General features: G+C 44.1%; 1 protein-coding gene and 1 pseudogene across 6 annotated transcripts; one reads left to right on the plus strand and one right to left on the minus strand.

Annotated features, from left to right (window-relative positions):
- Nucleotides 1-17,366: 17,366 nt before the first annotated feature.
- Nucleotides 17,367-194,210, minus strand: DCDC2 (doublecortin domain containing 2). Of its 6 annotated transcripts, none has more exons than XM_077269983.1 (12): nucleotides 193,669-194,164; nucleotides 180,084-180,135; nucleotides 150,962-150,976; nucleotides 141,895-141,971; nucleotides 141,677-141,808; nucleotides 140,700-140,846; nucleotides 140,317-140,371; nucleotides 130,288-130,465; nucleotides 80,873-81,025; nucleotides 44,078-44,178; nucleotides 30,578-30,736; nucleotides 17,367-18,856 (listed from the first exon to the last, which is right to left on the minus strand). In XM_077269983.1, exons 1-12 carry the CDS (start codon nucleotides 194,028-194,030, stop codon nucleotides 18,758-18,760), a joined length of 1,530 nt encoding a protein of 509 aa, XP_077126098.1. In that variant the 5' UTR covers nucleotides 194,031-194,164; the 3' UTR covers nucleotides 17,367-18,757. The 6 variants fall into 6 exon arrangements, with proteins under 6 accessions (XP_077126098.1, XP_077126094.1, XP_077126095.1 ...); XM_077269979.1 differs by having other exon boundaries at nucleotides 30,371-30,736; XM_077269980.1 differs by lacking the exon at nucleotides 150,962-150,976 and having other exon boundaries at nucleotides 30,371-30,736.
- A 9,286-nt stretch (nucleotides 194,211-203,496) lies between these two features.
- LOC143781181 (large ribosomal subunit protein uL23 pseudogene) lies at nucleotides 203,497-204,057 on the plus strand (annotated as a pseudogene).
- The last annotated feature ends 60,583 nt before the right edge of the window (nucleotides 204,058-264,640 follow it).

The raw sequence follows: 264,640 nt of genomic DNA on the forward strand, positions 1-264,640 counted from the left end.
AATTGAGGCCCGCTGTAAACTAGAAAGCAGAACGATACAAAAGGGGTCTGAGCGGTCAGCAAAAAACCCTAATCAAAAAACCATCCTGAGATTACAAGAACCCATGTGCCAACTCATGGCACATGGGGAGAACCTCAGTCCACTAGAGCTACCAGCTAGCATAGAGACATAATAAGCAAGCTGGACAAAAAAACCAACAACTGAAAATCAGCACTTAGCTTATCCTGAAAGATCTGGGAGCAGGTAGGCAGGAACCAAACAGAGCACATCTGAATACATTGATAGCCGGCAAGGGAATGACAGAAAGGCCAGGTAAAATAGGAAACACCCAGCCTCTGATGGACAGGTGGAAACCAAAGGCCGCAACCCACCAAAGTCACCCAGTACCAGCAGTAACCACCAGAGGGAGCCCACAAACAGAATCCACAACAGTTGGCCTATGGGGTGCTGCCTTATAGTACCAGGTCTGCCTATGGGGGTGCTGCCTTATAGTACAGGGTCTGCCTATAGGGGGGTCTGCCTAATACTACCTGGTCTGCCTATGGGGAGGTCTGCCTAATACTACAGGGTCTGCCTGTGGGGGGTCTGCCTTATACTATGGGGTCTGCCTATGGGGGGGTCTGCCTAATACTACAGGGTCTTCCTAATACTACTGGGTCTGCCTATGGGCGTCTGTCTAATGCTACAGGATCTGCCTATGGGGGGTCTGCTTATAGGGGTGCTGCCTTATAGTACAGGGTCGGCCTATGGGGGCGCTGCCTTATAGTACAGGGTCTGCCTATGGGGGTGCTGCCTTATAGTACAGGGTCTGCCTATGGGGGTGCTGCTTTATACTACAGGGTCTGCCTGCGGGGTACTACCTTATACTTAAGGGTCTGCCAATGGGGTGCTGCCTTATACTACACTATGGGGAGTGCATTATACTATATTGAAAACTATCTGGTACATTATACTATATTGAGGAATATCTGGTGCATTATACTATATTGAGGACTATCTGGTACATTATACTATATTGAGGAATATCTGGTGCATTATACTATATTGAGGACTATCTGGTGCATTATACTATATTGAGGACTATCTGGTGCATTATACTATATTGAGGACTATCTGGTGCATTATACTATATTGAGGACTATCTGGTACATTATACTAAATTGAAGACTATCTGGTGCATTATACTATATTGAGGACTATCTGGTGCATTATACTATATTGAGGACTATCTGGTGCATTATACTATATTGAGGACTATCTGGTACATTATACTATATTGAGGACTATCTGGTGCATTATACTATATTGAGGACTATCTGGTACATTATACTATATTGAGGACTATCTGGTGCATTATACTATATTGAGGACTATCTGGTGCATTATACTATATTGAGGACTATCTGGTGCATTATACTGTATTGAGGACTATCTGGTGTATTATACTATAAAGAGGCTATCTAGAGGGGCATATAGTGTATGGATTACAGTGCTGGAGCCATCAAACAGTTTGGAGGCTACTAAGGGGTCAGTATACTGTGTATAAGAGAGCATCATACTGTGTATAGGGGAGCTGTACAGGGGCAGACTCAGGACATTGTTAAATGTAAAATATTACTTTCTAGGGGACAAAATATGGGCACTGTTTTCTAGGACACTTACACCCGACATTAATATAATCTAGAGGGGTGCTTTAGAATTTAGAGGGCACAGAGAACCACACAGCAGGTGCAGTAATAGGAACACATACGGCAGCAGCGGCTCAGTATTGGGGTATCAGGTGCAGTAATAGGGACACATACGGCAGCAGAGGCTCAGTATTGGGGTATCAGGGGCAGTAATAGGGACATATACGGCAGCAGCGGCTCAGTATTGGAGTATCAGGTGCAGTAAATAGGGAAACATACGGCAGCAGCGGCTCAGTATTGGGCTATCAGGGGCAGTAATAGGGTCACATATGGCAGCAGCAGCTCAGTATTGGGGTATCAGATGCAGTAATAGGGACACATACGGCAGCAGCGGCTCAGTGTTGGGGTATCAGGTGGAGTAATAGTGGCACATATGGCAGCAGCGGCTCAGTGTTGGGGTATCAGGTGGAGTAATAGTGGCACATATGGCAGCAGCGGCTCAGTATTGGGGTATCAGGGCCAGTAATAGGGTCACATATGGCAGCAGTGGCTCAGTATTGGGGTATCAGGTGGAGTAATAGGGACACATATGGCAGCAGAGGCTCAGTATTGGGGTATCAGGTTCAGTAATAGGGACACATACGGCAGCAGCGGCTCAGTATTGGGGTATCAGGGGCAGTAATAGGGACACATATGGCAGCAGAGACTCAGTATTGGGGTATCAGTAGGATGAGGAGTTTGCAGGTTGGGAATAGATGATGATGGGGCTGGAATGTGAGAAGTGAAATGTGTCTTTGTTGTTTCCTCTGCAGCCGAGTTGTGGCTAAAGAAGTTGTCATGTCGTTCTGGGCCAGATGGGAAAAGTGAACGATTCCATCATAAAGAACGTCAGCAGTAAAACATTATCTGAAAATGTGCAGTGATCTCTTATATGTCCTGTAGGACTGGTATCTACCAGTGACCATATGGCGGTAATATCCATGTTGGTCTTTATATAGAGATTATCTTCAGTTACAGCGCGGTCATCTGATGAGGTTCTCCTCCACTAGTAGGGGGCGTCACTGAGTTGTAATTAAGGTTACCTGGTTAGGGGCCCACTCAGAAGCTTCGCGCCCACCCCCCGAACCAAAACCCTAGCTACGCCTCTGCGTGGATGTTTTCCGGAGGACGATAGCCCTTTGCTAATATCTCAGGAAAAGAGTGGCGCAGGAACAAGAAAAAAAAGCCACATTCAGAAAAACATCGGTATTTGGATATAAAAACAAAACATATTACTGACAGTTGACTTGTCCTCTTTAATGCACCAAAATGTTATATACTGTATAATGATGCTTGAAAGTTTGTGAACCCTTTAAAATAAATACATTTGACTTAAAACTGCATCAGATTTTAACACAAGCCCTAAAAATAAATAAAGTGGATCAAATCAAACAAATGAATTTTTTTTTTTAAACTTTGTCATTATTTTGTGGGGAAAATGATCAAATATCACATGACCATGAGTGTCAAAAGTATGTGACCCATTAGGATTAGCAAATAATTTGAAGGTGAAATTAGAGAGTAGTGTTTTCAATTGATGTGATGACAGTAATGTGTGAGTGGGCAACATATTTTATTTAAAGAACAGGAATCTCTCAAAGTTATATAACGTTGCTCTTCATCTGTGGTTTTCTAAAGTTCACCAAAAGGCTATTGGAACAATGTTTTGTAGACCAAAATAGAGCTTTTTGGTTTAACCCCTTAGGGTACTGTCACACAGTGCCATTTTGATCGCTACAACGGTACGATCCGTGACGTTCTAGCGATATCCATGCGATATTTCAGCGTCTGACACGCAGCAGCGATCAGTGACCCTGCTGAGAATCGTACGTCGTAGCAGATCGTTTGGAACTTTCTTTCGTCGCTTGATCACCCGCTGACATCGCTGGATCGTTGTGTGTGACACCGATCCAGCGATGTGTTCGCTTGTAACCAGGGTAAACATCGGGTAACTAAGCGCAGGGCCGCGCTTAGTAACCCGATGTTTACCCTGGTTACAAGCGTAAACGTAAAAAAACCAAACAGTACATACTTACATTCCGGTGTCTGTCCTCCGGCGTCTCAGCTTCTCTGCACTGTGAGCGCCGGCCAGCCAGAAAGCGAGCACAGCAGTGACGTCTGACGTCACCGCTGTGCTTTCCGGCCGCTGTGCTTACACAGTGCAGAGAAGCTGAGACGCCGGGGGACAGACACCGGAACGTAAGTATGTACTGTTTGTTTTTTTTACGTTTACGCTGGTAACCAGGGTAAACATCGGGTTACTAAGCGCGGCCCTGCGCTTAGTAACCCGATGTTTACCCTGGTTACCCGGGGACTTCGGCATCGCTCCAGCGCCGTGATTGCAACGTGTGACCGCAGTCTACGACGCTGGAGCGATAATCATACGATCGCTGCGACGTCATGGATCATGCCATCGTAGCGATCAAAATGGCACTGTGTGACAGTACCCTTAGTGACAGAGCCAATTTGGTACTTAATGACCGAGCCAATTTTTACAATTCTGACCACTGTCACTTTATGAGGTTATAACTCTGGAACGCTTTAACGGATCCCGCTGATTCTGAGAATGTTTTTTCGTGACATATTGTACTTCATGTTAGTGGTAACACTTCTTCGATATTACTTGCGAATATTTATGAAAAAAATGGAAATATGGCGAAAATTTTTAAAATTTAGCAATTTTCAAACTTTGTATTTTTACGCCCTTAAATCAGAGAGATATGTCGCAAAGTAGTTAATAAATAACATTTCCCACATGTCTACTTTACATCAGCACAATTTTGGAAACAAAATTTTTTTTTTGTTAGGGAGTTATAAGGGTTAAAAGTTGACCAGCAATTTCTCATTTTTACAACACCATATTTTTTTAGGGACCACATCACATTTGAAGTCATTTTGAGGGGTCTATATGATAGAAAATAACCAAGTGTGACACCATTCTAAAAACTGCACCCCTCAAGGTGCTCAAAACCACATTCAAGAAGTTTATTAACCCTTTACGTGCTTCACAGGAACTGAAACAATGTGGAAGGAAAAAATGAACATTTAACTTTTTTTGCAAACATTTTAATTCAGAACCAATTTTTTTTTATTTTTACAAGTGTAAAAACAGAAATTTAACCATAAATTGTGTTGTGCAATTTCTCCTGAATACGCCGATAACCCATATGTGGGGGTAAACCACTGTTTGGGCGCACCGCAGAGCTTGGAAGAGAAGGAGTGCCGTTTGACTTTTTCAATGCAGAATTGGCTGGAATTGAGATCGGATGCCATGTCATGTTTAGAGAGCCCCTGATGTGCCTAAACAGTGGAAAACGCCCACAAGTGACACCATTTTGGAAACTAGACCCCTTAAGGAACTTAACTAGATGTGTGGTGAGCACTTTAAACCCCCAAGTGCTTCACAGAAGTTTATAAAGTAGAGCCGTGAAAATAAAAAATTGCATTTGTTTACACAAAAATGATCTTTTCGCCCACAAATACTTATTTTCACAAGGGTAACAGGAGAAATTAGACCACAAAAGTTGTTGTGCAATTTCTCCTGAGTACGTCAATACCCCATATGTGGGGGTAAACCACTGTTTGGGTGCACCGCAGAGCTTGGAACTTAACTAGATGTGTGGTGAGCACTTTAAACCCCCAAGTGCTTCACAGAAATTTATAACGTAGAGCCGTGAAAATAAAAAATTCTTTTTTTTTCCTCAAAAATGATTTTTTATTTTCTCAAGGGTAACAGGAGACATTGGACCCCAAAATCTGTTGACCAGTTTGTCCTGAGTACGCTGATACCCCATATGTGGGGGGGGCACTGTTTGGGTACCCATCAGGGCTCGGAAGGGAAGGAGCGCCGCTTGAAATGCAGACTTTGATGGGATGGTCTGCGGGCGTCATGTTGCATTTGCAGAGCTCCTGATGTACCTAAACAGTAGAAACCCCCCACAAGTGACCCCATTTTGGAAACTAGACCCCCCAAAGAGCTTATCTAGATGTGTGGTGAGCACTATGAACCCTCAACTGCTTCACACAAGTTTATAATGTAGAGCCATGAAAATTAAAAAAAATCATATTTTTTTCCACAAAAATGATCTTTTCATCCCCAAATTTTTACTTTCACAAAGGTAACAGGAGAAATTGGACCCCAAAATTTATTGTGCAATTTATGCTGAGTAGGCTGATACCCCATATGTGGGGTTAAACCACTGTTTGGGCGCATGGCAGAGCTCGGAAGGGAAGGAGCGCCGTTTTGGAATGCAGACTTTGATAGAATGGTCTGCGGGCGTTATGTTGCGTTTGCAGAGCCCCTGATGTACCTAAACAGTAGAAACCCCCACAAGTGACCCCATTTTGGAAACTAGACCCCCCAAGGAACTTATCTAGATGTGTGGTGAGAACTTTGAATGCCGAAGTGCTTCACAGAAGTTTATAATGCAGAGTCGTGAAAATAAAAAATATTTTTTTTCCACAAAAAAGATTTTTTAGCCCCCAAGTTTTTATTTTCACAAGGGTAACAGGAGAAATTGGACCCCAAAAGTTGTTGTCCAATTTATCCCGAGTACGCTGATGCCCCATATGTGGGGGTAAACCACTGTTTGAGCGCACGGCAGAGCTCAGAAGGGAGGGAGCACCATTTGACTTTTTGAGCGCAAAATTGGCTGTGGCGTTTGGAGACCCCCTGATGTACCTAAACAGTGGAAACCCCCCAATTCTAACTCCAACCCTAACCCTAATCCCAAAGCTAACCATAACCCTAATCAAAACCCTAAACCCAACACACCCCTAATCCTAATCTCAACCCTAACCTCAAAACCTAACCCTAATCCCAACCCTAACCCTAATCCCAAACCTAACCCTAATCCCAAATGTAACCCTAATGCCAACCCTAATCCCAACTCTAACCCTAACTTTAGCCCAAACCCTAACTTTAGCCCTAAACCTAGCCCCAACCCTAACCATAACTTTAGCCCCAAACCTAACCCTAGCCCTAACCCTAGCTCTAACCCTAATCCTAGCTCTAACCCAAGTCCTAACCCTAGCCCTAACCCTAAGGCTATGTGCACACGTTGCGGATTTTGCTGCGGATCCGCAGCATTTCCACAGCTGCGGGTCCGCAGCAGTTTCCCATGAGTTTACAGTACAATGTAAACCTATGGGAAACATAAAACGCTGTGCCTATGCTGCGGAAAAATACACGCAGAAACGCAGCGGTTTACATTCCACAGCATGCCACTTCTTTCTGCAGATTCCGCAGCGGTTTTACACCTGCTCCATAATAGAAAACCACAGGTGTAAAACCGCAGGGGAATCCGCACAAAAACCACGGTACATCCACTATAAATCCGCAGGAAAAACGCAGCGTTTTGGCCCTGCGGATTTATCAAATCCGCTGCGGAAAAATCCGCAGAGAACCATTCTCCGTGTGCACATATCCTAACCCTTCCCCTAACCGTACCCCTACCCCTAATTGGAGAATAGAAATACATACTTTTTTTATTTTATTATTTTTTCCTTACTAAGGGGATGATAAAGGGAGGGGTTATTTACTATTTTTTTTATTTTGATCACTGTGATAGGATCTCACAGTGACCAAAATAAAACAAGAGGAAGAATTTTCCTCTGCCAGCCGGCAGATCATGGCGGGCGCACTGCTCATGCGCCCGCCATTTTCTTACCGGAGCAAGAAGCCGGCGGCCAGCAGAAGCAGGAGGACCCAGGGACACCGGTAAGCATAACAGGGTCCCCAATCCCCCTATTTCTCTGTCCTCTGATGTGCGATCACATCAGAGGACAGAGAATGACATTGCTTTTTTTTTTTTTTTGCGGTCGCCGGTAAACAGTTAATTACCGGCGATCGCAAAACAGGGGTCGGTAAAAACCCCCGGCAGCCGAGACCCCAAAGCTCTTCCGGGTACCGGGCGGCGGGCGCACTGCACATGCGCCCGCCATTTTTTCCCCGGAAAAAGATGGCGGCGCCCATCGGGAGCCACGAGGAGCACCGGGGGAGATAGGTAAGTATCGGGGTGCGATCTTGGACCCCATTTCTCTGTCCTCCGATGTGCAATCACATCGGAGGACAGAGAAATTAAATGGCAAATCGCGTTTGTTTTTTGTTGCGACCGCCGGTAAACAGTTAATTACCGGCGATCACAACTCGGGGGTCGGTAAAACCCCCCAAATCATGTTCTCTGGGGTCTCGGCTACCCCTGGCAACCGAGACCCCAGAGAAAATCCGACCCTGGGGGGCGCTATTCACTTTGTCCACAGCGCCGTTAATTAACGGCGCTGTGGTTTAAGTACCCTTAACTGCCGCTGTTAAAAGGCGTTTCGGCGGTCGTTAAGGGGTTAAATGAGAAACGTTATGTTTGGAGAAAGAAAAACATTGTATTACAGCATGAAAACCTCATACTATCTGTGTAACATGGTAGTGGTAGTTTCTCAGTTTGGACCTGTTGTGCTGGATCTAGGCTAAGACAAAGCTGGATCAAGACTAAGACAAATTGTCACCAATGATGAAAAGTCTTAGTTACTTACTGGTAAAGGGATTTAACGGAGCCCATGACAGCACCACGTGAGAGGGGATCTGCCCTTTAAGGACAGGAAACCTACAAACATAAAAGGGCGGTACCTCTCCCATGCATCAGTTGGATTACAGAGCACGAGAGGCCCTCCCATGGTTAACAGAAAAAAAATGCATCAATCCAAACACCAAATAATTTCTCAAACGTGATTATGTACAAGTGAAACAAGTGCTCACCCACATGTGAAGGGAGGGAATATAAGGGTGCTGTCATGGACTCTGAAAAATCCCGTTACCGATAAGCAACTAAAACTTTATCCGATCCCCCATGACAGCACCACAAGAGAATTATGGGGAGGTGAGAATTTAGGGAGGGACCACAGCCTGAAGCACCCTTCTTTCAAATGTGAGATAGTAAGAGATACTCATATCAAGCCTATACTGCTTATAAAAAAGTGAAAGGAGAAGACCATGTAGCTGCCTTACATATCTGCTAGATCAAAACCTCTAATCTTTCCACCCAAGAGGCTGCCATGGTCCGTGTGGAGTGAGCCCTCAGACCTTCTGGAGCTGCCTTACCACTTGACGTATAAGCTAATGAAATGGCCTCCCTGATCCACCTAGCTAAAGTGCCTCTTGAAATTCTAAGTCCCTTTCTAGCACCCTGAAAGGACACAAAAAGTATCCCTTTTTTTTTTCAAGGATTAGTAACTAACATGTACTCTAATAGCTAATAGGCACCACCTGACTTCTAGCATATGTAGCTTAACCTCCTTCTGATTCATAGGGTTGGGAAAGAAGGAAGGACAAACTGTCTCCTGTAACCTATTGAACAGATCCAGGAGCTCCGGTAGTATCCATGGATTGGTGATTAGTCTTCGGCCACAAAAACCATGGCCTTTTGGGCCAAAAACTGCCATGAAATAGTTTTTAAAGATTAGTTTTTATTGCCGGCCTTATAAATTTCATCTTAAAATAGCGCACTTTCAAGAACTTGTTTAGAGCTATTAAGTTTATAATGGTTCCGAAGGAACCGCATGGCTTCCCAATCAGAAAGAGGGGGGGATAGAACCCTTTACCTCTTTCGGACAAGGGAAGCCTTATGCAACAGTCTTAGGACCTGCTTCCAGGGCTTGTTGTTCTGCGGAGGATGATCGGGAAGGAGTTATCATAAATCTGTCCAGTGGGATTGAAAGAAACTCTAACCTCAGCCCCCTGGGCCGGCAGTCATTGACGTGGTTTCTTATGATCACGATAGGAGTTTCCAAACATAACCCCCTACCTTTCCTCCTTCTATCATCCCATTTGGTCCGGTCTTTGGAAGGCTTCCCATGGTTAAATCTTCTCCTACTCAAGGGACGCCTGTAGGGGGGAACCGACAGACTAGAAAACTTTTTCTTATCGTCTTCTGCTTTCTCCATATGCACATCCAGGACTGACACAAACAGGTACTCCCCTTCGCATGAAATGGCACAAAGTTTAGATCTGGCCTGAATTTCCCTTGGCCAGCATTTCATCCACAATGCTCTCCGGCCTGCATTTGAGAGGGCTGTGGCTTTTGCTGCCAATCTAACAGAGTCCACAGAGGCATCCAACTAGAATAATAGAAAAAAAGAGGGAAAATGTTCCAGCTTTTCCCTCTTTTTTTTCTATTGTGCTTCATCACGTCTCATCAGGACGGAGTTCCGGGCTACTTCATAGGATCGGTGAGCTGGCTTTTTTTTTTGCTTGTCTTATATCCAACTAGAATGCTGTGGCACCCTGTATCATTGGTAGTGTCGTTGGTATAGTCTCTCTAGAAGCTCTCTCCTTCACCTGAGTTAATAGTGGATCCAACCAGACCATCAGAGACCTGGCCGTATATGTAGCTGCTACAGCTGGTCTTGGAGCTCCTGCCGACATCTCCCAGGTGCCCTTAAGAAAGGTGCCCACCTTCTTGTCTAGTGGGTCACTTAAAGTCCACATGTCCTCAAAGGGCAATGATGATATTTTTTTAGACGCCTTGGCCACTGCTGCGTATAGTTTTGGGTTTTATCCCAGGACAATGACACAAGATCCTCAAAAGGATATCTCCTATTAAAAGCTGGGAAAGGTAACCTATCATTTCTGCCCTTTACCACTCTCCATGTGTGAGAGTAGACCCTGTTATTCAAGTGGAAAGACCTGTTTCCTCTGGTCCAGACCCCCAAATATGACATTCTGTACCGACCTCTCAGGTTTTGATTCCACTATCCTCATAGTATTCCTGATAGCCTTCACCTGCTTATCCACTTGGTCTATAGGAAAGCAGGAGCGGCTAGAGCCGTCATCCAAAGAGGAAGATGCTGATGCAGATGACCAGGAGGAATCCTTGCCCTAGTCACTAGAAATGTCCGATTCAGGGGACCTAGTCTTTATCCTCTTTTCCTTCCACTTCTGTACCTCTTCCAGGGAAAGGGACATCATGGACTCCTTTACCTCTGCCCTAATAATCTCCCTGAAACTAGTAGCAAATTCAGGTATTTTTTTCTGCGACTGTCTGCTGAATGCAAGACTGGCACAGTCTCTTTTGACAAGAGTCCGGCAAGGGGGACCTGCATTGTTGTCACAGGTGTGTCAGATGCAAGACTGTCACTCTACATATAGCTGCAGAAGGTCTCTGCGTTTGGCATTACAGATGCCTCCTTAATCCTTCTGACTCTTCGACCCAGCAGCAATCTCCCTCCTACTCTAGTGGACACACCTGGATATGGGCGTTTATAAATTCCCAGTCTGCTGCAGAGAGCTGTTGGTGTTAATCACATTTTTCCTTGTGAAGGCTTGGAGCTATAGTACTTGGCTAACTTCCTCTCTGGAGCTGTTTGAGGACGTTTGGTGTTACCCCTCTGAGTCTGCCCAAACTAAGTTAATTCCCCTTGTCTGTCTACCTTTTTGTCTTTAGTTTACAGTTGGGATTGACCAGTGCACATCCCCTCCCTATCCAGGGCACAGCTCTAGGGAGATACAGGGCTTAGATTCCTGCTCAGTGATTGATGAGGAACCAATTTAGGGACAGTAGGGCAGGTAGTGTGTTATCAGACCTGCCTAGGAGTCTCCACTCACCCTTTCCCTAGTGTCTGGGCTTCGTTCCCATCATCCCTTCGTGTTGCACTTAGTGTTCCCAAGGGGAATGAGGGGGCGCATCTCAGCCGAAGGATGTTCCCTGGAGGCTGCTGAATCATTCACTGACTAGACCTCCCCGCAGAAACATGTCTCTCACCAACACGGCCCCTTCCCACACTGCTACTGTGTCGCTGCCAGAATGCTTGAGGCTTCTCACCTAGCTGCAGCTGCACAGGCTGATGCTGCTTGGTTGACTCCATCCTTCTTTAAAAAAGGGTCATGGGCCAGGAAGCATGGAGATCTGTGCAGGTGTCCTTTTAAATCTTTAGGACACCCCCCCATTTGGCACCCCCGGAAATCCGGGTCAGCAGGTCTCTCATGATCTCTATTTTTCTAATGACTTCCACTCCCGGAACCCGCTGGCCACGTCCCGCAGCTGCGACCGTGCCTAGGGCACATTATCAGGGCTCCCCAATGCGTCATCAGGGTCTGCCCGAACATATCGTCAGGGTCAGCCCCATATGCCCTCAGAGCAAGCCTCAGGCACAGTCACTGCTAAAGACACCGCCAGCTGGTCCAGGCTCATACTAACCAGTCTTTGGCGCCAACCATATTCGAGCTGGTACTCCTACCCAGATTCCGCTCATTACCGTGCAGTCCCCCTGGACCCACTTTGGTGCTTCCAGGGAGTGCGCATCGGCCGAGACAGGGGACCTCCGCTGAACCAACCAGCCGGGCCTGAGAATGAGTTGTTCCATCTTCTACTTTCTTCAACAGGTATTTCTGTAAGAGGTTCACCAGTCAAGGACAGGAAACCAACTGATGCGTGAGAGAGGTGCTGCCCTTTTATGTCTGCAAGTTTCTTGTACTTGAAGGGAGGATCCCCTCTTTCTTGGTGCTGTCATCGGGGTTCGAATAAACAATCAAATCTGAATCTTGTTAGCAAAATCTAAGCTGAATCTCAAGAAAACATGAGTTATGCAGCAAGACAATTACCCAAAGCCCAAGTCAAAGTCTTTACCGTACTCCTGCAGAAATGTTGTGGCAGAATCTGAAGTGTTATGATCCTAGTGGCAAGGATCGCAAGTAGGACTAGCTAAGTAACTAAACCGACTACAAACTCTGGGGAAGTGGTAACTGAATTGACCGCAACCTGATCCTATCCGCAAACAACTATAGGCAGCCGTGGAACGTTACCTGAAAATCCTAGGCGTCTCTTCACGGCCTGAGAAACTGACTATTCCTAGAGGGAACGAAAGTCCTCACTTGCCTCAGTGAAATGACCCCAAAGATATGGAATAGCCCCCCACAAATATTAACGGTGAGTTAAGGGGAAAGCACAAACGCAGAGATGAAATTAGATTTAGCAAATGAGGCCCGCTAACACTAGAAAGCAGAAAATAGAAAGGGAACTGTGCGGTCAATTAAAAACCCTATTCAAAATATCCACGCAGAGATCGCTCGAGCCCCCGCACCAACTAACGGTGCGGGGGAAGCAACTCTGTACCCCAGAGCAAACCAGCAGAAGAAATCACATATTAGCAAGCTGGACTAAACTCATCATACACAGAAATCATATTGCAGACTGATGAGCAAAAAATAATTAAACAGAACTTAGCTTCTCCTGAAGAGACTGAAACCGAAGATAATCAGGAGTAATCAGAATAGCACTGAGTACATTGACAGCCGGCAACAAGTGGAAGTGAAACAGAGCTAAATAGGAAACTCCCAAGTGAATAACGAGGCAGCTGATCAGCCACAGACCCGCAGGATAACAAACAAAGCCACCAGGGGGAGCCCAAAACAAAAGTGACACAATACCACCTGTGACCACAAGAGGGAGCCTGAAAACAGAGTTCACAACACTGAAGTGAGCAGCTCATAGGAGAAAACCCACCAACATAACAGAGTTGAAGATCTTTTATAGGGAGGAATGGGTTAACATTTCTCCAAGATGCTTTAGTATTGCATTATACAGTAAAAATTAACAATCTATTATGAAGCCTTGGGCTTCATAGGAGCACCAAGATGGAGACAGCGGGGGTTTTCAGTAGGCCGCTATCTGCCATGTTAAGCCATTGGTACCCCGTGATGGTGTCAAGACCAAAGAGAATTTAGCTAACATTTTCGCAGAGCGATATAAGAAATGTATGAGGCCCACTGTACCCTTCCCTGCCAGTGAAGTGGTGCTCTTTGCAGTGATCAGTAACTCTGTGTATGTTCAACATTTCGTATTCGATTCAGCACAAACTGAAATAATGATGACCTATGTACACACAGACTCAATCAATGAAAAACATGGTTTTAATGGTCAATTTCTAGATCTTTCTGTTCCGGCAAAAAGAAGTAAACATTGTATGGTAACATAGGACCTAAGGCCAATGCAAAAAAATGAGAAAACTATGGGTTCAGACACACACCATTGTTCAGAAGGGTAATATGAGAAGCCTTAGGAAATCAAAGTAAAAGGTATCCCATTAGGTATATGGCAGAAGAACATGTCAAAATATACTGGAAGCACTTTACCTGAAGCCATACCAGGTGTTAGCTGTGCAAGAGTTAAAAGATGGGCAAAAACAGAAGCATCCGATGTATTGTGATTGGCAACTGGATTTCAAAATTGACAGCCATTTAGACTTCCAGCATCTCCAGTATTGGGCAAGTACTGTAGGTCATTTTACCAATATCTATCACTCTGTACAAACCTTAAACGGGAAATGGGTCTTTTTGTGGCCTACCAGATATAACTTGTACTACCAAGTTCTTCCACCCTTAGCATACCATGTAAGACAAGGGGTAATGTTCATACGTAGCTTTTTTGACGAGTTTTCGTTTGCATAAAAAAATAATTATAGGGGCTGAAAACCACAGTGCACATTATACCCATATTGCAGAAGGGGATTTATTTTAATTTTTAAAATATATATAATATTCATCATGTAAACTAGGGGACAGGTCACTGAGGGATCAGTGATCTGTCAGAAGCCAAACTGATGCATACCTAAGCAGAGCACCACATGAAGACCCCCCTACAGGCCGCCCCAGAGCAGGAACATCTCATTAACTCAAAACTGAAAATAAAGATTAAATAACAACCACCAGACGGATTTCATCACCCACGTATCATCTTAATCAGTATTACGGCACCAAACTGACACTGTCGGTAGGTTACTGTGCACAATCTTGCTGACAGGTTCCCTTTAAGCCTACTTCAGTATTTTATATTGCCTTGTAATGTTATGGGGTTTTCCATTTTCAGGGACGTGGATCTCAAAGTTTGTAAAATACCTAAAAGGAACAAACTCAGCATGTAATCACGCTCCTTGGTTCTAGTAGAGGCTTTCCAGGACTGCTCTACTCTCAAGTGTTTTGGCTGTAGTGATTGGCTACAGCAGTGATGAACGCTGTTGATGTGACGTCAACATGACCGCCAAAATACATGGAGGGTGAGTACCTGTTGTGTATGTTATTTTAGGTATTTTAAAAAGTTTTGGACCACTTTCCTGAAACTGGACAACCCCTTTAAATTGTGCAAAGCATAAAAGAAATAGCCAAAATATTAAATACCAGGGCAACGTGCCGTTAAATTATTTTTTTTTTCAAGATTTAAAAAAAACCCTGAAAATAAAACAAACACTGGAATCACTGAAAAGTTGCACGAAAAAAAATAGATGTCTTAGGGTATGCACATCTAAAAATAATTCACAAATGTATCTTTCTCTACATTTCATAATACAACAAAGTGTGTCAACCCTTTAAGTGATGAAAAATTCTAATCAACAAATTACCCATAAGGTAAGTAAACCCTGAGTCAAGAGATGCAATAAAACATGACTTTTATTGATTTGGATTAAAAAGTGGTCTAAATTTAAAATTACTAGAGTGAACCTGAATTATTCCAATATCTAAATGCAGTTCCTATTAGAACCTTTCCCCCCAATTAGTTCAGAATGTTCACCTATTTGTGAGCCTATGCTTACTTATGCTGCAGTCCATGAATGTCTATAGCACTTTCCAGGTACATTCATTTCATTTTCTTCCATACAGATATCATTCAAGATACTAAAAGACATATAGCTTCCCCAACAAGTTTCGCCTATACAGGCTTCCTCAGGGGCCTTTTTCCTTGACTCAACATATTCTAAGATGTGTGCCGTGAAATTGCCAACTTTGAAAAAAAAAAGTGATAATTTTGTGATACTTTGTCACTATATACTTTTCACAAAGTTTGTCACTTTGTCTATACCCATTTGTGTTTATGAGGTCCCACCAGTGATTGTGATGTCAACTGCCGCTTTGTCATAAGTTTTACTTTTGAATTGAATATGTTTATTGAGAAGTTGGAATCCTTGGGCAAATTCAAGAAAAGCTAAATTTGGAGACGTCTACAGTGGGGAAAATAAGTATTTAATACACTGCCAATTTTGTAAGTTTTTATTTTTAGATTTTGTCTCTCACAGTTGAAGTGTACCTACAATAAAAATTACAGACCTCTCCACTGTATGTAGATGGGAAAATTTGCATAATCGGCAGTGTATCAAATACTTATTTTACCCACTATATTGGATTCAATATAATGAAGCAAGCACCTAGTTCCAAAATATTCCCAAGAAATGAAGGATGAGATGACTGACAAGTGAGTTACAGAAAATCGAAGGGCCATCTTATTGTGGTTGCTCTATTATTATAAGAAAAAAAATGAATTATTTTTTCATGATGTAGCAAATATTTTGTAACTTAGTCTATTTAAAGGGGTATTCCTGCAAGATTGAAGTTACCACCTAGTATATGATCTTCTCTCCCGTTTTTCTTAAGTGGTGATGAACATGCTAATCTGCCACTCCATTCATTATTATAGAGAACTTGTCATCTGGATTTATCCCTATAAGGTAATACGAGCAACTTTATCAGCCACCTAATACTCTCTTTATATTCCATGTATTAGCCCTAAACTGTTTAAAAACTAAGTGTAATTGTCCATAGTCTCCCTGTCTGTGGTCACCAGAGTAGTACTTGTACTACCTCTGTCAACTAGATACGAGCAGATCACTTTGCACAACCCTGGTCCATGGTCTAGGTTAGTGCTCTCTGGCTGAATTTTCTGAGCTTCAGGAGTCCCCGCACCGGAGTTTTATTAGGCTACTTTCACACTAGCGTTGCTTGCTGTACGTCGCAATGCGTCGTTTTGGAGAAAAAACGCATCCTGCAAAGTTGTCCGCAGGATGCATTTTTTCTCCACAGGCTTGCATTAGCGACACATTGCGACGTATGGCCACACATCGCATCTGTCGTGCGACGGATGCGTCGTGTTTTGGCGGACCGCCGGCACAAAAAAAGTTACATGTAACTTTTTTGTGCGTCGTGTCCGCCATTTCCGACCGCGCCTGCGCGGCCGGAACTCCGCCCCCTCCTTCCCGGACCTTGCAATGGGGCAGCGGATGCGTTGAAAAACTGCATCCGCTGCCCCCGTTGTGCTTTTATTTCACAGCATACGTCCGTACGTCGGGCTGACGCATGGCGACGGCCCCGTACCGATGCTGGTGTGAAAGTAGCCTTAGACGCCCTGATGAGAAGTCATCTGGGGGCGTACTTGCCAGCCTGGCTAATCATAAGCCAAGCCTTGGATCCTTGGTAAGAAAATTCACAGAGCTCCTGTGAGTACAAAACATGAGAGCACTGACCTGGACCATAGACCGGGGTTGAACGAAGAGATCTGCTCATCTGTACAGTCAACCAAAGCGACTGCAGGAGTGGGGGGTGCACAGTGTTTGTGTGGATGGTGGGGAAGAAGAGAAAGAGCCATCTCTCACAGAGAATGAATGGAGTGATGGTTGACTATGAGAACTGCTGCTCCACATTCTCAGTTCTGGCGATCATAGGGGTCTCAGAGGTCAGACCCCCAGTGAAGTAGAAGTTCCAATGCTGTGCATTTGTAATATCTTCATACCGGAATACTCTGTAAGTGAATTTTCAGCAACAGAAAAAAAATGCAGTAATGCTTTCTGGGTTAAATACACAGACATCTAATTCAGTAAATATAAGACCGGCTCATCTCAAGTCTTATGTGGACTCCAATAATCAATAATTCTCCATCCAGTCAGAAGTAATGTACACAGCAGTTTATTTGTGACAATATATAGCTTTTCATGTCATATTTTTGCATATATCAGTTTGCAGTTTTAGATTCTCTCATTTGGAAAAATAACATTCTATATTATATATGTGAGTAGAAGAAATAAATATGTAATGCATTATAACCTTATGAAGTACAGAATCAGTCCAGTCTTTACTATATCATGAACGTCTACAGGGATAATCCGCAAATTGTGCATGCCTAAAAACTCTATCACTTCAGCTCTCAGCCATTAACAAAATGGGTCAGATTATCAACGCCCAGATGGGTCCAAATTGTTTCTTTGTATTCGCATTGAGGTTTCTGGATAATCTGTCCATGAGCGTTATCTCCATTTCATCCAGAGAGCTACACTATGTAATATTCCGTAAACTTGCATAATAAAAACCTGTTTTTAGTAGAGATCCAATACCCTCCGCTCTGCCCAGCTCTCGCCTTGCTTAGCTGGCCCCGTATAGAGGGATTTCTATGTAATGACAATAACATTTTACACTTTACAAGGACACACTGAGTAAATGTTAGTGCATTTCAAGCCGGTGATCACAGTAAACATGCAGAATGGGACGCACTGTAGGTCATTATTTCTAAACTGTTGCCGATATTCCCCGGTGTCTACGCTCAGTAGCAGACATCACTGGCTATTAAATAGAGCCCATAAAATCTTTACATGCACAATGTAAATTACTGTCAATGACAGCCGCATGGTGTTACAGAATGTACGATAGCAATAGAGATGGGAAATGTTTTCTAATTAGCCCGAGCATTGTTTCTTGGTGGGAAGGATCTAACGAGAATCTAACATGCTGTATGTTTAGCCCCTGAAGAACCAAATACTGACTACTATATATTATAATTATGTTATATCTAATTCTATTAAACATATTGGAATATAGTCAATCTGTAGGCTACAAGAGGTGATACAAGGCAACTAATGTGATTATGACAAGATTGGAAAACTAAAGTTAGGTTATCGTGTGGTGCTGAACATTTTTGGTGCTGACTTGATCACCAAATGACGTAAGAGAAGCAATAACTGTATAAGAAAAGCCTATGGATAGTGCAAGGTTACCGGTAATGTAATATGGCTTCACAAAAGGAACTATCATGTTATGATTACAAAACATCTGGCTGTATAAAAAGTACCCTAATAAATAGATAGGAACCACATTATTGATAAAAAATAAAATAACCTGCCGTAAGAACAGTGCACTTTCTGGTGCGTTTTAATATGAGGGTGAGCAGAGAGGTATTCACCCGTCTACAAACATAAATGATAATCCTCCAGCTTTTGTAATGATACAATAAAACATGCAGATTCAAGTATCAAGGTAGCATCGTAGAATAAGGGCCATCTTCTCAAGTTTACGCTTCGTCATCCAATTCCTTCTTCTCGCCTTCAGTAGGAGTGGAGACCTTCTCCAGAAGTCTGGATGATGTTGGTCTTGGAAGGGAATATTCAGCCTACAAAAAATAACAATACAGAAGATGGTAACCGTTGGTGTGCTAAACCACAGCAAATAACAGTACACAACTTTAGTCTGAATGCTTAAACCTACAAAAGCAAAATCACTAAGGAGCAAATGAAATACATATGTACTGACATATGTGAACTCCTATACCATTTATATCGATCTGTGACGCAACTTCATGTAGAATGAGTGGACAACCAAAAATGAAAACTACCCTACAAACAATTACAGTAGAACATGTGTCAGTTACTAGTTTATAAATTAAAAAATAAATGGACCCGTGCCTGTCAAGTTCAACTTCTCACAGATCTGGTCCTGATGAGGGCAAACCAAAAATCTTTGATCAGTTGTTTGATCAGTTGAAGCCAATGTGGCCACACTGGTTAAAAAAATCCCATGAGGAAAGTCAGTAAAATTCTGTAAATGAAAATATTATAAACTTTTATTTTATTAATGTCCATTCTCAATATCATTAGTTATAGGATAACTCTAGATAATCTCTTATGAGTTGAAATTCCAATGCTTACGAACACCAATGGGCACAGTTGAAGGCTTCATTTTTGTAGCGTCAGGAAAGGAAAAATGGTTACTTGCTGACTCCCCCTCCAATGATCAGAAGATTATAACATCATTAAGTAGCTATTCATAAAAACAGGAGTTGGTCAAACGGGACAAATCATATAGGTCGACATTACACAATGCTTTTCTTATATTGAGCAAAGAACCAACTGTTCTTCAGAATTCTGCAAATAAATTGCCTGTATACCTGATTTTGTATTAAAGGGGTTATAGACTTTCAGGAAAGTGGACACCCTACACTATAAAATATCTAAAATCACAAAGTAGATACTCCCCTGTGCCGGTTACTCACTGCTGCTCGGGGGTCTTGTTTTTTGGCTGCAGCAGTTACATCATGTCAACAGCGCCCGTAACAGCTGTAGCCAGTAAATGACCTCGGCAGTGGTTAAGTGGTAGACGTCATGAGTTGCTGAGTTATAGAGGTGATAAACGCTGTTAACAGGTTCTAGCTGCTGCCACCAAAACATCAAAACTTGGGCAACAGATGGGGATCCACTATTTGTCAAGGGGAAGGTGAAGACTCGCTCCATTTGTTGTTTTAGGCATTTTATAGCATTTTGAGTCCACTTTCCTGAAACCCCTGTAAATGTAAATATAATAATATTATTCTAATAAGACCACCTACAGAGTAATCAATCTTAGATCAATGATAGTTAAAAATTATGCAAATATTAGCACTTGACCAAAAAAGAAAATATTGTTATATCTAAACCTCTGAAAGTGATTTAAAAAAAACAAAATCTCACCTACTAGAATTAAAAAACACACCTAAAGAAAGAAAATAAAATAGCTAAAAACACTACAGATGAGCAAAGTGATCTCCAGCAAATCAGCCAGCTGCCAGGTTTCTAAATTTGAGGGCCATGAAGGGCCTTCCCTTACCTATTCTTACGCTACCTCTATGGTCTCAGGTCCCCAGTTCTCCATGAAGGTCTTTTCAAGTGACCACGGGAGGCCAATTACAAGGCTTAGATTAGCCTTGTAACTGGAATGGAGAAATATAAGAAAGTAAGACTGGCATGTAGGAATGGAAGCTTGTTTTTTTTCAGTTTCTTCCCTCGTTTCACAGCAATTTGAATTGAATTTTTTTTAGACTAAACTGAAACTACTGATCGAATCTAAGTGAATCTGCCCAAATCGAATTGGGAAGATGAGCTCATCACTACAGTAAAAACACACATATGAAGGAATAGGCCTGCACGGCAAACCTGATTATTAAATGTAAAATTTAATACAAATTTGTAAATTCATGATGTCTATTCTATTTGTCAATTACGGTACATTTTCTATGACTTTTATCCCCCAAACATTAAACCACCATTTAAATTTCCCAATTCTACAAATGAGAGCCATTACTTTTATGTTCTGTTCTATTACTACATCACAATTTATGATGTAACAGATCTAGAAATACTGTGTTATGGACTTCGGAGCTAATATCAGTTCAGCTCTGCTATTAACCAGAGTGGTCAGTGGCTATAAAGAGTGTCCTTAGTAGCCTTGGATTGGAGGCCTTAGCATGTCCATGGATTTCACCACAGTGATTTCAACAGAAACTCGGTGATTACGAATTTATCCTGTGGTGGCGCTGCAGAGCACTTGCTTTCAAGCATCTATTCTACAGTTGCTACGAGTCGAAGAAGCAGGACACCTTGTGACTTGGTTTTTGATGGGGAGGGAGGCTTTTATAATAAAGTGGACATATCATTCTAGTAGTCCGAGACTCCTTTTTAATGTGAAAACTGTATTTTTTCCATTTGGGGTTATGAATAGGTTAGAATCCAATTCATGATAAAATCAATAGATTCTCTGAACACTCGATACCCCAAAACACTAATTCAAGTAAAAAATACTGCCTCCTATGCCCACACTCCTATGCCCTAATTGTAACAAGTGACCCCAATTAATAAGAATCCCTTTTTTATTGTCAAGGCTTAAGGGTGATCCTTGTGCTTTCAGTCTAAGGGTACCTTTACACAGTGCAATTTTGATCGCTACGACGGCACGATTTGTGACGTTCCAGCGATGCATTTACGATATCGTTGTGTCTGACACGCTACTGCGATCCGGATCCCCGCTGAGAATCGTACGTCGTAGCAGATCGTTTGAAACTTTCTTTCGTCGTCTAGTGTCCCGCTGTGGCGGCATGATTGCATCGTGTGACACAGGTTGTATACGATGTGCGCACAGTAACCAACGGCTTCTACATCGCAAATACGTCATGAAATTATCGCTCCAGCGCTGTGTATTGCAACATGTGACCGCAGTCTACGACGCTGGAGCGATAATCATACGACGCTGCAACGTCACGAATCGTGCCGTCGTAGCGATCAAAATTGCACTGTGTAAAGGTACCCTAAGTTGTGCATGATCACACTTTCTGCACTTTCTGACACTACACCGGCAAGCAATATAATTATGGGCCAGGCTTTAGCGGTGATCATCAGCCTGGTAGTCTCACCTTCTCTAGCTCCCCGACCATAATCTACAAATACTTAGCATGCCACTGCAGCATTAAATCCTTTAGTCACCAGCTCTTACTTTGGAAAAAAAGGTCCTTATCACACTGAAATCATAGCTTCTGTTCTTAACAGGCGCCATGACGTTTTTAATGATGATTGGAGACATGACCTCATTATTCGACATCTTGTCCTGGTGAAGTTCCCGAATATGACCTACTATCAAGACTTGTCTACGTAAAGCTGTCAAGGTATATGTTACAGAGCTAATTATCACATTACAACTAGAAGTCAGTGTGCTACATGTAATTAATCCTAATCATTACTTCAGCCTCCATTTGCACTTATTCCTTGTTCTAGTGGACCTAGCCAATGAAATAGTTAAATCAATTAAGAAATATGGACAGATTAAATACACATTGCTTCTACACGTCTGACACCTACTGGCCCATGGACACGTTACATATTGTCTTTCCTTGTGTCATAGTCTCTGCAGTTCTTGTCTTGGCCCTACTCCAGCATTTTACATTTGCACATCTCCCCAAATTAATAGCTCTTGGTCACATTAATGTTAGTTACGCAGTAGAGACACCTGTCCATCAAAATCGACCAAAGGATGGGAAAGGATAAATGGAATGGGGTATAGGTACATTTATAGTGTATGATCCAGTTTGCCTTAAAAAGCATTTTTTCCCTCTTGCTCAGCATTCAAAACAAGAATTCTGGTAATTTTCTAGTCTCTTCATTGGGGACTATTAGCAAGGAAAGTTTTTTTGTTTTTTTTTTTAAAGAAAGGAACACATTTAGCATATCAATGAGGCATAGTGCTCATTAGGGTTGTGCGAAACGGATCGGACAAATTCAAAAATCAACGACTTTCGGCAAAGTCAGGTTTCATGAAACCCGACCCGATCCTAGTGTGGGATCGGCCATGAGGTCGCCGATCTGCACGCAAAAGTCGCGTTTCATATGACGCTTTCAGTACCATTTTTCAGCCAATGAAGGAGGACGCAGAGTGTGGGTAGCGTGATGACATAGGTCTCGGTCCCCGCCATCTTAGAGAAGGGCAGGACAGTGATTGGCTTGCTTTCTGCGGCGTCACAGGGGCTATAAAAGGGCGTGCACGCCGACCGCCATCTTACTTCTGCTGATCTTAGCATAGGGAGAGGTTGCTGCAGCTTCATCAGAAGAAGGGATACAGTTAGGGAGGGAAGATTAACCCCCAAACTGCTTGTGCTGTAGCGATTTCCACTGTCCAACACCACCTTTTTTTGCAGGGACAGTGGAGGCTAGATTTTTGTGCATCAGCTCTGTAGCTTATTAGGCTGCCTTATAAGGCTCCCTGATAGCTGCGTTGCTGTTTGCACGCTGCTGTGCAAACCAACTGCTTTTTTAAAAGCAAAAATCCTGTTGCTCCATTCTGCACAGTTATCTTGTTTATTTGTCCACACTTTTGTGTGCAGCAGTCCTTTTTATTGCTGCCATACTTGTCCTGAGGTCATTGTAGGGATATTGAAATTGTACTACAGTCCTTGTATCTTTTTCATATATCTTCCAGCCACTTTCTGCCACTTACATTGTGTTGTTTTATACACTGGGCCTGAGTTTTGGTTCAGTCTCCAAAAAAAAAAAGTGAGATTCAAATTCTCACAAAGTGGATATACTTCAGTCCTGTTAGTTTGTCGTATATCAGCCAGCCACTGTCTGCCACTTACATTGTGTTGTTTTATGCACAGGGCCTGAGTTTTAGTTCAGTCTCCCAAAAAAAGAGGGAGATTTAAATTCTCAACAAGTTTATATACACCTTCTACCTTGTTTTACAGTGCAATATAACGGTTGTTATTTTGGTTAGATTTTCCAAAAAATGAGGAAGTCTGGTGGAAGAGCCCGTGGGCGGTGGTTGCCAGCTGGTACTGATGGTGGTGGTGATGGTGGTGGTGCACAACCAACGTCAGACACACCGTCGTAATATGAGGGGCCCTGTGCCAGTACCGCCGCCCACGAGAGTGTGTTCCCCCCCAGCTCGAACAGTGCTCTACCACTTGCAATACTTACCTCTCCCTGCTCCACCACTGTGTAGTCTGTGCTGTTAAATCCTTCAATGGCACTGCCAATACAATTTTGTCGAAATGATAGATGATCGTTAAAATATACAGGGTCCCTGGCCTCCATTTGGACCAGTTAATACTTTGCGCCTACTACCATTGTCTGCTACTCAGCAGAGGAGCCCACCCCTGTACCTAGCTATGCCACCTGTTTATTTATGAACAATTTTTTGGCAGACATTTAGCCCACTTTATTATTTGGGCCTACTAACTGTGTCTGCCACTCATTACAGTTTTCCTCCACTGAACAAAGCAATGCCGCCTGTTTAGTCCTGTTACCACATTTGAACTGCATTTAGCCTACTTTATTATTTGGGCCTACTCACTGTGTCTGCCATTCCTTACAGTTGTCCTCTGCTGAACAAAGCAATGCCGCCTGTTTAGTCCTGTTACCACATTTGAACTGCATTTAGCCTACTTTATTATTTGGGCCTATATCTGTGTTTCCTCCACATCCTGCCCATTGCCCAGCCACTGCTAGATGAGTCTGCTGGTACATTGACCCAGACCACTACATTCCCCTTGCACTCTACACAGCCAGAATCTGACCCTGCTGAAAGTCAGGTTCCCCTTCCCGCATACTATACCACCTTACACGGGGACAAAGAGGAAGGTGCAGATGAGAGTGCAGGTTCCTTCATCAGGTGGGGGGGCATACTCGTTGGCGACGTCACTGGCACAGGCCCCCTCATAGTACGCAAAAGTGTCTCTGCCAGTGGGAGGCGCCACCCGCCATCAAACACACCGCCGTACTATGAGGGGCCCTGTGCCAGTGCCAACGAGTGGGCCCCCCCTGCTTGCTCAGGATCACAGCACTTGCAAAGTTGAAATACTTGCCTCTCCCTGCTCCACCGCCGTGACGTATTCCGCGTTTCCTGGGCCCACGAAAATCTTGAGCCAGCCCTACCCCGCAATTTTAGCCAAATGACCCCCAGTTTTCAATGCCTAACTATTATTATAAAGTAAATTAAGATTGACAAGCTTAAGTAATAAGAATTGATGTTTTGGGCATTAAAATGGGCACTGTAGGTGTTTTCCTGTCCTCCACTCACTGCCGACTTTGATTCCCCATTGACTTGCATTGGGTTTCGTGTTTCAGTCGGCCCCCGACTTTTCGCAATAATCAGCCGATTTCACCCGACCCGACTTTTGACAAAGTCGGGTTTCGCGAAACCCGACTCGATCCGAAAAAAGTAAAAGTCACTCAACTCTAGTGCACATATTTGAAGGCATTTAACATTCAGTGATATATTTCAAGCTACATTCTGATAACTATCTTTAATCCCTTTACGCACGAATTCTGTTTGCACCTTCCTGACCTGGCCAAATTTTACAATCAGTAATTAGTGTCACTTTATGAGGTTATAACTCTGGAACGCTTCAAAGCATCCCACTGATTCCGAGACTGTTTTTTTCGTGACATATTGTACTTCATGATAGTGGTAACATTTCTTCGATTGTGTTTATTTGTGAAAAAAATGGAAATTTGGTGAAAATGTAGAGCATTTTGCAATTTTCAAACTATTAATTTTTTTATGCCATTAAATCAGAGAGTTATGTCACACAAAATACTTAATAAATAACATTTCCCACAAGTGTACTTTACATCAGCATAATTTGTGAAACATACTTTTTTTCTTAGGAAGTTTTAAGGGTTAAAAGTTGACAAGCGGTTTCTCATTTTTTCCAACAAAATTTACAAAATCATATTTTTTAGGGACCACATCACATTTGAAGTGACTTTGAAGGACCTATATGATAGAAAATACCCAAAAGTGACACCATTCTAAAAGGTGCACCCCTCAAGTTATTGAAAACCACATTCAAGAAGTTTATTAACCGTTCAGGTGCTTCACAGGGATTAATGTAACGTGGACGGAAAATATTAGCATACAACTTTTTTCACAAAAATTTTACATTAGACCCAAAAAATTATTATTATTGTTGTGCAATTTCTTCTGAGCATGCAGATACTCTATATGTGGGGGACAACCACTGTTTGGGCGCACGTCAGGGCTCGGAAGGGAAGGAGCGCCATTTTACTTTTTGAATGTAAAATTTGCTGGAATAATTAGCAGATGCCATGTCACGTTTGGAGAGTTCCTGATGTGCATAGAAAGTGGAAACCATCTACATTTTCGAAGCCAGATGCCTCAAGGAACTTATCTAGATGTGTGGTGAACACCTTGAACCTCCAAGTGCTTCACAAAAGTTTAGAACGTTGAGCCGTGAAAATAAAAAATCAAATTTTTTCCACAAAAATGTTTTTAGCCTCAAGTTTTGCATTTTTCTAAGGGAAACAGGAGAAATTGCACCACATACTTTGTTGTGCAATTTCCACTGAGTACACTGATACCCAATATGTGGAGAAAAACTGCTGTTTGGGCACTCGGCAAGGTTTGGAAGGGAAGGAGCGCCATTTGACTTTTTGAATGCAAAATTTGCTGGAATAATTACCGGACACCAGGTCACGTTTGGAGAGCTCCTGATGTGCCTAAACAGTGGAAAACACACACAAAAGACCCCATGATGGAAACTAGACCCCTCAGGGAACTTATCTAGATGTGTGGTGAGCACTTTGAACCCCCAAGTACTTCAAAGAAGTTTATAAAAGAGCTGTGAAAATAAAAAAAAAATCTAATTTTTGCCATAACAATGTTGTTTTAGCTCCAAATGTTTTATTTTCACAAGAGTAACAGAAGAAAATAGACCCAAAAATTTGTTGTGCAATTTCACTAGAGTACGCCGATACACCATATATGGGGAAAAAATACTGTTTGGGCACTCGGCAGGGCTCAGAAAGGAAGGAGTAAGGTTTTAAAATGCAGACTTTTATGGAATGGTCTGGGGGTGTCATGTCGCATTTGGAGAACCACTGATGTGCCTATACAGTGGAAAACTCCTGCAAATGACCCCATTTTGGAAATTTGACCCCTTAAGGAATTTATCTGGATGTGTGGTGAGCACCTTGAACCCACAGGTGCTTTGCACAATTTTCCAACATTGATCTGTGAAAACTAAAAAAAATATTTGTTTTAGCCCCAATTTTTTTCATTTTCACAAGGATAGCAGGAGAAGATGGACCCTAAAATTTGTTGTGGAATTTCTTCTGAGTATGCCAATACCCCATATGTGGTCGAAAACTACTTTTGAGGCACACTGCAAAGCTCAGGAGGGGAGAGGCAAAAATTGCAAACTGCCATCGTAGTGACCAGTACGTTGTGCCCAGCTCGTGCTTCTGGAGACATGTATTGGGAAATTAGGTGAGCTCTCAAGGGCAGATGGAGCTTCCTCCCTCTGCCCGTTCTCTAAATTCTGCGGTTTATTTCGATCGCAGCATTTAGGGGGCTAAAGTGCCGGGAGCGGTGCGTGCACCACTTCTGCATAGAGGGTCGGGTGTCAGCTGTGAGAATCAGCTGACACCGGGGCCATCTTGTGCGCACAGCCCCTGTGCGAGAGCTATCGCCATGACGTATCCATGACGTCCAAGGTTTTTAAGTACCAAGCAACCTTTATGTATGGATATGTCCAAGGTCGTAAAGGGGTTAAAGGGTTATTCTCAAGTTGTCTCTTGAGCAGTACACAGCTTTCCAGTATCTTTCACTTCCTGTTTTCTGGTGGGGTGGTTACTACTCCATGAGTGATGGTTCTGGTAAGTAGCAGAGCTGTAGTATTCTTAGAACTGTAAAGCTCATAACACCTTCAGCTATCAGTAGTTTGTTCTGCAGTGTATACTGCTATTATATATACACACACAGAAATGCACACAGAAATAAGAGGGCATTTGAACAAGCACACAGCTCCAAAAATGGTTAGACATGATTAGGAGAGCTGGTCTGAAAGCAACCAATGCTGCAAGCTGGTGATTTTGCAAGATTTAGAACAGCAACTTGTCAGGAGCGGAGAAGGAATGGGAGGGAGAAAAGCAGGTTACTGTAGAATACAAATCAATGGGATGAAGTGTGGTAGCTGGGATATTAGAAGTTTACCCCTCTGCTTTATTGAATATAACTACCCTGCACTAGTGATGAGCGAGTATACTCGTTGCCCGGGTTTTCCTGAGCACGCACGGGTGATCTCTAAGTATTTGTAACTGCTCGGAGATTTAGTTTTCATCACCGCACCTGAATGATTTACAGCTACTAGCCAGCCTGAGTACATGTGGGGGTTGCCTGGTTGCTAGGGAATCCCCACATGTATTCAAGCTGGCTAGCAGCTGTAAATCATTCAGCTGCAGTGATGAAAAATAAATCTCCGAGCAGTTACAAATACTCGGAGACCACCCGAGCGTGCTCGGGAAAACCCGAGCAACGAATATACTCGCTCATCACTACTCTGCACACTTGGCCAGGGTCTGGTCAATCACTAGTGACCAAACTTCATGAAAACCAGCTGTACACTACGAAAGAAAAAAGCTGTCAATACAGGAGAATGAGAGCAGATATAAAAAGCAAGTCAATTGCAAACTTGCTTATTTTCATACTGTCCAACTAAAGCAGTTTAACAGTACAGCACACATTTGACAGATACTCATGTTATCCAGTGCCTCATCGTGTATCACCTATTCTAGCAGTGCCATGACTGATGGAAATAATTTCCCTTTATCAAATACTGAACGTGACTGACAACGGTATGTAATAGTCACCACCTCTACTGTATAAAACAGTGAATATTACATTTCAATATAATTTTGTACAACATACGGTACTTTTTTTTTTTTTTTTTTTTTAAAGTAGGAATACATTTCCTCATAGATAATGCCTACTGAGACAATTGGTGGCAGCAAAAAAAACACAGCACAGTGTCAATCAGCATGCACTTACTATGAAATAACCCACTATTACAAAGAATGGAACTGATTGCTGCAGTTACACCTTACTGACTTATGTAAATGATAGATGTACTTATCACACAAAAGGCTGACCTATGATGAACCCACAATTTTCCTTATTAGCCCCTCAATTGTGACAAGTTCGATTTTTGTATTTAAAATGTTGTAATGCAAATCCTCCTCACATTTGATCATTGGTAGGTAGACGAAAGTGGACATAAAAGCATTCAGTAAATTGCAGACCGTTTAAAGGGAACCTGACAGCTTCCGCGGGTTCCCTGAACCGCCAACCATGTATTTATTGCCATCTTTATACCCTTCCTAACAAGCCCATTTTATTGTCTTATGTATTTATCACATGCCAAAAATCAATTTTATGACTGCGGTGGTGATATTAGTGGGAATTAGTGAGTGACTAGTCATGGAGGTGTAGCTTTACCGAGACTAATCATGTTATCACACCACTGTGAGCATGATTTACAAGAGTGGAGCCACCGGCTGTTTACAAAACTCTTATCTCCCTGATAATGTGCAATAAGCTGAGTGTACATAGCGCGCATGCCCAAAGAGGCAACAGTGACGTAGGACACAGCTAGCCGTGCCATGTGGAGTCAGGGGTAACAACTGGCAGAGTCCTGCATCACCACTGCCCCCCAGGGCATGCTCATAAGACAATAACATGGGCTTGTTAGGAAGGGTACAATTGTAGTAATAAACACATGGTAGTGGTTTGGGGCCGAGTACAGACCAATCTTTTACACGTATCATAGACTTGAATAGGAGTGCGGACTCAGATTTGCAGTACCACTTGCAGCATGCTGTGATTTTTTGCGTATGATATGAAATGATATGAGAAAAAAAAAGAATGCTGACCAGCACTGTCCCATTACATAACATTGGCCCAAGTGATATCTGCTAAACATTGGATAGCATGCGTCCAACATATACGCTGGTGTGAGTGAGCCCTTCGGTTAGGGCTCTATATCTGTCAGGTGACATGTAGACTGTGGTGATGCACTGAGAAATCACATCTAATGATTGTTGTGCTGTGATCTGCAAACTACAGAAGTATTGCTAAACAAATTTAATCCCTGTTGCAGTTTTCCCTCACGTTTCAATGTAAGTCGTGTGACACTTTCGTCTTGCATGAAAACTGTCAAAAATTTGGCTGACTTTTTATCGGAGATCTAAAATAGTTGCATGACAAGTTGCAGGTAAGTCACAAGTCATATAAATACTTTTGGCAGCTCGGATTGCCAGAGAATTGCTGTCACATGACTAGTCTCGGGAATTTCTAACCTTATACAGGCATATAAATGTCTAACAGTACGTGAAATATAATATCATCTGAATCCATGACAATCCATCAGATCTCCATCAGATCTAAAAATACAGTACAATGAATGACCTAGTACAAACTTACATGAAATTGTTAGCAGATTATTAAACAATATGCACCTCAATGTTGCAGAAAAGATTAAAAAAAAACACTAAAAATATGTTTGATATTATTAATGATCTTATAGCTTTACCTGATTTTGGTCGGTCGTGTTTCCATCATGGCCTTCATCTTCTTCTCTCCCATAAATAGCACCGTTAATTTGCCCATTGCCTTCACCTTCTGTGTCTACTGAATTTAAATGCTGATCTTCTTCCCAATGTCCATCTCCATAATTATCAATCACATCTTCTGAATCATTGTGCCTCTTCCCATGATCTGCTTCAACTTCATGACTTACCATACTATGCTCCTCATTTTCACCGGTTTCTTCTTCATGGAGGCGTTCTTCTTGAACATTATTATGGTCATCTTCTGGTTCTTCTGTTTCTTCAGCAGCCCCATCAGCATCTTGACCCTCATTTTCTCTTACTTCTTCTTCAACTGTTTCGGCCACTCTCTGTAATTGTAGATCAATTAGAGATAAGAGTTAGAGAGCCATCGGTTGATGATCATGTCTGTAAAGTACTGCCTTGTGAAGCATATATGAATATTTCATTGTGAGAGAAGACCTCTAATTAAATCCTTGTAGCGTATAGTGATACAGAACAACTTGTGATACTAACCTTAAAAGGGGGTCGATGTTTTGAGCATTTACTTACTTACGCATTCAAGCCATGGGAGACAAAGACAATTCTAACAAGAAATGTACATATAGTCTTCCAGGAAACAGTTGTTCTCAAACCCAAGAGTTGAGAAAATTGTTGAGCAAACCTACAAGACTGTCATTTGAAATCACTTCGAACAGGGCATAGAGACATGACAGAAGTTGTGAATGATGAGAACCAGGAATGAATTAAAGAAATGCTGTACTCTATAGGGAGTACTATCCTATCCTATCGGAGCGCTGTAGACAGACCACAGACAGTTTGTTATCTCTATATAGATCTATGAAGAAATGCACCTCAAACCAAATAGACTGTTTTGTAGAATGCCACATCCCCATTGTTCTATCTATCAATGGTAGTCTAGAGCCAACCAATTACGAAATGACAGCAGCCCATTTACTGAAATATTTTAGACTGCTCTGGAGGTATATAACGCAAAAGTATTATTTACATGTTTGTTTAGCAACCATCAAATGTTGGTTAAAGGGGTTGTCTAGGACTAAGATATTGATAACCTATCCCTCTTTAGGACGGGTCATCAATATTCAATCAGAGAGAATCTGACACCCAGCAACCCCCACAATCAGCGGTTACCAGGTCTTAAGGGCTGTAGAGTTCCAGCTAAATATAATTTCACTAAGACACCAATAATCTGATATTGAGGACCTACTGTAAGATAATCAATAGCTTAGGCCTGGACAACCTGTTAAAAATAAAGCAATATTTCAACTGCCTTATTTCCTGGGTAGTCCATATATTAACAAAATGATAAAATTTGGAAAGCTGTCAGCAAGTGTTTATTTCACCCTTGGCAAACCTATAATGACTTAGTAGGTAGGTATATCCTTAGAACAAGTCTAAAACGTGGAATAGAGCTTTCAAATACAAGAAATATGTTTAATTCTGCCATAAAAAAGCATTGTTTCGCTAGACAACTAAGATGGGTAAAAAGTAGGGAACGGATTCACAGGACCCGATCCAAAGGACAAGTCGGTAATCTGTGGCCGCTGGATGGGTACCATGACAATCGCCTTTTATCTGGCAACATCCACGTCTCCTTTTTTGATTAGCCAGCCAGACGCAGATAAAACGTCGCACTAGGCTGGCTAATCAAAAGAAGAACCCTGGTTTATTTAAAAAATAAAGTACATCCGAGAAAGCTGAAATGTAATTAGGGCAGTGTACTGGAGACAAGAGGAGATTTCCAGTTTAGTCATCCTAGATATTAGCCAGTTAAAGGGCTATTTTGTAAGCAGTTCATAGACCAAGGGCCCATAACTGTGTAACTGCTAATTTGTGTCTGCTTATCATAATATATTAATCAATATTTGATCACTTTCTGCCACAATATGAAAAGTCTTATGTAATACATGAAAGCATTTTCAGCTCAAACCTCCTACTTAGAGATTCCCGGAGAGTATTTGCCCTGGAGTTAGTTATTTATAAAAGGAAAGATGAAATAATTAGTCATGGTCAGAGAATGATGATGACCAGCTTCAAACGCTGCTTTTGCTTTGGACATTGCATACTTTATTGGCCTTCCCTTTAATGTCTGGTTGGCACTGTCTGAACTCAGTCACCCTTTACTAATTTACTTACTTGGAAATCATCTCACAGTGTGTTTATTGTACAGAAAAATTCTGAATGTAACACTAGTTAATGAGCTAATTACAATAGATATTGGAATGTGTCTGCACGATATTACTAGTCAGGAACCTGATGGTGGTAGTATTACAATTTACCAGTGGCATAACTAGAGGCTCCCTTCAAATATGAGAGACCTGGAGCAGTTTGCAAAAGAAGAGCAGTCCAAAATTCCAGTTGAGAGGTGTACGAAGCTTGTTGATGGTTACAGGAAGCGATTGATTGCAGTTATTTATTCCAAAGGGTGTGCAATCAAATAGTAAGTTGAGGGAGCCAACAATTTTGTCCGGCCTCTGCTTTTATTGTGGTGTTCCAATACACACAAAGGAAACAACATGTGTATAACTAAACATGTGTAACTGCAATCATTGTTGGGGAGAAATACTTCAATTTTCTGCAACAATTTCAAGGGTGCAAACAATTTTGGCCATGACTGTATGTTCCTTATCTTGTCTGGGCCAAATCCTGATATACATGTCCCGCATCCTGGTATACATTCCCTGTTCTGTCGATGTTCCTTAATGCATTGAAAAAATAAACAATTATACTCTCCTTCCCTCTGCTGGCCCGTCACACAGCGTCCTGTTCTGAAGCCGGCAGCTGACTTCAGAATGCGAGCACATGATGTCACTTCCATGAGCCCCCCAATCACATACATGCCGATGTCAGCTGATGGACTCTGATTGGTGGACCAAATGAGCCTATGCGCCGCAATACACTCCAACTGAATGTGCGTCCAAGGATACACATTCAGTTGAAGTTTGTTCTGGCATCGGCCCCCACCCGGAAGGGCCCGGTCACGGTCACGACCCCCGTGAGCACGTTCGTTACACCAATACCCATTTTATCACATTTGCACATGGGAAGAAGACATCAAGAATATAATCACTGCAATGCTTGTGTATGGTAATAGTGCAGCGCCCCAGAGTCCTGGTCGTTGCAGTACTGTGGCTCCGCCACTAAGGGGAGCTATGGTACGTCTGATGGCACTGAAGGAGTTCATCTGATCAGGTATCACAGACACCAATACATTTCACAGTCGGGCCTCCGGGGGGAGCTAAGGGTTCTATTCACTAGGCCACTCCCCACCATAGTGGGTAAACTGGGGGTCAGGCAGGAAGTTAGATCAGAAAGCTGACTGGGTTGGAACCAGGTAACACCTTGTGGCAGAGGGTGTTGTGGGGGAAGATACAGTAGGGTCTCTGTCAGGGGTGGGATCCTGACAGAGGCTTGGCAACTTGAACGAACGTAACGGGACCGTGCCTGCTCAGGATAGCGGCGGTGCCCAAGGAAGGACCAGAAGCGAGATAGATTGTGCTGAGTGAGAAACGAGATCAAGCAATAAGGAGAATACCAGTAGGGGTCGTGCTGTAAGACCGAGGCAACACCCTACTGAGGCGCACTACCGGTGGCCGGAACGCCGAGGGAGTATTACAACATCCAGCTTCAAGCGATACTCTAAACAGCGGCAGGACAGTCAGTCTAAGGCGGGCTGTCTAACTTAAATCACCTATGCAGTCTTGGGGGGCAACTTGTGGAGAGGGGCGACTCTAGGGTCCCGGAAGAGCTCCGAGCCTACCCGTCAAACGGGTGCCGTCCCAACCATAAAACCAGGGAGGGACGGAGGATTAGCAGAACATCATCTAATCGAGTTGTGAGGGAACTTAAGAAACAGACACAACAGTTGTGGGGACTTTCTGTAAGCACAGCAGGGAAGGACCGCAACACATAGCGCTAGAAGGAAGGCACAGATTTCCACCTGCTAAGAGAACTCTGGAGGTGCCATTGGACCGGCCGGACTTGCGCAGCCTGGTTATCCGGATTCCGGACTGAGGACCCAGAGATCTTCAGTAAAGAGGTAAAGAGACTGCAACCTGGTGTCCTCGTTATTTACTGCACCGCACCACTACAGCTTCACCACCATCATCCGTCATACTTATTTACTGTACGCCCCTCAGCAGGGTCACGGACCGGGCTTAGCCACCGTGACAACCCCAGAGCAGAGACTCACAGGCCCGGTACCGGGTACCCTTCGGCCCTGCGGCAGTGGGGGGGCGTTACAATCTTGGCGTCACGAACAGGATCTACTTAAGCCTGAAGAATCAGGTCATGTGTGCCTTGGAACTGTGATTTATTGTGCTTGGACTGTACTTTATTGCAAAGGCTGTGTGTTGCCATTTACCGCAAAAATTTGCCGCCAAAATCCGCCGCCATTACAGCGCTGAGGAGAGCGCAGGAAGAGAAGAGGGGCGTGGAGTAGGCGTAGACAAGCCGAAGAGCGCGGAAAAACAATGGCCGCCCAGTCTAAATATTTTTGTGTCCTGAGGACGTGTCCGTCAACAGCTGAGGTCCGCCTCCTTATCCTGTTTGGAGGGTGGAGACCATGGAGACGGGGCCGACCACGAAAGAGACCGCGGGAAGAGGACACTGGAGGAAAAACGAAGATGGCGACGCCAGAGACCCCGCATGGGAATGATCGGACTCGGAGAGAGGCCGAACAGCCCGATGCAGCCCAAGATACGCCGTCACTGCGGGAGCTGACCCTTGCAGAGCCAACGATGGGCCAACCTCCTAGGCCGCTGTCAGAGGAGTGTGTGGCCGCAGCCGAGGCCCGGCGGATAGCTTACCGCATGGAAGCCGAAGCCCGTGTGATCTCTCGGCTGGGCCAGCCTACGGAGGTCCGCCTGTCTCCAGTGTCCCCTGCCTCCTTCATCCAGGCCACGGCAGAGTGTGAGCTGCGCGCATCGGGCCTGAGGATCCTGCCGGAGGCTGAACATCTGCGGCGCCTCATGGCAGCGTGGCGGGACAGACCTCAGCCTGCCGCCCAGGTGGATCTAACCCATGTGGACGAAACCCCACCGTCCCACTGGGGTGTGGTGGTCTCCTTCAACTCCCGACATGGGAAGGGAGTCATCCAAGAGATTGGGGAGCCACTGCAGGTCCGCGTGGACCGGGAAGAAGTCGAGCTCTGTGGAGGAAGGTATGACGCCGATCTGGAACCCGGCGATGCCGTGACCTACACCCGGTGGAGGAGGGAAGCGGGTGGAACAGGCTGGGTAGCTCGGGGTGTCCAGCGGTGCGTCGCCCTGCAGGCTGCTACTGGAGTGCCGGAGGATGAGCCTTCTGAAAGGAAGGTGCCGGAACCCGTCCCCATGGAGCCGCAGGAGGACCGGGTCCACCGCGTGCCTCTGGGTCGCGCTCGCCCACAAGCTAGGAGGGCATCCCGGCGAGGGATCCTGTCGCTGCTGGAGCCAGGACCGGCCCTTGCCACACCAAGGCGACCCGTTGGCCGGTTGAGGCCCGGAAGAAGACCACCCCCCACATTACAAGATGAGTAAGCAGGAATGCTTTGAAATATGTACATAGTTTCTTAACTGTTTGTTCGTTTCCTGTTTTGCTGCTAGACCCGTCCAGGGTTAACTCTTAAGGGGATCCCTTTGTTGACCCGGGATCCCTATTGTTTTGTTTGATTTTTCTAAAGTTTTGCACAAAGTTCCAGAACTGCCGCAATCATGAACAGTGCATGATACAAACTTTTTGTAAATAGTTTGCACCTTATTAAAGGTGCTCCCTACGGGTTTTACTTCAAAAAGGACTCTTTGTGAAGATACCACACTGGAACCTTTGCTGAGTACGGACTGGTAGCTTGAGAAGATATGCTACCTCATAGAGACTTGGTCCCCTCTTAAAGGGGATGTTCATTTGTTGCACTTAAATGGTGATATTGCTTTAAGATAGGTAGCAATAATGTTTTGACAAAAGAAAGTGATGATAATGTTTGTATGAGAAAGTTATATGTATCCAACTAGTTAATTGTAAAGAAATGCTGATGATGTTCCCTGAAAGAAAGTGAAAGCTAGGAGAAGGTTTAATGTTCTATAGAAAATGTTTGATAATGTTGATAGATAACGAGGACAGAAGGTGAACCCTGAGTCCTCCTAGGAGTCATGTAGAGATGGCTCGGTGCTCTTAAACTGAAAGTAATGTTATGTTCTATACTGTGTATAGTAGTTGAAAAGACAGAAGGCTCGGGCTGAAAGGAGCGGTCCTGTAAGAAAGGAGAGGCAGTAGGTCTGGTGCCGTTAGGACAGGCGGTCCTGCAGATTTAAAGAAGGAGAATGTAAAAGTTAAATTGCCTTATAATGTGATTATAAGAAAGTCTTTAGCGGATTCAGAGTGTACATCCTTAAAGGCGATGTTAAATTATTATTCAACAATTTTGCACTTAGTAGAATACCCGGTTGGGTAAAAGAAAGTTAGTTATAGCATGTTGCTATGATATTTAACCATGTTTGTAACGTTCAAGTGTCCTCACCTCCCATAAAGGGAAGCTCTGTTTAAATATGCTTATTGTTATCACACTCAACAAAACTGTATGTCTTTTTGCTAACTTGTATTGTTGTTTTCTTCTCAGTCCCGGAGTACTGTGTTTAACCAGGGGGGAGTGCAGCGCCCCAGAGTCCTGGTCGTTGCAGTACTGTGGCTCCGCCACTAAGGGGAGCTATGGTACGTCTGATGGCACTGAAGGAGTTCATCTGATCAGGTATCACAGACACCAATACATTTCACAGTCGGGCCTCCGGGGGGAGCTAAGGGTTCTATTCACTAGGCCACTCCCCACCATAGTGGGTAAACTGGTGGTCAGGCAGGAAGTTAGATCAGAAAGCTGACTGGGTTGGAACCAGGCAACACCTTGTGGCAGAGGGTGTTGTGGGGGAAGATACAGTAGGGTCTCTGTCAGGGGTGGGATCCTGACAGAGGCTTGGCAACTTGAACGAACGTAACGGGACCGTGCCTGCTCAGGATAGCGGCGGTGCCCAAGGAAGGACCAGAAGCGAGATAGATTGTGCTGAGTGAGAAACGAGATCAAGCAATAAGGAGAATACCAGTAGGGGTCGTGCTGTAAGACCGAGGCAACACCCTACTGAGGCGCACTACCGGTGGCCAGAACGCCGAGGGAGTATTACAACATCCAGCTTCAAGCGATACTCTAAACAGCGGCAGGACAGTCAGTCTAAGGCGGGCTGTCTAACTTAAATCACCTATGCAGTCTTGGGGGGCAACTTGTGGAGAGGGGCGACTCTAGGGTCCCGGAAGAGCTCCGAGCCTACCCGTCAAACGGGTGCCGTCCCAACCATAAAACCAGGGAGGGACGGAGGATTAGCAGAACATCATCTAATCGAGTTGTGAGGGAACTTAAGAAACAGACACAACAGTTGTGGGGACTTTCTGTAAGCACAGCAGGGAAGGACCGCAACACATAGCGCTAGAAGAAAGGCACAGATTTCCACCTGCTAAGAGAACTCTGGAGGTGCCATTGGACCGGCCGGACTTGCGCAGCCTGGTTATCCGGATTCCGGACTGAGGACCCAGAGATCTTCAGTAAAGAGGTAAAGAGACTGCAACCTGGTGTCCTCGTTATTTACTGCACCGCACCACTACAGCTTCACCACCATCATCCGTCATACTTATTTACTGTACGCCCCTCAGCAGGGTCACGGACCGGGCTTAGCCACCGTGACAACCCCAGAGCAGAGACTCACAGGCCCGGTACCGGGTACCCTTCGGCCCTGTGGCAGTGGGGGGGCGTTACAATAGAATTTAGGTTTCACATGATCTAGGAGAGCAACAGAATAACAGTCCTGAATTTGGCAGTATGCTCCAGAATTTTTGTTAAAGGGAACCTGTCAGCAGGATTGTGCACAGTAACCTACAAACAGTGTCAGGTCGGTGCCGTTATACTGAATAGGCCGGCGTCACACTGGCGTTCTAAACGGCCGAGTGCAATGCGATAAAAAATCGCATTGCACTCAGACCAATGTTAGGCCATGGGGCAGCTCCCACCAGCCGACTTTTTGTCGGCCGTTTTCCTCGGTCCGAGACAATCGCAGCATGCTGCGATTGTCTCGGACCGAGGAAAAATCTCGGCTCACTCGCACCCATATAAGCCTATGGGTGCGAGTGAGACAGCGCACATCACTCGGATATCATCCGAGTGCTGTGCGTTATAAGCGGACCCCAGCAATGGAGGAGATGGAGAAATTCATTTCTCCGCCTCCTCCGCAGCTGTGCTCCGATCCTCCCTGTGCGAGGGAATCAGAGCACAGACGCATGACACTCGGCTCCTGCTCTGCTGTGATCAGGGGCCGAGTGTCATTAGCATATCGCATCTGATGATCTCGCATCGGATGCAATACGCCAGTGTGACGCTGGCCTTAAAATGATAACTCGGTTGATGAAGTCCTTCTTGTAGTTGTTGTTCAATCTTTATTTTCAGTTTTCAGTTAATGTTATGCCCGTGCCCCAGGGCGGCCTGTGGGGGGTCTCCATGTAGTGCTCTGATTCATCTGTATGGCTTCTGACACTCAGTGACCTGCCCCCTAGTTTACATAATGAATGTTATATATACATATAAAAAAGCACTTGTTTAGTGTGTTAATAATAAATGTGCTTGAGGTTTTCCTGATTGCATAAAAAAAAAATCCATTTGAAAATGGCGCCCACCATGCCTGTGCAGTAGCATCTATTGGTGTATATGGAGGTGATCCGACAGCTGCTATTGCGCAGGCGCAGTATGTATATATTCATTATGTAAACTAGGGCTCAGTGACCTGTCAGCAGGCTGCATTATGAATAGATACGCATAGCACCACATGAAGACCCCCCACAGGCCACCCCGGAGCACGGGAATCTCTAACAAAACTGAAAATAAAGATTAAACAACAACCACAAGACGGATTTCATCAACCAAGGTATCATTTTAGTCAGTATAACGGCGCCAAGCTGACACTGTGTGTGGGTTACTGTGCACAATCCTGCTGACAGGTTCCCTTTAAACAAGTCCCAGCAAATTCAGGCATGCTCTGAACCAAAGAGGGGTGTTCCTCTCTAATTTGGGCTTTCTTGAACAGACATGGCGGCATTTTTACCAACCAAAATGTTGGTGAGTATGGAAAAGTCCATGTGACAGCACAAGTGACTACTATCTGTGCTTCAGTTTCAGTGCAACATAGTAATAGTCATTTGGCTACGAGGAGCAGAGATAGCTAGTAAGCAATGATACCATGAATTTACTAATAGAGGACCAAGTGAGGAAAAAACACAAAACTGCAAGGCTTAGAAATGAAAAAAAAATGGGTAAAACGTGGATTTACTCTGAGTCATGTTGTGGTGTTTCCTGATGAAGAAGTCTTAGAACTTTGAAACGTGTTGAAGAACAAAACCACATTTTATACTGATAATACACCTGGACTTCCAGTTATTCAGCAGCGCAGAGTAAATCCACGTTTTACCCATTTTTTCTTTCCTTTGGCTGGTCACTATTGGACCTGTGGATCTCATATTAAACCATTTGTATCCCGGATAAGACCCTATTTGCACTATTTTCTCCAGCAGAACTCATTAGGCTTAGAAATTAAAAAGATGAATATTCAGAAGGTAAGAGGATCAACAATTAAATATCACAAGTCCAGCAATACCTTTACATAGTTAGCCGTTCCTCAGTTACTGAGAGATCAGCGTTTGAATTGAATTGAATGTAAATGAGGCTGAAGAACAACTATTTGTAGATCTGAAGCCTCTGTCACTACAGCTCTATTCTCAACCTAGCGCTTCCTTCTCCTGCTATGCGAGGTACTGGGCGGAGAATAGAGCAGGAGTGACAGAGGATTTATATCTACAGCCTAAGGCCTCATTCACACGTTTGTGAAACAATGGTACCGGTGTCACCTGAGTATTGGATTAGTGCGTCATCACTCTGACATCAGTGTGTCCATTTTTTACCATAATGTGTTATCAGTGTATGGTCAGTGTGTCATCAGTGTTTTTCAAGGATGGATGGATAAATAAATAAATAAATAAATAACAAGGCTTCTCCTATACTTTGCAGTTGAACACGGACATAACACAGATTGCACACTAATAACATCCGTGTGTTTTACATGTTTGTCAAGAATCCAAAGACTTGTATTGGCCCCTTTTCATCCATGATAACGGAAAAAAACGGACATGTCTCCATGAGTTTTACATAGACACACAGTCCATTAAAAAAAGGTCATGAAGAAAAATGGATACAACATGGATGTCTGAATGATGCCTAATTTGCATATCAAACACTGACTTCTGAGCAATGGAGGAACGGTACTTTTAAGCATGACCTTAAAAAGGCGATTCATGCTCGGAAACCCTCCAATGTGGCTGAATTACAACAATTCTGTAAAGATGAGTGGGCCAAAATTCCTCCAGAGCGTTCATTGCCAGTTATCGCAAATGTTTGATTGCAGTTGTTGCTGCTAAGCATGGCCCAACCAGTATTAGGTTTAAGGGGCAATTACCTTTTCACACAGGGCCCTGTAGGTGTGAATTTCTTTTTTACCTTAAAGGCAACCTGTCACCCTCCCCTCCCCCCAGTCGTTTCAAACTAAAAGAGCCACCTTGTGCAGCAGTAATGCTGCATTTGACAAGGTGGCGCTTTTAGTTCTGGGTGCCGTAACTAGAGAAATAATCAGTTTTTTAATTTGTCAGAAATACCTGGTCTTCAGTCAAGGAGGCCGGCGTTTCCCCCCTGCTTCAGACAGCACACAGCTGTCACTCACATCTTCTTGGCGCCGGGCGCCGCCTCCTCCTCACCGCTGTTTTGAAAATAGCCGGCGCCTGCGCTCCTATCCCCTGCCTGGTGCAGGCGCAGTGAGCGCTGCCCGTCTTTCCTCATATGCAGCCCAGCTGACTGCGCCTGCGCGGCCGCCCTGCTTGTGATTCCCAGCCCCGCAGTGACTTATGATTTATTAAATCGGGAAATCTCGAGTAACGAGTATATTCGCTCATTACTAGTTACCACATATTGATTAGACTTAGGTTTCTCTTTTGTGCATTCACTTTCCACTTTGTTAATTGATGAAAATAAACTATACACTTTACGTTTTCCATACCCGGCCAAGCCTGTTGTACAGTACTGTCTTGTATGTACTAATATATATATATATATATATATATATATATATATATATATATATATATATATATATATATATACACACACACACACACACACACACACACACACACACACACACACACACACACCTGAAACCTGAAGTTTGCGTACACTATATAAAAACCTTTCACGTTGTTTTAGGTCAATTAGGATCACCATAATTATTATTATTACCAAATGCCAGAATAATGAGAGAGAAAGTTTTAAGGCATTTTTATTACCGCAAAGTCAAAAGATTATATACATTTCATTACAATTTGGTACCAGTGCCCTTAAACTGAATGACTTGGGTCAAACATTTGGAATATCCTTCCACAAGCTTCTAATAATAGATGTTCGAAATTTTGGCCCATTCCTCCTGACAAAACTGGTGGGTGTAACTGATCCAGGTTTGTATGTCGCTTTGCTCGCACCTGACTTTTCAGCTTTGCCCATACATTTTCAATAGGATTGAGATCAGTTCTCTGTGATGGCCACTCCAGAACAATGACTTTGTTATCTTTAGGCCACTTTGTTACTATTTTGGCAGTATGCTTCGGGTCATTGTCCATTTGGAAGACCCATTTCCACCCAAGCTTTAACTTCCTGACTGATGTGTTGAGATGTTGCTTCTGTATTGGCACAATCTTCTTTTCTCCTGATGCCATCTATTTTGTGAAGTGCACCAGTCCCACCTGCAGCAAAACAACCCCACAACATGATGCTGCCACCCCCATGTTTCACTGTTGTGATGGTGTTCTTAGGCTTCCATGCTTCTCCCTTTTGCCTCCAAATGTAACGATGGTCATTATGCCCAAAAAGTTCACTTTTAGTTTCATCAGACCACAGGACGTCTCCAAAAGTTAAAGTCTTTGTTCCTGTGTGCATTTGCAAACATTAATCTGGCTTTCTAATGTTTCTGTTGGAGTAATGGCTTCCTCCTGGCAGAGTGGCCTTTCATCCCATGTTGATACAGTACTCGTTTCACTGTGGAGATTGACAAAATCTTACTAACTTCCGCCATCATCTTCACAAGGTCTTTTGCTTTTGTCCTTGGGTTGATATGCACATGTCGGACCAAAGCACGTTTATCTCTAGGACACAAAACCTATCTCCTTCCTGAGCGGTATGATGGCTGGACATTCCCACCTGTACTTGAGAATGATTGTTTGTACAGATGAACGACGCACCTTCAGGTATCTTGAACTTGTACCCATGGATGAGCCAGACTTGTGCAAGTCCTAAAATCTCTTCCTGATATCTTGGCTAATTACTTTAGACTTTCCCATGATGCTACACAAAGAAGCAGTGTGTTTCAGGTGTGCATTAAAATACATCCACAGGTGTGTCTCTAATTAACTCAGATGTTGCCAAAAAGAAGCTTCCAAACACATGACATCATCATATGGGCAGTCCAGAATTGTTTAAAGGCATAGTAATCTTAGTGTATCTAAACTTTTGACTTTGCAGTAAGTAATAAAAATGCCTTAAAACACTCTCTCTCTCCTTATTCTGGCATTTGGCAAATATTAATAATTATGGTAATCCTAATTGACCGAAAACACTGGTGTGGGTTGTAGAGTCCGTCTCATGCTACCACGAGTGTGAAAGGACAACCAACATTCAAAAGTGACCAAAACATCAGCCAGTAAGCATTGGTACTGAGACGTGGTCCCCACCTGCAGAACTACTCCTTTATTGAGTGTGTCATGATAATTGCCAATAATTTCCATCTGTTGTCTATTCCATTTGCACAACAGCATGTGAAATTGATTGTCAAACAGTGTTGTTTCCTAAGTGGACAGTTTGATTTCACAGAAGCTTGATTTACTTGGAGTTATATTCTGTTGTTTAAGTGTTCCCTTTATTGTTTGAGCAGTGTATATATATATATATATATATATATATATATATATATATATATATATATATATATATATATATATACACATACATACACACACTAACACACACACAGAGGACATAATGACCAAGAGGAATGGCTAATAAATCCATGTGCTGTGTGATGTGCGGATAAATATAAAAAAAAGGTGACTTCAAAGCGCTGGTCCAATTAGTGCAGCAGACATAATTATACATTCAGGAGGTATTTAAGAGACCTATAAAGCATGTACCGCAGCTATAAAGATCAGCTTAAATGTAATCTTGCCAAATCTAGAGACCTACGGTACTTTGAAGCCACAGCAGCCTCTCTTAAGGCTAGATTTTTAAAAAGGTTACCTAGGGCAAAGTCAACGTTATGCAAATCATCCCTTAAAAACAGTAACATTTGCCAATCTATAACTCTTAAAAACATAGCCTGAAAATGGTTTGAATGCTTCAAATTAAAAGGACTCGTCTGCATTTCCACTTTAATTAGCTGCTGGAATATGAGCTTTAAAATGAGTCCTTTATAGCTTTCCAGCCTCAGCTGCCGGTGGTGAACAGGCGAACAATTTGTATTATTTTTCTTTTTCTCATTACCATTTGATGGCTTAAAAGCTGTAAGGCAAATTACCTGATCAACCGGAACCTCCACTTTAGTGTTTTCATCTTCCTGAACTTCTGATGCCCCCCACATTTCTGATCTGTCTTCACCAGCTTTGAAAATGCCATCATCTGCACACAAAAAAAAGCAAGAAAAAATATGGTTTTACTGAAATATGGCTCGATTCTGGCCCTCGGTGGTGGAATAAAACAACTACAGCTGCTGGACTGATCATTGAGCAGAATAAAGTTGTACAATCCATTCCAGTGCAGTAATCATCCAGTCATCTGGGAATTAGCAATCATCAGCAAATGGCACGGACATCTGAAAACATCTTACAGAGCTTCGTACTGAAAATGCACAGATATATGTGTTACAGCACTGGCAATGCTTCTAGGAGTCTGACAATGCACAAACACAGTTTATTGAAAAAAAGTGGTCACAACACAAATGGTACACATTATTAAATAGATCTCGTACACTTGATGAGACTGGAGTACTTACTTTAAAAATCCATTTCAAAATAGCTGAACAAACAAAAGATTAAAATGAGCATGTCCTGAGTATTGATGAGCGAATGTGCTAGGATGACATGTTATCAGATTGTTTTCGGCGTGCTCGAATATCAAGTTCGAATCCCGGCGCCTGCATATCTCACGGCTGTTCGACACATGCAGGGGTTGTCTAACAAACAAGAAATCCCTGCATGTGTTTCGGCTGTCGAATGGTCGCGAGACATGCAGTGACGGGGACTCGAACAGATTATTCAAGCACGCCAAAGACACTCGGATAGCACAAGAGCATTCTCGGACAACACCTTATCCTAGCACATTCGTCCAACAAGATTTCTAAAAAGCTCTTTATAGTATTACATGGTTATATAGCCATTTTCTCCATAGATTTTTAAATTAAGTACACCTGCCTCTTCCCATCTAATAAATCTATGTAACATTTAATGCAGTTTGTACCGTGAAATCTAGTGACACATCCGCTTTAAATAGCTTGGAGATGTAGAGTTAATCTTTGAATTCAACCATGATCTGCCTATACACGGTAACTTCTACTCACTTAGTGAGTGCTACTTTTCATGTCATACTGAGATCACTCTAATCAGGGACTCAATATATACATGTGACCCTCAAGTTTTCAGCATGTGGCTTTACAGCTAGTGGCAACTATGGGTGATCTAATGCACAATTTTACAAATAAAGACCTAAATAAAGCTCATTTGCCCCATTTTCTTGACATACCCTTGGTTGCCATAATTGTATTAACCTGTGGAAAAAAACACCTGTTTTTATGTGATCACCTTCCTTTAAATGGAATGAAGCCAATAAGGGATCGTCTTCCTCTTTATTCAGACCTAACAGAATCTCCCTGGTAGCATCTATGGTACATATGCCCATGTGTGCACAAGGAAAATAACGGACATCACGACGTTTCTGAAACCCAGAACGGGACCTTGCATCAGTGCATCAGTGCACTAGACATAATAGGACCCAGTAACATCTGTTATACCTGAACATGGCTCACAGCATACAAAGAAATGGTTGGCATTCCTTGTTCTGCTGGTTCAGTGAACCTGGGAAACGCAATTATTTCTGCTATCAATCTCAGACAGGTAGCATTTGTGTGCCATTCTGAGTAGCGATGAATGATCAATGACATGTGACCTCTCATAATATATACATTATGGCATGTGTCTATCTTGCATATACGTTGTATATCACACAAACAGGGGCATAACTATACTAAGTCCAACAGCACCCGAGCCCAAAAGATCCTTATTACCCACATGAAAAGAGTATTACAATTAAAAACCTGAGATAGTTGAGGGCCCTGTTTAGAGATTTTGCATTGGGGCACACGAGCTTCAAGTTAAACCACTGAAGACAAATACATTGCAGAAAAGATGATGTCCCACTTGGTCCAGTCTTGACCTAAAAGAAGAGGAGACCTAGAGTGTTGCAAAATAGATCGGGATGAGTCGTTGCCATAATTTGAATGGGGTTGTCAGACTTCAAAGGTGTTGCCTAACTACTATTTTCCATGGACCTGCACTCCTGGAGAAATCTTAAGGTTTCATCAACTTCCAAAAAGAGTGCATTTCATACGTTACATATGAACCTAAAAGCGACTTATTATACTTGCTGGATGCGGTCTATGAAATATGTATGATGGTGATACTATGTCTTAGTTTACTCATCTTTACAACCATTGAAACTTTTTGGGTCACCAACCCATTATGAACTTCATGTGAGATGGTGATGTCAAACACAGGCAAACGGATTGATGAAGCAACAATAGCAACATAACTACCATAGGCAATGACTGGCTGACCCACAAGCCATAACTATGTGCATTTATAATAATAGGCAGCCAACCCCTCCATGAATGGTAGGTGTGTGAGTGGTTGATTCATCAGTATTTTGTACCTTTGCTGCTCTCGCTTTTATCATAGGTAATCTGACCTGGTGTTGGTAAAGCTGTTTCTTTCTATGTCAGTTATTTTGTAATTTATGTCCTTCTGGGAGCCAAAGTTTTGGAAATGCCAGTAAAATCTTTAAACCACCCCCTCTCCCTCAAAAAAAGACACCAGTGGAAAAATGTTGATAAAGCACTCAGTCAGTGACCAAAAAAACATTAAAAAAAGACACCTTATGTTTACAAAACTCCAGAAAAAAAGAATTGATTCTCTAAAGGGAACCTGTCACCAGGTTTGGCCGATAAGAGATATGGCCATCACCTTTCAGGGCTGATATACAGCATTCTATAATGCTGCATATCTGCCCCCAACCCGACCTGCAAGAGAAGAAAAATTACTTTTATTATACTTACCTGCAGGGCGGTCCAGTCCGAGGGGTGCCTCCCATCTTCTTGTGATGCCACCCTCCTTCTTGCTTCGTGTGGATGACGCAACTCCTCGACACTGTGTTCCTGCACCGGCGTACTTCTCTGCCCTGTTGAGGGCACAGCAAAGTACTGCAGTGCGCAGGTGCTAGGAAAGGTCAAAGAAACCTGGCGCATGCGCACTGCAGTACTTTGCTCTGCCCTCAACAGGGAAGAGAAGTACGCCTGTGCATGAGCGCTGTGCCGAGGAGACTGTGTGGATGACCAAGGGATGTGTCATCCACATTAAGCAAGCAGGAGGACGGGGATTGTAAGAAGATGGGAGAAGTTGGACCAAGAACAGCGACACCTATCGGACCGGACCGCCCCGCAGGTGAGTATAATAAAAGTTATTTTTCTTCTCTTGCAGGTCGGGTTGGGGCAGATATACAGAATTATTGAATGCTGTATATGAGTCCTGAAAGGTGATGGCCACATCTCTTACCTGGTGACAGGTTCACTTTAAGTATCTTCTGCTTTAAAAACAGACAATTTTGATGGCCAGAAAAAGATGGCGGGTGAGCAGAGTCTTATTGTTCACAAAAATCTTCAGCCCCTATTACAGCTTTGTGACTGAAACCAGGTAGGTTAAGGGAAGAGTCAGCTGGTTGTATAACTTGGACGGGGATCGCATCGCGATGCCTGAACTGACCGTCGGCTCTCCCTCCCACAGCGTGATAGCCGCACAGAAATACATGCTGTCACACTCAAGTCGGGAGAGTCAACAGCGAGTGCAAGAATTGCGTTGCCATCCCCATCCGAGTTCTACAATCGTCTGACTGTTCCCTGACCAATAGTAATGGAGAATGTAGAATCGATGCTTTAGAATGAAACATTTTTAAAGTTTCTATTTTGAATAAAATGCTAATTCTGAAAGAAGTACCTGTTCATTAACATTGACTTCCAAAAGATGAATGAACATTAAAAGAATAAGCTCGGTGTAATGGAAAAAAATCCCACATCTGACAAGACAAAAAAGGCAGATATGTATTAATTATATATATATATATATATATATATATATATATATATATATATGTACTCACTCTGACTAGACTGCCTTAATTATTTCCTTGCTCGTCACCCACAAACATGTCTTGCACAATCAATGACTGAACAATTTATCACACATAACGCTACAACATATGGTGAAACTGGTGTCTAGCTGATTCTCAGGGAAAATGGTGATGATCTTTTTTTATTTAGTTATTTTTGAATGGGCCCTAAATATCAGCACCATTTATAACGCAGCCAGTGTGAGATTCTGCCATTTTGTTTTATATGGAAAAATAGGGGAAAAAGATCAAAAGGATTTTATTCTTTTTTTCAAAATGTACAGGGCCTTGAGCTAAATGTTACATAGCAATGTATCTGAGGCAGACGCCTATTTGCAATCTAAACACGTGCAAGTCCTTTAGCTTCCAGGATAATCTATGCATGCGCCTTTGTAGCTGAGGTAACTCCATACAATAAAGTTGGGAAAGCATCGTATTTAAGAAATAAATAAATAAAATGAAATAAAAGCCATACAGCTAGGCATTACATCATCTAGATCTGAATCTCAGAGAGCAGCGATTGTTTGTAGTCCTTGATATAAAAGGGAGGAGAATACAGTGTAATGAATAGAAGCTTCTGCAGCTGGAGAAATGTCAGGACGGGTCCGCGGCAGCTCTGTCTTGCATCTTTCCTATCTCGCTTTTATTTGACAACAGACCATAATTATAAAATGTGTGATCTCATTTTATATGCTGCAAATCTGGAACAACATTTTCCATAGCAATTGGAGTCAGGGAAAAAAAAAATCTACAATGAAACCAGTGAGCTGATACTGCTAGCAAAAAGGTATGGAGATGTTAGACTGGATTCACACATGACACAAAGCCATTTCATGACATTAGGATGCGGATATCGTGCACAACAATATGTACAGCAATAACGGCACAAAGGGTCAAACTCTTTAAATGTGGAAAAAATTTGTGTGATGGAGCCATTATACTCCTTTTCATAAATTCTTGATCTTTGGAAGCTATGGAAGATTTGCATGTTCCTACACACATGGTCAAAATTGTTGGTACCCCTCGTTTAATGACAGAAAAACCCACAATGGTCACAGAAATAACTTGAATCTAACAAAAGTAATAATAAATAAAAGATCTATGAAAATGAACAAATGAAAGTCAGGCATTGTTTTTCAACCATACTTCCACAGAATTAAAAAAAAAAAATAACTCAAGAAATAGGCCTGGACAGAAATGTTGGTACCCTTAACTAAATATTTTGTTGCCCAACCTTTTGAGGCAATCACTGCAATCAAATGATTCCTGTAACTGTCAATGAGACTTCTGCACCTCTTGACAGGTATTTTGGCCCACTCCTCAAGAGCAAACTGCTCCAGTTGTCTCGTGTTTGAAGGTTGCCTTTTGCAGACAGCATATTTCAGCTCTTTCCAAAGATGCTCAATAAGATTTAGGTCAAGGCTCATAGAAGGCTACTTCAGATTAGTCCAATGTTTTCCTCTTAGCCATTCTTGGGTGTTTTTAGCTGTGTGTTTTGAGTCATTATCCTGTTGCAAGACCCATGACCTGCAACTGAGACCAAGCTTTCTGACATTGGGCAGCACATTTCTCTCTAGAATGCCTTGATAGTCTTGAGATTTCATTTCACCCTGCACAGATTCTAGACCCCTGCGCCAGATGCAGCAAAGAAGCCCCAGAACATAACACAGCCTCCTCCGTATTTCACAGTAGGGACAGTGTTATTTTCTTGATAGGCTTCATTTTTCCGTCTGGGAACGAAGAGCTGATGTGCCTTGCCAAAAAGTTCAATTTTTGTCTCATCTGTCCTTAGCACATTCTCCCAGAAGCTTTTTGGCTTGTCAACATGTGGTTTGGCAAATTCCAGTCTGGCTTTTCTATGAATTTTTCAACAATGGTGTCCTCCTTGGTCGTCTCCCATGAAGTCCACTTTGGCTCATACAACGATGGATGGTGCGATCTGACACTGCTGTTCCTTGAGCTTTAAGTTCACCTTTAATCTGTTTAGAAGTTTTTCTGGGCTCTTTTGTTACCATTCAAAATATCTGTCTCTTTGATTTGTAATCAATTTTCCTCCTGTGGCCACATCCAGGGAGGTTGGCTACAGTCCCATGGATCTTAAATTTCTGAATAATATGTGCAACTGTAGTCACAGAAACATCAAGATGCTTGGAGATGGTCTTATAACTTTTACTTCTCAGCCCTTAACGACCGCTGATACGCTTTTTAATGGCAGTTGTTAAGGGTACTTAAACCACAGCACCGTTAATTAACGGCGCTGTGGAAAAAGTGTATAGCGCCCCCCAGAGTTGGATTTTCTCTGGGGTCTCGGTTGCCAGGGGTAGCAGAGACCCCAGAGAACATGATTCGGGTCGGTTTTTACTGACCCCCGGGTTGCGATCGCCGGTAATTAACCATTTACCGGACACCTAGAAAAAAAAAACGCAATTTGCCATTTAATTTCCCTGTCCTACGATGTAATCGCACATCAGAGGACAGAGAAATAGGGTCCCCGATCCCCCGGTACCTCCCGGAGCTCCTGGGCCCTCGTGATTTCCCCAATGGGCGCAGTCATCTTCTTCCGGTAAGAAAATCGTGGGTGCATGCGCAGTGCGCCCGCCTGCCGGCCAACACCAGGCAGATCTTGGCATCTCCCCAAAGAACATGATCTGGGTCTGTTTTTACCGACCCCCGTTTTGCGATCGCCGGTATTAACTGTTTACCAGCGACCGCAAAAAAAAAAGTGTGATGTGCCATTCAATGTCTCTGTCCTCTGATGTGATCGCACATCAGAGGACAGAGAAATAGGGTCCCCAATCCCCCCCCCCCCCCGATACTTACCAGTGTCTTCTGGTGTCCCTGGGTCCTCCTGCTTCCCCTCACGGCCGCTTGCGTCTTCCTCCGGTAAGAAAATGGCGGAAGCATCGCCCACCGTGATCTGCCGGCAGGCAACTAGAGGAAGATTTTTCCTCTTGTTTCATTTTGGTCACTGTGATAGACCCTATCACAGTGATCAAATTAAAAAAAATAGCAAATAACCCCCCCTTTATCACGCCCTTAGTTATGAAAAAATAATAAAATTAAAAAAATGTATTTATTACCATTTTCCAAATAGGGTTACAGTTGGGATAAAGTGAGTTGGGCTAAAGCTAGGGTTGGGGCTAAAGTTAGGCTTAGAGGTGGAATTAGGGTTAGGGTTGGGATTAGGGTTAATTTTGGCATTAGGGTTAGGTTTGGGATTAGGTTTATGGTTGGGAATAGGTTTAGGGGTGTATTGGGATTAGGGATGGGATTAGGGTTAGGTTTGAGGTTAGGGTTTGGGTTGAGATTATATTCTATAACAGGTGTGTTGGGCTTAGGGTTGTGATTAGGGCTATGGATCGGGTTGGGATTAGGGCTGTGTTGGGGTTAGGGTTGTGATTAGGATTATGGATCGGGTTGGGTTTAGGGGTGTGTTGGGGTTAGGGTTGGAGTTAGAATTGGGGGTTCCACTGTTTAGGTACATTAGGGGGTCTTCAAACGTGACATGGCTCCACCATTGATTCCAGCCAATTTTGCGTTCAAAAGGTCAAATGGTTCTCCCTCCCTTCTGAGCTCTGCCGTGTGCCCAAACAGTGGTTTACCCCCACATATGGAGAAACAGCGTACTCAGGACAAATTGGACAACAACTTTTGGGGTCCAGTTTCTCCTTTTACCCTTGCAAAAATAAAAAAAATTGGGGGCTAAAAAATCATTTTTGTGGAAAGAAAAATGATTTTTTATTTTCACGGCTCTTCGTCAAACTTCTGTGAAGAACTTGGGCGTTCAAAATGCTCACCACACATCTAGATAAGTTCCTTGGGGGGATCTAGTTTCCAAAGTGGGGTCACTTGTGGGAGGTTTCTACTGTTTAGGTCCATCAGGGGCTCTGCAAACGCAACATAACGCACACAGACCATTCTAACAAAGTCTGCACTCCAAAACGGCGCTCCTCCCTTCCGAGCTCTGCCATGCGCCCAAACAGTGGTCCCCCACATATGGGGTATCAGTGTACTCAGGATAAACTGCACAATACATTTTGGGGTCCAATTTCTCCTGTTACCCTTGTGAAAGTAAAAATTTGGGGGTGAAAACATCATTTTTGTGGAAAAAATATAATTTTTTATTTTCATGGCTCTATGTTATAAACTTCTGTAAAGCACTTGGGGGTTCACAGCGCTCACCACACATCTAGATAAGCTCCATGGGGGGGTCTAGTTTCCAAAATGGGGTCAATTGTGGGGGGTTTCTACTGTTTAGGTACATCAGTAGCTCTGCAAATGCAACATGACGCCCGCAGACCATTCCATCAAAGCCTGCCCCGATGTGTACAAACAATGGTCCCCCCCCCACATATGTGGTATCAGCATACTCAGGACAAACTGGACAACAAATTTTGGGGTCCAATTTCTCCTGTTACCCTTGTGAAAATAAACATTTGGGGGCGAAAAGATCATTTTTGAAGAAAAAATTTGATTTTTTTATTTTCACGGCTCTATGTTATAAACTTCTGTGAAGCACTTGGGGGTTTAAAGTGCTCACCACACATCTAGACAAGTTCCTTAAAGGAATTAAAAAATTTTCTCTTTGTACACTTGTGAAAATAAAAAAAATTGGTTCTGAAGTTCAATGTTTGTAAAAAAAAAAAAGTTAAATCTTAATTTTTTCCTTCCACATTGTTTCAGTTCCTGTGAAGCACGTAAAGGACTAATAAACTTCTTAAATGTGGCTTTGAGCACCATGAGGGGTGTAGTTTTTAGAATGGTGCCACTTTTGGGTATTTTCTGTCATGTACACCCCTCAAAGTGACTTTAAATGTGAGATGGTCCCTAAAAAAATGGTTTTGTAAATTTTGTTGTAAAAATGAGAAATCGCAGGTCAACTTTTAACCCTTATAACTTCCTAACAAAAAAAAAATTGTGCTGATGTAAAGTAGACATGTGGGAAATGTTATTTATTAACTATTTTGTGTGACATATCTCTCTGATTTAAGGGCATAAAAATTCAAAATTTGAAAATTGCAAAATGTAAAAATTTTTCGCCATATTTCATTTTTTTTTTTTATAAACGCAAGTAATATCGAAGACATGTTACCACTATCATGAAGTACAATATGTCACGAAAAAACATTCTCAGAATCAGCGGGATCCGTTAAAGCGGTCAAGAATTATAACCTCATAAAGTGACAGTGGTCAGAATTGTAAGAATTGGCCCGGTCACTAAGTACCAAATTGGCTCTGTCACTAAGGGGTTAACATGTTCGTCTATAATTTTCTTTCTAATCTCCTGAGACAACTCTTTCCTTTGCTTCCTCTGGTCCATGTTGAGTGTGTTACACACCATGTCAACAAACAGCACAGTGAGTATCTGTAGCCCTATATACATGCCCACTCACTGATTCCAAGATTGTAGACACCTGTGATGCCAATTAGTGGACACACCTTGATTTAACATGTCCCTTTTGTCACATTATTTTTCGGGGGACCATAATTTCTGTCCAGGCCTATTTCATGAGTTTAGATCTTTTATTAATTTTGTCAGATTCAAGTTATTTCTGTGACCATTGTGGGTTTTTCTGTCATTTAACAAGGGGTACCAATAATTTTGACCACGTGTGTATGTTTAAAGGAAACCAGTCATGTTCAAAAAAACTGTTAATCTGGCTATAAATAGTGTTACAGGATAGATAGATAGATAGATTAGATAGATATCTTTGTACAGTGTTAGCCAGTAGATAGAAGAATATTAAGATTTGAGAATCCTCAGTGGTTGATACCTTTTAACCCCTTTCCTACATCGGACGTAATACTACTCCAATGTCAGACCCCCTCTGTTTGCTGCAGGCTCCGGCGCTGAGCCCGCACCTTTCCGGTACATGACAGCTGATCTATACAGCCGACATGTGCCCGCAACCGCTGTGAGGAATCGCGATACACCTGAGGCTGCTATCTAGTTAAATGCCGCTATCAATTTCGGACAGCGGCATTTAACTTGAACTTACCGGAAGTGTGTCGCAAATTCCACCCATCAGTGACCCAGTCACGTGATCAAGGGTCACCGATGGGTCGGCATGACAACCAGAGGTCTGAAGCAGACCTCTATGGTTGTCACTGCCGGATTGCTATGAACGCCGCCCGTGGTCAGCGCTTATAGCAAGTGAGCATTTCTGATACATTTCTGATACACACAGGCGATCTGATCATCACCTGTGTGTAGCAGAGGCAATTGAAGTACTGCAGCTTCTAGTCTCCTAAAGAGACTATTGAAGCATGCAAAAAGTAAAAAAAAAAAGTTTTAAAAAATATAAAAAAAAATACATTAAAGTTCAAATCACCCCCCTTTCGCTCCATTCAAAATAAAATAAAAAATCAAATATACACATATTTGGTATCGTCGCGTTCAGAATCACCCGATCTTTTTAAAAAAAAAAGAATTAACCCGATTGCTAAATGGCGCAACAAGAAAAAAATTAAAAAACTCAAAATTATGTTTTTTTGGTCACCGCTACATTGCAATAAAATGCAATAAAGGGCGATCAAATGACTGTATCTACACCAAAATGGTATCAATAAAAATGTCAGCTCTGCGCGCAATAAAGAAGCCCGCATCCAGCCCCAGATCACGAAAAATGGAGATGCTACAGGTCTTGGAAAATGGCACCTGATTTATGTTTGGATGTGGTGGTCAGTTTTTTTGATATTTGTATGTAGCCTTCTGACTGAGCACTCCACCCCTTATTAATTTATTAATTGCAGCAGGATTCTGCCCCTCCACAGAGATATAGACTTTAATCCAGGAGAGGATTCGTGTTAGGTTCCCAGAGAGATGTATACTGTCTAAGAGAGTATTGGCACTAGGTCCTGGCAATGAGAAACGCCCTAACGTAGTTGCTAGGTACACATGAACTGGCGAATTTTTGTGCTAAGCATTCTAAATTTTTCATATTTCTAGTGCTGTAATGCAATTCAATTCTCACATTTTATGTTTGCATGCTATAGCGCTACAGAGTGCTGCCTTATCTGTTTGACTGTATATGAGTTGGCGACTCTAGGTAAGCACCTGTTCAGACCTGATTTATGTTTGGATGTGACTGTCAGTTTTTTGATAAATGAACTCGTAATGACCTGGAGAATCAATCATAATGGCAGGCCAGTTTTAGCATTTAGCGAACATGGTAAAAAAACAACAAAAAAATTATAGTGTTATTCTATGCCTGATGAAGAGACCTGAGAAGTCCTGAAAGCTTGCAATTTGTTACCATCTTTTCAGTTAGCCATTAAAAGGTATCAACCACTGAGGATTGTCAAATCTTAATATTTTGACAAATAGTGTTAAAATCCTGCCCAACTTTCTGAAACAGCAGGTATACAGTAGGGAGAAAATTCATTCAGTTTACTTGCTTATATAGAACCTCAGCCCTACACAGACACCATCATCACTTTCTGCTTTGGAGCTCACAATCTATATTACCCTTGGAGTGTATATATTTGGTATGTGGGAGGAACCAGATGAACATTAAAACTCCTTGCAGATATTGTCCTTGGTGGGATTTGAACCCAGAATTGCAGGTTACATCAATCAGGAAGAGATTATAGCCACACTGACTGTATAGTGACTGACGACTAACAGTTTTCTGCAGAATCCTACAAACATGATTTTAAGCAGGTTGTCCACTTCTCAGAAAACCTTTTTTTTATTTATGTTTATATCCAGTAAAATAATACCCTAGTGGCATGTAAAAGTTTGGGCACCCCTGGTCAAAATTACCGTTATTGTGAACAGGTAAGCAAGTTGAAAATGAAATGATCTCTAAAAGGCTTAAAGTTAAAGATGACACATTTTCTTTTTATTTTAGGCAAAAAAAAATTATGTATGTATGTACTGTATGTATAGTGAGGCAGTGACCGGGGTCATATGCGTGGGCATGTGTCTCCCAGGATGACCACACATGCATATTGAGGCCGTGGGAGTGCATTGCAGTCACAGGCATAGCTGTGATTGCAATGAAGAATAAAAGTGAGTGCTGCTCCTGGGCAAGCTATTTGTTCAAGGCAGATTTAGGAAAACCTGCCATGGGCTTTTATTTTTGAAACGGACTACAGGAAGGTAGTGGGGCGGTCCATTTCCTCCCCCGGACGGGTTTTCCATGTGGTCTACGGCCACAGGTTCCTTGTAAAAACCCCTGCAGCACAGGGTTGGGTGTGTCTGCAGAGCTCCACCTGTGTGAAGCAACACAGAGCCTAAGTAGAGCCAAGAGGCCTGGCACCCTCAGCATACATGGCGGTGCGGTTACCCACGGCAACCGATCTTGGTCACGGACTGTCTTTGGCTCCAGGCTGCGATCCGGAGGATCCTATTTACTTTCTGTTTGTGGGTACACTGATCATTAAAATAGACTGTTTTGAACTTTCCTGGGTCACTGCCTGATCAGTCACACTGCACCAAACCCACTGCACTACATATGGTTGGAGAATGCAGGCAGTGTGAACTGAGGCATACCCCAAAGCGTGCTGCATGTCAGTAATTAAGCCTGCAACGCTTCAGCTCAAGCCTGCTGACAAAATGGAGGAGCTTTTGAATCAAGATGGTCCTCACTCAGCAATGGCAGCAAGAGCAGCAGCAGCTACAGTGTCAGTGACAGCAGCAAGAGGAGATGCAGTTGCAGAAGCAGGAGCATCAGCAACGACAGCAGCAAGAGGCTCTGCAGTTGCAGCAGCAGCAGCTGGAGCATCAGCAACGGCAGCAGGAGCTGCATAACCAGCAACAGCAGCAGACATCTCACCTGTTGATGCAGCAGATCGCAGCTCTGCAAGAGATGTCCACACCAGCGACCACATTCCGTTCTGAGGCAAGGTACAAAGTCCAGTCAGCGCTGAGGAAGATGAGTCCGGAGGATGACATGGAGGCTTTCCTCACTGTTTTTGAGCGCACTGCAGAGCGGGAGAGCTTGCCGGTGACCCAGTAGGCTGAAGTGGTGGCCCCCTTCCTGACGGGAAATGCCCAGAAAGCCCACCTGGACCTGTCAGGACGATGCACTGGCCTATGAGAAGCTGAGAGGTGAGATCCTTGCCCGACTGGGGGTTATAACACGTATGTACATGTACAACGGATATTCCAGTGGTCTTTTGTGGAGTCACATTCCGCCAGGTCTCAGGCATATGACTTGCTGCAACTAGTAAAAAAAATGGCTCCAACCTGAGACCTTAACTTCTTTCCAGATGGTAGAGAGGGTGGTGGTCAACCAGCTGGTGAGGGCTGCCAGCGGCCATACAGCGTTGGGTGGGGCAAGAGGACCGGGGCACTCTGGACCAGGTGGTTGGACTGGTTGAGCGGTATACAGCCACTCAGGACTTTATACGGGACACTGCTTCAATTCGGCTGTCACATAAGGCCCTGCCAGCCCAGCAGTCTGGGAAAAGACCATGAACCTCCACTGGGGCCAATCTGGACCAAGCCCGTACTGAGGGGGTATGCCGAAGGGAGAGTGACAACAGACCCATGTCCCCTAAATCGGTCCTAAGGTCCACTCGAGCCGCAGCTATCACGTGTTGGCGGTGCCATGGCCCTAGATATGTGGCTGCCAACTGCCCCTGGACAGCTGAACCCATTGACTGCGGGTATACTCGCCATATATCTATGTACTCCCAGCCAGTCTGCACTGCCACTCTCAGATGGCGAGGATGCCGGGGCCTCCGCCCTTCCCTGTCTCCTGGCTGCAGCCCTGCGACTGTCCCCTTCCCCCACCTGGGGAAGAGAGGCGCTACTGTGTACCGCAGTACACCAACTGACAGACAGGGGAACAAAGTCAAGGGTAAAAAAAAATTCCACTCACACAAAATATACTCTCACAAATAACAGAGGTATTCACCAGGGTGTGAAGGAAGGGGGAAGAAAATAAGGCAGGTAAGGCTGCCGTCACACTAGCAGTATTTGGTCAGTATTTTACATCAGTATTTGTAAGCCAAAACCAGGAGTGGGTGATAAATGCAGAAGTGGTGCATATGTTTCTATTATACTTTTCCTCTAATTGTTCCACTCCTGGTTTTGGCTTACAAATACTGATGTAAAATACTGACCAAATACTGCTAGTGTGACTGCAGCCTAAGGATGAGGAATTTCCAAGCGTACAAACCAAGCAACAGTCACACAATAAACTCCTCCAGCTCTCCAGACACCAGCTCCTCACTCTCCAGGTCTATCTAGCAAGTGCTAACTCAGACAAGGATCTGGCCAGAAGGCCTAGCTTTATACGAGAGAGGAGTGGCTAACCGAGCACAGCTGAAAGCAGGGATTTCCACATGGCCGATTAACCCCTGTCCTGCTGAAAGAAAACAACACATTTAATACACCGGACAAGTGCTTCTTCTCAGCGGCGAAGCAGGAGCCATCAGACGCTGCGATCTTCTGGTACTGCTCTGTCGCGGTAACTCCGTGACACAATCATTGTGAAAAAAATCTCATTTCACAATTATCTTACAGTGTAAACAGGCTATTACCCAATGAACAAGCAAAACACTCATTCATTGGGTGAAATGATCTTTTATGCAGAACAAAAGATCATCGGCGATACATCATCCCGAGTAATCATGATTCAGACACAGCAATCTACTATGGATTGCTCAGTGTGCATCGTTTACTTTGGCCCGGCTATGTAAACAGGCAAAGAAACAAGCGCTGATCAGTAAAACTTTATTGATCGGAAGTCGTATTGTGTCACTGGTTGATCTGTGTAAAAGGACCATAAGTCATAATATGTAACTTAAAATTAAAAAGAAAAAAAGCCATAATAAAAAAATAAATAAAAACTTGGTTTAAACATTAGGTCATTTTCTGATGCCACATTCACATTTAATACATGTGATGCCAGCAATGCCTATGTGACAATTCATGTCATGCCAATAACGGAAAAATAGACATTAAAATGGTTCTTAATAATTTGGCAGCAAAAAACAGTCATCTTCAATAAAAGGAAAAGATAAATGGCAAAGCCGTATTTCTATTCATAAAGCTTTTAGCCGATTTACATGGAAAATAACTGGAATAGGAAAACTGTCAAGAGAGCTCATTATTTCACAATAACCTCACCAAAATCCTTTTGTGCACTGTGATAAACAAGAAAATGGCCTGCGTACACTAAACAGCAAATGAGTTATAAATTCAAATAACTAGTACAAAATCAATATATTTTAAATAATTAAGCATGCCAATTAATACCTTTTGCCCAAGCTTCCTTTTTAACCATTGGCAACTATAAAAAATTTATTGCTGCACAAATTATAACATTACACACAGCCATTTAATGCATTTCAGATCTAAAACTGATTGAAGTTTAGCAGTAGGGATAAAAAAAAATCATTGTAATAATGGCCTGCTCTGAATATTTTATGGAAATCAGAGTCATTTATTAACTGTAAGCTCTGTATGTAAGCAAGAAAGTTAATGTGACCATAAACATTTTTAATGTGATTTACCACGGAGGCTGCCTCATAAAAATGCAAAATCAAATTAAAAATAAAATGTAAAAATCTTTGCCTCATTAAATCCCATGGATTGCTGTGAGGGATGGAGAAGGACACATGAGTTTATGATTTGCTGTCGATAATATAATTTGCTACAAAGCAGAAAAAAAAAGAAAAGCAAAATGCTGATGATATTAGGGAAGGTATATTTCAATTAAAAAATTAAGAAGACAAATAATGTTCTGTGTTTAATAAAAATCCATAAAGTCAATGGCATCTGTCATGACTAATGCTTCAGGATAAAAAATGCAAGCTAATTTCCGATGCTGTCCGAAATCTACAAGACCATTGCCTTTTCCTACTTGTCTGGATATCCATTATCAGTCCTTGATTATTGATTATTACAGTAACCTCTGTAACCTAAGAAAATAATAAAAAATGTGGAAATGAGGAATATATGTCAGGATTTAGGATGTTGTGCATTTTTCTGTAATAATTTTGTAGAAATACTCCAAAGGACATGGGTTAATTTCCTTCTGATTTCTTCAATTTTCTGTTAGCAAAACACTGACAGGAGAGGTTTAGCGAATATGAGGGGCTTAACTTTTTTGCTTCCCTTTGCGCACAGTCCGTAGTACAGTTAGTTGTCTTACAGCAAGCTACAGGATTAGGGGAAAATTCCTAGGACACAACGTGTGTGCCCACGTTGCGTTTTTTAAGTGTTTCTGCCACGTTTTTCCGCTGCGGAAACGCTTAAAAAATGCTAACAAAACGCATCCCATTAATTTTAATTGGATTCCGCAATTGCCCATGCTGCGTATTTTTCCACAGCGGAATCACATCGCGGTTAAACACGCAGCATGTTCATTTTTTTTTGCGGAATCGCGGCCGCCACCATAGACTTGTATTTCGAACGCTTGAAATCCGCAAATATGAAAAATGTTTGCGGATTTCAAGTGCCTTTGCTGCGGCAAATAGGAAGTGACATCATGGGCATCCCATCATGCCATTCCATGAGCATCCCATAATCCAGGAAGACGAGAATCCCAGATCATTCCCGTCTTCCTGGATGATGGCAAGTATGATCTGGTATGACTTTTTTTTTGTCCCAACTTTATTTGTGCAGAAAAACGCTGAAAAAACGCTTAAAAAACACTTTGAAAAAAATGCATGAAAAACGCATGAAAAATGCATCAAAATCCGCATGTGTTTTCCCTGGCAAGGGTTTTGATGAGGAAAAAGCTGCTTCTATCATGCAACGTAGGCACATAGCCTAAGGGTATGTGCACACGTTGCGGATTTGGCTGTGGATCCGCAGCGGATTTGACACTGCAGATCTGCAGCTGTTTTACAAGCATTTTACAGTAGCATGTAAAGCTATGGAAAACCAAATCCGCTGTGCACATGCTGTGGAAAATTCTGCGCAGATTTGCTACAGTTTATTTTCTGCAGCATGTCAATTCTTTGTGCGGATTCCGCAGCGTTTTACACCTATTCCTTAATAGGAATCCGCATGTGTAAAAACGCAGGTGAAATCCGCCCAAAAACTGCACTAAACCCACAGGTAAAACAAGGGTGTTTTACCGGCAGATTTTGCAGAATCCGCGTGGAAAAATCCACAATGGAATCCGCAACGTGTGCACATACCCATAGGCCCCATGAACATGTTGAGTATTTGAGGTTTTTACCTCAGGATTTGTAAGCCAACACCAGGAGTGGGTGATAAATACAGAAGTGGTGACGTGTTTCTATTATACTTTTCCTCTGATTGTTCCACTCCTGGTTTTGGCTGACAAATGCTGAGGTAAAAAATGACCAAAGACTGAACGTGTGCACATGGCATTAGAACCTGATTAGTTAAGGCCAGGATTGTACATGCTAATCGACATGAGGGCTGTGAAGGAGTAAGGCTAGGTTCACATTTGCGGTTGAGTCCACAGCGTTTCGTACGCAACCGTAAACACATGGCAAAACGCATGCAAATGTGTAATAATGATGCCTTTGTTATCCGCATCAACTTATGCATGTCAGCTAAAAAATGCAACGTTTGCACGCGTTTGCGTTTTTATGTGCATGTGCTTGCTAGGAAAAAAATTTTCAAGGATAATTTCCTTGACACAAGCCATGCCCAATGGGCATGTCACATGGGATTTCTGTATATAGACCCTTGTGCAAACGCAAGCGAACGCATGTCCTTGCGTACGCATGTGTTCCCATTGACTGAAATGCGCTTATTTGACGCACTCCTTCCGCAAGCGTCCGCATGCGTATGGCGGCGGAAATTTGCTGCCACAAAAATTATAACATGGTGTGTCAGACATGACCAGCCACACACCGCGTAAATACGCATGCGTAAGCAAACGCGGCCGAAAGCATGCACATGCGTCTACAATGTAAAAGATAGGAAATCAAGACGCATGCGGATGTATGTGTCCGAAACGCTGCGGACACAACCGCAAATGTGAAACCAGCCTAAGATGCTCCTAATTCATTAAGAAGCTCATGCCACTTAATGTATTAGGCGCATCTCAGCAGTGACATTCACTTCTGTGCACTTCACTAGATATGTTACTCAGGACTATAGTACATTTCTGGTATTAGTTAATAGTGATGTAACTTTTGAAGAACGTGATGGGCAGGCATCACCATGCCCATCCACGCTCTGCCCAGTTTGGTAGATCTACATTATTATTATCTACTTGTAAATTGAATGAAGATGCCAAAAGAAGCTACATTTTTGTGAATTTTCAAAGCGTTTTATGCCAGCTATCTGGTGAAAATACTGTGATGAATTGGGGCCATAGACAGGACTTTATACAGCTGTAGAAAAACTAAAAATTTAATTTATTATATATTAAATGCTACTGTAAATTAGTCGCTGAAAACACTTCGCTGAAAACAGCGTTTGAGTGGATGGCAAACTAAAATTTAGTGACCAGTGCCAGGCATCTGCTGCCAAGGAAAATAAAATAAAAGGATACACTAAAAGAGCATTGGTCTCCAATTTATAAGAAGGACATAGCTGAACAAGAGCGGCTGCAAAGAGCGACCAACGTTATTAAGGGAATGGATGAACTGCAATATGAAGATGGGTTATTCAGTTTAGAAAAACTTTTTTCCTCCTTTTTTTCCTCCTGTTGTGGTTTTTGCTGTTAGAGTAGGACTGGCAAGTGTGAGGACTCGTGACATGGGTTGCCAGCTTACGTATTGTGGCCATAATAATTAACTAATACCTCACATATTTTGATATGTTCTTGTGCCCTTTTTTACTTTTACTTTTTGAGGTGCAGTTGGGCCCTGATGGCTTTGCAACTTGTGGCCTCTGTTCACACAGGACGCATTACAGTTAGCACTGGGCAGCCCGCCACAGGGCGTTACTAATAGGCTATGATCCAGATGCTGTGCATACTCTGTGTGAACACTGCTGTGGATTATTTATTTGCACTGTTGTGCCAAGCAGCCAATCCCTGAATGTAGGCTGGCTGTCTAATTTGATATTACCGCACCTGTGTAGTCTCTATCTTTACTTGGGCCCGCTGCACCATAATAGTGCATTTGACTTGAGGCCTAGACAGGTAAGCACCTTTGCCATTTTTTTGTGGTGGTTTCTCTCAGTGGTCCCCAAGCTCAAGAGCCACCAAACAAGTCATGTTTTCAGGATTTCCTTAGTTTTGCACAGGTGATGGAATTATTGCCTATGCAAGTGATGCAATTATCACCTGTGCAATACTAAGGAAATACTGACAACATGACCTGTTGGGGGCTCTTGAGCACCGGAGTTGGGGAACACTGCTCTAGATCAACATAGTAGGTTATAGGTTGAGCTCAGTGGACTTGTGTCAACTTTCAAGCTTAAAAACGATGAAACTAAGAAAACTTATTTTTTTATTTCGTCTAGAAACTTTACCCAAAAATCAAAAAGAAGCTGTTCTTTTACAGACAAGCTGGAAAACTTAACTGAAGGATATACATCTCAAAATGCTAATATGATCGTATTATATCCATATAGTGTGAACCACAATCACAATAACCTGCATCCCTCAGAGTCATCAATGTTTATTATAAGCACTAAAAAAGTAAGTTATAAATAAGCCTACAAATGCTAAGCCCGAGACATGAAAGGAACTGGAATATTGGGGTTCGTGGCAGTGAAATCTTTCTTCGAAGATTATCATTGTTAGGTTTCAAGGCAAGCAATGATTATAAATTAGCATAATGAACTATTTGACATAAATATTAGTGAATGAGCGAATATACTCGTTGCTAGGATTTTCCCGAGCACGCTCGGGTGGTCTCCGAGCATTTGTGACTGCTCGGAGATTCAGTTTTTGTTGATTCAGCTGCATGATTTACGGCTGCTAGCCAGCCTGAGTACATGTGGGGGTTGCCTGGTTGCTAGGGAATCCACACATGTAATCAAGCTGTCTAGCAGCCGCAAATCATGTGGCTGAGTCAACAAAAACTAAATCTCCGAGCACTCACAAATACTCGGCGACCACCCGAGCAACGAGTATATTCGCTCTTCAGTAATAAATATCACTAATAAATATCTAAAACTTATATTAATAAAGAAACTAGCAGTTTACAAAGAAAATCTTTTTTGTAAAATATAAAATCAAAAATAAGGAAGCCACTGATTTCAGCAGGTCTCAACAGTGTATTTTCACCGATTACAAGGAAATGGCTTTTGCTGCACAAGTCCCAGGGCTGCATCCACGGAGTAGCTGCTGGCCGGTGGAGTGAGTTAAGGGAAACATTTGTATAAGCCGGGTCAAATGGGACAATTACAAAACCTGAACCAGAAACCTAGAAGAATATCCAGGTTCAAGCTGGGAGATTAGCTACAGAAGAGATTCCATGGGTTAAACAGCAGTATAAATAGGGAGCAAAGCTGGGTAAGTAACGGAGGCCAGTCCAAAATAAAGCACACAAGAGCAGTATATAATCTAATATATAATTGCCTAGAATACTACTTCCTGCAATTTGTGCCAACTTCCGTGGCTTTGTCCGGAGCTAATGTCCAGAGCTAATGTCCGGAGCTAATGTCCGGAGATAAGTGACGTCACCAGTGTCCTACACCCAGGCAGAGCACAGGGGCCCCAGGCAGCATATGGGGCCCCAGGCAGAGCACAGTGGCCCCAGGCAGAGCACAGGGGCCCCAGGCAGCATATGGGGCCCCAGGCAGAGCACAGTGGTCCCAGGCAGAGCACAGGGGCCCCAGGCAGAGCACAGGGGCCCCAGGCAGAGCACAGTGGCCCCAGGCAGAGCACAGGGGCCCCAGGCAGCATATGGGGCCCCAGGCAGAGCACAGGGGCCCCAGGCAGCATATGGGGCCCCAGGCAGAGCACAGTGGCCCCAGGCAGAGCACAGGGGCCCCAGGCAGAGCACAGGGGCCCCAGGAAGAGCACAGGGGCCCCAGGCAGCATATGGGGCCCCAGGCAGAGCACAGGGGCCCCAGGCAGCATATGGGGCCCCAGGCAGAGCACAGTGGCCCCAGGCAGAGCACAGGGGCCCCAGGCAGAACATGGGGCCCCAGGCAGAGCACAGGGGCCCCAGGCAGAGCACAAGGGCCCCAGGCAGCATATGGGGCCCCAGGCAGAGCACAGGGGCCCCAGGCAGCATATGGGGCCCCAGGCAGAGCACAGTGGCCCCAGGCAGCATATGGGGCCCCAGGCAGAGCACAGTGGCCCCAGGCAGAGCACAGGGGCCCCAGGCAGCATATGGGGCCCCAGGCAGAGCACAGTGGTCCCAGGCAGAGCACAGGGGCCCCAGGCAGCTTATGGGGCCCCAGGCAGAGCACAGTGGCCCCAGGCAGAACATGGGGCCCCAGGCAGAGCACAGTGGCCCCAGGCAGAGCACAGGGGCCCCAGGCAGAACATGGGGCCCCAGGCAGAGCACAGGGGCCCCAGGCAGAGCACAGGGGCCCCAGGCAGAGCACAGGGGCCCCAGGCAGCATATGGGGCCCCAGGCAGAGCACAGGGGCCCCAGGCAGCATATGGGGCCCCAGGCAGAGCACAGTGGCCCCAGGCAGAGCACAGGGGCCCCAGGCAGCATATGGGGCCCCAGGCAGAGCACAGTGGTCCCAGGCAGAGCACAGGGGCCCCAGGCAGAGCACAGTGGCCCCAGGCAGCATATGGGGCCCCAGGCAGAGCACAGGGGCCCCAGGCAGCATATGGGGCCCCAGGCAGAGCACAGTGGCCCCAGGCAGAGCACAGGGGCCCCAGGCAGCATATGGGGCCCCAGGCAGAGCACAGTGGTCCCAGGCAGAGCACAGGGGCCCCAGGCAGAGCACAGGGGCCCCAGGCAGAACATGGGGCCCCAGGCAGAGCACAGGGGCCCCAGGCAGAGCACAGGGGCCCCAGGCAGCATATGGGGCCCCAGGCAGAGCACAGTGGTCCCAGGTAGAGCACAGGGGCCCCAGGCAGCCTATGGGGCCCCAGGCAGAGCACAGGGGCCCCAGGCAGCATATGGGGCCCCAGGCAGAGCACAGGGGCCCCAGGCAGCATATGGGGCCCCAGGCAGAGCACAGTGGCCCCAGGCAGAGCACAGTGGCCCCAGGCAGAGCACAGGGGCCCCAGGCAGAGCACAGGGGCCCCAGGCAGCATATGGGGCCCCAGGCAGAGCACAGGGGCCCCAGGCAGCATATGGGGCCCCAGGCAGAGCACAGCGATATTTTGCACCACTGTGCGGTGTTTCAGACCCCCTGTGTGATGTCTGGGGCCCTGTTCTTAAGTATATTAAAGATTAAAGTAACGTATATTAAAGTATATTATAGATCAAATTTGACACGTTTATGAGCACCATTGAGTGATAGACTCAAGAATGACATAATTTTTCAACATTTTATGGTTTCAAACTGTAAACACTCAGAGTTTTTTTTACTTCAACCAGAAAACCTTAACGGTTCATAAAAAACTTGACTGTTCAGGATATGATAAAAGTCATAGTATTCTGAATCTTTAACTTATAAAGATACCTTTACATGGGGTGATTATTGGTTCCAGAGAGGCTTTCGGCCGATAATCGTACACATGGCTGGTGACAGGACAATACAATATAAACGTTCAAAGGTAAACACTGATAACATTAAAATCTAATATATAATTGCCTAGAATACTACTTCCGGCAATTTGTGCCAACTTCCGTGGCTTTGTCCGGAGATAATGTCCGGAGATAAGTGACGTCACCAGCGTCCTACACCCGCTCAGGGTGGACAAAGATATATGCCTTCGTGGTGCGCGGCACTTTTCTGATTGGTTGCCGCCTGCCGCGAGCGACCAATCAGAAATGTGCCGTACTGTCAAGAATTGTCAAGAGCTGGTGAGTGCAGCCATTTTTTGTTCTTTCTTACTATTATTTATTAATTGTATTATTCTTACATTTGAATAAATAAAGTATATATGGATTCTAGACTCCCGATTCTTTAGAATCGGGCTGCCATCTAGTATAGAATAAGTTGCAAACAGACGAGCCCTGTGAGCATTTAAATAGAGCTGCAAGCAATCCGTGGCTGCCACATCTGTCTACCCATTTGTCCACTGGCCAGCTCATGGGCAATAGCATTCAGAATGTTAAACTTTCTGGCAAGGTGAACCACACAAGCAGCAATGCCAATATGATGTGCTGAAAAAGTGAGGTTTCAAAGGGACGCGAGAAGAGTTTCCATTTCTACACCTTGTTTATTTTTCTACAAGGATCTCAACAGGTCCATATTTTTGTACAAAGCAGCCTACGCCAACAAGAAGCTACCGGAGAGGCATGCTGATGCATCATCCTGTTTGACGTCCATTTTTCAAGAACAGACATGGTGTCAATCTTGGCTAAGATGTCCATTTTATATAATATAGTGGAATGCCTGCCCGAGTTTCACACCACTGTATAGCGGTTAATCAACTTACATAAAACATAGTGCCAATAAGAGACACGAATGCTGTACCCAATGCAATTTCAGCTTTGAATGTGCTACAGAAGCAAGTTCATACTTAAAAGCTTACACAGATATCCCAGTTGTATAAGAGATGTTTACTTGTCACAGCATAGAATGGCCCAAGAGATTTTCTTTTATGCTTTTTTTTTTTATTACATGTATACCTGTACTGAGCTCTTTTACTGTGTGTTATGATGGGTAAATCAAGATTGTGGCTCATAGGATTGATATTGTTTCATACATTTGTAAGTAAGGATTTGAAGAAAAGATACATTGTTTTCTCCTGTACTGAAATGCAATTGCAAGTAAGAATAATAGCCACAATCTAAAAAAGGTAATGAGCAATTTAATTAATTTATTTTTTAAATACTAGCCGAGTTAAGGGGGTCATCAACTTTAAAAAAGAAAAACTGCAAATATTTGAAAACGAGAAATAATAACACCTTTTTCTTGGGGATCCAGAGCTGATATGCCAAGTGCCGTGTTAGTGCCAATAGCGCTCAGTATGGCATACATGTTGTCAGTAGTAGGGTATGTGTCCTCGGAGGTCAGTTATCGCCACAAAATTAAAGGATCAGGCTTTTAAAACCAAAATGCCCAATCCATTCCTACCCTGATATCATCTGTTAAAGGACAGTCGGGAGGCCATCATACACATCAGATGGATGGATGGTCCCATCAAAATTGGCAGGATTGGCCGACGTGAATTTCAAAAGAAGTCTTTGCTGCAATGAAAATTTATTAGAAAAATATTAAAGGGAATCTGTCCCCACATTTTTGCTACCCCATCGGAGAACAGCATTATGTATAGACAGAGACTCTAATACCAGTGATGTATGAGTTATTGGGCTGCTTGATACAGTTTTGATAAAACTCATTTTTTCCAGCAGTTCTCTAAATGCTGAGCTCTGTATACCGTAACTTCACTTACACCACTGATTTACAGCTTTCTGTGTAGGCTATGTACATAACAGTGATGAATATGAAGGACGACATGGCGGAAATTTTACCAGTCCTCTAGTGATGTCAGTGATGAGTGTAGGGTTACACAGAGCTCATGAATATGATGGACTACATGGCAGAAGTTTTACTCGTCCTCTAGTAATAATCTCCTGATAACAGTGATTTTAATTAAAACTGCAGCAAGCAGCCCAGTAAGTGACAAACCGCTGAACTCTAGATCTCCATAACTATATTATGCTGCTGTCAGGTAGAAAAACCTGGTTACAGATTCCCTACATTTATGCTAGGAGCTACACTTTAAATATAGCAATATGGAAATTATGGGATATACAAATGCAGAGCGCATTTCTGATAAATGGTTATGATTTTATAACTGCAATCTAAGAAATAATCCATATAATGTATTTTTTAGCTGATAATGTAAACTCCAGGATTGTGTTTTCCATATGGCTTATCGATACCAATTTGGTTTAAATGGAAAAAATATGCACTGGATAATATAATCTCTTTTATCAGGAAAAAAATGATCTATCAGGATATTTTTTCAGTTCATGCGATTTTAGCTGAAATAGAGACCTCCAAAAATAAAGAATGAGATAAGCATCTTCCTAGCACTAGTGCAAGGAAACAAAGTAGCTGAAGAGGCAATTAGGTGGAAAGTTTAGAAGCACAACCTAATTTCTTCAGGCATTTCCTTGTTTGTCCACTTAACCCATTTCAGTGCTTTAATCTCTAGTGAAATCCTTGGGTCTATGGTCACTAGCTGATTCATATACTTAATTGGTTGTGACTGGGAAAAAAAATGACACACGATAGAAAGTGAATGCGCCCGCATCAACATGCATAGCTCCCTCCAGCAACTTGTAACCTTTCTTTGCCTTCTTACATCAAACATAGATGATAAGGCGCCACGATGAAATGGCTGCAGCGGATTTTAATTTAGTTATCTGCAGGAAACCGAGTAGAACAATATTTTCTATGAACAGCTTCGCTGGCAAGAGGGATCTGGACTCGTAAACTGCTTGGAATATTATGGTAATGTTTTACGGGATTTTTCAGAAAGGTAATTGCTTATGTAATGGGCCAAATATCCATATTCTGACTTTGTGATAGGCAAAGCATTCAGCGTCACATTAGAATCAATATTAAAGAGGATTCTATGGAAATTAGAATACATTGTGGAGCGATGAATATTATAGGACTTAAATGAAATAGCTTATATGAAGGATTTAGGATAAACTGGGGTCAAATTGTAATATTACATTTCTGGCTAAAAATGTCAAAAGTGTGTATATATTATATAATATATACACAGTACAGAGCAAAAGTTTGGACACACCTTCTCATTTAAAGATTTTTCTGTATTTTCATGTCATGACTATGAAAATTGTAAATTCACACTGAAGGCATCAGAACTATGAATTAACACATGTGGAATTATATACAGTACTTAACAAAAAAGTGTGAAACAACTGAAAATATGTCTTATATTCTAGGTTCTTCAAAGTAGCCACCTTTTGCTTTGATGACTGCTTTGCACACTCTTGGCATTCTCTTGATGAGCTTCCAGAGGTAGTCACCGGAAATGGTCTTCCAACAATCTTGAAGGAGTTCCCAGAGATGCTTAGCACTTGTTGGCCCTTTTGCCTTCACTCTGCGGTCCAGCTCACCCCAAACCATCTCGATTGGGTTCAGGTCCGGTGACTGTGGAGGCCAGGTCATCTGGTGTAGCACCCCATCACACTCCTTCTTGGTCAAATAGCCCTTACACAGCCTGGAGGTGTGTTTGGGGTCATTGTCCTGTTGAAAAATAAATGATGGTCCAACTAAACGCAAACCGGATGGAATAGCATGCTGCTGCAAGATGCTGTGGTAGCCATGCTGGTTCAGTATGCCCTCAATTTTCAATAAATCCCCAAAAGTTTCACCAGCAAAGCACCCCCACACCATCACACCTCCTCCTCCATGCTTCACGGTGGGAACCAGGCATGTAGAGTCCATCCGTTCACCTTTTCTGCGTCGCACAAAGACACGGTGGTTGGAACCAAAGATGTCAAATTTGGACTCATCAGACCAAAGCACAGATTTCCACTGGTCTAATGTCCATTCCTTGTGTTCTTTGGCCCAAACAAGTCTCTTCTGCTTGTTGCCTGTCCTTAGCAGTGGTTTCCTAGCAGCTATTTTACCATGAAGGCCTGCTGCACAAAGTCTCCTCTTAACAGTTGTTGTAGAGATGTGTCTGCTGCTACAACTCTGTGTGGCATTGACCTGGTCTCTAATCTGAGCTGCTGTTAACCTGTGATTTCTGAGGCTGGTGACTCGGATAAACTTATCCTCAGAAGCAGAGGTAACTCTTGGTCTTCCTTTCCTGGGGTGGTCCTCATGTGAACCAGTTTCTTTGTAGCGCTTGATGGTTTTTGCAACTGCACTTGGGGACACTTTCAAAGTTTTCACAATTTTTCGGACCGACCGACCTTCATTTCTTAAAGTAATGATGGGCACTCGTTTTTCTTTACTTAGAATTTGTATTATGGCAATAAAAAAGCAGCTAACAGTCTATTCAGTAGGACAATTAGCTGTGTATCCACCAGACTTCTGCTCAACACAACTGGTGGTCCCAACCCCTTTTATAAGGCAATAAATCCCACTTATTAAACCTGACAGTGCACACCTGTGAAGCGAAAACCATTCCCGGTGACTACCTCTTGAAGCTCATCAAGACAATGCCAAGAGTGTGCAAAGCAGTCATCAAAGCAAAGGGTGGCTACTTTGAAGAACCTAGAATATAAGATATATTTCAGTTGTTTCACACTTTTTTGTTAAGTATATAATTCCACATGTCTTAATTCATAGTATTGATGCCTTTAGTGTGAATTTACAGTTTTCAGTCATGAAGATACAGAAAAATCTTCAAATGAGGTGTGTCCAAACTTTTGGTCTGTACTGTATATATATATATATATATATATATATATATATATATATATATATATACACATACACACGTATATATACACATACATACACACAGACATACACAGTTGAGACTAGAAGTTTACATACACTACTGTATATAAAAAGACACATGTGCATGTTTTTTTCTCAATATCTGACATGAAATCAGGATAAACCTTTCCCGTTTTAGGTCAATTAGGATTACCATAATTATTAATATTTGCCAAATGCCAGAGTAATGAGAGAGAGAATGTTTTAATTCATTTTTATTACTTACTGCAAGGTCAAAAGTTTACATAAATTTCATTAGTCTTTAGTACCATTGCCCTTAAACTGAATGACTTGGGTCAAACATTTGGGATATCCTTCCACAAGCTTCTCACAATAGTCGGTCGGAAGTTGGGCCCGTTCCTCCTGACAAAACTGGTGTAAGTGATCGAGGTTTATAGGTCGCCTGGCTCGCACCTGACTTTTTAGATTTTCCCATACATTTTCAATAGGATTGAGATCAGGGCTTTGTGATGGCCACTGCATAACATTGATTTTGTTATCCTTAGGCCACTTTGTTACCATTTTGGCAGTATGCTTCGGGTCATTGTCCATTCTGAAGACCCATTTCCACCCAAGCTTTAACTTCTTGGCTGATGTGTTGAGATGTTGCAGTATTGGCACAATCTTCTTTTCTCATGATGCCTTCTATTTTGTGAAGTGCACCAGTCCCACCTACAGCAAAACAACCGCACAACATGATGCTGCCATCCCCATGTTTCACAGTTGGGATGGTGTTCTTAGGCTTCCAGGCTTCTCCCTTTTTCCTCCAAACGTAACGATGGTCATTATGCCCAAAAAGTTCAATTTTGGTTTCATCAGACCACAGGACATGTTTCCAAAAATGAAGGTTTTTGTTTCTGTGTGCATTTGAAAATATTAATCTGGCTTTTTTATGTTTCTTTTGGAGTAATGGCTTCTCCCTGGCAGAGTGGCCTTTCAGGCCATGTTGATATAGTACTCTTTTCACTGTGGATATTGACACAATCTTAGCAGCTTCCACCATCATCTTCACAAGGTCTTTTGCTTTTGTCCTTGAATTGATATGCACATGTTGGACCAAAGCACGTTCATCTCTGGGACACAGAACCCATCTCCTTCCTGAGAGGATGATGGCTGGACATTCCCATCTTGTTTTTAATTGCGTATAATTGTTTGTACAGATGAATGAACAATCTTCAGGTATCTTGAAATTGTACCCAAGGATGGTAGAGACTTGTGCAAGTCCACAATTCTGTTCCTGATATCTTGGCTGATTTCTTTAGACTTTCCCATGATGCTACACAAAGAAGCAGCGTGTTTCTGGTGTGCAATAAAATACATCCACAGGTGTGTCTCTAACTCAGATGTTGCCAAAAAAAACTATCAGAAGCTTCCAAACACATGAAATTATCATATGGGCCGTCCAGAATTGTTTAAAGGCATAATAATCTTAGTGTATCTAAACTTTTGACTTAATAATAAGTAATAAAAATGCCTTACAACATTTTCTCTCTCTCTCTCATTATTCTGGCATTTGGCAAATATTAATAATTATGGTAATCCTAATTGACCTAAAACCAGAAAGGTTTAATCTGATTTCTTGTCACATATAGAGAAAAACATGCATGCGTCTTTTTATACAGTGTATGTAAACTTCTGGCTTCGACTGTATGTATATGTATATATATCTCTCAATCCACAGGCAAACATACCATCTCCCCATGGGAGGTATTTGCACCAGAAAAATAGAATACACAAAAACACAAATTCAATGTGATCAATGGCCTGGTCTGCTTCGGATTTCACATTGACATACTTAAAACAGTGTGAATGTGCACCTACACATTGCACTTATACCAATTTGTGTTCCGGCTCATTGCTTTGGTTTTGCTTTAGTTTTGTGTACGTTTTGTGTACTTTGTACTTACAGGGGTGTGGCTCTCCCATTTTTGGGCTGTTCATTTAGTCTATATAGCTTTCCATGGGCAGATACAAAGCAGTCAGGTCTGGGTCCCGCGCTGTCCCTGTCTATTTTGATGTCTGCTGGCACATAGTAAGGTGAGCTACAAGAGTTGGGTACCAGCCTGAATCGACACCTTGGCCATGTGGGATGGCTTTTACGCTCTTTTGATCAAAATAGTGTCAACTATTTATTTATTGCAGTGTATATGCACATTTTGTTTTTATCCCAGGTTTTGCATACTAAAAATATGTATCAGACAACGCCATAAAAAGACAATTCCAGTACAAGACCCAAATATCATAGTAAGTACTTGACCAAATTTAAAGGTGTATAGGACATTTTTCAATTGGAAAAGGGAAGGTGATGAAAACTGTTGTATTTTTTATTGTTCTCTCTACTTTTAAAAACATTATTTTACTATATTTTACCAAAATTGTGGCAACATTGGGCCCCTGGGTGGCACTGAGCAATGAGGGCACAATGAATAAGACCTGTCGCTCCATCACCAATCAGATATTGATGACCGATCCATCAATGTAAAAGTCCCTGTGAACCACTTTAAGACTCTGTTCACATGACCAGCTGTCATCTGTTTGTGACGGATCCAGTATTAAAAAAAAAACTAGCTATGTTATAAGCAGAGCAAAACTGGATGCAAAATGGAAACCATCCGTCATGATACATTTACCAAAGTTGCCATCTGTCATGATACATTTACCAAAGTTGCCATCTGTCATGATACATTTACTAAAGTTGCCATCTGTCATGATACATTTACCAAAGTTGCCATCTGTCATGATACATTTACTAAAGTTGCTATCCATTTTTTTTTACCACTTCTATTTTTATGATAAAAAAAAGTATCCAAAAAGGGAAATAACTAGTGGACATGTGAACAGAGCCCATGTTGTAATTGAAGCATCAAAAAACAGGTAACATCTCTATTTGAGATATCTTATCTAGACATCTTTACCGGAATTACTCTACCACCTCCATCTCACTGCCAATTACAGGGGCAGCAAAATCAGTTGCTTTTACAGACAAGCATTTGAGTCTCAGTTTTCTTGAACTTCCAAGAATGTGGTAATGGAGGGACTGTAATTGTGGCGTTAAAAGCAGTTCTTGCAGAATTTTCAGCTTTTGGTTGCTGCATCTATATCAAGAGTGAAAATCCAGATTTGCCAGCACTAAACCTATTGTAGTATTCAAAGGTACATGAAAACATTGTTTTTAGCAAAAATTAGTTACTAGCTATAAATGCAATGCCCCATTTCAACACATGTTATTAGTGGTATCCTTACTGCTGCAACCTACTGGCCTAGAACAGATCGGGCTCCATTAGACTGATCATGATATATGGTCGGGAATGTCTCATTATTAACAGTTTCATAGCGGAGGTTGTTGTTTACACTACATTTAACTTACAACAGAGCAATTCCCTGGTGAATAATCTGCGGTTTCTATCATGCTGATTTACAATACAGAATGATACTGTCAGTAGGAATGCTGATTAATGTGTTCGAAAGCGAGGGGTTGCAAGCTTCTTGCCTCATCATTACATCTTTCCCAAAAATATTTGGCTGCCTGGAGAGACAGACAGACGGACAGAAACCTGTGTGAAACAACCATTTCCACTACAATTGTATATCATTGTCAGCAATCTACTATATCTATTCCAGGATAAAGCAGTAATCCACACTCAATGCCTGCAAGCAGTAATCATCTACTCCTTATTGTATTTCATGTATCTAGGGATAGGAATATTCTGTATTTGGAACCAGTCCTCTCCTAGTCATTAACTCAAAAATTATCAGATACTTTTATTTTGAAGTGTAATACCATATTAAAAAGTATCTGCTATTTTTTTAATTTCGTAATCCTTCTTAATTATCTATGTAATGATGTAAGTGCATTAAAATACCGGTAGCCATCTTCTTCGGTCCTACTTGAGGACTTTTCAGTTTTGCTGCTCACATGGGAACAGTTATGCACGGCGGTGGGATTTCTATCAAGGTAAGCCTATTGACCCTCAGACAAAGGCTCAAAAGACTTATATTACATTGAGAAAGTGACTTCTAGTTCACACACAAACCCGCATATTAGCTGGTTAGTCTGTTTTCAAGTCATGAGGGCCAGAAGAGGACCAGAGTGGTGCTGGAAACCAGGAAAGATGGCAATTAGTAAGTATTTTAATACCCTTACACATTATTATGAGGGATTAAGAAATTAAACTGCTGATGCGACATCTTCTGTAAGACCGTTGACAATATTATCAGCAACTTCCCATCATCCATCAGTATTATATTATCCAATCTGCATTCAATCTAGAAATTACAAACATTTGTACTGTGCTTTTCTTACAACGCAAGATAACAGACGTCTGCATTTCAATAGGTTTTATTAATTGATTTGCTAAACTCAACTACATTAATATAACTATTAACAGAACTGAAATGTGTAGAAAAATGGCCTTCAAAGTCAAAAATACTATAAACACCAGTCCATCACACCGCTAATACACAGTAAAACAAAGCATTTATTGCCCTACTCTCCATTCCTTGCACGTTCTTTACATTACCAAACAACATTTCCCACAGCTCCCAAAATTGTAATTTTCACTTGTTTAGGAATCAACACTTGACTTTCCACTTGGTCAAGTCCATCGTTATTGCCATGTACATCAAAATATAAAGCTTTATTGCACATTTAACTGTGCAAATCCATTTTAACACATTTGTTTAAGTAGCCAAATTTGAGACACGTACACGCCACACCAATGTTAAGGGTGATCAAGTGTTGTATTAGGAATTTTGGGTGTCACGTCTACTCTAACTAGCATTGATTGTTCAGTACTTTTTCTCAAGGGTTGAATAAGGTGCGGTTCACCATTTTTTGTAAACTGTATATAAATACAGTGCCTTGTGAAAGTATTCGGCTCCCTGGAACTTTTCAACCTTTTCCCACATATCATGCTTCAAACCTAAAGATACCAAATGTACATTTTTGGATAAAGAATCAACAACAAGTGGAACACAATTGTGAAGTTGAACGAAATTTATTGGTTATTTTAAATTTTTGTGGAAATTCAAAAACTGAAAAGTGGGGCGTGCAATATTATTCGGCCCCTTCACTTTCAGTGCAGCAAACTCACTTCAGAAGTTCATTGTGGATCTCTGAATGATCCAATGTTGTCCTAAATGCCTAATGATGATGAATATAAGCAACCTGTGTGTAATCAAGTCTCCGTATAAATGCACCTGCTCTGTGATAGTCTCAGGGTTCTGTTTGAAGCACAGAGAGCATCATGAAGACCAAGTATCACAACAGGCAGGTCAGTGATACTGTTGTGGAGATGTTTAAAGACGGATTTGGATACAAAATGATTTCCAAAACTTTAAACATCCCAAGGAGCACTGTGCAAGCGATCATATTAAAATGGAAGGAGTATCATACCACTGCAGATCTACCAAGAACCGGCCGGCCCTCTAAACGTTCATTTCAAACAAGGAGAAGACTGATCAGAGATGCTGCCAAGAGGCTGAGGTGGGACAGTCTGTCCATAGGACAACAATCAATCAGTCGTACACTGCACAAATCTGGCCATTATGGAAGAGTGGCAAGAAGAAAGCCATTTCTCAAAGATATCCATAAAAAGTGGTGTTTAAAGTTTGCAAAAAGCCACCTGGGAGACACACCAAGCATGTGGAAGAAGGTGCTCTGGTCAGATGAAACCAAAATCGAACTTTTTGGCAGCAATGCCAAACGATATGTTTGGCGTAAAGGCAACACAGCTCATCACCCTAAAACACCATCCCCACTGTGAAACATGGTGGTGGCAGTATCATGGTTTGGGCCTGCTTTTCTTCAGCAGGGACAGGGAAAATGGTTACAATTGATGGAAAGATGGATGGAGCCAAATACAGGACCATTCTTGAAGAAAACCTGTTGGAGTCTGCAAAAGACCTGAGACTGGGACGGAGATTTGTCTTCCAACAAGACAATGACACCAAACATAAAGCAAAATCTACAATGGAATGGTTCACAAATAAACGTATCCAGGTGTTAGAATGGCCAAGTCAAAGTCCAGACCGCAATCCAATCGAGAATCTGTGGAAAGAGCTGAAAACTGCTGTTCACAAACGATCTCCATCAAACCTCACTGAGCTCGAGCTGTTTGCCGAGGAAGAATGGGCAAGAATTTCAGTCTCTCAATGTACAAAACTGATAGAGACATACCCCAAGCGACTTGCAGCTGTAATCGCAGCAAAAGGTGGCGCAACAAAGTATTAAGTTAAAGGGGCCGAATAATATTGCACGCCCCACTTTTCAGTTTTTGAATTTCCACAAACATTTAAAATAACCAATAAATTTCGTTCAACTTCACAATTGTGTTCCACTTGTTGTTGATTCTTCACCAAAAAATTACATTTGGTATCTTTATGTTTGACGCATGATATGTGGGAAAAGGTTGAAAAGTTCCAGGGAGCCGAATACTTTCGCAAGGCACTGTAAATGGTAAACGAAAAAGTAGCACTGGCAACAGATGGGGGAGTGTGAAAGAAAGAAAACCCATACCAATACTAAGAATGTGGGAGCTGCTTGCAGCAGTAGCACCACCACCGCTCATCTGGGTAGTAGTACTACTAACTACTGCTCACAATTGCCATCATTTGCTTCCGGAAAATGTATCAGTGGGGAGAAAGTGGATGGCATAATGGAATACATGGCACAAAATTAATCTCAATCACAGCAGGTTGATGTTACCTCTAACAGTGATTCTGTCAGTTTGAGTCAGTGGTCTGCACAGTCCACCTCCTCCATCGCTATAGAATAATCTTTTCTATGGCAGACTTCCAGTTCCGTCAATGACACATCTATCTGTTCAGCCTCTCAGTTACCTATCCCACTCTACCCTAGAGACTAAGAGATATTTCACAAAAACAACTTCTCTTAGTTGATTTATTGAATGAGATGAACAGACAACCTTTATACTTGGATGACATGCAGCTAGAGGAGACGGAGGACACGATTCCAATGCTTAGCTGTGTTGCTGGCACAGTCAACTGGGATAGTAGTAGCACTGGCAGAGGTAATGCCTTTCTGAGTTAGGGAAAACGTTGAGGTAGGAATCAGGTTGGGGCAAGAAGCTCAGCACACTTCTTGTCAGAGTCAAAAATGATGATGACGACGATGATTGTGTGGTGGACAAGACTCGGGAATCACATCAGGGTGCCAAAGAAGTAATGTCATGACAGGAATAGGGTGTTCCCCTTGGTGATATACATTTAGAAGTCTATTAGTACAATGTGTTGTTGAACAGTCACCATCCATTTACAAATATTCAGATATGTTGAGGTGACTGACAATTATAAGGGTTTTTTTGCATTAAAGACCTTGAAAGGGGTTAAACATGCTCCTAGGTGGCCTTAGACAGTTACACATCTTTTCTAGGCAATTTAAGGTTAGCAAATCTAATTTTTGGGAAATATTCGATCATTTATTTTGGGAAGTCAATAGTAGTATATCTAATGTAAACAAAATTGGACCTACTCCTGCAATCTGTTACCACATCAGTATATTCTGTTCTATTAGACTCTGTCATTAGCTAAAACATGAGAATCTATTTTAACACATGGAGATCTACTACATTAGGTTCAATGTAAAAATGTCACTTCCAGCACTAGAATGAAATATATGCTATTTCTCCTGCTTGATGGGAAAATGTAAATGATTAGTCATCAGACACAAAGCTCATGAGTACAGGGATGTGCAAGATACGCAGCCTACAAGGCTTTGCATGAAATACAGTACATCAGGTGGACAGATAATGATGTAAGAATTCACCGGTTTCTGAGCGGTGATCCGCGGTGATGTATGCCTTATGCATACTCCCGTCCAGAACTCGACTAGTGGCCTCGCTCAATGCCGGACAACCCCTTTAGGGGGTATTTCAGATCAGGGCACATTTTTGGCATCCACTATAGCATGCCAAATCCATATAGTGTGTAATTTAGGTACTGTAAGGATTGGGTTCTGCTTGCCACTTTGGGCGCTCGTCGCGTTACAACTCATGTGATTTGCATACATGCAGTCTTGTGTCAAAGAACTTCTTTTCCTGCATATCTAAATGTTCATAAGAAAAACTAAAATAACTTAATTAGCGCATACCAGCAATCCATTCCATTTTGCAATTAATATACTATATAAAAGACAATTAAAAAGGTAAGGAGGGGAAACTAAATTAAATGAGTGTCCCTCTACGTCAGTGACACATGCTGTGAGCAAGGAGCCAGTGGCAGAAGTGGCAAAGCATTTCTCTGATGGCTCACTGACTTTCAAGAGGAAAGTATTGTCACTTTTCTCTACTATATCACTTCCTACACTTCTTCCCTTCTCAATAGTGAGCATTTCATTGTCTCATCTCACTAACGACTCTTCAATGCCCTAATTAATATGTGTAGTAGTTATTGAACCATCTTATACAGAAGAGTGCTTTAATTACCAACTGTACATTATCTGTTAAAAGAAATGTGTCAGCAGGTTTTTGCTGCCTTCTTTGAGATCAGCTTAATGTAGGAAAAGAGACCCCGATTCCGGTGATGTATTACTTAGCTGGCTGGGTGCTGCAATCAGAGCTTTTAGATGTAGCATTTAACAGAGCTCAGAAAGCTTCCCTCTGCCACACCATGATTAGCTGCTTTCTGTATACATGGTATATTGACAGAAAGCTGTTATTCAGTGCTGGGGCATGAATAACACTTGGCATGTAGCAGATAGTGTGGCAGTGATGATCTCCTACTGATAAAACACTCATTGTATTGAAACAACAGCGCACAGCCTAATAAGTAACACATCACTGAAATCAGTTTCTCTGCCCCTACCTTATGCTAACCTCAGATTAAATAGAAAAACCTGCTGAGATTCCCAGAACTAGGGTAACCCCTTCTGAAACTAAATGCTCGGCCCTGATAAACATGAAGAGGAAGTCCGGGCTGCAGCTGATCCCTGGCATCCTCTTCATGTTCAGTTTATCAAAAGGCGGGGAGAGTGGTGACAGTGCTGGTTGGGCGCCGGAGGCACGTGTCACTAACCACATCACAGCCCCGGGGAGAACGACTGCTGACACCGCCCCTTTAAGTGGCTGTGCTGACCATTAGGAAACAGAGACCAGCAGGAAACATGGGGAACAAGTGATCAATGGAGATTAGTTTAGCTTCTTTTTCTTCAAGTCTTTTTTAAACAAATTTTGGACGGACAGAACATAACCCCCACTATAATATAAAGTATTAGTCTAAATTATTTTAGTACAGATTTATCCCCAAAGGAAAATATGCACTGATGTCTATCTCCTTGTTACATCCAAAAAGTGACAAGGCTAATGGTTGCAAGTTTTAATGAAACACATAAAAAACAGAAAAGACTACTCTGATAAGTTTGATAACATCACCCATGCATACATTTATTTCTCCTTCAGGGGATAGGTCTGTTGCTATTTGCTATGGTACACTTAAATATCACTGCGACATGTTACAAAGTAAGAGATAAGCAAAATTGGGCCTCTACATACAGAAAGTGTTAGACTTCACCTTCCATTACTTGCTGAGACAGTTTAATGCCTGAAGTGCTGCTGAGCCTGTAACTAAGAATCACAATACTTTGGGTTTTACAGTTTGATCTATCCTCCAGACCAAGGCAGCCTGCTCCGGAGAGGTCACTTGTTGTTTTATCAAGGACACTGGCTGTAAAAAGAAATTAGCAGGAGGTGTATGTTACTAGAATAACAGGATTTTCCATTTACACTGTACAAAGGCAAAGCAACTCATTATACATGTTCTATTTTAACTGCTTGAATACAATATACAGGTGCATCTCACAAAATTAGATCATCATCAAAAAGTTAATTTATTTCAGTTCTTCAATACAAAAAGTGAAACTCATTATATAGAGTCACTACAGAGTGATCTATTTCAAGTGTTAATTTATGTTACTGTTGATGATTTTGGCTTACAGCCAATGAAAACCCAAAAGTCATTATCTTAGTAAATTAGAATACTTTATAACACTAGCTTGAAAAAATGATTTTAAAATCCGAAATGTTGTTCTACTGAAATGTAGCAGCTTGGCTTGTGTCCCTCTCCACTCTTCCTCCAGACTCTGGGACCTTGATTTCCAAATGAAATGCAAAATTTACTTTCATCTGAAAAACACCAAGGACCACTGAGCAACAGTCCAGTTCTTTTTCTCCTTGGCCCAGGTAAGAAGCTTCTGGCGTTGTCTATTGGTCATGAGTGGCTTGACACAAGGAATGCGACACTTGGAGCCCATGTCCTAGATACATCAGTGAGTGGTGGCTCTTGAAGCAATGACTCCCGCAGCAGTCCACTCCTTGTGAATCTCCCCCACATTTTTGAATGGCCTTTTCTTTACAATACTTTCAAGACAGCGATTATCCCGGTTGCTTGTGCACCTTTTTTCTACCACACTTTTTCCTTCCACTCAACTTTCCATTAATATGCTTGGACACAGCACGCTGAACAGCAAGCTTCTTTACAAATGACCTTTTGTGGCTTACCCTCCTTGTGGAGTATGTCAATGACTGCCTTCTGGACATCTCTCAAGTCAGCAGTCTTCCCCATGATTGGATAGTTTTTTCCAATGAAGCTAACATTAAATGATTCAGAAATACACTCTATACATTGTTAATGTGGTAAATGACTATTCTAGCTGCAATCGTCTGGTTTGTAATGCAATATCTTGATAGGTATATAGAGGCCCATTTCCAAGTGTTCTCATGATACTTTGTGTTTGCTAACTGTGTAAGAAGGCTAATGGATGGTTAGAATACCCTTGAAAACCCATGAGCAAGTATGTTAGCACAGCTGAAAACAGATTAGAGAACCTATAAACCTGACCTTTCTTTGAGCTACTTGAGAATTTGGAGCATTAGATTTGTTGGTTCCATTAAACTCTCAAAATGGCCAGAAAAAAAAGAACTTTCATGAGAAACTCAAGTCTATTCTTGTTCTTAGAACTGAAGGCTATTCTATGCGAGAAATTGCCAAGAAACTGAAGATTTCCTACAACGGTGTGTACTACTTCCTTCAGAGGAGAGCACAAACAAGCTCTAACCAGAGTAGAAAGAGAAGTGGGAGACCCCGCTGCACAACTGAGCAACAAGACAAGTACATTAGAGTCTGTAGTTTGAGAAATCAACACCTCACAGGTCCTCAACTGGCAGCTTCATTAAATAGTACACGCAAAATGCCAGTGTCAACGTCTACAGTGAAGAGGCGATTCTGGGATGCTGGCCTTCAGGGCAGAGGGGCAAAGAAAAAGCCATATCTAAGCCTGGCTAATAAAAGGAAAAAGATTAATATTGGCAAAAGAACACAGACATTGGACAGAGGAAGATTGGAAAAAAGTGTTATGGACTGACAAATCCAAGTTTGAGGTGTTTGGATCACACAGAAGAACGTTTGTGAGACGCAGAAAAACTGAAAAGATGCTGGAAATGCTGGAAGAGTGTCTGTCAAGCATGGTGGAGGTAATGTGATGGTCTGGGGTTGCTTTGGTGCTGGTAAAGTGGGAGATTTGTAAAAGGTAAAAGGGATATTGAATAAGGAAGGCTATCACTCCAGTTTGCAACACCATGCCATACGCTGTGGACAGCGGTTGATTGGAGCCAATTTCATCTTACAACAGGACAATGCCCCAAAGCACACCTCCAAATTATGCAAGAACTATTTAGGGAAGAAGCCGGCAGCTGGTATTCTATCTGTAATGGAGTGGCCAGTGCAGTCACCAGATCTCAACCCCATTGAGCTGTTGTGGGAGCAGCTTGACCGTATAGTGCACAAAAAGTGTCCATCAAGCCAAACCAACTTGTGGGAGGGGCTTCTGGAAGCATGGGGTGACATTTCTCCAGATTACCTCAGCAAATTAACTGCTAGAATGCAAAAGGTCTGCAATGCTGGAATTGCTGCAAAGGGAGCATTCTTTGACGAAAGCAAAGTTTGAAGGAGAAAAGTATTATTTCAAATAAAAATCAATGTCTGGACTAGATTTTATATTCATTTGGCAACTCATTTGATTGATAAAAGTATGAGTTTTCATGGAAAACATAAAATTGTCTGGGTGACCCTAAACTTTAGAATGGTAGTGTACATTAAAATAAAATAGAAAAATTCATACAGACTGGGTTGTTCAAAAAACATGGGGTTGCACAGGATAAATAGCAAACTTTTTCTATTTGTCCTGTGTGATCGTAGCTCTATTAACCCCTTCATAACCTTGCGATTTTCCGTTTTTTTCCCCTTTTGTTTTTTTCTCCCCTTCTTCCAAGAGCCATAACTTTTTTATTTTTCCATCAATATACCCGTATGAAGGCTTGTATTTTGTGGTATGTGTTGTACTTTAGAATGATATAATTGATTTTACCATATAGCATACGGGAAAATGGAAAAAAAAATTTCCACTACAGTGAAATTTAAAAAAAAACAAAGTGCAATTCCACAATTGTTTTTTATTTCCATGTTCGCTATATAGTAAAACTGACCTACCAAACATGTCTAGTTTCTTTTTTATTTAAGTGGTGAAAAAAAAGTCAGAAATTTGAAAGAAAACTAAATTTTTGTTTATATCACCAATTTCCAAGACCTGTAGCGTTTCCATTTTTCAGGATCTTGTGAGGGCTTATTTTTTTGCTGCTTGAGCTGACGTTTTTATTGATACTAATTTGGGGTAGACACGATCTTTTGATCACCTCTTATTGCATTTTATTGCAATGCTTCTGTTGCCAAAAAAACAATTCTGACTTTTTGATTTTTTTTCTCTCGTTACGCCGTTTACCAATCTAATTGTTTTTATATTTTGATCGGACATTTCTGAGCACAGCGATACCAAATATGTGAATTTTTTTGGTTTTATTTTCAATGGAACAATATGGGGGTGATTTAAACTTGTGTTTTTTTGGTTGTTTTTTTTTTAACCTTTTTTTTTTTTTTTACAATATTTTACTGACTTCAATATTTCACTTCGGAGACTCTAAGCTGTGGTCGTCTGATTCCCTGGGCTTCGGCACTGATATGTATAGCAAAAATCACAATCTCCTATGAACGCCGGCTCATGGAGCTCACACGGGAATCTTAATGACAGGCATAAGGGTTCTTCTGCTGTCATGACAACCCATCGGCACCTTGCGATCACATTACAGATGCGCCAATAGGCGGGATTTGTGATGCACATCTGGCCGGGGCATGTTAAATACCGCTGTCAGTGATTGACAGCAAGATTTAACAAATTAATAGCCATGGGTGGAGAACTGATGGCTGATTAAACGTGTGGGGAAAGATGTGGGCTTAGCGTCCGAGCTCGCATCAACAGCAGGGACACTACCTTTGACGTAAATATACTTCAAAGGTCGTGAAGGTATTAATAACCCCACATATTTTTAACATGTTATTTTATTGAACACTAAAAAGATTGTCCAGGCTTAGGGTTCAAATCTACAGTAACTTTATGTGACTGCAGGCTTGTGAATCCTCACAGCGTGCACAATGACTGCTGTCAGGATTTTCTGGTGCTGGAAACAGGTGGATGAATAACGAGGTATGCGTTTTGCATATATGCAGCCACGTGCCAACTAGACATGTGCGGCCCCCTCTCATTGCGAGTGACTTAGTACGTTTAGTTGGAATGTGGCCAGAAGCATGCAAATTTCATACTTGTGGTCTCAAGACCGCCCTCTCCTGCTGCCTGCACCAGATAATCCTGACAGTGTACCATGTGCACTGTGATGACTCACAAGTTTGCAGTCAGATAAAGTGTATACCTCTTGTTTGTCTCGAATAAGGCCCTGTATGGCCCAAGTCTGCAAGTGGCACACCTCTTTAAATGCAGTCAAATAGAGTCACTGCAGACCTGAACCCCAAGCCTGAATAACCTCTTTAATAAAGGATTTATCTTCTACCCTACTCTCTCAGTATTATTCATGCCTTTTCTTCTGTTGGGGTTTTAAATCTTTTCATCGACCTGTTACTTTTGGTGACCTTTTTGTACATGTTATCCATTTACGATTTAGAGCTTGAAACCTAATTTTCCAATGCCAACGGCTCAGGAAAAACAGATTGGTCTGTAGCAGCAGCAAAAGTGCCCAGAATAACAAAATGAAATAAAAAACAAGCAAATGCTACCCACAGCACCTTGGTGTTTCCCTTGTAAATTAACTAGCCTTGCATCTTTCTCTTCCAGTCTTATGAGACAGAAAATGAATGATGAAGTAAGACTAGAAGATTGACTCTTTGCTCTTTCAACTCCTAAACATAGTGGGGCAGATTTAAGTTAAGATATGCCATAAATGTCTGATAGGTGCAGGGCGCAGAGGACGTATCGGGAGAGTCTCATTGATTCATTATAGTCTTTCGGAGTTACAGAATGAACCTCAATGAAAATCCAGTAGCTCTAACTGCAGACACTGGCATGGAACCAAGGGATATTATTTTGTGGGTAATTAAATAATACAATTTCATATTTTTGGGTATCTGATATATCACCTCTGAAACTTAGAAAATGATGAATGCAGCTATGGACAATAATACAGTTTCAGCTTTTTATATAAAATAGTTCGACAGGTAAAAATGTTATTTTATGGTTAACATATGCCATAAAATATTTTGTAAGGGTTTCTTGCTGTTGCTGGCCCAGGTTACCTTCATATTACATTCGCTATTACACAGAGAGGTTTACGCCTGATTTTGATATGTACCACAGTTGTCAAGTATAGAAGCACCATAAACGTCTGCCTTAGGCTCCCGTAATTTGCAGTTATGGGTTATGTCAGAAGGGGATAATTTATAGCATATTCTAAGTAATGATGCTTTTACCATCTGTGAAAAAATGGACGTGGAATAGTTGTAACTGGGGAAAAGGCAGAAATTGAAATGTCTAGCTGTATGCAAACCACAATTTGTTTTTTAACAGATATACATGAATTCCCTTAAGTATCATTTGTTTTCTTAACCTCTACCTGATAAGGACAGCGAAGCCGGAATATCTTAATGATATCTTCATAGGATGGATACGGTTATATCAATGAAAAGCAGGATGGCAGAGGCAAATGAGAAGTAGGCAACAATTCACAGAGGAGCCTTATTATTAGTCTTCCAGATTGCTACCATGCCACGACCAGGAAGCAAATCAGAAGATGCCTCCAGGAACTCGCGAGTGTGATTATTCTCCACAGCAATTGGCTAATTGGAGTTCTCACTTTCTTTGCTCTCAAAGGATCACATTTTTTTATGGAAGCAGAATCGCAATGCTATGATGTGTCATCTGGGACGAGTTGGCAAACTCTAAATAGACCAAGCAGATTTTTCATGACAGAACCAAACAGTGACAAATTGATTCTGTCAAAGTATTTTCTAAGTAGGATGTGTGAGCCAAACATGAATCTGAGCCAAAACTAAAATTCTGGAGTCCTATAATTACGGCTAAACTGGGAATAAACCTTGGTTGAGCAGAACACCTGTAATATGGTACTTAGAAAAGCAACAAAATAATTTTAAAAAAGCAAGAAGATAACAAGGGCACACAATCAAAAAACATGATTTAAGAAAAAAAATTCAAAGTAAACTAATATATCACAGTAATCAATTAATTTCTGTACAAAAAGTTGCTCATAATACTTGTTCACGTCATGAATATAAACATTTCCCTTAAACCGCAAATTCAAGGGCTACACAATGAAGAGAACAGGCACTCTACCGATGAATAAAAGGACTCTGCAGCTGTAAGAAAAGGTGTACAATCTCTCCTAAACCCACCAGCCACGGCCATTGACGGCAGCTCTATTGTATTACTAAAAGCAGTACTTGAAAGGGAGCAACACTAACAGAAAAGCGAAAAAGGAACCTCCTTATTTTAGCTACATCAATATATTGAATACATATAGTATCCCATCATGGATGGCAGGCCAGTACCACCAACAATGTCAGGTTCAGGCAAATTTATTCTAATGGTCATCTAATGTGTTGGGAGCATTTTGTCTGTTCTTTTAATTCTAAATGAAGTGACAACATATTGAAAAAGATCTGTTTAGCTGATCAACAATCAAGAACAGGAAGATACATGTGGATCTCCCGCAGCAGAAAACAAATCAAATCAATCTGCAAATAAATCTCTAAAATGTTCTTCTTGATGCGTAACAGCAATAATATGTGTCCTCCCCCCATTATCTTCAGAAGTAATAAAGCCCATGTTCTGCCAGTGATATGACACATGAAGGTGTACATCGGTGATTAATTAGAGTAATTAGTGGTAAGGCTGGAGTAGTAGCTGATGCTTGCAGTATTTATGCATCACTGTTTACACCTTTGTTGTCCAAGGTTCACCAAGTCACAGTCGAACATAACATGAATGTCTATTCCCTGTACGTAAAGGGGATTTCCACCATGTAACCAAAAACACAACTTGCACAACACGTTACAAAATGATAAATGAAAGCATAAAGGTAATTTCAGCAAGAAATATGACTCTCATATGTATAGATTTTTAAATGTTAGCTTGATTTTACAAGAATAAATATACTTGCTTCACTCATGAACGTCCTTATTATAATTTGAAATGTTCACATTTTCCTTCTTTCCTCCTTTACCTTCTTCCTATGCATATAATTACAACTGATGAGCTATATTCCATGAGTAAAACCTCATGCAGACGTCCGGACAACACGATCTGTGTAGGTACCATGATGCACAGACTGACCGTGGGTCTCCTGACCCTAACTTGACAGTCTCATAGGAATATATTTAGCTGTCAAATTAGAGGAGTTGTCCACTACTCATAAAACCCCTTCTGAATCCCTCCCCCCATCAAAATAATAACACGTACAGTTGAAACTAGAAGTTTACATACACTATATAAAAAGACACATATGCATGTTTTTCTCAATATCTGACATGAAATCAGAATAACAATTTCCTGTTTTAGGTCAATTAGGATTACCATAATTATTAATATTTGCCAAATGCCAGAATAATTGGAGATAGTGTATGTAAACTTTTCACTTTGCAGTAAGTAGTAAAAATGCCTTAAAACATTCTAAGATGACTATGCCTTTAAACAATTCTGGACTGCCCATATGATGATATCATGTGTCTGGAAGCTTCTGATAGTTTTTTTGTTTTGTTTTTTTGCAACATCTGAGTTAATTAGAGACAAACCTGTGGATGTATTTTAATGCACACCTGAAACACACTGCTTCTTTGTGTAACATCATGGGAAAAATCTAAAGAAATCAGCCAAGATATCACGAAGAAAATTGTGGACTTGCACAAGTCTGGCTCATCCTTGGGTACAATTTCAAGATACCTGTACAATTATACGCAAGTACAAACAAGATTGGAATGTCCAGCCATTATACCGCTCAGGAAGGAGATGGGTTCTGTGTCCCAGAGATAAACGAATACGCATATCAACCCAAGGACAAAAGCAAAAGACCTTGTGAAGATGATTGCGGAAGCTGGTAAGATTGGGTCAATATCCACAAACAAGTACTGTATCAACATGGGCTGAAAGGCCACTCTGCCAGGAAGAAGCCATTACTCCAAAAGAAACATTAAAATGCCAGATTAATTCTTGAAAATGTACACAGGAACAAAGACCTTAATTTTTGGAGACATGTCCTGTGGTCTGATGAAATTAAAATTGAACTTTTGGGCATACTGACCATTGTTAGGACATCAACCACGAGGTTAAACCTTGGGTGGAAATGGGTCATCCAAATGCCATACTGCCAAAGTGGTAACAAAGTGGATTAAGGATAACAAAGTCAATGTTTTGGAGTGGCCATCACAAAGCATTGATCTCAATCCTATTGAAAATGTATGGGCAAAGCTGAAAAGGCAGGTGCAAGCAAGGCGACCTACAAACCTGGATCAGTTACACCAGTTTTGTCAGGAGGAATGAGCTCAAATTCCGACCAACTATTGTGAGAAGCTTGTGGAAAGATATCCCAAACCTTTGACCCACGTCATTCAGTTTAAGGGCAATGGTACCAAATACTAATGAAATATATGTAAGCTTTTGACTTTGCAGTAATAAAAATGCCTTAAAACACTCTCTCATTATTATGACATTTGGCAAATATTAATAATTATGGTAATCCTAAGTGACGAAAGGCTTATTCCGATTTCATGCCAGATATCGAGAAAAACATGCATATGCGTCTTTATATATACAATGTGTCCGTAAATTCAAGGTGCACTTTTGACCAGTCAATGGAAAGCAACAAAAAACGATAGAAATATGAAATCTGCTCCAAATAAAAGAAAAACTCTCCCAGTTTCATATCTATTCAGTGCAGTTCGATGTGGGCTCCATATGTTGCCCTACACACATCCAAACGATAGTGAAGTTCTTGCCACACACGGGTAAGGACGTCTGGTGTAATAGAGTGAATAACGTCTGTGATTCTCTGTTTTAAGTGATTAATGTCATTGATACGTTCAATGTATACATGCTACTTCACTTAACCCCAAAAGTAAAAGTCTAAAAGGCATCAGATCCGGGGATCGTGGTGGTCATGGCTTGACAGAACCCCTGCCTATCCACCGCCGGGGAAATGTTCTATCCAGAAACTCAGGAACACTGGTGGCGTAGTGTGGAGGAGCGCCGTCCTGTTGAAAGATGACACCTTATGAACTGTAGTCTTCATTAGGTGTAATTGTCGAGCACACGCACACAGATTTTTTTTAGGGCTCCTTAGGTAGCTATCCTATATAGCCTCTACAGACTCGTCACTGACTGATTGCTTACCAGAACTGGGTTTCTCCACCAAACTGACAGTTTCCTTCAACTGGTTATCCCACCGAGCAATGTTATTCCTATGTGGTGGCGCTTCATTATAAACGCGCCGATACTCACATAACACTTTGGTCACGGATTGGAATTTAGCGTGCCACAGAACACACTGAACTTCCCTCTGTACCATCCACATCTCAACTGGCATGGAAAACCACACAGCTGGAATAAGCTTGAGGTTGCATGATGTCACAGACCTGGCAGTTTATTAATCAGAGTTCAGTTTTATCAGGGGTTAATCTGACTGGAGGCTCAGCAACAGCTTAAATGAGTTTGTGTTGTTTGATTGGTTCTTGTTATCTCTCCTTATGAACAGGTCTGATATGATTGGGCAAGAGAAAGGGCGCCAAAATGTAAACTATAAATAGATCCTGTGACTGGTCAAAAGTGCACCATGACTTTACAGACACACTGTAGTGTATGTAAATTTCTGGTTTCAACTGTATATACTCACCTGATCATTTCAAGTGTGGCGGCACTGCCTCTCCTGTGGCTCCTGTGACATTATGTCACGCGATCCCTTCTGCCAATCAGCACTGGCTTAATTCTCCCCTCCTTTGTACAAATCAAGCCATCCGGAGGAATTAATAGCTGCTTCTGCTCGCTCACTTGCTCTAGATGTCAATTATGTCCTTAGAAGAGTGTGAAGTCAGCACTAATTGGCTGCAGCGATCACATAACATAACAATGTCATGGGAGCCCCAGGAGAGACAGTACCAACACTGCTGGAACGGCGCCAGCATTTGAGGTGAGTACAGGTATTATTTTACTGGGGGGGAAGCATAGGGATTCAGAAAGAGTTGTCCAAATACTGGAAAACCCCTTTAATGTCAGGAAACCCAAGGCTGGTCCATGCATCACGTTTCGTAAATAGACCATGTTGCCTGGACGTCTGAATAAGGCTTTAAAACTAACCTCTAACTAAATCAATGTACGTTGCCAAATCATTTACAAATCAATTTATGAATATTCTGTCACTAATGCATATTAATGGTCTCTAACTTTGTAGTTCAAAATGGTTTGCCTGGTAGACACTAAATTGGAACTCAAAAATGTAATTGGTCAGGTCTTCTCTGTTACCCTGCAAGAGGAATGAAAGGACAGAGAAGGACGTGGAGTAGTGATGAGCGAGCATACTCGTTACTCGAGATTTCCAGAGCATGCTCGGGTGATCTCCAAGTATTTGTATGTGCTCAGAGATTTAGGGTATGTGCACACGTTGCGGATTTGGCTGCGGATCCGCAGCGGATTTGGCCCTGCGGATCCACAGCAGTTTTCCATGCGGTGTACAGTATCATGTAAGCCTATCGAAATTCAGAAACCCTGTGCACATGCTGCAGAAAAAAAAGCGCTGATTCGCAGCGGGTTTTTTTCCGCAGCATATCAATTCTTTGTGCAGAACTGCAGCATTACTGCACCCATTGACTAGCATTGAGTCAGGCACATCCGCAGCAAAACCGCAGATGTAAAAAAGATCTGCGGCTTAGCTGCGAATGAAACGCTGCAGATCGGGAGGAGGGAGTGTGTGAGCAGAGTGTGGGCGGTGACTGTGTGCGTGTCTGTGTGTGCGGGCGGGGTCTGAGTGTCTGTGAGTGTGGGTCTGGTTGGTGGGGGTCGACAGGGCTGTGTACGGGGTCGGCGGGGCTGTGTGTGGGGTCAGCGGGGCTGTCCGTGGGTCTGAGGGGGTCCGTGGCATCGTCTGGGGTCTGCGGGGCAGTCCGAGGGGTCTGCGGGGGCTGTGTCAGAGTGTGTGTGTGTGTGTACGCAGGCATCATCTGATAGGACTACAAGTCCCATCCGGCTATGCCTGCTACAGTGACAGTGATTGACACATTAGCCAATGATGGGACAGTAGTAGTCCCATCATCCGGCTAACGTGTTGAATGTAAAAAAAAACCAACCACATACTGTACATATATAGTTCATACTCACCATCTACACCTAATCCTCGAAGCCCTCGCTCATCTAAAAAAAATTAAAATAATAAACCAACAATATACTCCCTGTGTCAGCTGTAATCCAATTAATACGATTGTCCCACGACGATCTCCCGTGGAGAGCTGTCACATCAGCTGATGCGACCGCTCTCCAGGGGCTCGGAATACAATGACAGAAGGTATCCTTCCGAACTGTATTCCTCCGCCGCTGTGAATACAGTATAGTTCATACTCTCACTTGCGGCACAGCTGCGTGGGAAAATTCCCACGCAGCATTGCCATAAACCGAGACAATAAACTAAAGTAACCTCTTCAGTGAGAACACTGCAGGAGCCATTGTCTCCTGTCAGTGTGTCGCTGGAGGCCCTATAGAGTGGTGACATCACCCGATGTCACGGTTCTATATGAGAGATCATCGTGGGACACTCGTTATTAATTGGAGTGTGTCGGACAGGGAGTATACGGTTGGTTTATTATTTTTAAATTTTTTGCAGGCGATCGAGGGTGTCGCAGGAATTAGGCATGCTTGTAAGTATGGTGAAATTAAGAATATTAAAATACTTTTTTCTGGCTGTGTCTTTTTTTTTTCTTAAACTCTTTCACTACTATAGGATTAGTAATGGATAGGTGTCTTATTGATGCCTCTCCATTACTAACCGGGCTTAATGTCACCTTACAATACAAAGGTGACATTAACCCCTTATTACCCCATATGCCAACGCTACAGGGCAGTGGGAAAAGAGAGGCTAAGTACCGGAATTGGGGCATCTTACAGATGCGCCATTTCTGGTGAGGCTGGGAGCTGGTATTTGTAGCCAGGGGGGTCAATATCCATAGCCCCTTCCTAGGCTATGAATATCAGCCCGCCGCTGTCTGCGTAGCCTTTCTGGGTATAAAATATAGGGGCACCCCACCATTTTTTGGGGGGGTCCCCCTATTTTAATAGCCAGTAAAGGCTATGCAGACAGCTGCGGGCTGATATTCATAGCCTGGGAAGGGGCCATGGGTATTACCCCCTTCTCAGGCTACAAATATCGGCCCCCGGCCATTGGCTTTCCCTCTCTGGCGCAGAAAATTGCGCGGGAGCCCATGCCATTTTTTTCCCCGTTTTTTTCCAAAATTAAACATATTGTTCATTAATAAACATCGGCCTTGATATTATATATCGTTCATTAATAAACATCGGCCTTGATATTATATATCTATGGATATAGCTATAGATATATCTAGGTAGAAAAAGAGGAACAGCACCAGAAAATATACCTTAAGCGTGCACGCTTCCCTGACCAGCATTCCAATGGCCTTCCAGACAGAACAAGCGTGAGAAAGGATTTTTTTTATCCGAAACGTTGCCATGCCACAGGGCATTAAAGTCCTTTTTTTTTTTACATCTTTTTGTGCTGTTTCCCTTTTTCTTTACTATAGATATATCTATCTATCTATCGATATATTTATCTATAGATATATCTATAGACATACCGTAGAAAAAGAAAACAAAAAGCAGCACCAAAAGAAAACAAAGGGTGCAAAAAATCCTTCCAAGTATGTATCAAACCTCATGCTATTATCCAGAAAAACGAAGGCAGCACTCCAATAGAAAAAATATGTGTAATTTATTGGCCCATGTGTGACGTTTCAGTCCAGGATGTGGACCTTTCTCAAGCTTTCGTTTTTCTGGATTATATCTATAGATAGTTAGATAGCTATATCTATAGATAGATCTATCTATCTCATTCCTTCTATATCTATAGATCTATCTATCTATCTATCTATCATATCTAACTCTCATTCCTTCTATCTTATTCCTTCTATGTATCTATCATCTATCTATCTATTATCTATCATCTATCTCATTCCTTCTATCTATCTAGCTATCTAACCATCTATATATAGCTAGAAGGAACGAGATAGATAGATAGATAGATAGATAGATAGATAGATAGATAGATAGATAGATAGATAGATGATAGATAGAAGGAATGAGATAGATCTATACATAGATCGATAGATATTATCTGTAGATCTATTTATCCTATATCTGTCTGTCTTTCTGTATGTCTGTCTATCTGTCTGTCTATCTGTCTGTGTGTAATGGAGTGTGGGTTGGACAAATGTAAAAGAGGAAATTGGACAAGAAATTACATAACAAATCTTTTTTTTTTTTGTTCAATAATAGATCTTTATTTATCTTCCAAAAACTTATACAAAAACACATTAAAAAAACCGCATCAAATCCGCACAAAAACGCGCAGATTTTTACCTGCGCTTTTTGCCAAGAGATGCGGAAAAATCCGCAATGTGTGCACATACCCTTAGTTTCTGTCGCTGCAGCTGCATGATTTGTAGTTGCTAGAGAGCCTGAATACATGTGGGGATTGCCTGTTTGTTAGAGAATCCCCACATGTATTCAGGCTGTCTAGCAGCCGCAAATCATGCAGATATGGAGACAGAAACTAAATCTCCGAGCAGTCACAAATACTCGGAGACCACCCGAGTATGCTCGGGAAATCTAGAGTAACGAATATACTCGCTCATCACTAAAGTTGAGCTCAAAGACACAAAAAAATATTTAATTTAATTGAATATTTCTTACATGAAAAGTTCCACCAGTAAATTGCAGAAAATTGTATGTACAAATGTTTTCATTAGAACTTTTTTCATTTTTTTTTTTTTCTTATATACACCGGTATACAAGGATTTGTATACGCAGATTTCAACAATTATATTGCAAAGAGAGAAATCTTCAAACAAATGCCCATCATGCTTCAGACTGTAAATCTGTAGTGGAGGTTGATTTTTTGCCATGGCATCCAGCATCCAGTTTGCAGGGCCATCAAATACTCTGAGGATTCTCACCAATTCTGAAATTCAGCAGTGTAACTGCGACATGAGAACTGACTAAAACTGAACACAAATTTCACAACAGGCTGCAGAGAATATCTTATTAATACGGAACAAGATTACAATAAAGGTAAAGTTGGCCATACACACAAGAAAGCAGCGTCATGTGTACAGCGGCCTGACAACTCTTACCTAATGACAGATGTCACAGGAAAGAAGCAGCCAGCATCTTAGATTTCTGATCCTTTATTCCAATCTCTCTATTAAATAAACATGCCAAGATGAACGTGAGGATTCATAGCAATCACCCAACAGCCAGTAGATGTGTATGGTAAGTTTAACACTTCTGATATAAAGCTGGAGGCAGATAATAAAGAATGACATTCTATCCAATAGGTTTTGGAGAAATAGCAGCAGCACCCATCACGTCCCCTTCCTTGCACAATGACCTCTGATTTTGACACAAGACATGCACATATCACCATATAAATGACAGGGATGTTTCTTCCTTCCAGGTTTCTGCTAAAAAGCAAACCTCGGTCACGATAACTGCTTCCACAATCATTAAATGGGTTGATTCATCTTCGCAAAAGGTCAAAATTGCAAAATGCTTGGAAAAATAAGTAGCTTGGCAATTTATCTATTAGAAATCATCTCCGTTTATGAGAATGAAGGAAAACTTCATTTTATAGTTCACTGTTTGTTGCCTAGGTTACCAGCCACCTCTAGTCTGTCACAGGTGGCCAGTCTCCTAGGCAAGAGGTGCAGCACCTGCAAGCTCCTTTTTTTTTTTTTTTTTTTTTACACCTTGTACATGCTGCTCTGACTCTGGGATGATTGATTATTCTGGTCATCTTGGGTGCTGCAGAAGCAATGCTGCCTCATATAGCATCACTGGAGAGCGTACAGATTGGGTCAGCGGCACAACCATGCCAAAGGTCTGAACTGTCAATCATTCGGAGCACACCCTTTTCCTTCTGGAACGTAGGAGGTCGGTACGCACGGTAGCCATCCATTCTTGATGATAGAAGATGAGAATCACTTTCAATTAAATGTATATGTACTTTAAAATAAAACAAACTAGGGAAACAAAAGGTTTTTTGTGTCTTTTCAAAGAAAAATTATCCCCAAAACTGAACTGATACATTTCCTAGACATTAACTCAACTAATTGGATAATAACTTTCTAATAAGCACTGGGTACTTATGTCTTAACGGAATTGTTCAGTATGGAAAATTATTTCTAAAACAGCTCAGAATTAGGGACGGGCAAACCCGAACTGTAAAGTTCTGGACCCGTACCGAACACAAGGTCCCGAACACGGGTTTCCATGGCTCGGGCCATGAGTTGGGGGTGAACCCTGACGTCACCGCACGAACACTGCCGACGCCGGCCGAAAATTGCAGAGCGCCGAGCAATGGAGTAAAAAACCTGGAAGTTAATGAGCGGCCCCGGAAGTAGATGTGGCCGGGAGACAGCGAGACGGGAGGACGCATTGCTGGACTGGCAAGTATAATTATAATGTTTATTATTACTTTTATTCTTTCTTTTATAGCACCCCCTGCCCCATCCGATATCTGTAAAGTCCAAGCTCGGGGTCCGGACGCAAGTTCGCATCATCTCCGGCCCGAGCTCAAACTTTATAAAAAAAAACTCGGGCAAACCCGCCAATCCCGATCGTCGGGTGGTTCGCCCATCACTACTCAGAATGTTTTATAAAAAAAATAACAAAAAGGCAACCTCACTAACCCCCCCCCCCCCCCCCCCCGATGCTGCCGGGCCTCCGACTGGTCTCAGGGTCGGTGGTGACCCAATAGAGCTAGGGAATGGCTGGAGCAATCACATATTCCTGTTTTGTGACTTCACAGTTGCAGCAGAAATTAAATACTAGGGATGGCATCATTGGAGTGAGGTGTCATCCCATCATCAACATGTAACTGCTGCAGACAATCACTGGCCTTACTACTTAGCCTAATGATTTTAAAGAGAATCTTTCAATAAGATCAAACCTCCTAAACTGTCTACATGGGCATATAAGTCATAGAAAGCTGAATAAAATGATACCTTGATATCTGACATTTGTGAGGTCTTATTTCATGTTTTTCTTAATATGCAAATGAGTTGTTCAGATCTATGGGCCAGACACTGATCTCCCTGAGAATCTGACTCCTGCAAAATCTATGAGATTTCAGCAATCTCATGCACACAGTTTGTTTTTTTGCCATCAGGATTTTGTTCTTTGCATGTTTTTTTTTTTTTTGCACAATTGAGCAGGTCACTTCTTTCCGTGTTTTTCACCCATTAATGGGTGGTGAAAAATGCACCAAAACCACAAGTGTCAGGTTTTGCTGCATTTTTTTAGGACTTTTTTTTCAACAACTAAACTTTATCAGTATGCACAAGAGACAAATCTAGCATACCAAAAACGCAGTAAAAACCGCAGCAAAAAAATGCAAGAAAAACATGCTTTTTTTCTGCAGCTTCTTTCCTACCAAAAGATCAGATTTTGCTGCAGAAAAAAACGCCTAGTGTGAACTTACCCTTAAATGTGTTGAGCTGCAATACCATGCCCAACTCCTGAATAAAAATGGTGCGGTTTCTTGCAAAAAAAAAAAAAAAATTTTAAACACAAGTCTTAGATTAACTTTACTTCAGTAAGAGGAAAAAAAAATTATATTGTGTGATTTAATAATGCTAGAATGCTTTGGGGACTCTTTTTTCCAATTTTGGGTTTAAATCAAAGTATAATTTTCAGCATATTTTGTAACCATTGAATTGAATTACTTGATAATTAGAATGTAAAACATGTACAAGCCATTACTCAAAGATGACTGGTTTAATTTCTGCTTTATTGTTTAACGTTATAAAGCTTTCCAATATACATAAAGCAAAAATGTAATGGCCCCAGCACCTTTTAGAGATGCTGAAGAACTTCAGTGTGTACACTTCCCTGTCTAGACGTTCTCTGGTACATAAACCTAAATATTCTAAATAATGGCTATTAAAGGAAATCTGCCAGCAGGTTTTTGCTATGTAATCTGAAGACAGCGTGAAGTAGGGATTAAACCACAGAATTCAGGGATGCCTCCCTTATCAAGTTCCATACTATTGCTTACTTGCAATGATTGTTTTAACACCAGGAGATTATCATTGCCAAGATACAGCAGTGGTGCCCAATAGTCAAACCCCACCCTCTCCATAGCAGCTCACTGTCTATGGACATTGTATATAGACGCTGGTATGGGTGGGGTTAGCTTTCTCAGCTCTGCTACATTGCTAAATCTAAAAGCTCTGATTATGTCAGCACAGTTGTACCCAGTAGGTGATACATCGCTGGATTCCGGGTCTCTTTGCTTACATCATGCTGATCTCAGATGAGAGGAAAACCCTGCTGACATATTCCATTTAACTAGGACTACATGGCTACAATTCAAATTCAATACTGAGCAGCAGGTACGGACTGGGGCTGAAATTCAGCCCTGGCATTTGAAATCACACAGGCCCATGTTGTCCCCATGAACCAGATGGGATATATTACTAATATTACCCTGAATGGAAGAAAGGAAGATTCACTACAAGACCAATATTTCTAATGATACCCGTGGCTGCTGGGGTAAGTGACAGAGTCAGCAACTGTGTGCTCCATCACAACTCTTAACTAGTGTTGAGCGATACCTTCCGATACTTGAAAGTATCGGTATCGGATAGTATCGGCCGATATCCGAAAAATATCGGATATCGCCGATACCGATACCCGATACCAATACAAGTCAATGGGAGACAAGTATCGGAAGGTATCCTGGATGGTTCCCAGGGTCTGAAGGAGAGGAAACTCTCCTTCAGGCCCTGGGATCCATATTCATGTGTAAAATAAAGAATAAAAATAAAAAATAGGGATATACTCACCCTCTGACGCGCCCTGGTAGTAACCGCTGTAACCGGCAGCCTCCGTTCCTAAGAATGAGTGCCTGAAGGACCTTCGATGACGTCGCGGCTTGTGATTGGTCGCGTGAGCGCTCATGTGACCGCTCACGCGACCAATCACAAGCCGCGACGTCATCGAAGGTCTTTCACCCCTGCATTCTTAGGAACAGAGGCACCGCTAAGAGCAGGGGCCGCCGGACGGGTGAGTATATCAATATTTTTTATTTTTATTATTTATTTTATACATGAATATGGATCCCAGGGCCTGAAGGAGAGTCTCCTCTCCTCCAGACCCTGGGAACCATACGCACCGCACACTTCCGATTCTGATTTCCGATATTGCAAAAATATCGGAACTCGGTATCGGAATTCCAATACCGCAAGTATCGGCCGATACCCGATACTTGCGGTATCGGAATGCTCAACACTACTCTTAACAGTATGGGTGTCTTGAGAACACCGATTTTGTTAACAACGTAGCAGATAAGGCAGCCCATGACCAGACAGGCCCTTCTGGCATTTGCCAGAATTGCCAGATGGCCAGTCCGGCCCTGCTGAGCAGTAATATGTACAGTCCAGTAGTGTTACTTTAAGTCAATGAGAAAATCTTCTCTTCAACTTAACAAAATCCCACATTCACAGTGTTACAGGCTTGGAAAACTTTCCAGCTGTAACAGGTATCAAATCTGAGGTGGTGACCCCGCAGCAGGACAGATTGCAACTCCCTGTGCTACTATAGATTCCAGCTCTTTACCTCATTAACTTAAACTCATGAAAAAAGCCAGACTGACATATGTATAATGAGGTTTTATCTTGCAAGATGTACATGTCTACTTGTATGTATTACCATATGTAATACGCCAGGCACAGTGAAATTCCCAGAGTTCACTTTCCTGATCATACTTGTAAAGATACAGAGTTCCTGATACATTTCCCATCATTCCCACTTGTAGAGCATTGAAGGGTCATACTCTAACTAGACAGCAACCTTGTAAGTCGTCTTGATTCAAACTGTTCCATTTTGTGTCTAGAGCTCCTAATCAGAACTATGCATCATCAAGGTAAGCTCTACAATCTCTAGGCCCAGTTCATCAAACAGTTTTATGCCACAGAAATGTGGCATAAAACTAAAATGTAACAAAATTTGTGAGCAACTCATCCACCTCTTGCAGAGGACTTTCCACCAAATGTTTCATGTTGAACTGGACACACTATGTAATAGTAGCTGCAGAGCGGTATAAAATGTTTTTTTTTTTGGTTGTTACTTTTTTTTTTATTCACCTCATTGTTGTGGACATATTAGCAATAAAATATTTTGCACCTTCTGAGTTAACGTTCGTTAAGTCACATGAGTGTTATTTTCACTGGGGGCGTGTACTTCTGCCTCCTGTACAACGCTGACCAATCATAAGCAGGCAACAACATAGAAGTGCAGAAGGATCTGTGATGATGTCATCAGTGTCACCTGACCTCAGAGTCCACAGGTCCTGTCAGCCAAAGTGTGCACCCTAAATAAGCATTGAAGATATATTACATAACACAGAAGTGTGTGCATATTAATTGGAATTACCATACTTTTCGGATTATTAGAAGCATTTTTCCCACAAAATGTTTTTGGGGGTAATGGGTGTGTGTCTTATAATACGAATGTAGCTTACCGGAGGGGGGCGGCTGCAGTCCCAGTTGGTAGGGTTGCTGCTGCAAGACATTGGCAGCAGTGGCAGGAGTGGGGCGATGCTGTGGGCCCTGAACTGGGAGGAAGGGATGTTTTGCGATGCAAGGTTGCGGCAGACCCTGGGATTTCACAAAAGTTTTCGGCTCCCGAGATCTCAATCTAAGCATACACAACCTCTGCCCCCCACCCCCACCAAGTTATCATATAAGTAGTCTATAAGATGCACCACCATTTTATTTTTTTTTAAAAAATCCTATTTTCCTCCTCAAAATTTGGGGTGAGTCTTACAGTGTGCAAAATACGGTAACAGCTCCACACGTATGTGCGAATGTAGTCACTGAACTCCAAATCTGCTCTGGTGGTCCCTGAACTCTGAAGCCGCTCCGGCCAAACCAGAACCAGTTCCTGAGACCTATGTGTCTGAACATGTACCTATCCGAGTACTTCATGTTGTCTGTTCTGATATACCAGTCTAAGAATCCAGCCCTCTCTGTGACTTCATGTCAGTATCCATCCTGCCTGATGAGTAGTCTGAATGGAGCACGAGTCCATGTCTGCAAACCTGACCTCTGGGGTCAGCAGCTGCAGTCCCTAGGAGTGTTACCTGGCAACTACCTGCAGCTGAAATGTTACTCTACCATCAGGAGCTCCAGTGAACACCGGGTAGCTGCTTATCTATGCCCCTCCTAGGCAAGCACAACCCCTTGGCACAGTGGGTCCACGAACCATGTGCGCCACCTGCATGTGTGACAGTTTGCTCAGGCCATGAACCTGGCTGATCTCCATTGTCCTTCAAACATGGAGCTGTATCATCAGTTATCCTACCAGCAAGAGCACTAAGAAAAAATGTTGTACTTTCTATACACTGAATACCCGATTGGAAGTCCTGACATTAGCTGCGCTAGCCTGAATTGCAGAACCTGCTGCCATACCTACTGAATCTGCAACTTCCACTCCTGAAGTGGGACCTGTCCTGTCTGACCAGGCACGGTACAATGGAGATCTGAAGCAGTGCTGTGGGTTCCTAGACCACTGTATGCGGCACTATTAATTATTGGACCATCTCATTCATCCCGATTGGGCCAAGGTGGGATTCCTTATGCCTTGCCTAGCAGGAGATGCCTTAGCGTGGCTCAACAGGTGATTCTGTCACCTCGGACCTACAGGCCTTCCTGGTGGCCTTCCGAATGATCTTCGATGACGCAATTCTTGAATCTTCTGCAACATCTTCCCTTCCCAGCAGACCTGAGAGGTGACCTGTGTGAGGAAACCTTCCAGAGACAGCCTGCTCACCAGCCTGTTGAGGCAGCTGCCTGTATGGAGTCCATGGAGAAAAACAGTGTTTGGCAGGCTGATCAGCAGCTGGAACTCTGTCGTGTGAGAGGATTGTGGTATCACTGAGTTTGTGTGGAAAATCCTGGCTATCTTTTCTCTGAAAATTCTGAAAAACTCAAAATTCTTGGGCCAGTAGGAGAGGCTACTCTTGGATAACTTTGACTGTATCCGTAGGAAGCAGAGACTTCAGTTCAGCGGGAAAGTTATTGCTGCAACCAGTGGAGAGTCGGTGTCAGATTACCGTCAGACAGCGCCAGGATCAGTGTTATCTGGAGAGGGACAAGCCTTGTTCGAGAAATGTTAAGACATTTCTGAACAACTAGAGCTCCTTATAGGAGCATTACAAACAGAGAAGATAGTCGTCCATGTGCTGTCTGGTTTATTTCATCCACTTCTCTTAAGTCTTCTGATGCTGAGAACTCAAAGCTCATTGTAGTCTGGAGATTCGGTAAAGTGCTTCATTGTGGACTGTCGAGTCACAAGCGGTGTCTCGTCCCTATTAGTGATGAGCGAATATACTTGTTACTCGAGATTTCTCGAGCACGCTCGGGGGTCCTCTGAGTATTTTTTAGTGCTCAGAGATTTAGTTTTTCTTGCCGCAGCTGAATGTTTTACATCTGTTAGCCAGCATAAGTACATGTGCGGGTTGCGTGGTTGCTAGGGAATCCCCACATGTACTTATGCTGGCTAACAGATGTAAATCATTCAGCTGCGGCGCTAAAAACTAAAACTCCGAGCCCTAAAAAATACTCGGAGGACACCCGAGCGTGCTCAGGAAATCTTGAGTAACGAGTATATTCGCTCATCACTAGTCCCTATATGTCCATTTAAGCCAGTAATGTCTCCATCTTCCCCGCTAGGTCTGTTAGTTGCAGACTCGCTGTGTGCTGGCATCTCCAAAGGAAAGGAGGGGCAGGCATCTATCACTTGCCAATAGATGTTACTGAGCAAGCGCCGTTGCCAGTGCCATTTTGTCATAGACAAAAAAATGGCTGCAGAAAAATGGTGGCAGCGCTTGTGCAGTAGCATCTATTGGCAAGTGACAGATTCTACAGCGCATGCACCGCCATTTGGCTGAACTGACTTTTTTTTTCAAAGCCAACACTATTCAATGCATTATGTAAAATAAGGGGCAGGTCAGTGAGGGATCAGTGACCTGTCATAAGTCATACAGATGCATATGTAAGCAGAGCACCACATGATGACACCCCCGCCCCACACAGACCCGCCCCGGAGCACGAGAATCTCATTAACTGAAAACTACAAATAAAGTTTAAACAATAACCACAAGACAGATTTCATCAACCAAAATATCACTTTAATCAGTATAACGGTGCCAACCTGACAGTGTCTGTAGGTTGCTCATCACAAGTTTCTGTTGCAGAGCTGGACAAACAATTGGTGCAACCTGTTCAGCAGCCCTTCTACCTCCAAAGCAGGAGGAATTGTACATTATGATAAGCTAACGGCCTGCAAACGGCCCTACTCTCCCATGGTCTGTGGAGTTATGGTGATCGGATACTATCATATATCCCTCCTTCACCCATTGCTCATAATGCAGAGAAGAATGAATCATGCCATTGCAGAGTATAGCTTATTATCAAATAAAAACTGTTTAAAAAAATAAGGATAAAAATAATAAAAAGGACACAAGAAACAATGAGACACTTTTTTACGTACAGAATCACTGTGGATCATCTGTCATTATAGACATGCACATATAAAATAAAGTGTGAACTAGCTTGGATGCCGCCCGTTCTTCTTTCATACACTGTTTATAACAGCAATCGGGAGAAAAAGCAATGTGTTGTCAGTTTACATCTGGCGGGGAAAAGGACATTTATCCTGGCAAACAATTGTGTCCATGACAAATGAATTTAGTCCTGTCTAGACTATAGTGTAATATCTGATGGTCATCACAACATTTGGTCAGAAATTAGATATTGCAGTAATCCAGAATCTCCCCCTTTTACCGCCCGGGTTATGCTGTTATTTTTCTTTCAGAACTATCTGACTGCATTACATCTCTTTCAAGGTTTGTCACCAAGCTTTCCAAGGTTCCCGAGAAAAATCGGCCTCGCTGCCACAAAAAATACATTCCTTACTCTACCATTACTGCATAGGTAGCTAGGAGAAAGTTTCTGTGCGCTCTCTTTTTTTTTTCCAAAGAGGTTCAACAGCAGCTGTGTGTGTTATACAGTTCTGTGCCTCAGTTGCTGCATGCAGATCTCTTTTCTCACTGAAATGAGTCTTTTTACTCCTCTTTATGGTTCACATGTTGCATTTTTTGCCGAGTTTCTCCTGTGAAAAAAGCAGCGTTTGATAGTACTAGTGAAATCCCATGCACACGCTGCTTATTTTTTACATGCAGATTTGATGCAGTTTCATATCCTAAGCATATTATCAGCATTTTTGCAATATTTTTCCCTCATTCTAAAAAAAATGGAGCAAAATGCAAATACTGAATGTGTGAACATATACTAAAAGAGATTCTGCAGCAGCTCAGGAGCTTAGGTGTGTGCATAAGGAATAGTGGAACATCTGCTACAATTCAGGACTGCAATATTCATTTCCTATCCTTAGGGCCAGACCAATACCAGATCAGTGTAACCCCTGGCAGTCAGCAGTCTGTAGGGTTCACAGCCCCTTCATTGGTACTGACCCTGGTTCTTATTACAGCCCCAGCTCAGTCCAATTAAAGTGTATGGTTTTGAATCTCAACACTAAAAACATGGGGCTTCTATGAAATCTTTACTATACCACTTGAACTCCTCACTGACCTCCAATTTAATTCACATGCCTCATGTATATAAGCTCCAGTCCTTTTTATAGTCCTATTAGCATGTACATGTACTAATCACAATTGCCTTGGATAGCAGATTTCACACTACCAACTGCATGCATTAGTAATTAGATCAATTACACCTGACAAGGCTGGTGTACTAACTAACATGTCAGAATGGAAGCATAATCCTTTCTGAAGGTTTATGCTCAACTAGTCTGACAGCTCCTCAGTGTCCCTCCTCCTTCCTGCTGCTGAGTTCTCATGCTGCTCAGTACAAGCTGGAGCTGTCAATAAGGTTGGGTGGGCAAAGACTGAATATACTTGGACTCAAGAGCTCTCTCGCGCTTAAAGGGGTTGTCTAGTACTTTATATTGATGGCCTATCCTAAGAATGGGTCATCAATATCAGATTAGTGGGGGTGCGACACACAGAAAACCCGCCAATCAACTGTTTCCAGTATGTGATCCATTCAGGTGGTGGAAGTATGTGATAAACTCCCTTTCATCCATGACTTCTTCCTTTCTAATTCTCTTAACCTCCTGATTCTTACTGAAACCTGGATGCAGCAGTCAGACACCAGCGCTGCTGCTGCTCTTTCATATGGTGGACTACACTTTTTTCATACCCCAAGATCGGACAACAGAGCAGGTGGAGGCGTTGGTCTGCTCCTATCAACCAAATGTACCTTCCAAGTTAACCCCCAAATACCCTCACTTGTCTTCCCTTCCTTTGAAGTCCATGCTGTCAGACTCTACATCCCCTTCTCCATGCGACTGGCGGTGGTGTATCGTCCTCCTGGCCCATCTCATCGGTTCCTGGATCACTTTGCCACCTGGCTTCCTCACTTTCTCTCCTGTGACATCCCCACCCTCATCATGGGTGATTTCAACATCCCCATTGTTTTTCCCCTCTCTCCATCTGCTTCTCACCTTTTATCTCTAACCTCCTCTTTCAGCCTCTAGCAGCATACTAACTCTCCAACACATGAAGACGGAATCTCCCTCGACTTGGTCTTCTACTGGCTTTGCTCAGTGGATGATTTCACAAACTCCCCTCTCCCGCTCTCTGACCACAACCTTCTTTCGTTCTCTATCAAGAACTGCCATCCCACTCAGGTCACCCCCACTTTCCACATCTACAGAAACATCCAGGCCATTAACACCCAGAAACTTGCGAAGAACTTGCAGTCCTCATTGGCCCCTATCTCCTCCATCTCATGTCCTGATTCTGCACTAAAGCATTACAATGAAACCCTGGATGAGTGCCTTGGATGAAATTGCACCTCTTATACATAGAACAACTCGGCACAGACGGCGACAACTGTGGCACACGCAGCAAACACGTTTCCTGCAGCGGTGCTCCAGGTGCGCCGAACGTCTGTGGAGAAAATCTAATCTACCTGAAGATTTCATCCATTATAAGTTCATGCTTAAAACATACAACTCTGCCTTTCACCTCTCCAAACAAACCTATTTTAAACACCCTCATCATCTCACTGTCCAATAACCCTAAACGTCTCTTTGACACTTTTTATTCTCTACTCAACCCAAGAGTGCAGGCCCCAACCACGGATCTAAGCGCTGACGATCTGGCCAATTACTTCAAAGAAAAAAATTACCACGTCCAACAGGAAATTATCTCCAAATCCCTTCATACCATGCACTGTCCTCCCTCCCCCACTGCATCAAGCTCACTCTCTGACTTTGAACCAGTTACAGAATAAGAAGTAATCTGCCTCCTTGCATCTTCTCGCCCAACCACTTGCACCAGTGACCTCATTCCGTCACATCTTCTCCAGTCCCTTCAACCTTTCTCTCTCTTCCGGTATGTTTTTACTCCTCATTTAAGAATGCCATCATACATCCATTACTTAAAAAACCATCCCTCGATCAAAACTGTGCCGCTAATTATAGACCTGTCTCTAATCTTCCCTTCATCTCTAAACACCTTGAACGCCTTGTCCACTCCCGTCTTATCCGCTATCTCTCAGATAACTCTCTTCTTGACCCTCTTCATTCTGGTTTCCGCTCTTTACACTCTACTGAAACTGCCCTCACTAAAGTCTCTAATGATCTACTAACAGCTAAATCTAATGGTCACTGCTCCATGCTAATTCTCCTGGATCTCTCTGCAGCATTCAACACTGTGGTCATCAGCTCCTCCTCACTATGCTCTGCTCCATCGGCCTCAAGGACACCATTGTCTCCTGGTTCTCCTCCTATCTCTCTGACCGCTCCATCACTCTATTCTTTGCTGGTTCCTCCTCCTCTCACCTTCCCCTTACTGTTGGGGTTCCTCAAGGATCAGTCCTAGGCCCCCTCCTCTTCTCTTTGTATACTGCCCCTATTGGACAAAATCAGAAGATTTGATTTCCAGTACCATCTCTATGAGTGATGACACCCAATTATACACTTCTCCTGATATCACGCCTGCCTTTTTAGAAAACACCAGTAATTGTCTTACAGCTGTCTCTAACATCATGTCCTCCCTCTATCTGAAACTGAACCTGTCAAAAACTGAACCCCTCGTGTTCTCTCCCTCTACTAACATACCTTTGCCTGACATTGCCATCTCCATGTGTGGTTCCACCATTACTTCCAAGCAACATGCCCGCTGCCTTGGGGTCATACTTGATTCCGAGCTTTCATTCACCCCCCACATCCGATCACTGGCTCACTCTTCTTATCTACATCTCAAAAACATTTCTAGAATTTGACCTTTTCTTACTTTCATCTCTGCAAAAACTCTTACTGTTTCACTAATTCATTCTCGTCTGGACTATTGTAACACTTTACTAATCGGCCTCCCTCTTACCAAACTCTCCCCGCTCCAATCTGTCCTGAATGCTGCTGCCAGGATCATATTCCTCACCAACCGTTACACCGATGTCTCTACCTTGTGCCAGTCATTACACTGGTTACCCATCCACTCCAGAATACAGTACAAAACTGTTACCCTCATCCACAAAGCACTCCATTGTTCAGCACCACCCTACCCTACATCTCCTCCCTGGTCTCAGTCTACCACCCTACCCGTGCTCTCCGTTCTGCTAATGACCTGAGGTTAGCATCCTCAATTATCAGAACCTCCCACTCCAGTCTCCAAGACTTTTCACGTGCTTCGCCAATTCTTTGGAATGCACTACCCAGGTTAATACGATTAATCCCCAATCTACACAGTTTTAAGCGTGTCCTAAAAAAGCATTTGTTCAGACTTGCCTACAGCCTCAACACATTAACCTAACTATCCCTGTGTGGCCCATTCAAAAAACAAAACATAATCAGGTTCCTCGCATCATGTTCTCACACATTTTATACAGTTTATAGCCCTCCATGTCTGTACTGTTACATACTTAGTCTGTTAACTGGTTCATGCAGCTTTACATGAACAACCGAGCCTTACACTATGGCTGGTCCGAACAACTAAAGAAATTGTTACCATCCACCTCTCTTGTCTCCCCCTTTTCCTCATAGTTTGTAAGCTTGCGAGCAGGGCCCTCACTCCTCTTGGTATCTATTTTGAACTGTGATATTTGTTATGCTGTATGTAATGTCTATTGTCTGTACAAATCTCCTCTATAATTTGTAAAGCGCTGCAGAATATGTTGGCGCTATATAAATAAAATCATTATTATTATTATTATTATTCCACCCACTCGTATAAGGGTAGACGTGCAGTACTATATAGAAGCTACTATAGAGCTGTTGGAGCTATGCTGGTCTGCTCCACAACTGAGCACATCCGGCTGCTGCCAGGAAAAGTAGCTGATCAGCGGGGGTTCTGCTTTTCCCACTGATATGATATTGATGACCTATATTAGGGATAATTCTTGAAAATAAAGTAACAGACAATCCCATTGCATTGAACCCATAATATTCATACTTAATATCGGTTTTATGTAACCATTCCAGGGCCGGACTGGCCATCTGGCAATTATAGCAAATGCCAGAAGGGCCTGTCTGGTTGTGGGCTGCCTTGTCTAATACGTTATTAACAGAGTCTGTGTTTTCAAGATACCCATACTGTTAAAAGTTTTGACAGAGAACAAAGTCGCTGACTCCTTCACTTACCCCGACAGGCCATGGGTATCATAAGAAATATTGGTCTTGCAGTAAATCTTGCTTTCCTCCATCCAGGGTAATATTAGTAATATATGCCCATCTGGTGCTTTGGGACAGGGACAGCATGGGCCTGTGTGATTTCAAATGCCAGGGCTGAATTTCAGTCCCAGTCCGTACCTGAACCATTCTGATGTGGATTTTTAACTGTAGTACAGACCCGTCAAGCCTAAGGGGGCGATTCTTTAAGCTCGCTGGAGTACAGTGACCTGATTCATTAATCACCATGAACCGCGAGGGACTGGCGCACATTTCTGGAGGAAGTCACCTCATTGTAGTGTCGTAACTTATTATAAATTTGATGGGTGGGTATGACCACACCATTTTCTGCCAATATTGGTGCAGCTGGTCAGCACCGGCGTATAGACGCCAAGAGTTGCAGTATCTTTGCCCAACTGCACAGTTGTGTAAAAATATTTTGACTTATTAGGGTAAGTTCACACAGGGAGTCTTTGCTGCTTTTTTTTCTGCAGCAAAACCTGATCTTCTTGGCAGGAAAGAAGCTGCCGCAAAAAACACAGGTTTAGGTGCGTTTTTGGTTGCGTTTTTAGTGTGGATTTGTTGCATTTTCGGTGCTTTTTTGGTGTGTTTTTTGTGTCCATGCTAATATCCATTGACTTTCTGCAGTTTTTCACCATACATTCAATGGGTGAAAAACGCTGCAAAAACACTGAAAGAAGTGACATGCTCTATGTCCAAAAAAGCAACAAAGCACAAAATCCTGATCACACAAAAAAAAAATGTGTGTGCATGAGATTTCTGAAATCTTATAGGCTTTGCTGGTACTGTAAAAAGCAGCTGAAAATTAGCATAAAAAACGCTGAAAAAAACGCAGCAAAAACGCCCTGGGTGAACTTACCCTTATGGTGTTAACGCCAGAGTTCTGGCGTAACCACCTTAATGAATTGGCCCCATTTTGTGACAGATCCATCATAACCATTTCATGAATGGAGATCAGTACAATTAAGTGAATAAATTAAATTAGATGAGAATTTCAAGTTAGATATTGCATTTCACAGCATATTTGGTTTCCATCTTAACTTTGTATTGCTGTATTGTGTACAGACTAAAAGAATATACAGCATTTATTTACCCACATGCATTATCTGCTATAAGAATCCTACCGACATCCTCACTCTGGGAAAGTTTACATGTGATGTAAAATGAGAAAAAAAATGTGCAAAGAATCTGCAGAAACAATCTGTATCAGTTACATGCAGATTTGTCTTGGGTGTTGCAGCAGATATACCATCGATATCACCCTACACGTATACGTAGCATTGTTCTTTAAGCGAGAGCATACATTAATATTTGTGCTGCTCAAGACGCAGTTAAGGTTAATGACATTGTATCTCAGAACTATACAATAACATGTTATATGAAATCAGAACGAGAGGAGTTTATAATTATGGGATAGAACACAGACCGCCAAGCTCTTGGGATAGAATTATCTGCAAAGGGAGCTGGAAGTACGGAAGCTAAAATGAAGACATGGACGTATGGGAGCTCCTGCATCTGACATCATCAGGCCACATGGAGATACAGCGCTGAAGGCTTGACAGCTGCGGTGGTCACCACATCCATTCTCTCAGAAGTTCAGGAAAGTTCATGTATCAAGAAGCTAAATCCAAGGTCTGCAAGTTCTCTAAAGCCTCTAAGGAGCCACAAATAGAATACAGAATATAACGCCAAACTCTATACATCGGGTGTAAAGGGCTCCATCTCCGTGAAGACACGCAGAGAATGAGGACATCAGTGGTACACTGATGCAGACAGTTGGTCCTACAGAAGAAACTAAGGTGAGCCAAGGCAGTGATTTTTTTTGATAGTACCCTGTTCCTAAAAGAGGAAAAGAGTGACTGAGGTGAAGATAAGCTATGGAATTGCACGCAAGCCTTGGTTAGTGAGTGACATCAAATGTTTAAAGGGAGTGTCCCATGAACAAAATACATTTTTTATTAATTGATCTTGAAATAATAATAAGCACCACAACTGGCTTTGCTAAAAAAAAAGTTCCAGTGCGAAGATAATCTTATAAATGTGACCCTGCTAAGTGCAGTGTAATATATTGAAAAAAACGACACAATGGATATACACTCACCGGCCACTTTATTAGGTACACCATGCTAGTAACGGGTTGGACCCCCTTTTGCCTTCAGAACTGCCTCAATTCTTCGTGGCATAGATTCAACAAGGTGCTGGAAGCATTCCTCAGAGATTTTGGTCCATATTGACATGATGGCATCACACAGTTGCCGCAGATTTGTCGGCTGCACATCCCAAAGATGCTCCATACAAGGCAGGATGGATCCATGCTTTCATGTTGTTTACGCCAAATTCTGACCCTACCATCCGAATGTCGCAGCAGAAATCGAGACTCATCAGACCAAGCAACGTTTTTCCAATCTTCTACTGTCCAATTTCGATGAGCTTGTACAAATTGTAGCCTCAGTTTCCTGTTCTTAGCTGAAAGGAGTGGTACCCGGTGTGGTCTTCTGCTGCTGTAGCCCATCTGCCTCAAAGTTCGACGCACTGTGCGTTCAGAGATGCTCTTAGGCCTACCTTGGTTGTAACGGGTGGCGATTTGAGTCACTGTTGCCTTTCTATCAGCTCGAACCAGTCTGCCCATTCTCCTCTGACCTCTGGCATCAACAAGGCATTTCCGCCCACAGAACTGCCGCTCACTGGATTTTTTTTCTTTTTCGGACCATTCTCTGTAAACCCTAGAGATGGTTGTGCGTGAAAATCCCAGTAGATCAGCAGTTTCTGAAATACTCAGACCAGCCCTTCTGGCACCAACAACCATGCCACGTTCAAAGGCACTCAAATCACCTTTCTTCCCCATACTGATGCTCGGTTTGAACTGCAGGAGATTGTCTTGACCATGTCTACATGCCTAAATGCACTGAGTTGCCGCCATGTGATTGGCTGATTAGAAATTAAGTGTTAACAAGAAGTTGGACAGGTGTACCTAATAAAGTGGCCGGTGAGTGTATATCAGTTTCATACTCACTATGGGAGAAGGGCAGCTCCCTAGATAAACAGAGCCTACAAAAAATAGAGCACTGTGCACCCAGAAAGGGTAACACTAGAATGACGCCTATAATAGTAATAAAAAATATACTTATATTGAACAACATTAAAAATTAATGGTGGACGACAAGTTATAAGGGGTAGATGGTGAAGACACAAAGAGAACCTCACCATAGGTACTTAGGTATGACTTACACACTTGAAAGGACAAAAAAGCAAATACATACATTCGTACAGAGATATAAGCCTAGTGTTTATGACAATAATTCCTAATTATTAGGACAATTGTATCAACACAACAATAGACAGTAATGTAATCCAGCCACTAAGTGGTATCCAAGTACAAAGTGTCAGGACTCTGAACATTTTTATTACCTTTTGTGCATTACTGCCCTTTTCCAAGATGGCGTCTTTGGTCTCGTGCACTGTGTCTTCCTGCTATAAAACTCCACCCCAGCCTTCAGGCTGTGCTAGAGTATTCTGCCTTGCATCCAGCTCCTGGCCCTGGTGGCTCCCTGGCTATATACCTGCTCCTGTGAACCTGTGGTGATCCTGCTACTCTGCTCTGAGTTCCTGCTGCATACACTAGTTTCCAGTAATCCTCCTTCATCTGCTGCTCGTGTTTACTTCCATCTGCTGCTCGTGTTTACTTCCATCTGCATTTGCTGAAAGAGAACCATCTCATCTCTGTATATTAAGCCAGAGAAATGCGAGTTCCATCGTTCTGAGATACAGTTCTTAGGTTATATCATCTCTCCCCAGGGGCTGAACATGGAATCTGGTAAGATTCAGGCAATCCTTGACTGGCCGGTACCCAAGAACGTTAAGGAGGTCCAACGTTTTATTGGTTTTGCAAATTTCTACAGACGCTTCATTTGAAATTTTTCTGATATTGTTCGTCCCATTACTTCCTTGACAAAGAAGGAAAAGCCCTTTAAGTGGTCATCACAGGCTCAAGAAGCTTTTGATCGGCTTAAGATCTGTTTCACCTCAGCACCACTGTTGATACACCCAGATCCAACACTTTCTTTCATTGTGGAGGTGGACGCTTCTGATAATGCCTTGGGGGCTATTCTCACCCAAAGAACTGGAGAGAAGGGTCTGCTACATCCTTGTGCTTTCTTTTCCCGTAGACTAACCTCAACAGAGAAGAATTACGATGTGGGAGACAAGGAATTGCTGGCTATTATTGCGGCTTTCAAAGAATGGAGGCATCATCTGCAAGGAGCTGCACAACAGATCATAGTGCTAACTGACCATCGCAATTTAGAGTTCCTTAGATCCGCTAGATGTCTTTCTCCTCGTCAGGCTCTTTGGAACTTATTTTTAAATCAATTTAACTTTGTTATCTCGTACCGTCCAGGTTCTCGTAATGGGAAGGCTGATGCTTTATCCCGAATCCATGCTGCGGATTCCGTACCTGGAGCCCCATCCAAGACCATTCTATCTGATGCCAATTTCAACGGAGTTATCCATGATCAGGACTTGTGGAAGGAGTGCAGGGAGGCTTATGATGGTGATGTATTTCTGGCCAACCCACCTGTGGATATTAATCTTGTCTTCAAGGGTGACATGTGGTTCAGAGATCGACGTATCTACGTCCCTGAGGTCGTCCGTCTGCAGATCCTCAAGTTGGTACATGACTCCAAGTTGGCTGGTCACGGGGGGTACAGAAGACACAAGAGTTCCTGAGCCGATTCTTCTGGTGGCCAACTTGCCTGAAGGATACCAAGGACTATGTTCTCTCTTGCGAGGTATGTGTTCGTTACAAGACTCCTCATGTGGCACCTACGGGTCTTCTACAACCATTACCTGTTCCATCCCGCCCTTGGTGGTCTATATCAATGGACTTTATTGTGGAGCTGCCTACATCGGGGGGCATGAATACAATCATGGTGGTAGTTGATCGCCTGACTAAAGCTGCTCATTTTGTTCCGTGCAACGGCCTCCCTTCAGCTAAAGATACAGTGAACTTGGTTATACAGAATGTCTTTCGGTTGCATGAGGTCCCGGATGAGATCATCTCTGACCGTGGAGTAGTTCACTTCAAGATTCTGGAAGGGGTTTTGCTCTGCACTCAATATTAATGTCTGTCTCTCTTCCGCTTACCATCCCCAGACAAATGGTCAGACTGAGAGCGGACCAACCAGACACTGGAACAATATCTAAGATGCTATGTCAGCCATCTCCAGGATGATTGGTTGGAGTTGCTGCCGTTAGCCGAATTTTCATATAACAATTCTCAGAGCGCCTGGGTTATCGTCCTTGTATCTTACCTAGGTCTCCAATTAATTCTCCGATTCCGGCAGTGGAAGAAAGGCTGACTGCGATGAGGCAAAATCTGGAGGTTCTGAAGGAATCCCTGACCACAGCTCAAGAACGTTATAAGAGATCGGCTGATAGATTCCGTAAACTTGCACCCATGTTCAAGGTAGGAGATTCCGTGTGGTTAGCAACTAAGAATCTGAAGTTAAACATTCCTTCACAAAAACTTGGACAGAAATTCATTGGCCCTTTCAACATCAACGGTATTGTGAGCTCTGTGGCCTGCCGGCTGGAGCTGCCTAGGACTATGAAGGTACACCCAGCAGTTTTTCATGTATCTTTACTAAAGCCTGTATCTCCTAATACCTTTCAGGGACGTGTTGTGCCACCTCCGCAGCCTGTGGTGATTGATGGGCAAGAACAATTTGTGGTGGAGAAAATTATTGATTCCAGGATTTGCAGGAATCGGCTCCAATATCTGATAAGATGGCAGGGATATCCCCCTGAGTAAGACTCTTGGGAACCTGTGGAAAACATCAATGCCCAACAGAAGATTTCTCGTTTTCATCAGAGATTCCCTGAGAAACCAGGTCCAGGATAGTCCTGAGGCCGCTTCTAAGGAGGGAGTAATGTCAGGACTCTGAACATTTTTATTACCTTTTGTGCATTACTGCCCTTTTCCAAGATGGCGTCTTTGGTCTCATGTGCACTGCGTCTTCCTGCTATAAAACTCCACCCCAGCCTTCAGTCTGTGCTAGAGTATTCTGCCTTGCATCCAGCTCCTGACCCTGGTGACTCCCTGGCTATATACCTGCTTCTGTGTACCTGTGTGGTGATCCTGCTACTCTGCTCTGAGTTCCTGCTGCATACACCAGTTTCCAGTAATCATCCTTTATCTGCTGCTCGTGTTTACTTCCATCTGCATTTGCTGGACATGTAAGCTGTTGCTGCTCTGCTTAAACCTGAGACTATTACCCAGGCCTTCCTGGTTGAGATAAGACATTGCTTGAACTGCCTTATAAGCATATCTATCTGTGTTTGGACTAGACAAGGACTTATTCGTGTCAAGTATCCTCAAGAATAATTGTCCTTCATAGACTTTCTGCGTGATTGTGTTTTTCCTCTAAAGTTTCCTATAGACTGTTAAGCTGCGTTTAATATTTGCACCAAGTGTTGTGGACTTGAGTTTCTCTCTGCACCTGTTTGAATCACTGTGTGATAATATAGACTTCACCACTTATAAAACTGTGTCCTGTAGTTGTCTTGTTCCACGCAAAGAGTCTCCTGAGTTATCCTCTATAATTATTACACAAAGATTATGTAATCAGAAACTAGTCCAAGTCAGAGACAGGCTGTGCAAAAGGTTAGATGGCTTATTGTATAGTCCTGCAGCATGCTCAAGTGTAATGTGCTTACCCATGTGGGAATAAGAACCAGGTGTACATCTGTCGCCCCTTTGGGGGAACTGACAGTACAGCAGAGTGTAGCTGTGTCACTTTACAAAACCAATCAGTTCTCCTCTCCGAGCATTAACAACACCACTGTATTTTCCCTCCCCTCACACTGCCTGTCTAGAGATGTAGCAGTAATCACACTTATGTCTGTTGGATTCAACTCGTATTCGCTCTGCAGTGAGAGCAGAGCAGGATGTAATTATGTCTCACACAGGAATAGTCTATAACAACATGCCCTCGGCATGGCAGAGTGAAGTACGTCTTCGTAGCAGTGTGATGAAAGACAACAGTGTGGATGACGTAGGAAACATCATCCACACGAAGCAAGGATGGCGATCGCAAGAAAAGAGGAGGTGCCAGATCAAGACTAGCGACGTCCATTGGACTAGACCACCCAGTCAGTGAGCATAATAAAAGCTATTTTTGTGTTATGTAGAGCATATTGAGGACATATGCATAACATTCTAGTATGTTGTCACATAGAGCTTACTGGTGCTGGCCCTACTTTACATGGGAAAAATCTGGTGACCAGTTCCCTTTAACATATCGCATCATTTAATACGAGTCAGTTTGAGGGTACAATTTTAAATGGGTCATATTACATGTCAAAAAGTTCAGATACTTGGAAGTTAATATCTACCATCATTTTAATAATACTTTTAGGGGAATACTTACTGCAATGTTGGACAGGGGTGTTAAGACCCAACAGTAATATTGATTCTGGGGCACACTCTACAACTATATGCAAATATTACCTGACCTTTCTTTGCAAACTCTCTAGCCTCCATGGGACATGGCACATCACAATCAGTGGGTGGCCACACACAGTCACATATAGCAGAGTGTAGTAAAATCATGTCCAAAGTTGGCCATCTCACATCACACATCTTGGCATGCATAATCACACACCTCTGCAGTGAGATCAGAACTATCACAGTACAGCAAAGCCAACACAGTACAGCAGAATAGAACATAGTCTCATTACAAACATGTGCAGCAGTCAACTCAGAGTTCTTTCCACTCTGCTGCAAAGCTGTGCCTGATTAGAACCAAACAGTACAGCAGAGTTGAACCTTCTGTCATTACAAACACATTTGCAGTGATGTCAGCTCTGCTGTACTGCCCTTCCCCTCACACTGGCTGCCTGTAAGATGAAAGCTAAAATACTATGAGAGGACTCCTGCAGTGCATATGTGTTAGGCTGGTTTCACTCTAGCTTACGGGAGTGCTGCGGATGGCAGCGTACTTCCTCCCTTCTTCCTCCAGGAAACTACGCCTACGCTCCGCCTACGCCTCCTTACGTCCTATCTTTTTCATTGGGTACCCAGGGACGTACGCCGTTTGCGGATGCCTCCGCATGCGCCGTTTGGATGCTGCGCCGAACGCAACATGTTGAATTTTGTTGCGGTCGGTGCAGCGTCCAAACGGCGCATGCGGAGGCATCCGCAAACAGCATACGCCCCTGCGTACCCAATGATAAAGATAGATACACAGGGCACTGCAGGACGCAAGGAGGTGTAGGTGTGGTTTCATGGAGGAAGGTAAGAAGTACGCTGCCATCCACAGCACTCCCATACGCTAGTGTGAAACCAGCCTTAGTACAACAGAACTTAAGTTTGCCTCATTACAGTGTTAGCTCTGCTGTGCTGTGTTGGTTCTGATCTCAATGTACACTGTAGAGATGTGTGTCAGCATGAAAGCAAGTGTCTCAGTCATTACATGTCTCACACTGGTAACACCCCTTTGATCTAAAGGCAGATTATCCGAAAAATCTAAATTCGGCCCAGAGATCTTAACAACTCATTTACATATTAGGAAAAACGTGGATTTCTCGGGAATAAGACATTAGATCGTAGATATAAATGTACCATTTTATTGAGCTTCCTAATATCTACATGCCCATACAGACAGATCAGGAGGATTGACCAAGTGACAGATTCCTTTTAACATGAAACGTTGGGTCTGGGCCGTAGCTGTCACTTAGTGCACAAGAGGATCTTGAAGACAGGAGTACAGAAATATATAAAGCGGGCACCACCCAATATGTGGGATCATCCTGTACCATGTTGAGATCAAATATGTAAAAAACACAAAAAGAAACATGCTATATATACACAGGGATCGCCACAAATAAAGTTTTTTATTAAAACACACAATCAAGAAAATGTAAAAACATTTAAAAACTCAAAAATTGACTACAAATAAGAGCAGCCCCAAATACGGCTGAACCCCGACCTCGGATCTCCAATTGAACGGGACTGCAGTATATGCACTTACATCTGTCAGACTCAATATTTACTAGCAATGCTTGCAATTTAACCTAAAAGCATTGGATAAATCTGCTGTACCTAAAAGGTTTTACGTTTACTTTTTATTTAATTGAGTAGCATATCTCTAGAAAGTGCACCAAAGCATATGGGACATGCATTTCAGCTGATCCTCAAATAGATGTAAAAATTAATTCATACCTACAGTAACTTTATCAATCGTGGTCATATCTCACATTGTATCTTGGGTGCCAAGTGAAAATAGGATCAGTTTCCCTGAAGAAATAGCTCATCACATTAATTCTGTCTCTATGAGATGGTCACATATGACAATCTAGTGGTATTATACTGCCATCTAGTGGTACAGGCCAGGATCATTTTTTACTATTATATTTAAGTCAATTTGCAGTGAGAACAATTTAATGTTTTTTTCTTTATATCGCTGCCATCTGTTTGAGATAGTCAAGCAGTAAAGTACAATATGAAAAACAATTTACGATATCAAGGAGATAATTCTTTCAAAGACATTTTATTCAAGCAAATGCAAAAAATCAAGCCTTCGTAGGGCTTTGTTGAGAGAAAAATTAAAATATTATGAATCTTGGAACAAGGGGAAGAAAAAAAACGCTCAAACATGTAAAAATCGACCAATCATGAAGGGGATTAATACAATTATTTTTAAAAAAAAAGTGCTTAAATTACTGAAAAACGGCGGCAAAGATTCTTGGGTTAGGCCAGACATCTGTAGTTCATCTTCTCCCTAGAAGTCCCTAGATAGACTAGATGGCAGCACTAATAGTGGTCGGTCGCTCAGTGTCCCTGTAATGGGATGACAGGGTTTAGCCATCAGTGATTGTGGCTAAGGTGCATAAAGAGAAAACTGTGGTAGTCTCATATCCATCTCCTGTATCGTCAATGGCTCGGGCAATGGTGATATCTTTTCCCCCATGCTTTACACTGTAGCACGGTGTTCTCAGATAAGTTTGCTGTGTACATAAGCACAAAAACAATCTAAGTCTACATTGATTGAAGAATAAAAAGACTATAAACTACAAGCAATGATCTGACCTGGATACAGCACGGTATAATATGCATCAGTCAGATGACCAACGATGCTGAGTAACTGGACGCAGGGGCAGGCAGACCAGACAGCTGCCTAGGGCCCCCAGCCAGTGGCAAGCCGCTAAGAATGGCACACCACGCGGCAGTTATGGGGCCCATGAGTAAGAGGGGCCCGATGCTGGCGCCCCCCTCCCCGCTGCATCATGCATTCAACTTATGTTGAAAGCAGTGAAGGAGGAGAGCGTCAGATGATGCTCCCTCTTCCATCACTCCCCCTCTGCCTCTGACTCAGCGTGTGAAAGTGGACCTGATGAGAGTGACGTTGAGACGCTCTGAGGAAAGCCAAGTGTGTGTGCGTGTGTTGCACTATACTGTGTTTGTGGAGGCTGCATTATACTCTGGGGGGCTGTATTATACTGTGTATTTGGGGGGCTGCATTATACTTTGAGGGGGGACTGCACTATAGTGTGTATGTGTGAGCTGCACTGCACTATACTGTGTGTGGGGGCTGCATTATACTGTGAGTGGGGGGCTTCACTATACTGTGTGGGGGGCTGCACTATACTGTGTGTGAGACACAGATACCCACATGTACTTTGGGGGCTCTGTTGGATTCCTCTGGTGCCATCCACCCCAATCTGGTGTTAGCTGCTGGTAAGTGCCATTTACAGCTATTTGCTTTGATGATTATATGGTTGTGGGGGCTGCATCATACTGTGTGGGGGGACTGCATTATACTGTGAGTGGGGGCTGCATTATACTCTGGGGGGCTGCATTATACTGTGTATGTGGGAGGCTGCATTATACTTTGAGGGGGGACTGCACTATAGTGTGTACGTGTGAGCTGCACTGCACTATACTGTGTGGGGGGGCTCCATTATACTGTTAGTGGGGGTTGCACTATACTGTGTGGGGGCTGCACTATACTGTGTGTGGGGGGCTGCACTATACTGTGTGTGGAGGGATACATTATACTGTGTATGTGTGGGGGCAGCACTACACTGTGTGTTTGTGGGTGGGCTGAATTATACTGTGTAGGGGGATGCATTGTACTGTGTGTGGGGCTGCATTATACTCTGGGAGAGCTGCATTATGCTGTGTGTGTGGGGGCTGCATTATGCTCTATGAGAGGACTACATTATACTCTATGTGGGGGCTACATTATACTGTGTGTGTTTGGGGCTGCCTTATACTCTATCAAGGACCATGGGGAGTGCATTATACTATAGGTACTATAAGGGACCTGCATTATACCTTATCGAGCACTATGTGTACCCATCATTCTTCCTCAGCCGGAGTAAAGAGGCCGGGAAACAAGTGTCAAACGACTTCAATATTCTCGATCGCGCTCGTTTAGCGTCCTGAACTCAGCGCATGTTAATACAACAGAAATCTTTTCGTGCTATTGGGTAATATGTGAGCATTTGGGGCCCCACTGTAAACTTTTGCCCATGGCCCCACTTTGTATGAAACCATCCCTGATGGGACGTTACAAAGTCAGCCACCGAGAGCGTCTGTCCAGAAGTCCATGCCTTAGGTGAACATATGTGCCAACTGAAAATGCTATTTTTCTACTCTGATATCTACAAGGTAACCCATCTCATCAGCTAGTTACTTACTTAATTAAACCATTTATCATCTACTTCATAAAAATAGATTCCCTGTAACAACATACGTGAAATGTATTAGTTTAATTAACAGCTAAAAATGGGGTCAACAATACATTGTACAATGAATGTACGACCCACCTACATAAGGAGACAGGTGTCAGTGTCAGCACTAGCACACAAGAGGAAACGGTCAAATCCATATTGCTGCCTTTGCGCCTGTTTTTTGTCCAGTTTTGTGCATTTTCTTGTTTATAACCAATTCATTTTTCTATAAGTTTATTTCATATGTGCTTGCCTCTTTTTTTTCCCATTTTGTGGGTGGAGTTTAGAGATTCCAGATGTTTTCAGCTAATTCTTTCTGTGCAACTTTTTGAAAAAAAAGTCACAAAATTTGGCACAACTCTATTCTAGTCCTTCCAGGCATATTTTTGAGTATGCCATAATTTTAGATTAAATTTTGTACCATTTTGCGAAACGTGCGATCTTCGGCACTACAGAGTCACAAAAACAGTTCAAGACAGAAAAAAAGGCAATTTTTTACTTTGCAACAAATTCATGAAACACATGCTCCATTTTGAAGGATTTGGCACCAAATAAACAAGACAAAAAAGGTAAGTGACTTAAAAACACAACAACAAATCACGAATCGAGGCCAAAGACTGGGAGACGTTTCAGTAGAACTTGCACTCCATTCATTGACATCCCTAGTGTGTTTATGCATACGAGTCCAGTGGGCGGTCCTATTCTGTGATTGATAGTCTTCCCTGTAGGTCTGTGCATCCATCCACTGGACTCAAGAGCAAACATCAGGAATTTCAATCAATGAATCACAAGTTGTACAGAATCTTTTCCAAAAAAAACTATATATCATTCTGACCAATGTCTCTTCTATATTATGCTGTCCACAGAGCAGACAGCATACACAACGTAATAAGTTCCCTTTCACTTCAGTGTTATGAATTCCATTTTTCTCTTAACATAGTAACATAGTAACATAGTTAGTAAGGCCGAAAAAAGACATTTGTCCATCCAGTTCAGCCTATATTCCATCATAATAAATCCCCAGATCTACGTCATTCTACAGAACCTAATAATTGTATGATACAATATTGTTCTGCTCCAGGAAGACATCCAGGCCTCTCTTGAACCCCTCGACTGAGTTCGCCATCACCACCTCCTCAGGCAAGCAATTCCAGATTCTCACTGCCCTAACAGTAAAGAATCCTCTTCTATGTTGGTGGAAAAACCTTCTCTCCTCCAGACGCAAAGAATGCCCCCTTGTGCCCGTCACCTTCCTTGGTATAAACAGATCCTCAGCGAGATATTTGTATTGTCCCCTTATATACTTATACATGGTTATTAGATCGCCCCTCAGTCGTCTTTTTTCTAGACTAAATAATCCTAATTTCACTAATCTATCTGGGTATTGTAGTTCTCCCATCCCCTTTATTAATTTTGTTGCCCTCCTTTGTACTCTCTCTAGTTCCATTATATCCTTCCTGAGCACCGGTGCCCAAAACTGGACACAGTACTCCATGTGCAGTCTAACTAGGGATTTGTACAGAGGCAGTATAATGCTCTCATCATGTGTATCCAGACCTCTTTTAATGCACCCCATGATCCTGTTTGCCTTGGCAGCTGCTGCCTGGCACTGGCTGCTCCAGGTAAGTTTATCATTAACTAGGATCCCCAAGTCCTTCTCCATGTGAGATTTACCCAGTGGTTTCCCGTTCAGTGTGTAATGGTGATATTGATTCCTTCTTCCCATGTGTATAACCTTACATTTATCATTGTTAAACCTCATCTGCCACCTTTCAGCCCAAGTTTCCAACTTATCCAGATCAATCTGTAGCAGAATACTATCTTCTCTTGTATTAACTGCTTTACATAGTTTTGTATCATCTGCAAATATCAATATTTTACTGTGTAAACCTTCTACCAGATCATTAATGAATATGTTGAAGAGAACAGGTCCCAATACCGACCCCTGCGGTACCCCACTGGTCACAGCGACCCAGTTAGAGACTATACCATTTATAACCACCCTCTGCTTTCTATCACTAAGCCAGTTACTAACCCATTTACACACATTTTCCCCCAGACCAAGCATTCTCATTTTGTGTACCAACCTCTTGTGCGGTACGGTATCAAACGCTTTGGAAAAATCGAGATATACCACGTCCAATGACTCACCATGGTCCAGCCTATAGCTTACCTCTTCATAAAAACTGATTAGATTGGTTTGACAGGAGCGATTTCTCATAAACCCATGCTGATATGGAGTTAAATAGTTATTCTCATTGAGATAATCCAGAATAACATCCTTCAGAAACCCTTCAAATATTTTACCAACAGTAGAGGTTAGACTTACTGGCCTATAATTTCCAGGTTCACTTTTAGAGCCCTTTTTGAATATTGGCACCACATTTGCTATGCGCCAGTCCTGCGGAACAGACCCCGTCGCTATAGAGTCCCTAAAAATAAGAAATAATGGTTTATCTATTACATTACTTAGTTCTCTTAGTACTCGTGGGTGTATGCCATCCGGACCCGGAGATTTATCTATTTTAATCTTATTTAGCCGGTTTTGCACCTCTTCTTGGGTTAGATTGGTGACCCTTAATATAGGGTTTTCATTGTTTCTTGGGATTTCACCTAGCATTTCATTTTCCACTGTGAATACCGTGGAGGAGAAGGTGTTTAATATGTTAGCCTTTTCCTCGTCATCTACAACCATTCTTTCCTCACTATTTTTTAAGGGGCCTACATTTTCAGTTTTTATTCTTTTACTATTGATATAGTTGAAGAACAGTTTGGGATTAGTTTTGCTCTCCTTAGCAATGTGCTTCTCTGTTTCCTTTTTGGCAGCTTTAATTAGTTTTTTAGATAAAGTATTTTTCTCCCTATAGTTTTTTAGAGCTTCAATGGTGCCATCCTGCTTTAGTAGTGCAAATGCTTTCTTTTTACTGTTAATTGCCTGTCTTACTTCTTTGTTTAGCCACATTGGGTTTTTCCTATTTCTAGTCCTTTTATTCCCACAAGGTATAAACCGCTTACAGTGCCTATTTAGGATGTTCTGAAACATCTCCCATTTTTTATCTGTATTCTTATTTCTGAAGATATTGTCCCAGTCTACCAGATTAAGGGCATCTCTAAGCTGGTCAAACTTTGCCTTCCTAAAGTTCAGTGTTTTTGTGACTCCCTGACAAGTCCCCCTAGTGAAAGACAGGTGAAACTGTACAATATTGTGGTCGCTATTTCCTAGATGCCCGACCACCTGCAGATTTGTTATTCTGTCAGGTCTATTAGATAGTACTAGGTCTAAAAGTGCTGCTCCTCTGGTTGGATTCTGCACCAATTGTGAAAGATAATTTTTCTTGGTTATTAGCAGAAACCTGTTGCCTTTATGGGTTTCACAGGTTTCTGTTTCCCAGTTAATATCCGGGTAGTTAAAGTCCCCCATAACCAGGACCTCATTATGGGTTGCAGCTTCATCTATCTGCTTTAGAAGTAGACTTTCCATGATTTCTGTTATATTTGGGGGTTTGTAACAGACCCCAATGAGAATTTTGTTACCATTTTTCCCTCCATGAATTTCGACCCATATGGACTCGACATCCTCATTCCCTTCGCTAATATCCTCCCTTAAAGTGGACTTTAGACAAGACTTTACATAGAGACAAACCCCTCCCCCTCTCCGATTTTTACGATCCTTTCTAAACAGACTGTAACCCTGTAAGTTAACTGCCCAGTCATAGCTTTCATCTAACCATGTCTCGGTTATTCCCACTATGTCAAAGTTACCTGTAGATATTTCTGCTTCTAGTTCTTCAATCTTGTTTGTCAGGCTTCTGGCGTTTGCGAGCATGCAGTTTAGAGGATTTTGTTTTGTTCCAATCTCCTCGCTGTGGATTGTTTTAGAAATGTTCTTACCTCCCTTCTGAGTATGTTTTCCTGGGTCTTCTTTGTTCGAGTCTAATGTTTTTCTTCCCGTCCCCTCTTCTTCTAGTTTAACGCCCTACTGATGAGTGTAGCGAATCTTCTGGCGAATGTGTGTTTCCCAGGTTTGTTGAGGTGTAGTCCGTCTCTGGCGAGGAGTCCATCGTACAAGTAATTCACACCGTGGTCCAGGAATCCGAATCCTTGTTGTCTGCACCATCGTCTCAGCCAGTTGTTCGCATCAAGGATCCTGTTCCATCTCCTGGTGCCATGCCCGTCTACTGGAAGGATAGAAGAAAAAACTACCTGTGCATCCAGCTCCTTTACTTTCTTCCCCAACTCTTCAAAGTCCTTGCAGATTGTCGGTAGGTCCTTCCTTGCCGTGTCATTGGTGCCAACATGTATCAGAAGAAATGGGTGGACGTCCTTGGAGCTGAAGAGCTTTGGTATCCTATCGGTCACATCCTTGATCATCGCACCTGGAAGGCAGCATACTTCTCTTGCGGTTATGTCTGGTCTGCAGATGGCTGCTTCTGTGCCTCTCAGTAGTGAGTCTCCCACCACCACCACTCTTCGTTGCTTCTTGGCTGCACTTTTTGCTGTCACTTGTTGCTGTGTACCCTTTTCTTTTTTGCTTGCTGGTAGTGCTTCATCCTTAGGTGTGCCATCTTCATCCTCTACAAAGATTTGATATCGGTTCTTCAGTTGTGTGGTTGGTGATTTCTCCATGGTCTTCTTGCTTCTTTTGGTCACATGCTTCCACTCATCTGCTTTTGCAGGTTCTCTGACACTTTTTTCAACTTCTGTGACCAGTAGAGATGCTTCTGTTCTGTCTAGGAAGTCTTCATTCTCTTTGATGAGTTTCAAAGTTGCTATTCTTTCTTCCAGACCCCGCACCTTTTCTTCTAAAAGGGCCACTAGTCTACACTTCTGACAGGTGAAATTGGATTCTTCTTCTGGTCGATCTGTGAACATGTAGCACATGCTGCAGCTCACCATGTAGGTTGTCACATCTTCTGCATTATGAACTAAAAACCGGAGTTTATGCCAGAGATGTATCAGTCACATGATGGACACCGCTGCCAGATGACAGACCCCACTGGATTGTAATGGAGTCTGTCAGGTTTCCGTCATGGTTATCCTCACACTGCGCTATTTGTCAAAATAAAAATGATGGGAACTGCCTCCTAACAGAGGCGCCAACACAGATGTGACCCTAGATAAGGATTTTTCTTCACTTAAAGAGAACTTGTAATGAAAATGTTATACCCTAAACTAATGGCATGTATGTAAAGGCGCTTTAATGCCGATTAAATCCTTAGCTTTCTTGTACTAATCACTTTTGTTGTTTTAGAGAAACCATGGTTGAAATTGGTGCAATTAACTGGGACGATATCCTGAGGCATAAAAATACACAAAGAAAATGGGAGACATTTATTAGCATCCTGGATAGGACCTGTGCACAGTATATACCGTATGGGAATAAACATACTAGAAATAGGAGGAAACCAATATGGCTAAATGAAGCTGTAAGGGGCGCAATAAGTGACAAAAAGAAAGCATTTAGAGAATTAAAGGAAGTAGGTAGTGAGGAGGCATTAAATAAATACAAAAAATTAAATAAATTATGTAAAAAGCAAATCAAGGCAGCAAAGATTGAGACAGAGAGACTCATTGCTAGAGAGAGCAAAAATAACCCCAAAATATTCTTTAACTACATAAATAGTAAGAAACTAAAAAATGATAGTGTTGGCCCCCTTAAAAATAGTCTGGGTGAAATGGTGGATGAGGATGAGGAAAAAGCCAATATGCTAAATGACTTTTTTTCATCAGTATTTACAAAAGAAAATCCCATGGCAGCCAATATGACTAGTGATAATAATCCCCAATTTAATGTTACCTGCTTAACCCAGCAGGAAGTACGGCGGCGTCTAAAAATCACAAAAATTGACAAATCTCCGGGCCCGGATGGGATACACCCCCGAGTACTGCAGGAATTAAGTACAGTCATTGATAGACCATTATTTTTAATCTTTAAAGAGTCCATAATAACAGGGTCTGTACCACAGGACTGGCGTATAGCAAATGTGGTGCCAATATTCAAAAAGGGGACAAAAACTGAACTCGGAAATTATAGGCCAGTAAGTTTAACCTCTACTGTGGGTAAAATCCTGGAGGGCATTCTAAGGGATGCTATACTGGAGTATCTGAAGAGGAATAACCTCATGACCCAGTATCAGCACGGGTTTACTAGGGACCGATCATGTCAGACTAATTTGATCAGCTTCTATGAAGAGGTAAGTTCCGGTCTGGACCAAGGGAACCCAGTAGATGTAGTGTATATGGACTTTTCAAAAGCTTTTGATACAGTGCCACACAAAAGGTTGATACATAAAATGAGAATAATGGGGATAGGGGAAAATATGTGCAAGTGGGTTGAGAGTTGGCTCAGGGATAGGAAACAAAGGGCGGTTATTAATGGAGCACACTCGGACTGGGTCACGGTTAGTAGTGGGGTACCACAGGGGTCAGTATTGGGCCCTCTTCTTTTTAACATATTTATTAATGACCTTGTAGGGGGCATTCAGAGTAGAATTTCAATATTTGCAGATGACACTAAACTCTGCAGGGTAATCAATACAGGGGAGGACAATTTTATATTACAGGCTGATTTATGTAAACTAGAAGCTTGGGCTGATAAATGGCAAATGAGCTTTAATGGGGATAAATGTAAGGTCATGCACTTGGGTAGAAGTAATAAGATGTATAACTATGTGCTTAATTCTAAAACTCTGGGCAAAACCGTCAATGAAAAAGACCTGGGTGTATGGGTGGATGACAAACTCATATTCAGTGGCCAGTGTCAGGCAGCTGCTACAAAGGCAAATAAAATAATGGGATGCATTAAAAGAGGCATAGATGCTCATGAGGAGAACATAATTTTACCTCTATACAAGTCACTAGTGCGACCACACTTAGAATACTGTGCACAGTTCTGGTCTCCGGTGTATAAGAAAGACATAGCTGAACTGGAGCGGGTGCAGAGAAGAGCAACCAAGGTTATTAGAGGACTGGGGGGGTCTGCAATACCAAGATAGGTTATTACACTTGGGGCTATTTAGTTTGGAAAAACGAAGACTAAGGGGTGATCTTATGTTAATGTATAAATATATGAGGGGACAGTACAAAGACCTTTCTGCTGATCTTTTTAATCATAGACCGCTGACAGGGACAAGGGGGCATCCTCTACGTCTGGAGGAAAAAAGGTTTAAGCATAATAACAGACGCGGATTCTTTACTGTAAGAGCAGTGAGACTATGGAACTCTCTGCCGTATGATGTTGTAATGAGTGACTCATTGCTTCAATTTAAGAGGGGACTGGATACCTTTCTGGAAAAGTATAATATTACAGGGTATATATATTAGATTCCTTGATAAGGCGTTGATCCAGGGAACTAGTCTGATTGCCGTATGTGGGGTCGGGAAGGAATTTTTTTCCCCATGATGGAGCTTACTCTTACCACATGGGGTTTTTTTGCCTTCCCCTGGATCAACATGTTAGGGCATGCTAGGCTATGGGTTGAACTAGATGGACTTAAAGTCTTCCTTCAACCTTAATAACTATGTAACTATGGTTGAAATTGCATGCTAATGAGTTCCAAGTGCAGTGGGCCGGCATTGTACTTCCAGCTCTCCTGCCTTTGTTCATGTTCCCCGCTCGCTGCCGGCCTCCTGTCTCTGACTGACAGGTCATTGAAAAATGAGTGACCTAGAGTCAGGAGACAGGCACCAGGAGAGGAACATGCCATTAGTTTGGGGTAGAAAATCCTAGTGACAAGTTCTCTTTAAATCCATCTACTTTTGGTTGAAGATCATTTTTGCTATTCAGTCTCATTATAAATGATGCACTGTTTCCCCTCTGTGATGCACGATCTATTGCTGGCTGCACATTTGTTGCACTGTCTACTGAAGGCCACTTTTTTGTTCATGTATGGAAATGCGAATAATGCCAGGACAGAGGCCAGACAATGTCTAAAGTGACTCCGTTGGCTTTTCTTGGATTCCAACAGAAACCTTGACGTGGTGCTCAGTGGAGAGAACAGTGTGAGTGTGAGCCTAGACCTAAGCTCACCTAGTGTCAGCAACAAGAACAAATAATTATATCATTTAACCAAGTAGCTATCTTTTGGGACCAGATGATAGCAAGTCCTGAGAATCCTAGTTACATCTTCATTATTATCCGTAACTCAGGGGCAGGTAGTGTATTCACAGCTAAGATCCCTTTTACACAGACCAACCAGAGGCGCAAAACGACTGCCGATCAGACCGAGGCAAAAGATGTCCACAGTGATCAATACTAGATCACTCTGTGCGCATAGGCGACCATTGTTCTCAGCAGTGCGAGTCATGATTACACAGGATAATGCACCGATGATATTTCCCTCTGCATAAAAAATCATTTCACCCGATGAGTGAGCGTTCAGGTGGTTCATCAGGGGACAGTAGCTTGTTTACACAGTAGGGCTACGTTCACATTTGCGTTGTGTGCCGCAGCGTCGGCAACGCAAATGTAAACGCATGCACAACGCAGCGTTTTGTGACGCATGCGTCCTTTTTTGGCTTGATTTTGGACGCACAAAAAATGCAACTTGCTGCGTCCTCTGCGCCCTGACGCGTGCGCCGCAGTGACGCATGCGTCACAAAACGCAAGTGCAACGCATGTCCATGCGCCCCCATGTTAAATATAGGGGCGCATGACGCATGCGTCGCCGCAGCGGCGCCCGACGCTGCGTCGCACAACGCAAATGTGAACGTAGCCTAAGATAATCGTGGAGCAAGGACTTTTAACGACGCTTGTTTACCCCTTATGAGAAAATTCTGTCTCTCTGTAAAACTATTCCTTATAATGAATGATAGATCATAGGCACACCAAAGCGAAAGCTCTCTTACTTCCCTTTACACCACTGTCGTAGTTCTTCTACACAAACAGGACACGACATGTGGAGCCCACCACTTGTCCTGATCACCAAAGTGCGCATAATTCACTTCTCTAACGAAGTCTGTAATGTTCCTTCATTGTTTCTTCACTACAAACCAACGGCAATGTAGCAAAAGTTGCCGGGTGAATTATGACTCCCCCTAGTAGCCATTTTGATCACATTGTTAGAAACGGAAGCATTAACCACCACAACCACTAAATACTGAAAGCAATTGTAGTAAGCTACCACCACACTCTTATGAACTCCACATAAAAGAAAATCTGCCTTTTCTCCCCATAGCAACCAATCGCAGTGCAGCTTTCAGTTCTTATACTGCTGAGGTAAAATGAAAGCTGTGCTCTGATTGGTTGCTATGGACACCACCACACTGTTATGAACTGTGACTAAAATCTGTTTTTACTGCCCATAAAAACCAATCACAGCACAGCTTTCAGTTCTTATACTGTTGAGGTAAAAATAAATAAATGCTATGATTGGATGCTAGATGAATGAACCGGTTAATGTGGATATAATCTGCGCTGCTGAATAATTGTAGGTCCAGACGTATATCACATAAAGAATGGTTTAGTCTAAACGACTTCTTCATCGGGAAATACCACACGAATACCTTTATGTGATATAAATTAAGAAAATCTTCTCTGCCCTCAGCAGCCAATCGCAGGACAGCAACCATTAATTTCTAACCAATCTAATGACATCACAATCAGCCACCAAAGGTCACGCAAAGGGGTCAAAGTATGGTACGAAAAAAAAGCCTATGGAATCAGTTATATATTCCATCACGTACAGTTTTTTCACACACCCTAAGAATTAATAATGTATTAATATTAAGTTATATTGTAGATATGCTAACTATTATACAGTAGGGGATACACCCACCCCCCATGGTCATTACTCACCATTTTCTTGGTAGACCACATTATTGTTCATTTCTTTCTTCTGTTTCACACGAACGGGTTTGTTTAATATTTGAGGTTCTGGATTTCTCTTTCCTTTGGTCTTTGGTGGTTGAGGTGACATGAGATTATTCACGGTATCGGCAGAACCTCCAGTAGACTTAGTGTGACGCTCATGTCTCTGCCAACAAAAATCATAAGGTTACTCTATGAAAATAGCAAGAGGCCAAAATAATGTCATTAAAATGTCTTTTCCAACCAGCTTTGGCCTCCTCTGATCACCATTCATTCAGGATTTGTTTTTGCTTGAAATTAAAGGACAACCATTGTGGGAGCTGTGATGATGGCTGCAATAGTTTTCACTCAACTTTCCAAGAAATAGAACTAAAAAATTCTGTTCAACTATTTTTCATTACCTGTCAAAAAGTATGGTTTTATATTTACAAGTGACTTTTAGATGTAGATGTAGGCAAGAAAATTAAGGTCAGAAGGACTAGAGGGAACTAAATGCCAAAAGATGTATAATAGAGCAGCCCATGTTGGTGCCATGTGGCCCCTGGAAAGGAGGTCCACATGGCACCAGCATGGGACGTACTTGGACGTTCCAACATGACATATGGATATTTTGGGTTGTCATTAGGATTTAAAAAGAGAAAACACAGTAGTTTGACAATAAATGCCTTCACCCAACCACTAACCATGAGTGGAGAAAAAGTTTTGGTGTTATCATTCATATTCTCTGAAAAAAAGCTAAGAATGAAAAATTCTGCCAGGATATGTAAACCTTTAAGCACAACTGTAGATAGATAGACAGATAGATAGCTGTATTGTTACCCAGTAAGAAGTACTTACAAAAAAAATGAAGGTTCTTAGAAAATAACTTGGCCAATTCATGTGTGCCCATCAACCACGGCAAGGTGATACTTCTCTGATGGGTCCTATCATACCACTTTCCTGAGAACCGGCAGTAAGTTAACATGCTGCAAGTGGTGACGTCAGTAAGGTTACCGCAGTTATCGGCTGTGAACTGCTATACCTTCCTGACGTTATCGCTCGGCACAGCAGCCAGATTCACAACCTTCTCTTAGTGTGTTCCGGCGGAAGTGGTGAGCGTTAACGTTACTTAAGTCACTGCCCATCACAGCCTCCGGATTTAGAAGAGTCTGGGATCGTCGTGGGACGTCCACATAATAGATTACGACGGACCCTTTGGATTACTTTTTATGGTATTAAATGGGTAAAAGAGGGTAATTGTCGGGGAGGGCTTTTTGCTGACCATGTGCACACATCCTAATAGTGTTAGGCATTGTTTCATTGTCCACTAGTGTAATAATAATAATAATAATAATATTATTTCAACTCCTCTGAAAAGAAGAAAGATGGATGGACGAATGGACCCACGGATAGTGTTGGGATAATGAAAGGTTTATTTTTAAAGACTTGTTTACACTACACCCTGTGGTTGTTTAACACTTTTAGTCCCTAATGACAAATCTTTAATTCCTAAGTGACACATTTCTAAGGCCGGAATGGTCTACAGGGAACCTGCGCTTGCAGTTGTGGTGTGAGTTTCCTTAGTAGCAGAACACATCTCATCTCTTGCCTACAACTACCTGTCTAATTATCTCCCATTATCTGGTGGATAACACAAGTCCCTGGGCTACAGCAGTTCCTCTGGTAACCACATAAATAAATACATTCCAGAAGAGAACCTCAGCTGAAACCGAGCTTGGGATCAAGTACAGTCTATAATAAATGTCCTATGAGTAACAGAACAATTACTATAACATTTATCGGAAATCCAGCACACTGGGTGATCGTTCATGGTAAATCTACACTGAAAGGAAGCAGAATAGATTTTCCTTATAGTGACACGTGATATCTATTGTTCAGGTCTTTCTTTTAGCAGTAAACAAATAATATTGTTAGTTTAGTTACAATTGTGTCACATAGTAAAAATACTGTTTACATAGAATCAATGTCCTTATCCTCAATACACTGAACGCTTCATAGTTACAACCTCAGTAATGTGATGACCTGGACATTTAACAAAAGCTGGCAAAAATAGTGCAATTTCCAGAAGTTATTTTAAAGTTAAAAAAAAGAGTTAATATCTTATAATTAGGCAATCAATAGCTCCTTCATTCCGATCTGGTATTTGCATAGAGAAGAGAAACTTTTCATGGGAATTAAAGTATTGAATACTGGAGTTTTCCAAGAAATAGCCTTGATGTTACATCTCCAGGACATGACATCAACGTTTCATTGGGTTCTGAGTACGAGGTCCTTCTCTGAACCCAGGAGCAAAATTCAATGTGTATGTATCAGGCAGTTCAGAGGTTCTTTAATATGGTGTCAGACTAGGCGTCATATATATTAACACCTGCGCCACTATTTTGTTTTTTTCCATATGAGAAAAGTGGTGAAAAAGGTGCAAACTGGCCTTTTATACCTTAAAGCAGTTTCATTAACAGGTCATGCGCTCTACTGATTAATCCTTTACAAACTATTCACCACTCACCAAATGCATCAGCAGTAAAGGGGTTATCAGTGAAAAACAGTTCTCCTTTCCAACGGATCTGACTACTGGGGACTGCACAGATCGGCAGAACGGGGAACTTTTACCCCCATTAGAATGGAGCATCAAGACACATGTGGGTCAACTGGTGCTCCATTGCCTATTGGGCTGCTTAGCACTGCGTTCAATTTTTCTAGAAGCCCCATAGAGAACGAAGGCGGCAACCTGCCATGCCATTTTGAAATAATTATAAAAGCTTCCCATCAGGCGTAAAAGTTCCCCGACCTATCCTGGGGTTGGGCGATAGTTTCAGCAAACAACACCTTTAACAGAGCAATAAATATAAAGAACGGCTTTAGAAATAAACTAAAAAATAATCTAAATTCATCAGACAGTGGGAGCTCAAGTTTTACTATGAGGCCCTATGATCTGTATACACCTATGCTTAGCTATCTAGGACAACTAGAGATGCACTCTTCAGTCATGATGGCCAACATGGGAAAGAAGGAAATGGGATCCTCTGACATGTTTATTTTTATAAATACTCACATTACCTATATAATCAAGGTTCTGGAACAACCTTCATTGTTTCATCCCCATGTTATCCCTCTTGTTATTATATGAAAAAAAATCACCAACATGGCAGTACCAGTTCTTTTCAGTTGTCAATGAGGCAACTTACGGTACACTTACGGTAATTCTGCCCAATCAGAGTAGCAACATGTAATAAAATCGCACTTTTCAATTCATTCATATCTGTCCAGATGGAATAATAGAGGAACAGCACAAATAAAGATCTAAGAAAATGGGCTTTAGGATTGGCATATTATAGGGGAAATAAATTACTTAACAAAAACAGATATATCAAGGGAACAATGGGTGGTAATGGATTTACGTACTGTGGTCATTTTTATAGGGTCTGGAATGATTCATTATATTAATTGAACTAGAGTAGCTGCATCCGGTGGCCTTGTTACTTCTTGTTTTTTCTTTTCTCTTTTTCCATCAATGGGTTCATGTGATATACATTTCTGTGATATTCTGTGATATCGCCTGGGGATCCTTGGTCAGGTGACCTGAAATGCCAGGTGACACAGACGCCTTGGCCACAACTGGTTGACTAGTGGAAGCTGTCGTGTAATGTTACCTTTGTGTCTATAATCCTTATTGTGATGATGGTTGAAAGCTCTTGGCATTTGTTAAGGCATTCACAGCTTGTCCTTCAAGACGCCAGCACATGCTCACTGATCTTGTACCTTCCTACTGTGTCATGGGGACTAGGATTGGTCTTTTCAGATTATATGTAATGTATTTTGTTTAATCCTTATGTATAATTTTATAGGTTTTCATGATACGCAAAATATAGGGGGCGGTTTCTTGCCTACTGATTGGCGAGACCCTATATGTTGTACTATTTAAACCACGCTTGTATTCTTCATAAAGGCCTGTCATGTTATGTATTTGGCAAAATAAATATTGGTTGATACGTCATCACTCGCTCTGGATGTTTGTATATCAGGAGAGGTCTGGTTATTTTTTATTGAGGCAAATTAATATATTACTCTAAGCTTTGGATCTTTTACTAAAAATAACTGATCCTTTTCCAAACTCAAGACAAAGAAAGCTTAGTTGGCCATCATCATAATTCTCAAACCTTCAAACATTCATTGAGTTGATCATGATGGCTACAGAAAGTTGACAATAGGGCCATTATGAAAGAGAAATAAATATTTACTAGGAGCAGCGCTACAATAACTATTCTGTGGACACAGGGCAAAGGATTGCTTAATGTGTTACTCAGACCCCCACTGCTTACAGTTCGCTAAACATACCTTAAATGACTCAAGCTCAACTCAAAAAGTGCCCTCAGTGTGCCAACTCAAAGTGCCCTCAAATAAATTATTTTTCTTTATTATGTATCCAAGAAGAAAACAGGTCAATACTAAAACAGCCACAAAAATGTATATAGTCAGTAACACTAAATATTACATGAGGAATTCAGGCAATGGTCATAGAACCAATGGAAAAAATAAATAATGTATAGAAATTGACTTCAGTTTTATATCACATTCATAATTTCTAAACGCCTTCCTGATTTAGATAGTTTGGGGTTTTATTGCCTTTGTTTTTTCATCCCCACTTTCCAAAATTCCAACAATTTTTTTTACAATTTTTGATGAGTTTTTTTCGCTTGATGATTTGTAGTTTTGAATGGCACAATTCATTTTACTATCGCATGTACTGGAAAACAGAAAACAATTCTTTTTGAGGTCAAATTGAAAAAAAAAACACAACACTTATAATATTCATCTGCGGGTTTAATTTCTAGAGAGTTCACTGTGCAGTAAAAATCAAACATCAACTTTATTTTGCACGTTAATACAATTACGGAGATGCAAAGTTTTTTTTTGTTTGTTTTTGTTTTTAAAAAAACAGTAATTCTCAAGGTCTTAAATGCGTAATTTGTAAAGCGCTTGTAAAAACAAGCAAGTTTGCCATTTACTGTTGATTCCTAAGAGAGTAGAAATTTTTAATTCAATAGCATACGGATCATTGCCTATGTTACCGGTCACCACTGCAGTCTATCAGTGGTGTCCAATCTTAGGCCAGGAGCACAAGGTTTATAAATTATTTTCTATGGAGCTTGTAAGAGCAGCTCTCAAACTTATATTCCATGCCTCCCGCATGAGAGAGTGCACAATTTGCTAGCAACACAACCATTACGCTGATCCTAACTATGAAATATTCAGACCCTCTTCACCGGCAATCAGGAAGATGGGAGGTTAGAGAGCAGTGTGCTCCTGAAACTAAATGGGAAAACTCATTTAATAATTTCCTATTAATACAAACTTTAAAAGAAACCAGTCATGTGAAAAAAACAGCTGTAACCACACCTCAGCTGTAAGCTGGCTGTCAGTCAGTGCCAAGGCAAAGTTACAGCCGCCACTCGCTATGCACTAAACAGTGACTGAAGCCACAGTGGCCCACCCCTATGGACGAAATCCCAAGGCTGCAACATGCAGCTTCAGATTCCTATTCACCTGTAAATTAATCCCATATCTGCATGTTAATTGTTGTTTTTGTTTTTTTTTACAATGTATAGCTTGGGAGTTGGTCCATATCTTTTCCAGGGCACGGCTGCCTAAGGAGATCCTAACGGACCAATGGACTCCATTTATGTCAAAGGTGATTAGAGTTGTGCAAAACCCTGCAAATTATACAACTCAGGATCTCAGTCAGTCATCCATAGACAGAAAGTCTGGTTGAAAGGTTTAATAAAGCCTTGAAGGCAATGTTAAAGAAGGTTCCCTTTATTCTCCATCAGAAAAGTCCCACAGGCCTCTACTGGTTTCTCCTAATTTGAACTGTTGTATGGCAGACAGCCCAGAGGAGTCCTTCATGTAGCGAAGGACCTGGGAAGCGGAATCTACACCAAACAGGAGTGTAATCGAGCATGTGGCCCAGATGAAAGAGAAAATTTCCGAGGTGATGGCCATTGTAAAAGAGCACCTTCTCAAGGCACAAGAAGCACAGTCAAGGCTGTACAATAGATCGGTGAGGGTGAGACACTTCAACCCTGGGGATCGGGTACTGGTGCTTGTACCTAAAGTGAAGAGCAAATTTCTGGGCAAGTGGTAGGGCCCCTATGAAGTGGTCGAAAAGGTTGGTGAGGTCAGCTGTAAAATCCACCAACCAGGGTGAAGGAAGGCCTATCAGGTATACCATGTCAACCTGATCAAGCCGTGGCAAGCTAGGAACCCATAAAAGAACTTCTTCTACTGGCGAAGTCGAAGCAAACGTGGAATATATCAAGGTAGCAGAGACTTTGTCATATGCCCAAAAGCAGCAATGCCAAGAGTTGCTACACTGGAAGAGAAACCTGTTCTCGCAATTACCATGTTGTACTCAGATTATAGAGGTTCTCACGGAGCCTCATGTTCGGGAGAACATGAAGTCGTATCGGATCCCCAAAGCCTGCCTAGAGGTGATCTTGAAACAGGTGAAATCGGATGCTGACCCTGGGAGTCATTGAAGGGTCTAAGAGTGGCTGGTCCAGTCCCATGGTATTAGTGCCAAAACCAGATGTAGAATGGTGGTTTTGCAATGACTATAGGAAGCTGAATTAGGTCTCTAATGTTGATATGTGTCCAATGCCCCGTGTCGATGAACTGATTGAAAGGCTATGGCCTACCCGGTACATTACCACCCATGACCTCACAACAGGGTATTGGCAAATTACCCTGTCCAAAGACGCCAAGGAGAAGACGGCCTTCTCAACACCAGATAGATGTTTCCAATATACATGGATTTAGTTTAAGCTGCAAGGAGCTCCGGCCACCTTACAGAGAGCCATAGACCAGATCCTAGCTCCCAAAAAGAAGTACAAAGTGGACTACCTGGATGACATTGTGGTCTTCAGTTAGGACTGGGAAATCCATTTGAGCAAAGTCCAGGCGATAATTGATGCTCTAAGGGAGGGAGACTTCCGTAAACCAGAAGAAATGTGCCATGGGGAAGGAGGAAGCCAAATACTTGGGCTATGTCGTAGGCAGGAGCGAAATCAAGCCCCAAACAAATAAGGTTGACAGGATCCAGAGTTGGCCAAAACCTTTCTAAAAGAAACAGGTCTGAGGGTTCCTAGGCATCGTAGGCTACTACCGCCGTTACATCCTTAACTTCAGATCTCCAGAAGCAGAGACGGCCTTCCAGGAACTGAAGCTAGAAATGTGTAAACAGTCAGAGTTGGTGGCACCGAACTTCTCCACGGAAATGGTGGTCCAGACGGACGCATCCGATGCCGGCCTGGGTGCTGTCTGATCTCAGAAAGTGAACTGGGATGAGCACTAGAAAATCTACCTAAGTTGGAAGCTGTCTTAATGAGAAAATAACTACTCCATAGTAGAGAAAAAATACTTGGTCATCAAGTGGGCATTTGACACTCTAAGATATTACCTCTTAGGCAGGAAGTTCAGGTTAGTGTCAGACCATGTCCCGCTGAACTGGATGCAGGAGAAGAAAGGGAACACTGCCTGAGAGATCAGATGATTCCTAGAACTTCAGGACTTTAGCTTCCACGTGGAATGTAGGCCCGGGAAACTACATGGGAATGCGGATGCCCTGTTAAGGGTGCATTGTATGTTAGCAGAAGGTGCCAAGATGCCTCCATCCCGCCTTTGGGCATAGGGAGGGGTATCTAAGATGGCCGACAGACAGGTCCTCGAGGGGAAATACGCATCATCGAAGTTGGTGGCCTCGGTGATGCAAGTCCGGAGAAACAGGCTCCACCACTTACAGTGCTGAGTTAATAGGACAGGGTTTACCAGCAAAACGAGACATGGGTGGGACTGGCTGCTCACATATCCCCACCCTGAGACATGGTATGGCAGATAAAATGGAGACCAACTGTCTCATACAGTGCCAGAAAATGGAGGTGAGAAGTCCTCCTGTGTCAAGTCTCCTGCCAGAGTCTTTTGTGCTGGATGTTACACTGTCCGGGTGACCCGGATCAACATGAATGTACCATTGTACTATTTTTGTTTTCTTTTCGCCCAAAGGCCATTTTATGATTTTTTTACTGCACGGTTTATAAAGTTTGAATAAACCTGCCTGGACATTGTTTAAGAAATTGCTTCCCGTTCATGCCTCTAGCACTGCTGAGTGAGCGGAAACCTTACAATGTGTATACATAAAAATTCTTCAGGTTGATGTTTTACACAAAGGAGGGTGACGATAGCTTAATTAGACGTGCAGCCAACTGCAGTGAACCCTGTTAAAGATTGATCACATTCGCTCCATGCTGACTCACTATATATATGTATACATGTCTAGTTTTGTCCAGTCATTTCTATGTTTTTTTTTCACTGTCACATGTGTAATTACCACAATTATTAACTCGCGTCACAAGTTACAGTCAAACTGTATACAATATCCTTGAATGTCATTTATTAGTTGATACTGTTTTTGAGATTATAGTTCTATGAAAACAGTAGCAATAAATAAATTCAATAATATATTTAAAACTAAATTAAACCCATCATCTGACACATTATGATTGGTGCTAGCCCAGCCAAATTTTAGCACAGAACTGCAAAGTAGAAGCAGAACTTTGAGCAGAGATACGGTAATTCTAATAGAAAGGCAAATATTGACATATTTTATGTTTGCATTTATCCTATGGTGGTTTTTCTTTCTGCCAGTTTTAAATGTTTTTGCAGATATGGATAATGAAGAGAATTCCCAGCTTCACCGAATCCGTAAAAAAGTTTTCTTTATTCGCAAACTTTAAACATAGAGGATACAGACTTCAGCACAAACCATATGGTTTGTGCTGAAGTCTGTATCCTCTATGTTTAAAGTTTGCGAATAAAGAAAACTCTTTTTTACGGATTCGGTGAAGCTGGACATTCTCTTCTTTTTTGGACTTTATACGCTTGGACACAGTGGGTCCGTGCTCCCGAAGATTGGTTTATGCATCACGGGTGAGCCGGTTTATATTCCTTCTCTCTAGATATGGATAATACATAACGTCTTGATAATGCTGAATTAGTTATTCTACTTATATTAAATATGCTACGGGGCTGTTTGTGGAACTTTGGCAACTCTTAAGAGCTTCCATGGACAAAGTTGGCACTAGGCACTCAGCCTATACAGTCGTAAGTGATGCTTTCATGCCTGTACAGGACATGGCCTTTCAGTCCCTTGGCTGCATCTGTAGAGTAGCTGCTGGCCGGTGAAGCTAGTTTGCATGGAATAGTTGATAGAAAGGTCAAACCAGAGACCCAGCACGAAAGACAAAATCAGTAGGTAGGGACTAGGTAAGGAGGAAAGCCATAGTTAAGACGAGAGAGACTATAAAAAATGCTACATCTTGTCATATATGGCCTTCTGGTGACTTTAGTTCATGTCACTTATATTACGGGGAGTCTGGGCCTTGAACCCATACTACAATCAGTAAGAAATAGTCAAGTGAAGCTAAAGAGAAGATAAAGAAAAAAACTTGCAATTTCACAGGCTTTAAGATAAATGTTTTAATCTGTTTGCATAACCCTTTGGTCACAGTTCGGTCAAGCGTGTGCATAGTGTGAGGGTGGGAAGAGTGCTTTCCCTGTGACCATCCAAACGAGGAATATGCCAGATAACTTCGAACATCACTCCTGATACTACAGTGTTTCCCTAAGGACCAAGTAGTCAATATCAAGCAATAAGCCTGTAAAGAACCACCTCACATTCAACTTGTAGAAACCAAAGTCTCTGAGAAATACAGTATATTACTAGTATATATGTGAGAAAGTATTAGTATGTAGCGAGTCAGGGCAGCGCTGTACCCCATTATCTGTGTCTATTGTGCTATAGTTAGAGGCTATGGGTCTCTAGGGCTACGGTGCGTGTACAAGATGATGAGAGTGACCGTTCCACTAGGACTTCTCACATACTTGCTTTAAATAGCTATAACATGCAAGGTATTTTCAACAATTGATCTGAACTTAATTTTCTCACATAAATCATTTACTTACATTCTCCTTAGACTTTCTATAGCCATTTATAGGTGGTAATGATGATGCTTTGGACCTGAATGTTTGGGTGGATAAAATTAATAAGAAAAATTAGTTAAATATTAATTATCAATAAATAAAACATGAACATACAAACATTGGGATTAGGATACCAGCGGCTGTCATATAAGAGAGCCTTTACAGACTGATATGTAGATAGAATGTATTCGGTATCCGTATTTTCACTTTCCATTTTTAAATAATTGTAAGTTATTGTGATATTAATATAGTGAGAAATGTCGGGGCTTATTGTACAATAAATACCTACAAACATCTGGACCAAACATGACATAAGGACAACATGCACGATTTAACAAAAAGACTATTCCTTTATTCAGACTTACCCTTGTGCCCGTCTCACAGATGATTTTGTGAATATCAGATCACCATATGGCAATTTTTTAAATTTGTCTCTGCCGACCGCGACGTAAAACTGTCCGTTTTCTAGTTCAGAGCCATCGTGTATGGGTATTCCTTCTAAGGTGTATAATCTGAATGGAACAACCAGAAATAAAGCATTTGAGGATTACCTGAACAGATTCTAAAAGGATTTAATGGGAATCTGTCAGCAGGATTTCACCCATAAACTATTTACATGTGCATGTAGCTCTTTCACAATCCAGCAGTACTGAGAAATCAGCGTTTTGAATTGATATGCAAATAAGGCTGAAACCTCTGTCACTCCAGCTCTATTCCCAACTCAGCTCTGCACCCTCCTTGACTTATGGATCTTTTGCCTAAAGTCACACAGCAAAGATGCTGTCAGTCAAGCAAAAGGAGGCGGCGCTGGTTGGGGAATAGAGCTTTAGGGACAGTCACTCATTGGCACATCAACTCAAATGCTGATTTCTCAGTAAAGGAGGAACAAGTATTTATAGACCTGTAAAGGTATTTATGGACTTTTAAAGAGTTATATGATCTATTCTCCAGCCAGCATCACCTCCTTCTGCTTTACTGATGGATCCTTTGTTTTAAGTAACACAGCATAAAAGACAAGCAGGAGAGGAGGGTGCTGGGCGGGGAACAGAGCTGGAGTGACAGAGGCTTCAGATTTACATCCCATTTGAATTCTGATTTTTCAGTAATGGAGGAACAGACTGGCCATGTAAAGGTATTTCTCACCTATACATTCAACTATGACAAATCCACAGTATAACTGATATGCCACAGATCTGAAACGCCATTGCATGCTACACTCTACATGTGGATAGGGTTTTCAAACCATGTACTCATATAATTTACTATAGTCAAATGCAGATCAGAGGCGCAAAATCTGCACCACCAATCTGAAGTCACCGGTAACGTAGGATAAAGCACGTACCTGTGCACAGCTCCACTTCGGAGTTTCACTTTGTCTGTAACCAAGGCGAGAACAAGCTCCCACTGATCCAGGACTTTCCTAGGGATCAGTAGACGCACCACTGGGTTCATGATATCTCCATTAGCAAAAAGGCTGGTTTAGAGAAAAAAGAAGAACATAGTGAAGATGAATATATTTCAATAGAAAAAGAATGTTATGCTTGGAAGTAGATTACTCACAACACAGTACATGGCTCCTGGACATTTTTTCTAAATCTTGCCGATACATTGATTCGGCTATGGGACACAGGTTTCACCTGTAACAGATAAGTGTACAGTTCATTATGATGAAACATGAGATTTCACAGAAAATTAAAGACGTTGGACACTTAAAAAATACTTTTAGATGTGTTCATTTTATGAAATTAAATAACTTCTTACTATAGTTCAAGTGTAGCCCCCAATTTCCAGCTATCAGCCCCGGGATGAGCTTTACGTCCAGTCCCAGGCTCAATACAAGAGTGGGTTTCTTGTATTGGCAAATATCAGAGGTGTATGAGCAGGAGGGGGTCATTTTATTAGCTAAGCCAGTCCCCTTCTGCTTATATACATTGCATGTGACAAGGGGGCTGGCTGATCTATTGATAATAAGCCAGTAAGACAGCCCCCCTGATATACAGTACAGACCAAAAGTTTGGACACACCTTCTCATTTCAAGATTTTTCTGTATTTTCATGACTATGAAAATTGTACATTCACACTGAAGGCATCAAAACTATGAATTAACACATGTGGAATTATATACTTAACAAAAAAAGTGTGAAACAACTGAAATTATGTCTTATATTCTAGGTTCTTCAAAGTAGCCACCTTTTGCTTTGATGACAGCTTTGCACACTCTTGGCATTCTCTTGATGAGCTTCAAGAGGTAGTCACCGGGAATGGTTTTCACTTCACAGGTGCGCCCTGTCAGGTTTATTAAGTGGGATTTCTTACCTTAGGCTAGGTTCACATTGCGTTAGGGCAATCCGTTTAGCGCTAGCGGATTGCACTAACGCAATGTATTTGTAGGGGCCGCGTTTAGGGGTCGCGCTAACGTCCCCGCTCTCGCAGATCCCCGATCTGCGAGAGCGGGGAACGGACCTCGGGCGCGCCGCGGATGCTGCAAGCAGCGTCCGAGGCGCGCTACAAAAGAACGGCACATCGCTAGCGCGAGCCGAAAAAGGCACGCGCTAGCGATGCGCTACAGGCGAAATTTACATTGCTGTCAATGGGTGCGCTAACGGACCCATTGCACGGCATTAATTGCGTCATTTTCGCCGTGCAACGCTGTCCGTTAGCAACCACCCACTAACGCAATGTGAACCTAGCCTTATAAAGAAAGAAAAACGAGTGGCCATCATTACTTTAAGAAATGAAGGTCAGTCAGTCTGAAAAATTGGGAAACTTTGAAAGTGTCCCCAAGTGCAGTGGCAAAAACCATCAAGCGCTACAAAGAAAATGGCTCACATGAGGACCGCCCCAGGAAAGGAAAACCAAGAGTCACCTCTGCTTCTCAAGGTAAGTTTAGCCGAGTCACCAGCCTCAGAAATCACAGGTTAACAGCAGCTCAGATTAGATACCAGGTCAATGCCACACAGAGTTCTAGCAGCAGACACATCTCTACAACAACTGTTAAAGGGAACCTCTCACCCCCAAAATCAATGGTGAGGCAATCAGGGACTTATCTACAGCATTCTGGAATGCTGTAGATAAGCCCCCGATGTTACCTAAAAGAGGAGAAAAAGAGGTTAGATTATACTCACCCAGGGGCGGTCCCGCGCCGGGACAGGTCAGAGAGGCCCGGCGCCTGCGCACTGCAGTACTTTGCTCTGCCCTCAACAGGGCAGACAAAGTACTCCTGCGCCGCAGCCGCGGCGTGAAGGCCAGAAGAGGACGTCATGGAATGAAGATGGGAGGCTCCGGACCGGACCGCGACACCCATCGGACCCGGACCGCAGCAGGACCGCCCCTGGGTGGGTATAATCTAACATCTTTTTCTCCTCTTTCAGGTAACATCTGGGGCTTATCTACAGCATTACAGAATGCTGTAGATAAGCCCCTGATGACGGTGAGCTTTCCTCACCATCGATTTTGGGGGTGACAGGTTCCCTTTAAGAGGAGACTTTGTGCAGCAGGCCTTCATGGTAAAATAGCTGCTAGGAAACCACTGCTAAGGACAGGCAACAAGCAGAAGAAACTTGTTTGGGCTAAAGAACACAAGGAATGGACCAGTGGAAATCTGTGCTTTGGTTTGATGAGTCCAAATTTGAGATATTTGGTTCCAACTACCGTGTCTTTGTGCGAAGGTGAAAAGGTGAACGGATGGACTCTAAATGCTTGGTTCCCACCGTGAAGCATGGAGGAGGAGGTGTAATGGTGTGGGGGTGCTTTGCTGGTGACACTGTTGGGGATTTATTCAAAATTGAAGGCATACTGAACCAGCATGGCTACCACAGCATCTTGCAGCGGCATGCTATTCCATCCGGTGTGCGTTTAGTTGGACCATCATTTATTTTTCAACAGGACAATGACCCCAAACACACCTCCAGGCTGTGTAAGGGCTATTTGACCAAGAAGGAGAGTGATGGGGTGCTACGCCAGATGACCTGGCCTCCACAGTCACCAGACCTGAACCCAATCGAGATGGTTTGGGGTGAGCTGGACCGCAGAGTGAAGGCAAAAGGGCCAACAAGTGCTAAGCATCTCTGGGAACTCCTTCAAGATTGTTGGAAGACCATTCCCGTGACTACCTTTTGAAGCTCATCAAGAGAATGCCAAGAGTGTGCAAAGCAGTCATCAAAGCAAAAGGTGGCTAGTTTGAAGAACCTAGAATATAAGACATAATTTCAGCTGTTTCACACTTTTTTGTTAATTGTTAATTGTGTCAATTCATAGTTTTGATGCCTTCAGTGTGAATGTACAATTTTTATAGTCATGAAAAAACAGAAAAATCTTGAAATGAGAAGGTGTGTCCAAACTTTTGGTCTGTACTGTATACAGCACTGGAAGCGTTCCCTTGTGTTGAACCCAAGCTAGAAGTAAAATTGCAAGGAACTGGGACCAAGGTTGATAGCTGAAGAATGGGGCACCTTTCAAAATGAAAAGAAAATGATTTTTTTTTTTATTAATTGATTTAATTCTTTTAATTTTGGTTTTATTTGATATTATGAAAACATCTAAAAAAAAATTGAAGATTGGATAACTGATGTAGGTCTATAATTGTATTCAAACTCCTGACTGAATGTGACCTGGGTCGAAAGTTCTTCGATTGGTGGATACTTGGGTTACACAAGATGAAGAAGTTGCTCTATGCAAAATGTGGGAATTGCTTTGACTGCAAACATGGAGAAAAAACAAGCTCAGTAGTTTATATCATTAACATTCACCTTGTCTACTTGGCTCAAACTTCCATCAATGCAAGGAAAAAGAAGCAAACTCCAACTTGATTACAGTGAAGTTTATTTAGCTCATAGTTTAAGTCCTTTAAAGGAAATCTGTCAGCAGGTTTTTGCTATTTAATCTGAGGGCAGCATGGGGTAGGGGCAGAGAAACTGATTTCGGTGATGTGTCACTTATTAGGAGGTGTGCTGTTTCAATATAATGAGTGTTTTATAAGGAGGAGATTATCACTGCCCCGTACTGGTGCCCAGGAGCCTCCTGGTCCAACCACACCCCCAGAACTGATTAGCAGCTTACTGTCAATATGCAATGTACAAAGATAGCAGTTAATCAGGAGTGTAGGTGGAGTTAGCTTTCTGCCGTCTGCTACATGATACATCTAAAATCTTGTTGTTTCCAAACTGATGCACCCAGTAAACTAAGTGATGCAACACTGGAATCAGGGTTTATTTTCCTACATTATGCTGCCTTCAGATGAGGTAGCAAAAATCTGGTGAAAATTTCCCTTTAAGCAGATTATGTTGAATGCCACTTTTTCATTGAATATCAAAAAAACTGACCGTCACATCCAAACATAAATCAGGTTTGAAGAGGTTCTTACCTAGAGTCGCCAACTCATATACAATCAAACAGATAAGGTAGCACTCTGTAGCGCTATAGCATGCAAACATAAAATATGAAAATTGAATTGCAATACTGCACTAGAAATATGAGAAATATGAAAAATTGAGAATGCTTAGCGCATAAATTGGCCAATTCATGTGCACCTACCAGCCACTATAAGGCAACTCTCTTTGCCTGGACCTAATGCCAATCCTCTTAGACAGTCTACATCTCTCTGGGAACCTAATGTGAATCCTCTCTTGAACTGAAGTCTACATCTCTGTGGAGGGGTAGAATCCTGCTACAATTAAAAACAGCAGGATTCTACCCCTCCACATAGATATAGACTTCAGTCCAAGAGAGGATTCACGTTAGGTTCCCAGAGAGATGTAGACTGTCTAAAGGTACCTTCACACGAAACGATATCGCTAGCGATCCGTGACGTTGCAGCGTCCTGGCTAGCGATATCGTTTCGTTTGACACGCAGCAGCGATCAGGATCCTGCTGTGATGTCGCTGGTCGCTGAATAAAGTCCAGAACTTTATTTGGTCGTCCGATCGCCGTGTATCGTTGCGTTTGAAAGCAAAAGCAACGATACCAGCGATATTTTACACTGGTAACCAGGGTAAACATCGGGTTGCTAAGCGCAGGGCCGCGCTTAGTAACCCGATGTTTACCCTGGTTACCAGCGTAAAAGTAAAAAAAACAAACAGCACATACTCACCTGCGCGTCCCCTGCCGTCTGCTTCCTGACACTTACTGAGCGCCGGCCCTAAAGTGAAAGTGAAAGCACAGCGGTGACGTCACCGCTGTGCTGTTAGGGCCGGAGCTCAGTCAGTGTCAGGAAGCAGACGCTGGGGGACGCGCAGGTGAGCATGTAGTGTTTGTTTTTTTTACTTTTACGCTGGTAACCAGGGTAAACATCGGGTTACTAAGCACGGCCCTGCGCTTAGCAACCCGATGTTTACCCTGGTTACCCGGGGACCTCGGCATCGTTGGTCGCTGGAGAGCGGTCTGTGTGACAGCTCCCCAGCGATCAAACAGTGACACTGCAGCGATCGGCATCGTTGTCGCTATCGCTGCAGCGTCGCTTCGTGTGAAGGTACCTTAAGAGGATTGGCATTAGGTCCTGGCAACGACAATCGCCTTAACGTGGCTGCCAGGTACACATGAATTGGCCAATTTATGCGATAAGCATTCTTAATTTTTCATATTTCTAGTGCAGTAATGCAATTTAATTTTCAGATTTTGTTTCCATGCTATAGCGCTACAGAGTGCTGCCTTATCTGTTTGACTTTTTCATTGGACAGTAGGTGGAAATGTGATTATAATAAAACTTTCCAATTGGAGACGCACTACCACTCTTCAGCAGGGGAAAAGTGGGGATCTTTTGAGTTATGGTCAAAATTACAAACACTTTACCTTCCTGCTTCCATTAAACATTTAGTAAATGTCTGCCCACTTTCCTGCACCCTTACAGAATCAATCACTAGCTATAAAGACACTAACGTACAGCAGCATACAAACATACAGTAATTCCAGTGACCTTATCAGCATATAAACATGTGTCCTTTGTTTTACAGAGATCCATATCCTTCTCTAAAGTATTTTTCCTAATGAAATACATTTTATTCACCACCAAGGACACATTGTGTAAGGCTCACATCATACATGTGGAACAAATTCCTAAAGTTGCAACATTTCAAAGCAATTTATTACCATATAGATTTTTATATACATAGAAGTATTTTTTGACGATATCCCCTGATCTCTTCTAGCCCCACTAGTAATACGTTTTAGTAGTAAGTATATGACTCTGTCACATCTGTGACACTAGAAGTAATCACATGCTGAGCTACATTACATTTTTTCATATAGACAAAAATTTCATGCATGAATTGTCCAAAATGAAAGAAATTTGGGGAGGCATATACAAAAGTCTTATCAGTAGGAAATGCCCATATCACACTTATCTGTAAATCTATTGTTAATATTCTAATGTTAATATTATTGCATTAGGATGACCCTGCAATTCAATCTATGCATGGTTCCTTCTATTGGTGTAGTGTTGGCCCCAGACACCAATATCTATGTAGGCGCAAAATTTTGCCCCCACTTCCACCATTAAATGAGAGGTGCCAGCATAAGCCATTTCTTGGGGCATTCATTTGTCATTGACTGCTGCTCTCTGCATAGACAGTGTCCGAGATGACAAAGTTCTCAATATAAAGAAATGAGCTGTCATCTCAGTCACTGCCTATGCAGAAAGCTGCTGCTGAAGACATATTCATCTCGCCTGCTGCGCTCTGCGTAGATAGCGTCCAACATGACAAAGTTCTCAGTATAAAGAAATGAGCTGTCATCTCAGTCACTGCCTATGCAGAAAGCTACTGCTGAAGACAAATTCACCTAGTCTGCTGCGCTCTGCATAGACAGCGACCAAGATGACAAAGTTCTCAGTATAAAGAAATGAGCTGTCATCTCAGTAACTGCCTATGCAGAAAGCTACTGCTGAAGACATATTCCATCTCGCCTGCTGCGCTCTGCATAGACAGTGTCCAAGATGACAAAGTTCTCAGTATAAAGAAATGAGCTGTCATCTCAGTCACTGCCTATGCAGAAAGTAACTGAAGACATATTCATCTCGTCTGCTGCGCTCTGCATAGACAGCGTCCAAGATGACAGAGTTCTCAATATAAAGAAATGAGCTGTCATCTCAGTCACTGCCTATGCAGAAAGTAACTGAAGACATATTCATCTCGCCTGCTGCGCTCTGCATAGACAGCGTCCAACATGACAAAGTTCTCAGTATAAAGAAATGAGCCGTCATCTCAGTCACTGCCTATGCAGAAAGTAACTGAAGACATATTTATCTTGCCTGCTGCGCTCTGCATAGACAGCGACCAACATGACAAAGTTCTCAGTATAAAGAAATGAGATGTCATCTCAGTCACTGCCTATGCAGAAAGTGACTGAAGACAAATTCATCTTGACTGCTGCGCTCTGCATAAGTAGCGACTGTGATGATAGAAGATAAAGAGCTAAATAATGAAGGCAGTATTGAAGCACTCCACATGATTCAATACGGTCTTCATTCATTACTATGTTTTAACACTTTTTCCAATCCTATCTAAGGTTATGACTATGGTTAGGCTTTGGGACAGAGCTAGGTTTAGAGATAGGACTAGGTTTATAGTAATAAAATTATTACGTTAATAGAAAAACAAAAGCATAATAACTAAAAAAAATTAAAAGAAACAATATTATAACAAAGTATAACTTTTAATTTATTTTCACATTTTATGTCAGATTTAAGCAACAAAAAAAGAAAGCGTATCATAAATCAAACTATAATTACTTCATTATTTTCTTAAAAGCACCACTCCAGCATTTTTTTATTGAACCGCTGTAATGGGGCTTTAAATGCAAGTCTCCTGCCCAGTCTGATACTCACCTGCCGCCGCTTTGATTCGTTTGCAGAGTAGATCCGGTTCATCTCCAATGAAAAGTGACCTGCCTTCAGCTGCAGTGTTTCATGGAGCTGCACGGATGTCACTTTACAATAGAAGTCTATAAGAGCCTCGTTCTGCCTCTCATAGACTTGTATTGAGGGCGTGTGACGTATCTTATGACTTCCGGCTGTCAAAAGCTACTGTCACAAGATGGAGAGGGGGACCGGAGCAACACCGAAAAAAACTGTGAAGACAGCGGAGGGCAAGTATGTGACCGGGGGCTTGGGGCTTAGATTTAAAGCACCCCTCTGGCACTGAAAAAAACCCGCTGGAGTGGTGCTTTAAACTATAATACATGTGATTTGAGGATAAGAGGTTCAATACTGGACTAGGGGAAGGAACTCAAGGAGAGCTAACAGTTCACAAGTTAGTGAGCTCAAAATATTTGCTCTGCCCCGGTCATTGGCAACCTCACCCTACGACACTGGTTCCGGCCAATCCATACATTTATATTTGTTCAATATTATGACATTGGTAATAGCAGAGAACATCCTTTGTTACCGCCATGCGTCTATATAAAATCTATGGACTATAAATCGATGCACTTGAGAAGATATAGTATATAGAGTAGATATTTACCTCTCACTATAGCTACTTTAGCCCATGCAGATCCTATAATTAGGGATAGTAACAAATATGGCTCAAGAAACTAAGTGGTTTTGAAAGGCCTAGATTGGCCAACAAAGACGGCAAAATGAGAATAGCTAAACCAGTCAATCTCTTAAAGGGAATCTGTCATTAGACTCATGCTGCCTGAACCACAAGCAGCATTAATAAGAGCCTGGCAGCATCTTAGCTGTGGCGTTCAAAAACAGTTTGAAAATCTATCAGTCTACGATAAGGAGAGATCTGACTAGTCCAGTGCTGCCCACGGCAGGCTTATCCCCAACCCAGTCCAGCTGATTGACAGGTCTGTCCCATATGTGTACAGAGAGATCTGCCATTAAACTGGAGCATTGTGGGTACTGCACCGGACTAGTCAGGTCTTACTCTACAGCTCCCGGCCAGCTTTTCAATCTATGGCCCCGATTCCCTAAGACAGCTATTGTACAGGCCACAAAGGGGTGCATCTTACAAGTGGTGTGTGTCTGGAGTAAGATTTTAGGCATAAGGTATGCCAAAGCTGATCTTGAATTAGCCCCTTCTCCAGCTCCATCCACTTTGAAAACACCAAAAGTTGCAGAATTTTAGCACAACCTCATGTTGCACCAAAATGTTGCAAATTTTAAGGTATTTTATGCAGATATAAAAAACTTAAATTGATCTATTTTCAGAGAAAGACATAACTGACTCGGATTCATGCATGCTGCCCAAGGTTCGGGAAGGGTGCATCTAATGACAGCTCCCTTTAAATCTGGATTGACACACAGCACATTTCTCAGGTTTTCAATAGTGCTGTGTTTTTCAAGTCAAAAATAGTAAATTATTGAGAAGTCCACATACACACTGTAGGATTCCTCTGGGTTTGTGACATTTCGCTACAGAATGCAGTTTGCTTTGAGTATGGCTTTTTTTTTGGGGGGGGGGGGAGAATTATGCTTTTTTTTGCTTAATAAAAATAGCTGAAAAAAGTGTAAAAATCACACAATAAATGCTTCAAAATCCTGATTATTTTTCTGAACGCTGAAAAAAATTGTGCGTGTGAAAGACGCCTCGATCTGTCTATCATTGCACATTAGGAAAAGGACTATCCCCAATTATTGGAAAGACTTTGAGGTTTTCATTGGCTGTGCAAAAGCATTAATACTTACATCGTCTGTGGGGGACTATGGGAGAACAGCAAAATGACAAAAGATCTTAATTAGTATATACTTAACCATATTATAAGGCACAAAATAGATAAAAGAGACTATATACACAAATAACACATCACAATTAATGACACACCTTTTAATACAATTAGAAATCACAAAGGCGCTACGGTCTTCAGTGTTTATATCATCGCAGAACTGGACGTATTTTACAGTTTAAGAAACTGAAGGTCATTTACCGTATGATGAAAAAGTATAGAATTTTCTAACAAACTTTATGTATGAAATTCTCAGTTCTTAAGATTTAATTTAATCAGTGGATACAAATCTGCAGCATTTATGTAGCGTTCTTCACCCATTCTAATGAATGGGGAAAAAAATGCATTTAAAAACACACACAAAAAATATCATTTTTTTTATGCTGCTTTTTTTCTGAAAATAGACAGGATGATGCAGAAAGGGTACATGTGTGCATACCCTTAGGTTGCTATCCTACATGCCAAATGCACTGCCATGATGCCCATCAACCTCCATAGAACAAAGAAAACAGGTGCCATGTGCCATAAGGGAAGTGTTTGTGTCCAGTTAGAAGCATGTATGTAAGGGTTCTCAGTGTGTGTATGCCATGCTGAACCATGGGCATACATTCTACTAATGCTGCTGTGGCCAAAAACAGGTTTTATTTCAAGTTTTGTTAATATTCTTTAGATTACAACTAGTGACACTCTATTAAGCCAGAAAACCAAGGAGAGACCTACCCACAGGCTGCCCCGCAGCACAGTCTGTCTCTATAATGGGGAACATGTTTGCGCTTCGGAGCGGCCTGTGGGCAGGTCTTTCATTGGTTTCTCTGGCTTAGAGCAGGAAGATAAGACCTGACTACTGTCACGCCCCAGAGCACGGGCATATCATTAACTGAAAACTTCTGACACTGATTACACAACCACCAAGGTGCCGCACAAGAAACATCTCGAGATGGGTTTAATCAGTGAGCTGTCTCAAAACCTTTGCAACCTTATTGCTGCAAAGCATACTGATGGCATTGGTTACAGAAGAATTTCTAAAGTAGCGAAGGTTCCAGTGAGCACTGGATTTCTTCACTCCAGGTATCATTTTAATCAGTATAACAGTGCTAACCTGACAGGGTCTGTAGTTTACTGAGCAAAACCCTGCTGACAGGTTCGCTTTAAAGTATTTCATTAATTGCAATTTCTTGAATGTTTTCAGTGCCGACACCAAATGTTCCCATATATACGTACTTCACATGTGTTCTCAGTATCATGATTAATGGCGTGGTTACAATTAGCTACTGTCACTGAGAGGCGCCAGATCAGATAATATGAGCACCGGAATGTTCAAAATAAGTAGTGATCATTCTTACAACAAACGTCCCAACTAATGATTAACCCCACAAAGTTAAAAATAAACTTGTTTTCCTAGAACCCTTAAGGGTTTGATAATGAGTTAGGTGCTTGTATTAGTGATGTAGGAGTTTGGTAAGACTACGGGAATACTGCGACCTGAGGTCAGCAATGTGTATAGGATAGGTATCAATATACTGGCAGGAAACGTGTCTGCATAACTTCTAGCTATTATTGAAAGATAACCTGACACCAGTGGCTAGTTTGTTTTTCTATTATTCCCGCTGTGCCCTTGAGCAATCCGTTTTTTTTTTGTTTGTTTTTTTTAAAAAAACGCCATACGGTTTGAAAGATATAGACTTTTCTATTTAGTACTATTTTTTATGGTTGTTACAAGGGGACATGGCTCACAGGATTCTCTGCATAATTACCATATAAAGACCATTATAAGCAGAACTAAATAAAAAAGTCCATATCTCTGTAACCATAAAGTGGATATTTTTTTTGTAAGAAAAAAAATCTTCTTTAAGAAAAAAAGCCATATGGGGAACCATTAGTGAGGTAAATCTAGAATGTGATGTCCATTCTGTTTTAGGTCCAATAATCTGTGCTAATTAATATCTTAACATACAGTGGGTGAACTAAGTATTGAACACGTCACCAATTATCTAAGTAAATGTATTTCTAAAGGTGCTATTTATATGAAATTCTCACCAGAGGTAAGTAACAGCCCATCCAATCCACAGAGGCAAAGAAACAAACCATAGATGTCCATAAATTAAATTACCATATGTGTAATAATGAGAAATGACAAAATATTGAACACATGAAGAAAGAGAAAAAAAAGTCATCGAAAGTCATGACACCAGCTGAAATCTATCAGCAATTGGATACCAATCCTGCCACTTAGTGAAAACAAGACCAGCTGGTTTAACTGATGGCCTATAAAAAGGTGTCTCATTACCAAGGTGCCGCACAAGAAACATCTCATGATGGGTTAAAACTGTGAGCTGTCTCACAACCTTTGCAACCTTATTGTTGAAAAGCATACTGATGGCATTGGTTACAGAAGAATTTCTAACCTACTGAAGTGAGCACTGTTGGGTCCATAATCTGGAAGTGGAAAGAACATAATTTGACAATAACTCAGCTACAACCAGGTACTTCCTGCAAGATTTCAGACAGAGGAGTGAAAAGAATTATCAAAAAAGTTGTTCAAGAGCCAAGGACTACCTGTGGAACGCTACAAAAAGACCTGGAATCAGCAACTACAAATTGTTTCAAAGAAAACAGTAAGTAATGCACTCAGCCTCCATGGCCTCTATGCACGCTCACCATGCAAGACTCCATTGCTTAACTAAAAAAATGTTCAACTGAATTTACTGTTTGCTCAGCAACATTGAGACAAGCCTGTGAAATACTGGGGGAATATTGTCTGATCAGATGAGACCAAAACTCAAGTCTTTGAATGCCATAATACACACCATGTTTATAAGCCAAAAGGCACTGCATATCACCCCATAAACACCATACCAACAGTGGAAGTTTGGAAGTGGGAACATCATGGTGTGGGGCTGTTTTTCAGCATACGGCACTGGCAAAATTCATATAAATTAAGTCAAATGTACCGAGACATTATTGAAAGAAATTTGTTACCATCTAACAAACCTCTTCAACTTCTCACTCACAACTGGTGTCTTCCCCTCATCCTTCAAACATGCCAAGATCACACCCATCCTCAAAAAGCCCTCCCTCGACCCATCCTCTCTGTCTAGCTATCGCCCGATATCTCTTCTCCCTTATGCCTCAAAACTACTGAACAGCATGTCCATCTTGAACTGTCCTCCCAACTTTCCTCCTGCTCCCTCTTTGACCGGTTACAATCTGGCTTCCGACCCCATCAACTGATACTGCCCTAACTAAAGTCACCAATGACCTACTAACCGCCAAGAGCAAGTGACACAACTCTGTCCTCCTTCTCCGGGACCTGTCTTCTGCCTTTGACACCGTGGACCACTCCTTCCTGCTACAGATTCTCTCATCTCCAGGCATCACAGACTTGGCCCTATCCTGGATCTCATCATATCTAACAGACCGAACATTCAGTGTCTCCCTCTCCCACACCACCTCCTCACCTCGCCCCTTGTCTGTTGGTGTTCCTCAAGTCTCAGTTCAAAGACCCCTACTCTTCTCCATCTACACCTTCGGCCTGGGACAGCTCATAGAAACCCACGGATTCCAGTATCATCTCTATGCCGATGACACGCAGATCTACCTATCCGAACCTGACCTCACCTCCTAACTCACTAAAATCCCACACAGTCTGTCTGCTATCTCGGCCTTCTTTTCTACTCGCTTTCTAAAATTGAACATGGACAAGACAGAATTCATCATCTTTCCCCCATCTCACTCTATTCTTCCACCAGACCTATCCATCAATGTCAATGGCTGCTCACTTTCCCGAGTCCTGCATGCTCGGAGCCTCGGAGTGATCCTCGACTCTGCACTCTCTTTCAAGCCACATATCCAAGCCCTTGCCTCCTCCTGCCATCTCAAACTCAAAAATATTTCCCGGATCCGCACATTCCTTGACCACGAATCCACAAAAACACTAGTGCACGTCCTTATCTCCCGCCTTGACTACTGCAACCTCCTACTCTCTGGCCTCCCCTCTAGCACTCTGGCACCACTCCAATCCATCTACACTCTGCTGCCCGACTAATCTACTTGTCTCCCCGCAATTCCCCAGCCTCTCCCCTATGCCAAGCCCTTCACTGGCTTCCTATCGTGCAGAGACTCCAGTTCAAAACCCTAACTACGACATACAAAGCCATCCACAACCTGTCTCCTCCATACATCTGTGACATGGTCTCCCGGTACTTACCTACACGCAACCTTCGATCCTCCCAAGATCTCCTTCTCTACTCCCCTCTCATCTCTTCTTCCCAAAACCACATCCAAGACTTCTACAGTGCTTCCCCCATACTCTGGAACTCTCTACCCCAACACATCAGACTCTCGCCTACCATAGAAACCTTCAAAAAGAAACTGAAGACTCACCTCTTCCGACAAGCCTACAGCCTGCAGTGATCCTCAACCTTCTGAACCGCTGCACAACCAGCTCTACCCTCTCCTAGTGTATCCTCACCCATGCCCTGCAGACTGTGAGCCCTCGCGGGCAGGGTCCTCTCTCCTTCTGTACCTGTTAGTGCCTTGTTTTTTGTTCATCTTTATTGTATGTCTATATCTGCCCCTTTTCACATGTAAAGCGACATGGAATAAATGGCGCTATAAAAAATGTATAATAATAATAATCTACCAGGATGATGAAGATGTGGTGGACAGACATTTCAGCAACACAATGATCCCAAACATGCAGTCAAGGAAATTCTCAATTGGTTTCATACATTTTGCACCATTTATCTCCCTTATGCTCTGTCTTAAGCTGTCTATTGCTGGCTGCAGAGTGAGTTAACAGAGAAGCCATCAGTGAGCCCATTCTCACAGAAAACTTTATACAGCTTATCCTCCTCAGCTCCTCTCAGTTGATTTACAACAATATGAAATTTTAGATGAACTTCTGGTCATGTGAAATCATTGCGCAGTTGGACGCTTGGATAAAAAGCCCTGGTGAACCAATGGTTCCAGAATTGTTTCATAATTGTGCTGTATTGACCTGCCGCGATAGGAAGATGTTTCGGTTATATGCCCAACTGGACAACTGGGCTGCACTCAGAGTTATAAATTTTCCCATCAGAACATGCTCACTGATGGCTTCTAAATTAACTGGTATTTCTTAGCCAGAAATATATCCATTTAAGTAGGAACAAAATTAGAGCTAAAATGCTTTTTTTATGTTAAAAATGCTGTGAACCTTTCTAATTGATGCCAATATTCTTAGAATAGAACAGGTTGTGGTTTTGGAATTGTATTTTATTTATTTTTTTTATTTTCTCTTACATTTCTCCGCATGTGAGACTGCTAGCTATAGGCTTAGCCTTATATAACCATTATATTAACATTGTATCACGTGTTTATACCTCTCCTTTCCTTCCTCTCTGGTTTCTTGACATGGCTGTACAAATTGTGAAGGAGAATACCCAAAAGGTTTAAAAGGGGTTGTCTAGTGATAACCCCATATGCAATGAATGGGGCGATGATCAAACAGGTGCATTGCTACCTCATTCAAAATGGGATAAAAGTCCCCTAGTCTGCCGATCAGGGCAGGTCCCAGCAGTCAGTACCCCAACCAACAATCCCGGCAATCCCACTCGGTCAAACTTCTGCTACAAGTTTGAGTTATTCTCAAAACTACAATTGCCTGATTGACTGATCTGAGTTGTTGTACAAGGATAGAAATGTAATAAAAGTCACATACTGTAAGAGTACACAGGCAGAAACACATAGAAACATAGAAACATAGCACAGTAAGACTATATACACTGAGGACACAAATAGTAATGTTCCCGGTAACTTCCATTGGAACTTTTGTTGGAAGACGTTTAATATTCATTAGCATGTTTGACGAGCCTTTGGAGTTAGCATGCCTGGACAAGCTGAAACCACTTGTTGATCCTTTACAGCTAATTAGCAATTCTGCACAGAAAAGATTCGGCCAAACAACATTTCAAAAGCCCCAAAATAACAATATAGTCAGTTTTATAGAGTACAAAATCATGATGGAAATCTGGGACAACATTGTACAAACTTAACATAGTAACATAATCAACCAAGATATAAATAAAATGCTGGGAAAACTAAATAAAGTTTCAAGTTGGCTCAAAACTATTTATAAAAGGGATCTTCCAACCAATGTACATAAATGATCATTTATCCAAGGAGAGTTAATATTTAGTAGCTCAGTGCGTGAACATTCAGAACATTACCATTAACAGAACAGGGTACTTGAGTCCCCTATTTCCGTGGTTCTCTCCTGTCCACAAGAGCACGCTCAGGAGTTGAATGAAGAGGCAGGTTGCACATGGGCCCTACTGCTCCATTAAAACTCAGGGACAGTGGCGAGGTAAGGGCCATCTATGTATTTTCGCTAAAAAAGAGTGGAGGAATACGAGCACAACTTGGCAATCCACCATTCTATTGAACTATATCTGACCACATAGAAGAACTTGGGACACAATTTTCCAGTTTTATTAATTGTTCAAGGTTCCAGCAGCACACACACTAATCTGATAATTATCACTAGAGATGAGCAAAAGGATTCACACAAACCTGGTCCCCCTACCACTTCAGTGCCTTGTGGCAGCTGACCCAAGGCAATGCGAAAACCTTCGACCGGCACTTGATGCCGTCATTGTGGGCTCCTCATCTATTTACTAGGCCCCTGTGACATCAGGTGGGATTAGTAATCACAAGAGGCGCAAAGGATGCCGGTTAGGCTAGGTTCATATTGCGTTAGTGCAGTCCGTTCAATGCATGCATTAAATGGACGGCGCAACGCAAGTGCCTTTTAAAGATTGCGTTATACGATCGCACTAGCGCAGATGCTCCATCTGCGCTAGCAGTGACGGACCCCGAAACGCTGCACCGCGTCCGAGGGTCCGTCACAGAATGACGGCACATCGCTAAAGCATGCCGATTATGACATGCGATGTGCTACATAATGGCAGTCAATGGGTGCGCTAACGCATCCGTTACATAGCGTTAGTGCCGCTATGCAACAGATGCTGTCGCACTGTCCTGGTCAGGCTGCCGAGAAGTACGGAGGTGGGCACCAGACCATGGTAGCACGAATCTTTTTGCTCATCTTTAACCATCACCTATTCGGTGACTAGGTGATCACTTATAAACACCAACATTTTCACTGTATCTATTGTCTTTTAGACTTTGACAACAAAGAAGACTTATGGCATACATTAAAACCGCTTCTATTAGTCCTTTCATCCCCATGCTCAATATGGGTGTATCTGTATGTATTATGATTTTTTATTTTTTTTTAAGTAACCCAGCAAAAATGCAATATTTACAGTGGGGCAAAAAAGTATTTAGTCAGTCAGCAATAGTGCAAGTTCCACCACTTAAAAAGATGAGAGGCGTCTGTAATTTACATCATAGGTAGACCTCAACTATGGGAGACAAACTGAGAAAAAAAAATCCAGAAAATCACATTGTCTGTTTTTTTATCATTTTATTTGCATATTATGGTGGAAAATAAGTATTTGGTCAGAAACAAAATTTCATCTCAATACTTTGTAATATATCCTTTGTTGGCAATGACAGAGGTCAAACGTTTTCTGTAAGTCTTCACAAGGTTGCCACACACTGTTGTTGGTATGTTGGCCCATTCCTCCATGCAGATCTCCTCTAGAGCAGTGATGTTTTTGGCTTTTCGCTTGGCAACACGGACTTTCAACTCCCTCCAAAGGTTTTCTATAGGGTTGAGATCTGGAGACTGGCTAGGCCACTCCAGGACCTTGAAATGCTTCTTACGAAGCCACTCCTTCATTGCCCTGGCGGTGTGCTTTGGATCATTGTCATGTTGAAAGACCCAGCCACGTTTCATCTTCAATGCCCTTGCTGATGGAAGGAGGTTTGCACTCAAAATCTCACGATACATGGCCCCATTCATTCTTTCATGTACCCGGATCAGTCGTCCTGGCCCCTTTGCAGAGAAACAGCCCCAAAGCATGATGTTTCCACCACCATGCTTTACAGTAGGTATGGTGTTTGATGGATGCAACTCAGTATTCTTTTTCCTCCAAACACGACAAGTTGTGTTTCTACCAAACAGTTCCAGTTTGGTTTCATCAGACCATAGGACATTCTCCCAAAACTCCTCTGGATCATCCAAATGCTCTCTAGCAAACTTCAGACGGGCCCGGACATGTACTGGCTTAAGCAGTGGGACACGTCTGGCACTGCAGGATCTGAGTCCATGGTGGCGTAGTGTGTTACTTATGGTAGGCCTTGTTACATTGGTCCCAGCTCTCTGCAGTTCATTCACTAGGTCCCCCCGCGTGGTTCTGGGATTTTTGCTCACCGTTCTTGTGATCATTCTGACCCCACGGGGTGGGATTTTGCGTGGAGCCCCAGATCGAGGGAGATTATCAGTGGTCTTGAATGTCTTCCATTTTCTAATTATTGCTCCCACTGTTGATTTCTTCACTCCAAGCTGGTTGGCTATTGCAGATTCAGTCTTCCCAGCCTGGTGCAGGGCTACAATTTTGTTTCTGGTGTCCTTTGACAGCTCTTTGGTCTTCACCATAGTGGAGTTTGGAGTCAGACTGTTTGAGGGTGTGCACAGGTGTCTTTTTATACTGATAACAAGTTTAAACAGGTGCCATTACTACAGGTAATGAGTGGAGGAAAGAGGAGACTCTTAAAGAAGAAGTTACAGGTCTGTGAGAGCCAGAAATCTTGATTGTTTGTTTCTGACCAAATACTTATTTTCCACCATAATATGCAAATAAAATGATAAAAAAACAGACAATGTGATTTTCTGGATTTTTTTTTCTCAGTTTGTCTCCCATAGTTGAGGTCTACCTATGATGTAAATTACAGACGCCTCTCATCTTTTTAAGTGGTGGAACTTGCACTATTGCTGACTGACTAAATACTTTTTTGCCCCACTGTATGTCATAGAGGTTTTTCTTGCTTGTGGTTACAGCAGCCACTATGTACTGAGCAGAGACTGAAGGCCGCACCAGCCGCACCTCTATGACTGAAAGCCGAAGACTGCCAGGAGGAATATAGTTAATTCCCTCCCAGCAGCCGGGCTCTCAGTGCAGCAGCTGGACAGCTTCAGAATGCCATTAACCTGCAGGTTAACTCCATATCTGATGGTTAATAGCATTTTTTGACGTGATATTCTCCCTTTCATATCAGAGGTTTGGAACTCTGCACTTTATACATCAACGGAGCATTGACAACTTTTATGCACTATGCGCCTGAACACAAGGTGACATCCTTCTGCAGTACCACGCTTAAATTCAGTGGGCTCTTTAGAACAACCCATTCCTTCCCAATGTAGGTAAAGGCAGAATACATGACTAGGTGCTGAACTGTATACACCTGGGGCAAATGGACAGTATGAAAAACCTGAATTCAGTTATTAAGCGTTGTGCTACACTACTATATGGAGAAAACTAGTGTAAGTGCACCTACGGTGGGCTGATTCCTGGCTAGTCTACAGGAGTTATAGATCATAATGGATAAGTGGTTGCACATCTTGACCAATGCTGCATTAACACAAGGAATTTTGGGATCCAGATCTTGTGATCAGTGGAAGTCGCGGTAGTCCATCCACCAGCGATCATACATTTATTACTTATTCTGTGGTTAGTTCATATATGTGGTTTATTGTAAATACTAAATCTATATAGCTGACCACTGTGTATACAGAGACTCCTACTCTAGAGAATATTGTGCAGTACTGAAACGTACAACACAAACTCGACATTCACTATGCAGAAAACGTGCACACACCCAAACAGCTAAAACAATGGAAAGGCATTGTAGGAGGCGAACTGCTGTAATGGATACATTGCGCCATGAGCAACTAATACTCTGCTAAATTAAATACCACACAGTCCTATCCAAATCATGTCAAGTGCTCAATGGTATGTCAGGTGTTCTGATGAGCTGCAAAAACACTCCCAAGACAAAGGCAAGGGAATAAAAAGGAGGAAGGGACCCCAGCCAAAGGAAAGAAACACAGACCTGAACTTACCTACCCGTAATATTGTGACCCAGTGATCCGTAAAAGGCTCCACATCTTCTAGTTTTCCCTTTAAAGCTAACAGACAGCTCACCTCTCGTTACAAGACAAATTACAAAATCACAAGCCAAAATAAGTATTAGTCTATGTAGTAATCTCAAAGACATATGACTTATGCTTACTCGGATTATGTGTTTTAAAAACTTAAATAATTCACTACCTAAAAAGTGAGCAACAAGCACAGCAACAATGGAATATGCAATGGCGTTATCCAAATTTGCAATATATTCCCCACTGATGATTTTTGATTTTTGCAAAGTGCGAGCACATCATGCAGCAACGTCATCATGACAGCATAACCTGCAGACAATGGAGGGCATGTAGGGTGTGAAAAAATGGGGAAGATGACGGGTATGACCACGGTATATGGTCCCCAATGGGTGGCTCAGTTTCATCCAGTCACTGACAAAAAAGGGCCCCAGTACAAGAACAATATATGGGACCTTAGCAGCCAAGAGCTCCTAAAAATGCAAAATTGCACCTGCTGTGAAGGTATAAATGGGCCCCCTACCTCTTGGGCCTGTGTGCGAACACAAAGGTTGCACCAATAATATGTCCGCCACTGTATCCACTGTATAGTTTCCATGTAATACACAGTATTTACACAGCATTAGCCTTTTCTTTTACTTCTTTAAAATCACATTGAAAAAAGTTGCGACTTTTGGCATTTCATGCCAGCTGTGCCCAGCTCTGTAGGACGGCAGCGTGTCTCCAGTTTGTCTAATTTATGAGGAACTGTGGTGTTCCTTACTGCAGAAACCTTACTCTATTTCCTTAAAGGACTAAGATTTGGGACGAGGCGCAAACCTCTTGTCGGGCACTACTGATTCATTGAGTCGTGGGTGCCTCTTAAAGGGGCTATCCGGAAATAAATTTAAAAAAAAAAAAGAAAGAAGCAAAAATGTAATTATGAATATAATCCTAAATACTTTTAATTAGCTAATCACATTTGTTTTGTCTAGGAAGGTAATATAGTATATATTAAAATGCTATAGTAAAATAGCCTTGTTACACGGATTGAAACCAAGAATGATAGGACAGGAGCCTGTGAGCACGTGCAGTAGGAAGCTCTGCTGCTGTGACCTGGAGATGTCTGTGGTATAGTCCATCTTCAGGTCACAGCAGGGCAGCTTCCTACTGGACATGCTCACAGGCTCCTGTCCTATTAACATTCTAGGACGGCTGTCAGTGTTACCAGGCTACTTTACTATACTAAGAAAAAACACAAACATTGAGCTTGATGTAAGTTGGTGTACATGCAGCACATAGACGCATGTTCACATTGGCCATAAAGCATACAGAACCTACAAGAAACAAATGAGCAAAACCCCCGCTGTAGCTAAATAAGTAAGAAGCAAACATGGATTTAAATAACAGGGTTCTTAGTAATACTGTTTTTGATCAAAAATAGCATAAAAGCTATCCCACTGTCGACAAAGTAACACTGATCGGGATGGCCCTATGCTGTCTAATATTAAAAACCTTAGCATGTGTCAGAGTTGACCTCAGTGTGTGAATAAGGGCAGAGAAAGTTTTTTTCTTTGTATTTTTGCATTCTGTGCAAGCCGGGGTGTGGCCTCCCTTTCCTGAGCTGGAAATTACATTTAAAGGCTTCCCCAGACTGGTGTCCACTGGTTGGACCCAGTCCTTTTTTCTGCCCTTATTCACACACTGAAGGTAACTCTGACTCATGGTAAGGTTTTCAATATTAGACAGCGTAGGAGCGTCACGATCAGGGTCACCTTGTCGTCGGTGGGATGGCTTTTATGCTATTTTTTATCAAAAACAGTATTACAAAGAACCCTGTTATTTAAATGCACTTTTGCTTTTTACTTACTTCGTTACAACAGGGTTTTTGCTCATTTTGTTTATTGTAGGCTTTGTATTTTCCTGTACTATAGCTATTACGGTACCTTCCAAGAAAAAACTAATATGATTAGAAAATTAAAAAGGGAACCTGCCACCGTCCATCCCCCCCCCCCCCCAGGGCGTATTACGGTAAAATAGCCACCTTCAGAAGCACTCAGGCTGCATTCTGTGAAGGTGGCTCTTAGGTTTACTATCCCTAGGAATGCTGAAATAATTATTTTAGCTAATACTGTTGATAAGATGTATGGGACCTAATTCTTTAATTTCCATAGATAAAGAATTTATAATTGGTTGAAGTTGACGGACCTATGTCTTTTTTCAACCCATGTAACAACAGCATATCAAAGAGGTCCCCATCAACCCATCCAATTAACATTTCCAATGGAAGTTCTCATGTAAAAATTACACCGTTATAGTTCCTGTATCTAACAGACTTCTTTGTATGCTCTGGTTATTCCATAAAAGTCTGAGAATGGCATTATTTTTTGAGCCAAGAAGTCTAGATGAGTCTTTGGCATCCATGGCCTTGTTGCCAAATCATCAGATATCCTTTCTTGGACCAACTTAAATAGATACTAACTAGTGATGAGCGAGCGTGCACAGATAAAGTGTTATTTGAGAATGCTCAGGTGTTAACAGTAATATGGGCATGCTCAAATAATATGTTCGAGTCCCTGCGGCTGCAAGTTTTGTGACTTTTAGGTAATCCCCGCATGTGTTGTGGCTGTCTAACATCTGCAAATCAAGCAGCCGCGGGGAGTCAAACATATTATTCGAGCACGGCCAAGATACTCGGACAACACCTGAGCATATTCGATCATCACTAGTACTAACCAATGCACACCAGGAACATCCCCTAACACCTGCCATTTTAAAGATACTCTAACCCAGTCACTGAGTGATCAAAATATGGTCCTTGTCAAAGTTACTGTGATCTTCATGTTTGCCCATTTTTACTTCTTCTAACATATCAACTTGATGAACTGTTTGTTGCTTAATAGGATAGCGCTGTAAAACGCTGCGGAATATGTTTGCGCTATATAAAAATAAAGATTATTATTATTATATCCCACCCCTTAAACAAAGTTGCTGAATGTAGCAATTTTTAATCACGTTGCCACAACAGATACCCGATGGCATTCTTGGCTTCTCTTTTGATCAGCCGACCTGGTGCAACGTCATGGTTGTGGCATGATATACAAGTGATGTCGTGCCAGGTCAGCTATCAAAACAAGAGCCGCAAATGCCTGCAGGTATGAGGCGGTTTGCAGGGTTCACGTCCGGCAGCCAAGATTATTGACGTGGCTGCTGGATCGGGTCCCACAAATCGGTCTGTACCATCTGTAGTTGCCATTGTCGGGGACGTATAATATTCCCACCCACAGTGCATTGGCACAAATGTAGTATTAAACTGCACATCAATCTGATCAGGTCACAGCACGTGAATAAATAAGTCGTCACATCACAAGTGGCTGCTCTCCACCTGGGGACTCTGATGAGTTTTTGGATGGTGATTGTTGCTATTTCTCAGTTCCCATTAGGCTTATTTGCATGAAACAACATTCAAACTGGTTTATGTACACAGCCACCTCGGGGGATACAGTTTCACATTACTGTACCCAAAAACAATTGTGTTTGTTCACCAACTATGCCAGCTTTATTCCTCATAGTCAAGTTGTCACTTGTGTCGATGGAGAGAAAAAAATAGCACAAGGTCTTATGCATATTGTTTTTTATTAAATTCCCAAACTCACTGTATATTATGGAAAAGCAAGTAATGCAAAAGAGAAAACTGAGGTTATACAGCATATAATATCTAGTATGACAAAAACCAGGGTAATGTAAGGTTTCACATGGCACCATGTACGTATGCATTTTTAAAAGTATGCAGGATAGTTACATGAAGCTCTAGCTTATAGAGAAAAGGATGGAGAAAACTACAGGGTGGGCCATTTATATGGATACACCTAAATAAAATGGGAATGGTTGGTGATATCAACTTTCTGTTTGTGGCACATTAGTATATGGGAGGGGGGAAACTTTTCAAGATGGGTGGTGACCATGGAGGCCATTTTGAAGTCGGCCATTTTGGACGCAACTTTATTTTTTTCAATGGGAAGAGGGTCATGTGACACATCAAACTTATTGAGAATTTCACAAGAAAACAATGGTGTGCTTGGTTTTAACATAACTTTATTCTTTCATGAGTTATTTACAAGTTTATGACCACTTATAAAATGTGTTCAAAGTGCTGCCCATTGTGTTAGATTGTCAATGCAGCCCTCTTCTCCCACTCTTGACACCCTGATAGCAACACCGCAAAAGAAATGCTAGCGCAGGCTTCCAGTATCTGTTGTTTCAGATGTTGCACATCTCATATCTTCACAGCATAGACAATTGCCTTCAGATGACCCCAAAGATAAAAGTCTAAGGGGGTCAGATCGGGAGACCTTGGTGGCCATTCAACTGGCCCACGACGACCAATCCACTTTCCAGCAAACTGTTCATGTAGGAATGCTCGGACCTGACACCCATAATGTGGTGGTGCACAAAATTTATACCTCCTTCCCTTCTTCAAAAGTTGGGAGGTATGGTACCGCATTTGCCAGATCATGGCAAGTGCCGCCAATCCCATAGGGAATGAATGAGGCCGAACGCAGTGTTGCCGTAAGTGATCCGTTACGTGGCATATGCAGAAAAACTGCCGGATCTGCTGCAAAAGGCTACTTTCACATCAGCGATTCTTGCCAAAGTTACTACCGATAGTGTCATACTCATCAAAGGGGGAGGCAGCACTAAAAGTGCCTAGGGCAGCAGAAACTCTAAATGCGGCCCTGTATAAATGTATTCTCTCTTCACCTCCTTCAAAGTCTCCTACCCTAACCGCTTTGAAAAACTGTGTAGGGCAGGAGTCTTGTCTAACGGATTTATATCAGATATTTACTAGATATTACTTAACCCTATCCATATGACTACCAAAAACAATCATGCATGAGTAAATGGAAGGTTTTCTAGAGGAATCCCTCTTGCCACAAACCTAGCAGGAAAAATGAAGAAGCTAACACAGCTACATGCTTTGTCTATAGGGAAAACCAGTTTAACTCCTAGCGGATGAGCCAATTTTAACCTAGTGTCACTTTATATGGTAATAACTCTGGAACGCTTCAACTATTGAAACTGTTTTTTTGGTGAAGCATTGTACGGTACTTTATGTTAGTGATAAATTTAGGTTGATAGGTAGATATGTTTTGTGTTTATTTGTGAAAATATCTGAATTTTGGTGAAAATTTCAAAAAATGGATCTTTATATTCTTAGATCATGCTGTACAGTATACAAAAATATAAAATTGTTTTTTGAAAATATAAAAAAAGTTCAAATCACCCCCTTTTGCCCCAAAAGACAAGAATTAAGGTTTTTTTTGTCAAGGCAACATTGCATTAAAATGTAATAACGGGCCATCAAAAGAATGTATCTGCACCAAAATGGTATAATTAAAACCATCAGCTCGGCACGCAAAAAATAAGCCCTCACCCAACCCCAGATCACGAAAAATTGAGATGCTATGGGTATAGGAAAATTGCGCAATTATTATTTATTTACTTTAGTAAAGTTTGGAATTTTTTTTCACCACTTAAAAACAACCTAGATATGTTTGGTGTCTATGAACTCGTAATTACCTGGAGAATCACAATGGCAGGTCAGTTTTAGCATTTAGTGAACCTAGCAAAAAAGCCAAAACAAAAAACAAGTGTGGGCTTGCACTTTTTTTACAATTTCACTGCACTTGGAATTTTTTTCCTGTTTTCTAGTACACAACATGGTAAAACCAATGGTGTCATTTAAAAGTACAACTCGTCCCGCAAAAAATAAGCCCTCACATGGCTATATTGACAGAAAGATAAAGTTATGGCTCTGGGAAAGAGGGGAGCGAAAAAAGAAAATGCAAAAAACGAAAAAAAGGTCCGGGAGTAAAGGGGTTAAACAAAATAAGATCCTGTGATACCTTAGATCACACCCAAGTGGGTAGCATTTAAATATTTGATGGAGAATGCGGGCATCATTCCCAGGGAAATCGTGTGACTGCTACAGAAGTACTGAATGTCTTGGGTGAAGGCAACTATAAGGCCTCTTTCACACTAGCTTTTTTTTTTTTTTTTTTTTTTTTTAAATCCGTCGTTTTTGGAAAAAAACGGATCCTGTAAATGTGCCTGCAGGATGCGTTTTTTGCCCATTGACTTGCATTGCCGACGGATCGCGACATATGGCCATACGTCGCGATCCGTCGTGCACTGGATGCGTCGGTATTTGGCGGACCGTAAGCACGAAAAAACGTTCAAGGGAACATTTTTTCTTACGTCAGGTCCGCCATTTCCTACCGCACATGCGCGGCCGGAACTCCGCCCCCCCCCTCCCCGACACTTTCCAATGGGCAGCAAATGCGTTGAAAAACTGCGTCCACTGCCCACGTTGTGCCGAAATTTCACAATGTGCGTCGGTACGGCGCGCCGACGTTTAGCGACGGACCCATACTGACGCTAGTGTGAAAGAGGCCTAAGCCAGGGAGCAAGGTCAGAAAGCATGAAGGACCTGGTTAAAGGGAATCTGTCACCCCAAAAATCGTATATGAGCTAAGGCCACCGCCATCAGGGGCTTATCTACAGCATTCTGTAATGCTGTAGATAAGCCCCCGATGTAACCTGAAAGGGAAGAAAAACAGGTTATATTATACTCACCCCGGGGCGGTCCCGCTGCGGTCCGGTCCGATGGGCATCGCGATCCGGGTCCAGAGCCTACTATTTTCATGCGATGATGTCCTCTTCTTGTCTTCCTGGCGCGGCTCCGGCGTACTTTGTCTGCCCTGTTGAGGGCAGCATAAAGTACTGCAGTGCGCAGGTGCTGGGCCTCTCTGACCTTTTCCGGTGCTTGCGCGATGCAGTACTTTGACCTGCACTCAATAGGGCAGACAAAGTACGCCGGAGCCGGAGCAGAAAGACAAGAGGACGTCATCTTCTTATTAAACGCTGTAAATTTAGTTTTAGCAGTGCAGGGGTTAATCTGCTCCATTGACAGCTCCTGGAGTTAATGCTCTCAGCTGTGCACTGTTAGCCACTCTAAGCTCCTTTATAAACTAGGCCCTGGTTAGTACTCCTTGTCAGAGCTAGCTTATGCTGCATGGCTGGAGGTTGTTTTTGGTTTATATGAGAAGGCAGTCGGTGGGTTTAGCTGTTACTGTTGCTAGGTTTTGATAATTCCCTTTCCTCTCCTACTTTGGTTTAACCCCATCCTCCATTCCCTGACGTATTCCTCTGTCATATGTGTGAGTATATTTGTATGTTTAGTATTTTTTTTACCCCTGTTCGTATTACCTTGTCAGTCTGGTTGGTGTATTACGGTACACTATTACTCCCCTCTTCCCTGGGTGGGGAAAGGCTACAGACTGAGGGCGGATTCAGGAGATAAGGCAAGGTACATGGCCCTGACATCTTCACCATCAAAAGTAATCTGGGGAATAGGGCAAGTTAGGGCACCCTTCCATTAGGGATAGCTAAGGAGTACCTGGTCCTGGGACACCCGGCAACAGAATGGTGACAGCGGAAGCTCCAACTCCGGGGTCAGCTAATGATTTTTCTATACGGAAGGAAGGGAGGAGAGTCATGCAGAAACTGATACTGAGAGACAACATAGAGGGCTTTTTAACCATGTTTTTTAAAGGGTCGCCGAAAGGGAGAAACTCCTGCCAGAGCAATGGCCAGAAGTCTTGGCACCATACTTAATGGGGGAGTCACAAAAGGCCTACTATGATTTAGCCTTACAAGACGCCAAAGAATATGCAAAATTGAAAACGGAAATTTTGTCAAGCTTGGGGGTGACAATGTCAGTCAGAGTACAATGTGTCCACCACTGGGCATATCACATGGACAAACCCCCTTGCTCCCAAATGTTTTTTTTTTTTTTTTTAACTCAAATAAATTTTTATTAAGAATAACATTACAATTAACGTGTTACATTCTTGTTTTCAGTACAAAGTTTTCCCCCCAAACGAACCCCGCAATCCCAACTTATCCCGCCCCCCCCCCAATAAGACAGCCCACCTTGCTTAATAGCTCCACATTCAAATCAATAGGATAACTATCCCCTCAGTTAGGACCATAGGCCACGTGTTATGTTTTCACCAATTCAGGGTCTTGATTCAACCGGTCTCTATAACAAACCTATCCCATGGCAAGCCACGGAGACCACAGCTTATCGAACATTTCAATTTTCCCTCTCTTCTGATAAAACCCCTTTTCCAGTTTCAGGCCCTGCTTCACATATTGGAGGAATTCTCTTCTTGAAGGTGGCTCGTCCTTAATCCAATTTCGCGCTATTACCTTCCGGGCCATATACAGCAATCTGGCAATAGCTGTCTTCAGGTTGTTATCCACTCCAATCTCATCCACGCACCCCAACAAGCACACCATCGGGTCCCTTGGCACCGTGCATCTGTATGCTCCTTCCACACGACTCCAAACTACCAACCAAAAAGCAGCCAGTCTCGGACACGTCCACATCATATGAAATATATCTGCATCTGTAGATTTACACCTCGGGCACTCAGAATCATCACGCAAGCCTGCCTTATATAACAGCTTCGGAGATTTGTAAACTCTGTGTATTACATAAAGCTGTGACAGCCTATACGGTTCGCTCAGAGACAGCCGTGGAACACACTCCAGCACCGACTCCCAAGTTTCAGTCTCCATTGGGCCCAGATCCCTCTCCCACTTAGCTCTCGCCAGTATTGGAAACCTTAACAGGAAAGTGCGCAGCAAGTCTTTATAAAGAGTGGAAATAACCCCCCCCAGTAGTCCCTTCACCACACACATACTCTAACACTATATCCCTTTGAATTCTGATGCCTCCGTCCCTATTCTGAGCTCCAAATGCCTGTCTCATCCGCAAATATTGATATTCCCCCGCAGACCCGAGATCAAATTCCACCTGCAATTGGGAAAAGGATTTCAACTCTCCCTGCTCAATTATCTGATAGACATATTGAATCCCCTTGGCCTGCCATTCTGGTAGTACCCCCATTGCCACAAACTCCTTTAAATTATTGTTATGCCATAGCGGGGAGAATCTGGTCAGACCCGTAATCCCACGTATATGTTTTAGTCTACCCCACAGCTTACATATCAATAACATAGTTGGATACAATTTCCCCAAAGCCCCCAGGGAGCCATCCTCCAGACATTGTACTGCTGGCCTTCTTTTTGTCACCTTTTCCATAAATTGCTGTACTGCCCCGGACGACCCTTCATGTGCCCAGCCCTTTAAGTGCTGACTCTGGGCTGCAAGAAAATATACTTCAGGGTTAGGCAATGCCAAGCCCCCATCTTCCTTGGGTCGCTGAAGTGTCTCCAGTCTGATACGTGGATGTTGTCTCCCCCATACCATATTCCTGAACAGGGAGTTAATCTGCCGAAATTTCCCGCGCGGCATCCAAACTGACGCATTATGAAGAACATACAGAATCTTCGGCATCAAAATAATTTTGATAAGATTCACCCTGCCCACCACAGATAAATGCAGCTTAACCCAAGCATCCACTTTTGCCTTAAGAACACCTAAGATCAGAGTCAGATTCCTATGTATGTAATCCGTAACCGGCATAGATACCCATATCCCAAGATATTTAAATTGACTTACCACCTTCAGTCGCCCATCCTCCAGCAGTTCACTCCCCTCCTCCCCTACATCGTCCACTTTAAACAAAATAGACTTACTCCAGTTTATCATCAGTCCTGACAGTGAGCCAAATCTTTCAATAATCCCAATAGCTCCCCCCACGGAAGCAACCGGGTCAGCTAGAAACAGTAGAATATCATCCGCATACAACGCCACCCTCTCTTCAATCATCCCATATTTAAACCCAGACACCTCATCAGTCTGTCGAAGTTTAGCAGCCAGTGGCTCCACAGCCAGAGCAAACAAAAGAGGAGAGAGCGGACACCCCTGCCTTGTCCCTCTAGCTAATTGTATAGTCCGTGATAACTCCCCATTCACCCGGACTCTGGCAATCGGCTGCGAATACAGCAGCAGAATCCAGGACACAAACCGCGAGCCAAACCCCATATATTGCAACACCTGCCAGAGATATCCCCATTCCACACTGTCGAACGCCTTATGGGTGTCTAAAGATGCAATAACTCTCTGGCCACAGTTATCAGACCTAAGCTGCAGATTCATAAATAGCCTCCGTACGTTGACAGCCGTGGATCTATCAGGCATAAAGCCAGATTGGTCTTGGTGCACCAGGCCGGAGATCACACTCGTCAACCTCATCGCCAACACCTTGGCCAGAATCTTGACATCTATAGTGAGCAAGGAGATTGGCCGATATGACTCAGGTTGCCCCAAGTCTTTCCCCTCCTTAGGAATCACCGCTATTATGGCCTCTCTCATGGATGTAGGCAGACACTGCCTAGTCTTAGCCTCCTCTAGGACCGCCTTTAATCTGGGAATTAGCACCTCCCCCATATGTTTATAGATCTCAGCAGGAAACCCATCTACTCCAGGCGCCTTCCCATTAGCCATAGACTGTAATGCCCGACTCAGTTCCTCCTCCGTGATAGGAGCCTCCAAGCCCTCTCTATCTGCATCACTCAACCTCGGGAGCTCCAGTCCCTCAAGGAACGCCACTGTGTCTCCCACCGTCGCATCCACCCGAGAGGAATATAGGTCCTCGTAAAAATCCGCAAAAACCTCCAAAATCTCTGGAGTCTCAGAGACACTCGTACCACTTCCGGAAACCAGAGAATGGACAAACGAAGTACTTCTCTGTGCAGAAGCCACCAGCGACAGCATGTGACCTACAGTTTCACCCTCCTGATAATAAGCCAGCTTCATGAATTCCCACTTCCTTTCAGCTTTACCCAGCAAAATTTCTTCCAGATGACTTTGAGCTGCCTTTAATCTCTTCCCAGCTTCCGGAGTACCCAGTGTCACCATCTCATCCTCCGCTGCCCTCAACCCATCAATCGCTGCCTTCTCTGCCTCTCTCGACTTCCGCTTACATCTACTAATGTCTCTAAACAACAGCCCTCTTAAGTAAGCCTTCATGGCTTCCCATACAGTAAGAGTATCTACACTCACATCATTCAGCTCAAAAAATTCCACCAACTCCCGTTTTATCTTATCTAGATCTATACTGTGCAGCCAGTTAGGGTGAATCTTCCACTCTCTCCTGTTCACGGTCCCTGTCCCCATCAGCCGAAACTCCACCTCAATTGGAATATGGTCCGAGAGGGCCCTAGGCAAATATCTCACATCCCTACCATCGTGTCCAACAGACGGTTGCCCAGTGCCAAATCAATTCTGGATAGAGTACCATGAGCGGGTGAATAACATGACTACCCCCTTTCCGCAACATGCCTATCTCTCCATAGATCAGTCATACCCACTTCATGAATATAAATCCCAAACGTAGTAATGTGTCCCACTGTCCTATTCTGGGAGTTTTTATTTTTATCCCAAAAGGCATCACATATATTATTAAGATCCCCAATAATTAGAAATGGTATTGGGCCCCAGCTTTCCACCCTCTCCAGCACCTCTCTCATTTTCTTACTTGAGTATGGAGGCGGAATATACATCGCCGCTATACACATCAACACTCCATTTATTTTGCATTGCACCACCACATACTGACCATCCATATCCTCCTGTACCATCACCTCTTCATACTGCACTCCCACAGGTACCAACACCGACACACCCCTAGAGTACGTAGGGAAGGTAGAATGGTATGCCCTCTGTATCCAGCGCCTGTTCAATACATCCACCTTTTCCCGCACTAAATGTGTCTCCAGCAGGCATATCATTGAGACCCTCTGTTCTCGAACATACTGCAGACTTGCCGCCCGTCGAGTTTTATCCGCTAGGCCTCTTACATTCCAACTCAATATTTTAATGCGGTCCCCCATCATATGGCTCATCATCCTTCATAGAATCCACTTTTCCAAGTATGAGCTGTCTAATCCCTCCCACCCCCCCCTACCAACTCCAACTTGCCCCCTTAACCCACCCAATACAACACATTCTTCCTCTCATCAAGAGTGGGGCTCCACCGCCCATTGCGAACACTCTCCCTTACTTAACCCTCTCCATGCGCCTCCCGCTGCAGTAACAATCCGAATCTCCCACAGTTTTTGTTTTTTCCCCAACATTGCAACTTAAATAAACATGTAGAGAAATTACCAAACCAATTTGCAGTACCCTGCATAACCCACCTCCCCCATACTTATTAATCATTACTATCCCCTCCGGTCAATCACTCAATATGGCACAGCCGAGCCCTCAACAGCTGCTTAACCCTTTAACCAATGTGCCATTAAACGCAAATCCCTCCTCCAGCAACAGAGAAACAACTCCCGTCCGGATCTCGCCGAGATGTCAATCGCCCTTTCCCTTAAGTTTTTTCGCATTAGTATCAATCCACTGGGTAGCGTCCTCTGGTGTCAGGAAAAAGTGTGTCTTATCAAAAGCCACCAGTCTCAACTTTGCGGGGAACAGCATAGAGTATTGCACTCCTAGTTCCCTCAGTCGTCTCTTAACCCCAGTGAACTTCATCCGTTGTTTCTAAACTGCAGCAGAATAATCCGGGTAGATGGCAATCTTTTGACCTCCAGCTGTCAGATCCTCCATTTCTCTAGCCTTTCTGAGGATAATGACTCTGTCCCTGTAGTTCAGTATTTTGGCAAGCATGGTACGGGGATTCGCTCCTGGGGCAGGTGGCTGCGGCGGGACCCTATGAGCTCTTTCAACAGCAAATACTTTTGTCAGCACTGTGCCCCCAATTTTCTCCAGCAGCCAGCTTTCAACAAACTCTGTGGGGTTTCTTCCCTCAGTCTTTTCAGGCAGCCCCACTATACATATATTATTCCTTCTGGATCTATATTCCAGATCCTCATTCTTGGCAGCGAGCTCTGATATTGCTTGGGCGAACTTTTTCTCAGCTTTTTGCAGTTTAACTATGTGGTCTTCTGCCGTGCTCACCCTCTCCTCCACCGCTCCCATACGTCTGTCCATCTTTTGCAGGGCTGCATTAATCTGTGCTGTGTCCCCTTTTACCTCCTGCATCTGATGGGTTAGGGAATTCAAGGATTGCTGGCACGAGGATATCAGCACAACAACGTCTCTGAGGGTCGGCTCCTCTTTCTGCATTAAGCCTTCAGGCCCCCCCCCCTGCCCCCACCATGCTGCCTCTCTCCTTCCCCCTCTGTACCTCATGCTTTGCAGCCAGGACTGTATTCTCCTCCTCCTTATCAGCTCCAGCTCCGGATCCTTGCTCTGCCTCCTGCGCAGCTTCCACTCTGGCATACTGCTGAAGCTTCGCCGCCACCTCCATACGCCGTTGACATGCGGCGTTCTCCCTGTCAGCTTCTTTTCTGACCTCGGAGCCATCTTGGCTGGCTCCTGCATCGCCAGCACCTGCATCCTTGTGCCTCCATCTGGTCATTGCCTCTGATGCCAGATCCAGCACTCAGCACCGCTTTGCTCCCCAGACCTTCAGCTAACCGGTTTGTGGCAAAAAAGTCCGGTAATCAACGTTTGCACAGGATATTTGTCCCTTTAGCAGCGGGAGCACTCTTCCCTGTGTCCACTCACATGGCCAGCTAGGACATGCCCCTTGCTCCCAAATGTTTGATTTGCTGTTTGATTTGCTGCACCTCATTCAAAAGTGGGTGCAGCCAGAGTCCTCTATCCCAGCGCCGATGGCAGAGCAAGTTGTAATGGACCAGTTCATTCATTCCCTTCCAAGGCCAATGCAGACTTGGGTTGCCCAGGGAGATCCCGGAACCCTGATGATTTGGTTGGACTGGTCGAAAAGGTATCAGGTGGTCGGCTATTCCATGGAGAGGCAACCCACTCCCCACTGGGGATCCCATCAGAGGGCGGAAGCTTAAAAGGGGGGGTGGAGGTCATGCATAGGGTCTCATCGGGGAATATAATTTGCTGGATTTGTCACAGACAAGGTCACATAGCTGCCCATTATCCCCTGACCACTGAGTAAACAGACTGTAACATGGGACGCCGGTGTTCATTTTACACATATATTGCGTGCAGTGTGGACTATCCAACTGGTGAGGGGCCCCAAGTTTGTGCTGTAAAAGTGAATGATCTGCAAATGACTGGACTACTAGACTCAGTTAATCCCTGGGAAGAAGGTGGGTGTCCACTGCATTTATTAGAATGCTAAAGACTATCCAATGGCCAAAGTGGTCATTGAGACTGCCCAAGGTACTGAGTCTCATGAGATCGGCGTGGTCCAGGATTTATTGCACCCGAATATCAGAGACCTGGATTTATTTATACTTTTTATTCCTATTTTTTAAATGCAGAATGAACCAGCAATTCAATTATTGTTTAATTTTTTTTGTTGCGCAGTTCACTGTACGGTAAAAGTGATAAGACCAATGTATTTGTCAGGCCAATATAATTTCAGTGATACCAGATTTATAGCTCATTTATTATGCTTTGCTTATTTAGTGCTATCATGTCCCGCAGCGCTTTACAAACATCATGGTAATTTAGGAGGTTTACTTTGAGTTGGAATTGTTCTCTTAGAATTCACTTCCCTCCTTCTGTGTCAAAGTCAGTGTCCAAATATAATAACGCCTCATTCACACATTCAGTATTTGGTCAGTATTTTACATCAGTATTTGTAACACAAAACCAGGAGTGGAACATCAGAGGAAAAGTATAATAGAAACATGTCACCACTTCTGTATTATCACCCACTCCTGGTTTTGGCTTATATATACTGATGTAAAATACTGACCAAATACTGAATGTGTGAACGTCTCCTAAGATGAGAACTACTTGGTCTTGAGTCCACACTTCGTTAATGGTAGTTTTCTCTGTTGAATTGATTTGTATCGAATGCTACTACCTTGAGATTTTATGTTTATATTCTGTAACTATTCAAGAAATGTAATAAAAGTTCTGTAAAAAAAAAACAAAAAAAAAAAACAAATAGCCCATTTGCTAAATCCTATAGAACAGATTTTCCCAAGGGGTCACATGAGAGACCATGACTGCTGCAGAGTGCTGAACCAATAAGCTGAATTTAATTTTGCTCAATATTAACGATCACTTAATATTGATCAGAATTACTGCAAGTATGCGGACATCCTCATATATTACATATCAGCCCCATACATAGCCTCTTATACAGCATGAGCCCCCACATAGCCTCTTATATACAGCGTGAGCTCCCACATAGCCTCTTATATACAGCGTGAGCCCCCACATAGCCTCTTATATACAGCGTGAGACCCAAATAGCCTCTTATATACAGCGTGAGACCCACATAGCCTCTTATATACAGCGTGAGACCCACATAGCCTCTTATATACAGCGTGAGGCCCACATAGACTCTTATATACATACTAACATCCCACACATCCTATGCCTCTGCTGTCTCCAATGCACTGACTCTACGCAGCCCCGTCCTCCACCAATGTATTCACTGTTGTCTGCATCCTGATATGCTGAATATGATGCAGATAGCGGTGAGGTGGCTGGATGGCAGGCGGGGGAGGGCACTGTGCGGCTCGTGGACCACCTTTTTAGCCTTTCGTCTGTCTCGCACTTTGCCTAGGTCTGTTCTAGAATAATAAAATAATTGTATTACTATATGTTTTTCTTCCCTAAAAATGACATTTATGACTCAAATTCCCAGGACTGGTAAGTTCTTTCTTGAACATTCTTGAAGAAACCCAATCACTCACATAATCATACAGAACAGCCCTCATCAGGCTGAACATTTGGAAGACTTGCTATGACAATGTCTACACATAGTAAACAAAACAATAGTACCAGCATCCAGAGAAGGCTGTAACTATACCCTAAAGACATAAAGAACACAAGGATTGTGTTACTTTTGCTAGTGTGTCTGCTCTTGGTTGCCATGAACAGTTTCACACCTATGCAGTGTCATCAGAAGACTTTATAGACTAAAGGGTCATTTCAACCAGGAAATTGCTTTACCTAGTAGAACCATATAGGCTCTCATTTTACGTAGATATTCACAGGTTTGTCTAGAGAGACGGAAATTTCATGGTGCACTGCCACGCTAATTACAAATTTGTATCAATCAGCAGTATATACAGTGGCTTGCAAAAGTATTCAACCCCCCTCCCTGGCTGTTTGCCTATTGATTAAGGTTAAATTCCCTTTATAAGTTTTTGACTATGCGTATTTCCACAGCATCAAAAATGCAGCATCTTACAGATTTAGCAATGTGGATGGGATTTATAGGAATCTCATACCCAGTATATATTTTTTTAAAGCTGCATAAACTGACCCGCAGTGCTTTTTTTTTTTTTTTTTTTTAAATCCACAACATGTCAATTTCTCTTGCGGTTACACTGAGTTTTAATGCAGATGTTTCCCATACAATTGCATGAGATACAGAAAATCCGCAGGTAAAAAATGCATGTGCTTTTAGTGAATTTCTACTGGGGAAACACATGTAATCAGCACATGACTGTATTAGTAAAGTTTTACTAAGGCCGAAGTCACACTAGACCATAATACGGATGAGTGCAATGCGATAAAAAAAAAAATCACATAGCACTCGGCCCAATGTTAATCTATGGGGCAGCTCCTATTATTATCCTATTATTAAACTCATATGAACTCCAGCGTGAGAAAATATTCTGAAAAATTCCCACGCTCGAGTTCATATGAATTTATGCCAGCAGGGGGCGCAGCACCGCAAGTCTAGGTAGCTACATTCCCCTGCATTCCATTCATTCCCAATTTTTACAGTCAGGAGCACAGCTGCATTAGCAAAGCTTCTGCTTGTAAAATTATTTAACCCCTTCTGACGGATTTACATCGTGGGACTTGACTGAGCTCTGGAGAGGTATGGGATATTGTTTTTTTTTTATTTTAACTTTGTTTCAGGTGACAAGGGTCTTCAATTGGATTGAGCGTATAATAAACTATTACAACACCATGTGTCTTTATTTCATTAAAATACCTTTTTCCTTTATGAACATAGGATTAATAATGGATAGGTGTCTCATTGACACCTCTCCATTATTAACCAGGCTTAATGTGACCTTACAATAGCAAGGTGACATTAACCCTTTATTACCCCATATCCCACCACTACTCGGGAGTGGGAAGAGAGAGGCTAAGTGCCAGAATAGGTGCATCTTACAGATGTGCCTCTTCTGGGGTGCTGGGGGCAGATGTTTTTAGCCAGGGAGGGCCCAATAACCATGGTCCCTCTCTAGGCTATTAATATCTGCCCTCAGTCACTGGCTTTCCCACTCTGACAGAGAAAATTGCGCGGGAGCCCACGCCATTTTTTCCGTGATTTAACTCTTTATTTTAACAGCTTGAGCCCCAAATTTTGCACACATACACTTCTTACATTACTAGTGAGGAATATGTAAAAAAATAAGGGATATAAAATGGTTTACTGTATGTAACCATGTCTCATATCCTGTCGGGTTTGGGAAGGAGATAGCAAAAACCAGCAATTGAATTACCGGCTTTTCTGCTATCTAGCGCTGTATGAAATATAAATATATATGTGTCTCACTGACTCATACATATATACTGTATATATGTTTTTAGGAATATCTGAGGCCATGGATCCATTCTATGTCCACTTTGGAAGCCGGCGAGAAAATCTCGCAGTACGGATGCCATACGGATCATTTTTGGAGAAAAAAAAAATTGCATCCTCGCATTGAATACAGATCACTGTTCAGGAAATTTTCTGCGTATCTCGGCCATCAAAAACGGACCGTATTTTTAACGTTGTGTGTGACTCCGGCCAAAGCCAAATACCAGGAGGTATAAAAAAAATCAGCTGTATTTAAAACATGACACACCAACAAGAGACAAAATTTGAAGCTTCAATACAATAAAAACGCATATAAAAAATACAATAAAAATGCATATAAAAAAATGCACTCAAACCCAATGAAAACACCACAAGTAACCTAATTTACCTAATAGATTCAGAAATGCTGCAAAAAAATCTGCAACATCAAAAACTCATCGGGGGACCATACCCTAAATGGGGCTCCAATTCTCCCCGGTGAGAGATAGGATCAGGTATGTTGTATTTCTGTGATAGGAAAAATACCCCCACTAGAGAAGTCTGGCAGCAGCTTATCGTAAAAAAAAAAAAAAAAAAAAATGTTCCAGCTTCTGGTAAAAATTTTCAGCGTAATTTTTATTCCATCAAAAAACAAATTAATAAAATATGGTGGACAGGAACAGGAGCAAGCGACGCGTTTCGAACATGGTTGTTCCTCACTGTAGCTTAATAAAGAACAACCATGTTCGAAATGCATCGCTTGCTCCTGTTCCTGTCCACCATATTTTATTAATTTGTTTTTTGATGGCATAAAGATTACTTTGAAAATTTTACCAGAAGCCGGAAAATTTTGTTCTTTTTTTTTGCAATTGCTACACATGAATGGTCGGCTCGTGGTTTCGTGCATGCTGGGCTTCTAGAAACATCAACGGTGAGCTGGCATTATCCTTTTCTGTTTTCAGCAGCTTATGGTCTTCTCCCCATGGAAAACACACTCAAAGTATTGGGGGATCGGGATCCCCTACACTACAACATTCGATGAAGCCACTGTCCTTTTAAAGGGTTGTTCTCTTAACAAATGTTACCTTCACCATATACATCACACACAATTTTACAAAAATGATATTGCCGTTATATACTTGTTATGGCACCTCCTGGTATTCATGTGATTCAATCTCACAATGTCCACCTAGGTGTCCGGTTCTGATGGACACACATGCTCAGAAGCTCAGTCAGACTGTCCCGATTCTGTTGTGTATGGCCGGCTGAGTGACTCCGGCGATTACGAAGGTCACCCAGTAGGAACTAGAGAACTAGAGCTGTCTTCTTCTCCCCATAACTGAACACACGGTGAACGTTCGAAGAAGGAATCAGAGGAACGGCAGGGGATGCCGAGATATGTATAAGAGAAAAAAATAATACCTCATTGTGGGAGGACCACATAAAATAGTTAACATGTTTTGGGTATTATTGTCTGACAATACAATGATAACTCAATTGTCCACCATCATGTTGTAAGGTGCTTATGTACTGAACTAATAGGACATTACCTGGCTCAGTGGGTCTATTGGCTTTTTCTTGTTTTCTCCAATATGCAAGTAACTGAAAGATAAGAAAATATTAAAGAAATTTGACATTTTTAACCAGTCTTATAATAGCATGTGCTGGATAATATAAAGGTAAAAGTCATATACAGGTAGCTAAAGTCTGATACTGAACATACACAAACAAAATATCTGTCCTAAGATACAGTGGTCCATTAGCCATGATATTACGTGTTTTGTCAATAGCAGCAACGCTAGTTTTAACATGTTTGCATCTGGACATTTAAACGGAACCTCTCACCTCCACAAAGTGCCATTTACCTGGAGATCTAATGGTAACAGCATTTAAACGATGTCTGGCAGGCTTAATGGAAGAGCCGCTACAGGGAGAAAAAGAAGAGATATTCTCCCTGCAGCCGCTCACTTCCAGTCATTGAGGCAGTGCACGCTACTCAGTGACCGCTGCCATCTCTCCCTGGCACCTTGACTGACAGTCTGCACTGCAGTGCATGTGTGCGAGCAGGATGTCAGTTATAGTGAAGGGAGAGTGATTCCAGCTTGCTCTCCTGCACCGCCTCAATGACTGGAAGCAAGCGGCTGCAGGGAGAATACAACTTTTTCTTCCTGTATTCGCAGCTTCAATAAGCCTGCCAAACATGATTTAAATGCTATTTTACTGCAGATTACCCATTATAGCATTTTTGGAGGCGGCAGGTCCCATTTTACCTTACTAAAGCATCAGGACACAATCATATTAGCTGTCTCTTTACACATTTACGACGAAAAATAAAAGTATCTGTTTGGGGCAATGCAACATATCCACTAATTTTTTTTCTCCCCTAAGAAACTTGAACCGGCAATCGCATCAGTGCTTGTATACATTACATTTCAAGGCATCATTGTCTCTATTACACTGACAGATAGTGTATGGGGCCATGCCACTAACATATCTTGACAGGCAAACCTTGTGACTACCACAGTAAAGCATTGCACCCACCATAAACAGGATGCAGGGAACCAATGGGCTGAGAAAGGGTGCCACATCCCTATAGCAAACACTTTAGAGGAAGGTGTCAAAGCCCCAACACTACAAAGCTGTGTGCAGCGCTCTTCTTCTGAAAAGGTGGCATTTCAGAAGAAGTCCCCTGAATGGCCACCATAGAAGTGCTGTATGTTGGTCATTAAAGGAGCTGTCCAGGACTTATATAATGACCACGTAGGATACGTTGTCCGTGCACGCCCGCTGATCATCTCTTTGTCGCTTCAGCTGTGGCCAGATGTACAGAGACGAAACAGCACCATTTACGAGTATTTCCGTCTAGCTCCCACCTGCTCCAGTAGGAGCTGATCTGCAGCGCCTGAGAGCGGCCACTACACAGTGGGCAGAGCTGTGATCTTCTGGGTCTGTATTCTGTGTACACTGCTGCAGATGATATTGCAAACAGCTGATCAGTGGGTGAGCCGGGTGTTGGACCCCCATCGTTCTGACATTGATGGCCTTTATAAAGAACAGGTCTTCAATACATAAGTCCTGGACAGCCCCTTTAAGGGGTTTTCTACTATTAGATTGTCTGTAGGGAACAGAGCATAAGAATTGCATAGGTTACAGTTACTTGAGCATCATTAAACAGAAGGGGGTTGCGCTATAATGAACTTGCTGGACACAAAGGGGTGACTCTCCTGTTCTTGTACAGGGAACCAGTCCGCCCCTGGTTCCATACATATTACACAAACTTTACACACCCCAAAAAAAAAAAAAGTATAAAATGATTGTAAACATCTCCATGCAAATAAACAAGTTACTAACAGTAAGGTATGTGCTCAGTTACTTGCACAATGCCAGTGAAAGGCTCAGATCTTTAAAGCACTTTCTCAGCCATGACTATTAGAAAGGTGACAAGTGAACCATTGTTACATGGAGTCATTCTAGTTATACCACATTACTGTGAGCATAGATTTAATCTGGGCTTTATACTACTTAAGTGCCTGTAATAGAGATGGATTACAGATGGAAATGAAACTATTTCTGTTTTGATCCATGTCTGAACCCATCATACACTACAGACACCTCTGCCTACAATTCTTGTAAGAGTCCTAATGCATCCAAGAAGAAAAATGAAATAACTTCACCAATGGACTTTGTTTCAAGAGTTTCTATGCGTCTCCATGGTAACAGACTACAAACAAACCCTGCGCAGTCTGAGCCTGCAGTCACATTCCATAGAGAAAATAAAACTGTTATGTCTGTCCTAATATGTATGGAGGCCTCCTGATTTCCCCCAAAAAATTACATTGAGGGAAAAAGAAATTTGCAACCAAAATTCCCCCGACATTGACAAGCGGATCTGGCTGTGGGTTGCTTTCTTGAAGTTCTGCAGGCCACATCGGCCGTTTTCAGCACAAAATCCTCACTAATACGGATTCTAAACTCGTCGCTGTCAATATTCCACATATTTTCTGGAGCATATTAATTATGAATTAAAAACCCTATTCATATTCCAGCATAATGGTTGCAAATTCTGTAAGGAGTAACATCTTATTCACACAATGCAGATACCATCAGTATTTTGAAGCCAAAACCAAGAATTGGTCCAAACATTAGGTGGAATATAATGAATAGATTTATACTTCTCTTCTTTCCATGCAGTTTCATTTTATGGTTTCAAAGTACTGATGTAAAATATGTGAAAGAGACATTATAGGGGTTGTCTCATGTTCTTCAGGAGCACACCGCTGCTCCCCGTCTCCTGGCTTTCTGCCTGTAGGGTGGCAGTGATTGATGAATGCGCGTTGCGACCAGCGGCATATTTGCAGTGCTGGCCCAAACTGAGTGCAGTCCAATGCTGCTAGTAGAGCAGCACAGACGAGTGCAGGACGTTGAAGCTGGACAGATTGAGAGATGGAACCTCTACAACAAAGAGCTTCTAAGCGCTGCGCTTCTTATCTAGGAGACCAGCCACCACTGACAGACTGCGGCAGTGGCCAGTTACCTAAGCAATGAGCACCAAACAATAAAAATTCCTCCATTGTTAAGAATTAATAGGATTATTAATAAGAGGTAAACAGCAAAGCTCCTTTTTTTAAGAAACGTTGCAATTTTCCAGATTTAAGGTGTTCAGACAGCCCCTTGAAGGAGAGGCTTCCACCACTGTGATACTGATGACCTATTCTTTGGAAAAATCCTCAATACCAGGTTGGTCGGGGTCTGACACGTGGCACCCCCACCTACCAGCTGTTGGCAGCGCCGGCAGAGGCCAGATGTAACCAGTGTATGGAGCATAACACCACCGCTCTGTCACACTGTTCAGTGGCTGCCACCAGGTATCACAGATCGGCTCCTATTCTACGCTAATCCATTCAATGTCATTCAGTAAAAGGGTATACATACAAAACTTTTTTATTATCATAGGCACTTATGGGTGAACACTACTACTGCATGGCATCTGTCATAGCCTCTGTTAAATGCATGCATGGGAAGCCATCACATCAACCTGATGTGAACAGGGAGTGGTCCAGGCCCAGACTGGTAATCAGCCCTACTGGGTAGTTTCCTGGTGGGCCATCCAGTCCAGGAGGCTGCTTGTGCTGACAATGCCAGCCCTGTATTATCAGTGCAGTCTCCAAGACTTAAAGAGCAGAAAAACCTATAGTGGCCTCATAGTAACAGGGCCACAGTACATTCAGCCTTCTTCCAGGCAGGCACTACAGCCTACACATTGTGGACAGCAGAGGAGGGAAGAGAGAAGCCCATCACGCTCTCCTTACGCTCTCCATCCCATCGGCAGTGTCACATGGCCCAAGGCTTAGAGCTGCTGCTGCTGCTGCTAGGGGGCGAGAGGGCCGATTTAGGGTTGAGTGGGGGAGGAGTGAGAAGAGGAGGATACCGATGCTGTATGAGGTAGACGGCAAAGTTCTACCATAGGGGGCCGGGGTAAAAGAAAGGACAATAAAGCTACCAGTGGGGTCGGGGTGGGAATGAGAGCAATAATGCTACTAGTGCATGATAAATGGAAAGGGGGGGAAATAATGGAAACTGTGGGGTAGGGGTGGGAAGTGTGGAAATAATACTACTAGTAGGGAACGAGTCGAAAGAGAGGAAATAATACGACTAGTAGGTGGGAAGGGAAGGACGGATAAAAGTAGTGGAGGGGTAGATACTGTGCTGCACTGTGGTATTTGGCGATACTGAGGCAATATATTGTGCTGCACTGAGGTATTTGGCGATACTGAGGCAATATATTGTGCTGCACTGTGGTATTTGGCGATAGTGGGGCAATATATTGTGCTGCACTGTGGCATTTGGCGATACTGAGGCAATATATTGTGCTGCACTGTGGTATTTGGCGACACTGGGGCAATATATTGTGCTGCACTGTGGTATTTGGCGATAGTGGAGCAATATATTGTGCTGCACTGTGGTATTTGGCGATAGTGGGGCAATATATTGTGCTGCGCTGTGGTATTTGGCGATACTGGGGCAATATACTGTGCTGCGCTGTGGTATTTGGCGATAGTGAGGCAATATATTGTGCTGCACTGTGGTATTTGGCGATACTGAGGCAATATATTGTGCTGCACTGTGGTATTTGGCGATAGTGGGGCAATATATTGTGCTGCACTGTGGTATTTGGCGATAGTGAGGCAATATATTGTGCTGCACTGTGGCATTTGGCGATACTAATATATTGTGCTGCACTGTGGTATTTGGCGACACTGGGGCAATATATTGTGCTGCACTGTGGTATTTGGCGATAGTGGAGCAATATATTGTGCTGCACTGTGGTATTTGGCGATAGTGGGGCAATATATTGTGCTGCGCTGTGGTATTTGGCGATACTGGGGCAATATACTGTGCTGCGCTGTGGTATTTGGCGATACTGAGGCAATATATTGTACTGCACTGTGGTATTTGGCGATAGTGAGGCAATATATTGTGCTGCACTGTGGTATTTGGCGATAGTGAGGCAATATATTGTGCTGCACTGTGGCATTTGGCAATACTGAGGCAATATATTGTGCTGCACTGTGGTATTTGGCGATAGTGGGGCAATATATTGTGCTGCACTGTGGTATTTGGCGATAGTGGAGCAATATATTGTGCTGCACTGTGGTATTTGGCGATAGTGGGGCAATATATTGTGCTGCACTGTGGTATTTGGCGATACTGGGGCAATATATTGTGCTGCACTGTGGTATTTGGCGATAGTGGGGCAATATATTGTGCTGCACTGTGGTATTTGGCGATAGTGGGGCAATATATTGTGCTGCACTGTGGTATTTGGTGACAGTGGGGTAGTATATTGTGCTGCACTGTGGTATTTGGTGATAGTGAGGCAATATATTGTGCTGCACTGTGGCATTTGGCGATACTGAGGCAATATATTGAGCGGCACTGTGGTATTTGGCGATAGTGAGGCAATATATTGTGCTGCACTGGGGTATTTGGCGATAGTGAGGCAATATATTGTGCTGCACTGTGGCATTTGGCGATACTGAGGCAATATATTGTGCTGCACTGGGGTATTTGGCGATAGTGGGGCAATATATTGTGCTGCACTGTGGTATTTGGCGATAGTGGGGCAATATATTGTGCTGCACTGTGGTATTTGGCGATAGTGGGGCAATATATTGTGCTGCACTGTGGTATTTGGCGATAGTGGGGCAATATATTGTGCTGCACTGTGGTATTTGGTGACAGTGGGGTAGTATATTGTGCTGCACTGTGGTATTTGGCAATAGTGAGGCAATATATTGTGCTGCACTGTGGCATTTGGCGATACTGAGGCAATATATTGTGCTGCACTGGGGTATTTGGCGATAGTGGGGCAATATATTGTGCTGCACTGTGGTATTTGGCGATAGTGGGGCAATATATTGTGCTGCACTGTGGTATTTGGTGACAGTGGGGTAGTATATTGAGCGGCACTGTGGTATTTGGCGATAGTGAGGCAATATATTGTGCTGCACTGGGGTATTTGGCGATAGTGGGGCAATATATTGTGCTGCACTGGGGTATTTGGCGATAGTGGGGCAATATATTGTGCTGCACTGTGGTATTTGGTGATACTGAGGCAATATATTGTGCTGCAGTGTGGTATTTGGCGATAGTGGGGCAATATATTGTGCTGCACTGTGGTATTTGGCGATAGTGGGGCAATATATTGTGCTGCACTGTGGTATTTGGTGATACTGAGGCAATATATTGTGCTGCAGTGTGGTATTTGGCGATAGTGGGGCAATATATTGTGCTGCACTGTGGTATTTGGCGATAGTGGGGCAATATATTGTGCTGCACTGAGGTACTTGGCAATGCTGGGGCAATATATTGTGCTGCACTATGTTATTTGGCGACAGTGGGGCAATATATTGTGCTGCACTGAGGTATTTGGCGATACTGAGGCAATATATTGTGCTGCACTGTGGTATTTGGCGATACTGAGGCAATATATTGAGCTGCACTGTGGTATTTGGCGATACTGGGGCAATATATTGTGCTGCACTGTGGTATTTGGCGATAGTGAGGCAATATATTGTGCTACACTGTGGCATTTGGCGATACTGAGGCAATATATTGTGCTACACTGTGGTATTTGGCGATAGTGAGGCAATATATTGTGCTGCACTGTGGTATTTGGCGACACTGGGGCAATATATTGTGCTGCACTGTGGTATTTGGCGATAGTGGAGCAATATATTGTGCTGCACTGTGGTATTTGGCGACAGTGGGGCAATATATTGTGCTGCACTGTGGTATTTGGCGATAGTGGGGCAATATATTGTGCTGCACTGTGGTATTTGGCGATACTGGGGCAATATATTGTGCTGCACTGTGGTATTTGGCGATACTGGGGCAATATATTGTGCTGCACTGAGGTATTTGGCGATAGTGGGGCAATATATTGTGCTGCACTGAGGTACTTGGCGATAATGGGGCAATATATTGTGCTGCACTGTGGTATTTGGCGATACTGGGGCAATATATTGTGCTGCACTGTGGTATTTGGCGATAGTGGGGCAATATATTGTGCTGCACTGTGGTATTTGGCGATACTGTGGCAATATATTGTGCTGCACTGTATTATTTTGGCGCTGTTGGAGATATATTTTGTGCAGCACTACGGTATTTGATGATTCTCTGGAGTTATTTCATGTTCAGTTGTTTTCAGAGCAGAGAGCCGTGCATTCGTGGCCACTGGCCACCTTTCCTCTGACAGCAGATGCAGGAATAGCAGATGGATGGTCGGGGGACTCCTAAACTCTAGATAAATGCTGGAGAATCTAGCCGTACAATCCACATCTATATCCGGTGGCTAATGTTATATATTGTGTCTGTGATTGGTCGGATTAGTGTTGCATTCTCTTACATAGTCTGTGCTGTGACAATCCTCTGCAGAGAGCCTCTTTTGACCTGGTACCTGACCACTATATGATCTCTATGTGTGGCGGCATTATTGGGAGTAGCGGTGTTTGCATGAGTTTAAAAAAAAAAAAAAATCTTGCTAACTATATAATTAGATGTCAATCTATTTCACTTTTATTTTCCTTTTTGAGCTGTATGTGGGCAGGGTGCATTGTGGGCACTATTTTTTGGGATATAATGATATGGTATGTGGGCAGGGGAGGTTTGTGTGCGAGGGTTGCCTCTAAATCCCACTTTGGCCCTGACTTATTCCTATGGAGGGGTTGACAGGCAGCAGTGAGTAAAATCATCACCATCCTGTAGAATGTAAGCCAGCAAGGGCAGGGTCCTCTCCCCTCTGTACCAGCCTATCATTGTTAGTTTGCTTACTGTAAGTGATATCTGTATTTTGTATGTAACCCCTTCTCATGTACAGCACCATGGAATCAATGGTGCTATATAAATAATAATAATAGTCTTTTATACTTTTACAATGAAATACCAACAAACAATATCCATGAAAAAACACTGTACTACCAGTTATCGGAAGTCTCCTCTCTTGTAGTCACAGTGGACACACAGATTGCTCCTAATGACTGCTAATACATAAGAAAAGATCACGCCCGATATCAAGAGCCGTAGGCCAGAGTCACACTAAACATATGAAAAATCTGTCTGAGCCTCCCTGCCGAGAGTCGCAAGAGAGTCATGCGAGTACAATCCGATGTTTCACACCTAGCATCCAAGTGCAGTGCGATTGCTATCAGATTGCAATGCGATTTTAACATGAGCTTTTACATACAACAATCCTCTGTCATTTACACATCGTTTACAAAGGAAATATTTGTCAAAACACACACACATATATGGACTTACTGTATATGGAGTGTATGGACCTGATTGGTCCGCGTGTAAGGTCCTGGAAGGCCTATGTGTCGGAGATGCTAACTTCCTGAAGAGCACATGGTGAGGCTTTGGACCTTGTCGCATGTGTGTTGGAGGGATCCAAGTGGGGACAGACGTCCTGAACAGCACACAGAGAGGCCCTGTTTGCAGAGACAGTGATGGCACTGCATTTGGGGGAGCTATCGTCCGTCTGGGGATCTGGACTGTCGGGGGTGCACTGGCCACAGGAATGGTGATCCCAATGCGGCAGCTTCCCCAGGAGAGGACTGACAGGAGGTCAGTGTGTGGAGAAGGAGCTCCAGGAAGGTAACGCCAGCAAGGGGGTTATAACAGCAGAGAAGTATCTGCTATTGGAACTGACTGATGTGTGCTGACAGGCAAGTCGCTGATATTTATGTTCCGTTGATGCACATAATGAATTGTATGAACGTAACCGCAACTGAAATGGACTATATGTCGGTCCTGTGATGTTCAAATGCCCTACCGTGCTTTATGGAGGCATAATAAACCAGGCAGGGACTGTTGTTAAAGAAAGTACGGTCTTGCTGTGTGTTATATCGCTGCCAAGCGAGTATTCCCCAACCCGTTAGTGATCGCTGCATCACAATATGTGTGTGCGTGTTACTGACATGTATATATCTATTCTGTGTATATATCTATTCTATTCTAACCTGTCAGTGTGATTTTACTGTATGCGGCACATGAATTGCTGGCTTTTCAAAGGACACTGATGCGTAAAAATCGGACAGCACTCACATGGTCCAAGTGCTGTGCGATTTTTTTTTTTTTCTTGCATCCATAGGCTTGCATTGACGAGTTTCGGTGACAATCGCAGCATGCTGTTATTTTACACACACGCCGTATGCGCCCAAGAAAATAAACTATGATGTGAGCTGCCCCATAGATTAACACTGGTCCGACTGATACATAACATCCAAACGCACTTTCCATAGAAACAGTAGGCAGAAAAGACACAGTAGATTTTCCTAAGTAGTTGGTAAGGAATTCATTCCAGGTACAAACAAGCCATCTGACATGGCCAGGTCATATAGATAGGTCTAGGGTAGTGGAATGAGCCTGCGTCCAAAGCCCAACCTAGATCCGTATCAGTGCCATGCTCTACAATTGGCATGTGACTTGTTGCACTGGAATTACATACTGTAGTAATAGTACAAGCCACCAGAATAGAAATACTACATATTCATGTCACCACCCAGTGCCAGTCTGCCACCATCATATATTACTGACCCTCCTGCCCCGGACATCACATTGTACTAGTCACCACCCGGTGCCAGTCTGCCCCCCACCATATATTACTAACCCTCCTGCCCTGTATATCACATAGTATTAGTCACCACCCGGTGGCAGTCTGCCACCACGATATATTACTGACCCTCCTGCCCGAACATCACATAGTACTAGTCACCACCCAGTGCCAGTCTGCCCCCCACCATATATTACTGACCCTCCTGCCCTGTATATCACATAGTACTAGTCACCACCCGGTGCCAGTCTGCCACCACCATATATTACTGACCCTCCTGCCCTGTATATCACATAGTACTAGCCACCACCCAGTGCCAGTCTGCCACCACCATATATTACTGACCCTCCTGCCCCGGACATCACATAGTACTAGCCACCACCCAGTGCCAGTCTGCCACCACCATATATTACTGACCCTCCTGCCCTGTATATCACATAGTACTAGCCACCACCCAGTGCCAGTCTGCCCCCACCATATATTACTGACCCTCCTGCCCGGGACATCACATAGTACTAGCCACCACCCAGTGCCAGTCTGCCGCCCACCATATATTACTGACCCTCCTGCCCTGTATATCACATAGTACTAGCCACCACCCAGTGCCAGTCTGCCCCCACCATATATTACTGACCCTCCTGCCCGGGACATCACAGAGTACTAGTCACCACCCAGTGCCAGTCTGCCCCCCACCATATATTACTGACCCTCCTGCTCCGGACATCACATAGTACTAGTCACCACCCAGTGCCAGTCTGCCCCCCACCATATATTACTGACCCTCCTGCCCCGGACATCACATAGTACTAGTCACCACCCAGTGCCAGTCTGCCCCCCACCATATATTACTGACCCTCCTGCTCCGGACATCACATAGTACTAGTCACCACCCAGTGCCAGTCTGCCCCCCACCATATATTACGGACCCTCCTGCCCCGGACATCACATAGTACTAGTCACCACCCAGTGCCAGTCTGCCCCCCACCATATATTACTGACCCTCCTGCTCCGGACATCACATAGTACTAGTCACCACCCAGTGCCAGTCTGCCCCCACCATATATTACTGACCCTCCTGCTCCGGACATCACATAGTACTAGTCACCACCCAGTGCCAGTCTGCCCCCCACCATATATTACTGACCCTCCTGCTCCGGACATCACATAGTACTAGTCACCACCCTGTGCCAGTCTGCCACCCACCATATATTACTGACCCTCCTGCTCCGGACATCACATAGTACTAGTCACCACCCTGTGCCAGTCTGCCCCCCACCATATATTACTGACCCTCCTGCTCCGGACATCACATAGTACTAGTCACCACCCAGTGCCAGTCTGCCCCCCACCATATATTACTGACCCTCCTGCCCTGTATATCACATAGTACATGTCACCACCCGATGCCAGTCTGCCCCCACCATATATTACTGACCCTCCTGCTCCGGACATCACATAGTACTAGTCACCACCCTGTGCCAGTCTGCCCCCCACCATATATTACTGACCCTCCTGCTCCGGACATCACATAGTACTAGTCACCACCCAGTGCCAGTCTGCCCCCCACCATATATTACTGACCCTCCTGCCCTGTATATCACATAGTACATGTCACCACCCGATGCCAGTCTGCCCCCACCATATATTACTGACCCTCCTGCTCCGGACATCACATAGTACTAGTCACCACCCAGTGCCAGTCTGCCCCCCACCATATATTACTGACCCTCCTGCTCCGGACATCACATAGTACTAGTCACCACCCTGTGCCAGTCTGCCACCCACCATATATTACTGACCCTCCTGCTCCGGACATCACATAGTACTAGTCACCACCCAGTGCCAGTCTGCCCCCCACCATATATTACTGACCCTCCTGCTCCGGACATCACATAGTACTAGTCACCACCCTGTGCCAGTCTGCCACCCACCATATATTACTGACCCTCCTGCTCCGGACATCACATAGTACTAGTCACCACCCAGTGCCAGTCTGCCCCCACCATATATTACTGACCCTCCTGCTCCGGACATCACATAGTACTAGTCACCACCCAGTGCCAGTCTGCCCCCCACCATATATTACTGACCCTCCTGCCCTGTATATCACATAGTACATGTCACCACCCGATGCCAGTCTGCCCCCCACCATATATTACTGACCCTCCTGCTCCGGACATCACATAGTACTAGTCACCACCCAGTGCCAGTCTGCCACCCACCATATATTACTGACCCTCCTGCTCCGGACATCACATAGTACTAGTCACCACCCTGTGCCAGTCTGCCACCCACCATATATTACTGACCCTCCTGCCCTGTATATCACATAGTACTAGTCACCACCCGGTGCCAGTCTGCCCCCCACCATATATTACTGACCCTCCTGCTCCGGACATCACATAGTACTAGTCACCACCCAGTGCCAGTCTGCCCCCCACCATATATTACTGACCCTCCTGCCCTGTATATCACATAGTACTAGTCACCACCCGGTGCCAGTCTGCCCCCCACCATATATTACTGACCCTCCTGCTCCGGACATCACATAGTACTAGTCACCACCCTGTGCCAGTCTGCCACCCACCATATATTACTGACCCTCCTGCTCCGGACATCACATAGTACTAGTCACCACCCTGTGCCAGTCTGCCCCCCACCATATATTACTGACCCTCCTGCTCCGGACATCACATAGTACTAGTCACCACCCTGTGCCAGTCTGCCCCCCACCATATATTACTGACCCTCCTGCTCCGGACATCACATAGTACTAGTCACCACCCTGTGCCAGTCTGCCACCCACCATATATTACTGACCCTCCTGCCCTGTATATCACATAGTACTAGTCACCACCCGGTGCCAGTCTGCCCCCCACCATATATTACTGACCCTCCTGCTCCGGACATCACATAGTACTAGTCACCACCCAGTGCCAGTCTGCCCCCCACCATATATTACTGACCCTCCTGCCCTGTATATCACATAGTACTAGTCACCACCCGGTGCCAGTCTGCCCCCCACCATATATTACTGACCCTCCTGCCCTGTATATCACATAGTACTAGTCACCACCCTGTGCCAGTCTGCCACCCACCATATATTACTGACCCTCCTGCCCGGGACATCACATAGTACTAGTCACCACCCAGTGCCAGTCTGCCCCCCACCATATATTACTGACCCTCCTGCTCCGGACATCACATAGTACTAGTCACCACCCAGTGCCAGTCTGCCACCCACCATATATTACTGACCCTCCTGCCCGGGACATCACATAGTACTAGTCACCACCCGATGCCAGTCTGCCCCCCACCATATATTACTGACCCTCCTGCCCGGGACATCACATAGTACTAGTCACCACCCAGTGCCAGTCTGCCCCCCACCATATATTACTGACCCTCCTGCCCTGTATATCACATAGTACTAGTCACCACCCAGTGCCAGTCTGCCCCCCACCATATATTACTGACCCTCCTGCTCCGGAACATCACATAGTACTAGTCACCACCCAGTGCCAGTCTGCCCCCCACCATATATTACTGACCCTCCTGCCCCGGACATCACATGGTACTAGTCACCACCCGGTGCCAGTCTGCCCCCCACCATATATTACTGACCCTCCTGCCCGGGACATCACATAGTACTAGTCACCACCCGGTGCCAGTCTGCCCCCCACCATATATTACTGACCCTCCTGCCCCGGACATCACATAGTACTAGTCACCACCCAGTGCCAGTCTGCCCCCCACCATATATTACTGACCCTCCTGCCCCGGACATCACATGGTACTAGTCACCACCCGGTGCCAGTCTGCCCCCCACCATATATTACTGACCCTCCTGCCCTGTATATCACATAGTACTAGTCACCACCCAGTGCCAGTCTGCCCCCCACCATATATTACTGACCCTCCTGCCCTGTATATCACATAGTACTAGTCACCACCCAGTGCCAGTCTGCCCCCGTGCCCTGCTGGATGCCCATGCTGCGGAGTGACTGACACTTCATACTTACTCCAACTTCTTGAACGTCTCCTTCCCTCCGGCCACGTAGCACTCCCCGGGCTGCAGGTCCTCCAGAGAGGTGACCCTGTGGCCACTTTTTGGGGTGTAGATGTTCCGCACCGCCCCGAATGGCGCCTGCACCCTGCCAGTGACATCCTTCAGGAAGATATCAAACGTGCCCACCCGCCTCTCGTGGATGAGCAAGCGGCGGCCGCGGTAGAAGGGGTCCCCATTCCGGTACACGTGCACCGCCTTCACTGCGGGCTGCTGCGCCAGGGGAGCCAGGCTGCGCCCCCCATTGGCTGCCACCGGCTGCATCCTTCCAGGCGGTGAGCGGGACAGTGCTGGCGAGACCGGGCTGCCGTCCTGCATGTGCCCGCTGCGCTCCGTGCGACCTCTGCCAAGTAACTACATGCAGGCACCTCCCGTGCCCACTGTACAGTGCCACCTGCTGCGCCCTCCTCCCACCACACCTGTTGTACTGGGCTCCGGCCCCCGCCAGCGTTATACCGAGGAGCCCGCACCGCCGCCGCCTCCCTCCCACAGCGCTACAATTCGCCGCTTCGTGAAGCTTCACGTGGTCGCCAGGGCAACCGCACAAGTCTGCCCACGTGATGCGCGACAGTCACGCCCCCTTACAGTGTGCCTGCATACATTGCGCTGTGGACTGTACTGGGGTCGTTATGTACAGAGGGGGCGTCTGTCCTGGTGGGATTGTTACCAGCAGTGGTAGTGGTGGGAAATCCTCAGTGGGAGTACTGGTATTATTCCCTGGATTACTAGCAGCTGAGTATTACCAGGTGCAGCGGCCGTGTTATCTACAGCAGCAGCGATCCTGCCATTGGGAGCAGCATTATTGCTACTATTGGTATTATTACTGTCTGTAGTCATGAGACGGGACCACCGATCTGTCACTCACCCCACTCCTGCTAACTCCCCACAGACAGTCCTCACCGCACTCCTGCTAAGCCCCACAGGCAGTCCTCACCCCACTCCTGCTAACGCCCCACAGACAGTCCTCACCCCACTCCTGCTAACGCCCCACAGACAGTCCTCACCCCACTCCTGCTAACGCCCCACAGACAGTCCTCACCCCACTCCTGCTAACGCCCCACAGACAGTCCTCACCCCACTCCTGCTAACGCCCCACAGACAGTCCTCACCCCACTCCTGCTAACGCCCCACAGACAGTCCTCACCCCACTCCTGCTAACGCCCCACAGACAGTCCTCACCCCACTCCTGCTAACGCCCCACAGACAGTCCTCACCGCACTCCTGGTAACGCCCCACAGGCAGTCCTCACCCCACTCCTGCTAACGCCCCACAGACAGTCCTCACCCCACTCCTGCTAACGCCCCACAGGCAGTCCTCACCGCACTCCTGCTAACGCCCCACAGACAGTCCTCACCCCACTCCTGCTAACGCCCCACAGGCAGTCCTCACCGCACTCCTGCTAACGCCCCACAGACAGTCCTCACCCAACTCCTGCTAACGCCCCACAGGCAGTACTCACCCCACTCCTGCTAACGCCCCACAGGCAGTCCTCACCCCACTCCTGATAACGCCCCACAGGCAGTCCTCACCCCACTCCTGCTAACGCCCCACAGACAGTCCTCACCCCACTCCTGCTAATGCCCCACAGGCAGTCCTCACCCCACTCCTGCTAACGCCCCACAGACAGTCCTCACCCCACTCCTGCTAACGCCCCACAGACAGTCCTCACCGCACTCCTGCTAACGCCCCACAGGCAGTCCTCACCGCACTCCTGCTAACGCCCCACAGACAGTCCTCACCCCACTCCTGCTAACGCCCCACAGACAGTCCTCACCCCACTCCTGCTAACGCCCCACAGACAGTCCTCACCGCACTCCTGCTAACGCCCCACAGACAGTCCTCACCGCACTCCTGCTAATGCCCCACAGACAGTCCTCACCCCACTCCTGCTAACGCCCCACAGACAGTCCTCACCCCACTCCTGCTAACGCCCCACAGACAGTCCTCACCCCACTCCTGCTAACGCCCCACAGACAGTCCTCACCCCACTCCTGCTAACGCCCCACAGACAGTCCTCACCCCACTCCTGCTAACGCCCCACAGACAGTCCTCACCCCACTCCTGCTAACGCCCCACAGGCAGTCCTATCCGCACTCCTGCTAGCGCCCCACAGGCAGTCCTCACCCCACTCCTTATAACGCCCCACAGACAGTCCTCACCCCACTCCTTATAACGACCCACAGACAGTCCTCACCCCACTCCTGCTAACGCCCCACAGACAGTCCTCACCCCACTCCTGCTAACGCCCCACAGACAGTCCTCACCCCACTCCTGCTAACGCCCCACAGACAGTCCTCACCGCACTCCTGCTAACGCCCCACAGACAGTCCTCACCCCACTCCTGCTAACGCCCCACAGACAGTCCTCACCCCACTCCTTATAACGACCCACAGACAGTCCTCACCCCACTCCTGCTAACGCCCCACAGACAGTCCTCACCCCACTCCTGCTAACGCCCCACAGACAGTCCTCACCGCACTCCTGCTAACGCCCCACAGACAGTCCTCACCGCACTCCTGCTAACGCCCCACAGACAGTCCTCACCCCACTCCTGCTAACGCCCCACAGACAGTCCTCCCCCCACTCCTGCTAACGCCCCACAGGCAGTCCTCACCGCACTCCTGCTAATGCCCCACAGGCAGTCCTCACCCCACTCCTTATAACGCCCCACAGACAGTCCTCACCCCACTCCTGCTAACGCCCCACAGACAGTCCTCACCCCACTCCTGCTAACGCCTCACAGACAGTCCTCACCCCACTCCTGCTAACGCCCCACAGGCAGTCCTCACCGCAGACCTGCTAATGCCCCACAGACAGTCCTCACCCCACTCCTGCTAATGCCCCACAGACAGTCCTCACCCCACTCCTGCTAACGCCCCACAGACAGTCCTCACCCCACTCCTGCTAACGCCCCACAGACAGTCCTCACCCCACTCCTGCTAACGCCCCACAGACAGTCCTCACCCCACTCCTGCTAACGCCCCACAGACAGTCCTCACCCCACTCCTGCTAACGCCCCACAGACAGTCCTCACCCCACTCCTGCTAACGCCCCACAGACAGTCCTCACCGCAGACCTGCTAATGCCCCACAGACAGTCCTCACCCCACTCCTGCTAACGCCCTACAGACAGTCCTCACCCCACTCCTGCTAACGCCCCACAGACAGTCCTCACCCCACTCCTGCTAACGCCCCACAGACAGTCCTCACCCCACTCCTGCTAACGCCCCACAGACAGTCCTCACCCCACTCCTGCTAACGCCCCACAGACAGTCCTCACCCCACTCCTGCTAACGCCCCACAGACAGTCCTCACCGCACACCTGCTAATGCCCCACAGACAGTCCTCACCCCACTCATGGTAACGCCCCACAGACAGTCCTCACCTCACTCCTGGTAACGCCCCACAGACAGTCCTCATCTCACTCTTGGTAACGCCCCACAGACAGTCCTCACCCCACTCCTGCTAACGCCCCACAGGCAGTCCTCACCCCACTCCTGCTAATGCCCCACAGGCAGTCCTCACCCCACTCCTGATATAGCCCCACAGACAGTCCTTACCCCACTCCTGCTAACGCCCCACAGGCAGTCCTCACCCCACTCCTGCTAACACCCCACAGACAGTCCTCACACCACTCCTGCTAACGCCCCACAGACAGTCCTCACCCCACTCCTGATATTGCCCCACAGACAATCCTCACCCCACTCCTGATATTGCCCCACAGACAGCCACTCACCCCACTCCTGGTAATGCCCCACACACAGTCCTCACCCCACTCCTGGTAACGCCCCACGAACAGTCCTCACCCCACTCCTGGTAGCGCCTCCACGGACAGTCCTCACTCCACTCCTGCTAACGCCCCACAGGCAGTCCTCACCCCACTCCTGGTAACACCTCCACGGACAGTCCTCGCCCCACTCCTGATAACATCCCACAGGCAGTCCTCACCCCACTCCTGATAACGCCCCACAGGCAGTCCTCACCCCACTCCTTATAACGAACCACAGGCAGTCATTGCCCCACTCCTGATAACGCACAACAGGCAGTCCTCACTCCACTCCTGCTAATACCCCACAGACAGTCCTCATCCCACTCTTGGTAACGCCCCACAAACAGTCCTCACCCCACTCCTGCTAACGCCCCACAGACAGTCCTCACCCCACTTCTGCTAACGCCCCACAGACAGTCCTCATCCCACTCTTGGTAACGCCCCACAGACAGTCCTCACCCCATTCCTGGTAATGCCCCGCAGACAGTCCTCACCCCACTCCTGGTAACGCCCCACAGACAGTTCTCACCCCACTCCTGGTAATGCCCCGCAGACAGTCCTCACCCCACTCCTGCTAACGCCCCACAGACAGTCCTCACCCCACTCCTGCTAACGCCCCACAGACAGTCCTCACCCCACTCCTGCTAACGCCCCACAGACAGTCCTCACCCCACTCCTGCTAACGCCCCACAGACAGTCCTCACCCCACTCCTGCTAACGCCCCACAGACAGTCCTCACCGCACACCTGCTAATGCCCCACAGACAGTCCTCACCCCACTCCTGCTAACGCCCCACAGGCAGTCCTCACCGCACTCCTGCTAACGCCCCACAGGTAGTCCTCACCGCACACCTGCTAACGCCCCACAGACAGTCCTCACCCCACTCCTGCTAACGCCCCACAGACAGTCCTCACCGCACACCTTCTAACGCCCCACAGACAGTCCTCACCCCACTCCTGCTAACGCCCCACAGACAGTCCTCACCGCACTCCTGCTAACGCCCCACAGGCAGTCCTCACCCCACTCCTGCTAACGCCCCACAGACAGTCCTCACCGCACTCCTGCTAACGCCCCACAGACAGTCCTCACCGCACTCCTGCTAACGCCCCACAGACAGTCCTCACCCCACTCCTGCTAACAGCCCACAGGCAGTCCTCACCCCACTCCTGCTAACGCCCCACAGACAGTCCTCACCGCACACCTGCTAATGCCCCACAGACAGTCCTCACCCCACTCCTGCTAACGCCCCACAGACAGTCCTCACCGCACACCTGCTAATGCCCCACAGACAGTCCTCACCCCACTCCTGCTAACGCCCCACAGACAGTCCTCACCCCACTCCTGCTAACGCCCCACAGGCAGTCCTCACCCCACTCCTGCTAACGCCCCACAGACAGTCCTCACCGCACTCCTGCTAACGCCCCACAGACAGTCCTCACCGCACTCCTGCTAATGCCCCACAGACAGTCCTCACCCCACTCCTGCTAACAGCCCACAGGCAGTCCTCACCCCACTCCTGATAACGCCCCACAGGCAGTCCTCACTGCACTCCTGCTAATGCCCCACATGCAGTCCTCACCCCACTCCTGCTAACGCCCCACAGACAGTCCTCACCGCACACCTGCTAATGCCCCACAGGCAGTCCTCACCGCACACCTGCTAATGCCCCACAGACAGTCCTCACCCCACTCCTGCTAACGCCCCACAGACAGTCCTCACCGCACTCCTGCTAACGCCCCACACACAGTCCTCACCTCACTCCTGCTAACGCCCCACAGACAGTCCTCACTGCACTCCTGCTAACGCCCCACAGACAGTCTTCACCCCACTCCTGCTAACAGCCCACAGGCAGTCCTCACCCCACTCCTGCTAACGCCCCACAGACAGTCCTCACCGCACTCCTGCTAACACCCCACAGGCAGTCCTCACCCCACTCCTGCTAACGCCCCACAGACAGTCCTCACCGCACTCCTGCTAACGCCCCACAGACAGTCCTCAACGCACTCCTGCTAACGCCCCAACAGACAGTCCTCACCCCACTCCTGCTAACGCCCCACAGACAGTCCTCACCCCACTCCTGCTAACGCCCCACAGACAGTCCTCACCGCACACCTGCTAATGCCCCACAGACAGTCCTCACCCCACTCCTGCTAACACCCCACAGGCAGTCCTCACCGCACTCCTGCTAACGCCCCACAGGTAGTCCTCACCGCACACCTGCTAACGCCCCACAGACAGTCCTCACCCCACTCCTGCTAACAGCCCACAGGCAGTCCTCACCCCACTCCTGCTAACGCCCCACAGACAGTCCTCACCGCACACCTGCTAATGCCCCACAGACAGTCCTCACACCACTCCTGCTAACGCCCCACAGACAGTCCTCACCGCACACCTGCTAATGCCCCACAGACAGTCCTCACCCCACTCCTGCTAACACCCCACAGACAGTCCTCACCCCACTCCTGCTAACGCCCCACAGGCAGTCCTCACCCCACTCCTGCTAACGCCCCACAGACAGTCCTCACCGCACTCCTGCTAACGCCCCACAGACAGTCCTCACCGCACTCCTGCTAATGCCCCACAGAACAGACAGTCCTCACCCCACTCCTGCTAACAGCCCACAGGCAGTCCTCACCCCACTCCTGCTAACGCCCCACAGGCAGTCCTCACTGCACTCCTGCTAATGCCCCACATGCAGTCCTCACCGCACACCTGCTAATGCCCCACAGACAGTCCTCACCCCACTCCTGCTAACGCCACACAGACAGTCCTCACCGCACTCCTGCTAACGCCCCACAGACAGTCCTCACCCCACTCCTGCTAACGCCCCACAGACAGTCCTCACCACACTCCTGCTAACGCCCCACAGACAGTCCTCACCCCACTCCTGCTAACAGCCCACAGGCAGTACTCACCCCACTCCTGCTAACGCCCCACAGGCAGTCCTCACTGCACTCCTGCTAACGCCCCACATGCAGTCTTCACCCCACTCCTACTAACGCCTCACAGACAGTCCTCACCCCACTCCTGATATTGCCCCACAGGCAGTCCTCACCCCACTCCTGGTAATACCCCACAGACAGTCCTCACCCCACTCCTGCTAACGCCCCACAGACAGTCCTCACCCCACTCCTGCTAACGCCCCACAGACAGTCCTCACCCCTCTCCTGCTATCGCCCCACAGACAGTCCTCACCCCACTCCTGCTAACGCCCCACAAACAGTCCTCACCCCACTCCTGCTAACGCCCCACAGGCAGCCCTCACACCACTCCTGCTAACGCCCCACAGACAGTCCTCTCCCCACTCCTGATATTGCCCCACAGACAGCCACTCACCCCACTTCTGGTAATGCCCCACAGACAGTCTTCACCCCACTCCTGGTAATGCCCCACAAACAGTCCTCACCCCACTCCTGGTAGCGCCCCCACGGACCGTCCTCACCGCACTCCTGGTAACGCCTCCACGGACAGTCCTCTTCCCACTCCTGATAACGTCCCACAGGCAGTCCTCACCCCACTCCTGATAATGCCCCACAGGCAGTCCTCACCCCACTCCTTATAACGCCCCACAGGCAGTCATTGCCCCACTCCTGATAACGCCCCCACAGGCAGTCCTCACCCCACTCCTGATAACGCCCCACAGGCAGCCCTCACCCCACTCATGGTAACGCCCCACAGACAGTCCTCACCTCACTCCTGGTAACGCCCCACAGACAGTCCTCATCTCACTCTTGGTAATGCCCCACAGGCAGTCCTCACCCCACTCCTGATATAGCCCCACAGACAGTCCTTACCCCACTCCTGCTAACGCCCCACAGGCAGCCCTCACCCCACTCCTGCTAACACCCCACAGACAGTCCTCACACCACTCCTGCTAACGCCCCACAGACAGTCCTCACTCCACTCCTGATATTGCCCCACAGACAATCCTCACCCCACTCCTGATATTGCCTCACAGACAGCCACTCACCCCACTCCTGGTAATGCTCCACACACAGTCCTCACCCCACTCCTGGTAACGCCCCACGAACAGTCCTCACCCCACTCCTGGTAGCGGCTCCACGGACAGTCCTCACTCCGCTCCTGCTAACGCCCCACAGGCAGTCCTCACCCCACTCCTGGTAACGCCTCCATGGACAGTCCTTGCCCCACTCCTGATAACGTCCCACAGGCAGTCCTCACCCCACTCCTGATAACGCCCCAGAGGCAGTCCTCACCCCACTCCTTATAACGAACCACAGGCAGTCATTGCCCCACTCCTGATAACGCCCCACAGGCAGTCCTCACCCCACTCCTGATAACGCACAACAGGCAGTCCTCACTCCACTCCTGCTAATACCCCACAGACAGTCCTCATCCCACTCTTGGTAACGCCCCACAAACAGTCCTCACCCCACTCCTGCTAACGCCCCACAGACAGTCCTCACCCCACTTCTGCTAACTCCCCACAGACAGTCCTCATCCCACTCTTGGTAACGCCCCACAGACAGTCCTCACCCCATTCCTGATAACGCCCCATAGGCAGTCCTCACCCCACTCCTGGTAACGCCCCACAGACAGTTCTCACCCCACTCCTGGTAATGCCCCGCAGACAGTTTTCATCCCACTCCTGCTAACGCCCCACAGACAGTCCTCACCCCACTCCTGGTAACGCCCCACAGACAGTTCTCACCCCACTCCTGCTAACATCCCACAGGCAGTCCTCACCCCACTCATGGTAACGCCCCACAGACAGTCCTCACCTCACTCCTGGTAACGCCCCACAGACAGTTTTCACCCCACTCCTGCTAACGCCCCACAGACAATCCTCACCCCACTCATGGTAATGCCCCACAGACAGTCCTCACCCCACTCCTGGTAACGCCTCACAGACAGTTATCACCCCACTCATGGTAAAGCTCCACAGACAGTCCTCACCCCACTCCTGGAAACGCCCCACAGACAGTCCTCACCACACTCCTAGTAACCCCCACAGACAGTTCTCACCCCACTTGCTGGCAACACCCCACAGACAGTCCTCACATCAACACCGCTCTTTTTGCTGCCATCAGTCACAATTTTGATAGGCGAGTAAAATGCCTACACTGGGTCGCACACTAGCCCACACGCACCCGGCTTTCCTGAGCACCTGATCGGTACCTTTCTTGCACTCTGCCATACACAGGGTAACACAACCAGCCTATACTCCCCTCTTCAGGGCTTGTGGTCTGTTTAGCAAAAGATCACAAGGTCACAAAAGTGAAATAATACAAAGACGTACATGCAAAATAGGAAAAAATAAAAGGATAAAATACAAATCGAGAAACATCATCTTACCAAACATCCTCCAAGCATTCTATGCAGACATGAATATGATATATCCTTAACTCCAGGGGATATTGTGCTCCTGTGGGTTGCAGTATCGGATTCTATACTGTGGCTCTGTACAGTCCCATCGAACACATGCAAAGAAACTAGTGTATGCTGCAAATTTGTTTAACTATCAGATTGGATACATGAAAAAAACTCTCATCTGCATTCTCCTATTAACTAACATGGTCAGAGTGGTGTCCGTTAAGTGAACCTAGCCTTATAAGAAGCAGTTGTAAGTAGTACTATAAGGCTATATGCCCACATTGCAGAAATGCTGCGGAAATGTCCACAGCATTTCCGCAACTCCCTGTCGTGGGTAAAACGCATGCGGAATTCGCATGCGTTTTCCCGCAAAACACAAGCATTTTTAGCTTGCAGAATGATTACGCTTTGCAAGCGATTTGAAGCATCGCTTGGAAAAGTGATTGACAGGTCAATGCTTGACAAGTGTGACCAACTTTTTACTACTGATGCTGCCGATGCAGCATCAATAGTAAAAGATAGAATGTTAAAAAAAATATATATATATATGGTTATTCTCACCTTCCGACGGCCCCCGATCTCCTCAGCGGCGCTCCCGGTACGTTCAGTTCCCAGGGATGCTTTGCACGAAGGACCTTTGTGACATCACGGTTGCGTGACCTGCCCGCCTCTATGCGGGTCATGCCGGGGAGGCCTGGAAGCGGGCGCCGCGTGTGCCGGGCCGGAGACCACAGAGCTGGCGGCCACAGTCGTCCCCCCTAGAACTGAAGCAAAGTCTAAGGCTCTTAAGGCCAAGAAGGCTGTGCTGAAGGGAGTACACAGTCACAAGAAGAAGAAAATCTGGACCTCCCCTACATTCTGGAGGCCGAAGACCCTGAGGCTGAGGAGGCAACCCAAGTACCCCAGGAAAAGTGCTCCCACCAGGAAGAAGCTTGACCATTATGCCATCATCAAGTTCCCTCTAACCACAGAGGCGGCCATGAAAAAGATTGAAGACAATAACACTCTAGTTTTCATTGTTGACGTCAAAGCCAATAAGTACCAGATCAAGCAGGCCGTGAAGAAACTGTACGACATTGATGTGTCCAAAGTGAACACCCTCATCAGGCCTAATGGTGAAAAGAAGGCATGCGTTCGCCTTGCACCAGATTATGATGCCCTTGATGTTGCCAACAAGATTGGCATCATCTAAACACGAGGCAAGATGCTCTGTACAGAAATAAATAAACTAAACCAAAAAAAAGCGCTGTTCCTCTACTTCTTTGATCACGGTCGCGTGACGTCATCCCAGGTGATTCGCGCAATTCATCCCTGAGAATTGAAGCTACCGTGTGCACCACTGATTTTACAGAAATATGGTTCCCAGGGCCTGAAGGAGAGTCTCCTCTCCTCCAGACCCGGGTACCACCGCACATGAAGCGCTCACTTTACACATGGTGGGCATAGCCACCTGCGTAAAGTGAGTGTTTCAATGCAATCCTATGGTTGCGGAATCGCCGCGATTCCGCAGAAATAATGAACATGCTGCGGATTTTACCGCTATGCGATTCCGCAGCGGGAAAATCCGCAGCATGGGCACAGCAACTGCGGAATCTCATAGGATTGCATGGGAATGCGCTTTTTAAGCGTTTTTATGCACTTCCGCTGTGGCAAAAAACGCGGCAGAAATGCATAAACGCAACGTGGGCACACAGACTAAGTATTGCTAGTAGTAGTACTATTAGGTTAAGTTCACACACTATGGATTTACTACAGACACTTTATCCAGCAAATCCACAATTACAGTGAGGGAAATAAGTATTTGATCCTTTGCTGATTTTGTAAGTTTGGCCACTGACAAAGACATGAACAGTCTATAATTTTAGTGGTAGGTTAATTTTAACATTGAGAGATAGAATATCAAAAATAAAATCCAGAAAATCACATTGTATAAATTATATTAATGTATTTGCATTTTGAAGTGAGAAATAAGTATTTGTTCCCTCTGGCAAACAAGACTTAATACTTGATGGTAAAACCCTTGTTGGCAAGCACAGCAGTCAGACATTTTTTGTAGTTGATGATGAGGTTTGCGCACATGTCAGGAGGAATTTTGATCCACTCCTCTTTGCAGATCATCTCTAAATCATTAAGATGCTGAGGCTGTCGTTTGGCAACTCGAAGCTTCAACTCCCTCCATAAGTTTTCTATGGGATTAAGGTCTGGAGACTGGCTAGACCACTCCATGACCTTAATGTGCTTCTTTTTGAGCCATTCCTTTGTTGCCTTGGCTGTATGTTTTGGGTCATTGTCTTGCTGGAAGACCCAGCCACGACCCATTTTAAATGTCCTGGCGGAGGAAAGGAGGTTGTCACTCAGGATTTTACGGTACATGGCTCCATCCATTCTCCCACTGATGCAGTAATGTACCGTATATCTAGTGTGTCCACAACTGAATCTTTCCCCTTTCTAACTTTATCCCTGTGTCATATGCTATACCTATGTCTATACTTAGGCCTATACTTTCTTTATATATTATACATAAAGAACAACTTAGCACATTAGTGCTTATAAAACTCTACACAGTTCCACATATTAATACAGTCACAAAATACAAGGAAATCACACACGTTGGAAAAACACTGTTTCGAGAGGGAGATGCATATGGCAGCCCCTGTCATACCCTTACAAGTTAGCAGCTCTTTTCTATACAGTTGTAAAAGATACAGGGCCCGATTCATCAAGAATGGTGATGTTCACGCCAGTCTTGATGAGGAGGCATGGTGGATTCAGACGCTCCTGATTCATGAAGAGGTGCACGCCTCTTCCTTAGTTTGGAGTGTCTTCCAAGTGGCGTGCGCTTCCATGTACCATGCCAAAAATCTCACTCCAATCAGGTACTGGAGTGAAATTTCTGGTGTAGGTAAAACCACAGCTCGTCATGAATTAGATGAGCTATGGCGTCACTGCCCCACCCTATCGCCTACTATTTTGGTGGAGCTTGGAGAAATTGATGTGAAGATGCCAAAAGTCGCAAAATTTAGGCACAACTCCACCAAGATTTTGCAACTTTTCAAAGCTTTTACGCCTAATTTCTGGTGTGAAAGCTTTGTTGAAACAGGCCCACGGTGATGTATGCCAGCTCAGTCAATGCCAAGGACATCTGTCCAGTAAATTTGCCCTTGTGATTCTACAGTATCTGGCATCTGCGTTGGAAATAAAAAATATTAGAAATAGTTCTGAGATTTCCTATAGGGCTAGATCTCAGTTAAACAATAGAATTGTGAATGTGACCCTATTAGCATAGCATTGCTGTGATATCTGATCTCACACAACTTTTTTTTTCACTAATGAGAACTTGCTCTTTGGAACAGTTTCTGGAATGTCTACAAAACACACAATGATCCATCCAGCGGACCAAGGTCTTAACTGTACTGTGGCTCCAAACCCCCCACTGAGTTTAATAACACGGGGTTAAACATTAAATAGCGCCTGTTTACAGCCACACATCACACTGTAACATGGAGCCTGTCTGGGGATTTTTGCAGGATCATTCAAGAATTCACCTAACTTTACCTTAGATGTTACTCTCTGTGAAGACTTGGCATATTGCATAACTGATTTTAATACTCCCTTCTTATTTCATTTTTTTTTTTTGCAATATTACATTTCCATGAGTAATGGACCCAGACACATCAGAATAAAATTGTCCAAGCCCACCTATTTCAGTGGGACCAGCGTATAGGGACCAGCATCAGTTTGTACTAGGGAGAGAAGATTAGGTACCGTATGTTGAATTACAATGTCATTTGTTTCAACAGCGAGATAAGCCACTTTTCTTTTTAATGTCTGTATGTTTGACTTAGGAGACACAGGTTGATTTAAACTTGTATATTTGTTTATTTTTTGATATTTAAAAAATATATTTTTTAAAAATGTTCACTGTACTTTTCAGTCCCCATAGGGACCTTGAACCTGCGATTGTTTCATCACTTGTATTATATACGGCAATACTTCAATATTGGAGTATATAGTAAAAATAACAGTCTCCTGTACTGTGTAGACCAGACTGAGGCTGGATTTCACATTGGGACCAAGATGGCGGCAATAGCGTCATGGGTGAGTCAGTGGACCAGGTTGCCCGGCGATCATGCAACTTAAATGCAGCGGTCAGAGATTGATAGCGGCACTTATGTGGTTAAATAGCAGCAATCAGAACTAGCTGCCATTACTGCTGTTAGAGGCTGGTGGCAGCTGTTTAACACTGTTGGCGCCTGCCTAGTGTGCCAGCTCAGATCTTCAGCCCACCGCTCCATGATGAATATATTTTATAATACTCTTACAGGAGTTTACTGTAAAAAGTCCTATAACCTGATTCAAGGTGTGTAATATCCAGGTTATGTCCACTAACTAGTGTCTTGTGTAGCAATTCTTGCACAATATATAAATCTTTAGCAATTATTTAGTGCTGTACTCCAGCTATTGTTGGCTACACAGAGGGTGTGGGACTGACTCCGATACTGTGGGTTTGTCTCCAGTACTGTGTTTCATGGAAAAGAAGTAGGTGAGTATATGTGCTACATGTGCTGCACTTTTTGCCTGATCTGTTTTTATGCCATTGGAGCTGCTGTCTGGGTGTCAATTTGGGCAATAGGAGGTCATTTACTTTCCCTGTCTGGCCTCCCCTGCAAGTGCAGCTCAACCATGCATGTGGTCTATGCAGAGGCTCTTCTTTCAGGTCAAGCCCAGAACCTGTGACAATATATGTGGACTCCTGCCCATAAGATACAGATTACTTTTTAAAAATCTGGTGAGTGAGGAGTAGGGCCGGAACAATGTATTGTTCCCCCCCCCCCCCCCCCTCCAAAGCAAAGGAATGGCTCAGGGACTAACAGGAGACCCCTAATGCACATCCCCCCTTCCCCTCTGGTGGGTTAGGTAGTAAACTCTGATGAAAATTAATTAAAATGTTATTAGCATTTCCGCAATTTATATGTAACTGGGTTGACTATTGTTACTATGTTCAAATATTTATTCATCTAATTATGCTGGATTGCAGAGCCAAGATGTATAAATAACTTATGAAAAATGCTTCTTAAGGTTGGGGGTGGACAACTGTGTTCCTCTAATGTTTTTCTGGTTGTTGTTGTTTTTTCCTTTTTTTTCCCTTTGTGTAAATCTTTATAAAAATCAACATCTGATTAAAAAAAAACTCTGATGATCACTTCCACTAGAATTGTTACCCTTTTCATAAAAAAAGTAATCAAAAGTAAAAAAAAAAAAAAGTGGTGTACTTTAGAGACATGACTTAACAGGAAGTACAATTTCAAAGTTAGATACAGAATCAGTCATTTTTTGGTGACCATTTACATAATACAGGGGAAAAAATAGCTACCGTATATACTCGAGTATACGCCGACCCGAGTATAAACCGAGACCCCTAATTTTGCCACAAAAAACTGGGAAAACTTAATGACTCGAGTATAAGCCTAGGGTGGAAAATGCAGCAGCTACCGGTAAACGTCAAAAATAAAAATAGATACCAATAAAAGTAAAATTGAGACATCAGTAGGTTAAGTGTTTTTGAATATCCATATTGAATCAGGAGCCCCATATAATTCTCCATACAGTTCATGATGGGCCCCATAAGATGCTCCATACAAAATACGCCCCATATAATGCTCCATAAAGTTTACATAAAGTTTATGATGGGCCCCATAAGATGCTCCATATTAAAATATGCCCCATATAATGCTGCACAAATGTTGATTATGACCCCATAAGGTGTCATGATTAGTGTTGAGCATTCCGATACCGCAAGTATCGGGTATCGGCCGATACTTGCGGGTATCGGAATTCCGATACCGAGATCCGATACTTTTGTGGTATCGGGTATCGGTATCGAAACAACATTAATGTAATAATGTGTAAAAGAAAGAATTAAAATAAAAAATATTGCTATACTCACCTCTCTGACGCAGCCTGGACCTCACGGAGGGAACCGGCAGCGGTCTTTGCTTAAAATTCGCGCGTTTACTTCCTTCCGTGAAGTCCCGGCTTGTGATTGGTCGCGTGCCGCCCATGTGGCCGCGACGCGACCAATCACAGCAAGCCATGACGTAATTTCAGGTCCTTCAGGATTTTAAAAATTACGTTCTGGCTTGTGATTGGTCGCATCGCGGTCACATGAGCGACGCGACCAATCACAAGCCGTGACGTCATGGGAGGCAGGACACGCGCGCATTTTAAAATGCGCGCGTGTCCTGCCTCCCATGACGTCACGGCTTGTGATTGGTCGCGTCGCCCATGTGACCGCGACGCGACCAATCACAAGCCAGAACGTAATTTTAAAAATCCTGAAGGACCTGAAATTACGTCATGGCTTGCTGTGATTGGTCGCGTCGCGGCCACATGGGCGGCACGCGACCAATCACAAGCCGGGACTTCACGTAAGGAAGTAAACGCGCAAATTTTAAGCAAAGAACGCTGCCGGTTCCCTCGATGAGGTGAGTATAGCAATATTTTTTATTTTAATTCTTTCTTTTACACATTAATATGGATCCCAGGGCCTGAAGGAGAGTTTCCTCTCCTTCAGACCCTGGGAACCATCAGGGATACCGTCCGATACTTGAGTCCCATTGACTTGTATTGGTATCGGGTATCGGTATCGGATTGGATCCGATACTTTGCCGGTATCGGCCGATACTTTCCGATACCGATACTTTCAAGTATCGGACGGTATCGCTCAACACTAGTCATGATTAAGGGAGCTTAGTCTCCAGAAATGCGTTGAGATTCACACCCATATGGTTTGTGCTGAAGTTTGTATCCTCTATGCTACAAGTTTGTGAATAAATAAATTTTATCTGCACGGATTCGGTGGAGCTGGACATTCCTTTTTTTTTGGAATCACAATGCACACAACATGTTCACACTCCAGGCCACAAGGGGGAGCTTTTGATCCTATTTATAGGTGACTCCCCTATAAATATTGTGGTTTGGAGGGAAAGTTAGTCAGATAGTGCCAGAGAGGAGACTGGAGCAGTCTGAGGCAGGAAGAACATATGAGGAGCCGTGCAGCCATGAGAAAATGCTGCAGCTCTTGGAAAGAGATAACACCGAAAGCCGGACAGATTGTAGCGAGTGTGTAGGAGAGCGAAGCACAGGAGAGTGATATCAGGAGAGACCAGCTGCGAATGAGCTGCCTCCATCTGAGGCGCAGATAACCGGTAGCCGGAACACCAAGGTTGTAAGGGACTCTAAGACTTACAGCAGAGACCAGCAGGACAGCTGAACTGCAAGTTACCTGTCTGCCTCAATACCCAGGAGGCACAGTGATGCATAGTGTCCGGGTCATGATAGAGATCCTGTAAAAAGGCTTGAGTCATCTACGGGTTTGTGTCCTATGCTATATGGGGGACAGAGAAGAACTGTGAGGACCTTATCAGAAGCCATAGGCAGTAAGGGACTACAACACCACCGCGCTAGAAGGCTTTTAACTCCACCTGGATAAGGGGTTCCCAACTTGCCTCCAAGCCAGCCGGACTCTGCCTCTCCTGTGATCTGGTACCCTGGACTGTGGCTGCCTGAAGTCTTCAGTAAACCAGGTCAAGAGACTACAAACCTGTGTCCTCGTTCTTTACTGCACTATTCATCATCTTCCATCTACACACCGGGAGCCCTGGGGACATACTTCACCTGTGGGAAGTTATACCATCTAGCTGCCATAACATCACCCCAGAGGACCACTTAAAGCAGTGTTGATCCCCACTGACCAAATACCACAGGTGGCGTCACGAAAATAACTTTATTCAATTTCCCTTTTATATGGGCGCCCAGGGCCACGGACCGAGTCGCCACCGTGACATCCCCCTGTGAACACCGGACCCGGTAACGGGTACCCCACTGCCCTGGTGGGCGACTCATCTTGGCGTCACGAACAGGATGGACCGACCCTGAGAATCGGGTCATGTGCGCCTAAGAGACTGTGTTGTGCTGAGAGACTGTTAATTGTGAACTGGCGCCAAAACTGCCGCTATTATAGCGCCACGAGGAGCGCTGGAAAAGAAAAGTGTGCCATTGTGGGCGGGAACTAACTGTGTGGTGTGAAAATAATGGCCGCCCACTCCAAGTACTTCTGCACCCTGTGGACTTGCCCATCAGCCAGCGAGATCCGCCTGCTGATCCTGAATGGCGGAAGAGAAAGGAAAAAGAGGCTCCGCCCCTGCAGGAGAGAGCAGGAACAAGACAGCAAAGCAGGAAGGAACATGGAGGACGAGATGGCGCATGGCCCGAACCCGGAGCGTGGGGTGGAAGCCGAGGACTCCCCCAGTCACCAGGATGGAAGCCGCGGCGAGCCGTCACCAGAAGTCCCAGAGTTCCTGCAAGCGGAGGTGGAAGAACTTACCGACCAACTCCTGCGGATGCAGCTGAGCACCGTGACCAGGAGGAAGGCAGCGCTGGGAGTGAAACTGCAGGAGCAGCGTCCCATCCGGGGGCCCATGATTACAGTGGAGCAGACCAGCACCGGAGACACTGCAGCGACACGTAAGGAAACTGACCCTGCCCGAGTAGCCGAGGAACTCTAAGTGGGCCCGCTAGCTGCATCACCACGCTATGGATCAGGACGGATTCAGATCCTGGGGGAATGGGACCAGGCCACGGGGATGGAGAGCCACATGAGAGCCCCGATCCAGCCCACCAGTATGCCAGGCGAGATATACGCCGAAAAGACAGTGTATCGCTGGGTGAACCCTGGGACAGAACTGATGGAGTTCCCCAGGACAGAAAGGAAAGAAGTAGAGGTCATGGAAGTCCTTAGCTGGGAGGAGTACCAAGAGCAGCTTGCCTATAAGTGGGAGGAAAAGGGCAAGGATTACCAGCCTGGGCGCAAAGCCTTTGATGAAAGGGATCTATGTGCTAAGGCTCAGGCCCGCAAGGACAAACAAACTTACCAGGCCACACTGAGGCAGGGCACTGTAGTAGTCTTCAAACTGAAAAGAGGCTGGGGGTTATTAAGGAGCCAGGCCTGTACGCTGAGGTGTTTGTTAACCGGAGGGATGTAGAATCGCACGTGATGGAATGACACCCGGACAGGGACCTGTATCCAGGGGACACTGTGACCTTTACTCAGCATTTTGGTGACAAAGGGTGGTATGCCTTAAACGTAAAGAAACGTAAAGACTCTGCTGCTAATTAAAGGATATCAGACCAAACACACCAGTACCGCCACCTAGTACCAAAGTGGCCACAACCACTACTCCTACTATGACACCAGCCTCTAAAGCCATTACAAATGATATAACAGAAGAAATGAAGGCCGCACTCACCGATCTCTTTGCAGGTAACTTTATTAGAAATCCATCTTCACGGCACGGGGGTTTGTGTTACAGGATATGTGAGAGCCGAACGACGGCCGTTTCGCACCGACCAGGCACTGTGTGTGCCATAACCACAACTGAGACAGCAGTGGCTACAGCACCAGTTATCACGTGTAGTACAAGACACATGATGTCTACTTACCAGTTGTAACTTTGGCTCAAGATCTTCCCAGGCCAGGAAGCAACCAACGCCAAATATTACCTTGGAGACAGCAAAAGTAAATTAGAGGAACATGACTGTGAACAAAAAAAAAAGTTAACTGTTTAAGAGTTTTGTTTAACCTGGCAATTTTTTGCACTAAGGAGTTCAATTGTTTAAAGGGATCATTTGTTTAAAGACAGTGAGATCATGGACAGTGAGTGATCCAAAAACGTTTAATTGTACATAGTTAGCAACTATTTAGGTGATTCCTACTGGTTTTACAAAGAAGCTTTCAATAAACTGTTTCTAATATTGCTGTGAAAGTTGCCTTGTTTTACAGAGACCTGAAGAAAAACCCGTTAGGCACAGCAGGATTCCGGGTCTGGATACATGCCTTGTAGCTCGCTCAAAGCCTACATTGGGGGTTTATGACAGGTCCCTCACATCGTTGTTGCTGTTTAAATGATTGACTTGAATGATAAATTGCATTTTTGAAAATGCTACCTCAGTTGATATAGTTGATAAGGAAATATGCAGAAGAAAGCATAGTAAAATGTTGATTTGTTGCACTTTATTAAAGGAATGTTTGATAGTGTCAGAACAGTTAGTTAGAGCTGTATTTTATTTTCCAGATAGTGTTATGTGCAGAAAGTGTTGAAGATTATACTATACCTAATGTTGCACTTTTGAATTAAGCGGACCTGATGCAGTATACTTGTAGGGGTAATCGCTGTTTGTAAGAAAAGTTCTGCACTTTGAAGAAAATAAAGATTATATTTGTTTTGCACTTTGAAGCCTTAAAGATAATATACCCTTAGGGTACCGTCTCACAGTGGCACTTTTGTCACTAAGACGGTACGATCCGTGACATTCCAGCGATATCCATACGATATCGCTGTGTCTGACACGCAGCAGCGATCAGGGACCCTGCTGAGAATTGTACGTCGTAGCAGATCGTTTGGAACTTTCTTTCGTCGCTGGATCTCCCGCTGTCATCGCTGGATCGTTGTGTGTGACAGCGATCCAGCGATGCGTTCGCTTGTAACCAGGGTAAACATCGGGTTACTAAGCGCAGGGCCGCGCTTAGTAACCCGATGTTTAGCCTGGTTACCAGCGTAAAAGTAAAAAAAAAAAACCAGTACATACTCACATTCCAGTGTCCTTCAGGTCCCTTGCAGTCTGCTTCCCGCTCTGACTGACTGCCGGCCGGAAAGTGAGAGCAGATCACAGCGGCGACGTCACCGCTGTGATCTGCTTTCACTTTACGGCGGCACTCAGTCAGTGCGGGAAGCAGACGGCAAGGGACCTGAAGGACACCGGAATGTGAGTATGCACGTTTTTTTTTTTTTTACTTTTACGCTGGTAACCAGGGTAAACATCGGGTTACTAAGCGCGGCCCTGCGCTTAGTAACCCGATGTTTACCCTGGTTACCCGGGGCCTTCGGCATCGTTGGTCGCTGGAGAGCGGTCTGTGTGACAGCTCCCCAGCGACCACACAACGACTTTCCAACGATCACGGCCAGGTCGTATCGCTGGTCGTGATCGTTGGAAAGTCGCAGAGTGTGACAGTACCCTTAGAGTGTAATTGCATTTCACAGCCTGTTATAGTACTGTTTTCTATTTTTGAAAGTATGCATACAATGTAAATATGTTCTTGTAACGTTCAAGCATCAATTCCTCCCATAAAGGGAAGCCAAAGTTTACATTGATTAACTTGTTCTACCTGTTTACCAGCATTTAAAAATTTGTATGTCTTTTATCTAACCTGTAACTATTATTTTCTTTCCCAGTCCGGTAGTACTGGATTTAACAGGGGAGGGAGGAGTGTGGTGCCCCAGAGTCCTGGTCATCACAGTGACTTTGCTTTCCTCACGGGGAGAGTGATGTTACGCTTGGAAGCGATGAAGGATATCTCTTTATCAGGTAATCACAATGCACACAACATGTTCGCACTCCATGCCACAAGGGGGAGCTTTTGATACTATTTCTAGGTGACTCCCCACGGAGGGGCTGACTGATGGCTGGGAGGCGGTTGTGTCCGGGGGAAAAGACGTGCCCCCCGGACAGACTAAAGGTATGGCACCAAAATTATAAAAAGTAATATTGCTGCGTTGGAAGGGAGCACAAAAAGAAGAGCCACCTTGACAGAATGCAGCCTTAGTGCTGCACAAGGTTGCTCTTTTAGTTAAAAACACCAGAGGGGGGGTGACAGGTTCCCTTTAAAGGCTTGGGCCAGTTTTGGATGGCTTCGATCTTGTTTACTTGGGGTTTGATCACCCTGCGGCCGATCACGTAACCTATCGTGCATTTCTTTGGGTTTGCTGTTGCACGGCTTGTACCTGGAACAGGTGGGTCTCCCAGTAGGTACTAAAGATGACTATGTCATCCAAATAGGCAGACGCATAATCCCGATGAGGCGCTAGCACAATTTCCATCAGCCTCTGGAATGTGGCTGGAGCCCCATGTAACCCAAAAGGCAAGACAACATATTGATAGAGACCCTCTGGGGTTATAAAAGCGGTCTTTTCTTTTAATGACTTTGTTAAGGGGACCTGCCAGTAACCTTTTGTGAGATCCACTGGGCCTCCCCCAGTCTCTCAATTAGCTCGTCTACCCGTGGCATGGGATAAAGGTCAAATTTTGACACCTCATTTAACCTCCTGAAGTAATTACAGAAACCTAATGACCCATCTGGTTTTGGAATTAGGACAATGTGGCTGGCCCACTCACTTCGGGACTCCCCAATAACTCCCAACTGGAGCATTTGCTTCACCTCGGCCACGATGGCTTGCCTTCGTGCTTCTGGCACCCGGTATGGTTTCATCCGTATCTTACGCGGGGTTTGGTGACTATGTCATATTGTATCACAGAGGTTCGTCCCGGCAGCTCTGAGAATACGTCTGTATTCTGATGCACCAGGGCCCCAGCCTCCCGCCGCTGTTGTTTGATGAGAGCATCATCTTAACCTGACTCCCTGCTGGGTCCTTGGCCAGTGTCAGAGAGACCCCATTGGTACAACCAGAGTTGCCTCCGAGACCAAACATTCCCAGTCCTTCCAGGCTTTTAGCACATTTACATGTACAGTTGCTCGGGTTTCCTTTTCCCGGGTTGGTACACTCTATAGTTCACTTCTCCCACCTTCAGCCATATTTCATAAGGCCCCTGCCACTTGGCCATGAGCTTACTCTCTGGGGTAGAATCTAGTACCAACACCTGGTCTCCTTCTTTAAAGGTCCTAACCGTGGCCCTTTTATTGTACGTGCGTCTCTGTGCAGCCTGGGCATTCATTAGATGCTCTTTTACTATGGTGTTGTGAATATTTTTGGAAGGGTTTTAATACTGACCGCCTAGTAATCTGTCCTATCCTTTCCTATTTAGCTAGAGTGGCCTCTTTTGCTAAATCCTGTTTTCTACCTGCGTGTGTCTATTCTTCTCCTACTCACAGTCATTATTCGTGGGGGGCTGCCTATCCTTTGGGAGTCTGCTCTGAGGCAAGGTAGCATTCCTATTTCCATCTATAGGGGTATTTAGTCCTCCGGCTGTGTCGAGGTGTCTAGGGTTTTGTTAGGCACACCCCATGGCTACTTCTAGTTGCGGTGTTAGTTCAGGATTTGCGGTCAGTACAGGTTCCACCGACTCCAGAGAAAGTTTCATGCGGCTCCAAGGTCACCAGATCATAACAGTACAACTGGCCCATAATGAGTTAAATGCATCTCAGAAGAAGGGAAGAAAGGTGTTGAGCCATTTTTTTTCTGCAGTCTGTTTTGTCTTTTTTTCCCTCTTTATTTATGGGTGGCTGAGGAGTCTTGTGCCAGCATGGATGTTCAGGAATTAGCTTCTCGTGTAGACCAGCTTGCTGCTAGGGTACAGGGTATTTCTGATTATATTGTTCAGACTCCTGCTTTAGAGCCGAAGATTCCTACTCCTGATTTGTTTTTTGGTGATAGGTCCAAATTTTGGGGTTTTAACAACAATTGTAAACTATTTTTTGCTCTGAGACCGCGATCCTCCGGTGATTCCATTCAGCAGGTTAAAATTGTCATCTCCCTGCTGCGTGGCGATCCACAGGATTGGGCATTTTCCCTGGAATCTGGGAATCCGGCCTTGCTCAATGTAGATTCCTTTTTTCAGGCTTTAGGATTATTATATGATGAACCGAATTCTGTGGATCAAGCGGAGAAAACCTTGTTGGCCCTGTCTCAGGGTCAAGAAGTGGCAGAATTGTTTTGTCAGAAATTTAGAAAATGGTCTGTGTTGACTAAATGGAATGATGATGCTTTGGCGGCAATTTTCAGAAAGGGTCTTTCTGAATCCGTTAAAGTTGTTATGGTGGGGTTTCCCACGCCTTCCGGTCTGAGTGATTCTATGTCTCTGGCCATTCAGATTGATCGGCGCTTGCGGGAGCGTCAAACTGTGCGCGCTGTGGCGTCGTCCTTAGAGCAAAGTCATTGTGGCGACGCTTCTCATGTCATTTCAGTCTGCCCTAAGCGGACAAAAAGGATCGCTAGTTCATTTACTATCAGTACTGTACAACCTAAATTTCTGTTATCGGTGTCCTTGATCTGCTCATTGTCATCATTTTCTGTCATGGCGTTTGTGGATTCAGGCGCCGACTTGAACTTAATGGATTTTGAGTTTGCCAGGCGTTGTGGTTTTCCCTTGCAGCCTTTGCAGAACCCTATTCCTTTAAGGGGGATTGATGCTACACCTTTGGCTAAAAATAAGCCCCAGTTTTGGACACAGGCGACCATGCACATGGCGCCAGCCCATCAGGAAGATTGTCGATTTCTGGTGTTGCATAATTTGCATGATGTTATCGTGCTGCGTTTCCCATGGTTGCAGGTACATAATCCTGTGTTGGATTGGAAATCTATGTCTGTGACTAGTTGGGGTTGTCAGGGGGTTCATAATGATGTTCCTTTGATGTCAATCTCCTCTTCTTCCTCTTCTGAAATTCCAGAGTTTTTGATTTTCAGGATGTATTCAATGAGCCCAAGTCCAGTTCCCTTCCACCGCACAGGGACTGTGATTGTGCGATTGACTTGATTCCAGGCAGTAAGTTTCCTAAGGGCCGACTTTTCAACCTGTCTGTGCCTGAACATACCGCCATGCGGAGTTATGTTAAGGAGTCTTTGGAGAAAGGGCATATTCGGCCATCTTCTTCACCATTGGGAGCAGGGTTTTTTTTGGTTGCTAAGAAGGATGGCTCCTTGAGACCTTGTATTGATTATCGCCTCTTGAATAAGATCACGGTCAAGTTTCAATACCCTTTACCTTTGCTTTCTGATTTGTTTGCTAGGATTAAGGGGGCTAGTTGGTTTACTAAGATTGACCTTCGGGGGGCATATAATCTTGTTCGTATTAAACAGGGTGATGAATGGAAAACTGCATTTAATACTCCCGAAGGCCATTTTGAATACCTTGTGATGCCATTCGGGCTCTCTAATGCTCCATCTGTTTTTCAATCCTTCATGCGTGATATCTTCCGGACTTATATTGATAAATTCATGATTGTATATTTGGACGATATTTTGATTTTTTCCGATGATTGGAAGTCTCATGTGGAACAGGTCAGGATGGTATTTCAGATCCTTCGTGACAATGCCTTGTTTGTGAAGGGGTCTAAGTGTCTCTTTGGGGTGCAGAAGGTTTCTTTTTTGGGCTTTATTTTTTTCTCCCTCATCTATGGAGATGGATCCGGTTAAGGTTCAGGCCATTCATGATTGGATTCAACCCACATCCGTGAAGAGCCTTCAGAAATTTTTGGGTTTTGCAAATTTTTATCGCCGTTTCATTGCTAACTTCTCCAGCGTGGTTAAACCCTTGACTGATTTGACAAAAAAAGGCGCTGATGTGGCGAATTGGTCCTCTGCGGCTGTCTCTGCCTTTCAGGAGCTTAAACGCCGATTTACTTCTGCTCCGGTGTTGCGCCAACCAGATGTTTCTCTTCCGTTTCAGGTTGAGATTGATGCTTCTGAGATTGGGGCAGGGGCCGTTTTGTCTCAGAGGGATTCTGTTGGTTCTTTGATGAAACCGTGTGCCTTCTTCTCCCGCAAGTTTTTGCCTGCTGAACGCAATTATGATGTCGGCAATCGGGAGTTGTTGGCTATGAAGTGGGCGTTTGAGGAGTGGCGACATTGGCTTGAGGGAGCTAAGCACCGTATTGTGGTCCTGACCGATCATAAGAATTTGATTTACCTCGAGTCTGCCAAACGGCTGAGTCCTAGACAGGCTCGATGGTCCTTGTTTTTTTCCCGTTTTGATTTCGTGGTTTCGTACCTTCCGGGTTCTAAGAATATTAAGGCTGATGCCCTTTCTAGGAGTTTTTTGCCTGATTCTCCTGAGGTCCTTGAACCGGTCGGCATTCTGAAAGAAGGGGTGGTCCTTTCTGCCATTTCCCCTGATTTACGGCGGGTTCTTCAGGAATTTCAGGCTGATAGACCTGACCGCTGTCCTGTGGGGAAATTGTTTGTTCCTGACAGATGGACTAGTAGAGTGATTTCTGAGGTTCACTGTTCTGTGTTGGCTGGTCATCCTGGTATTTTTGGTACCAGAGATTTGGTTGGTAGGTCCTTTTGGTGGCCTTCATTGTCACGTGACGTGCGTTCTTTTGTGCAGTCCTGTGGGACTTGTGCGCGGGCCAAACCTTGTTGTTCCCGTGCTAGTGGGTTACTTTTGCCTTTGCCGGTCCCTGAGAGGCCCTGGACGCATATTTCTATGGATTTTATTTCTGATCATCCGGTTTCCCAGAGGATGTCGGTTATCTGGGTTGTTTGTGACCGGTTTTCTAAGATGGTTCATTTGGTGCCTTTGCCTAAATTGCCTTCCTCTTCAGAGTTGGTTCCCTTGTTTTTTCAGCATGTGGTTCGTTTGCATGGTATTCCGGAGAATATTGTGTCCGACAGAGGTTCCCAGTTTGTTTGTAGGTTTTGGCGGGCCTTTTGTGCTAGGCTGGACATTGATTTGTCTTTTTCTTCTGCATTTCATCCTCAGACAAATGGCCAGACCGAGCGAACTAATCAGACTTTGGAGACTTATTTGAGATGCTTTGTGTCTGCCAATCAGGATGATTGGGTGGCCTTTTTGCCATTGGCCGAGTTTGCCCTTAATAATCGGGCTAGTTCGGCTACTTTGGTTTCGCCTTTTTTTTGGAATTTTGGTTTTCATCCTCGTTTTTCTTCTGGGCAGATTGAGCCTTCTGACTGTCCTGGTGTGGATTCTGTGGTTGACAGGTTGCAGCAGATTTGGGCTCATGTGGTGGACAATTTGGTGTTGTCTCAGGAGGAGGCTCAACGTTTTGCTAGCCGTCGTCGGTGTGTTGGTTCCCGGCTTTGGGTTGGGGATTTGGTTTGGTTGTCTTCCCGTCATGTTCCTATGAAGGTCTCCTCCCCTAAGTTTAAGCCTCGGTTTATTGGTCCTTATAGGATTTCTGAGATTATTAATCTGGTGTCTTTTCGATTGGCGCTTCCGGCCTCTTTTGCTATCCATAATGTCTTCCATAGATCTTTATTGCGGAAATATGTGGTGCCTGTTGTTCCCTCTGTTGATCCTCCGGCCCCTGTTTTGGTTGATGGGGAGTTGGAGTATGTGGTTGAGAAGATTTTGGATTCTCGTTTTTCGAGGCGGAGGCTTCAGTACCTTGTCAAATGGAAGGGTTATGGCCAGGAGGATAATTCTTGGGTTTTTGCTTCTGATGTCCATGCTGCTGATTTGGTTCATGCTTTTCATCTGGCTCGTCCTGATTGGCCTGGGGGCTCTGGTGAGGGTTCGGTGACCCCTCCTCAAGGGGGGTACTGATGTGAATTCTGCTTTTGGGCTCCCTCCGGTGGTTGTAGGTGGTAATGCAGTTGCCCCTGAGTTGCAGCCCTGGTCAGGTGTATCTGCTGATTGCAGTTCTGACTGGGGTATTTAGGCGTGCAGGATTCATTAGTCCTTGCCAGTTGTCAATTGTTGTTGGGAGGTGTAGGACCTCTGCCTGGGTCCTCCTGCCTTTCTGTCAAATCAGCAAAGATAAGTGTCTGGTTTTTTTTTCTGTGGCACACATGTTGTGTGCTTCACAATTCAGTGCTATTCTTTGTGTTTTCTTGTCCAGCTTAGATTGTGTCAGTATTTTCTCAGTCTTGTTGGATTCTCTGGAGTGGCAGATATACATTCCATGTCTTTAGTTAGATTGTGGAACTTTTTGTATTATCTGCTGTGGATATTTTTGGAAGGGTTTTAATACTGACCGCCTAGTAATCTGTCCTATCCTTTCCTATTTAGCTAAAGTGGCCTCTTTTGCTAAATCCTGTTTTCTACCTGCGTGTGTCTATTTTTCTCCTACTCACAGTCATTATTCGTGAGGGGCTGCCTATCCTTTGGGGGTCTGCTCTGAGGCAAGGTAGCATTCCTATTTCCATCTATAGGGGTATTTAGTCCTCCGGCTGTGTCGAGGTGTCTAGGGTTTTGTTAGGCACACCCCACGGCTACTTCTAGTTGCGGTGTTAGTTCAGGATTTGCGGTCAGTACAGGTTCCACCGACTCCAGAGAAAGTTTCATGCGGCTCCAAGGTCACCAGATCATAACACTATGGGCCGTATGGCCGCAATCTGGTCCTGCATGCTTGCCACATGCTCAATTACGCTACGATGCGGAGTGGGCTCCTGTTCCCACATCTCTTTAGCTACATCGAGCAATCCCCTCGGATGTCTGCCATATAACAGCTCAAATGGGGAAAAAGCTGTGGATGCCTGTGCTACTTCCCGAGTGGCGAACATCAGATAGGGCAATAACATGTCCCAATTAGTGATGAGCGAATATACTCGTTACTCGAGATTTCCTGAGCACGCTCGGGTGTCCTCCGAGTATTTTTTAGTGCTCGGAGATTTAGTTTTTATTGCCGCAGCTGAATGATTTACATCTGTTAGCCAGCATAAGTACATGTGGGGGTTGCCTGGTTGCTAGGGAATTCCCACATGTACTTATGCTGGCTAACTGATGTAAATCATTCAGCTGCGGCAATAAAAACTAAATTTCTGAGCACTAAAAAATACTCGGAGGACACCCGGCCATGCTTGGGAAATCTCAAGTAACGAGTATATTTGCTCATCACTAGTCCCAATCCCTCCCATCCTTGGCGACGACCTTTTTGACCATGGCTTTGAGGGTCTTATTAAACCGCTCCACCAGCCCGTCAGTTTGTGGGTGATACACCGACGTACGAAGCTGTTTAATCTGGAGCAGTTTACATAGCTCCCTGGTCACCTTGCACATGAAAGGAGTCCCCTGATCTGTAAGAACCCCCTTGGTATCCCAAGGCGACAGAACATTTCAAATAGCTCACAGGCTATTCGTTTGGCCGAGGTGTGTCAGAGGGGTATCGCCTCTGGGTACCGGGTGGCATAGTCTATGACTACTAATATGTGTGGGTGGCCCTGGGTGGATTTTACTATTGGCCCCACCAGCTCCATTGCAATCCGCTCAAAAGGTACCTCTATAATGGGCAGAGGCACCAAAGGACTCCGGTAGTTTGTGGTAGGTGAGGTTAGTTGGCACTCCGGGCACGTAACACAGTACCTTTGGACCTCAGCATAGATACCAGGCCAAAAAAACTGCTGCAGTATACGCTCCAGAGTCTTTTTGACCCCCAAATGCCCCCCAGCATGTGAGTGTGGGTGATGTCGAGCACCGCCCGATGGTAGGATTGGGGCACTACCAGTTGCTCTACCACCTCATCCCGGATTTTATCAACCCTGTACAGTAACTCCTGGTTGATCACCATCCGTGGAAACTCCGTCTCCGCACCTGGTTGCTGAGCCACCCCATTTACCTCCTCGATTACTCTTTCCCTTTCCTGGGACAGAGTAGGATCCTGGAGCTGAGCTGTCCTGAACTTACCAGGGACACTTCCAGCTCGGGAATAGGTGGGGTCTTTTCGACCTCTCCTGCCAATACCTCTAATAAGGGAAACCTATCAGGGTTACACTCTGTCCCTAGGTTGGCGACCCCTATGGCAGGTATCCCTGATTCGGGATCTTCGGGCTCCGCACCTGGAACCCTGGTCTCCCACAGGGACCAGAACAGGGGTGTCTCTTCCCAATACAGTCCCATATGGAAGAGTCTTTACCACTCCCATCACATGTTTTATCTCTCCACACGGGATAGAAAGCGTAATCTCCGCGGTCGGGTACTCTTGGAGGTCCCCATATATGCACACCACCCCCTCCTTCCATCCATTGGCATTGTCCCCAGCAACCAGGGACCCATGTACCAGAGTGTAATAATTATAGGGGACAACTCAGGAGACTCTTTGAGTGGAAAAAGACAACTACAGGACACAGTTTTATAAGTGGTAAAGTCTATATTATCACACGGTGATTCAAACAGGTGCAGAGAGAAACTCAAATACACAACACTTGGAGTAAATATTAAACGCAGCTTAGCAGTCTATAGGAAACTTCAGAGGAAAATGCAATCACGCAGAAAGTCTATGCAGCACAATTATTCTTGAGGATACTTGACACAAATAAGTCCTTGTTTTAGTCCAAACACAGATAGATATGCTTATAAGGCAGTTCAAATAATATCTTAGGGTACCGTCTCACAGTGGCACTTTTGTCGCTACGACGGTACGATCCGTGACGTTCCAGCGATATCCATACGATATCGCTGTGTCTGACACGCAGCAGCGATCAGGGACCCCGCTGAGAATCGTACGTCGTAGCAGATCGTTTGGAACTTTCTTTCGTCGCTGGATCTCCCGCTGTCATCACTGGATCGGTGTGTGTGACACTGATCCAGCGATGCGTTCGCTTGTAACCAGGGTAAACATCGGGTTACTAAGCGCAGGGCCACGCTTAGTAACCCGATTTTTACCCTGGTTACCATCGTAAATGTAAAAAAAAAAAAACCGTACATACTCACTTTCCGGTGTCCGTCAGGTCCCTAGCCGTCTGCTTCCCGCACTGACTGTGACTGCCGGCCGGAAAGTAAAAGCAGAGCACAGCGGTGACGTCACCGCTGTGCTCTGCTTTCACTTTACGGCCGGCACTCAGTCAGTGCGGGAAGCAGACGGCAAGGGACTTGACGGACACCGGAATGTGAGTATGTACGTTTTTTTTTTTTTTACATTTACGATGGTAACCAGGGTAAACATCGGGTTACTAAGCGCGGCCCTGCGTTAAGTAACCCGATGTTTACCCTGGTTACCCGGGGACTTCGGCATCGTTGGTCGCTGGAGAGCTGTCTGTGTGACAGCTCTCCAGCGACCACACAATGACTTACCAACGATCACGGCCAGGTCGTATCGCTGGTCGTGATCATTGGTAAATCGTTTTGTGTAACGGTACCCTAAGCTCAACCAGGGAGGCCTGGGTAATAGTCTCAGGTTTTTGCAGAGCAGCAACAGCTTACATGTCCAGCAAATGCAGATGGAAGTAAACTGACATGTCGGACGCTATTCACACTAGGGCGTCCGACAGGCAGCGGTAATTCCACATTCGTCCACTATACGATCAGTGGCGCCGGCTAGATCTTTATCCAGGTTGCCCAGGGTTAATCTAGCTGGTACTCTGGTTGGAGGCTGGGTCACGCCCACGGCCTTGAAATAGTTTTGTTGGACTTTGGGCTTCGCCGATTATAGCTTGTGCCTCATGCCTAGTGATTCCGGTCTGGAGTGGTGGTCTTGGAGAAGTAATATCGTATCTGGTGGTGTATTATCCTTTGTTATATTTCTCCTTCCTATAGTTGTATTTGCTTTGCCCTGGGCACATTATTGTGTTTTCCTGTGTGTCTGCGGCGTGGTGCGTTTTTTAGTTTTCCCTGTCTGTGCTTTCTGTGGGGGTTGGTGTGAGGTCTGTTCACTGGGTGGCGGGTGGTGGTTTCAGCATAGGGCTGAAACAGGAGTCAGGGCCAGGCCTGGTGGCCCAGACAAGCACACCATTAGTGTAAATTCTGGGAGAGGGACAGACAGGGTTTTCCCTAGTCTGAGGGATATCGCAGGGGCCTGGGTAACCAGCCTTAGCTTACCTAGTCTCCCCGTGACATTATAATCAGCCCCAAAATTTTTGTATTCCATAAATCCCATTACTTCCATAACCCACCAGTTGGAGGCGCTGTCCTTACAGGTCACTGAGTTGATGGGGGCGGTTCAGCAACAGGGTCTAGTAGTATCTAATGTGCAGGCTGAAACTGCAGGTAGAGTTGCAGAGCCAAAGATCCCTTTACCTGAGAGGTTTGCTGGGGAACGCAGTGAATTTGTTATTTTTCGTGAAGCTTGTAAATTATATTTTTGTATGCGCCCGATCTCCTCAGGTAATGAGGCTCAGCGTGTGGGTCTGGTGTTGTCATTACTGAACGGGGACCCCCAAGCATGGGTATTTTCTTTACCATCTGATTCAGCTGCATTTAACTCAGTGGAGAGGTTTTTTTTCTGCTCTTGGGCTCATTTATGATAATCCTGATAGAATGGCTCTAGCAGAATCTAAAATACGCGCTCTCCGCCAGGGGGAGCGAATGGCGGAGGATTACTGTTCTGAATTTCGCCGCTGGGCGGTGGACACACAATGGAATGACCCCGTGCTGCGGAGTCAGTTTGTTCATGGGGTTTCGAGAAGGGTTAAACAAGCCTTTCTGATGTATGAGACTCCTGCTTCTCTAGAGTCTGCTATGAGTCTTGTTATCCGCATTGATCGCCGTTTGCGTCAGGGGGCGCAAGAGACGCCACCTATGGGGGAGGGCGTAGGTGCACGTGAGGTTGCTGCAGGTGAGCCCACGGAGCCTATGCAAATCGCAGGGGTGTCACATCATCGAGCCCCCTCGCTCAGGAAGCAGGGAGTCTGTTTTGCTGTGGTAAAAATGGGCATTATGTAAATGCTTGTCCTCTGTTATCTAAGAAAAGTGCAACAGCGGGAAACTACTAAGCTCAGAGGGTGTGGAAGAGGCCAATCTGAGCTTATGCATATCTTCCATGGTGGTCTCTCAATGTATGCTCCCTGCCAGAGTTATGGTCGCTGGGAGAGAGCTGCCAATCACTGTTTTTGTGGATAGTGGTTCTGCCACTAATCTCATTGATGAGGAGTTTGCGCGCACAGCCGGGTTCAGGATCGAAAATCTGCCTCATCCTATCCGGGTAGTCACCATCAATGCCTCTCCTCTCCCACAGGGGGAGATTACTGAGTTTGTGGCTGAGGTGAAACTCCACATTGGTGTCCTACATTCTGAGCAGGTTTCATGTAGGGTGCTCAGTAATCTTCCTGCACAAATGGTACTGGGTTTTCCATGGTTATCTATGCACAACCCGGTGATTGACTGGAAAACCCTGGACATAATCCAGTGGAGCGGATTCTGCCAGGAGAATTGTCTGGCCACATGAGTGTCCGCTGTGACTCCTAGCATTCCTGAGTCACTGCTGGATTTCACAGATGTGTTCTCTGATAAGGGCTGCTCAGAGTTGCCTCCACATCGACCCTATGACTGTACTATTAGGTTAAAACCAGGGGCCAAATTGCCGAAAGCAAGGATGTTTAACATTTCTGGTCCTGAGAGGCAAGCTTTAAAAGACTATATTGCTGAGAGTCTGAGCAAAGGGCACATCAGGCCTTCGTCCTCGCCTGATGCAGCGGGGTTCTTCTTCATTAAGAAGAAAGATGGCGGGTTACACCGTGTCTGGATTTCAGATCCATACCCTATGCCGCTGATACCTGATTTGTTCAACCAGGCGGCTGGTGCTAAGTGGTTCTCCAAGCTTGACCTCAGGGTGGCGTACAACCTCATAAGAGTCCGTCAAGGGGATGAGTGGAAGACAGCTTTTAATACTCCTGAGGGTCATTTTGAACATTTGGTGATGCCATTTGGGTTGACAAACGCGCCTGCTGTATTTCAACATTTCATAAATGATGTGTTCTCGCATGTCCTGGGGAAATTCGTTATTGTGTACCTTGATGACATTCTCATTTATTCATGCGACCGTGATACTCATTTAGAGCATGTTAGGCAGGTGTTACAGCTACTCAGAGAGAATAAGCTCTATGCAAAACTTGAGAAATGTGCATTTTCGGTTCAGGAGTTGCCTTTCTTGGGTTATATTGTGTCTGCTTCAGGTTTTAAAATGGACGCCGCTAAGGTGCAAGCGGTGCTGCGTTGGGATCGGCCTGATAACCTAAAAGCGCTTCAGCGGTTCCTTGGGTTTTCTAATTATTATAGAAAGTTTATCAAAAAATTTTCTATCATTGCTAAACCGCTCACTGACATGACGAAAAATGGTACCAATTTCTCCTCCTGGTCTGAGGCTGCTGTGCGCGCATTCGATTTCCTGAAGAACAGTTTTGCTTCGGCCCCCATTCTGGTGCAACCGAACGTATCGAAACCATTTACCGTTGAAGTCGATGCGTCTGAGGTTGGAGTGGGGGCAGTGCTGTCACAAGGCTCATCCTTGGGCGAGTTGCGTCCATGCGCTTACTTTTCCAAGAAGCTGTCGCCCGCTGAACGTAACTACGATATCGGCAACAGGGAGTTGTTGGCTATCAAGTTGGCATTTGAGGAATGGCGACACTTCTTGGAGGGGTCGGTCCACCAGGTTACAGTTATCACCGATTATAAAAATCTGCTTTATTTAGAGTCAGCCAAGCATCTGTCCCCCAGGCAGGCTCGCTGGGCATTGTTTTTCACGCGATTCAGCTTTTTTGTTACTTACCGACCGTTGTCTAAGAACACTAAGGCGGATGCTTTGTCCAGGTGTTTTCCGGGGGGGAGAACCTCGGGAAGATCCGGTACCCATCATCCAAAAGGGTGTAGTGGTCTCGTCTCTCACGACCGAGGTTGAGGCTGAGATTGCCGAGGCTCAGGAGGAGGTACCACCAGAGCTTCCCATTAACAAATCGTTTGTACCGCTCCATCTTCACTTAAAGGTGTTGGGTGAGCATCATGATGCTGTCCTGGCTGGCCACCCAGGGGTTAGGGGTACCTTGGAGTTGGTGTCTTGTCGGTTTTGGTGGCCCAAAATCCGACAGGACGTGGTCTCGTACGTGTCAGCATGCACCACGTGCGCTAGGGCTAAGACGCCCCGCTCCTGTCCTGCTGGCACACTACATCCTCTCGGGGTACCCAGTAGGCCATGGACGGAGATCTCCATGGATTTTAGTACAGACTTGCCCTCCTCTGCTGGGAACATGGTCATCCTGGTGGTTGTTGATCGGTTCTCAAAGATGTCGCACTTTGTGCCCTTGCCGTCGTTGCCTAACGCGAAGACTCTGGCTCAGGTATTTGCTCAGGAGGCGGTGAGACTTCACGGGGTCCCATCTGACATCGTGTCTGATAGGGGTACTCAGTTTGTGGCAAAAGTTTGGAAAGCATTTTGCTCACGGCTGGGGATCAAGTTGTCGCATTCTTCGGCGTTTCATCCTCAGTCAAATGGTCAGACCGAGCGTATGAACCAGAATTTGGAGCAGTATTTACGCTGCTTTGTTTCTGACAATCAGGAGGAGTGGTCGACGTTCCTTCCTTTGGCAGAGTTTGCCATAAATAATCACCGTCAGAAATCATCTGGGGAGTCCCCGTTCTTTTGTGTTTACGGGCACCATCCTCAATTTTGTACTCTGCGTCAGGGGGGCTCTGCTGGCGTCCCGGAGGAGGACCAGCTAGGAGCACAACTGTCATCTGTCTGGAGGAGAGTGAAACAGCGCTTGTTGAGCGTGGGTGCTAGGTACAAACGTGTGGCTGACAGTAGACGTGTGCCAGGTCCGGACCTGAGTGTGGGTGACTGGGTGTGGTTGTCCACAAAAAACATAAGACTTAAAATACCATCCCTGAAATTAGGTCCAAGGTTTATTGGTCCATTTAGGGTCGCCGCCATCATTAACCCGGTAGCCTACCGATTGGAGCTCCCTACGTCATATAAGATACACAACTTGCTCCACAGATCTTTATTAAAAAAGGTGATGGGTTCCGTGGATGCGGCGCCTATGCCACCTCCGGTCTTGGTGGATGGCAATTTGGAATTTGAAGTCTCCAAGGTGGTTGACTCTCGAGTAGTGCTCCGCACTTTACAGTACCTGGTACACTGGCGTGGTTATGGGCCGGAGGAAAGGTCTAGGGTACCAGCCTCGGACATACATGCGGACCGGCTGGTCAGTATGTTTCACCGCCGCCATCCAGACAAGCCGGGTTCTATAAGTCGTGAGGGCCCTGGGGTCCCTCGTAGAAGGCGGGGTACTGTCATGTCGGACGCTATTCACACTAGGGCGTCCGACAGACAGCGGTAATTCCACATTTGTCCACTATACGCTCAGTGGCGCCGGCTAGATCTTTATCCAGGTTGCCCAGGGTTAATCTAGCTGGTACTCGGGTTGGAGGCTGGGTCACGCCCATGGCCTTTAAATAGTTTTGCTGGACTTTGGGCGTCGCCGATTATAGCTTGTGCCTTGTGCCTAGTGATTCCAGTCTGGAGTGGTGGTCTTGGAGAAGTAATATCGTATCTGGTGGTGTATTATTCTTTGTTATATTTCTCCTTCCTATATTTGTATTTGTTTTGCCCTGGGCACATTATTCTGTTTTCCTGTGTGTCTGCGGCGTGGTGCGTTTTTTAGTTTTCCCTGTCTGTGCTTTCTGTGGGGGTTGGTGTGAGGTCTATTCACTTGGTGGCGGGTGGTGGTTTCAGCATAGGGCTGAAACAGGAGTAAGGGCTAGACCTTGTGGCCCAGACAAGCACACCATTAGTGTAAATTCTGGGAGAGGGACAGACAGGGTTTTCCTAGTCTGAGGGATATCGCAGGGGCCCGGGTAACCAGCCTTAGCTTAACTAGTCTCCCCGTGACATAAACACGAGCAGCAGATGAAGGAGGATTACTGGAAACTGGTATATGCAGCAGGAAGAGCAGAGTAGCAGGATCACCACACAGGTTCACAGGAGCAGGTATATAGCCAGGGAGTCATCAGAGTCAGGAGCTAGATGCAAGGCAGAATACTCTAGCACAGACTGAAGGCTGGGGTGGAGTTTTATAGCAGGAAGACACAGTGCACATGAGACCAAAGACGCCATCTTGGAAAAGGGCAATAATGCACAAAAGGTAATAAAAAATGTTCAGAGTCCTGACATTACTCCCTCCTTAGAAGCGGCCTCAGGACGATCCTGGACCTGGTTACTCAGGGAATCTCTGATGAAAACGAGAAATCTTCTGTTGGGCATTGATGTTTTCCACAGGTTCCCAAGAGTCTTCCTCAGGGGGATATCCCTCCCATCTTATCAGATATTAGAGCCGATTCCTGCGAATCCTGGAATCAACAATTTCCTCCACCACAAATTGTTCTTGCCCATCAATCACCACAGGCTGCGGAGGTGGCACAACACGTCCCTGGAAGGTATTAGGAGATACAGGCTTTAGTAAAGATACATGAAAAACTGGATGTACCTTCATAGTCCTAGGCAGCTTCAGCCGGCAGGCCACAGAGCTCACAATACCGTTGATCTTGAAAGGGCCAATTAATTTCTGTCCAAGTTTTTGTGAAGGAACGTTTAACTTCAGATTCTTAGTTGCTAACCACACGGGATCTCCTACCTTGAACATGGGTGCAGGTTTACGGAATCTATCAGCCGATCTCTTATAACGTTCTTGAGCTGTGGTCAGGGATTCCTTCAGAACCTCCAGATTTTGCCTCATCGCAGTCATCCTTTCCTCCACTACCGGAACCGGAGACCTAGGTAAGATACACGGATGATAACCCAGATTGGCAAAGAAAAATGTAAATTTAGTGGAGGCGCTCTGAGAATTATTATATGAAAATTCGGCTAACGGCAGCAACTCCAACCAATCATCCTGGAGATGGCTGACATAGCATCTTAGATACTGTTCCAGCATCTGGTTGGTACGCTCAGTCTGACCATTTGTCTGGGGATGATAAGCGGAAGAGAGACAGACATTAATATTTTGAAGTGAACTGTACTCCACGGTCAGAAATGATCTCATCCGGAACCCCATGCAACCGAAAGACATTCTGTATAACCAAGTTCATTGAATCTTTAGCTGAGGGGAGGCCGGTGCATGGAACAAAATGAGCAGCTTTAGTCAGGCGATCAACTACCACCATGATTGTATTCATGCCCCCGATGTAGGCAGCTCTACAATAAAGTCCATTGATATAGACCCCCAAGGGCGGGACGGAACAGGTAATGGTTGTAGAAGACCCGTAGGTGCCACATGAGGAGTCTTGTAACGAGCACATACCTCGCAAGAGAGAACATAGTCCTTGGTATCCTTCAGGCAAGTTGGCCACCAGAAGAATCAGCTCAGGAACTCTTGTGTCTTCTGTACCCCCCTGTGACCAGCCAACTTGGAGTCATGTACCAACTTGAGGATCTGCAGACGGATGACCTCAGGGACATAGATACATCGATCTCTGAACCACATGCCACCCTTAAAGACAAGATTAATATCCACAGGTGGGTTGGCCAGAAATACATCACCGTCATAGGCCTCCCTGCACTCCTTCCACAAGTCCTGATCATGGATAACTCCGATGAAATTGGCATCAGATAGAATGGTCTTGGATGGGTCTCCAGGTACGGAATCCGCAGCATGGATTCGGGATAAAGCATCAGCCTTCCCATTACAAGAACCTAGACGGTACGAGATAACAATGTTAAATTGATTTAAAAATAAGTTTCAACGAGCCTGACGAGGAGAAAGACATCTAGCGGATCTAAGGAACTCTAAATTGTGATGCTTAGTTAGCACTATGATCTGTTGTGCAGCTCCTTGTAGATAATGCCTCCATTCTTTGAAAGCCGCAATAATAGCCAGCAATTCCTTGTCTCCCACGTCGTAATTCTTCTCTGCTGAGGTTAGTCTACGGGAAAAGAGAGCACAAGGATGTAGCAGTCCCTTCTCTCCAGTTCTTTGAGAGAGAATAGCCCCCAAAGCATTATCAGAAGCGTCCACCTCCACAATGAAAGAAAGTGTTGGATCTGGGTGTATCAACAGCGGTGCTGATGTGAAACAGATCTTAAGCCGATCAAAAGCTTCTTGAGCCTGTGATGACCACTTAAAGGGCTTTTCCTTCTTTGTCAAAGAAGTAATGGGACGGACAATATCAGAAAAATTTCAAATGAAGCGTCTGTAGAAATCTGCAAAACCAATAAAATGTTGGACCTCCTTAAAGTTCTTGGGTACCGGCCAGTCAAGGATAGCCTGATTCTTACCAGATTCCATGTTCAGCCCCTGGGGAGAGATGATATAACCTAAGAACTGTATCTCAGAACGATGGAACTCGCATTTCTCCGGCTTAATATACAGATGGTTCTCTTTCAGATTTCAGACGTCTTAAAACAGTTTTGACATGTTCTTTATGTTCCTGTAAAGAGTCAGAAAAGATTAGTATATAGTCCAAATAGATCACCACAAACTGGTCCAACAAATCTCTGAAAATGTCATTAGCAAGGTGTTGAAACATTGGAGGGGCGTTACAAAGCCCGAAGGGCATCACAAGATATTCAAAGTGTCCATACCGGCATCTGAATGCTGCCTTCCACTCATCCCCTGGATGAATACGCACCAAATTATAAGCCCCACGAAGATCCAGTTTAGAGAACACCTTAGCATGGCGGACTCTTTCCAGTAATTCGGGAATCAGAGGAAAAGTGTAATGGTTTTGTATGGTTACCTTATTGAGTTCCCGATAGTCAACACAGGGTCTCAGGGTCCCATCCTTCTTTTTTACAAAAAATATAGGTGCCCCTGCTGGTGAGGAAGAAGGACGTATGAAGCCTTTGGCCAGATTTTCATCAATATACTCCTTTAAGGCTTGAAACTCAGGTGCCGCCAAAGGGTATACGTTACCAAAAGGAATAGCTGCCCCAGGAAGCAGCTCAATGGGACAGTCATAATGCCTGTGTGGAGGAAGCTGATCTGCATTCTTCTTGTCACAGATGTCAGAGAACTCTTTATATGCTGGAGGTAAAGAAAATACCTGTACATGTAGTTCCGTAGCTGTGGACTCAGGGACAGCTTCTGTTAACGCTGAGTTGCTCCTTGTTGGAAAGATAATCTCCTTGGTCTCCCAGTTGATAATTGGGTTCTGAGAACGCAACCAAGGAATGCCTAAAACCACAGGAAAATGAGGAGAAGAAATTAGCAAGAAAGAAAGTTGCTCCTGATGATTTGGCTCCAACACAATTTCAAGGGGTACGGTCTCCTGATCCACAGGCCCAGAGATTAAAGGTGACCCATCCACTGTTTCCATGGTAATTGGAGAGGCTCTTTGCTGAATTTCAATACCATGTTCCTTGGCAAATGCAATATCCATGAAATTGCCACCTGCACCAGAGTCAATCATAGCTGCACTGGAAATCCACTGTCCTGAACACAGGATCTTAATAGGGAGAGAACAGTGAGAGTTCTTTTCCTTAAGCTCCTTGGGAGGTGAAGTCATAGAAAGTGAATGGAATACAGCATTTAAAGGCAGGCTACATTCAGAGATGTCAGATTCATCATCACAGTTCTCATACTCCACTACTGCTGCTAGCACCTTGTTAGGCCGTCTAGGACACTTAGGACAATTGATGAAGAAGTGGTCAGACTGACCGCAGTAGAAACATAGACTCTCACGAAGGCGATGCTCCTGGTGCTCATTGATCTCGCGCCTCTGAACGGAATCAATTTGCATGGGCACCGCCTCCTCCTCCCGAGATGTTTTACCTGCAGGCTTTTTGGAAGGAAGGGAAAAGTTAGAAATACAGTTATATGCAGCAAACTTCTCCTGCCTACGCTCAGTAAGGCAAATGTCTATGCGCACACAATGCTGTATAAAGGTCTCTAGCTCTTGTGGTGACTCAGAGCGAGCTAGTTCATCTTTTACAATACTAGACAGACCCCTTTTAAAAATAGGCACTTGTGCATAACTGTCCCAATTGGTATCTACCGCTAATCTCCTGAATTCAGTAGCATACTCAATAACAGAACGTTTAGCCTGGCGTAAAGACAATAAAGCAGATTTAGCGGTTGCACGGCGATTAGGGTCATCAAACATTAATGCCATAGCGGCCAACAAATCATCCAAGTTATTTAACCATGGGTCAAGAGACTCAATCATCGGATTCGCCCAGGCGAGCGCTCGTGCGGTCAGCAGCATTATTACACACAATACTTTGGATCTATCATTAGGAAAACGGTCAGCATGCACATCAAAATATAGCATACATTGATTCACAAAGCCACAAAATTTGTCGCGATCACCATTAAATCTGAATGGGGGCAACTTAGGTGGGCTGGCTGGTGGCGGTTGCCCAGAGGGTAAAGTCGCTTGTGCAGCTATTTGCGTGCTTATGTCCTGAAAAGCCCGTCCATACTGGGACTCTATGCCAGCAAGTTTGTTTTCCTGGGCTGCCATGCGGGTGCTTAAGTCCTGCAAAGTCTGTCCAAACACTTGTTGATTGTGTTCAAAGCTTCCAAACTTCTTTTGCAGACCTTCTACATCTTTCTTCAGTGATCTAATTATGGAAAACACCTGCTCTAATCTGCTCTCTGCAGTCATTGTTCCAGCAGTCTCCTATTTTGGGCTAGAGTATCCTGTAATAATTATAGGGGATAACTCAGGAGACTCTTTGCATGGAACAAGACAACTACAGAACACAGTTTTATAAGTGGTAAAGTCTATATTATCACACGGTGATTGAAACAGGTGCAGAGAGAAACTCAAGTCCACAACATGTGGAGTAAATATTAAACGCAGCTCAGCAGTCTATAGGAAACTTCAGAGGAAAATGCAGTCACGCAGAAAGTCTATGATGCACAATTATTCTTGAGGATACTTGACACAAATAAGTCCTTGTTTTAGTCCAAACACAGATAGATATGCTTATAAGGCAGTTCAAATAATATCTTAGCTCAACCAGGGAGGCCTGGGTGATAGTCTCAGGTTTTTGCAGAGCAGCAACAGCTTACACGTCCAGCAAATGCAGATGCAGATGAAGATGGAGGATTACTGGAAACTGGTATATGCAGCAGGAACTCAGAGCAGAGTAGCAGAATCACCACACAGGTTCACAGGAGCAGGTATATAGCCAGGGAGTCATCAGAGTCAGGAGCTAGATGCAAGGCAGAATACTCTAGCACAGACTGAAGGCTGGGGTGGAGTTTTATAGCAGGAAGACACAGTGCACATGAGACCAAAGACACCATCTTGGAAAAGGGCAATAATGCGCAAAAGGTAATTAAAAATGTTCAGAGTCCTGACACAGAGTCACCAGGCTCCCCGAGTCCAAGAGAGCATCTGTCTGGTACCCATTAATGTGTACCTTGGATAGCTGAGGTTCGGTATCGGCAGGGCCTGTGATGGCAGTGCAAACTGGCTGAGCAAACATAGACAACTGGCGCATATACCCGCAGTCCATGGGTTCTGCTGTTAGTAGACAGTTGGCAATCACATGTCCGGGCCCTTGGCATCTCCAACATTTAATAACTGCGTCACGAGGGGACCTTGGATCAGCACAGCCCTTCAGTTTATTCCCCCATCAGCAGAGCCTCTCAGTTTATCCCCCCTGTTATGATCTGGTGGCCTAAGAGCAGCATGAGACGTACTCTGAAGAAGGTGGTACCTGTACTGACCGCAGACCCTGAACTTAACACCGCAACTAGAAGTAGCCGTGGAATGTACCTATCACTCCCTAGACATCTCGACACAGCCGGAGGACTAATTACCCCTAGAGATAGAAAAGGGAAAACTATCTTGCCTCAGAGAAAATTCCCAAAGGATAGACAGCCCCCCACAAATATTGACTGTGAGAGGAGAGGGAAAAAACATACACAGACTGAAATCAGAATTTAGCAAAGGAGGCCACTTCTACCTAAATAGAAAGGATAGGACAGAGTACTATGCGGTCAGTATTAAAACACTAGAAAATATCCACCACAGAAAATACAAAATCTCCACAGCTAACTAAAGATATGGATGGTATATCTGCATCTCCAGAGATACCAGCTTGGCTAAACAAATCCTTATACAGACCAAGCTGGACAAGACAAAAACATGGAAAAGAACTGAACAATAAGGCCACAGCATGTGGACAGCAAAAATCAAGGCCAGAACTTATCTTTGTTAAAATGAACTGCAAAGCAGGAGAGAGCAGGCAGGGATGTGAATCCTCCAGGAACAATGGACAACTGGCACTGACTAAAGGGTCAAGCAAGGCTAAATAGCCCAGTCAGGATTGCAAAAACTTGACACACCTGATGAATGCTGCGATCCAGAGACAGCAGCACTACCACTTATAACCACCGGAGGGAGCCCAAGAGCAGAATTCACAACACCCCCCATCTGCACAGTCTCTCATTTTATTTAACCACATCAACACAGCCCCTCAGTTTATTCCCCCGCTCAGCCCCTCATTTTATTCCTCCCATCGCACAGCCCCTCACCTCATTTTATACCCCAAATGAACGCAGCACCTCTCCTCATTTTATTCCCACCATCTTAACAGTACCTCATTTTATTTCCACCTCATCAGCACAGCCCATTTTTTACCCCATTAACACAGTCCCTTAGTTTATTCCCCCATCTGCAAAGCCCTCTATTTTTACTCCCTCTGCACAGCCCCTCAGCTTATTTTCCCATCTGCACAGCCCCTATGTTTATTCTCCTTCATCAGCACAGCCTCTCAGTTTATTCCCCATCTGCACAGCCCTTCAGTTTATCCCTCTTCATGAGAACAACCCCTCTGTTTATTCCCTCCCATCAGCAGTCCCTCAGTTTAGTCCCCGTCAGCACAGCCCCTCATTTTATTCCCCCATCTGCACAGACCCTCAGTTTATTACCCCAATCTACACAGCTCCTCAGTTTATTATCTCCATCTGCACAGCCCGTTTATTCCCATTAGCACAGCCCCTGTGTTTATTCACCATCAACACAGCCCCTCAGCTTATTCCCCATCAGCACAGACTCTCAGTTTATCCCCCCATCTGCACAGCTTCTCATTATATTTCCCCATCAACAAAGTCCCTCAGTTTATTCCCCCCTCTTCAACCCCTCAGTTTATTCTCCCCATCTGCACAGCTCCTCATTTCCCCTCAGCATAGACCTTCACATAATTTTATTCCCTCCCATCAACACAGACCCTCACCTCATTTTATACCCCCCATAAGCACAGCTCCTCCCCTCATTTTATTCTCCCCATCTGCATAGCCCCTGATTTTAATTAACCCTCATCAGCCCAGCCCCTGTTTATCCCTGCTATCAGCACAGCCCCTCAGGTTAATTCTGCCCATCTGCATGGCCCCTTATTTTATTACCCCCAGGAGCACAGCCCCTCCCCATATTTTATTCTCCCCATCAGCACAGCCCCTTTCCTCATTTTATTTTCCTCCATCAGCACAGCCCCGCCGCTCATTTTATTCCCCCTATCACCACAGCATTTCCCCTCATTTTATTCCCCCCATCAGCACAGCCCCTACCCTCATTTTATCCCCTAATTATCACAGCTCCTCTGCCACTCTCTTCATTTTATGCCAACACGCAAAGCAATATAAGAATTTAACAAAAAAAAGAAAGCTCATACTCACATAATCTCGGTTCCTCCTCTGGGAAGTACAGCAGTGGACGCTGGATAACGTAATTATGTAACTACATCGTACAGCCCGATGTCCCCTGCATGCACCTTCTCCAACAAGGAACAGGACAGAAGTGGCCTGCATCTTGCTGGAGAGTCTGGCGGAGCAGGGGAGATGACAGCTCCTCTGCTACTGACCCAGCGACGCACACAGCAATTGTATTCAAGTCTGAGGCTACTTTCACACTAGCGTCGGGCTCGGCCCGTCGCAGTGCGTTGGGCCGATGTTACCGACGCTAGCGTTGTATACGCCGCACAATGGGGGCAGCGGATGCATTTTTCCAGCGCATCCGCTGCCCAATTGTAAGGTGCGGGGAAGTGCGGGGAGGTGGGGGCTGAGTTCCGGCCGCGCATGCGCGGTCGGAAAAAGCGGACCGTCGGCAGCAAAAAACGTTACATGTAGCGTTTTTTGCAGCCGACGGTCCGCCACAACACGGCGCAACCGTCGCACGACGGTTGCGACGTGTGTCAATCCGTCGCAATACGTCGCTTAATGTTAGTCTATGGGGAAAAAACGCATCCTGCAAGCACTTTTGCAGGATGCGTTTTTTCTGCAAAACGACGCATTGTGACGGATTGCAAAAAACGCTAGTGTGAAAGTAGCCTGACAGACATGAATCCAATTGAGTGCAGGGAGGGAGCGATAGCAGGAGTGCAGAGAGAGAGGGGTTAGCGGTGTCAGTGGCTGACACTGCTGCCCTGTGTGCCCACTCCCCGACCGTAACTATGCTGAATCTCTGCGGCTGCAAGAAGATGCCGGCGACCGCAGACATTCAGCAATTTTTTTTTCAAAGTGTGCCCCCTCGAGTAGGCAGGAGGTGGTGCTCCAAGCAGGTGGCTTACAGAGGTGGCAGACGGAGCAGGTTTTCATATATTTAATATACTCTTTTCTAATTTTGTGCAAATACAATATTGTACAAGGACTGTTGATCCTCGTCATACTAAGACAGTGTTTTTAAGCTATATCAGCTCCTCTCTTAATGCAATGTGTTTATTATGGTAACCCTTGCTATTCTTTAGGTTTGTTTCAGACTACTTATTTATTTGACACATCAAAAAGTAGTTTGGCATTCATTAGTCTAATGACTTAAGATTGAGGTCTTAAGATTGAGAAAGAACTTCATCTTTTGAATATAAATTGAACTATCTTGACTTTTCTAAAAAAAAAACCTCTTCCTGAACCTGAATCTTGATTCTTACGAACCCAATAGCCCAGAAAGGGCTGTAAAGCAAGTAAGGCGTCCTTATTCAGGTGGCTTGAAAATACAATCTCTGAAAAATTTACAAAAGTGTACTTTTGTTAGATTTAGGGCTTGCTCACACAAGCGTAGATTCTCTCATGCAACAGAATTGGGTCGATTATGTTTGATCAGAGTGTGAGTTTAGTGAATCCGATTCTCTTTGATGAGAGAATTGTAGCACAGATGAGGAGAAGATGGAGACCAAAATGTCTACATGTTCTCCATTGTGTGAGTCTGCGGAAATTGGATAGCACTCGAATATGCTCCGAGTGCAGTTCCAGTGATTTCCACGCACCCTTAGACTTGAATGAGTGAGTGGCATCTGATTTGTGCTGCAAATCACAGCTTACTGCAATTTTTTTCTCATGCTGAATTAGTATGAAAAAAAAAAACTCTGATCAGTGCTGCCTAACAGTAAAACATTGGGCCAATAAAACATCGGCTAGCACTCATCCGATGTATACGCTCATGTGAGCAAGCTCTTACCAGGTTTCTACTTGCATATATCATGAAACATTATAGGCTGGAGGTCTTTACTTCTCTTCCTGCATTTGGCATTAAAGTGCTTTCTAAAGAAGTTGCAGTTATCCCTAAATAGTTTTTTTTTTGCTTGCTATTTCACATTGGTGCTGTCTAGAGGAAGTAATGAAAGAATACATTTTTCTTTCCTGAAAATGTACTTTCTTTGAGTCCATAATGGAGCTACAAGGCCGTAGGTCACCGTCGATACACAGACCCAGGGCATCAGCACAGCAGGCTGGGAGGCATGTGCTACTGCAAAGAGTTGAATAACTGGCTATGCTGGGCAGCAGACAAACTGGCAATGTAGAACATGCAAGATGTTTGCACTAGCCAATGAAACTCTGTCACATGGTGTTGGAATGGTTGATTCACTAAAAAGTTCAAAGGAGCGCCTCAATGCCTTTCTTGAAAAATATAATATATAATAAATAAATTCTGTGTTGGGACGTTGATCCAGTGAACTAGACTGATTGCCGTATGTGGAGTCGGTAAGTAATTTTTCTCTACTATGGAGAAATTAGCAACTGCATGGGATTTTCGACTACCTCTGGCAACCTCTCATGCTGTTAGATTATAGGTTGAACTCATTGGATTTATGTCTACCTTCAACAACTAAGGCCGGGGTCACACATGCGTGTTTTACGGACGTAAGAGCGCAGAAACTACGTCCGTAAAACTCGCATTACATACGGCACAATTATTCTCAATGGGGCTGCTCCTATCAGCCGTATATTACGGATCCGTAATATACGGCTTTCTACGGCCGTACAAAATCGCAGCATGCTGCGTTTGTCAGCGTATTGCGCAAAAAAATCGCCAATGAAAGTCTATGGGGGCGAGAAAAATACGGATTCCACACGGACCAGCAGTGTGACTTGCGAGAAATACGCACCGGTGTTAGTGAAAAGTCGGTAATTCAATTGCCGCTTTTCATTTCTCCTGCACAAACCCGACAGGATATGAGACATGGTTTACATACAGTAAACCATCTCATATCCCCATTTTTTTTGCATATTCCACACTACTAATGTTAGTAGTGTGTATGTGCAAAATTTCAGCGCTGTAGCTGCTAAAATAAAGGGTTAAATGGCGGAAAAAATTGGCGTGGGCTCCCGCGCAATTTTCTCCGCCAGAATGGTAAAGCCAGTGACTGAGGGCAGATATTAATAGCCAGGAGAGGGTCCATGGTTATTGGCCCCCCCGTGGCTAAAACCATCTGCCCCCAGCCACCCCAGAAAAGGCACATCTGGAAGATGCGCCTATTCTGGCACTTGGCCACTCTCTTCCCACTCCCTGTAGCGGTGGGATATGGGGTAATGAAGGGTTAATGCCACCTTGCTATTGTAAGGTGACATTAAGCCAGATTAATAATGGAGAGGCGTCAATTATGACACCTATCCATTATTAATCCAATTGTTTGAAAGGGTTAAAAAACACACACACACACACACACACACACACACACACACATGATTTAAAAGTATTTTAATGAAATAAACACAGCGGTTGTTTTAATAATTTATTGCTCTCTCAATCCATCAGCAACACCCTCGCTTGGCAAAATAATAAACGCACAAGATACATACCCTCAGCTGAACTGTCACGTCCCACGAGGTAATCCATCTGAAGGGGTTAACTAATATTACAGGCACGAGGTGCGATAAACCACTCGCTCGTGCCTGTAATCCCCGGGTGCTGAAAGGAAAGCAGGATCTGTACTTACATTGAGTCGCGGTGATGCGCCCCTGTTGGATGTTCTCATGAACTGCAGCCTGGGAACTTTTTCCCACGCTCCAGGTCATATGAGGACATCCACCAGGGGGCGCATCACCGCGACTGAAGGAAATGTAGGTCATTGACCTACATTTCATTCATTCGCCGGGGATTACAGGCACGAGCACAGCTGCATTTGCAGGGCTCCTGCCTGTAAAATATTTTAACCCCTTCAGATGGATTACTTCGTGGGACGTGACAGTTCAGCTGAGGGTATGTATCTTGTGCGTTTATTATTTTGCCAAGCGAGGGTGTTGCTGATGGATTGAGAGAGCAATAAATTATTAAAACAACCGCTGTGTTTATTTCATTAAAATACTTTTAAATCATGTGTGTGTGTGTTTTTTAACCCTTTCAAACAATTGGATTAATAATGGATAGGTGTCACAATTGACGCCTCTCCATTATTAATCTGGCTTAATGTCACCTTACAATAGCAAGGTGACATTAACCCTTCATTACCCCATATCCCACCGCTACAGGGAGTGGGAAGAGAGTGGCCAAGTGCCAGAATAGGCGCATCTTCCAGATGTGCCTTTTCTGGGGTGGCTGGGGGCAGATGTTTTTAGCCACGGGGGGGGGGGGGCAATAACCATGGACCCTCTCCTGGCTATTAATATCTGCCCTCAGTCACTGGCTTTACCATTCTGGCGGAGAAAATTGCGCGGGAGCCCACGCCAATTTTTTCCGCCATTTAACCCTTTATTTTAGCAGCTACAGCGCTGAAATTTTGCACATACACACTACTAACATTAGTAGTGTGGAATATGCAAAAAAAAATGGGGATATGAGATGGTTTACTGTATGTAAACCATGTCTCATATCCTGTCGGGTTTGTGCAGGAGAAATGAAAAGCCGGCAATTGAATTACCGACTTTTCACAGATATCGCGCTGAATGACATCTAAATACAGAATATATATATATGTGTCTCAATGACATATATATATATATATATATATATACTGTATATATGTTTTCCCGAACATTTGAGCACATAAATCCATTAGATGTCGGTTTTGCAAGCCTGCGCGAAAATCTCGCAGTACGGATGCCATACGGATTACATACGGAGGATGCCATGCGCAAAATACGCTGACACACCCTGCCTACGGATCAATATTTTGGGAACATTTCTCCGTATTACGGCCGTAGTACGGACATATAATACGTGGCGTATTGTCTTACGCCAAGTGTGACCCCAGCCTAAGAACGACAACTGATGCAGGCAATGTAAACAGACTCTAATAAGAATTCAAGCTGCTTACAGCAAGGGAGGAGTTAACCAGGTGGTATTGTGAAGAGTTGACAGAAGTCTAAGGGTATGTGCACACGCTGCGGATTTGATAAATCCGCAGTGCAAAACCGCTGCGGTTTTTACTGCAGATTTATCGCGGTTTCTAGTGCGGTTTTCTCTGCGGGTTTTCACCTGCGGATTTCTATTGGAGCAGGTGGAAACCCGCAGCGGAATCCACACAAACAATTGACATGCTGCGGAAAATAAACCGCTACGTTTCGGCGCGTTTTTTTCCGCAGCATGTGCACTGCGGATTTAGTTTCCCATAGGTTTACATTGTACTGTAAACTCATGGGAAACCGCTGCAGATCCGCAGCTGCGGAAACCACTGCAGATCCGCAGCTGCGGAAACGCTGCGGTTCCGCAGCGAAATCCGCAGCGTGTGCACATACCCTAAGGAGATATCAGAAACCAAGAACATAGATATAGTCAGAGTATAAACACACCTCTGTTGGACACAGATCTTGCTTGATGCTCAGACCCACGAGTGTGTCCAAGTTGGCCTTAGGCTATGTTCACACTTTGCGGTTTTTGCTGCGGATCCACAGCGGATTTGACGCTGCGGATCCGCAGCAGTTTTCCATGCAGGGTACAGTACAATGTTACCCTATGGAAAACAAAAACCGCTGTGCCCACATTGCGGAAAATCCCTTAAAAAAACGCGCGGAATTGCTGCGGAAAAAAAGAAGGAGCATGTCACTTCTTTCTGCGGATTCCGCAGCGGTTTTCAACATGCACCAATAGGAAAGTGCTGTTGAAAACCCGCAGAGGAATCCGCAGAAGAAACCGCAGGAAAATCCGCAGTGAAAACCGCAGCGGTTTTGCACTGTGGTTTTTCCAAATCCGCTGCGGAAAAATCCGCAGCAAAATCTGCAAATTGTGAACAAGCCCTTAAAAGGCCTAGGGCAGTGATGGCAAACCTTTCTGAGACCGAGTGCCCAGACTGCAACCTAAAATCTAATTATTTATAACGAAGTGTCAACATCTCTAATCTCTAGCCACAGTCACACAAATGTGATAACATTTACTGTATCTGGCTGCTGCTGACTTCTGAATCCTGGGCTGGCATGGAGATGGCTGGCTTGGGAAGCTGGCTGGATTGTGGATAGCAGCTGGCAAGAATGGCAGGCTAGGAGGGTTCACCGTGAACTGAAAAAGTATAAATATTTGCTGCGGCTCCACATTTGACAAAAAATATATACAACTTAAATGGGACATGTCAAAAGTTTAAATCGCTGGCGGTCAAGGTGCTGAGATTGCTAACGACCGCCAAACTAGTAACAGGTACACACTTTATCTTTTAATTACTGTGCTCACCACCTGCCCAATTAGAATGGTCCCACAGCCAGTAGTTATGTTCCCATCCTGATCCCCTTCTTTTAGTAATATGATCCATCATTATCCCATTCTTTTAGTAATGTGCCCCATCATGATCCCCTTCATGTAGTAATGTGCCCCATCATGATCCCCTTCATGTAGTAATGTCCCATCATGATCCCCTTCATGTAGTAATGTCCCATCATGATCCCCTTCATGTAGTAATGTGCCCCATCATGATCCCCTTCATGTAGTAATGTCCCATCATGATCCCCTTCATGTAGTAATGTGCCCCATCATGATCCGCTTCATGTAGTAATGTCCCATCATGATCCCCTTCATGTAGTAATGTGCCCCATCATGATCCCCTTCATGTAGTAATGTCCCATCATGATCCCCTTCATGTAGTAATGTCCCATCATGATCCCCTTCATGTAGTAATGTGCCCCATCATGATCCCCTTCATGTAGTAATGTCCCATCATGATCCCCTTCATGTAGTAATGTGCCCCATCATGATCCGCTTCATGTAGTAATGTCCCATCATGATCCCCTTCATGTAGTAATGTGCCCCATCATGATCCCCTTCATGTAGTAATGTCCCATCATGATCCCCTTCATGTAGTAATGTCCCATCATGATCCCCTTCTTGTAGAAATGTGCTCCATCATGATCCCCTTCATGTAGTAATGTCCCATCATGATCCCCTTCATGTAGTAATGTCCCATCATGATCCCCTTCATGTAGTAATGTGCCCCATCATGATCCCCTTTATGTAGTAATGTCCCATCATGATCCCCTTCATGTAGTAATGTCCCATCATGATCCCCTTCATGTAGTAATGTCCCATCATGATCCCCTTCATGTAGTAATGTGCCCCATCATGATCCCCTTTATGTAGTAATGTCCCATCATGATCCCCTTCATGTAGTAATGTCCCATCATGATCCCCTTCATGTAGTAATGTCCCATCATGATCCCCTTCATGTAGAAATGTGCTCCATCATGATCCCCTTCATGTAGTAATGTCCCATCATGATCCCCTTCATGTAGTAATGTCCCATCATGATCCCCTTCATGTAGTAATGTGCCCCATCATGATCCCCTTCATGTAGTTATGTCCCATCATGATCCCCTTCATGTAGTAATGTCCCATCATGATCCCCTTCATGTAGAAATGTGCTCCATCATGATCCCCTTCATGTAGTAATGTCCCATCATGATCCCCTTCATGTAGTAATGTCCCATCATGATCCCCTTCATGTAGAAATGTGCTCCATCATGATCCCATTCATGTAGAAATGTGCTCCACCACTTTTGGCCCCTGTATGGTTAGAAATAAAAAAATAAATCATACCTTCCTGCTCTGACTCCACCGCTGCTCTGTCTTCTAGCAATTCCCACGCGGCTCCAGCACAAGATGTCATGACACCACATAATGATGACACCTCTCCTGGGCGAGTGAATGTCGGAGCGTGGAGCAATATCTCCTCCAATCTGACACAGCTTTGAACTGCTAGCTAGAGATGTACCCGGATGCGAACCCCGACCCATTTACTTGAATGGGGGGCCTGAACATCCAGTGTTTGCTGCGCTGTAATGTGCAAGACAGGGCGGCAAACACTGCTTCTGATCGGCGGTGAAATCATCCCTGCCGATCAGAGATCTGCGGTTCCCATGCTGTCAGAAGACAGCGTGAGCGCTCAGCTGTGATCGGAGGTATAACGTTTACCTCTGGTCACTGGTGTCAGCTGATGGGACAACTGCTCCCATCATCTGACACTTGCTGCCACTAATAACAGTGAGACCAGGAGTGGTGGATGGGAGTATTCATCAGCTGCTCTGTATATAAATAATTTTTTTAAAAAAACAGCTTCAGCAAGGCTAGTTATTAAGCATAGAGGAGTGCAGCGCCCCAGAGTCCTGGTCGTTGCAGTAACGTCGCTCTGCCACTAAGGGGAGTGATGTTATGTCTGACTGCACTAAAGGAGTTCACCTGACCAGGTAACACTCACACTACACTTCACACTCCGGCCACCAGGGGGGGTGGTTCTATCTAGTAGGCCACTCCTCACACTCTGGTAAAACTGGGGGTTGGACAGGAAGACAGGGAGAGAAGTAACTGGGAAGAGCTAGGGAGAGGACCTGTCAGGGATGGGATCCTGGCAGACTCCTAAGAATAGCACCAACCAGTGAGCAACGGGGATACAGCAAAGGGGTAATAGAACCAGAAGGAGTCGTGCTGTAAGATCGAGGCAACATCCTTCTGAGGAGCAGACAGTCGGTGGCCGGAACGCCGAGCAAGTAAGAGACTACAAGCATTACTTCAAACCACGGCAGGGCAGCCAATTATAGGTTGGCTGTCTCACTAAAACACCTAAGCAGACAACGGAGGCAGCTGTGGGAGAGGGGCGACTCTAGGGTCCCGGAAGAACTCCAGGCCTACCCCGTCATACGGGTGCGTCCTCGCCTTATTATCTGGGGGACGGAGAGAACGAACATCAGAGACAGACACAGCAGTTGTGAGGACTATCCCGGGGTGCTCAGCAGGGAAGGACTACAACACACAAGCGCAGGAAGGTAGACACTGATCCCCACCTGGAAAGAGAACTCCGGATGTGCTTTCGGAACGGCCGGTCTCGGACAGCCCGGTTAACAGTGCCCTGGATTGGACCCCTTGAAACCTTCAGTAAAGAGGTAAAGAGACTGCACCCCTGTGTCCTTGTGATTGATTGCATCCTGCACTACATACCGAACTGTCATTCCTTTATTGGGCGCCCCTCAGCAGGGTCACGGATCGGGCCTAGCCACCGTGACAACCCCAGAATAGAGACTCAGAGGCCCGGTTCCGGGTACCCCTCGGCCCTGCGACAGTGGGGGCGCTTCAGGAGTCCCCGCGCCGTATTTTTTAATTATTTAAATAAATAATTTTAAAAATGACATGGGGTTCCCCCCATTTTTGACAACCAGCCTTGCTAAAGCAGACAGCTGGGGGCTGGTATTCTCAGGCTGGTTAGTGGTCATGGATATTGGCCCTCTCCAGACTAAAAATAGCAGCTCACAGCTGCCCAGAAAAAGCAAATCTATTAGATGCGCCAATTCTGGCGCTTTGCCTGGCTCTTCCTACTTGCCCTGTAGCGGTAGCAAGTGGGGTGATAGTTGGGGGGGTTGATGTCACCGTTAAGACGCCCCCATTACTAACCCCTAGTCACATTGTAAGAAAACACAGACAGCAAGAATAAAGTCCTTTAATTGAGAGAATGACACAGACTCCTTTAATAATCTTAATTAAAACATAATTACAACCTCACCTAATTCTCCCAAAGCCCTCGTTCTCCTGTAATAAAACAAAAATAAAAAAACAACAATATACCACACCTGTCTGTCGTTCTGTCCCACGCCGTAATCCACTAGCTGTGACGTCACTGAGACTCCGTTCCCAGCCGGGATGAACTGCGGTGACCACCGCTAGCACCGTGAGAGTTTTTTTAAATTATTTATTTAAATACCGTATTTTCTGGTGTATAAGATGACTGGGCGTATAAGACGACCCCCAACTTTTCCATATAAAATATGGAATTTGGGATATGTCCGCTGTATAAGACGGGGGTCATCTTATACACCCAGTCATCTTATACGGCGTGTGGTTCCCAGGGTCTGAAGGAGAGGAGACTCTCCTTCAGGCCCTGGGATCCATATTCATGTTAAAAATAAAGAATACAAATAAAAAATATGTATATACTCACCCCTCCGAGAAGCCTGGCTGTCACTGCTGCAAGCGTCTGCCTCCGTTCCTAAGAATTGCAAGCATGAAGGACCCTCGATGACGTCGCAGTCCTGTGATTGGTCCGTGACCGCTCATGTGACCGGTCACCTGACCGTGACGTCATCAAAGGTCCTTCACGCTCTGCAATTCTTAGGAACGGAGGCAGACGCTTGCAGCGGTGACAGCCAGGCTTCTCGGAGGGGTGAGTATATACATATTTTTTATTTTTATTCTTTATTTTTTACAGTACATGAATATGGATCCCAGGGCCTGAAGGAGAGTTTCCTCTCCTTCAGACCCTGGGAACATCCAGGATCGCTCCCTGCACATGCCGTACCTGGCGTATAAGACGACCCCCAACTTTTGGGACAATTTTTAGGGGTTAAAAAGTCGTCTTATACGCCGGAAAATACGGTAATTAAAAAATACGGCATGGGGACCCCTCTATTCTTGATAACTAGCCTTGCTGAAGCTGACAGCTGAGAGTTGCAGCCCCCAGCTGTGAGTTTTGCCTGGTTGGTTATCAAAAATAGAGGGAACCCAAGCCGTTTTTTTAAATTATTTATTTACAGCGCAGGAGCGGCTGATAAATACTCCCTTCCGCCGCTCCTGCTCTTGCTGTTATTAGTGACAACAGGTTTCGGATGATGGAAGCAGTTGTCCCATCAGCCGATACCAGTGACTGGAGGTAAACTTTATACCTTCGATCATAGCTGAGCGCTCACGCTGTTTTTTGACAGCTTGGGAACCGTGGATCTCTGACCGTCGGGGATGGTTTCACCGCCATTCAGAAGCGGTGTTTGCCGCACTGTCATGAACATGACAGCGCGACAAGCATCCGGTGTTCGGGCAGCCGAACACGAACACCCAGTGTCCATGCCCGAACATTGCACTAGCAGTTCAAAGCGACAATACATTTGGGCTGAGGCGATGCCGCATGCCAGCAGAGAGGGCTCTGCGTGCCCTCTCTGGCACGCGTGCCATAGGTTCGCCATCACTGTCCTATACAGTGAAAAGCAAAAGGGTAACAATATTTTGAAGTTTTGCCTTTCAGGCTTCATATCTAATTATCCACTTCTGCCTTGAACTTGAGACTGCCATCATTTTATAGACAGACAATCGTGTTGGATATATCATACTTAAATTTGACTTGCAACTATTTAGCATATGATTAGTTATGCAGATTCTTGTCATGTTACTGCATTGTTACTGTTTTGCTCCTAAAGATCTACATTTTAATTGTTATTATTTTGTAAATCCACCTTTGGCTTTCAACACCGCCTGAATCCTTTTGGGTAGTACTCTCAAGTCTCAATCAGATTCAAAATGTGTCGCCCGAAATTTGATCTCAGGTCTCTTCTACACTTTCCCAGATTTGGTGAATACTGGTCGACTTACTTGGTATGTATACAGTATTTTCTTCAATTCTACCCACAAGTGTTTTATTGGGTTGAGGTCTGGGGACTCTGGGGACCATTCCAGCACCTCTACTTCATTGTCATTTAACCATTTCTTCGGCAATCTCAACATATGCTTCGTGTTGTTGTACTGTTGGAAAACTATGTCATCCTTTTCATACCCATAGTGCGTGAGTGTACGAAGTAAGTCATCTTGTAGGATATTCACATATAGTTCAGCATTGAGACCACCATTGATCCTGGTCAAGAATCCAATGCCTTTGGCTGTGAAACAACCACATATTATCAGGCTTCCTCCACCGAACTTGACATTTCCTTCAATTTCTCAATCCGTTAGCCCTTTTTTCCCTTCTTTCTTTCAGACCATTTGCACCAATCAGAGCCTAGTCTACTGACTTTTGTGTCATTGATCCAATTCACCCATTCCAAATCTTTAAATGTCCACTTTTCGTACTTGTTTGCAAACTTGAACCAACACTTCTTATGACAATATTGAAGTTGAGGCTTCTTCACCTTTTTTTAGGCCATCATTCCAGACTTGTGTAATTTGTGTTGCACCGTGCTTGCATCGACGTCTGTGATCTCACTACTGTGTTTGTCACGCCAGAACTGATAGACCTTGGGATGAGCCAACTAGTTGACTCCGATATTTTGCCTGGATATCCACCATTTGATTTTTGAATGGATGGATGGACTTCATTTTGTATTCTTCCAAATGTCATGGCACTCACATGATTCAGTTTGGCAATTTTCTTGGCCAAGAGACTGCTATCGATGAGCTGTATGATGCTGTTTCTCTTTTCTTGAGAAATCGCCTTAATGTCTGCTCCTCGATTCGAACCAATGACTTTTCACTTGGCAATCAACCTAATAATGCACTAAGCTATAAGAGAATGTAAGAACAGGTTGTATTTTGTAATATTCAGGAAGAAAAATATTTTTCCACCACCAGGAGCAAAACAGTAACAATGCAGTTATGACAAGACATGACATGATAAGAATCTGCATAACTAATCATATGATTAATAGATGCAAGACAAATTTATGTATGAGATAGCCAAGATATTTGCCTATAAAATGATGGTAGTCTCACGATCAAAGCAGAAGTGAATGGTGAGATATGAAGCCTGAAAGTCAAAAGTTGAAAACATTGTTACCCTTTTGCTCTTATATGTCCTCCATCCTGGCATTTATGTCCCTCATCCTGTCCCCATCCTGGTATATATATATAACCCCCATCCTGGTATATGTCCCTTATCCTGGCTCCATCCTGGTATATAGAGTATATCCCCCATTCTGGTATATGTTCCTTAACCTGGACCCCATTGTGGCATATATATCTCCCACCCTGGTATATATCCCCTGTTATGCAGCTCTTCATTAATGTATAGAAAAAAATAAATCATTATATTCACCAGGGGCGAACATAGAAGTCATGGGGCCCTATAGCAGAAGTATAACTCACTCTCCAAAGTCGGCCATATAGTATAATGGACAGCCCATATTCCTCCCTATAATATAATGCACAGCCGATAGTCATAAATGTAGTATAATGCATAGCCCATAGTCCTCCATGCAGTATAATGCACAGCCCACAGTCCTCCATACAGTATAATGCACAGTCCGCAGTCCTCCATATAGTATAATGCACAGCCCATAATCCTCCATACAGTATAATGTACAGCCCATAATGATCCATACAGTGTAATGCACATCCCATAGTTATACATGTAGTATAGTGCACAGCCCAGAGTCCTCCATACAGTATAATGCACAGCCCATGGTCATCCATATAGTATAATGCACAGCCCATACTCATCCATGCAGTATAATGCACAGCCTATAGTCATGCATGTAGTATAATGCACAGCTCATAAGCATACATGTAATATAATGCAGAGACAATAGTAATCCACAAACTCAACTGCTGACCTCTGATTGTCCGGCAGCGTGTATTCTGCTCACAGACCCATGAGGGCTTCAATAAACATCAGCTGAGTGTGCGTCCTCGGACTCGCATCCATCTGAAGTAGGGGCTAGTGTTAGTGGAACCCTCACCCACCAGGCTCGGTCGCAGCGGCAACCGCTGTGACGGCGGTCATTACACCCCTGTTGGTCACCCCTGAATATGTATTGTTGCAAGTTATATTATATTTGTGTTCAGACACACACTCTTTTTTGGGAGGAATTTCTATAGTTTTCTCTCTAGAATGTATTGACAAATGCCACATTTAATTTTTCAACACTTATAGAAACCTTTTTGTGATAGCCATATTGTACTGTTAGGCCATGTGCACACGTTCAGGATTTTTAGCGTTTTTTTCGCGTTTTTTCGCTATAAAAACGTGATAAAAACGCGAAAAAAACGCTAACATATGCCTCCTATTATTTACAAGGTATTCCGCATTTTTTGTGCAAATGTTGCGATTTTTTCCGCGAAAAAATCGCATAGCGGAAAAAAAAGCAACATGTTCATTAAAAATGCGGAATTGCGGGGATTCCGCACACCTAGGGGTCCATTGATCTGCTTACTTCCCGCACGGGGCTGTGCACACCATGCGGGAAGTAAGCAGATTATGTGCAGTTGGTACCCAGGGTGGAGGAGAGGAGACTCTCCTCCACGCACTGGGCACCATATAAGTGGTCAAAAAATAAGAAATAAAATAAAAAACAGTCCTATACTCACCCTCGATGTCCAGCGCAGTGTTCCCGCCTCTGTGCTGCACGCTGGCTGGTTCCTGTAGCTGGTGTGCGGAGAAGGACCTTGCCGAATGACGTCACTGTCCTGTGATTGGTCGAGACCGCTCACGTGACCGTGACGTCATGGAAGGCCCTGCGCGCACACATCAGCTATAGGAATGGACGCCGGTGAGGAGATCTGATGTCTGCGGGTGAGTATAAGCATTTTTTTTATTTTTTTTATTATTTTTAAACGTTCTATCTTTTACTATAGATGCTGCAAAAGCAGCATCTATAGTAACAAGTTGGTCACACTTGTCAAACAGTATGTTTGACAAGTGTGACCAACTTGTCAGTCAGTTTTCCAAGCGATGCTACAGATCGCTTGGAAAACTTTAGCATTCTGCAAGCTAATTACGCTTGCAGAATGTTAAAAAAACGCAAAAAAAAACGGAAAAAAAACGCAAAAAAAAAAATGCGGATTTCTTGCAGAAAATTTCCGGTTTTCTTCAGGAAATTTCTGCAAGAAATCCTGAACGTGTGCACATACCCTTAGGGGTTTTTTTTTTGCGTTTTTTTTCCGTTTTTTTTGCGTTTTTTTAACATTCTGCAAGCGTAATTAGCTTGCAGAATGCTAAAGTTTTCCAAGCGATCTGTAGCATCGCTTGGAAAACTGACTGACAAGTTGGTCACACTTGTCAAACATAGCGTTTGACAAGTGTGACCAACTTGTTACTATAGATGCTGCTTTTGCAGCATCTATAGTAAAAGATAGAACGTTTAAAAATAATAAAAAAAATAAAAAAAATGCTTATACTCACCCGCAGACATCAGATCTCCTCACCGGCGTCCATTCCTATAGCTGATGTGTGCGCGCAGGGCCTTCCATGACGTCACGGTCACGTGAGCGGTCTCGACCAATCACAGGACAGTGACGTCATTCGGCAAGGTCCTTCTCCGCACACCAGCTACAGGAACCAGCCAGCGTGCAGCACAGAGGCGGGAACACTGCGCTGGACATCGAGGGTGAGTATAGGACTGTTTTTTATTTTATTTCTTATTTTTTGACCACTTATATGGTGCCCAGTGCGTGGAGGAGAGTCTCCTCTCCTCCACCCTGGGTACCAACCGCACATAATCTGCTTACTTCCCGCATGGTGTGCACAGCCCCGTGCGGGAAGTAAGCAGATCAATGGACCCCTAGGTGTGCGGAATCCCCGCAATTCCGCATTTTTAATGAACATGTTGCTTTTTTTTCCGCTATGCGATTTTTTCGCGGAAAAAATCGCAACATTTGCACAAAAAATGCGGAATACCTTGTAAATAATAGGAGGCATATGTTAGCGTTTTTTTCGCGTTTTTATCACGTTTTTATAGCGAAAAAACGCGAAAAAAACGCTAAAAATCCTGAACGTGTGCACATGGCCTTACTGTTGTGATCTTTGTATAAACAAGGAGATAAATGGTTTGCTAGTGAAAAACCTAATTTAGCCACAATCTTATAGCCCAGATCAAGGATTTTTTTTTTAAAAAAACTTCCTCCTGATGTAAAATAGGTAGATACAGTATTGTTTTCATTATGGATTTTATTTGATTAAACTGGAGACTATATGGTGTACTGAAAGTCAGTAAGTTGTTATTTGCACTTTTGTTATTAGTTTTTTTATTTTTTGTATTTAAATGTTTGGATTGATTTATTTTCTTAACTTTTTTAAGATTTATTGATATTATTACTATTATACCCACGTGCGTTTAATCTCCTTATAATAAGATTATTTTCATAATTTAATTTTTTTAATTAGAAGAAATACGGAGTGCATGTATAAATTCATTACATGGGATTGCCTTGATTGTGTGTTTAGGATGGCAGTTGTTAGCCAGCAGAGCTGTATGGCCGCTAATAGGTTTGAGTTATATAGTAGTATGTATAGTGTTGAGGATTCTATCAACTTCAGGGCTGTGACTGGAGTGGTGGAGTGGAGTCAGTGTCCATTTTGGTGGAGTCGGTGTAAAATGTACCGACTCTAAAAATATATAATAAATTGTGTACAATGCAGGATGTGCTGTAAATGTTTTCATAAGAATTTGGGAAAGTTATGAAATGTGATATAAATGTCTGTTCTATTCCTGATCTAAGGATCTTGGCTTTTAGTTGAGATGAATCTGTGCTGCACTTTATGTACATGCTCAGTAGTGACCAGGGCTGAGGAGGAGGAGTCGAAGTTTGACTTACTGACTCCACAGGCCTAATCATCTTCCATCAAAATCTCCAGAAAGCATTTTTTTTTATTTCAGTAAGAGAAAGTGGACTTTAAATTTAGTTAATTGTTGTTCAAATATCTGAAGAATTTCGGTACAGTTGCTCCTCCATAAGATCAGGATGTCATCCATGTAGCAACCCTACAAAAACACATCAGACATGAAAGGGTTACTTTCTGAATACTCAAAAAATCTTCCCACCACGAGACAAAGAAATTCATTTGTTCAACTAAAAAGAATATGTTCTGTAGGTGTGTTCTTTCATCTATAGCACCCTGGCATTACTTACTGGCAGAGGTTTGTCAGGTTTATTTCCACACGACTACCCTCTTTTTTTGTCTATGAATGTTCTAATTGTATTATGGTAGGATGATACTGTATTTATAGGTTTCTCTACCTTTAGCACTCATTCATGGACTTTGTCTTATTGCATAGTATGTCATTTATTTACAGTGTTGTCTAGACAGGCACCCTATTTCAGGGTATGGGCCTTAGTTATCCTGCGCAGGTGTTAGCCATATTGTGGGCTCTGTTTATAAGGGACAAATATGTTTCCTTTTTAATTGTTTTTAAACCATGTGTGTGTTTTTTCTATTGCATGTTCCGATTTGTTATTGCACATTAATAAAAAGCTGTGTTCACTTTAGCCAAATCCATTGTGTGGTGATCCCCGTTTATATGACCTTCGCTTTTCTCTTAGTTCTTTAATGTCTTTCAGAAAACCAGGGGTTCTATGAACTAAAAGTGACAGGTGATCATCAACCCAAGCACTGAGGCGTTCATTGAGAGATCTGATTCCTGATATTATTCGAAATAGGGGTGGAGGTAAAACTTCATTAGGAGTTTTAGGAAGATCATGAAAGATTGGCATAATAGGAAATTGCAGCACTAAATATTCTTCTGATTCTTTTAGATAATACCCCCTTAGTCACACCTTCCTCCAATAATATGGATAAAGTTATAACACATTCCACTGTAGGGTTATTTCTAATGCGTTTGTAAGTTTCATTACTATCTAAAATACTGTAAACTTGCCTGCAGTACATACTATTGTCCATGATTACTGTATATCCAGTTTTATCAGATTTTTTAATAATTATGTTTTTATTATCTTTAAGTGATTGGATAGCACTCATATGTGACTGAGAAAAAAACTGATGGTATGATTTTTAAATTCTATATGTAGCTTCCTAAATTCTTTGTCAATTATAGTTTTGAACGTGTCTAATGCTGGTACACGTGAGTTTATTGAATAATAAGTTGGATTTGAAGTCCAATAGTTTGTGCCCCAGTCCTGCTCGGCCCTTATTCACGTTTACGTCATTTGACATATAGTAAGGTTTTAATCCTGGTGTAATAATTATAGGGGATAACTCAGGAGACTCTTTGCGTGGAACAAGACAACTACAGGACACAGTTTTATAAGTGGTAAAGTCTATATTATCACACGGTGATTCAAACAGGTGCAGAGAGAAATTCAAGTCCACAACACTTGGTGCAAATAATAAATGCAGCTTAGCAGTCTATAGGAAACTTCAGAGGGAAATGCAATCAAGCAGAAAGTCTATGAAGCACAGTTATTATTGAGGAAACTTGACACGAATAAATCCTTGTTTTAGTCCAAACACAAATAGATATGCTTATAAGGCAGTTCAAATCATATCTTAGCTCAACCAGGGAGGCCTGGTTAATAGTCTCAGGTTATTGCAGCAGCAGCAGCAGCAACAGCTTACATGTCCAGCAAATGCAGATGAAGTAAACACGAGCAGCAGATGAAGGAGGATTACTGGAAACTTGTGCATGCAGCAGGAACTCAGAGCAGAGTAGCAGGATCACCACACAGGTTCACAGGAGCAGGTATATAGCCAGGGAGTAATCAGAGGTCAGGAGCTGGATGCAAGGCAGAGTACTCTAGCACAGACTGAAGGCTGGGGTGGAGTTTTATAGCAGGAAGACACAGTGCACATGAGACCAAAGACACCATCTTGGAAAAGGGCAGTAATGCACAAAAGGTAATAAAAATGTTCAGAGTCCTGACAACTAGAGATTAGGACCATTAGGAGTAGGGTCACCTTGATGTGGTGGGATGGCTTTTATGTTCTTGTTATTTTTCATCAAAACAATGTTAACTAAGTTCGCAATGTTATTTTCATGTACTATTGCTATTTATTTACTCACTGAGATCAGCGCGACCAGGCAATAATGATGGGAGTTGTATCCAGCATCCGCTGTATCTCTCCTGTGTAAAATAAAAAAAATTAACATAAAATATGGCATGTGCTCCAGCACAATTTTCATACCCAGCTGAGGGAAAGCCCATGGCTGGGGACTGATGTTAATAATCTGGGAAAGGGGACAATATCCCAAAAGGTTCCCAGGCTATTAGTAACAGTTCACAGTTGTTTGCTTAGCCTTTCCTTGTGAATTTACGGAGAACCATAGCAAAAAAAATGACATAGGGTCCCCTATAAATTCAAACCAGAAAGGGTTAAACAGACAGCTGTGGGTGGACATTAATAATCTGGGACGGGCCAGAGGTATTGCCCCTCCAGGCTACCAACATCAGCCCTCAGACACCCCAGAAATTGCGTATACATAAGATGCGCCAAATTTGGCTTTTAGCCTTGCGCTTCCTACTTGCGCTGGTGCAGTGGCAAATGGGTTAATATTTGTGGGGTTGATGCAAACTTTGTATTGTCATCTGACATCAAGCCCAGGGGTTAGTAATGGAAAGGTGTCTATAAGACGCCCCCATTACTAACCCCATAGTAAGTTTTGAAATTAACACACAGCAAGAATAAAATCTTTTATTTGAAAATAAAAACACTGGCTCCTTTATTTGAAATAAAAAAGCAAAGTTATACTCACCTTTACGCCTAATTCATTGAAGCTCATGTCCCTCATAAAAAAAACCAAAGTAATAAACCATCGTATCCCTCACCTGTCAGACGTGAAGATAATCCTTCGATGCCTATGTCCCCTGCAAAAAACAAAAATAATAAACAACTATATCCCTCACTTGTCCGACGTGAAGATAATCTATGCTGTCCCATACCATAATCCATCTCTACGACATCTGATTTTCAAAATAAACGGTGCCATGATGCAACCGTTCACGCTGAAAACCAGGACACAATCAGCTGCTGCGAGTGCAGCTTTAGTGACGAGCGATAATGTCATAGAGGTTACCGCTGGTCACTGAAGCTGCAATTCCCATGGGCTTTTCAATGTGAGCCAGGACAATTTTCTCACGGTGCTAGCGGTGATCTCATTGAGGTCACTGCAGTTCAGTGGGAACGCTCCTTCAATGACCAGCGGTAACCTCTCTGACTTCACCACTCATTACTGAAGCTGAGCTCACAGCAGCTCATTGCTTCCTGGTTTTCAGGGTAACAGCTCACATCATGGCAACGTTCATTTTGAAAATCAGATGTCGCAGAGATGGATTATTGCATGGGACAGTATGAATTATCTTCACGTTGGACAGGTGAGGAATATGGTGGCTTATTATTTTTTTACAGGGTACATGAGCTTTAATGTATTAGGCGTAAAGGTGAGTATAACTTTGCTTTATTATTTCAAATAAAGGAGTCAGTGTCTTTATTTGAAATAAAGGCTTTTATTTTTGTTGTTTGTTTATTTCAAAACTTACTATAAGGTTAGTAATGGGGTGTCTTATAGACGCTTCTCCATTATTAACCCCTGGGTTTGAGGTCAGCTGACAATACTAAGATGACATCAACCCCACAAATATTACCCCACTTGCCACCGCACCACTGCAAGTGGGAAGAGTGAGAATAAGAGCCAGATTTGGCGCATTTTATGGATGCCCCATTTCTGGGGTGGTTGAAGGGTAATGTTGGTAGCCTGGGGGACAATATCTTTGGCCCCTTCCCAAGCTATTAATATCAACCCACGGCTGTCTGTTTAGCCTTTGCTGGTTTGAATTTATAGGGGACCTTATGTAATTTTTTGCTAGGATCCTCCGTAAATTCACAAGAAAAGGCTAAGTAAACAGCTGTGAGCTGTTATTAATAGCCTGGAAACATTTTGGGATATTATCCCCTTTCCCAGATTATTAACATCAGTCCCCAGCCATGAGCTTTCCCTCTGCTGGTTATGAAAATTACACGGGAGCTCACGCATACACCATGTTCAAAATTATGCAAATTACATTTTTCTCGTATTTTCCTAAATGGTCTGTGCAAATGAGAGTCAGTCTAATAAAAGTCATCACCCATTAGAGTATACTTCGAATTTTATTGAAGAAACCTCCCAATGATAACAGTCTAAACTCCAAAATGAAAAAAAAACTCAAAATGCACTGTTCCAAATTATTAAGCACAGTAGAATTTCTAAACATTTGATATGTTTTAAAGAACTGAAAATGCTCATTTGTGGAATTTGCAGCATTAGGAGGTCACATTCACTGAACAAAAAAGCTATTTAACTCCAAAACATCCTAACAGGCCAAGTTATACACTCACCGGCCACTTTATTAGGTACACCATGCTAGTAACGGGTTGGACACCCTTTTGCCTTCAGAACTGCTTCAATTCTTCGTGGCATAGATTCAACAAGGTGCTGGAAGCATTCCTCAGAGATTTTGGTCCATATTGACATGATGGCATCACACAGTTGCCGCAGATTTGTCGGCTGCACATCCCAAAGATGCTCCATACAAGGCAGGATGGATCCATGCTTTCATGTTGTTTACGCCAAATTCTGACCCTACCATCCGAATGTCGCAGCAGAAATCGAGACTCATCAGACCAAGCAACGTTTTTCCAATCTTCTACTGTCCAATTTCGATGAGCTTGTACAAATTGTAGCCTCAGTTTCCTGTTCTTAGCTGAAAGGAGTGGTACCCGGTGTGGTCTTCTGCTGCTGTAGCCCATCTGCCTCAAAGTTCGACGCACTGTGCGTTCAGAGATGCTCTTAGGCCTACCTTGGTTGTAACGGGTGGCGATTTGAGTCACTGTTGCCTTTCTATCAGCTCGAACCAGTCTGCCCATTCTCCTCTGACCTCTGGCATCAACAAGGCATTTCCGCCCACAGAACTGCCGCTCACTGGATTTTTTTTCTTTTTCGGACCATTCTCTGTAAACCCTAGAGATGGTTGTGCGTGAAAATCCCAGTAGATCAGCAGTTTCTGAAATACTCAGACCAGCCCTTCTGGCACCAACAACCATGCCACGTTCAAAGGCACTCAAATCACCTTTCTTCCCCATACTGATGCTCGGTTTGAACTGCAGGAGATTGTCTTGACCATGTCTACATGCCTAAATGCACTGAGTTGCCGCCATGTGATTGGCTGATTAGAAATTAAGTGTTAACAAGAAGTTGGACAGGTGTACCTAATAAAGTGGCCGGTGAGTGTAAGTTAACATTGGAACCCTTCTTTGATATCACCTTCACAATTCTTGCATCCATTGAACTTGTGAGATTTTGGAGAGTTTCTGCTTGTATTTTTTTGCAAGTCAGAATAGCCTCCCAGAGCTGCTGTTTTGAGGTTAACTGCCTCCCATCCTCATAGATCTTTTGCTTGATGATACTCCAAAGGTTCTCTATAGGTTGAGGTCAGGGGAAGATGGTGGCCACACCATGCGTTTATCTCCTTTTATGCCCATAGCAGCCAATGACTCAGAGGTATTCTTTGCAGCATGAGATGGGTCATTGTCATGCATGAAGATGATTTTGCTCCTGAAGGCACGTTTCTGCTTTTTATACCATGGAAGAAAGTTGTCAGTCAGAAACTCTATATACTTTGTGTTATGCTGTAAGAATCAGGCTGCACTCAGATGTCATCCGAGTGCAGTCCTATTGAGTGTGACAATTCAAAGAGGTAAAACGGAAAGTGGACCCTCTAGACCGCGACGACGAACCCCTCACGGACGAGCTGACCAGATAGACCGCCCCCTATACAGGGAGAGTTAGGGGCAGGCCCGTGAGAGACTATCGCCACGGAAGCTGGAGGACCAGGACGGGAGAAGACCAAGAAGAGGTGGAGATAGTAGGACCACAGGATAGGTGAGTACTGCAGAGACACAGGACTGGTGGGTAAACTGCAGCAGTGCAGGGACTGGTTGAGGAACTGAGGGAACGCAGAGGCTAACAGGGTACAGGAAAGACAGGATAAACCCAAAGTCAGAGGGAAAACGAACTTCACAGAGACTAAGAGCGGCCAGGAACACCTGAAGGAACAAATGATAACCAGGCACAGAGGGAGGGCAGGAAGCAGTTTAACCCCTCTCTGACCTTAGACGTACTATCCCGTCGAGGTGACCTGGGCCTATCTGACCCTCGACGGGATAGTACGTCATAGCGATCGGCCGCGCTCACGAGGGGAGCGCGGTCTATCGCAGCCGGGTGTCAGCCCCCAGCACATTAACCCCCGGCACACTGCGATCAAACATGATCGCAGTGTTCCGGCGGTATAGGGAAGCATCGCGCAGGGAGAGGGCTCCCTGCGTGCTTCCCTGAGACCCCCGGAGCAACGCGATGTGATCGAGTTGCTCCGAAGGTCTCTTACCTCCTCCTCCCTGCAGCAGGCCCGGATCCAAAATGGCAGCGGCATCCGGGTCCTGCAGGGAGGTGGCTTCACTGCGCCTGCTCAGAGCAGGCGCCGGGAAGCCTCCAGGAGCTGTGCATGTCAGATCGCCGATCTGACACAGTGCACAGCAAAGTGTCAGATCGGCAATCTTACACTATAACATGATGCCCCCCCTGGGGCAATGTTATAGTGTAAAAAAAAAAATATTCACATGTGTAAAAAAATTTAAAAAAATGCAAAAAAAAAAAGCAAAAAATATATATATATATTGTTCCTATAAATACATTTCTTTATCTAAATAATAAAAAAAAACAATAAAAGTACACATATTTAGTATCGCCCGAGTTCCCCACGCTCGAGTTCATGAGGACTTCCAGCAGAGGGCGCATCACCGTGACTCAAGGTAACTACAGATCACCCTGCTTTCCATTCAGTACCTGGGGTTTTACAGGCAGGAGCGAGTGCTTTAGCACAGCTCCTGGCTGTAAAATGATTTAACCCCTTCAGATGGATTTACATCGTGGGACATAACGACGGAAGGTATGGAATATTGTTGTTTGTTTTTTTAACTTTGTTTCAGGACGATGGTCTTCAGGTGGATTAAGAGTCTAATAAAATATTACAACAACATGTGTCTTTATTTCATTAAAATACTTTGTAATAATGTGTGTGTGTTTTATTAACCATTTCGTACTATTGGATTAATAATGGATAGGTGTCATAATTGACGCCTCTCAATTATTAACCTGGCTTAATGTCACCTTACAATAGCAAGGTGACATTAACCCTTTATTACCCCATATCCCACCACTACACAGGAGTGGGAAGAGAGTGGCCAAGTGCCAGAATAGGCGCATCTTCCAGATGTGCCTTTTCTGGGGTGGCTGGGGGCAGATGTTTGTAGCCAGGGGGAGCCAATAACCATGGACCTCTCTAGGCTATTAATATCTGCCCTCAGTCACTGGCTTTACCACGCTGGCGGAGAAAATTGCGCGGGAGCCCACGCCAATTTTTTCCGCCATTTAACCCTTTATTTTACAAGCTAGAGTGCCCACATTTTGCACATACACACTACTAACATTAGTATTGTGGAATATGCAAAAAAAAAGGGATATGAGATGGTTTACTGTATGTAATCATGTCTCATATCCTGTCGGGTTTGTGAAGGAGAAAGAAAAAGCCGGCAATTGAATTACCGGCTTTTCACATATCTCGCGCTGAATTAAATATAAATACAGAATATATATATATATATATATATATATATATATATATGTGTCTCAATGACATATACTGTATATACAGTGGGGCAAAAAAGTATTTAGTCATTCAGCAATAGTGCAAGTTCCACCACTTAAAAAGATGAGAGGCGTCTGTAATTTACATCATAGGTAGACCTCAACTATGGGAGACAAACTGAGAAAAAAAAATCCAGAAAATCACATTGTCTGTTTTTTTATCATTTTATTTGCATATTATGGTGGAAAATAAGTATTTGGTCAGAAACAAAATTTCATCTCAATACTTTGTAATATATCCTTTGTTGGCAATGACAGAGGTCAAACGTTTTCTGTAAGTCTTCACAAGGTTGCCACACACTGTTGTTGGTATGTTGGCCCATTCCTCCATGCAGATCTCCTCTAGAGCAGTGATGTTTTTGGCTTTTCGCTTGGCAACACGGACTTTCAACTCCCTCCAAAGGTTTTCTATAGGGTTGAGATCTGGAGACTAGCTAGGCCACTCCAGGACCTTGAAATGCTTCTTACAAAGCCACTCCTTCGTTGCCCTGGCAGTGTGCTTTGGATCATTGTCATGTTGAAAGACCCAGCCACGTTTCATCTTCAATGCCCTTGCTGATGGAAGGAGGTTTGCACTCAAAATCTCACGATACATGGCCCCATTCATTCTTTCATGTAACCGGATCAGTCGTCCTGGCCCCTTTGCAGAGAAACAGCCCCAAAGCATGATGTTTCCACCACCATGCTTTACAGTAGGTATGGTGTTTGATGGATGCAACTCAGTATTCTTTTTCCTCCAAACACGACAAGTTGTGTTTCTACCAAACAGTTCCAGTTTGGTTTCATCAGACCATAGGACATTCTCCCAAAACTCCTCTGGATCATCCAAATGCTCTCTAGCAAACTTCAGACGGGCCCGGACATGTACTGGCTTAAGCAGTGGGACACGTCTGGCACTGCAGGATCTGAGTCCATGGTGGCGTAGTGTGTTACTTATGGTAGGCCTTGTTACATTGGTCCCAGCTCTCTGCAGTTCATTCACTAGGTCCCCCCGCGTGGTTCTGGGATTTTTGCTCACCGTTCTTGTGATCATTCTGACCCCACGGGGTGGGATTTTGCGTGGAGCCCCAGATCGAGAGAGATTATCAGTGGTCTTGAATGTCTTCCATTTTCTAATTATTGCTCCCACTGTTGATTTCTTCACTCCAAGCTGGTTGGCTATTGCAGATTCAGTCTTCCCAGCCTGGTGCAGGGCTACAATTTTGTTTCTGGTGTCCTTTGACAGCTCTTTGGTCTTCACTAGTGTTGAGCGATACCGTCCGATACTTGAAAGTATCGGTATCGGAAAGTATCGGCCGATACCGGCAAAGTATCGGATCTAATCCGATACCGATACCCGATACCAATACAAGTCAATGGGACTCATGTATCGGACGGTATTCCTGATGGTTCCCAGGGTCTGAAGGAGAGGAAACTCTCCTTCAGGCCCTGGGAACCATATTAATGTGTAAAATAAAGAATTAAAATAAAAAATATTGCTATACTCACCTCTCCGACGCAGCCTGCACCTTACCGAGGGAACCGGCAGCGTTGTTTGCTTAAAATTCGCGCTTTAACTTCCTTACGTGAAGTCCCGGCTTGTGATTGGTCGCAAATCCTGAAGGACCTAAAATTACGTCACGGCTTGCTGTGATTGGTCACGTCGCGGCCACATGGGCGACGCGACCAATCACAAGCCGGGACGTCACGGGAGGCAGGACACGCGCGCATTTTAAAATGCGCGCGTGTCCAGCCTCCCGTGACGTCACGGCTTGTGATTGGTCGCGTCGCCCATGTGACCGCGACGCGACCAATCACAAAGCCGGAACGTAATTTTAAAATCCTGAAGGACCTAAAATTACGTCACGGCTTGCTGTGATTGGTCGCGTCGCGGCCACATGGGCGACGCGACCAATCACAAGCCGGGACGTCACGGGAGGCAGGACACGCGCGCATTTTAAAATGCGCGCGTGTCCAGCCTCCCGTGACGTCACGGCTTGTGATTGGTCGCATCGCCCATGTGACCGCGACGCGACCAATCACAAAGCCGGAACGTAATTTTAAAATCCTGAAGGACCTGAAATTACGTCACGGCTTGCTGTGATTGGTCGCGTCGCGGCCACATGGGCGGCGCGCGACCAATCACAAGCCGGGACTTCACGTAAGGAAGTTAAAGCGCGAATTTTAAGCAAACAACGCTGCCGGTTCCCTTGGTGAGGTCCAGGCTGCGTCGGAGAGGTGAGTATAGCAATATTTTTTATTTTAATTCTTTATTTTACACATTAATGTTGTTTCGATACCGATACCCGATACCACAAAAGTATCGGATCTCGGTATCGGAATTCCGATACAGCAAATATCGGCCGATACCCGATACTTGCGGTATCGGAATGCTCAACACTAGTCTTCACCATAGTGGAGTTTGGAGTCAGACTGTTTGAGGGTGTGCACAGGTGTCTTTTTATACTGATAACAAGTTTAAACAGGTGCCATTACTACAGGTAATGAGTGGAGGAAAGAGGAGACTCTTAAAGAAGAAGTTACAGGTCTGTGAGAGCCAGAAATCTTGATTGTTTGTTTCTGACCAAATACTTATTTTCCACCATAATATGCAAGTAAAATGATAAAAAAACAGACAATGTGATTTTCTGGATTTTTATTTCTCAGTTTGTCTACCATAGTTGAGGTCTACCTATGATGTAAATTACAGACGCCTCTCATCTTTTTAAGTGGTGGAACTTGCACTATTGCTGAATGACTAAATACTTTTTTGCCCCACTGTATATACATACTGTAGATATGTTTTAACGAACATTTGAGCACATAAATCCATTAGATGTCGGTTTTGCAAGCCTGCGAGAAAATATCGCAGTACGGAGGATGCCATGCGCAAAATACGCTGACACACCCTGCCTACGGATGACATACGGATCACTATTTTGGGAACATTTCTGCATATTACGGCCGTAAAAAACGGACCGTATTTTCATACGCTGAGTGTGACGCCGGCCTAAAGGCTAAGCAAACAACTGTGAGCTGTTATTAATAGCCTGAAAATCTTATGGTATATTGTCCCTTTTCCCATTAGCATCAGCCCCCAGCCGTGGGCTCTCCCTCTGCTGGTTATGAAAATTACGCGGGAGCTCACGCCATTTTTTTTTTAATTCTTTATTGTACACAGAAAGTACACAGCGGGTGCTGAATACACCTCCCATCATTATCGCCTGGTACCGTTGTTTTCAGGGAGACCAAGCAACAGTGATGAGATCTGCCTTCAATAGCCGACGCCTAGGATCAGTGCGAACTGTTCCGCTTCTTCCCAGGAACCGGTGTATGCCACACGGACAGCACACAGATTTTACACATGGAAAGCAAACGGATATACGGATGTCAAACGGATGTCACATATGTACATAAGAATGGCACACGGACCACGGATCTCAACAGTACTGATTTTTCATGTACAGGAATCACCAGGACTTATGAAGAAGGCCTAGGGCATCAATTTCAGAATAGTGGACAACCCCTTTAAGGTTAGCCTCACTAAAGAAAATTAGCCAACACTTATATAAGTAGGTCTCTTTCCCTAGTAAGGACTAGATTTGACTTCCTAAGCCTTTCTCCAGTATGATTCATAGGAGACCTTGATCATAT

Source organism: Ranitomeya variabilis, chromosome 6 (assembly GCF_051348905.1).
Source record: "Ranitomeya variabilis isolate aRanVar5 chromosome 6, aRanVar5.hap1, whole genome shotgun sequence".
Classification (NCBI taxonomy): domain Eukaryota; kingdom Metazoa; phylum Chordata; class Amphibia; order Anura; family Dendrobatidae; genus Ranitomeya; species Ranitomeya variabilis.

What these genes read in the sequence shown, in the direction of transcription:
- DCDC2 (XM_077269979.1), bottom strand. Translation starts at nt 194,030, where the DNA reads ATGCAGGACGGCAGCCCGGTCTCGCCAGCACTGTCCCGCTCACCGCCT. An exon ending in GAGACGTTCAAGAAGTTGGA is followed by an intron (nt 180,136 to 193,668) that starts GTAAGTATGAAG and finishes CTTATCTTTCAG; the next exon opens with TTACTTGCATATTGGAGAAA. An exon ending in GTCTCAGCAAGTAATGGAAG is followed by an intron (nt 44,179 to 80,872) that starts GTGAAGTCTAAC and finishes TTTTGTGTGCAG; the next exon opens with ATGATGGCATTTTCAAAGCT.